The following is a 288,358-nucleotide window of genomic DNA, read 5'->3' on the forward strand; positions in this document are numbered from 1 at the left end:
CCAGGAGCAATGTAACCGCAGCTATTTGTACTTATGTAGTATGCAGTTACTCACAGGACAAAGAAAAAATAAATAAACAGTTGCTATAGAAAAGGCAAGAATTTAATACTGCAGCTAAATGCAGCCGCATGTGAATGCAAATAATTCCAGATTAATGCAGTGTACAAAAGCCAGGAGCCCTGTGCCAGGAGTGTTTGGATTTTCAGAATAAAAAAAACATGCATTTACAAGCAGCAGAACAACCACCAATGTGAAAGAGGCCTTAGACATGAATATATTTGTTTGAAATTCTTAAGTCTTTTTGGTTGGAGAGAAATATTTTTTAGTGTGTAAGGCTTCTTTTACTTTTTTTTTTTTTTTTTTTTTACAATTTTCCGCAGGAGAAACCTCATTAAATGATGAACTATGCAACCAAGAGTTGGACACTCAGGATAGAGATGAGAAGCCCACAGAAGATCCAGTAGAGCAAGAAGACACAGGTTGAGGTCATTTTAATACTTCTAAATATCATTTTGATGACATGCCAAACTGTTTTTGTAAGATTGTAAAATGTTTTTCACTTCTGGTACTTTTAACAATCTTCTCTGTCCTGTTTTCAGGAAAGCACAAATCTATTCAGAAAGAGTTATCCCACCTTGAGGATTTAGCTAATCAAGCTGATGGTATGTCTGATCAAGGAGCATATGATAGAAAAAATAATTTAGCAGAGGTTGGGCACTGTTTTTAATAATTTATTTCAAAACAATCAGATTTAGAAATATATAGTAGGTAATGGAAGTTATTAGGAAAGCTTGACTTTTCCTGCAAAAGCTTAGCTTGGCCCAACCTCCTACATCTTCTGTTCAGTACTGTTGTCCATTTATTGTGGCATCATTGACCAGTTAGCAAATGGGAGTGTGTGGAGATATGAGGAGATTAGGCCTGACTTTTAAAAGATAGGTTGACATTATTATTATTATACAGTATTTATGTAGCGCTAAAAGGTTTGCTCAGCGCTGTACATTATAGTGGGGGACAGAACATGAGACATTACAGTAACAAAACAAAACATGAGGGATTCAAGGGCCCTGCTCTTTCGAGCTTACAATCTAGGAGGGAGGGGATAGTGGTACAGGAGGAAGTGGCTTTGGGGGATGAAGTGGTAGGAGGAGTGGCGAAGATTGGCTGTTAGGTGCGGGCGGGGTAGGCTTCCCTGAAGAGATGGGTTTTCAGGGTGCGCCTAAAGGTGAGGAGGGTAGGTGACAGTCTGATGGATTGGGGTAGTGAGTTCCAGAGGATGGGGGAAGTCCTGGAGATGTCCTGCAGTCGGGCATGGGAGGAGGAGACCAGGAAGCTATAAAGTAGGAGGTCTTGTGAGGAGCGAAGATTACGGGTAGGGTGGTATTTGGGTATCAGGTCGGTGAGGTAGTTTGGGGCAGCATTATGAATGGCTTTGTATGTCTGTGTTAATAGTTTGAATTTAATGCGTTGAGAAGTGGAGGGAATGACAGAGGGGGGTGGCAGAAGCGGAGCGGTTGGTAAGGTGGATGAGTCTGGCCGCTGAGTTCAGGATAGACTGAAGCGTGGATAGTCTGCAATGAGGTAGGCCGGTGAGAAGGGAGTTGAAGTAGTCCAGACGTGAGATAATAAGGAAGTGAATGAGTTGTTTAGTAGTGCCTGAGGTTAGAAACGAACGTATTTTGGAGATGTGGAGCCTGCATGAGTTTGCCAACGATTGGACATGGGGTTGGAAGGACAGGTTTGAGTCTAGAGAGACACCTAGGACTTTGGCTTGCGGGGTGGGACTGATGGTGGCATTGTTGGTCGTGATGGAGAGGGTGGGGGGGGGCACGGGCTGGGGGGAATATCAGGAGCTCGGTTTTGGAAAGGTTCAATTTGAGGAAATGGAGCGACATCCAGTCTGATATGTCGTTCAGTAGGTGGGTGATACGGGCGGAGACTGAAGGGGTGAGGCAAGGGGTGGAGAGGTAAATTTGCCGGTCATCGGCGTGGAGGTGATAGTTGAAGCCGTGGGAGTGTATCAGTATGCCGAGGGAGGAGGTATAGATGGAGAAGAGAAGAGGACCGAGCCTTGGGGGACCCCAACAGAGGGGGAGAGAGGGGGAGGTGGTAGCGTTATAGGTAACGATGAAGGAGCGTTGGGATAGATAGGAGGCTAGCCAGGAGAGAGCGGAGTCTCTGATGCCGAGGGAGTGTAGTTTATTAAGGAGGAGGGGGTGGTCGACTGTGTCGAAGGCCGCTGAAAGGTTGAGGATTAAGAGGACTGAGTAGTGGCCATTAGTTTTGGCAGTTAGCAGGTCATTAGTGATTTTGAGTAGGGCGGTTTTGGTGGAGTGTAGGGGACGGAAGCCAGACTGTAGTGGATCGAGGAGGTTGTTGTCAGTGAGGTGGGCGCTTAGACGATTGTAGACTAAGCGCTCAAGGAGCTTGGAAGTAAATGGCAGCAGGGAGATGGGTCTAAGGTTGTTCAGGTCGGTGGGGTCCAGGGAGGGTTTTTTGAGTATGGGGGTGATGTGCGCGTGCTTTAGGGGAGAGGGAAATGCACCAGTAGAGGGAGAGATTGAAGATGTGGGTGAGGGAGCGTAGGATGAAGGAGGAGGGTGACCGGAGGACTTGTGTGGGGACAGGGTCAAGGGGACAGGGTCAAGGGGACAAGTGGTGAGGCGGGCTTCTGAGAAGAGCTTAGTGACCTCCTCAGTGGTAGCAAGGCTGAAGGAGCGGAGTGTTGGGGAGGATATAGTGTGCGGGACGTTAGGTGTGGTGGGGGGTAGGGCGGTTGCAAGGTCAGAGGAGGGGAGAGTTGGTGGGGTTATGGTGGGAGGGAGGCTAGGTGGGGAGGTAGGTTGAGCATTGGCAATGTCCTTACGGATTGCGTCGATCTTATTTTGGAAGTTATTGGCAATCTTGTGGGCGGTGAGTGAGGTACTGAGTGGAGGTGGGGGGGAGAGAGCAGGGATTTGAAAGTGGAGAAGAGCCGGCGAGGACAGGTGGAGAGGGTGTTGATGAGGGTTACGAAGCAGGCTTGTTTGGCGGCATGGAGGGAGGAGGTGTAGGTAAGGAAGGTGTAGGTAAGGAAGGCGGATTTGTAGAGGGAGAATGCTCGAGGGGATCTAGTTTTGCACCATAATCGCTCCAGCGCAAGACTGCCTCGTTTAAGATTTTTATTGTGGTCGTTCTGCCAGGGTTGAAGCGGTCAGGGTCTGATGCTACGTGTGGTTAGGGGTGCTAAGGAGTCTAAGGCAGCTGACAGTGAGTCGTTGTACGCAGTAGTGGCCAGGTCAAGGCATGACAGTGGAAGGATACTGTCATACAGACAGTCAGCTGGAGAGGGGCCGGGTTCAGGTTGCGGAGGTTATGGCTGGTGATGGTTTGACATTTGGGGGAGGAGGCGTTCTAGGACAGGGAGACGGAGAACGTAATGAGGTTGTGGTCAGAGAGAGGGAAAGGGGTGTTTGTGAGGTTGTGGAGGGTGCAGAGATGGGAGAAAACGAGGTCCAGGGTGTTCCCATTGTTGTGGGTGGAGGACTGTGTGCACTGTGTGAGTGCAAAAGAATAGGTTAAGTGGAGGAGTTGGGATGTAGCCGGATTGTTGACATTGATAGGGATATTGAAGTCTCCAAGGATGATGGTGGGTAGCTCAGAGGAGAGGAAGAAGGGCAGCCAGGCGGAAAAGTCGTCAAGGAAGCTGGATATTGGTCCAGGAGGCCAATAGATTACTGCAATCCTCAGAGGGGTGGGAGAGAAGAGTCGGATGCAGTGGGCCGCGAAGGAAAAGGTTAGAGAGGTGACGAGCACGCCGACCCCACCACCTCTACGGCCGCTCGATCTGGGTGAATGGGACCAGACGAGACCTCCATAGGAGAGTGCCGCAGGGGAGGCGGAGTCAGTGGCTTGGATCCAGGTTTCGGTGACTGCTAGGAGGTTGAGGGAGTAGGAGATAAAGAGGTCATGGATGGCGGTGAGCTTGTTGCAAACCGATCGGGCATTCAGGAGTGCAACCGAGAGTGGAGGGATGGATGCGGGGAGGAGGGGGACAGGTATAAGGTTGACGGGGTTGCTGCAGTTCGTGGGGGTAGGAGGGTGCCTAGTGGGTGAGTGAGGTGGTGAAGGACCAGTGTTTGGGGAAATATCCCCAGAGGTTAGGAGAAGAAGTGGTGTGAGGAAAGTAACATGGGAGCGGGATGTACACGAGTGCACATGCCTTCCAGGCCTGGTGTTTGGGTCAGCAGGAGGTGATGAGAGCAGTAGTAGGGAGATGGTAGCAGTGATGGTGAGATGTACAAGTTTTGGGGTGGAGCAGAGCGGTAAAGAAATGAGATTTTGGGAACACAAAGTGATATGAAGAGGAGGAGTAGAGGGGACATATTAAAAAGGTACTCGGAGTGGCACTCTGATTTGTAAGATACAGTCAGGTCCATAAATATTGGGACATCGACACAATTCTAACATTTTTGGCTCTATACACCACCACAATGGATTTGAAATGAAACGAACAAGATGTGCTTTAACTGCAGACTGTCAGCTTTCATTTGAGGGTATTTACATCCAAATCAGGTGAACAGTGTAGGAATTACAACAGTTTGCATATGTGCCTCCCACTTGTTAAGGGACCAAAAGTAATGGGACAGAATAATCATAAATCAAACTTTCACTTTTTAATAAATGGTTGCAATTCCTTTGTAGTCAATTACAGCCTGAAGTCTGGAATGCATAGAGATCACCAGACGCTGGGTTTCATCCCTGGTGATGCTCTGCCAGGCCTCTACTGCAACTGTCTTCAGTTCCTGCTTGTTCTTGAGGCATTTTCCCTTCAGATTTGTCTTCAGCAAGTGAAATGCATGCTCAATCGGATTCAGGTCAGGTGATTGACTTGGCCATTGCATAACATTCCACTTCTTTCCCTTAAAAAACTCTTTGGTTGCTTTTGCAGTATGCTTTGGGTCATTGTCCATCTACACTGTGAAGCAGCGTTCAATGAGTTCTGAAGCATTTGGCTGAATATGAGCCGATAATATTGCCCGAAACACTTCAGAATTCATCCTGCTGCTTTTGTCAGCAGTCACATCATCAATAAATACAAGAGAACCAGTTCCATTGGCAGCCATACATGCCCACGCCATGACACTACCACCACCATGCTTCACTGATGAGGTGGTATGCTTAGGATCATGAGCAGTTCCTTTCCTTCTCCATACTCTTCTCTTCCCATCACTCTGGTACAAGTTGATCTTGGTCTCATCTGTCCATAGGATGTTGTTCCAGAAGTGTGAAGGCTTTTTTAGATGTCGTTTGGCAAACTCTAATCTGGCCTTCCTGTTTTTTAGGCTCACCAATGGTTTACATCTTGTGGTGAACCCTCTGTATTCACTCTGGTGAAGTCTTCTCTTGATTGTTGACTTTGACACACATACACCTACCCCCTGGAGAGTGTTCTTGATCTGGCCAACTGTTGTGAAGGGTGTTTTCTTCACCAAGGAAAGAATTCTTCGGTCATCCACCACAGTTGTTTACCGTGGTCTTCCGGGTCTTTTGGTGTTGCTGAGCTCACGGGGGAGTTCCTTCTTTTTAAGAATGTTCCAAACAGTTGTTTTGGCCACGCCTAATGTTTTTGCTATCTCTCCGATGGGTTTGTTTTGTTTTTTCAGCCTAATGATGGCTTGCTTCACTGATAATGACAGCTCTTTGGATCTCATCTTGAGAGTAGACCGCAACAGATTAAAAAATGCAAATAGCACACTTGAAATGAACTCTGGACCTTTTATCTGCTCATTGTAATTGGGATAATGAGGGCATAACACACACCTGGCCATGGAACAGCTGAGAAGCCAATTCTCCCATTACTTTTGGTCCCTTAACAAGTGGGAGGCACATATGCAAACTGTTGTAATTCCTACACCATTCACCTGATTTGGATGTAAATACCCTCAAAATAAAGCTGACAGTCTGCAGTTAAAGCACATCTTGTTAGTTTCATTTCAAACAAATTGTGGCGGTGTATAGAGCCAAAAATGTTAGAATTGTGTCGATGTCCCAAAATTTTCACTTAAGGTACCTTTACACAAGCATGAATTATTGACCTGTTGCAGCAGAGTAGCAAGGCCATTTCAAATATTGATAGGATGGGTGGGAAAGCCATCAACAAACAATCTTTTACTGCATACTATTCTATGATGATTTTGTTCATTATATTTTCCATTCACATCATGCATGTACTGTATGTGTGCACACACACACACACACACTTGGACACAGGCACAATTTTATTTTTATTCAGGTATTGACCAATACATATTCAAGCTATAGTTAGTTTGAGGGTATGTACATTCAAATTGGAGGAAGGGTTTAGGAATTACAGCTCTTAAGAGTATGAACCAATAAATCCCACAGTGTAGCGCTAGCACAAAACTAAATCATAGTGAAACACAAACAGAGATCAGCGAACATGCTGGAAATGTCTTTTTCCCATCTCTAGTCATGTGACCTGACTAGAGATGGGAAGAAGACACTTCCAGCGTGTTCGCTGATCTCTGTTTGTGTTTCACTATGATCCTGGGAGATGCTTGCTGATAGCTGGTTGGAGGCTGGAGACGTATACCACCATTGAGGGGAAGCCTGGGAAGAGTCTGTCCTTGTAGAATCTGTTGATCATCAAAGCGAGCTGGCCCTTTGGGGTCTATGTAAGGAGGTTAGGGGGTATTCCGGCCACTGGAGGATTATCACCTGTTGATCACCTACACATTACTACAACTGCATGAGAGTGAAGTTGGAGCACTACCATATGTGTTGTTGTTTTTGGGACTTTTTACAGTATTTGTTTGCAGTTGGTTTTGTACACTTATTAGTGGCATTTCACTTATTTGTGTGTATGGATGACACTTCACTATGTGCACTTTATATATTCCCAATGAGAGGGAATTCACGTCTTACACTTAATTTATTAACTTTCATATATTTATTTATATGTGGATCCCTCTGATGTGGATGTCAGGGGGATTGATCATTGTGCACTAATATTGCATTTATTTGTTTATTATTCACCATTTATTATTTAGTTTTGTGCTAGCGCTACACTGTGGGATTTATTGGTTCATACACTTATTGGGCATAAGGTTAGTGTCAGCAGCTTTAGGGATAGGACTCCATTTAGGCGCAGGAGGATCCTCTTTATATTTTCGAAGCCTCCCCCCCTTTTTTCTAGGGACCAACAGTAATTGGACAATTGAATAAAAATCTGTTTCATGGCCAGGTGTGGGCTACTCTTCCTTATTTCTTTATCAATTAAGCATAAAAGTTCTTGAGTTGATTCTAAGTGTGGTATTTGCATTTGGAATCTATTGCTGTGAACCTACATCATGCGTTCAAAGGAGCTGTCCAAGCAAGCGAAACAGGCCATTACAGCCTGGACATGGATACAAAGGGAAACTCATAGGAAACCACAAGACAAATACTTGCTGTTCTGGAAAAAAGACAGTGTGGTTGTTTTGAAGGAGCACAGTATGATGACACTTGAACAAAAATGAGCTGCATGGTCAAGGTGCCAGCAAGAAGCCTTTACTGCATCAATGACACAAAAAGGCCTGGTTAGGCATGTCAAGGTGTTGTCAGGCATATTTTAACTGGGCTTTTTTTGTGGCATTGGTGCAGTAAAAGCTTCTTTCTGGCACCTCGACCAAACAGCTCATTTTTGTTCAAGTATCACTGTATTGTACTCCTTAAAAACAACCACACCATCTTTTTCCAGAGCAGCCTGTATTTTTTTTGAGGTTGCCTGTGGGTTTTTCTTTGAATCCCAGACAATTCTTCTTTCAGTTATGGCTGCAATTTTTCTTGGTCTACCTGACTTAGGCTTGGTATCAAGAGTTCCCCGAACTTTTCACTTCTTAATTGGTGATATAACAGTACTGATTGGCATATTCAAGGCTTTGGACATCTTTTTATGTCCTTTTCCATCTTTATAAAGTTCCATTACATTGTTACGCAGGACTCTTGACAGTTCTTTTCTGATCCCCATGGCTCAGTATCTAGCCTAGTCAGTGCTTCCATGTAAGAGCTAACAAACTCATTGACTATTTATACACTGACACTAATTGCAATTTAAAAAGCCACAGATGTGGGACATTAACCTCTAATTGGCATTTTAACCCTTGTGTGTCTGTACCAAGGCCAAACATTCCAGAATATGTAAACTTTTGATCATGGCCATTTGGGTGATTTCTGTTGTTTTATTCCAGGTACTTATATAGCTTTGTCAATTTACATAGCGCTTTACATATATATTGTACATTCACATCAGTCCCTAACCCTCAAGAAGCGTACAATCTAAGGTTATCATTATGATTTAAGAAGGAGCCAAACAACTATTGGATAAAAAATGGCTTCATATGATCATCATCCTTCAATAAAATAGCATTTTTTGGCATGATCAGTCATATTTTCAATATCAATGCCAAAATTTCACAATTTCTGCCAGGGTATGCAAACATTTGAGCACAACTGTATATATGGATGCACGCGCGTGCTTGGTTTGGCTTTTAATCATCACTGTGATCTTTTTTTCAGGTCTGAAGAAGCCATGTCCGCTGTGTCCAGAAGACATATTTAGGTCTTGTCATATCAATAAGCTTCTGAGACACCTGCAGAACTTGCATTGGAAAGTCTCTGTTGAATTTGAAGGTTTGTTAGCTGAAATTAATTACTTAAATGGCAGTAAATACAGGAATTGCTACAGACAGCTGTATAGATTAGGATTTGGTGAGAAAAATGGTTTGGAAATGAGCAATCCTATTAGGGTGACTAGAAGAAAAAAAAACTCCCTAGTAAAACATATTCATTAATTTAAATTGTATTTATTAATTCATTAAACTGATTTATCCAAGTTGTAAAGTACAGGACACAGGTAAAGTTTTCCTAAACCTTGGATTACAGGCTTGCACCTTCAGGTGATTGGGCTTTGGCAAAGCTTTTCTAGTACACTCCCACTAGTCACCACCCCTATAACCCCATCCCACTATGAGTTTTCAGTTTTGTGCTAAGGTGATGGATCTGTCACAGGGAAATCACTCTTGGCATAATTTGTTGATTTCTTTATTTTATTTTCAGATTTCTCAATCAGCCTCCTCGTTCTCTTTTAAATCCACAGACAAAAGTAGTCCATCCAAACTGGCGTAGCCTCTGTAAAACCTTGCAAGCTGTACCCAGACTCCATGCTGTGGGGAGGACCTGTAATGTTGCCTCAGACACTGGATTCTGCACTGACGAGTCGGTCTGAGCTCAGCCATTCATTGGCAGCTTTGTATTCTGTGAATAAATACAAAGTTTCCTATGGCTGAGTCGGAGACCGCGACATCAGCCCGCCTCTCCAGCTCTGCATTTTTGCACGTGTGAGTTGGGAAGTCTATGTCTCACAGTCGAAACCCAGCACTGTGTAGTTGATGCTACATACAATTCATAATTGACTACTGTAACTCCCTCCTCACTGGCCTACCTCATTGCAGACTATCCCCACTCCAGTCCATCATGAATGCTGCTGCCAGACTCATTCACCTTACTAACTGCTCTGTATCTGCCACCTCTCTCTGCCAATCCCTCCACTGGCTTCAAATTGCCCAGCGGATAAAATTCAAAACACTGACGTATAAAGCCGTTCATAACACTGCCCCTAACTACATCACCGACCTTGTCTTTAAATACCACCCAAACCATACTCTCCGCTCCTCTCAAGACCTCCTACTCTCTAGCTCCCTTGTCTTCTCCTCCCATGCTCGTCTCCAGGATTTCTTACAGGCTTCACCCATCCTCTGGAACTCCCTACCCCAAGCTATCAGGCTACTCTGCTCACTTTTAGGCGCACTCTGAAAACTCATCTCTTCAGGGAAGCCTACCCTGGCTAACTACTGGAATCCCCTACTCCCCCAACCACTCCATCCTCCACAGCTAATTACCTCTTGTACCACTATCCCCTCCCTCCTAGATTGTAAGCTCCAAGGAGCAGGGCCCTCTAATCCCTCTTGTATTGAACTGTATTGTTACTGTACTGTCTCCCTCCATAATGTAAAGCGCTGAGCAAACTGTTGGTGCTATATAAGTCCTGTATAATAATAATAATAATAATACAGCGCTTAGAGCCAGTGTAGCACTTTGTAAAAGAAATAGTTTGTTTAGACCTGCTTGGTCCAAATATATTTAAAGTCACAGAAAACCTGGAGGTCAGCTTTAAAGCTCCAAGCTTTCTTCACCTACTGCAATCAGTGTAGAGCTTCAGTGAGAGGGAAGGAAGGAGGGCATGTGATGTAGGTTCTGTCTCTGCCAGCATTCTCCCTTCCACAATCGGTGACTCTGCCTGAACATGGATCTCAATATTTCTAGAAGGTGAGAACGAGCTGACGATTTTACATCATGTCCTGCTAGAAGATAGTTATAGAGGATACTGAATAAAATGTGTTTTTAGGTGCTCAAAGACTACAGAACAATACATTTATATACAATTTTAATAAAATTAGTTTGTAAAAACACATATTTAACAATATGCTTAAATACTGTGCAATTGTCATGATTCCCTCCTTGTTTAGGAATTCCCATGTGTGGTATCAAAACAATTTTTATTCAGACAGGAACAGACTGCTTATCTATACAGCACTCGTATCCTTATCACGGGCAGGGGCGGACTGACCATTTGGAAACTCGGCACTGCCCGAGGTCAGTAGGGGGCCCCATGAGATGCCCCTGGTACCTTTTTCATAGGCTTTTTTGAGTTTGGGCAAGGACACAAGGGCCCCATGATCCCCTATTGCCCGTGGGCCCCATGAGTTGTCAGTCCGCCCCTGATCACGGGCTTCATGTTAAGGCAAGCGGGGAATCCCATGATAAGGATTCAGTATCCTATAATTATGAACCCCAATCTTGCCTTCTGGCAACAGCCATGTGTGTTCTCTACTGACTGAAGATAGCCCACAGTGGATGTTCAGTAAATATATTCAAAATTTCTGTGCGTTTTTTTTTTGGGGGGGGTGGGGGAGCTGTTGAGTAGCTTAGATTAATAGAGGCTTAACGAACTAATGTATGGGCAGCCCTTAGAAGTCTGTTCAGCTACCTTGTGCAAGCACAATGCTCCTCAGCATAAAGGAAAGGAAACACAGCAAGAATAATGTGCTTCTGAGGGTTCCTGGAGGGACAAGTTTGGCCTAAGCTCTGTTTTAATTTATTGTAAGAGTTAGGGAGAGCTAGGGGAAGGTGTTATAGAATTTTTGACGATATTTCTAGATTCTGTGTTTTAAGTTTTTATTATTGCTACAGTTAGTTTTGTATGTAATCTTTTCAGTAAAAGACAGGGTCTGGTGCAGGCGTACTAATAAACTAAAGTTAATTTAAAAACCATTTAACATTTTGCAATGGTTATTTCAAATTTTGAAAGAAATGTACTGCTTTTATTCCTTACAATTTTGAAATGTAAATGTTGAAGCAAACATATTAAAGCGGAGCTCAACCCATCAATTTAATGGTTTCAAAAAAATGTGCTGTCACATTTGCTTGTACACCTAACCAAACTGCCAAACTATCAAATGGCTGGTGTCTTAACTGATCACATGTGCAGCACCATTGCAATTGCAGAACAAACAGATTAAGATGGCATCTTCCTTGCCTAGAAAGGATAGGAGGTTTTAGTTCTGCTTTAGGTTTGAGTTAGTACTGTATATTATTATTATGTTTTTTTTTTCGTAGCTCACCAATAATTTTGTATAGCTCCACAGGTATTTGAAATGCATGGCAGAATAGCCAATTTTCCCAGCTGTGCATATGTAAGATTACCTGGAAAACACACTGCTGGAAGGCCTGATTTTGGGAACATGGGTGCATACTGGCCCCTTGCAGGAGTTTAGAGCTGTTAGTGCTGATTGACAGTTGTTTCTTTAATTTAATCTTAATAGTTATGGAGTAATTAATTTAACCCCAACCCTAATGTAATGTTGCTGATTTTTTCATTCATTAAATATTAACTGTTTGTCTTTTCAGGCTACAGAATGTGCATTTGTTGTTTACCCTGCTTGCAAAATACATCACAAAATGAAAATGAGGTATTTCTCTTAGAGTAGATATATTTAAGTTAAATATGTTAATTAAAGTGGAACTGCATTGTATCTGAGCGCCACAGACAAAAACTGAGATTTAATTCATTAATATTTAAAGCAAACTCCCCCATACATCCATGTATCCTTTATTTTGTTGAGAAATCACTTAGAAAACCTCCCCCGGGCATTTTTGGCAATTGCCATCTTGAGTAAGGGCATATGATTTATCTAGTGTTTACTTCCTAGAATCCATCTGCCCTTAGCTCAAGCATTGGCTGAGCTGAGAACCTTCCCTCCCCTCCTGAAGACTCCTGGGATGTGTGACATCATTTCCCTAGGCATGGAAACCATGAAGTAACTGAAGAAATATATAAAAAAGTTTAAAACAATAAATATGATATACTTTCCTATCCGCTCACTAATGCGAGCAGCTTAATGATTAAAAATAGTCAATATTGACTGAGAGAGTGAAGTTTCACTACAATGTAAAATATGTCTAAAAGCCTGCAGTCACCCAGCGCATATAGCACTCTGTTCTGATGAGATCTCTACTGCTATTAAGAAATAAAAGCACAATTTTATTTGTCAGTGCAGGATATAGCTGCTTCCTAAGCTGAAGTAAAAATGGACATTCCTGTGGGGGAGGTACAGTCAGTATTAAAGCCACCTCTCCCTCTCTATTTCTCACTGGGTCTCTTTCCACACAACCCCCCCCTCCCCCAGCCCATTTTCCCCAAATGACCTGTCACTGGGTGCAGGAGAGGATACAGGCCCCTCCAGGAAACTCAATGCAGATGGCATTCCTTCATTTAGTGAAGAAAATATTCTTCCACCCACTTTTCATGGTACACACTAAATCATCCTGTGAAGGTAATTCAAATCAGCTGAGTTGTGCTGTGTTCACTTTACTTCTGTGTACAGTGCAGTAGTAGGAATATCCTTTGAATTTTGAGAGCTTGTGAGTGTATTTTAGTGCTTACCCCTGTAGGAGCTGCTTTTTCGTGGGTTCCTTGCTTCTCTGTCCATGACTCTGCTAGTAACACCATGCAATCTGACATATCTGGTTGAGTAGGGAATATTTATTCCAGATACATATGCAGTACCTCAATGGCAAAAGAGATGTGAAACAATGCTACAAACATTTGCAATATATTCATTGCTGTAATTGAACTAAGTGAACAGTAGAAAGAAATATACTATAAAAAATAAACAATAGATGTAGAGCGTAATCATTTTTTCTATTCTGCTGGCCATCTTTTTGAGGCCCAACTTTATGTTGGAGCACTCAGGGTAAAGTCCCTTTTTAAGCACTGATTAAAAAACAGGCTCTGTGATACTTTCAGTTTTACTTGTCCCTCTTTTGTCTTTTTTGGGGCTTTCCCCAACTCCTGTTTTAGCAGATGACCTCCCTCTGTTTACTCTGGGAAGAACAACCGGTCCGTGTTTGCAGAGTCCTTCTTCTAGATCAGGCAATGGGCTCAACCAGCATCTGTGGCGCTCTCTGATTTCCCAGAATATTTGTTACTATGCCTCTCTCCCGCTAAGGTGTAGTGGGGAGCGAGCGAGCGAGTGGTCTTCTAGCAGCCCAGTGTAAATTCAGTCCCTGTGAACAGCCTCTGCACTTTTTTTTTTTTAACCTCAGGCTGGGAAAACCAACAGGAATCCTCCTGTCCTCTAAACCCCAGTGTCTCTTGGGATCTGCAGTTTTCTCCTTTCAGGCCACCTCATTCTATGTAGAACTATGTATCTCTCACTCCCCTTTGCATTCCTATTGGGCATAGGGTGGGCTTAACAGCGGCTGCTTCATTTCCACATTAAGACTCGTCCTGTAGTGGTGCCTGGGAAAAATGTCTTTTCTGCTGCTCAGGCACAGAATCTGTTTCTGCCAGTGCTGCAGACTGGGCTGCAAATAGTATACTGTTTGATTGGTCTAATCAGGACACTAGTGGCTAAAAGATGGATCTTCTGGGATGTTAGAGATTCCTTAGGTTGCTTGCAACCACCAGTAATTTCCTTTTCACAGTCTTATACTATTTTTATTGTTTTTGTTTTTTTTTTTGCAATGTGTTTGCCATAAATTCTACAAGATAAAAAAAAAATATCAGTCCTATTTTGTTGCACCTCAAAATTAAATGTTCATTGTCTTTTGTGATTTGCAATAACTGTGCTCTGTTGCTGTCTTGCAGTGGCCCAGTAAAACTAGCGCTCACTACCATTGTATCATCTGTTCTGCAACTGTTGCTCGAAGAAGAACAGAAATGATAAGGCACATCAAACGCCATGTTGAGAAAGGGGAAACTAAAGTAATGCCCTCAGCTGGTAAGTGATTTGCCTGTTAGTGCATTGTATCTGTATTTCAGGGGAGGGGAAGGATAAAGTGGGTAGGAAAAGGGAAAGACAAGTGTGTGGAGGAGGGGCAGGGATGCGCAAATCATATTGCTCAATGTCCAGGACGTACAGTTCCAGGCACTGGGCAGGAGGGGTTTTTTTACATTTAGACTTCAATGCAAAATCGCCCCCATAGACTTTAATGCAAAAACGTCTCCCGTAGACTTCATTGCAAAAACTCTTGTCAATAGCAATCCTATGTAAACTTATCTCCGCATGCCATTCTACTCTATTACTTATGAGTTTGGAACGCACCGCTACAAACTCTCACAGTACCCTTTTGTAATGACACTTAAAAAGCAATGTGTGATCGCATCTGTGTGAACCACCTCAATAGTAACATGTGATATATAGCCTGTCATGCGAATCTGTGCATTTGAAAACGCATCCAGAATCGCATATACATGAACCTGGGCAGCTCCATTCATACATCTGCCTTTTGGGATTGTGGCAGAATCGCTGCAATTCTACCCGCAATCACAAAACAATTGGAATTGGGAAACTTTGTAGATGAAAAAGCAAACAATACTAAAAAACACACTCTGTTCACATGACATTGCCAAGAACTGGGAGGAATGCACCTGCTTTGTAGAGGACAGTTATAGTCACCCTTATCCATCTAGCAACTGAACTTTTAGGTGACCGGAGACTGTTTGGCCACTGAAAATTATCATATGATAACTAGATCTTCAGAAGTCTTTTGTAGATTCCAGATATTGTAAGATGCATATATGGGCATCTAAATAATGAAAAGTCTTTTCTCTGTCATATTTGGGGTTTTCACAAAGTGCAGGTAACAACATGATTATGTATGGGGGGGTAACAAGCGCTAGGTCATAAATAGGTAAGCAGCTAGCATAAAGGTATAACCTCAGAACCTCACATCAATAATCTAAATACAATATGCAACGCTGAGATGATAACTGTAAAAGGATGTAAAAGGATAATATAATAATAAAAATAACAATAGCAACAAATGTGCTGTGAAGCGCTCGGGTATATACACCCTGTTCCAAATTATTATGTAAATTTTATATTTTTCTCATTTGCCTAAATAATTGATGTAAATAACAGTCAGCATACCGTATTTTTCGCCGTATAAGACGCACTTTTTCTTCCCCAAAACTGGGGGGGAAATGTCAGTGCGTCTTATAAGGCGAATATGGAGCGGCCGGTCCGGTATTTCCACCGCGGCCGTGTCAGAATACCGGGCCGGCTGCTCAGCTCTGCAGCGGGACCTTACCTGTTCCTCTATCCAGCGGCGTGCTGTCTTCAAGGCTTCTGTAGTGTGGGCACTGGGCATGACAGCCGGGTGCCAAGTGCGCATGCGCAAGAATCTGTGCTTTTTGTGAATGGTAAGGCGGTACCTGGGACACATGACAGATCCCAGAAGCCGCTGGACCAATCACAAAGCGCAAGTGCTTCTCGCTCATGCGCACTGGGCACCCGGCTGTCATGCCGAGCGCCATTACAGAAGCCGGGAAGACAGCGCGCTGCTGGATCGAGGAACAGGTAAGATCAAAGAACAACTCTGCGGAAGTAAGAGCGGGTACCTGTCAAATTCAGGTACCCGCTCCCCACCTCCCCAAAGGTCAGCAGTCATCTGTACTGTCCGCAGTCTCTGGTCATCCCTGTGCTGTCCGCAGTCTCTGGTCATCCCTGTGCTGTCCGCAGTCTCTGGTCATCCCTGTGCTGTCCGCAGTCTCTGGTCATCCCTGTGCTGTCCGCAGTCTCTGGTCATCCCTGTGCTGTCCGCAGTCTCTGGTCATCCCTGTGCTGTCCGCAGTCTCTGGTCATCCCTGTGCTGTCCGCAGTCTCTGGTCATCCCTGTGCTGTCCGCAGTCTCTGGTCATCCCTGTGCTGTCCGCAGTCTCTGGTCATCCCTGTGCTGTCCGCAGTCTCTGGTCATCCCTGTGCTGTCCGCAGTCTCTGGTCATCCCTGTGCTGTCCGCAGTCTCTGGTCATCCCTGTGCTGTCCGCAGTCTCTGGTCATCCCTGTGCTGTCCGCAGTCTCTGGTCATCCCTGTGCTGTCCGCAGTCTCTGGTCATCCCTGTGCTGTCCGCAGTCTCTGGTCATCCCTGTGCTGTCCGCGGTCTCTGGTCATCCCTGTGCTGTCCGCGGTCTCTGGTCATCCCTGTGCTGTCCGCGGTCTCTGGTCATCCCTGTGCTGTCCGCAGTCTCTGGTCATCCCTGTGCTGTCCGCAGTCTCTGGTCATCCCTGTGCTGTCCGCAGTCTCTGGTCATCCCTGTGCTGTCCGCAGTCTCTGGTCATCCCTGTGCTGTCCGCAGTCTCTGGTCATCTCCTGTACTGTGTCTGCAGTCCATTAGTTCAGAATTTTTTTTCCTGTTTTCTGCCTCTAAAACCTTGGTGCGTCTTATGGTCAGGTGCGTCTTATACGGCGAAAAATACGGTAATTCTCATGTTATCAACTATTAAGAGTACAATTCAAATTTTATTGAACAAACCTCCTAATGATAACAGTATTTTTTTTTAAACATAAACTTACAATGCACTGTTCCAAATTATTAAGCACAGTAAGTTTCAAATTGCTTTATAGGTTGTAAAGAACTGAAAATTGTCATTTGTTGTGTTTGCAGCATATTTACTGAAATCAAAAGCTATTTCAATCAAACTTTTAACAACATTTTAACTTTTTAAACATTTTAACAGGTCACGTTACATTTTAACATAGGACCCCTTATTTGATAGCAGCTTCACAAGTCTTGCATCCATTGAACTTGTGAGTTTTTGGACAGTTTCTGCTTGAATTTGTTTGCAAGATGTCAGAATAGCCTCCCAGAGCTGCTGTTTGGATGTAAACTGCCTCCCACCCTCATAGATCTTTTGCTTGAGGATGCGCCAAAGGTTCTGAATAGGATTGAGGTCAGGGGAGGATGGAGGCCACAGCATGACTTTCTCTCCTTTTATCCCCATAGCAGCCATTGATGCAGAGGTATTCTTTGCAGCATGAGATGGTGCATTGTCATGCATGAAGATGATTTTATTACGGAAAGCATAGTTCTTCCTTCTGTACCAGGGAAGAAAGTGTTCAGTCATAAACTCCACATACTTTGCAGAGGTCATCTTTACACCTTCTGGGACCCTAAAGGGGCCGACCAGCTCTGTTCCCATGATTCCGGCCCAATACATGACTCCACCACCGCCTTGCTGACGTCGCAGCCTTGTTGGAACAGGGTGGCCATCCACCAACCATCCACTACTCCATCCATCTGGACCATCCAGGGTTTCACGGCACTCATCAGTGAACAGGACTGTTTGAAAATTTAGTCTTCATGTATTTTTCTGCCCAATGCAGCCATTTCTGCTTGTGAGCATTGGTTAGTGGTGGCCGAATAGAAGGTTTATGCACAGTTGCAAGACTCTGGAGGACTCTACACCTTGATGTTCGTGGGACTCCAGAGGCACCAGCAGCTTCAAATATCTGTTTGCTGCTATGTAATGGTATTTTAGCAGATGCTCTCTTGATCCGATACATGGATCTGGCAGAAATCTTCCTCAATGTGCCTTTATCTGCACAAACCCGTCTGTGCTCTGAATCGGCCACACATCTCTTAATAGTGCGATGATCATGCTTAAGTTTTCGTGACATATCTAATGTTTTCATACCTCGTCCAAGGCATTGAACTATTTCACTCTTTTCGGCAGCAGAGAGATCCTTTTTCTTCCCCATATTGCTTGAATATGGTGCTCTGCTTAATAATGTGGAACACCCTCCTTTAGTAGTTTTTCCTTAAATTGGGCTCACCTGCCAATCTAATTGTCACAGGTGTCCGAGATTGTTTTCAGTGATCAAAAGAGCCCTGAGACACAATGCCATCCAGGAATTAAACTGAAAAACAAAATATTTAATCTTTGTGACACTTAAATAGAATTTGCATAATAATTTGGAACAGGGTGTATATAGATGAGTGAGATGTCTATGAATGACGTTTAAAAGTGACATGATAGATAAAACACCAATAAATTGTAAATCAAAGTCCAAATGTAAAATGACAGGTGAATTCCGGGACTCCAGTGATAGTAAAATAAGTATGTACTGCACAAACCAGATAACTCAAATGCGCATTAATTTGCGCTATCGGACCACTCCTGGTCGTCTGGATCTGGGAAGGTGAGGGTCACAAGATCATCTGGCAAACCATCGAAAAACAGGCAATCTATGTGTCATCACTCTCCAGGTGTCAAGGAATACTCCTCTATCCAGCAAGGGGAGATCACAGAAATAAGCTTCCTTCCAGCAGGGGGCCTCTGAAAGTTATATGGAACACAAATGGAATCCACCTTGAGGGGGGATCTGAAGTATTATGCGATCAAAGATGGCCGCCGGTCCCCCACGTGACCTGTGTGGCGTGACGTCACCGGCTAGGCTCCACCCTGACGTGTTTCGTGCCCGTGCACGTTGGCAAAGGGAGCGTGCCTAAGCTGGCCGATTCCTTATATAGTGTATCGCGCAGTTGTGTTTGTTGACGCCATATTTGCCCGCTCGCGCATGCGCGAAGTCAACGGGAGCGGCCATTTTCTTGGTTGTTCACAGACAACTGAGGAACCCGACGGACACAGATGAACAAGTGTACTGTCTGGGCTATAAAATACAAGATACTTCTTACATGGTAATTCCACCTTTAAATAGACCATACAAAGAGGGTACAGATTGTAGAATTCGGAAAGGAGGATAAAAAAGGCAATTAGAGAGTAAGGTTAATCACCTCAATTTTGTTGTAGCCAAACACCCATTCAGGTGAAATCTAGGTTCTAAACGGGATAAAGCTGATATGTATGGGACTACCAATACTAGAATTCCCACTTCATTGTCTAGTTCCTATGTTGCTGTGAACAAACTGATAATATATAAATAGCATTGCATGGTAAAACTAATTCGCTATAAGTCAGATATATAAATATATAAAAGGTAAACATTAACCACCTCCCGTCCGGCCGCTGTTTTTAAACGGCAGGACAGGACACCTCCAGGAGCGGGTTGCCGTTTCTGAACGGCACCTTGTATCTGAGGCTCGTGCGCGGCTCCTAGAGCGCGAGCGCGATGATCGCCGAGTCCGACGGACACGGTGGATTACGTGAAATGGTATGGGACCAATGAAATTGGTCCCATACCATGTGATCAGCTGTGTCCAATAAGGACACATCTTAAGTGTAAACAAAAGCCGCATGGTGCGGCTTCCGCCTCCTTCTCCTCACACGGAGTTGTCTGTGAGAGGAGAAAGAGCGAAGAATAGGTAGTAGCCAACTGCCCTCCACCTCAGTGACACCTGATTGCCCCTAAAGTGTCCCTGATCGCCCACAAGTGTCCCTGATCGCCCCAACAAGTGTCCCTGATCGCCCCAACGAGTGTCCCTGATCGCCCCAACGAGTGTCCCTGATCGCCCCAACGAGTGTCCCTGATCGCCCCAACGAGTGTCCCTGATCGCCCCAACGAGTGTCCCTGATCGCCCCAACGAGTGTCCCTGATCGCCCACAAGTGTCCCTGATCGCCCAACAAGTGGCCCAGCAGTGTCCCTGATTGTCAGTGTCCCTGATCGCCACATAGTGGCCCAGCAGTGTCCCTGATTGTCAGTGTCCCTGATCGCCACATAGTGGCCCAGCAGTGTTCCTGATTGCCACAGTGTCCCTGATCGTCGCAGTGTTCCTGATCGCCACACAAGTGGCCAAGCAGTGTCCCTGATCGTCACACAAGTGGCCCAGCAGTATCGCTGCAGTGGCCAAGCAGTGTCCCTGATCGCCGCACAAGTGGTCCAGCAGTGTCCCTGATCGCCGCACAAGTGGTCCAGCAGTGTCCCTGATCGCCGCAGTGTCCCTGATTGCCGCACAAGTGGTCCAGCAGTGTCCCTGATCGCCGCAGTGTCCCTGATTGCCGCAGTGGCCCTGATCACCACACAAGTGGCCCAGCAGTGTCCCTGATCGCCACACAAGTGGCCCAGCAGTGTCCCTGATCACCACACAAGTGGCCAGCAGTGTCCCTGATCGCCGGACAAGTGGTCCAGCAGTGCCCCTGATCACCGCAGTGTCCCTGATCACCGCAGTTGCCCAGCAGTGTTTCTGATCGCCACACAAGTGGCCCAGCAGTGTCCTGATCATCGCAGTGGCCCAGCAGTGTCCATGGTCGCCGCACAAGTGGTCCAGCAGTGTCCCTGATCGCCACAGTGTCCCTGATTGCCGCACAAGTGGTCCAGCAGTGTCCCTGATTGCCGCACAAGTGGCCCAGCAGTGTCCCTGATCACTGCAGTGGCCCAGAAGCGTCCCTGATCACCGCAGTGTCCCTGATTGCCGCACAAGTGGTCCAGCAGTGTCCCTGATTGCCGCAGTGACCCTGATTGCCGCAGTGGCCCAGCAGTGTCCCTGACCACCACACAATTGGCCCAGCAGTGTCCCTGATCACCGCATTGGCCCAGCAGTGTCCCTGATCGCCACACAATTGGCCCAGCAGTGTCCCTGATCGCCGGACAAGTGGCCCAGCAGTGCCCCTGATCACCGCAGTGTCCCTGATCACCGCAGTAGTCCAGCAGTGTTTCTGATCGCCACACAAGTGGCCCAGCAGTGTCCTGATCATCGCAGTGGCCCAGCAGTGTCCCTGATCGCCGCAGAAGTGGTCCAGCAGTGTCTCTGATCACCACACAAGTGGCCAGCAGTGTCCCTGATCGCCGGACAAGTGGTCCAGCAGTGCCCCTGATCACTGCAGTGTCCCTGATCACCGCAGTTGCCCAGCAGTGTTTCTGATCGCCACACAAGTGGCCCAGCAGTGTCCTGATCATCGCAGTGGCCCAGCAGTGTCCACGGTCGCCGCACAAGTGTTCCAGCAGTGTCCCTGATCGCCACAGTGTCCCTGATTGCCGCAGTGGCCCAGCAGTGTCCCTGATTGCCACACAAGTTGCCCAGCAGTGTCCCTGATCACCGCAGTGGCCCAGCAGTGTCCCTGATCACCGCTGTGGCCCAGCAGTGTCCCTGATTGCCACACAAGTGGCCCAGCAGTGTCCCTGATCACAGCAGTGGCCCAGCAGTGTCCCTGATCGCTGCACAAGTGGTCCAGCAGTGTCCCTGATCACCATACAGTGGCCCAAACAGTGTCCCTGACCAACTTACAGTGTGCCTGTTCATACAGTGTCCCTGATCTCTGCCACACCAGTGGATCCTGTTCACTGCCATCGTCTGTGAGGAGAGAGATCCAGTACAGCTAACTGTGAGTAATTTTCAGCCTTTGCACAGAGTTTTTTCCAAAACAGCAATAGGTAGTTAAGAAATTAGATGTGTGATTTTTGCCCTTAGAACGCTAACAGGTGCTTATTGGATGTTGAACCCCTCTATGTGGTCAGACTGTGAAAAAGTCTCACACATTTGGTATCGCCATATTCAGCAGGAGTTAAAGAATGCGTTTTGAGGTATCATTTTAAGTATGCCTATGCTGTGTAATAGAAATATCTCATAGATTGACAACTTTGCGTAAAAAAAATACATTTTCATTTTCTTTTCACATTTTCCAAAAACATGTGGCAAAAAATGAAGTCTTCAGAGGACTCCCCATGCCTCTTAAAACATACCTTGAGGTGTTTTCTTTCGAAAATGGGGTCTTTTTGTGGGTAATTCAATTGTCCTGGTGCTCCAGGACCTCCAAAACTGTGATAGACAGTCAAGAAATTAAATGTATAATTTTTGCCCCTAGAACGCCTAAGGGTGCTTATTGGATGTGGGGCCCTTCTATGTGGTTAGGCTGTGAAAAAGTTTTACACATGTGGTATCGCCATACTCAGGATGAGTAGCAGAATGTGTTTTGGGGTTTAATTGCAAGTATGCCAATGCCGTGTGAGAGAAAGAACTTGTTAAATGACTACTTTGTGGGAAAAAAAAAGAATTTGTTTACTTTCATCAATTCCTTAAAAAATTGGCAAAAAATGACAACTTCAAAAAACTCCCCATGCCTCTCATTAAATACCTCAGACTGTCTACTTTCCAAAAAGGGGTAGTTTGGAGGGTATTTGTACTGTCCTGGCATTTTAGGGCCCCAAGAAATTATATAGGTAGTCCGTACATCAGGATTGATACATTTTCAAATATATCAAATATATATACCGTGGTCTGTGGACTCTATAACTTTCACAAAGACTAAATAATACACACTGATTTGGGTTATGTCTACCAAAAAAATGTAGCACAATGGATTTTGGCCTAAATTTATGAAGAAAGTATATTTATTTGCAAAATTTAGTATCAAATACTAAGAAAAACATGTTTTTTTTCAGAATTTTCAGTCTTTTTTCATTTTTCTAGCAAAAAATAAAAACCCCAGTGATGATTAAATACCACCAAATTAAAGCTCTATTTGTTTGAAAAAAATGATAATAATTTCATTTAGATACAGTGTTGTATGCCTGAGTAATTGTCATTCACAATGTGAGAGCGCTGAAAGCTGAAAATTGGCCTGGACAGGAAGGGGGTAAAAGTGTCCGGACAGGAAGTGGTTAAAGATCTCTACCATTAGCAATATAAACATATCAAACAACAAATATAATTGAAAACCATAATCAATATGATATAAAACAGATGTGAGATAATTAAAAACATATTCATCAATTGTATAAATCATACCAATATCTATCTATCTATCTATGTGTGTGTGTATGTATGTATGTATATATGTGTGTATATATATATATATATATAAAATATGGTTAAAATGAAACTCGGATCCTGCTTGTATGCTCAAAAAGCAGCCACTGCCATGGTGAAAGGTATAGCAGGCTGCAAGGTACATAATATAAAAAAGGATAAATATTAATGTAAACTATTAAAAATGACCACCACGTGTGGTTACTTATGACAACTGAGCATTATAATGTCAGCTAAAAGCTGAAAATGAAAATCTATATCTCTAAATCTGGAATCCAAAAATACATATGGGTAAAAATAAAGAAAAAATGTAGACTAAACATAGGTGATGAGAAACAGTAAAAGACCGATGATTATGCATGACCCCATAAAAACATAAAAATCATAAAAACGGGATGCATAAAACACTAAAACTAACTATCAATAAAACAATTAATGTCAAGGTCTACATTTAAACCTAGTGGGAACAGAGGACGCAGCACAACAATCTATTTAGTTTCTAACTTGGAGACAGCTCTTCGTTTAAAAATCCTTCTCCAGTTTTGTTTAATAATATCGATGCCTGTAAATTTTAGGCAGAATTCCTGTTATGAAATTCCCGATCATGCATCAAAAGGGAATGTTCTTTGTATCCTTTTTTAATATTGTACAAATGTTCCCTTAGTCTATCCCAGAGCCTTCCTGTGGTCCTTTCCACATACTGCTTACCACAAGAGCATTCCAGAAGGTACACCACATGTGTATTATAACATGTTATAACGGACTGAATATCATATGTTCTCATGGTAGTGTTAGAACAAAAAGTCTTGGCTGGTCTCTTATGTATTCCATTGTTTACACATAACATACACCTGTTACAAGGAAAAAAACCATTATACCCAAAGTTGAAGGTCAATGGTCTAGGGGGGGTTCACTACATTAGGAGCTAGAGAAAGTCTCAATGGAGGATGCTTTGCGATAAGTAATTTCTGGGTGGTCTAGTATCATTTTCCCTAATACCGGATCATTTTTTAAAATCGGCCGGGTTTTCTTAATAATTTTTGCTACCTCTTTATACTGCATACTAAAATTAGTGATGGACAGAATCTCAATAGGAGATCATTCCTCATTCCTATTGACATTACCAACTTCTTTAATTTCATTATCAAGATGTATACCATTATGACCTTTTTCTAAAAATCTCATTTTTAAAATACTGGCCTGAGAAATTAAGTCTTCCATTCTGTCACAATTTCTCCTAATGCGTAAAAATTGACCTCTTGGAATATTGTTGAACCACTTCAGGTGATGGCAAATGTCAAGTGGAATAAAACTTTCTATCAGTTGTCTTAAATAATGTCTTCGTAAAAATCCCAGTACCATCATTAAAAAGCGCAAGATCCAAAAAGTTCTTTTCATTAAAATCCTATTGATATGTTAACTGCTTCAGCCCCAGCCACTGCATAAAAATGGTTGCTGGGCAAAACCACGTTTTAAAACGTGGTTTTGCAAAACCGGTAGGGGGCGTGCGCCCGCCCTACCTGTCCCGCAGGTCTCAGCCGCCGGATCACGGCTGGTCTTTACCGGCCATTTCCCCGCGATTAGTGGTGATCGCTGACAGAGAGCAGGGCTGCATTGTTTACACACAGCCCTGCTATCTGTCAGTTGCCTGTCAGCTCCTGACAAGCTGAAGAGGGAGAGAAGAGTTTCTCTCTCCCGATCAGCCTGCCCTGTCCAGCACACACCCCCGCCCCCTAGTAAAACACTCCCCTCACACAGTTAACCCTAAAAAATGTTAACCCCTTCCTCCCCAGTGCCATTAGTACAGTGGGTATATATATATAAAGAATAAGGTAAGTGAGCGCAAACTAGCAGGATAAGCAGCTGACATACAGGGTAATCCTCAGTACCTTAAACGTGAAATATATCAAACATGGGGTATGCAGCGCTAGAAGTAAATATCAAACCAAGAAGGTGTCACCATATACAGTGACAATAATATCGGACATGGATTGTTCATATGATATATCGAGAAGACAAATGGATGTAATTCTATATTGTTCCAAATCCAGCTCGATAGAATGGAAAAATAGTGCGGTTATGCGCTTACCACAAATACATACAATATAGACATTGTATGTAAATCCTCAGCAACAGGACATCATGGTCTGGTCAGCAGCATGAGCAGCATGTGGTCACATCAGGACATCAGGGTCCAGTCAGCAGCATGAGTAGTATCCGGTTACCAAAGCGGGTATTCAGGGATGGTGGTGCACACCTTTTTAGGGGTCCTTTCAGACTCACCAGTAGGTCCAACGCTGTCCAGGCATCCAATGAATCCTTATTCCAGATCACCACCTTGCAGAGCTCATTAAAAACGAGCCAGGAGGCAAGAAGGTATCAATGGTGAAATACGTTTATTCAGAGTAAAAATAAGCAAAATAAAAGGAAGGAACTCACATCAGCCTAAACCGATAAATCCAGGTCTCACACATAGATTCCCTGGTGGCTAGTGGTTCCATCAGCATAAAGGACATACATCCAGGTCTGTTTTAAATGTCCCTGGTGGCTAGTGGTCTTATCAATAGAACAATATATAACCAGATTCTCAGCCACCCAGGTCTGGTATAAAGATTTCCCTGGTGGTTAGTGGTTCCCTGGTGGTGTAGGCGTGAATTGGGTGGATCCCCTAACATGTTTCGAGCGAACACTCGTTTTGAAAGGGGTAGATCCAGCCCATAGACACCGATTTGAAATAGCTGCGGCCGTGCATGGAACAATATAGAATTACATTCATTTGTCTTCTCGATATATCATATGAACAATCCATGTCCGATATTATTGTCCCTGTATATGGTGACACCTTCTTGGTTTGATATTTACTTCTAGCGCTGCATACCCCATGTTTGATATATTCCATTAGTACAGTGTCAGTGTTTTTTTTGTTTTTTGTTTTTTTTACTGATCACTGTATTGGTGTCACTGGGGATGTCAGTGACCCCAAGTCAGTTTCCCCCCAGTGTCAAAATGTCCGCCGCAGTCCTGCCATAAGTCGCTGATTGCCGCCATAAGTCGCTGATTGCCGCCATAAGTCGCTGATTGCCGCCATAAGTCGCTGATCGCCGCCATTATTAGTATAAAAAAAATTAAAAATCCCAGTATCTTTCCCGCCATTTGTAAACGTAACTTTCATGTAAACCAATTACAGAGACATGTCGCAGAATGCATTTTGGATGAAATTTGTGCCAAAATTAGATTTTTTAATTTTTTTTATTGGACATGTTTTATAACAAAAAGTCCAAAATATTGTTGTTTTTCCTCAAAATTGTCAGCCTTTTTTTTTTTTATAGTGCAAAAAATTAAAACCGCACAGGCGATCAAATACCACCGAAAAAAAGCTCAATTTGTGGGGAACAAAAGGATGTAAACTTAATTTGGGTGCAGTGTAGAATGACCGCGCAATTGTCAATTAAAGTAACGCAGCGCCGTAACACAAACCTCTTCTGTAACCGCTTCCTGACCACCCTACAGCAGAAATACTGCTACAGGGCGGCATGGGTACGCAAAATCACACATATATATGTGTGTGTGTGTGTGTGTGTATATGTGTGTGTGTATATATATATATATATATATGTATATGTGATTCACGCTCCCGTGGTTTTCACACCCCTCCCAGATAGCGTCAGATTGCCCGTCAGTACACCAGTCATCACATTTAACCCTTTGATTGCCAGGAGCACGCTCATGTGCAATAAGCCTCCATTGCTAGTATAGTGTCTGAACGTGTCCAATATCTTTGATCAGATCAGCACTATACCAGCACTCACATTAGTATAGCGTCCCCAAAAATGCAGTGTCAGCGGGATCAGCCCCGGCACCTGCCAGCACCTGTGTTTTAGCCCCTACACTTACCCCCCCCCCCCTTCTCCCCCAGCAAGTGCAGTGTCAGTAGGTCACTGTCACTTGATACATTGCACACCAAACCGCAGTGTTCGCAGAATCAGGCCTGATCTCTGTTAGCACTTGCCGGTAAATTTTGATGACTCTCATATGCAGCAGAGTGCCAGTACTAGTGCCGCTCTACCTTTTGGTGAACTGGAGAGTACCAGCGGTCTAGTACATCCTAGTCTTTCACATACCTCCTTGATTTTTGGAGCTGTTTTTCACAGAATATCTGTATGCGTTGATTGTGGATCAAAGCAGTTTATATGCACAACAATTTATTGCCGCCAACCCAAATTCAAACCTTGCCAGACCATTCGCATGGAAACTCATTACGGTTTTCAAATTTACATTTTTTTTTGGGCCTAACCCTCAACATGGGCATTACTAAAATAAATGAATTGCGGTTGTATTGGTCCGCAGACCCGATTCATCATATGCCCGTGTTCTCTGCTGCCATGGCCAGACATAGATATGAGAGTATAATGTGTTTTATGCATTTCAGCGACAATACACTCTGTCATCCTCGGGGTAACCCTGAATTTGACCGGCTCCACAAAATTCAGCTCCTCGCAAATCACCTTAACCTGAAATTTGCAGATGTCTATACTCCCCAGCAAAACATCTGCGTTGATGAGTCCCTTATTAATTTTTCTGGCCGCCTTGCATTCAAACAATTTCTCCCCAGCAAGCGTGCCAGATATGGGGTCAAGATGGTAGAAGACCTGTGAGAGGACAACAGGCTATACTTATAAGTTTCGGATTTACGAGGGAAAAGATAGTCACGTGGAGCCCGCCCGGATGCCCAGCCTACATGGGGAGCAGTGGCAAGATAGTTTGGGACTTTGTGTCATCATTTCTCCATATGGGGTACCACTTATACGTGGACAATGTTTATTCAAGCGTGCCACTATTTAGACATTTATTCAATCTTGGAACTGGCACTTGTGGCAAAGTGTGACCTAATGTGTGCCCACCATGAGAAGTGGGTGGATGCAGGGCGGTATATTCTAATGGTGGGCATACCACACACTTTTTCTGGAAGAGATTTCTTATTTTTTCATTCAGTCCACAGTCTGCATACAAAAAAAAAAAGAACATAGCATATATAACCAACAAGGACCAGTGATGTACTGGTACATCACTGGATTTGAATGGTTATACCAAGATGATGCCTACAGTTGCAGGCATCATCCTGGTATCATTTTTTTCAGCCGGTGATCGGCTTTCATGTAAAAGCAATCCTAGTGGCTAATTAGCTGCAAGATTGCTTTTACAAGCAGTGGGAGATGATGCCCCCCCTCCCCCGTTGCCTTCCACGGCCTTCTCGGCAGTCCCGTGCCATCAGGGGAACCTGAGAATGCAGCCGGTGTTTCTGCCAGCTGACCATATAGCTGATTGGAGACCAGAATGGTGCCAATCATCTCTATAGTCTAAGAATTCGGAAGCTACAAGCATTTCATCACTTCAGTTTCGCAGGATATAAACATTTGTAAATTGGGAAAGCATCTGATCACACCGATTTTTAGTTTGATTAGATAATGTAAGGGCAGAGGAGATATCTAGAGTCTGATTGACCCCAGATTTCTGAAAAAAGAATATGACAATGCCCATTGAAGTTATAGGGGTTATTTGCATTCCATGTTATAGCATTAAAAGTGATAAAAAAAAAAAATGAAAAGTACAATGTAAAAATAATTTAAAAAAATCAAAATAACTAAAAAAAAAAAAATTTGCCCCTCCCATGCGCGCACACCTATGTGCACAAGCCTTGACCCTGTGCCGTTATGTAAACAGCGGTTGCACCATGCATGTGAGGTATTGCCGTGAACGTCAGATCAAGGGCAGTAATTCTAACACTAGACCTCCTCTGTAAATCTAAAATGGTAGCTTTTAAAGGCTTTTAAAGCGCTGCCTATGGATATTAAAAATGTTTGCAGTTTGTCGCCATTGCACGGGGCATGCGCAGTTTTAAAGCATGTCATGTTTGGTATCTACTTGGCATACCGTTATCTTTTATATTGGACCAAACAATTGGCCAATATATTGTTTTTGTGCGTTAAAAGTAAAAAAAGTGTATTTTTTTTAAAAACAATTGCTTTTGAAAAATCGCTGCGCGAGTACTATGTGCCATAAAAAATTGCAGTACCCACCATTTTATTCACTGGGGTGTCTGCTTTAAAAAAATATATAATGTTTGGGGGTTTTAATTAATTTCCTAGCAAAAATACATATTTTTTTCATGTGAACAAAAAGGCTTGGTTCTTCAGGTGGTTAGAAGAGTGAATGATGTGTGGCATAAACTTCTAATGCTGGGCATAAAATGCCCCACCCCCCAAAATGACCCCTTTTTGGAAAGTAGTCACCCCAAACTATTTGCTGAGGCTGAGATGTTGAATCAATAGAAGAATTTATTTTTTTTACCACAAGTTTTTGGAAAATGACAAAAAAAATATTTTTTTTTTTACACAAAATTGTCACTTAAATGATTTACTGCTCACACATGCCATAGTTATATGTGGAATTACTCCCCAAAATACATTTTGCTACTTCTCCTGAGTATGGGGGTACCACATATGAGAGACTTTTTGGCAGTCTAACCAAGTACAGGACCCCAAAATCCAATAAGCACCTTCAGGCTTTATTTCCTCATTATACTTCCAGACTACCTATCACAGTTTCGGAGGCCCTGAAATACCAGGATAGCACCTAACCCCCCCAAATTACCCCTTTTTGGAAAGTAGACGCCCCAAGGAATTTGATAAAAAGCACGGTAAGTATTTTGCAGATCTCATTTGTTGCCACAAGTTTTTGGAAAATGAAGAAAAAAAACTAAAACATTTTTTCTATTTTTTTTATATTTCAAAACCTTGTGAGAAAAAATGAGATCTGAAAAATACTCATAATGCCTCCTTTTTAAATTCCTTGGGGTGTCTACTTTCCAGAAAGGGGTCATTTGGGGGGGGGGGGGGGGTTTGGGGCTATCCTGGCATGTCAGGGCCTTCGAAACTGTGATAGGTAGTGAGGAAGTGTAATGAGGAAGTTACGCACCTTCAGGCTTTCAAAGTGGTCATTGGATTTCAGGCTCCTGTATGTGGCTAGGCTCCCAAAAAGTCTCACACATGTGGTATCCCCATACTCAGTAGAAGTAGCAGAATGTATTTTGTGGTGTAATTCCACATATATCCATGGCTTGTGCAAGAAATAAATCATTTAAATGACAACTTCGTGTAAAAAAAAAAAAAAAAATATTTTTTTTTTGTAATTTTCCAGAAACTTGTGGAAAAAAAATAAATCTTCCATGGACTCAATATGCCTCTCAGCAGATAGCTTAGGGTGTCTAATTTCCGAAAAGGGGTCATTTGAGGGTGTTTGTACTATCCTGGTATTTTAGCACCTCAAGATATGTGATGGGCAGACAGAAAGTAAAAGCTATGTAAATTCCATTATCTATACCATAGTTTGTAGACGCTATAACTTTCACAAAAAGCAATCAATATACACTTATTGGGATTTTTTTTAACCAAAAACATGCAGCAGAATACATTTTGGCCTAAATTTATGACGAGATTTTAGGGTTTTTTTTAGATATTTTTTATGACCAAAATGAGAATTTTTTTTTCTTCAAAACTTTCTGGTTATAGCGTGAAAAATAAAAAGCGCACAGGTGATCAAATACCACCGAAAGAAAGCTCTATTTGTGTGAAAAAAAGGACGTAAATTTCGTTTAGGTGCAGCGTTGCATGACCGCACAATTATCAGTTGAATTAGTGCAGCGCCGAGTAGCAAAAAGAGGCCTGGTCATTAAGGGGGGTAGATCCTCAGGAGCTCAAGTGGTTAATTTAATGTTCAGATCGTTAAAATTAAGTGTTGTAAAAAAAAGTTTCAATGAAAACTCATCACCTTGCCAAAGTAAAAACACATCATCAATGTAACGGCGGTAAAATAATAAATCTGGCTAGTCCCTGGCCAGTCCCATGAGGTCTTCCTCCCATGTAGACATAAACAAGTTATCCAAACTAGGGGCGAATTTTGCTCCCATGGCTACACCAGTAGTTTGTAGATAATATTTATTCCCAAACCAGAAGTAGTTGTGTGCCATGGCGAAATTTAAAAGTTCTAATAAATCTTTTTGTGCTGTGGGTATGTCAGTGGCCATATTCAAATCGAATTCTGCAGCTGCCATTCCATCTGAATGTCTGATATTACTGTATAGTGCAGAGACATCTGCCGTTAAAAGGTATGTCGGGGAATGAAGTTTAATACCTTTTAATGTCTACCAGGACCTGTTTGGTGTCTTTTAGAAATAGGGGGGTATCAGAAACTAACGGTTGGAGGAAGTGATCTATATACTGCCACACCCTGGAACACAAAGGGCCTTTCCCACTAACTATGGGCCTACCTGGGGGGTTAATGGGATCCTTGTGCACTTTAGGCAAGCAGTATAGAATAGGTAATTTGGGAGATACGGTGCATAGGAAATCTTTCTCCTTTTTATTAATGATCCCTTCATTATAGCCTCTCTTGATAATTCCTTTGAGGGCTTTTTTTATATGCAATGAGGGGATTCCTAATATTTTATATGTATCTCCATAATTTAAAATGTCATAGAATTGCTTGAGATAGTCAGTCTTATCCAGGACAACAACTCTCCCGCCTTTGTCAGCAGGCCGAACTACGAGATCCTTCTCTTCTAGTAATTCTTTCATCAAGTTATCAATATGCTTATGATTGTTCCAATTCTTCACTCTAATCTTATCTAAAGCTTTAAGCACTGGACTTCTAAAAATATTTATATGGGAATGGGCCGGGGGGTTAAATGATGCATTTCTCAGGTTAGAGTGTTTAATATTTCCATCAGTCTGAACATCAGACCTACATGTAGGAGGATTATTCAGAAAATATCTTTTTAGCGATAATTTCATCGTAAATTTGTGTATATCAATGTATCGAATTTACTGAGTTTGGCTCTAGGGGCAAACTTTAGGCCTTTATTTAGAAGATCCAATTCATTATTCGTCAGTGTCTGCTTACTTAAATTGAAAATCCCTTGTGTATTCAGGTTTTTCTTCTCTTGTCTGTTATTCCTCTTTCCTCCTCTTCTCCCTCTAACCTTATACTTCTTTTTCTCCCTGGTCCTTTTCCTAAAAAATGATTCTGCTGTTGATCAGCAGTAGATTGATTTCTAGATCCATTATTAGCATTGTTACCATTGTTCTCTTGATGGTAAAAATTAGGGTTCCTATTCCCATAATTAACCTCTTGCCGACCGCGCATAGCCGAATGACGGCTTCACCGCGGCCGGCCAGTTCTGAGTGGACGTCATATGACGTCCTCCCAGAACGCGCTCTCCTGCGCGCCCCAGGGGGCGCGCACCCGACGATCTCCGTGATCGCTGTGTCCTACGGACACAGCTGATCACGTGATGTGGTGAAAGGCCGATCCCACCGGCCTTTTACCACGTGATCAGCGGTGTCCAATGACACGCTGATCACAGGGAAATGCAAGTGCCGGTTCTCGGCTGCACTTTCCTCACGCTGTCAGATCGTGAGGAAAGTACTGCCGAGAACCGGCAGTTGTCAGAGCGGGGATCGGCACCGATCATCAGGGCACTGATGATCAGTGCCCTGATGATCGGTGCCCAGCAGTGACACCCGCAAGTTCCGCCCAGCAGTGCGCCCACTAGCCCCGCCCACCCGTTCCCAGCAGTGCCCCCACCTGTGCCCAGCAGTGCCCCCACCTGTGCCCAGCAGTGCCCCCACCTGTGCCACTCTGCAGTGCCACCTACCTGTGCCCAGAAGTGCCACCTACATGTGCCCAGCAGTGCCACCCACCTGTGCCCACCCACCTGTGCCCACCAGTGCCACCCACCTGTGCCCACCAGTGCCACCCACCTGTGCCCACCCACCAGTGCTGCCCACCAGTGCCACCCACCAGTGCAGCCCAGCAGTGCTGCCAGTCAGTGCCACCAGTCAGTGCCCAGGGGTTGTGCCAGTCAGTGCCGCCAGTCAGTGCCCAGAAGTGATGCCAGTCAGTGCCGTCTATCAGTACCCATCATCAGTGTCACCTATCAGTGCCGCCTATCAGTGCTGCATATCAGTGCCGCCTATCCGTGACCCCTAATTAGTGCTGTCTATCAGTGCCGCCTATCCGTGCCACCTCATTAGTACTGCCCATCAGTGCTGCCTATCAGTGCCCATCAGTGCCGCCTATCAGTGCCCATCAGTGCCGCCTCATCAACGCAAATCAGTGAAGGAGAAAAAATACCTGTTTGAAAAATTTTATAAAAGAAACAAATAAACTTTTTTTTTTTTTTCAAATTTTTTGCACTTTTTTTAATTTATAGCGCAAAAAGTAAAGCGCCCAGTGGCGATTAAATACCACCAAAAGAAAGCTCTATTTGTGAGAAAAAAATTATCAAAATTTCATATGGGTACAATGTTGCATGACCGCGCAATTGTCAATCAAAGTGCGGCAGCGCTGAAAGCTGAAAATTGGCCTGGTAAGGAAGGGGGTATAAGTGCCTGGTAGGCAAGTGGTTAAAGGGCCTCATATGTTGTGAAATATTTCTGTCATAGGAAGGTCCTGAATATTAAGGAAAATTATTCCGATTTCTAGAAGGTGTATGGTTGGTGGCTGTATCTTGTTGATGATAGTAACCATTACTCTGTGAAGAATCGGAATGGTATTGGTAACCATTGGGGTCCCTCTAGGTATCATTCCTGGATCTTGACCTAAGTTAAAGTTAGACCTATAGCCTCTGTAACCATTGGTTCTATTATTGTGTTAATGGTATTGGTAGGGTCTAGTAGTATGTAAGGGATGCACCCTCATATCTCTATCCCCTATGTTCGGATTATTGAAAATTTGAAATCTATTGGAAGTAGGTTCATTAAATTGCTCCTGATCATGTGATGTATCTAAAGGACGGTCAAACCGCTTAACATGTTTCATCCTTTTCGGTGTATTGGGAGGTCTGCAGGGGCCTTTCTGTGAAAGATTAGCTTTGGTATTCAAACTGATAGTAGATAGTTGTGAATTATACTCATTGGTGATCACTGTCGGGAAGTCTTTTTCAGAGGCTTCCCATTTGAATATTTCTTTATTGTAGTCAGTGAGATCCCTCCCGTATTTCTTCCTCTTTTTGATCTGGAGTGTGATCTCCCCCTGCTGGATAGAGGAGTATTCCTTGACACCTGGAGAGTGATGACACATAGATTGCCTGTCTTTTGATGGTTTGCCAGATGATCCTGTGACCCTCACCTTTCCAGATCCAGACGACCAGGAGTGGTCTGATAACTCAAATGCGCATTAATTTGCGCTATCTGGTTCATGCAATACATACTCATTTTACTATCACTGGAGTCACTGAATTCACCTGTCATTTTACATTTGGACTTTGATTTACAGTTTATTGGTGTTTTATCAATCATGTCACTTTTGCAATGTAAATGTCATTCATATACATCTCACTCATCTACTGTATATATATATATACCTGAGCGCTCCACAGTGCATTTGTTGTTGTTCTCTTTTTATTATTATATTATCCTTTTACAGTTATCATCTCAGCGCTGCATATTGTATTTAGGTAACAGCATGATATTTTGATTTTCTATGATGGTAAGAGACTTCTTTTGGTAGGTAAAGGACTGTGAGATATGGCTCTTTAATAGATAAAGCCTGTAAATGTCTTAGGCTTCTAGTGTTATCACTGCCAATAAAAAAGCCGTTTTTGTGAGTCAAATCTTGAAGGGTCCTGCAAGGGCTCAGTTGGTGCCCTAGCTAACCACTTGCCCTCCAGAGGATTTACTCCCCCCACACCTTCCTAACCAGGCCATTGTTTGCATTACGGCGCTGCGTTACTTTAGCTTACAATTCTGTGGTCATGCAACGCTGCTCCCAAATGAAATTTGATCAAACAAATGGTGTAGCGCTATATCATAATCCTACACAGAATGTGGGACAATGACCATCTTAACACATATATCAATGTATAGAATTATATGCATACCCAAATACATATGGTAATATACACAATAGCAAGATACCTAATTATTGTGTTAGATCTGACAGGATCTATCAGGTGGTAGTGCAAAAAATTGTGGTCCGATTTGGGACCTTAATGCGTGACGTAACCTGTCCCCTGATGGGACCAACTTAAAATAATCAAGTGAAATGTACAAAAGTGGGTTCCTGTATAGGGATATAAAATTGAATCAACAGGTGCTCAGTGCAATGACCCCCATCTGCTGTTAAAACAAGTACAAACGCCAATGGCCATATTAAACCATCATTAATGCTAATATCAAGAATATAGCAATAGCTTTTCCTCATAAGGGTGCTCCAGTGCTAGTGCAAGCGGTGAGTGCAAATCCTAAATGGCAGGCATGCCTGCTCACCTTCCTGCTGCAACCCACAAGGGTCAACATGCTTTTCGGATCTCCCAGGATCCTGCACACAATCTCCAGGTAGGTTAGGTTCCGCAGCCCCTTAATGGTCTCTCCTTCACTTTCAATTACTCCTCCACACACAGGTGACCATATGTATGCCCATACATATAGATCATGTTGGGATCATAAATGATAAAGCAAAGATCCTCCATAGTGCAATACTGTATTTATTAGCAAATCAGGTAAAAAACACCAAAGTGTCAACTCACATTTAGGTAGAAACAATCAGGCTTCTTACACCACTAAACATGGGTGTACTGCATGCACTCTGGTGTACTAAGATAGCGCTCCACCGGAAGTGCGGCACCACGCCGCATCTACGCGTTACGTCACGCCCTCGTGACTTCCTCAGTAGATGTGGGTCTTTACACTGAGCACCTGTTGATTCAATTTTATATCCCTATACAAGGACCCACTTTTGTATATTTCACTTGATTATTTTGGGTTGGTCCCATTGGGGGACAGGTATCGTCACGCATTAAGGTCCCAAATCGGACCATAATTTTTTGCACTACCACCTGATAGAACCTGTCAGATCTAACACATTAATAAGGTATCTTGCTATCGTGTATATTGCAATATGTATTTGCGTATGCATATAATTCTATACATTGATATATGTGTTAAGATGGTCATTATCCCACATTCTGTGTAGGATTATAATATAGTGCTACACCATTTGTTTGATCATATTGTATTGTCCGTATATAGGTATAGGATTAGGTGTGAGCTGCTGTAATATAGATCTATTCATTCCCAGCAGTGCAGGAGGATTTTCACAATATTGTTTCTCAAATTAAATTTGCTTCCCTTTTTTCCCACGAATAGAGCTTTTTTTTGTGGTATTTGATTGCCTGTGCATTTTTTTAATTTTTTGCACTAGTGTAAAAAAAAAAAAAACCTGTCAATTTTGCTATTAAACATGTCCAGTAAAAAAAATGTAAAAAAAAATTAAATTTCATCATAAATTTAAGCCAAAATGTATTCTGCTACATCTTTGCTAAAAAAAAAAAAAAAAAATCCCAATACGTGGAAATGAATTGAATATGTGCCATTTACAAATGGCATTATATATACTGGAATTTTATTTTTTTTATACAAGTAATGGCTGCTATCAGCGACTTATAGCGGGAGTGCGGCAGCCATTCTGACACTGGGGGGAACTGACTTGTCACTGACATCCCCAGTGACACCAATACAGCGATCAGTGCTAATAAAAAGCACTGACACACTACTGACACTGAGCAGGAAAGGGTTAATAAGGGCGATCAAAGGGTTAACCGTGTGCTGTTTCACAGTAAGCTGTATGTGTGCTTTCAGCTGTAAGCACACTGCTTTGTATGACTCTACTATGCAGAGCCATACAAAGCAGTGTGCAGGAGTTGACGGGAGAGAACTGTACTGTTTACATACAGTTCTCTCTCCCATCGATAATACTCGGCGATCACCGGGTGCTGGCGAGTAATCACTGGCCGGGACCTATTGACTGACAGCTGATGCTGTGAACAGCGGCACGGGTAGGGTGCGTGTGCAGCTCACGCGCCCCCTACCTGGAAATACAAAATCACGTATTTATACGTGATATTGCGCACCCCTGCCACCCTGTAGCAGTATTTCTGCTATTGGGCAACGGGAAAGCGTTTAATCCACTGAAAAATCCCAGGGGGGCTTACCTTGTGGGATAAAATGTTCCCTGGCATTTAAAAATGCACATGACTGCATCTGGTGTAAATGAACCCTAAATATCAGGATTAGATGGCTAGAAATACAAAGCCTTTGACAGGTAAAATGAACCCACTATATGTATTGCAAGTGGGTATCTAGCAGTTTCTCTGGAGTTTACTTTATTTTTTTTTCCTTGTAGGTAGTAGACCCCAGGAAATTTTACACGAATCCAACACTGAGGTGCAAGTTCTTCCAAATTGTTGCACACCACAAAAATCTGGAACTTTCTTTAATCCAGTAATGAAGACTAACCGGTATGTCAGATGTTTTTTTCCTTTTATAAAGACATTTATAGAACAGAAATGTATAAGTGCAAAACTACATTGGTAACTTATTTTTTTTTATCACACCAAGGGATTTGTTTATAAATGTTTTCACAGAAGATTCACTCAACTTTGAAAGTTTTATGAAAAAGTTTAAAAATGTTCTTTTTCAGTACTAACATCTGTGTAGTACAAGTGCATATGCATAAAAAATAAATGATCTAATTAATGAACTACCATTGCAATGCATGTATCCCTAGGTAAATGTCCATATTCCTAAACCAAGTGCATACATTACTAGAAAAGTTTACAAATGGAATTCTAGTTTAAAATCCATATTATATTCCCAGTTCACAAACCTACTTACCCCTACAATGTTACTGTGTATATAAATGCAAAATATGTCCGGGGCAACAAAAATAAGGAGGTTATACTCTGGCTTCCCAATCAACAAAATTGATTGGCAGTATGGGGAAGAAGCTGCTGCTTTTCCACTTGTTTTATGAGTCTAGCCCACTTGGTTAGAAGCTCAGAAGTAAATTTGCTGTGCCTCATCATCCTTATTTTATTTATTTCAGGTACTTATATAGCGCCGTCAATTTTACGCAGCGCTTTACATATACAGTATATATTGTACATTCATATCAGTCCCTAACTGTCAAGGGACATACAATCTAAGGTCCCTAACTCACATTCATACATACACATACTAGGGCCAATTTTAGACAGGAACCAATTAACTTACCAGCATGTCTTTGGAAAGTTGGAGGAAACCGGAGTACCTGGAGGAAACCCATGCAGGCACAGGGAGAACATGCAAACTTCAGGCAGGTGGTGCCGCGGTTGGGATTCGAACCGGCGACCCTAGTACTGCCAGGCGGAAGTGCTAACCATTTAGCCACTGTGCTATCCTTATAATGTAGAATTCAGTAATGTTCAGGACATGTAGAAAGGCCATGTGCATATAGTTAAAATTTTATTCAGTTTTCCAGGCTATTCTGTTTTTATGTACAGTATGTAAAATAGTTTACATTTAGAAACTTAGGTAAGCAGTATGTCAGTGAAGTCCTTTGAGAAAAGCACCCATTTCATGTCCAAAACTTGTTTATCTACTTGTGACTTGTTCGACCTCCTCAGCACCTTCACCCTATGGCAACAAAACAGAGGCTGAAGGAAAAACTAGCCCCCATAGAAGGGGTATAGTGGTTGCTTTTGAAGACAAAAAGTAGGGACTGGTATGGAAAGTTAATATAGTTTATTTGAATATAAATCCTTAATCAAACATTTTTCATATTACATGTGAAAAAACCTTTAAAAAAAAAACCTTTTAAAAAATTACCAGTGTAAGTGGCAAGCATTGGCTAGCTTAAAACATATATGGACATACATATAAACAGGCGAACAGACAACACAAAACATAAGCCAACAATCAAAGTGATTACGTCCAGACGCCTTGGTGTAACCATACAAAAGAATGTGCCGTGGCTAATGCCACATGTAACCATGTTTAGTAGAAAGGTAAATCATTTCAAATGTATAGGTATCGGGGGGTATATATGGTGGCCTCTATTCCAATAATAGGACCATTAGATGAACAATGGATAATAGTGAAAGATAGCAAGGACCCAAATGGTAATAATTGATTCAAGAGAGACAGATAAATAAAACACAGGTTATGTTGTAATGTTGTCGTCCTTTCCATCCATAAGTAATAGCCTCCTTGCCAGAGCAAGATGTGTAAATATACAGTGCACAGAAAGTGAAATAACAGTGTAATAGCCAGAACAGGATGATTGGCGTTCAATCCTTCTCCTGAATACTAATGAAGCAGCAGTTGGAGACACAGCTGGAATAAATTAGGGACATGCAGCGCAATGGCTTAGAAAGCAAAGCTATTCATGCATAGCGGTTAGAGCAGAGAGCAAGATGTAGACAGACAAAGCTGGCTTATGTAGCTTAGTGGACAGCTATGTAGTGAGTGTACAGCTTGTATAACAGTGTAAATTTGCTGTCCCCTCAAAATAACTCAACACACAGCCATTAATGTCTAAACCGCTGGCAACAAAAGTGAGTACACATCTAAGTGAAAATGTCCAAATTGGGCCCAAAGTGTCAATATTTTGTGTGGCCACCATTATTTTCCAGCTTCTTTAGCAAGGCAGTGGTTGTCTTGGAGGTGTGCGGCCCAGTCTCTGAAGGGAGGGGATCATACTCTGCTTCATTATGTCACAGTACATGTTGGCATTCATGGTTCCCTCAATGAACTGTAGCTCCCCAGTGCCGGCAGCACTCATGCAGCCCCAGACACTCCCACCACCATGCTTGACTATAGGCAAGACACACTTGTTTTTGTACTCCTCACCTGGTTGCCGCCACACATGCTTGACACCATCTGAACCAAATAAGTTTATCTTGGTCATCAGACCACAGGACATGGTTCCAGTAATCCATGACCTTAGTCTGTTTGTCTTCAGCAAACTGTTTGCGGGCTTTCTTGTGCATCATCTTTAGAAGAGGCTTCCTTCTGGGACGACAACCATGCAGACCAATTTGATGCAGTGTGTGGCGTATTGTCTGAGCACTGACAGGCTGACCCCTCACCACTTCAAGCTCTGCAGCAATGCTGGCAGCACTCATACGTCTATTTCCCAAAGACAACCTCTGGATATGATGCTGAGCACGTGCACTCAACTTCTTCAGCCATCCATGGCGAGGCTTATTCTGAGTGGAACCTGTCCAGTTAAACCATTGTATGGTCTTGGCCACCGTGCTGTATCTCAGTTTCAGGATCTTGGCAATCTTGTTATAGCCTAGGCCATCTTTATGTATAGCAACAATTCTTTTTTTCAGATCCACAGACAGTTCTTTGCCATAATGTGCCATGTTGAACTTCCAGTGACCAGTATGAGAGAGAACGATAACACCAAATTTAACACACCTGCTCCCCATCCACACTTGAGACCTTGTAACACTAACGAGTCACATGACACTGGGGAGGTAAAACGGCTAATTGGGCCCAATTTGGACATTTTCACTTAGGGGTGTACTCCCTTTTGTTGCCAGCGGTTTAGACATTAATGACTGTGTGTTGCGTTATTTTGAGGGGACAACAAATTTACACTGTTATGCAAGCTGTACACTCACTACTTTGCATTGTAGCAGTGTGTCATTTCTTCAGTGTTGTCACATGAAAAGATGTAATAAAATATTTACAAAAAATGTGAGGGGTGTACTCACTTCTGTGAGATGCTGTATATTCAAATAAACCATATTAACTTTCTATATCAGTCCCTACATTTTTTCTTCAAAAGTAACCACTGGACCCCTTCTATGGGGCCTAGTTTTTTTTGTGATAGGCCTCTTGGGTTACGAAGGCAGCACCTAACTTAGGTGAAGGTTTACTGGGTTTACAAGCTTTAACCACTTCAAGTCCGGACACTTTTACCCCATTCCTGTCTAGGCCAATTTTCAGCTTTCAGTGCTATCACACTTTGAATGACAATTGCGCGGTCAAGCAATACACTGTACCCGTATGCATTTTTTTGCATTTTTTTGAGACGGATAAAAATTTAATTGGTGGTATTTATTCACCACTGTGATTTTTATTTTTTTTTTGCTATATAAATGAAAAAGTCCAAACATTTTGAAAAAGTGCTTTTCTTATACAATTTTGCAAATAAATAATCTTAATTCATAAATCTTGGCAAAAATGTATTCAGTTATCTTTTTAGTAAAAAAAAAATTAACCCAAATTAGTTTATAACCAAAAATTATAATTTTTTAAAAAACATTTTACACTTATATTTTATTTTTTTAATATTATTTATGGTGGTTTTGGTTTTTTTTTTGTTTTTTTGCTGCATACTGTCACCCTAGAAGTACAGTGTCACCATGGTGGCATACATACATACATAGTCACCATACTACTTGTGGGGGGGGGGGGGGGGGGTGATGATTTTTTTTACTCTGATTGCTTTTACACCCATAAAGGCTGTAAAAGCAATCATTTCTCCTTCTCTCTGGCTTCATTCTTACAGCCATTGAAAAATACTGTGTGAGCTGTGATTGGCCACAGCTTGTCACATGGTACAATGCTGTTGTGAATAGCCTTATGCCATGTGACCTCTGTGATCATTCACAGATTTCAGACGTAGTAAGCAATGATGTCAGAATTGACATCTTGCTTACTACTCTTCATGTGAGCACTTATTGGCCAATCGGTGATCACATGATCGGGACCTCACACAGAGTTCCCGTACAACGATCGGTGTTCCACTGTGTCCGGAGGACACAGCGGGCATCGGATTGTGGTGCTGCATGCTTCCAGGGAGTGCGCACAAGCAGGGAGCGGGGAGGCCATTTATAAACTGCCACCCTCTCCTGCACTGCTCCCTTCCGGCTGTTTATATACATGGGCCGGACAGGAAGTGGTTAATTACTTTCTTACTGAGTTTCTGCTAAGAGGCTGAAGGAAGACGGACCTACAGGATTTGCTTAACAGGCCACCCAGACTGGTTCATGATTTCACCAGAGCCTCCCAAAATGTTGCTGCCTAGGAGGATTTCCTAGTATGTGTCTAAGGCAGGGGTACACATTTCTTGTAAAGTTCATTAATTTATCCTCCCTAGACCTCTTATCCTTAAAGTGATATTAAGGCAGAATGTTTTTGTTTAAAAATAACACGTTATACTCACATGCCCTGTGCAGTGGTTTTGCACAGAGCATCCTCAATCCTCCTCCTCTTGTGTCACCTGCTGGCGCTCTTCTCCCTTCCCTCCTGCCTAGTTCCCCATAAGAAGCAGCTTGCTATGGGGGTACCTGAGCTAGCTGGCTCCTGATCCGCTGCTCTGGGTGTCCATTCACACACAGAGCACAGCTTGGCTCTGCCCCCTCTCTCTCCTCATTGACTCGCTGACTGTGATTGATAGAAGCTGGAGCCAATGGCTACTGCTGCTGTCTCATTCAATGAGGGAGTGACCAGGGAGAGCCGAAGCTCTCGTGCACATCGCTTGATCGAGAAGGGGCTCAGGTATGTTTTAGGGGAAGCTGGAGGTGCTTCTGTGCACAGGTTTTTTTACCATCATGCATACTGTAGAATGCACGAAGGTAAAAATTTTTGAGCCTTTACACCCACTTTAACTACCCTGGAGACCTAAAGATAGCTGCTTACTGACCCTAGCATGATAACTGTGACTTCTCTGGTTAAAAACTTCTTCAGTGATGGCAGCATAGTGAGCCCTCAGAGTTGAATGAAACAATGGAAACGTAGCTTGGCAACAATGGTATCAGTCTGAGATTGGACTGGCAAGGACCCCACAAGACAAAACTTGGATATATGAAAAACTACCAGGAACCCTTTCTGATATCGTTATCTGACAATTGTATGTACCTAATGGGAAAATAGAGATGTGTTTTTACTTACTTTGATTTTGTCAGGGCTAGAGAAAAAATTGCAACTTTATTTTTTTTTTACTTAGATGACTATGAAATTTTCAAATGGAGTTTTGGGCTCCACAGGTTGTGCAGTTTTTTTTATAACATATGTGTTCTAGAAATCTTTTTGTTTACAGAAATCAATAGGTCAAATTGAACAAATCAATAGAATTGAGGAGTGGCTCATCATGTATGTGTGTGTTCAATTGCAAAGGAGTGTGCGCCGGTGCAGTGGCAAAGAGTGAAGGCGTTTGTGTCAGTGCAATAATTAAAACGTTGGCTTGTGTACACTAAATGCCTTTGCAATCCCAGTTATTACCTTTGTAAAAATAGTGGCTAGCTCATCACTTCGCTGCACATAGCTTGTACAGAGAGCAAAGCTGTGGGACAGACAAAGCAGGCCACCTTCTACAGGCTGCCTGCAGAAAACCACAGGAGTGAGGAAGAATACAGAAATGGTCCTCCTGCACAAGGAGAGAGAACAGCAGTCAGTCAGTCTTAATGAAACCTCAGTCTGGCAACATTGACTATTTTTAATTTGTATGCTGCTAGAATTAGTAAATAGATAGGAAAGTATATAGTATTTACTTTTAAATTTTTTTTTTCTTTTTTACATTTCTTCAGTTACTTCTTCCAGGCCTAGGCAGATTTATGTGATGCATCCCAGAAGTCTTCAGAAGAGGGCTTTTTCAGCTGAACACCTGCCTGCATGCCTGGACTAAGGGCCGATGGATTCCAGGAAGTAAATTCTACATGAATCACCTGCCCTTACTCAAGACAGCCATGGCCAGAAATGCTAGGTTTTTCTTTTTCCAAGTGATTTCGCAGCATAATAAAGCGTAGTGACATGGATGGATGGGGGAGTTTGCTTTGAATATCAAAAAGTAGAGTTTTTGTTGTATGGTGCTCAGATACTCTGTAGGTCTGCTTTAACTGGACCTGCTGCATAGATCTAGAAGAAATGCACAAAAAGCACACAATGGTTCAAATATACCTATTGTAGTTACAAAATATTTGCTTATCCTGGAGTTCAGCTTTAAATTTATTTGCAAGCCTAATGGAAGACATGATTCGTGTAGTGTGTTTGGGAGCCTGCTCAGGAATAGTTGTGGCTGGAGATTCTTAGTGGCTTGCAAGGTTCCAAATTGTGATCATGAAGAATACATCACCTGATCTGAAAAGCCTCACTTCTGCCATTTGTACTAAGCTAAAAATCAGTAGATCTTTCTTTTTAATGAACGTATGTGCATTTGGTGCAAACTGCTGTATAACTTATCGTTGTGGATGTAATCATTCCCTGCTTTGACAGGATGTGTCTGCTAACTGGTAACTGCTGTGTATTATACATTATCAGAAGTCACATTCAACTGGCCTCATTCTGTAATAATGAAGATGTATTGTAGCTTTTTCAATCTATTTCTCCAGTTATGAGTGTCAAATGCTGGAGTATCTTCTGGACACTCTTTGTAACTGAAGAAGGTGCTTGGAAAAGCTACAAAATGTCCTCAGAATTACAGAATGAAGCCAATTGAATGTGAGAAACTACTTCTACAATGCCTTGAAAAATTATTCATACTGCTTGAAATTTTCCACATTTTGTCAAGTTATAACCAAAATGTAAATGTATTTTTTTTTTTTTGTACAAATAAATATCTGAAAAGTGTGGTGTGCATTTGTAATCGGCCCCCTTTACTCTGATATCCATAAATTAAAATCTAGTGGAACCAATTGCCTTCAGAAATCACCTTTGTGTAATTTAACCACTTGCCCTTCAGAGCATTTACCCCCTTCCTGACCAAGCGATTTTTCGCGTAATGGTGCTGCGCTAGCTTAACTGACAATTGCACGGTCATGCAATGCTGCATGCAAATGAATGTTAGGTCCTTTTTTTTTTTTCCACAAATTGAGCTTTCTTTTGGTGGTATTTGATCGCCTGTCCGTGTTTTTATTTTTTTATTTTTTGCGCTATAAAAAAAAAAAAGACCAACAATTTTGAGAAAAAAAACTATTTTTGACCTTTTGCTATTAAACATGTCCAGTAAAAAAATAAAAAAAATCAAATTTTGTCATAAATTTAGGCCAAAATGTATTCTGCTACGTCTTTGCTAAAAAAAAAAATCCCAATACGTGTAAATTCATTGGTTTACATGAAAGTTATAGCGTTTACAAATGGTGGTATAGATACTGGATTTTTTTTTTTCACTAGTAATGGCGGCAATCAGCAAATTATAGCGGGACTGCGGCAGGCATTCTGACACGGGGGGAATTGACTTGGTGTTATTGACATCCCCAGTGATATCAATACAGTGATCAGTGCTAAAAAAAAAAAAAATAAGCACTGACACTGCACTTATGGCACTGGGCAGGAAGGGGTTAACATGAGGGGCGATCAAAGGGTTAACTGTGTGCTGTTTTACTTGTGTCTGTGCTTCACTATAATCACACTGCTTTGGATGGCTATCCAAAAGCAGTGTGCATGAGCTGACAGGGAGGAGAACTGTATTGTTTACAAACAGTTCTCTCCATCGGAGATGCTTGGTAATCACCAGGCGCCGGCGAGTAATTGCCGGCCAGGACCCGGTGATTGACAGCCACGGCTGGGAATGGCGGTGCCGGAAATGTGAAATCACGTATATATACGTGATTTTGCGTACCCGTGCCGCCCTGTAGCAGTATATCTGCTATAGAGCGGTCGAGAAGCAGTTAATCTCAGTTTAAATTCAGCTGTTCTGTTAAGCCCTCTTAGTGAACAAACAGCCCCATGAAGGCCAAGCAACACACCAGACAGGTCAGGGATAAAGTTGTGGATAAGTTTAACCACTTCCCAACCGTGCTATAGCCAAAGAACGGCTACAGTGTGGTTGTCTAGTTCTGGGAGGACGTCCTCCCGGAACATGCCCCCACAGCACGCATCCTGCGCTGCCAGTGATCGCGGTGTCCTACGGACATAGCTGATCATGTGATACAGTAAAAGGCCAAGCACAGTGGCCTTTTACCACGTCATCAGCTGTGTCCAATGACACCGCAGATCACCGGGTAGATACAGTTGCCAGTTATCAGCTGCACTTTCCTCAGCGTGAGAAAAAAATACTGACGAGAACCAGCAATTATCAGCGAAGGGATCGGCACTGATGATCAGTGCCAATCACCTGTGCCCAGCAGTGCTGCCAGTGTCCAGCAGTGCCCATCAGTGCTAGCTCATCAATGCCACCTATCTGTGCCTCCTATCAGTGCTGCCTATTCGTGCCACCTCATCAGTGCAGCCTCATGAACGCACATCAGTGAAGGAGAAAAATGACCTGTTTGCAAAATTTTATAATAGAAACAAAGAAAAACTTTGTTTTTCAATTTTTTTTGCTTATTTTTTGTTTATAGTGCAAAAATAAAACACCCAGCGGCAGTTAAATACCACCAAAAGAAAGCTCTATTTGTGTGGAAAAAAATGATAAAATTTTCATATGGGTGCAGTGTTACATGACCGCGCAATTGTCATTCAAAGTGCGACAGCACTGAAAGCTGAAAATTGGCCTGGGCAGGAAGGGGGGAAGTGCCCAGTAGGCAAGTGGTTAAAGCCGAGTTAGGTTAAAAAAAAAAATATCCCAGGCTTGGAACATCTCATGGAGCACTTTTCAATCCATCATCTGAAAATGGATGCAAACCTACCAAGACATGGCCGTCCACCTAAACTGACAGACCAGGCAAGGAGAGCATTATTTCAGAGAAACAGCCAAGAGGCCCATGGTAACTCTAGACAAGCTGCAGAGATCCATAGCTCAGGTGGGAGAATCTGTCCACAGGACAACTATTAGTCGTGCACTCCACAAATCTGGCCTTTATGGAAGAGCAACAAGAAGAAAGCTATTATTGAAAGAAAGCCATAAGAAGTCTCGTTTGCAGTTTGCGAGAAGCTATGTGAGAGACACAGCAAACATGTGGAAGAAGGTGCATTGGTCAGATCAGAACAAAATTGAATTTTTTGGCCTAAAAGCAAAATGCTATGTGTGGCAGAAAACTAACACTGCATATCACCCTGAACACACCATCCCCACCTCTGAAACATGGTGGTGGCAGCATCATGTTGTGGGGATGCTTTTCTTCAACAGGGACAGGGTGACAGCAGGTCAGAGTTGATGGGAAGATGGACGGAGCCAAATACAGGGCATTCTTAAAAGAAAACCTGTTAGTCTTCAAAAGACTTGAGACTGGAGTGGAAGTTCACTTTCCAGCAGGACAACGACCCTAAACATACAGCCAGAGCTTACAATGGAATGGTTTAGATCAAAGCCTATTCATGTGATAGTGGCCCAGTCAAAGTACAGACCTAAATCCAATTGAGAATCTGTAGCAAGACTTAAAAATTGCTGTTCACAGATGATCTCCATCCAATCTGACGGAGCTTGAGCTATTTTTTTTAAAGAAGAATGGTCAAAAAGTTCACTCTCTAGGTGTGCAAAGCTGGTAGAGACATGTCCAAAAAGAGCTGCAGCTGTAATAGCAGCGAAAGGTGGTTCTACAAAGTATTGACTTTGGGCTGAATACAAATGCACGCTACACTATTCAGATATTTATTTGTAAAAAATGTTGAAAACCATTTATAATTTTCCTTCCACTTCACAATTATGTGCCACTTTGTGCTGGTCTATCACACAAAATCCTAATAAAATTCATTTATGTTTTTGGCTGTAAAATGACAAAATGTGGAAACTTTCAAGGGGTATGAATACTTTTTCAAGGCACTGTAGCTATACCCTGACCTACACTGTATTGTACGTCATTTTTTTCCTCTTGTGAGTTAATTGCCTATATTTTTTTGCAGACAGCTGATCTTTTGTGCCCTGGCAGTGTTAACAGAAGAAAGGAAACCTCTGGAATGTCTGGATGCATTTAGTGCCACAGGTACAGAATGTGGCAGCTGCCTTATTTACTTTTGATGTGAAAAAATAGTAACTTGATTTTCATGAATACTCTGCAATATAATTTTTCTGCATTTTAAACTGGAGTCATAGCCCAGATCCTTTATATTAAGTGAAAATCAAAATCGCCAATGTGTCTCCTATTTCCATAGCTTTGTGATTGATGTGCCTACAGAAGTCTCTTTGAAGATCTCCAGTTTGGGGCTTTACAGGGTTGTGGAAAATTTTGAAAAACTACTTGTCCAGAGACTAAATTGGTGTCCATATCTTCTTGTCCCTCATGACAATCTACTTGTCCTGATAAAAATAAATATATTTTAACCCAAACTTTATTTAAATCTGCTTTAAGTAATGTCTAGAGCTTTATTGTGACTTTTAATATTTAACATTTAATATTTTTAGCATTGCACTGTGTATCTCCTCCTCCCCTCCCTGCCTGTCTCCAGCACCGCACTTGGGAACTAGCATGAGAAGAGAGACCTTCCAATGTAACTGATTGGCTTCTTGTCAGGAAAGGGGAGTGTCGAGCTTATCCTTCCGTACGCTGCCAGAGCCATTTTTGCCCCCTTTTAAAAAATAATTTAAGGCCTGAAGATTACACAAAACTCCAAAACATTATATATTTTCTGAAAGCAGAGACCCTAGAGCAGGGTTTCTTTACCAGGGTTCTGTGGAACCCTAGGGTTCCTCCAGATGTTGCTAGGGGTTACTTGACCAATGACAAATTTCTGACTCTCAGATACATTTCTCCTGATACCAGTGATCATTTTAGCTATCTGTAAAGGGGAAATTCTTCCCAGTGACACAAGTGTTAGGAGCATTCTTCCCCCTGACCATCACACTATTGTATCATGAGTTTTAGATGCCTAGAGAATAAAATAGTGGTACTTCCAATTTTCATGTCACAATATTATCACAAAGGTCAAGGAAACACAAACTTTCAGTAAAAAATACACTTGCGTTAATTTTAGGGCACAAAAAGCAATTATCCAATTTTTTTGTGAAATATAAAAGACGAGGTTGCGTTAAGTAAATAGATATCCAACATGTCAAACCTTAAATTTTCACGCATTTGTGAAATGGCAAAAAAACTTTAGTATCCCTATATTTTCTATAGGTGATGCTTTTAAAGCCTCTCATAGGTCATAAGTTTAGCATTATGGAGGAAGTCTGGTGCTAGAATTATTCTCATTCTGGCATGCGCGGCGATTATGTAATGCGTATCGCAGTCGTTTTCATGCACAGGCGCCCACGCGTTTGTTTTACGTTTGTATGTGCGTACATGTGTGGGGGGGGGGTCTTGAAAAACATTTTTGGGGGGTTATAAGCTTGGATGTAACTTTAATTAAAAAAAAATTCCTTAACTTTTTTTTTTTTTTTTTTTTTTTTTTTTTAATCACATAAGGGACAAAAAGTCCCATATGTGATGATTTTTGGTGACAGGTTCTCTTTTTTGAGACATCCGAGATCAAAAAGACACTGCATGTCTCCCCTGTGCTCTATTGAATGTGCGACAGTGCACATCGCACCACATTACATTCTTTCCCAGCCTCGATGGCCGGGGATCTGTCAACGAGGACCCGGAAGTAACGTCACATCACTTCCGGGTCAGGACAAGAAGGGGAGGGGAGTGGATGTGTCTGCTCACCTCCCTGCCCTATACCTGCCAGCACCCACTGAACTGGTTCCGGGCCTGCAGATGGGCAAGCGGAGCCCGGGACATATAGCAGGCAGGGGGGCGGAGTCTGGCACCATAGTGGGCTGTGCGGAAGCAATCGGGCGGCAGCGCAGTCGCTTGAATGCTTCCACCTGACAAGTGAGCCCTGCTGCTTGGCCTCAGGGTTAAAGTTAAAAAAGAAACTACCTGCCCGGCAACATCCCTGCTTTAGTTCCCTATTTTGGGTCTGGCCTGAACACCCCTGCTGGGGTAGATGGTGGTTTTATCTGGATCAGTTGCATACGGCCAGAGGGCCAGGCAGGACTAAAGAATTCTTCTCCTTTATGATGAGATCAATCTTTGCGTAACTGTTTTTTTTGTTTGTATTATTTTATATTTTGGATTCTTCAGTTCATCCCCTCACTGTCTTCTAGTGCCACAAATGGAAGCAGTGCATCCTTATCGCTGTGGGGACAGCCTGTAATGTTGCTGCAATCACTGGTTCCTGTAAAGGTGTTTACCTATGCACTTACTGCAAAACTACATGTGGCCACCACCCCGGACCTGCTGTGCAGGTCAAGGGTCATGGTCCATCCCAATGAAACCCAGTCCCTGAAAACACCTTCAGGGGTAAGCCTATTATGACAGGTGAAGCCCAGGGCTGTAGTTCAGTTGTTTACTTTAATGTAAATGTCTCAAATTCGGTGCTAAAATTCAGAGTACAGTCTCAGGTGGATGATCAGGTGTTAAAGTTGTACATCACACCACAGGTCAAACATTTTACAGCCACCTCAGATGCAGCCCAGCCACCTCAGATGCAGCCCAGCCACCTCAGTTGCAGCCCTGCACAGTCGCAAAAGCACACCTATAGCTCACCAGTGCCAAAACACAGCAAGTATTGGGCCACTTTTTATTGGAGTGATTTGCCATTTAGGTGTCTGGCGTGAGCTGACACCTCTCTCAGCTGGGTTGTTGCTCCATTAGTATTATAGGCCTACAAACCCTCAGCGAGCCATGGTGTGGGCTCCCAAATCTCTCTAGCAGGCAGGAGGACCCCGTGCGTGGTTATCCATTTAATGGCTGGGTCAGATTAGCTTCAGTTGCACGAATATCTGGTTTCTATAACTCGAGGGACAGGTTTACTGCAGCCATTTTATGGTTTGCAGGATCTTTTGAAGGGTAATGAGGTGCTAGAGGAAAATCCGCAGGATAAGGAAGAGAAGATGAAAGCGGTTGAGGATCAGGTTTCCACCGCTGATGATTCCTTCCTGGCAGAATCTCAGGGTCTGGGGTTGTACGAGGCACAGAATTCCACAGTGGGCTTCCTGACAAATGTAGTGTGAAATAACAGAAGTTGTCTCTTTCAGAGACCTCTTCTCCTAAAGCCAAGGGATTGCGGTCTTGGTGGTCACCAAAACATCCCAACTTTTTATCTGTTCACCCTCACTTGCAAGAAGTGATGTATGCTGATAGGCTCACGCAGAGAAGATGTTTTCACCACACAAGTTTTAATTTGATCAACAGTATCCCATGGGGAGGAGTTCTACTGCTATCTGGTTCTTGGGAAAACATTCCAAAAGTCTTGAGTTTCTTGGTGAAAGGACCCCATAAGACAGCTTTCCAGTCAGGCACCATGTCTGTCCACATGGGAAGGATACTATGGCTCAAATGCAGCTTGGTTGACCATCTCTGCAAGAAACAAATCTTGAGGTTAATGGCTTGTTTGAACCAATCTTGAGTGCCTTCATCTGAAGGCAACTCTGTGGGAAAAGCACATTCTTGCCCCTAAAGAAGGTGACCAGTCAAACAGCCTCTCCTTTGGAATTGGAGATTTCATAAGCAACAAGCCTCAGGCTCTAAGTAGGAAACTTGCGTCTTGGTTCCGCAAGTAGAATTGGACCCCAAATTCTCTGAATCTGAAGGCAAGTCCTCTTCACCATGAAGCGACACCCCTCACTCGTGAGTGGGGGGGGGGCATCTATCGACTTTTGGACTGAGGAAGTCATAGACTGAGTTTGCAGTGTTTTATCTGCAGGTTACAAATTGGTGTTTCACTGCTTTCCTCTCAGTTCAGGGATAATTATTGTAGAGAAACAGAAGCTGCTGATCAATGTCCTAGAGCTTCAGGTGATTTGGCAGGCTCTCCTACACTGGTCTGTCTGCCTTCCGGCTCTGGTTTTCAGGGTACAGTTGGACAACACATCAACCATCAAGGAAGGACAAGCAGTCACACTACTCAGGAGAAGCAGGCCTGATCTTGTTCTGGTCTAATCTTTGTTCTGGCCCTCTCCGATGTCCATTTTCCCAGTGTAGAGAATTATCAGGCAGACTTTCTCAGTTATGAGCAGCTTAATCTGGAAGAATGAGCCCTTGGACCCAGAGATGTTTGCAGATATTTGTCTTTCATTGGGGATGTCATATGTGGGGCACTTGGTGTTCAGATTCAACAAGTTGGACAGGTGTCTGCTGTATATCAGGGATCCTTAAGGGTTTGCAGTGGATGCCCCGATGGCTTCTTGCCATCACAGGGTCATATCCTCTATCCTGCTTCACAATTGCTGGCTTTGAAGGCATCGCTGTTGAAGCCCAAGTTCTGAGATTCCAATACTGTTATCCCTTCTTCCTCCAGGCAAAAAAGTCAACTTCCGAGATAATGTACCATCGTACATGAAAGGCTTATTTCTTCTGGTGTGCGGCTTCAAAGTGTTCCGTACAGTATATTGTGGGGTGCATCTTGCCTTTCTCCAGATATCAGCCGTGGCCATTTTATATCAGAGATCTATTGCGTCTCATTCCTTGGTAAAAGCCTTTGTACAGGGTATCAAATGGATTGTTCCTCCCATGCAGCCCTTTTTGCCTCCATCAGACCTAAATTTGTTCCCGTCAGTTTTGTAGACATATTGTTTTTAGCCTTTCTGAGTTTCCCTTGATGCAAGGTTGAATTTTTGGCTGCTGTTTCTTCGGCTCGCAGGTTTTTGTAGTTGGCTGAACTTTCCTGCAAGAAAATTTTCCTAATTCTTCAAGACAAAATGGTCTTAAAGCATTGGCCCCTCAAAGCGAAGTAACCCCTGGAGTGGACTTATGGAATAAGCATTGTGGAATGACACGCTATCTTACAATTTGAATGCATTGGTGTTTTTTAAGTCCTCATGCACTCTTGACGTTTTTACTGCTGTTGTTTTTGGTGTTTGATGTTTTTATCTACAGCCAATAAACTCCGCAGCATGTTATCCTATGTGTCCATGCACACACAGGCTGTAATCAACATTTTTTGGCTGGAAAAAAACCCCAAAACTAGTGGGTTTCTAGGAGTTTTTCAGCTGTAAAAATGCTGAAACGTGGTAAAACGTGAAACCGGACATTTTTTAGCGTTTTTAAAGTGACATTTAAAAAAAATTACATTTTATGAAAAAGGAAAATTATTACTGCTTTTCCAGTTTTTGTTTGGGATGCTCTTGCTTCTACATGTCCTATCTGTAACCAGATCATTCCAAAGAGTTTATTTGCTGTTCTGTTGGCTTTGTTCTCTTTGTTTGGCTTTGTTGACATACTGCATGCTTCTGCAGAGTCATTTCCCATTATCCCTTGCAGTCTTAGTGTCTCAGATTACAGCATTGTGTGCAAAACTGGAAGTGACAGTGTCCTTTGTTTGTTCATGGTGGCCTCATCTCCATTTTGGTTTCAGTTTGGAGGGAGAGGATGGCTACCAATGTCTCCTAGACTGAGCTCATATGTGCTGTACAAGCACATGAGGAATTATGGGATGTGTCCCATCCCCAACATAAGGATAGAGTGCACAAGAATAGGATATGGCTGGAGATTGCAAAGCAGTTAATGCCATACTGGGAGCAGATGACCAATCCCAGGAAAAGGAAAGGGGTATGTGAATAATATTCATTTTTTCATCATTTTAATGTTTTTTGTTATGAAACAATAGACCTAATTTTTTTCTGTTCTCTAGTTTCAATCCTAGCCAAGCGATGGAAGTCAATGCGTGACAGGATGCGTAGCGACCTGAGTGAGGAGGAGCCAAATGCATAACTGAGCCACATGCAGACGCTAAGTGAACAAGTGGCCATTTTTCCATAGCCAACTGCATAACCGAGCCATATGTAGACGCAAAGTGAACATTTGGCCACCTGCTTGTAGCTTAGGTATGCAGTTTGCAGGCCAAATGCCTAACTGAGTCACATGCAGATGCTAAGTGAACATGTGACCACTTGCATGTAGCTCCGGTATGCAGTTTGCATGGCCAAATGCATAGCTAAGCCACATGCAGACGCTAAGTGAACAAGTGGCAATTTTTCCATGGCCAACTGCATAACTGAGCCATATGTAGATGCAAAGTGAACATTTGGCCACCTGTGTGTAGCTCCGGTATGCAGTTTGCATGGCCAGATGCCTAACTGAGTCGCACGCAGATACAAAGTTAACAAATTTTCTTTGGAGTTTGATATCACAATTCACCCCTTGATATAAAAAAAAAATGAGAGAGAAAGTGAAATGTCACAAAAGATAAGGTATAACATTTTTATTTAACGGAAGCTGTACATTGGAAAGTCTATGTCAAAAGCGCAAACCAAAGAAATATCTAAATATACTGATCCTGCCATGATACTTCACCATCAGGTGAAACAAAAAATTCAGCAAACTGGTTGAGAAAAGTCATGACCCATCTACTTGCTCATAACTCCATGAACTGTACACGCTGACTTGGATTGACTGGTGTTGGCTCTCCAGTGCTTGCCTCCTTTTCCTAAGAACACTATGAAGAACACAGCAAGTACCACTTTAATGGCATTCTCGACGTCCATCTGCATACATGAGAGAAGTACTCTCCAGTTTGTATGGATGCCAAAGGCACATTCTATCACACGCTGAGCATGGCTGATACGATAATTAAATATCCTCTGTATGTGACAAAACCACTGTATGGCCACAATAAATTCTCAGCTAATCCAAAAGCTTCATTCGCAACAATGACCATTGGCAGACTTGGCTTCAGTGTGCTTGGTAGAGGCCTGCTTCCCGGAATGTTGAGGCGTCCTTCGTGCAGGTGACGTCCCAAGGCAGACTCTCTAAAGATGCGTGCATCTTCTTGGCTACCATATTCACCAACATCCGCACATTCAAAGCGTAAATTTGCATCAGACAATGTCAGGAGAACTACAGAAAAATATTTTTTATAATTAAAATACAGAGAGCCAGAATGCGGAGGCTTTTTTCCCCTCACGTGCTTCTTATTGAGGGCTCAGATGCAATTTGGGAACTGTGTCTTCTACCAGAACTAATCTGCAATATTCTCCCACAACTCTTCAGTTGGCACAGGCATCATGACTCCATGAAATTCCTCCTACAGTGCCAAGCATGTTTCTCGTACAATTTTAGACACGGTGGAGACACCCATCAGAAAATAATGGTGCAACGATACAAACGTTTGTCCAGTCACAAGAAACCTAGAATAAAATATAATAAGAAATGTATACCATAAACGCGAGAACAAAACAAGTGCTACAGCAATCGTGTGTAAAATAAAATTTCATTTGAAAAAAAAAATAAGATGACATGACATACCAAATTGTCACGAGGAGACGTTCCTCTGGTGAAATGCTCATTCTCATCCAGGTGTCCATTCTTGTTAATCTGGGTTTCATCCTCCCCAGAAGGTCGTCAAAAGATGTGGTGGACATGCGTGTAAAGTTATAAAAATTTGTCTGGATAATCATGCAACCCAGCATACATGTTTGTAAAATATCCAGAAGATATTCAACGGGATATCAATGGATGGGCCCAGAATCGTCATCATCTGCTTCTCTCTTCCCAGCGTCTGTCTCCTCACCATCCTTAACAGAAGCAGTAGTGTAAGCTCATCAACTTTTTGTAAAACAGGATCCATATATAGATGCAAAGACTATTGAAGCTTCTCTATATGCTCTTTTTAAAAATGGTGGTGATGATGCGATCTGGGAAAGTGGGAGGCAACAAATAGCAAAGGGAGATGTTTCATCTGAAAAATGCTAACGCGGGAAAAACACTATGCAAAAACGCTGAAAAACTAGCATTATTAACGCGGCTGTTATCCTCCCTGTGGGGAACGTCAAGTGTGCATGAGGACTAAATGTTTCAAACAGTGAGCACTATGAATATTTTGATTTCCCTTATCTGAGCTGTAATACAAGTAGAGGAGATGACATTATGATCATTAATATTTTTAATCCCTTAGATACGCGCTGTATTACCACCTATATTTAACCTATTAGCACAAGGGCAGAGTAGGTGGTAATTTTTCACAAGAAAATATGTAGAAGATGCAGGGAGGGGGTACTATGGTGAATTTACATTGAAGAAAATTCACATATATATTTGTGGACTGTCTTGATGGACTTTTGAATGGAAAATGTTTGGACACAGTTAATAATGGATGTGTGCACTGGATTGCAGTCACAATTTGATATCTCTAAGTGTATCTAGAATAGATTTGCATGTTTGGTATTAAAACTTGGTAATATTGTGTTGATGTGTATGTGTGTCCGTTTTGGAATACATCCGAAAAAGAAGGTGCTTCACTCTTTGGATATTTTTTTTTAATGTGGTTGTAAAGGCTGAAGGTATAGCATTAAAGTTGATACAAAAAATGTAAGAGGTACAGTGTAAAAATAAATAAATCTAAAGCGCTCCCATGCTCATGCACACATAGGCCCTGCATGCATGTTAAAGTTATAGTGTGGAAAAAGAAAATTAAAGTGCCTCCGTGGTCATGCGCATATAGGTCCTGCATGCATAAGTAAACAGGTATCTGTTTACTCTGCATAATATCTTTTTATATTTGACCAAAAAAATGGTTAATATATTTGTTTGTGTACACTAAAATTCACTAGTTTATTTTTTTTTTCCTGAAAATTTGCGTTTGAGAAACTGCTGCACAAATGTCATGTGATACAAAAAAAATTACAACTATTTTATTCTACAGGGCCCCTGCTTAAAAAATATATGCTATTTGGGGGTTCTAAGTAATTTTCCAGAAAAAAAATGCTGATTTTTACATGTATGTGAGAAATTTCAGAATTGGCATATGGGGTCAAGTGGTTAATTACCAATCTGCATGCAGATTAGGTTTTGGGCTGTTGTGCCATTTGTCTGTTTATACATACACTTTATTATTTGTGCGCTTTTATCACCCATGTTTGTGATATCTATTTGATTCATAGGGCCTTTCGTGTTTCAAACTTGACCTAAGCTACTTAAGTAATAACACTGTTCAGTAAATCACACATTCTGAATTTGCCCTTCAATTAATGGAATATTTTGCTAGTAGATAGTAATCCTGTTTATTACTGGCATTCCATAGATTTTAGGATATTTTCAAAATAAAACAATATAGGCTGTACTTCATTAATTCATTTTAATACTCATTTTTTTAGCTGTGTTTTTAGTGATATGATTGTTGCAAGTATAAAACCATTTTTTTTTTTAGGCATCATGGGATTACAATGGGCAAAGCACCTCAGAAATGCAGTGAAAGTCACGCTTAATGACATTAGTGATAGCTCAACAGCTATGATTCGGGAAAACTGTCATCTTAACCAGATGAAGGTGTTAATGAAGAGTGATGAGAAATCTGAAGCAGTGGTCCTAAATAAAGATGTGGAAGAATTTATGAACGCAGTAGAGGTTACACAGATGGATGCCAATGTCGTAATGCATACACGGTCTTTTGATTTTATGTACGCAAAATTAGTTTCTACAAAATGTTTTGCCAGCTTGTGGACAATTCCTAATTTGAGACAGTTTTAGGGAAAATCTAATTTTATGGTAAATAGCTTTGCACATTATAAAGCCCAAAACAATAATCAGTTGTTGTGAATTTGAAAGTAACTCATTAAATGTAATGGTGAAGAATCTTCATTATTTTCTCCAGTAATCCCCTGCTTTTACTTCCTGTTTGGTAGTTCTGGTGCAGACAAGGGAGTAGTATTTGTCTTCAAAGAGTGACTGTAGCATTAATTTGGTTATACAGAAAACATTTCACTGCGTCCAGCAATAACCTATATTTTGGCTTAGAGGACAGCTCAATATGTTTTACCATTTTCATTTTACATTTCTCACTTCTGTCACTTTTGCAAAAGGCTACTCTTAGTATAACTAAAGACGAAACATTTTTCTTTTAGTTTTGGATAGAGTGAAGAGGGATTAGAACCCCAGTCAGGTTTATCTTGCTGTCTTTGATTCACCCTCTCTATTTGTCCTGTTTACCATTATCATTGAAAGTAAAAGAAAACCCACATTTTGGGTTGTCCCCAGGTAAAGTAATAGAGGGGAAATCTTCCAATGGGATCACTAGTTTTGGTGACCTGGGGGTTTCCCTTATTTGCAGGGATTTTCTCCCTTGTTTTCACTATGGGACAGGAAGTGAAGGTAAATCTTCCCAATGGGACACAGATGACAAAAAATAAAACTGACAGGAGTTATAACCCTCCGTTACTCAATCTAAAATGAAAAAAAAAAACTAAAGTTTTGCCAAGAGTTCTACTTTAATTACATCTGTAAATGAAAATGATAAATGTGAAATAAAAATGGTGAACTATTGAGCTGTCCTCTATGGCAAAATATATTTACTGGATGTAGTGACATGTTTTATGTATAAACAAATGAAGTAGAGTAGATGTGCTGTCCATCTGTTCAAGCACATCATGTAGCCCCAGTGCAATTAAAAAAAACAAACAAACACATAAAGAAGCAATTTCTTTTGATTTTATAAAAATGTTCCTAATCTGTGAAAACATGGATAATTCAGGCTGAAAGCTTGAGACTCTTGTTTATATTTGTCTGTTTTCATGCAGCAAAACTAATGCATTTTGGTGCATGAAAATGCATTGCAAGTAGAAATCTCAATATTGCCTGTGTGGCTAATTCACATCCAAGAGCCTATTCACACTAGGTGCAGTGGGATTGTGTTTGGTAGCTATTCAGCACAGTCCCACTCGAAAATGAGGCAAAATGACTCGTCTCCCATGTGCCCAGTTTACACCATTGTGTTGTGGTAATGTGGAGGCAGTGTGTGGTAAAAGAAAGTAGAGACGGCCATATTTTTGTTCAACACAGTGCAGTGCGTGGCAATCAACTACCTCACACTGCATGCCAACTAATTCAACCTAATGAAATGCTTGTGTGTCACATTTCAATAAAGTTGGTTTAAAAAAAAAAAAGTGCATAATGCGATGCTAAACAGAACCACACATCAGACACTGTTATTATTATTATACAGGATTTATGTAGCGCCAATAGTTTGCGCAGCGCTTTACAATATAAGGGAGACTTTTTGGACATTTGAACTTTATTTTGGACTTTAGGTGTATGGGACTTTATATAATTTTTGGGTATTCACTTATTTTAAGTTTGCTTATTATTATTGTAATTGTACTAAGTCCCATACACCTAAAGTCCAAAATAAAGTTCAAATGTCCAAAAATCTTTGCAAGTGATTTCTCAATTAATCTTTATCCCCGGATCAGATTGGTGATATACTCCAGAAAATCTTCAAATACCTCAAAGAAATAATCTCAACATAGTATATTACCCCAGATATTGAAATAAAGTGCCACACGTGTCACATGCAAATAAAACAAAACCAAAAGTGTCACAGCAATCGTGAGATCTCAAGGCTAATAATTCAATTAGTAACTCCACTGCACACAATATAAAGAGTGCATAATTACCCCAACATAGATAAAATCAGCATAGAATCCATAGTATAGATGAGAATGTCTCCACACACAGTTCTATTCTCTTCTCCAGCCATTGCCCATAGACCTCATAAACAGACCAGAGATCAGTATGTGTATTAAAAATTAAACATATTTTATTGTAGCAACTTACATTAGAGTTAGATGAGAACAGCACTTCCTGAAAAAACGTCAATGCGTCACCACGTCACGTGCCCTGTACGCACGTGACGTGGTGACGCAGTCCGGATGTGAAAGTCCGGATGTGACGAAACGCGTCCGGGGCACGTGACGTGGTGACGCATTGACGTTTTTTCAGGAAGTGCCGTGGCGGCCATTTTGGATTCTGGAACATGCGGCTGTTCCAACCCTGGAGACTCCCATGGTTGCCTGGCTCTCCCTCTGAGTAATAAGGGGTTTTAAAAAAAGAGTTATCGCTAAGGAGTGGGTTCCGTTTGGACTGTCTCACTATATGGAAGCTGTTCTCATCTAACTCTAATGTAAGTTGCTACAATAAAATATGTTTAATTTTTAATACATATACTGATCCCTGGTCTGTTTATGAGGTCTATGGGCAATGGCTGGAGAAGAGAATAGAACTATGTGTGGAGACATTCTCATCTATACTATGGATTCTATGCTGATTTTATCTATGTTGGGGTAATTATGCACTCTTTATATTGTGTGGAGTTACTAATTGAATTATTAGCCTTGAGATCTCACGATTGCTGTGACACTTTTGGTTTTGTTTTATTTGCATGTGACACGTGTGGCACTTTATTTCAATATCTGGGGTAATATACTATGTTGAGATTTGAGAGTATATCACCAATCTGATCCGGGGATAAAGATTAACTGAAAATCACTTGCAAAGATTTTTGGACATTTGAACCTTATTTTGGACTTTAGGTGTATGGGACTTTATATAATTTTTGGGTATTCACTTATTTTAAGTTTGCTAAGTTTATTATGTTTGTACTTCAGGGGAAGGAATGTTAAGCAATCTATTGGGGTGTTAGTAGAGGAAGTGAGTGCTAATTTTCGTATTGAGTACAATTACAATACATTTCATTTCATTCATTTCAGTACAGAATGAGGGCCCTGCTTATGGAGCTTACAATCTAAAGGAAGGGGGAGGTGATACAAAAGGTGATAACTACAGAGGATGATCTGGTGGAGGTGATTCAAGTACAGTTCTTAGGTGGAGGTGGGGTAGGCTTCCCTGAATAAGTGCGCTTTCAAAGATCGCCTAAAGGCAGACCGGGTGGGGGCTGACCGGACATACTGTGGTAGGGAGTTCCAGAGGATGGGAGAGGCTCTGGAGGCGAGCGTGGGAGGAGGTGATGAGGGAGCTAGAGAGGAAGATATCTTGGGAGGAGCAGAGTGGGCAATTTGGGTGGTATCCACGGATGAGGTTGGCGATGTAGCTAGGGGCAGTGTTGTGGATGGCTTTGTAAGCTGTGGTTAGTATTTTGAATTTTATATGTTGGGTTAGTAGAAGCCAGTGAAGGGATTGGCAGAGAGGGGCAGCAGTCGCTGATCGGTTGGTAAGGTGTATGAGTCTAGCAGCAGCATGCATAATAGACTGAAGGGGGGATAAGTTGTTTTGTGGTGTCATTGGTCAGAAAGAGGCAGATTTTGGAAATGTTCCGGAAGTTGAGGCTGCAGGATCTAGTCAGTGATTGGATGTGGGGCCCAAAGGAGAGGTCAGAGTCTAGGATTACGCCTAGCACCCTGGCATGAGGGGAAGGACCAATGGTTGTGCTGTTGATCTTAATGGTAAAGTCCTGAGAGGGGGGATCGGGGAGGAAGAAATATTACAAGCTCGGTTTTGGAAAGATTGAGTTTAAGGCAGTGGTGTGACAGCCATGCTGATATGTCACTTAGTAGATTTGTCATACGTGAGGAGGTATTGGAAGCCATGGGAGGTTATCAGTTGGCCCAGGGAGGAGGTGTAGAGAGAGAAAAGGAGAGGCCCAAGGACAGAACCTTGGGGTACCCCAACAGAAAGAGGGAGAGGAGCGGAGGAGGAGGCGTTGTATGTGACACTGAAAGTGCGCTGAAAAAGGTAAGAGGAGAACCAGGAGAGAGCAGAGTCACGGAGGCCGATGGAGTGGAGTTTATTGAGGAGGAGCGAGTGGTCGACTGTGTCAAAGGCAGCAGAAAGGTCAAGGAGTATGAGTATGGAGTAATTGCCATTGGTTTTAGCAGTTAGTAGGTCGTTAGTGAATTTTAGTAGGGCAGTTTTTGTGGAATGTTGTGGGCGGAAGCCAGACTGTCGGATCAAGAAGGTTGTTGTCGGTGAGGTAGCAGTTCATACAGTTGTCAAGAAGGCTCTCGAGAAGCTTGGAGGCAAACGGGAGCAGGGAGATGGGTCTTAAGTTATTCAAACAGGTGGGGTCCAGTGAGGGTTTTTTGAGTATGTGGGTAACCAGTGCATGTTTGAGCGGGGAGGGAAAGGTCCACATGGAGAGTGAGAGGTTGAAGATGTGGGTTAGAGAGTTTAGTATTGAGCAGGAAGGAGGCTGCAACAGTCGTGAGGGGACAGGTAGTGAAATAGGCCTTGGAAAGGAGTTCGGTAACTTCCTTGGTGGTAACAGGGCCGAAGGAAGAGAAGCTTGACTCCTCCAAATTGTGTTGATATTCTTCTTGAAATGACTGGCAATCTCCTGTGAAGTGAGTAAGTTGGTGGAGGCAGTGGGGGATGGAGTAAGGAATTAAGGGTAGAGAAGAGTTGATGAGGATTAGATGAGAGGGTCTTGATGAAAGTATTGTAGTACGATAACATAATAGCTGGTGTGAAATAGCCCTGAGTCCTACAGTTTAATGTGAAAAGCAAAAGAAAACTATAACTACCCATTCACATCTAGGTGTTTTGAAACACGTTTGAATCCAGCTAAAGGCAAGAGACACTGACGTTGATATGGAAGTTAGATGATTCTGTCTTAACAATAGAGAAGTTTCTAGTTACACAGTAGCAGTGCTAGCTCTGACCTCAGAAATATACAAACTGAAAATATCATGCAATATTGTGTACAAAACCAATAAATTAAAAAATATATCAATAACAATATATAATCAAATAAAGTGCATCAAACCAAAGTGACCTGTGCTATTCAAATAAAGTGACGTGATATTTGTTTATCAATAAACACTTACGGTATAACTTCACCCAAAACTTTTTTTACGATTTTTGTCCTTCAAAAAAAATATCAACTCCACAAACAAAACCGCAAAAGTCCATATGTGCCAAAAATTAAAAAAGAAAAAAAAAAAAAAGGGACTGCAAAAAAAAAGCAGATGGAATATTTGGCTCTTAATCTCTTGATCCAATCCACCACCGGCAGGTGATCACCACCACCATATTCTCCAAACCCTCACCAGACAGAATTGCTGGTATCTTTCAAAATCCAGTAAATATGCTTAACGTTAGAAGAAATCCCTCTATGGATCTTCATGTAGTTTTCACAGCACCACATGGCCATAATGTTCAGCTCGCATAGAACCAGCACACTTCATATGTATTATCAAGGGAGAAAGAGAAAGGCCATCATATTCCTAAACTGTTTATTACACCAAGCACTTTTATTAAAAAGTGTCTGGACTGACACTAGTATACCACACTTTTCTACCGTAAGTGAGCCCAATGCACTCTGTCTATTGATGTCTTCTGTCCCTGAAGACATCAATAGATGAAGAGTGCGTAGGACGTGGCTTGTGGACATGACGTCACCACAGTGTTGGGATTTAGGCTCACAGCCAGAGATTAGGAGCTGGAACCAGCTCGCTTCTGATTGAAAAGTGTGGTATACTAGTGTCCATGCAGACACTTTTTAATGTAAGTGGCTGGTGTAATTCCTTTTTTTTTTTATAAATAAACATAGTTTTGCACTATGATGACCTTTCTCTTTCTCCTTTCATAATACATATAAGGTGTGCTGGTTCTATGTGAGCTGAACATTGTGGCTATGTGGTGCTGTGAAAACTACATGATGATCCATAGACGGACCTCTGTATGCAGGTTTGCTGGGTTTTTTTGTTTTTGTTTTTTTTTTTACTTTTGTTTTTTTTAAAGATACCAGCAATTCTATCTGGTGAGTGTTTGGCATATTAGGTGGTGGTGGATTGGAACAAAAGATTAAATGCAGGATCTTCCATCTGCTTTTAATTTGCTTTTTTTTAACTGCACATTCGCTTTAATGAAGATTTTGGGCTTATATTGACTTATGATGTTTTGTACATATTCACAGTTATTTTTTGGAGGACAAAAATAAACTTAGGTGTAGTTATCAGTGTTTATTAATGAATTGAAATAGATTGTTATTATTTGATTATTTAAATAATACAGATCATTTTGGTTTAATGCACTTTATTTGATTATGTATTGATCTATTTTTATTTACTTTATAGGTTGCTTTGTGCACATTATTGAATAATATTTGTAGTTCACAGTTTGCATGTTTTTGAGGTCAGAGCTAGCGCTACCATAATTTTTGGTTTATGTTGGAGATTTTTACTCCACAGAAAGATAGCTACTGCACTGATTTTATATCCCATGGCGCAGTTTACCAATATTCAGTTTGATAGTTACACAATAGGCCTGATTGTTTCAATCCAGAATGTGTGCTAAATGCCTGCCCAAGCTACTGAATTTGCTTGACGCTTGCCACCTGGATACCACTGGCTCATATGAAATAATTTTATTGCCTTGAAACAAATTCACATACCTTCCAATTAAGAGTAACTTTTTGTTGAGAAAAAAAAAACAATCCCCTCTGGCTGATTTATGTACATTGCAGGGATTTTAACAAACTTTGTTGCAGATTCCTGAAACAAGCTGTGAAAAAAAAGCTGTTTGTTCACTTTGTCTTTTGGATACTGATTCTGGCACACTTTTTCTGTTCTGATGAGAAAAGGGTCTTTTTAGAAGTGACTAAAGCCCGGACACACATTCTGAAAATCAGCTGATTCAGCAGGAACCAGCTGACGTTCGGTACGTGTGTACCTGTCTGTTCAACAGAAGCCAGTCTAATGATTGGCGTTTGTCAAATGGTCTTTCTGGAAAACCAGAATTCAATCGGCATATTCTGGCATGGGGCTAGTAGAATACATAAGCACAGCAGGAGAGATCCCTGCATCATACATTGTTTTGTTGATGCTGGGATCTGTCAGTTTTTTGTTTTTTTTTCCGCAAAAATCACCAAACCTGGCCTTTATTTTGCAGAGGATGCCAAAATCTGACTTAATTTTAGTGCACAGTACTTATCCCAAGCAAGAAATTAAAATTGCGTGTGTATGTTGCTATATTTTTCCACAAAAGTTGAATTACCCTTTTAAGTGTTTGCTCTTTTGTTTCTCCAGACATTTGGATCCCTTTGGTACGTCTGTGAATTATTTGGATGCAGCATTTCGAAATATCAGAAACCTGGGTATTTTATCTGTAACCTCAACTGATACTGGATCTCTGTATGCCAAAACTGTGCATGTCGCAAAACGCCACTATGGTTGCAACATCATTAGGACAGAATACTTCAAAGAGCTGGCCGTGCGGATTGTCCTGGCTGCTATTGCCAGGTAGCAACAACTAGATGTTTTACTGCTGTACATTTTTTCAGACTATGTAAACATATATGTTCTTTGTTTTTCATAGGGCGGCTGCTCGTTGTAATAAAGGCATTGAGGTTCTGCTCTCTGTTGCTTTGGAGCATTTTGTCCTTGTGATAGTGCGGGTTCTGAGAGGTCCCTCACTAGCTGATGAGAGTTTAAAAATGATCAATAACCTTATTCATTGCCATTGGTGTGAGGAAAGAATCTTCCAAAAGGAAGGAACTATGCTTGAAGGTAGGTTATCCAAAGTCTAGAAGTAATTTTTCTTTTATTGTTTGTTGGTGACACTAAAGCTTTGTCTACACGCATCTAAATTCGGACAGTTCAGAAGATTAGGCTCCACACTTTAAGCACTTTAACAGGGTATCTCACAACTGTGAGTACTGAGAGGTCTGAGGATTAAAACGCTTCCAGCATTTGAACCATTTAGTGTTAATTTAAAACCAAAATGGATAGAAACATTGACAGCATGTTTGATCTTCTGCAAATTATCAGTTCTAAGAATGCAGAAATGGAGAATTTGCACCAGGAGATTGCTTAAAATCCAGGAGGAAAGGTTCTGATTTTTATTTTAAATAACAAACATGTAATACTTCCCTACTCTGTGCAATAGTTTTGCACAGGACAGCCCCAATCCTGCTCTATTCAGGTCCCCAGCCAACACTCCTGGCTCCTCCCCCCTGCTACCTGCCGCCAGAGCAAGCTGCTTCCTCTGGAGGCACTTATTCATGCTTGCTGCCAAGCCATCTCTGTGTGTCTATAGGACACTTAGTGCAGCTCAGCCCTGATCCCTCCTCACTGGCTGTGATTGACTCAGCCAATGAGGAGGGAGAAACCCAGAAGAGCCGCTGCTATTGTGCACATTGCTGGATCGGGCTCAGGTAAGAATTAGGGGGGCTGAGGTGGGAGCTGCAGACTGAAGATTTTTTACCTTCATGCATAGAATGCATGAAGTAAAAAAATCTTAAGCCTTTAGAACCACTTTAAAGCAAAGGAAATTTTTGTGGCTTTAGATCAGAAATTACAACGTAAATGAAATTGTTTTGAAAATCAAGTGATTGCAGCAAAGAGAGAGGATATCATCTGAGATAAAAAAAAAATGACACAAATACATGAAAAATAAACCACTACGCTAACCAAAGAAATAAATATACAAATAAATCTATGACAAAACAATGTTGCCGTTGTTCACTGACCTGGGTTCCCACATGTATATTTAATACAAAATCTAAAGTGCAGTACAATCAAGGTAAAATATATATAAAAAAATTTACAAATTCATATCTTCTTATATATAAATAAATATAAAATATTCTATAACAATATAAATGCATTAATGCAACACTGCGTTACAAACGTGCTGAAAATACAATGCTGTGCAATGTCTGCAAACTTATTACATAAGTGTTTTGCCCAATCCTTAATAAGAAATATAGTCCAACTTCTCTACTTTTGATCTTTCAATCACATGTTGGAACAAAAATGGATAATGTCTACTTTCATGCATGCGTCAACAAAAATGTGAAGAAAACCGTGTGCTTCACTTCTGTGTCCCACCACCTGTCTGTGCTGCCTCTTACCTGAGAATAAGACCCACTCGGAAGGTCAAACTCTGCTTTCCCAAGTCACTGGGCTTACAGATTGCAGCAATCCTCCACGGACATAAATGACATAGGAACCTTCCCACTCAACAGGATATATAAAAGGCAAAAACTCTCATAGTGTGGTATGAAACACTCAAAAGCTTCATTCATCAAAAGATAAAATATTACTCACAAAGAGAGAGCACTTGAAGATCCAGTGCTCTAGATAAATATCGCCTTTTACATATATTAAATTGCCCCTTTAAGCCTGGACATCAATGGAGAGGATATGCCAAGATGTCCACTCACGAACTTCCAGGTGTGATGCCGTTACGTGGTTATGGCTGCTGACGCATTTTGTCACATAAAATAAAATAGTATCTTTTCAATATTCCCTCACACTCCCATCAATTACCCTCATATATAAGAATACAAAATCATGTATATACAAATGTCCACATATAAGTCCATACAAAGTGCTTTTCCAAACGTTGAGAACTAATCCACTTCGCTGCTCTTCAATCCAAGACACCCAAACCAGGATACCTCCAAAAAAAATAATACTAGATATAGTGCATTATCTTTTAAACAAAGAAAACACTCGTGATACTTAAAGTGACTCCTCCTAAACTCCCACCCGTGAAAAATCAACACTTCAACTTGTGATTTAGTGCAAAATCCACAGCCAGTGTCACCATTCAAATGTAGTAAATACCATTACCCTCTCATGGATGATAAGAACTACTCGTGATCACATGCATCAAAATAGGTAGTGCCATAACTCTTGTGGGATAATATACCATTACCCTCTTCCAATGAAGATAGGCATAAAACTCCTCCAGGGCAATCCAAAATATCCCCCTCTCCAGAAGCTCCCCGATGCTCCCAATCCGAACTTCCCCGCTCCTCAAAGGGGCAGATAGTACAAAACTCAGTGAAGTATATAAAAGGAATCCATATATTTATTCAAATCTTACATTAGAAAACGCCAACGTCCATCCTCTCCCACAGTCCATATGACTGAACTCCAGTATCCAAGATGGCCGTGCCGCTCCTTCCGGTTTGAAGTTCCAACGTTACGTCCTTGCGTGCTGACGCGTTTCGTCACTTCCGACTTTTTCACAAGGGTTCCGGACGTCAAATGTGCGGCTCCTCTTATCCTACTCTAAGCTATGGCAAAGAGAGCGAGCCTCCATCTTAACTAAAGCCCTCTAAATACGGCTTCAATATACGGAAAGGCGGACTACAATTACATTAAAATACACTTAAAACCAGCATCTATATATAGATGCCCAAATCATTCACCTAAATACATCAATATAGTAGCTCTGTTAATAAAATATACTTTTTGTTACCTATAGGAGATAGATAATTAAATATAGAGGACAAATCCACCAACACTCCAGCTCCCCCTATTGATCAAATATCCTACAGCAACAAACAAACAAATCCTACCAACCACTCATAGCTTCAGTTCTTAATGAACTAATGAAATTTATATTAATAAATATATTTTTTTCTTTCATAATATTGTCACTCAAAGTCAAGATAAAAGATACATTTCCTGCACATAAAATATTGGAATCACCTTATTTTAGATGAAACCACCTACATAAACTATTAAAATATAATTCCTTCTCAACATATAAATTATGTGGACACAAAGCAGTTTATAATCCTTATACATACCATAAAAGGTTATTAAAAAGGTTATTAAAATTCCAAAAACCTATCACTACCTCCTGCAGCTCCAAATACAACTAACCACCCCCTTCCATTTCAATATTAAAAATCAGAAATAAAACAATTAAGATCCAGTTCTATATTCAGACCTCTAGGTTTTAAAGTGCGTAATTGGTAACAAAAAGTATATTTTATTAACAGAGCTACTATATTGATGTATTTAGGTGAATGATTTGAGCATCTATATATAGATGCTGGTTTTAAGTGTATTTTAATGTAATTGTAGTCCGCCTTTCCGTATATTGAAGCCGTATTTAGAAGGCTTTAGAAGTGGTGCGTGTTGCCATTAGTTAAGATGGAGGCTCGCTCTCTTTGCCATCGCTTAGAGTAGGATAAGAGGAGCCGCATATTTGACGTCCGGAACCCTTGTGAAAAAGTCGGAAGTGACGTAACGCGTCAGAGACGTAAGGACGTAACGTTAGAACTTCAAACCGGAAGGAGCGGCACGGCCACTGGAGTTCAGTCATATGGACTGTGGGAGAGGATGGACGTTGGCGTTTTCTAATGTAAGATTTGAATAAATATATGGATTCCTTTTATATACTTCACTGAGTTTTGTACTATCTGCCCCTTTGAGGAGCGGGGAAGTTCAGATTGGGAGCATCGGGGAGCTTCTGGAGAGGGGGATATTTTGGATTGCCCTGGAGGAGTTTTATGCCTATATTCATTGGCTGTGGATTTTGCACTAAATCACAAGTTGAAGTGTTGATTTTTCACGGGTGGGAGTTTAGGAGGAGTCACTTTAAGTATCACGAGTGTTTTCTTTGTTTAAAAGATAATGCACTATATGTAGTATTATTTTTTTTTTGGAGGTATCCTGGTTTGGGTGTCTTGGATTGAAGAGCAGCGAAGTGGATTAGTTCTCAACGTTTGGAAAAGCACTTTGTATGGACTTATATGTGGACATTTGTATATACATGATTTTGTATTCTTATATATGAGGGTAATTGATGGGAGTGTGATAGAGGGAATATTGAAAAGATACTATTTATTTTATTTTATTTACACTTTCGAGGGTGAGAGTGATACTTTTCGTAGGGATACATAGAGTTTAATTTACATTTGCATTTTGTCACATGATACAGTGACTTAAGTGCCGTAAGTTCATGAGTGGCCATCTTATAGGGAGCAGCGCCAAAATATAATATAAAAGCAAATCAACAAGTGAAAAGAAATCACAAAAAAGTATTTTACCTTAAACTCAAGTGACTATGAGACTATCCCTTTAAGAAAAAATATAATGTAATATAATTACTATACATTAATCACAAATTTTAATAAGTGGACTTTATTATATTAAAAAATATTATATATTTTAGCTTACCAATAATTCAAAGTGGTGGCTGTGCTTTTTCATTATAGGCTTTTTTCCCCTCAGTTTCCTCCTGGTGACCTGGCAAGTAACACTCCCCCTGTATTCGAGTGCCTTCACTCTGGATGAAGGAACACAGGGGCACCTCTGAACCGTGGCATTGTTGGGGGGAGGGGAGTGTTGGATGTACGCTAACACAGGGCTTAACAAATTTATTTTGAATCTAACAGCCAATTAAAAAGTTAGGAGCCAAACTTCAGTACCCTATATTTTCTATAGGCAGCACTTTAAAAGCTCCCTATAGGTCATCAGTTTAGTGTTATGGAGGCGGTCTAATGCCAGAATTATTGTTCTCATTCCGGCGTGCACAGTGACATGTAATGTGTATCGCAATCAACATTTTCATGTGTAGGCGCCCCAACATGTGCGTTTACATTTGCACCAGGGGATGGGGGATTTCACACCCAAGCACATAACTTTAATTTTTTAAATTTTTGGTGTACAAAGTCACCCTCTAGATGTGCAAAGCTGGTAGAGGCATACCCAAGAAGACTTGCAGCTGTAATTGCAGCTGTAATTGCAGCAAAAGGGGGTTCCACAAAGTATTGACTCGGGGCTGAATACAAATGCATGCTACACTTTTCACATATTTATCAACATTTTGAAAACCATATATCATTTTCCTTCCACCTCACAATTATGTGCAACTTTGTGTTCACATGAAATCCCAATAAAATACATTTACGTTTTTGGTTGTACTATGACAAATTGTGAAAAATTTCAAGGAGATGAATACTTTTTCAATTCACTGTATATTTGCTTTTTAATACCGCTTTTAGGCATTTGAATGAAATTCACAGATTACACACGTAAGGATCAAATCACGTTTTATTTCAGAGATGGGTTTGTGAACACAAAGGGTTATAAGAAATCCAGTTCAGGCAATTCACATTTACACCCCAGATCAGGCAATGTCAAACACACTGTCAGATGAATTCCTGATGGACAGTTTATTCGGCATTGCCGAAGTTGTAGTTCTTTGGAGGATTTTTGAAGAGGCCGTGAATGAATCACGGCAACATTTTCAAGATTGATATTAGTAAGGATAGGCAGGAATTTATATTTATTGATGGAGTAAAACAGAGACAAAAGGGACAATGACCAGATAACTTTGACAGTGAAGGAAATAAGTATTTGATCCCCTGCTGATTTTGAATGTTTTCCCACTCCCAAAGAAATGATCAGTCTGAAAATCGAATGGTAGGTGTATTGTAACACTGAGAGACAGAATAGCAACACAAAATTCTAAAGAAATGTATGTCTAACAAATGATGCACTGATTTGCATATTCATGAAGGAAATAAGTATTTGATCCCCTTCACAAAACATGACTTAGTACTTGCTGGCAAATCCCTTGTTGGCAATCACAGAGGTCAGACAGATTAAGGTCTGGAGACTGGCTAGGCCACTCCAGGACCTTAATGTGCTTTTTCTTGAGCCACTCCTTTGTTGCCTTGGCCATGTGTTTTGGGTCATTACCATGCTGGAACACCATTCCATGACCCATTTTCAATGCCCTGGCTGAGGGAAGAAGGTTCTTACCTAAGATTTGACAGTATATTCCCCCGTCCATCGTCCCTTTGATGCGGCGCAGTTGTCCTTTCCCCTTAGCAGAAAAACACCCCAAAGCAGAATGTTTCCACCACCATGTTTGACAGTTGGGATGGAGTTCTTGGGGTCATAGACAGCAATCCTCCTCCAAACACGGCAAGTTGAAGTGATGCTAAAGAGCTTGATTTTGGTCTTATCTGACCACAACACTTTCAACCAGTCCTCCTCTGCATCATTCAGATGTTCAGTGGCAAACTTCAGATGGGCCTGGACATGTGCTTTCTTGAGCAGAGGGACCTTGAGGGCACTGCAGGGTTTCAATCCTTGTCGGCATGGTGTGTTACCAATTGTTTTCTTGGTGACTGTGGTCCCATCTGCCTGGAGATCATTGACAAGATCCTCACGTGTAGTTCTTGGATCATTCCTCACTATTCTCATGATCATTAACACTCCACGAGGTGAGATCTTGGATGGTGCAACAGACCTAGGGAGACTGACAGTTGTTTTGTGTTCTTCCATTTGCGAATGATTGCACCAACTGTTGTCACCTTCTCACCAAGCTGCTTGGCGATAGTTTGGTAGCCCAGTCCAGCCTTGTGTAGGTCTACAATCTTGTCCCTGACATCCTTGGACAGCTCTTTGGTATGGTAGAGAGTTTGGAATCTGATTGTTTGATTGCTCCTGTGGACAGGTGTCTTTTACACAGGTAACAAAATGAGATTAGCAGCACTCCCTTTAAGAGACTGCTTCTAATCTCAGCTTGTTACCTATATGAAAGACACTTGGTAGCCAGAAATCCTGCTGAATGATAGGGGATCAAATACCTATTTCCCTCATGGACATACAAATCAGTGTATAATTTGTTAGACATGCATTAATTTTGATTTTTTTTGTTGCTATTCTGTCTCTGTGTTGCAATACACCTACCATTTGATTTTTACACTGATCATTTCTTTGTGAGTGGGCAAACATTCAAAATCAGCAGGGGATCAAATACTTATTTCCTTCACTGTATGTTACTGAATATAGTTTAGAATTTGCAAATATAAAACAAAATTCTGCAAAGGTATTTGCTCGTATTACATGGGGAGATTTTATGCATTCTTTAGTTTTAACGAACCGTGTTAGTGGTAGCAGAAAGATCTCCAACTGTCAGTAATATATCCCCTAATATGGTCTTTAGTAAAAGGAGAAATGGCACATGACTAAGTGATAAGGGCACATATAAACATGGCAATAATTCTTGCCCTTGTTTATTTATTTATTCCAGGTACTTATATAGCGCCGTCAATTTACGCAGCGCTTTACATAAATAGTATACATTCCCATCAGTCCCTAACCCACAAGGGGTGTACAATCTAAGATCCCTACCTCACATTCATACAGACACATACTAGGGCCAATTTAGACTGGATCCAATTACCCTACCAGCATGTCTTTGGAGTGTGGGAGGAAACCGGAGTACCCGGAGGAAACCCACGCAGGCACAGGGAGAACATGCAAACTCCAGGCAGGAGGTGCCGTGGCTGGGATTCGAACCAACGACCCGAGTACTGCCAGGCGGAAGTGCTAACCGTTTAGCCACTGTGCTGCCCCATATTGAGTACATGTAACAGTAAGTAAAGAATTTGCATTACTGGTCATTCCTTAACCACTTGCCCTCCTGAGGGTTTACCCCCCCTTAATGACCAGGCCTCTTTTTACTACTCAGCACTGCACTAATTCAACTGTCATGCAATGCTGTACCCAAACGAAATTTATGTCCTTTTTTTCACACAAATAGAGCTTTCGTTTGGGGTATTTGATCACCTGTGCACTTTTTCTTTTTGGCTCTATAAACAAAAAAAGTTTTGAGAAAAAAAATTTGAAAAAAATATTTTCTCATTTCTGTCATAAAAAAAATCCAAAAAAACTAAAATTTCATCATAAATTTAGGTCAAAATGTATTCTGCTACATGTTTTTGGTTAAAAAAAATCCCAAAAAGTGTATATTGAATGCTTTGTGTGAAAGTTATAGCATCTACAAACTATGGTATAGATAATGGAATTTACACAGCTTTTCCTTTGACTGCTCATCACATTTCTTGAGGTGCTAAAATACCAGGATAGTACAAACACCCCCAAATGACCCCTCTTCGAAAAGTAGACACCCTAAGCTATCTACTGAGACACATATTGACTCGAATTTACTATTGAGCCTAGGCGCATTTCTGTGGGCTAGCGTCTATTTTTTAATAGCGGCCGTCTACTTTTAGACGGCAAAGACATTTACTAAAGAAAGCGTCTAAGAAGTAGACGCCAAATCGAATTTACTAAATAGACACAGTCTAGGAAGCAGACCCAAAAAGCAAACGTGCTAAGAAGCACGTCTAACACCATGAAAAATCACTGCAGAGACATGTTTCCATTGAAATTTGCAAAATATCAGGACTTCACTTTTAACAATATCTGACATTTCCAAAAATATTTTAAGGCTGGTCGTCACATTAAAAAACTAGACGCTTTTCCAGCGGCTCTGGCCGATAGAAATGCGCATGTGCAGAACACATGTTAGACGTCTTCCGTGGGCGCTTTCTTTTTAGATGCTGTTCAATAGTAAATCTCTGTGTGGAGTCTACTGACAGACGGCAAAGATCGCGTCTACTGTGTTTAACAAACAGCACTAGGCATATCTTTCTGTATTCTAATTTGAATTGCTTAGTTCTTTTGATTCTATTTTTGTTTCTTATCCTTTTTAATTATTTCTGTAATGATTTTACTTCTTTCGAATGTCTATTTAATATTTATTTTGACAGTTGAATATAAAAAAAAGGTCTGCAATAAAAAAATTAAAAAAAACAAATGTGTGGGGTCCCCCCTCCCATCCATACCAAGCCCTTCGGGTCTGGTATGGATATTAAGGGGGAACTCCACGCCAAAATTAAAAAAAAAAAACAGCGTGGGGTTCCCCCCTAAATCCATACCAGACCCTTATCCGAGCATGCAGCCCGGCAGGTCAGGAAAGGGGGGAGGAACGAGCGAGCACCCCCCCCCCCCGAAACATACCAGGCCACATGCCCCCCCCCCCCCCAAAGCACCTTGTCCCCATGTTGATGGGGACAAGGGCCTCTTTCCCACAACCCTGGCTGGTGGTTGTGGGGGTCTGTGGGTGGGGGCTTATCAGAATCTGGAAGCCCCCTTTAACAAGGGGACCCCCAGATCCCGCCCCCCCTCTACATGGTACCGCTACTAATTAACCAAAAAAGGAACAATGTAGTGTAAAAAAACACAGTACAGGGTCTTTGAGAAGTCCTTTAATAAAACAATGTCCCCCGAAGTAGATCCAACGTCAATCACGGCGGCAATCCGAAAAAAAAAAAAAAAAAGTTCCGGTACCGTCGGAGGCTTCCAGCCTTATGAAGAGAATCTCACTGACAGCTCTTAAATAGGTTAGGGGGACATCATCCGAGTGACCTCGCCCCATGTGACATCATTGATGTCACATGGGGTGGAATCACATGCTTGATGTCCCCGGCTGGCCCCGCCCCTTACCTATTTAAGAACTGTCACCGTCTCTTCACTGAGGCTAACCAGCTTTATGCAGGAGACAGTTTGACAGTTCTTATATAGGTAAGGGGCGGGGACAGCAAGCATGTGACATGGGGCGGGGTCACTCGGATAATGTCCCCGGCTGGCCCCGCCCCTTACCTCTAAAAGAACTGTCAGAGAGAGACTCACTGCATAAGGCAGCTAGCCTCTGTCTAGAGCGGAGCTTTTTTCTTTTTTCGGGTCGCCGTGATTGACGTTGGATCTACTTCGGGGGGCATTGTTTTATTAAATGACTTGTCAAAGACCCTGTACTGTGGTTTTTTACATTACACTTCATTCATTACAGACTCATTCACGTAGGGGGGGCGGGATCTGGGGGCCCCCTTGTTAAAGGGGGCTTCCAGATTCTGATAAGCCCCCTGCCCACAGACCCCCAAAACCACCAGCCAGGGTTGTGGGGAAGAGGCCCTTGTCCCCATCAACATGGGGACAAGGTGCTTTGGGGGGGGCCCCCTGCCCCAAAGCACCCCCCCATGTTGAGGGCATGTGGCCTGTTATGGTTCGGGGGGGGTGCTCGCTCGTCCCCCCCCCCCCCCCTTTTCTTACCTGCCGGGCTGCATGCTCGGATAAGGGTCTGGTATGGATTTTGGGGGGGACTCCACGCTTTTTTTTTTTTTTTTACATTTCGGCGTGGGGTTACCCCTTAATATCCATACCAGACTCGAAGGGCTTGGTATGGATGGGAGGGGGGACCCCACGCTGTTTTTTTAATTTAATAAAGGAAATTATTTTACATTCAGCTGTCAGTGGGGAACCCTGCTGACAGCTTAAACATTAACACATGGTTGTCGCTCCTAAAATCCCGCATGAGTTATTTTATCAACTCATGCAGCGTTTTAGTAGTGAAAACCAATGCAGTGATCATGTTTCAGCTGTCGGCGGAGTTCCCCACTGACAGCTGAATGTAAAAGTATTGCTGGGAATTATAAAAATTAAAAAAAAAAAAAAACGGCTTGGGGTCCCCCCTCGCATCCATACCAAGCCCTTTGGGTCTGGTATGGATGTTAAGGGGTAACTCCACGCCGAAATTAAATAAAAAACAGAGTGGAGTCCCCCCCAAAATCCATACCAGACCCTTATCCGAGCATGCAGCCCGGCAGGTCAGGAAAGGGGGGGAATGAGCGAGCACCCCCTCCCCCGTCCTGAACAAAAAAAGCAAAAATGTAGTGTAAAAAACCACAGTACAGGGTCTTTGACAAGTCCTTTAATAAAACAATGTCCCCCAAGTAGATCCAACGTCAATCACAATGTCACGGCGCCCCAAAAAAAGGAAAAAAAGAAAAACTGTTCAGCACTCGGCGAGGCTCAACAGCCTTATGCAGCCAGTCTCCCTGACATTTCTTATATAGGTAAGGGGCGGGGCCAGCCAGGGACATCATCGGAGTGTTCCCACCCCATGTGACATCATTGATGTCACATGGGGTGGGATCACATGCTTGATGTCCTCGGCTGGCCCCGCCCCTTACCTATATAAGAAATTTTTTTTTTACACTACACTTTTGCTTTTTTTGTGAATTAGTAGCACTTTTGCTTTTTTTGTGAATTAGTAGCGGTACCATGTACCACAGACTCATTCACATTGGGGGGGAGGGCGGGATCTGGGGGCCCCCTTGTTAAAGGGGGCTTCCAGATTCTGATAAGCCCCCTGCCCGCAGACTCCCACAACCACCGGCCAGGGTTGTGGGGATGAGGTCCTTGTCCCCATCAACATGGGGACAAGGTGCTTTGGGGGGGGAGCCCCCATGTTGAGGGCATGTGGCCTGGTATGGTTCAGGAAATAAAGTAAATCCAAATTTACCGATAAAAAAAAAGTGGCAAAATCCCAGAAAATGGCCGACCAATTAACCCACTAACGGCCCAAAAATCGGCCGATTTTTATCCAAATTTACCGATAAAAAAAAAAGTGCCAAAATCTCAAAAAATGGCCGACCAATTCACCCACTAATGGCCCGAAAATCAGCCGTTTTTTTTTTTTTTTCGATAGGCCATAGATGGGTCTAAATACGGCCGATTTTTCAGCCGAAAAAAAAAATCTGAAGATTTTCGGGCCGTTAGTGGGTTAATTGGTCGGCGGTTTTTCGGGATTTTGGCACATTTTTTTATCAGTAAATTTTGGAAAAAAATTGGACGATTTTGCCGAAAATTGGGCGATCAGCAAAATCGGCCAATTTTTTTCCAACTTTACCGATAAACAGAATGTGCCAAAATCCAGAACAAATGGCTGACCAACATGGGGACAAGGTGCTTTGGGGGGAGCCCCCCTGCCCCAAAGCACCCCCCTATGTTGAGGGCATGTGGCCTGGTATGTTTCAGGAGGGGGGGCGCTTGCTCGTCCCCCCCTTTCCTGACCTGCCGGGCTGCATGCTCGAATAAGGGTCTGGTATGGATTTTGGGGGGAACCCCAAGCTGTTTTTTTATTTAATTTTAGCGTGGAGTTACCCCTTAATATACATACCAGACCTGAAGGGTTTGGTGTGGATGGGAGGGGGGACCCCACACAGTTTTTTATTTATTATGGTGCTGGTTTTTAAATGTAATTCTCCCTTTTTTTTTTTTTTTCTTCACTATAGCTCAGAAATTCACCTGTCACTTCCGCCAGCTAAAAGAGAAAGTTTTCTTGGAATTTATATCCCTAAAGGAAACAATGTTTACTTTGAGTTTATTAAAAGATACAAAGTTTTCTGTAACTTCGGGGAAAGTGACTTCTAAGCTTGTGAACTATAGTGAAGAAAAAAAAAGGCTGGCATTTGCATTTGAAAATCAGTGCCGACATACACTTTGTATTAGTATTGCAATCCTTTGTATTGGGATACATAGAACCAACATACATCTGAATTGCCAACATAGCACAACATTTGTGTCACATTTGAGATATCTGGCTTGTTACACTGACCTTGCCCAGGGACTTAGGGTTGATTCACACCACAGAAATACAGGTGGGAGTAGTGTTCAACAGCTCCATGGATTAGTGGTTAGCACTGCTGCCTCACAACGCTAGGGTTGTTGGTTTGAATCCCAACCACAGCAATGAATTTGCATGATCTCTGTGTGACTACCCTAACATACATGTGCTGGTGGCAGCATATTTGCTTTCTGTCTAAATGGTCCCTAGAATGTGAATTAGAATGAGGCCTTGTCTGTTCAAACACCTTTAAAGTAGCACCTTATGTGAATGTCAAATGATGGGATGAGAGAAGGGTCTGGACTAATGATTGATTGGATAATGCTGGTTTGCACTCTACCTCCTTTTGGGAAAGTTTGTCAAACCATGAGAAGAGCGAGAGAGAGAAAAGGATTAAAAAAAATAAAATAATGGCATGGAGCCCCCCCCCCCCCAAAATCCATAACAGACCCTTATCTGAGCATGCAGATACCGCATGCCTTCAAAAATGTATTTCCTTTGTTGAATTGCCTGCTTAGTTCACACTAGATGTTATTTGCTTTTTGTTGGCAATTTCACCGTGTTTTCTGTAGATTTACCAATGAGTTATTGCGTTTTCAATTGTGTTTTGCATTGTGATTTCTATTGTAGTCTATATGTGAAATCACTACAAAATGCAGAAAAAGTTAGACAAGAACTACTTTTGAAATTGTGCTGCAGCAAATCGCTTACGTTAAGACACTCACATCCACATTCATTAGATCGGATATCAGGTACAATTTCAATTCCCAAATCGCACCTGAAATCGTGCACCCTGAATGCGACTTGGCATGCGATTTGCATGGCATGCGACTTGCAAATCGTATGCCTAGTCGCACCCTATTGTCTGCTATTAGAGCAGTCACATGGGTGTGTTTCCTACACTGATTTCTAAAGTAGTACATGTACTACTATTGTGACGATTTGCATAGATATGTGTCAGATGTCTTGCAAATCGTAAGGAAATCAGCATCTTCACTGTATGTCGCACAATTTCTAAATTGGCTTTGATGTGACCGGGGTGTAAGGCCTTTTTATGTTTGATTTCCTGAGTGTTTTGCATTTATGGGAAATGCCGCATACTAGCAAAAGTTAATTAACATTTTCAGTTTTGCGTGCGAGATGTGCTCATGTGACTGCCTTAACTCATGCAATAATCTGGAGTGAATTGTGCCCATATGGCCAAGAAATATTGCCATTTGGGTTCCCTTTCACATCCCTGTTCAATGTTCTGTTGTATGCTGCACAGGTACACTTCACTGTGGCTTTCTTTCTGACTCTGATTTGTGGGGCCTGTATACCAAGGGTTAACGCAGGTGGGAAGAGAATTAATCAGGTACAAACACTTTCTCTGACCAAATGAATGACAGTGGTGGGTGTGGCCTACCTTATATACAGAGATGCAGTAGGGGCTGATTTTTTGCCTTGTACAGGCACATTATTTTCTGCAAGTCCTTCTCTGTGGTGGTTTGGGGGAGGAAGAGATATTGTGGTGAATTGCCCCAGGCCACACTCATGCTGTGTTTTGATGTGGGCTGTAAATGTTTTGCATGTTCTTCCTTTTAAGGTGTTTTGTGTGCTATTGTACAATGATTGTGTTTTTATTATCTTTGCATTGTAATCCTAACACATGTCAATTGCTCTGCTCTTCCAAGTTTGCTTTATTTAGAATGAAATGCAGTTTTCAGACAAACATGGTGAGAAATGTATGTGTGGGGGATTTGGGGACGCGGGAGGTGTTTTTATTTTGGCACGTATGTATTTTTTATATTGATATTTTGATCTGCAGCTTGTTTTGTGGATAAGCCTAAGTGATTCATATTAACCGTTTGTTTCCTGCTGTAACCTGTGAAAGCACAGTTCATTAGAAGTATAATCTTTTAGATTGTAAGCTCTTATGAGCAGGACCGTTCTATTTTAGCAACATCAATCCTGCTTTTTCTTTTTTTTTATTTTCACCAAGATATTGAATGTAGCTTTTTGTTGCTGTCCAAATAAATGTGGAATGTGTATTTGATCAATAAACATTTGGACTATGTATTTTTTGGGGGGATTATTTCATGTTCTAGTTGAATGTAGCACAGTGGCTAAATGGTTAGCACTTCCACCTGGCAGTACTAGGGTTGTTGGTTCGAATCCCAGCCACGGCATCTCCTGCCTGAAGTTTGCATGTTCTCCCTGTGCCTGTGTTTCCTCCGGGTACTCTGGTTTCCTCCCACACTCTAAAGACATGCTGGTAGGTTAATTGGATCCTGTAAAAATTGGCCCTAGTATATGTATGTATGAATGTAAGTTAGGGCCCTTAGTACGCCCCTTGAGGGTTAGGGACTGATGTGAATTTACCACATCTACAGTGGGGCAAAAAAGTATTTAGTCAGCCACCAATTGTGCAAGTTCTCCCACTTACAAAGATGAGAGAGGCCTGTAATTGGCATCATAGGTAGACCTCAACTATGAGAGACAAAATGAGAAACAAAATCCAGACAATCACATTGGCTGATTTGGAAATAATTTATTTGCAAATTATGGTGGAAAATAAGTATTTGGTCAATATCAAAAGTTCATCTCAATACTTTGTTATATATCCTTTGTTGGCAATGACAGAGGTCAGACGTTTCCTGTAAGTCTTCACAAGGTTGGCACATACTGTTGCTGGTATGTTGGCCCATTCCTCCATGCAGATCTCCTCTAGAGCAGTGATGTTTTGGGGCTGTCGCTGGGCAACACAGACTTTCAACTCCCTCCAAAGGTTTTCTATGGGGTTGAGATCTGGAGACTGGCTGGGCCACTCCAGGACCTTGAAATGCTTCTTACGAAGCCACTCCTTCGTTGCCCGGGCGGTATGTTTGGGATCATTGTCATGTTGGAAGACCCAGCCACGTTTCATCTTCAATGCCCTGGCTGATGGAAGGAGGTTTGCACTCAAAATCTCACGATACATGGCCCCATTCATTCTGTCCTGTACATGGATCAGTCGTCCTGGTCCCTTTGCGGAGAAACAGCCCCAAAGCATGATGTTGCCACCCCCATGCTTCACAGTAGGTATGGTGTTCTTTGGATGCAACTCGGCATTCTCTCTCCTCCAAACACGACGAGTTGTGTTTCTACCAAACAGTTCTATTTTGGTTTCATCTGACCATATGACATCCTCCCAATCCTCTTCTGGATCATCCAAATGCTCTCTAGCAAACTTCAGACGGGCCCGGACATGTACTGGCTTCAGCAGGGGGACACGTCTGGCACTGCAGGATCTGAGTCCCTGGCAGCGAAGTGTGTTACTGATGGTAGCCTTTGTTACGTTGATCCCAGCTCTCTGCAGGTCATTCACTAGGTCCCCCTGTGTGGTCCTGGGATTATTGCTCACCGTTCTTGTGATCATTTTGACCCCACGGGGTGAGATCTTGCGTGGAGCCCCAGATCGAGGGAGATTATCAGTGGTCTTGTATGTCTTCCATTTTCTAATTATTGCTCCCACAGTTGATTTGTTCACACCAAGCTGCTTGCCTATTGCAGATTCAGTCTTCCCAGCCTGGTGCAGGTCTACAATTTTGTTTCTGGTGTCCTTCGACAGCTCTTTGGTCTTCACCATAGTGGAGTTTGGAGTGTGACTGTTTGAGGTTGTGGACAGGTGTCTTTTATACTGATAACAAGTTCAAACAGGTGCCATTGATACAGGTAATGAGTGCAGGACAGAGGAGCCTCTTAAAGAAGAAGATACAGGTCTGTGAGAGCCAGAAATCTGGCTTGTTTGTAGGTGACCAAATACTTATTTTCCACCATAATTTGCAAATAAATTCTTTTCAAATCAGCCAATGTGATTGTCTGGATTTTTTTTCTCATTTTGTCTCTCATAGTTGAGGTCTACCTATGATGCCAATTACAGGCCTCTCTCATCTTTGTAAGTGGGAGAACTTGCACAATTGCTGGCTGACTAAATACTTTTTTGCCCCACTGTATATGTAAAGCGCTGCGTAAATTGACAGCGCTATATAAGTATCTGAAATGTACTAGCACCCCAACACTTATTTTTGCTAGCTATATAATATGCCCAAATCTTCCTTGTTAGAGCGCACATATGCAAGTATGTCCAAACTAACAAACCAAAAGCCCCCTATTGCACCACAAGACCATGTTATGTACCAATGAATAGGTCGTGTTCAATGTGCAGCTAGCTATTCTTTTTCTACAATCCTCTTAACAGTAATAAATTGGGCCCCCAATTTATGTTGACTTTGGGCCTTTACCAGCAAATATATACTCGCCAATGTCATATACACAGTATAGCTGCAAGCATACATTCACCAATACCAAATCCACAATAGAACTGCAAACATATATTTGCAAATGTCATATGCACAATGGAGCCGCATGTAAAAATGGTATGGTGCACAAATAAACGCCAAGACGGCTGTTGGAGGAGGCGCTAGAGGAGCTGTCATACCGTAAATACGCCATGATGTTTGCGGAAGGACGTTTGCACACACCCGGAAGTGGGGAGTGTGAGTGGATGGGAGTGTAGTTAGGAGAGTTTAGTGGTAATTTGCAAGTCTATTTTTTAGTTTTGTGAATTGTTCTTTTGTGGAATTCCAAACCACATCTGGACATGGCAAGATCGCTGTTCTCCACCGAGGAGCTGATCCTCATTTGCCGTGGAAACATTTACTAATAATTGTATTTTCAGTTGAAAACATGTGCAATTCCTAGATCCATTGAGGTACATAGCAGAGGTTCAAGGTTCTTCCTAACTATACAGGTGGCACAGGCACAAGCATACACCCAGGGCCACTGTTAGATATCATGGGGCCCCGTACAGCATACCTGACAGCCCCCCACCGCCAGAAAAAATATCCAAATTATATTTATGGTAAAAATACACTAAAAACATTATTAATGGACATAATCCCAACCATATTCCTGTGAAATCTAAATGATAAAACTGTACTGTTCATAAATAAAGCTGTGTGTGTAATTGAGGTTTTGGGGCTCATGGGTGCTGTGGCCTGTAGAGTGGGAATCAGTGGTCTGTTTTTGTGGCTATCACCGTTTGCAGGCAACCTATGTTACACTATGGAAATGCTGCAGGTCATAATTTGACAAGCATATGGGTGCAGGTGTACAGCCCTGAACACAGACAGTGAGCATTCAGGGCCACTTCCTCACGCCTTCACACCTGTCAGATTAAAATCTGTGTTCATACAGCTGCTGTGTCCCCATAGTGTAACAGGTGGCTCTAGCCACATAAACAACCTACTCATTCATGCTGTACGGGCCAGAGGACCTGTGTGAATGGGGCATTTTTTACTTTTTTTTTTCCTCAGCTCGTTAATTTCAATGGGCTGCCTAACGTGTGGGAACATGCAAAAATACTGCAGGCATATTATTTTAAAAGTGTGTTGCACCTAACCGCGCACATCTGCAAAGGGCATTGCATTTCTTTGCTGTGCTGGAAAATGTGTGTTCTTGCATGCGTTTCTGCAACACCAATGGTGTGAACAATTCCTAAGGGCCAGTTCACACTATAGATACAGTCTAGATGTGTTCTGATGCGTTTTTTGCATGCCCTTTTGGCATGTATGTTTGTGTTCCAGTACATTTTGGATGCGTTTTGGACATGTTGCATTGCATTTTTGTATCCCTTCCAGTTAGTTTTTTCTCCTTTCTTTTTATTCAATTTAATTAGGGACGTGTGCGTTTTTTTAGTACATTCCAGGGTGTTTCTACGCGTTCCAGTACAGTTCTGTGCCGAAACAATGCAGCGTGGTCAACTTTGTTTACATCACCTGCAATGCTGAAAATGCAAGTGCCGATGTGAACTATGACATTGACAACCATATAACCTTCTTTCTGTGCGTTTGTGATGCCGAAAAAGCAACTGAAACACATGTAGTGTGAACTGGCCCTAAAGGTTATTAGAGGTAAGGGAACGGGACTGACCAGGAATTGTGAATTCAATCAGACTAGTGGTGATATACAATCAGCAATCGTATAATAATGTGAGATCTGAGCTGTAGCTGATAGAAAATGAGACATATTCACTTGATCAATAAATAGTTAAAAAGAGTGGGGCGTGATCCATAGATTTGCATATGGGACAAGTGATGATGGGGTGGGGGAGGGGGTCAAGTTGTATAAGGAGACCGGTTTAAAAGAAGATAAAAAAAGTTAAAATGAAATTTGCACATTTCCAACTTGTCAGAAGAACAGGACGCACACCCCCTTTCCACTTTCTAGTCATTAGGCAAAATCTTAATTGATTGATCAATATTCCTGGCACTAACACAACCCAGAAAATTGATCTCCATTTTTTTAACATTCATAAATGTCATGGAGCTTATAATCTAAGGGCAGAAACTCAGCCATGTACTAGGCCCAATTAACCTAGCAGCCTGTCTTCTGAGTGTTGGCAGAAACACATCCATACAGAGAGCATGCAAACTGGGATGCAGCCATGGCGGGGATTAGAACCCATGACCCAAGTGCTGTAAGTTCTGTTCTAACCACTAAGCCACTGCGGGAGACAGAGTTTGAGCTCTAATGTAGAATAGTTACATTGTTTAAAAATGATAAAGCGAGCGCTGGTCAAATTATATAGACTACTAAAATGGTATTACACAAGATAAATATAAATCTAGGTATAGATATGAAGGTATCAGCTAGCACTCAGGGTATTGGCAACAGTCCCAGAATAGAAATATATTAAAGTAATAGTGCAGCGCTATAAATGCATGTTATCAATCATAAACGCATGTAAAATCCAAAAAGTGCAATAATTTATTTTAGGTACTTGTATAGCGCTGTCAATTTACGCAGTGCTTTACACATATATTGTACATTCACATTGGTCCCTAACCCTCAAGGGGCATACAATCTAAGGTCCCTAACTCACATTCATACATACACATACTAGGGCCAATTTGGACAGGAATCAATTCACCTACCAGCATGTCTTTAGAGTGTGGGAGGAAACTAGAGTACTCGGAGGAAACTCACGCAAACACAGTGAGAACATGCAAACTCCATGCAGGAGGACATTCCATTATTCAGGAATGATTATCTGAACCTATTTTAGCACCATTTACCATTTTACATCATTATTTTAATTATTTGCACTTTTTGGATTTTACATGCGTTCATTATTGTCACACATGCATTTATAGCACTGTATTATGATTTTAACATAGAATAGTTACATGATTAAAGAGAAGGAAGCTATATCATTATATTGGGAACTTAGAACTAGACATTCCAAATTATTTGAGATATAAGTGTGAAAATGTTTAATATTTGAAAATAGAATGTATGACATTCATTAGTAAATGCATTAGTTGTCTGATCATTTTGGAGAAATAGCAAAAAAAAAATAAAAAATTATAGATGTGCTTTTTATTTTACATTCTAAGTATTCTCATATGCAAACATAAAAACGCCAAAGCCTGCGCTTGTGCGCCATCTAGTGAACATATCCGGTATTCCACCTAAAAATGTGCCAGACGCGATTCCACATTTACTAACAGAAAAGTAGATGCTTTTCAATCAGATTGCTAGACGGCTCTCAGAAGACTGACAGGTCTTAATTGATTTAATTGAGTCTGCCTGAAGGTTCAGAGTCTGCTGGTAGACTCAATTCTTACTAAATCAGGGCCATTGAGTCCATGGAAGAATTATTTTTTTAAGTGTCTGGAAAATGACAAAATCTTTTTTTTTTTTTTTATTTATTTTTACACAAAGTTGTAATTTAAATGATATATTTCTGACACAAGCCATGGGTATATGTGGAATTACACCCCAATATACATTCTGCTACTTCTACCGAATATGGGGATACCACATGTGTGAGACTTTTTGGGAGCCTAGCCACATACAGGAGCCTGAAATCCAATGACCACTTTGAAAGCCTGAAGGTGCCTAACTTCCTCATTTCACTTCCTCACTACCTATCACAGTTTCGGAGGCCCTGAAATGCCAGGATAGCACCAAACCCCCCCAAATTACCCCTTTTTGGAAAGTAGACACCCCAAGGAATTTAAAAAGGAGGCATGATGAGTATTTTTCAGATCTATTTTTTCTCACAAGGTTTTGAAATATAAAAAAAGAAAAGAAAAAATATGTTTGTCTTTTTTGTTCAATTTTCAAAAACTTGTGGCAACAAACGTCATTTGGGGGGGGGGGTGTTTGGTGCTATCCTGGCATGTCAGGGGTCCGAAACTGTGATAGGTAGTAGTTAATTTAAACCCCAAACATTATATATATTTTTAGAGCAAACACCCCAGTGAATAAAATAGTGGGGGCTGCAATTTTATATGTCATAGTACTCGCGCAGCGTTTTTTTTTTTTACTTTTCATACACAAAAACATTAAATATTGGCCAATTATTTGGTAAAAGATAATGGTATGCCGAGTAAATAGATACCAAAAAGGACATGCTTTTGAACTGCGCATGCCCCTGCAATGGCGACAAACTGCATACATAATATCCATAGGCAACGTTTTAAAAAGCTTTACAAGCTACCATTTTAGATTTACAGAGGAGGTCTAGTGTTAGAATTACTGCCCTTGATCTGACATTCGTGTCGATACCTCACATGCATGGTGCAACCTCTGTTTCCATTCTGGCACAGGGTCAATGCTCATGAACGCAGATGCGCAGGGGGGCAAGGGTACTTTTTTTTTTTTATATCACTTTTAATGCTATCACAGGGAATGCAAATATCCACTATAACTTCAGTGGGCATTGTCATATATTCTTTTTTGAGAAATCTGTGTTCTATCAGACTCTAGATATCTCCTCTGCCCTTACATTACAGTTGCAGGAAAAAGTATGTGAACCCCTTGGGATTACGTGGAGTTTTGCATGAATTGGGCATAAAATGTGCTCTGAACGTCATCTAAGTCACAACAATAGAAGAACACAGTCTGCTGAACATAATACTACACAAACATTAGATGTTGCCATGGTTTAATTGCACATAACATGTAAACATTCACATTGCAGGGAGGAAAAAGTATGTGAACCTTTGGACTTAATAACTGGTTGTCCCTCCTTTGGCAGCAATAACCTCAACCAAACGTTTCCTGTAGTTGCAGATCAGACCTGCACAACGATCTGGAGTCATTTTGGACCACTCCTCTTCACAAAACTGTTTCAGTGTAGCAATATTCTTGGGATGTCTGGTGTGAATCGCTCTTTTAAGGTCATGCCACAGCATTTCAATCGGCTTGAGGTCAGGACTCTGACTGGGCCACTCCAGAAGGCGTATTCTGTGCTGTTGCAGCCATTGTTTTGTTGAATTCCTTGTTTTGGGTCATTGTCCTGTTGCATCACCCATCCTCTGCGGAGCTTCAGTTGGCGGACAGATGGTCGTACGTTTTCCTGCAAAATGTCTTGCTAAACTCTGGAATTCATTTTCCCATCAATGACAACAATCCGTCCAGGCCCTGAGGCGGCAAAGCAGCCCCAAACCATGATGCTCTCTCCGCCATGTTTTACAGTGGGGATGAGGTTTTGATGTTGGTGTGCTGTGCCTTTTTTTTCTCCACACATAGTGTTGTGTGTTCTTCCCAAACAACTCAGTCTTGGTTTCATCTGTCCACTGTATATTTTGCCAGTAGTGCTGTGGAACATCCAAGTGCTCTTTTGCAAATTTCAAACGTGCTGCAATATTCTTTTTGGACAGCAATGGCTTTCTCCGTGGTGTCCTCCCATGTACTCAATTCTTGTTTAATGTTTTCCTTATTGTAGATGTGTCAACAAAAATGTTAGCATGTGCCAGAGATTTCTGTAGGTCTTTAGCTGACACTCTGGGATTCTTCTTTACCTCATGCAGCATTCTGCGCTGTGCTCTTGCAGTCATTTTTACAGGACGACCATGCCTAGGGAGAGTAGCAACAGTGCTAAACTTTCTCCATTTGTAGACAGTCTGTCTTACCATGGACACATGAACATCAAGGCTTTTGGAGATACTTTTATAACCCTTTCCAGCTTCATGCAAGTCAACAATTCTTGATCGTAGGTCTTCTGAGAGCTCTTTTCTGTGAAGCATGGTTCACATCAGACAGTGCTTCTTGAAACCAGTAAACCCAAAACAGGTGTGTGTTTTTTAAGGGCAGGACAGCTGTCAGCAACACATCCAATATCATCACACTGACTGGAGTCAAGGTTGGCTCACTCCTGGCTCTAATTAGCTCTGGGAGAAGTCATTAAGCTAGGGCCTCACATACTTTTTCCTCCCTGCACTGTGAATGTTTACATATTATGTGGAATTAAACCATGGCAACATCTAATGTTTGTGTAGTATTATGTTCAGCAGACTGTGTTCTTCTATTGTTGTGACTTAGATGACGTTCAGAGCACATTTTATGCCCAATTCATGCAAAACTCTACATAATCCCAAGGGGTTCACATACTTTTTCTTGCAACTATATCTAATCAAACTAAGATCAGTGTGATCAAATGCTTTCCCAATATATAAATGGCACTGTTTATATCTTGTGAAACTGAAGTGATGAAATGCTCGTAGCTTCCGATTTCTTAGGCTATGGAGATGATTGGCACCATTCTGGTCTCCAATCAGCTCTATGGTCAGCTAGCAGAAACACTGGCTGCATTCTCAGGTTGCCCCGATGGTACGGGACTGCCCGAAAAGCCCGTGGAAGGTAGTGGGTTAGGGGGGGCATCGTCTTCCGTTGCTTGTAAAAGCAATCCTGCAGCTAATTAGCCACTGGGATTGCTTTTACATGAAAGCCGATCGCAGGCTGAAAAAAACGATATCAGGATGATGCCTGCAGCTGCAGGCATCATCATGGTATAACCAATCAAAGTCCAGTGATGTACCAGTACCTCGGTTTACGAATTTAATTCGTTCTGCAGGACATTTCATATAGCGAAAAATTCGTAAACCGAAACACTGTTTCCCATAGGAATGCATTGAAAACCAATTAATCCGTTCAGAAAATCAGTAAACGCTACTAAAATACCGCATGAGTTAATAAAATAACTCCTGCAGTATTTTAGTAGTGACAACCATGTGTTATTATTTCAGCTGTCAGCGGGGTTCCCCACTGACAGATGAATGAAAAAGAATTGCTGATAATTAAAATAAAAAAAATGTAATTGCAGACAATTCACTCAGCTGTCAGGTGCCAGTTTTTAAATGTATTTACTGGTTTGTTTGTTTTTTCCCTTCACTACAGTATACAGTAGTTCAGAAATTCCTTTACTTTCCCCCTCCAGCTGAAAGATATTTGTTATGTGTTAGAGAAGACACTAGTAGCTTGTGATGAGGCAGAACTTGGTTTACTTGTGTGGCTTAAGTTGCAAACATACAAAACATTTCAGCAAACTGTAACAGCAGACATCTTGGTTATGAAGAGAGAGAACCAACAAGTTTTACAGATATGCACAACTGGTAACCTTAGTGTACAGTGCCATCTACTGGTCAAGTGATATTAACACACAATACTGTATATAGTACATGCTGTTGCATCCCCAACACCCCTTCTCAACGGCATGTGCATAATTATATGACATTTAGTCTCTTTTCTGGAAAACAATGACCGTTCCCTTGGCAAAGGTTTGGTGAGTGCGTCTGCAGTCATCTCCTCTGATGGGCAGTACTGGATGTCGATAGCCCCTTTTTCTTGCATGTCTCTGAGCAGATGATATCTTACATCAATGTGCTTGGTTCTTGGGTTAATCTTCTCAGAGTGTGTAAGCTTTATGCATCCTTGATTGTCTTCAAAGATGGGTGTGGGTTGTGACATATTCAGTCCCATGTCTAGTAGAAGTTGACGAATCCAAATGGCTTCTTGACATGCATGTGCTGCTGCTATGTATTCCGCTTCAGTTGAAGAGAGTGCAACAGTCACTTGTTTCCGACTAGACCAGCTTATGGTTCCTTGTCCATACTGGAAGATGTAACCACTTGTAGATTTGCGGTCAGTGGTGTCTCCAGCCCAATCGGCGTCCACATATCCAATCAGTTTTGGGTTTGACGATGCTGGAAGTCGCAGCTTCATCCGATTTTGTTCCCTTTAGGTACTGCATTACCCTCTTTACTGCATTCCAGTCGCGTTGACACGGTATTGCGACTTTCCTGCAAAGTATTCCCACTGCTACGGCAATGTCTGGTCTTGTCATGGTGGCGATGTATAGCAATTTTCCGATTCCCCTGCGGTAATAATCATTGTTGGGTAACAAGTTTTCTGTTCCATTGTTTTTAGGATAATCTGGTTCCATTGGTGTTTTCGCTTCCTTTGCATCTTGCATGTGAAACTGTTCTAACATTTCTGTAATTTTCTGACTTTGGTTAAGAAGATAGCTTCCATCCTCTTCCCTCTCTATTTGAATTCCTAGGTAGTGAGTAATGTTCCCCAACTCTTTAATTTCAAAATTTTGTTTCAGTTTTTGAACTATTTGGTCATAGTCCCCTTCTTGTTTAACCACTTCCAGACCGGACACTTTTACCCCCTTCCTGACCAGGGCAATTTTCAGCTTTCAGCGCTATCACACTTTGAATGACAATTGCGCAGTCATGCAACACTGTACCCAAATTAATTTTCTACCCTTTTTTGCGACAGATAAAGCTTTATTTTGGTGGTATTTATTCACTGCTGGGATTTTTATTTTTTTTGCTATGTAAATGAAAAAGTCCAAAAATTTTGAACAAAAGTGTTTTTTTTAATAAAATTTTGCAAATAAATAATATTTCATCATCAAATCTTTGCCAAAATGTATTTCGTTATCTTTTTAGTAAAAAAACAAACAAAAACAAATTAGTTTATAACCAAAAATTATAATTTTTAAACATTTTTTTTTACATTTTTATTTTATTTATTATTTTTTATTTTTATTTTTTTTTTTACATGCTGTCACCATAGCAGTACCATGGTGACACTGTACTACTTGTGGGGGGTGATGAAGATTTTTTTTTTTTTTTTTTTTTTTACAATGATTGCTTTTACACCCATATAGGATGTAAAAGCAATCATTTCTCTTTCTCTCTGTGTGCATTCCTGCACTCATTGAGAAATACTGAGTGAGCTGTGATTGGTCACACCTTGTCACATGGTACAAGGCTGTTGTGAATAGCCTTGTACCATGTGACCTCTGTGATCATTCAGAGATTTCACAGGTAGTAAGCAATGATGTCACAAGTGACATCTTGCTTACTACTTTGCATGTGATTACTGATTGGCCAATCAGTGATCACATGATCGGGACCTCGTACAGAGGTCCCGTCCGACGATCGGTGTTTCACTGTGTCCGGAGGACACAGCGCGCACCGGATCGCGGTGCTGCGCGCTCCTAGGGAGCGCGCACAAGCAGGGTGCGGGGAGGCCGTTCATAAATGGCCACCCGACCCTGTACTGCTACCGTCCGGCCGTTTATATGCAACGGCCGGTCGGGAAGTGGTTAAAACATGTCAAGATGTCATCGACGTATATTAGGATGTATGTCCATTTGTTCTCTTGATTCTTTGAATACAGACATGGATCTGCTTTACTTTTTGAGAACCCTTCTTTTCTGAGTATTTTGTTCACTTTTTCATTCCATGCCTTCGCCACTGGCTTGAGTCCATAGATGCTCTTTTGCAGTTTGCATACAAGGTTCTTTTCTTTCTCAAATCCTGGTGGCTGTTCCATGTACAGATCCTCCTTGATGTCTCCATACAAAAAGGCAGTTTTGACATATAGGTGCTTTACTTGCATTCCCTTTCCGGCAGCAATACGAAGGAGTGTTCTTATCGTGGAATGTTTCACAACTGGAGCAAATGTCCCATCGTAATCTTCAAATTTCTGGGAGTATCCATTGGCAACTAATCTTGCTTTGTATCTATAGATGTTTCCTTCTGCATCATATTTCACTTTAAAAGTCAATTTGCTTCTGATGGTTTTGCGACCAGGAGGGAGTTGTGTTAGTGACCAAGTTTTATTTTCTTGAAGTGATTTTATTTCTTCTTCAGCTGCTTTTCTCCACTGATCGGCTTCCCTTCTCTGCAAAGTTTCTATGTCTTCCCAGGATGTTGGCTCCTGTGTTTGATGTGTTTTAGCAGCGTATGATAACCAAATAGCGGGGTGGTATTCCTTTTGTCATTCGAGAGGATCTTCTGATTTCTTGTTGTTCAGTGGGTTCTATTGGCTCGATTGTAAGTTCCACTTCTTGTTCTGGCTCTTGTCCTGCTTCGCATGGGTCAGTGTCTCTTGCCGATTCAGCGCGTAAATCCTCTCCACATTTTTCAAGAATTGTATTATCTGGTGCTTCACTTTCATCAAAGTAAACACTGCGGCTTACTATGACCTTGTTGGTCTTTGGACAAAGGATTCTATATCCCTTACTCTGCTCACTGTAGCCCACCAGAATGCCTTCTATGGCTTTGTTCTCCAACTTGGAGCGTTTCTGACTTGGAATGTGGGCATATGCTTTACAGCCAAACACTCTGATGTGTCCTACGTTAGGTTTTGATCCATTCCACATTTCATATGGTGTACTCTCAATAGCTTTTGATGGGAGCCTGTTTTGTAGGTATGTTGCAGTCATTATTGCTTCTCCCCAGTATCTGTTAGGTAAGGCAGCGTCCGAAATCATACATCTGGTCATTTCTACAAGAGTGCAATTCTTTCTTTCCGCTACGCCGTTTTGCTCAGGAGTGTTTGGTAAAGTTGTTTGGTGTATAATACCTTGTTTCTTTAGGTATGATTCCATCTCTTTATTCATATATTCCTCTCCATTGTCAGTGCGTATTATTCCAGGTTTCCTTTGAAACTTGTTGCTTGTCATAGCTACAAACTCTTGAAGTTTTTCTAATGTCTCACTTTTGTGCTTCATTAGATACGTTATTGTGTACCTGGAATAATCGTCGATGAAAGTCAGTAAATATCTGTTCCCGCCAGGTGTGCTTTTTTTCATTGGTCCGCACACATCACTGTGTATCAGTTCCATGGTTTTACTCTGACTGGTCTGTGGAAGAGAGGTTCGGATGGCCTTTGCTTTGATGCAACACGTGCACTTGCTGAGTGTGTGGCAAGGCAATATTTTCATGTCTTCTGATAGACCTCTCTTTGCAAAGTCCTTTATAGCTGCCGGGTTTCGATGCCCCAATCTTCTATGCCACAGGTGGATGCACATGTTGTGTGGGTTATGAGTTGCCGCATTAGCCTTCTCTTTCAGTGACGAGTTTGTACAGATGTTAATTTAACCTTCCTCTTGCTAGAATTTGCTTTCCATTTTGAAGTGAGCATTCATTACCTCTGAACTGGACAGTGAGTCCATTGCTTGCAAGGGTTTTAACTGATAGGAGGCTTCCTGCTAGGCTTGGAACATATAGAACATTCTTTACAAGGATGCTCTGCTTGACCCCTGATGGCATTTTGCAGTTCAGAAATCTGTGACCATTACCTTCCGCTGTAATACTTTTCCCATTTGCTAGGAAGACTTTATCTTTTACACTAAAATCAATTTCTGTGAAGAATGTCTCATCGCTTGTCATGTGACTTGTTGCTCCTGAATCATCATAGTACCATCCGTGTGAGGTACTATTCTGAGTCACTTTAAAAGTACCACTCCATGATGCACTTTCATTTTCTGTCATGACCAATTTAGCTCTTTCTCTTGTGGGTAGCTCCCACTTTCGCTGCTCAGCTTTCCAGATTGAACAGTTCTTTTTCAGGTGACTGGCCTTTTTGCAGTGAAAACATACCCTGGTTTCTTTGCTTTGTCTTATGTCTTCATGCACCTTCAGAGCTGCCTCTGGTCTCTCGTTCTCTTCACTATGCAAATTTTCCTTTCTACTGCTGTATTCATCAATTCATTTTCCTTTAACATATTCTATCGTCAGTTCAGTTTCTACAGCATTTAGAAGGGCACTGTATGATTCTGGAAGGCTGCATAGCAGTAGTGCTACTACATGATTATCTTTCATTTCTTCACCTATTACACCCAGCTGGTCCACAATTTCTAGCATAGCATTTACATGTTCACCCATTTCCTGCCCTTTTCCCAGCCTCATCTTATACAGTTTGCGCAGCAGATATAGTTTACTTATATAAAGAAAATGCAGCGCTGTGTGATGTTACTATATTGCGGGCAGATGTAGATAATAAATGAAACCAAAGCAAATGAATAAATGAATAAATAAATCAATAAATAAATAAAACACAGTCCAGTAATGGTGCTCGCTGATTTCCAGTGCAAAAGTTAGAAATGCGCACTAACCAGAAACGTATTAATAATACGCATGTGTATATGATATGGAGATTCCCCTCTCTTTTCTGGTCTGGTAATGGGCAGGAGCTGAAGATAGTAAAGATGAAGCGCCCTCGTGTGGCGAAATGGAGGTCCAGCAGGTCACAGAAATCCTTACAGAAGTGTGTGAAGTGGAAAATTCCTCCTCTCAAAGGCTGGTGCAGGATCAGTCTGGGTCTGCAGAAGCTGAAAAGGCTCATCGCAGAAGACACAGGAAAGAACCCATAGTGTAGTAGGTTGATGAAAATGATTTTATTCAAGAAAAACAGGAGTGTTCAGACAAAACTCACAATGGTGCCAGGTTTAATCAAATAACTGACCCTTTAAGATTAAAGATGGCCACGGGGCCTCCACGTGGCATCGGCGGCGTAGTGTCAATGGCGTCCTGGGCTCCACCTGACATGTTTCGTGCGCACGATCCTCAGCTCTACCTCTGAAGAAGTGCGTGCGCACGAAACTCGTCAGGTGGAGCCCAGGACGCCATTGACACTACACCACCGGTGCCACGTGGAGGCCCGGCGGCCATCTTTAATCTTAAAGAATGTATCTAGTACCTGCCACAAGTCATCTTTGGATAACAGCATTTCAAGCTTAAACTTCCATAGCTGGCAGTTGGTATTGTTGAGCTTTGCTATTGTAAACTTCATATCTGAAGCACTTGCCATCTTTCAGTGAATTGGATACAGCTCTTGTTTCCTCACACAGGATTTGGTAGGATTGTAAATGCAGCACTTACTTGCTTGTAGTTTTCCTTTTTCCAGTGTTTGGAGCTGGGCCCATAACCTGTTGGTTATGTGTTAGAGAAGATACTAGTAGCTTGTGATGAGGCAGAACTTGGTTTACTTGTGTGGCTTAAGTTGCAAACATACAAAACATTTCAGCAAACTGTAACAGCAGACATCTTGGTTATAAAGACAGAGAGAAGAGAGAGAACAAACAAGTTTTACAGATATGCACAACTGGTAACCTTAGTGTACAGTGCCATCTACTGGTAAAGTGATATTAACACACAATACTGTATATAGTACATGCTGTTGCATCCCCAACAAAAATGTTTTTTTTAGTTTATTTCCCCAAGTTATAAGGTACAATGTTTACTTTCAGTTTAACTGCTTGCTGACCAGCCACAGTACATATACTGCGGCAGGGCGGCGCCGCTTTGCAATATCAAGTTTATAAACATCATTTTGCATATCAGGTAGGGGGCACGCGACCGCCCTACCCGTGCCGCCGATCGCAGCCGCGGCTGTCAGTCACTGGGTCCCGGCGGGTCATTAAACGGCGATTGCTGGCAAACAGTGAAACAGAGCACAGCTACATTGTTTTCAATGCAGCTCTGCTCCCTTTCAGTTCCCAGCTCACTCTCCCGGAGAGCAGAGATTAGCTTTCCGGGACAGCATGCAACAGTGAAGTACACACCCCCTGCCCACTAGTAAAACACTCCCGTCACACAGTTAACCCTTTGCCTAAAAATGTTAACCCCTTCCTCCCCCAGTGCCATTAGTACAATGTCAGTGTTTTGGTTTTTTTGCACTGATCACTGTATTGGTGTCACTGGGGATGTCATTGACCCCAAGTCAGTTTCCCCCCCCGTGTCAGAATGTCCACCACAGTCCCGCCTAAAGTCGCTGATCGCCGCCATAAGTCGCTGATCGCTGCCATTTATTAATATAAAAAAATTAAAATTCCAGTATCTATACCGCCATTTGTAAATGCTATAACTTTAACGTAAACCAATTAATTTACACGTATTGGGATTTTTTTTTAGCAGACATGTCGCAGAATACATTTTTGGCAAAAATTATGATGAAATTAGATTTTTAAATTTTTTTACTGGACAGGTTTTATAGCAAAAAGTCCAAAATGTTTTTTTTCCTCAAATTTGTGAGCCTTTTTTTTTTTTTTATTATAGTGCAAAAAATAAAAACATCACAGGCGATCAAATACCACCGAAAGAAAGCTCAATTTGTGGGAAAAAAGGACGTAAATTTAATTTGGGTGCAGTTTCGCAGAATATAAACCGTGCCAAATTGGGAAAGCATCTGATCACACCGATTTTGGTTCGATTAGATAAAGCAAGGGCAGAGGAGATATCCTGAGTCTGAAAGACCCCAGATTTCTCAAAAAAGAATATATGACAATGCCCATTGAAGTTATACGGGATATTTGCATTCCCTGTGATAGCATTAAAAGTGATAAAAAAAAATTAAAGGTACAGTGGAAAAATAATTTAAAAAAAATCAAAATAACTTTTAAAAATAAATAAATAAAAAACTCGCCCCTCCCATGCGTGTTGACCCTGTGTCGGTATGTAAACAGTGGGTGCACCATGCATGTGAGCTATCGCCGTGAACGTCAGATCAAGGGCAGTATTTCTAACACTAGACCTTCTCTGTAAATCTAAAATGGTAACTTTTAAAGCATTGCCTATGGATATTAAAAATGTATGCAGTTTGTCGCCATTACACGGGGCATGTGCAGTTTTAAAGCATGTCATGTTTGGTATCTATTTACTCGGCACACCATTGTCTTTTATACTTTACCAAATAATTGGCCAATATATTGTGTTTTTGTGCATTAAAAGTAAAAAAAAGTGTATTTTTTTTTAAAAATTTGCTTTTGAAAAATCGCTGCACGAGTACTATGTGCCATATAAAAAATTGTCGTACCCACCATTTTATTCACTAGGGTGTCTGCTTTAAAAAAATATATAATGTTTGGGGGTTTAAATTAATTTCCTTGCAAAAAATACTGATTTTGTTCATGTGAACAAAAAGTGTCAGAAAAGGCTTGATCTTCAGTTGGTTAGAAGAGTGAATGATGCGTGGCATAAACATCTAATGCTTGGCATAAAACGCCCCCACCCCAATGCTGACTTTGTTCGGCTGTCCAGTGGGGCGGGAGAGCCCAAGCAATGTTTTTGTCAAAGGTGATCTTATCATTTAAGCCTTTACAATAAAACCCGGAAGCTGATTGGTTTCTATGCACCAGATTTTGTACTCTCCAGCTTTAGTAAATCAACTCCAATGAGTTGACATACACATTTTGCATGTAGTCTCTTTAAAGATAAAAAGTATAGAGAAGATTGTAAGGCCAGAAAGCGGTAGAGATACATTTTCTTAGCTCTGCAGGAAGGAGTTTTTTAGATTTTTGAATGCCAGGATTCCAGCTGGAGTAAACTTTAAATGGGATGTTAATCTAGAGATTACGGTCTTCTGCACAGCTAGGAATTGAGTAGGTATTGGGGAGAAAAATATTTTCTGTGTGCTTATTCAAATGGTGCCTTTTCATGCCTTGTTTAAGTTATGTTTTACAGACCCTTTTGTATTGTTAAAGATCATGTCTCCATGTATGGTGCTTGTTTGTACTTATTTGTATTTATTTCAACAAGCAAGAACAAGAGTTTTGTTCAAAGGCACTATATCAACCTTTGTAACCTGCGCCTTGTGTTTTTCAGCTGTTTAAGTAGTATGTTGATCATAAACCTTTGTCTGTGGTGGCCCCTATAGACAGCCTATAGTAGTGCTGTGAAATTGAGCAAATTGCAATTGTGTATTCCTTTTTTTTTTTTTTTTTTTTTTTTATTGCTACATTTCTGTGTTTTGCTTTTTATGATTTAGCACCATAAGCTCTACTTTGCAAAGTAGTATTTGTAATTTAAGAATGCTTTCAGAAATAAAAATGGTAATAGTTTATCAATTATTATACAGTATTTATATTATACAGGATTTCAATTTAAAAAAATGGGAAGTAAATGAACAGAAGAGGATTCAAATCAATATTCCTTGTGACCGCCCTGTGTCTTCAATTCTTCTAGGTATACTTGCACACAGTTTTTAAGGGAACTCAGCAGGTAGGTTGTTCCAAACAACTTGGAGAACTAACCAGAGATCTTTTATCGATGTAGGCTTCCTCAATCCTTCTTTCTCTTGATGTAATCTCAGACAGACTTGATGAGATTGAGATCAGGGCACCACTTCCAGAGCTCTTTGTTCTTCTTTACACTGAAGATACTGTTGCTCTGCTGCAGAAAAAATTTGGGGCCATTCACACACCTCTCTGATGATATAGCACAGTCATCGCGAAATGGTGGTCCGGACCGAAGGACAGTCCTATTCGGACCGCGGCTCTGCCACCCAGCAACCTGGGTGTCCTCTCCCAGCTGATAACCTCCTTTCCCCGCCGCCATCTCAGCCTTCATCGCAGGCAGAAGGTGCGGCACGTCCAAGCTGACTTACTGCCAAGACATGGGGCGGTCCCAGAAATCACCTGCCCATCAACAGGAAAAGCTGGGAAGTCCTGCCCCCCATCCAGATAAGCTGCGCCACCCACCTACCGACTGCTGTGCAAGCTAGGATTAGAAGGGTTATAGAGAGACTGATTGGAAGGGGGAAATGGACCGAAAGTTAGAGGGCTTTTGTGGAAAGTGGACTGGGGAATGTAAAGAAGGGGGGGCTTTGAAAGGAACTTGGAAACAAAAAAGGGAGTTTGTGAAGGGACTGGTATACAAGAAAGGGGAGGGGGGGCTGTGAAGGGCACTGGTATATATGGAAAGGGGGGATGTCTGTGAAAGGGACTTGGATATAAGAAAGGGGGGCTGTGAGGGGGACTAGGGTACAGGGATGGGAGGTTACTGTGAGGGGGACTTGGATATAAGAAAGGGGAGCTGTGAAGGGGACTGGGGGTATGGGGGAGGGGCTGTGAAGGGGACTTGGATGTGAGGGAAGGGGGGTGGCACTGCGAAGGGGACTCGTATAAAATAAAGAAGGGCTGTGAAGGGGACTTCAATGCAAGGAAAGGGGGTGGGGGAGCTGTGCAGGTGGACTGAGATGCAAATAGAGGGAGGGGCTAAGAAAGGGACTGATGTAAAGGGGGGGCTGTGATGTGAAGGGGGGACTGGGGACACTGAAGGGAAGGAGACGCTGTGATGCAAAGGGGGCCTGTGTTGTGACGGGGCACTGTCATGTATGGGGGGTGGGGAGATTGTGATGTAAAGGGGGGCTGTATTGTATGAGGGGGATGTATTAAAAAGGGGTGCTGAAATGTAAAGGGGGGGCTATATTGTAAAGGAGAGTGCTGTGATGTAAAGAGGGCGCTGTGTTGTAAAGGGTACTGTAATGCAAAGTGGTGCTATGATGTGAAGGGGGTGATGTAATGTAAAAAAAGCTATATTTTAAAGTGGGGGCGCTATGATATAAAGTGGGGCACTGTGATGTAAAGCGGGGGGTTTTGCAATGTAAAAAGAGTGTGCTGTGGTGTAAAGGGGAGACTGTGATGTGAAAAAGGCTGCAATATAAAAGGGGGGGCTGTAATGTAAAGGGGAAACTGCAACGTACGGATGGGGAGCGGCTGTGATATGAAAGATATGGCGCAATATGAGACTTGGACCCCTGCTGAATAAAAAATGTTACTGGCCAGACCTCTGTGTATTTTAATTCTATACCCCTGATATAGCATGATGGATAAGTATGTACATACAAATAATACACTGGAGGCAAGACTTTACTGGACAGTCCTGATGCTTGTTCTCTCTAGAGATTTCTCATCCCATGTACATGCCACTTTTATTACTGACAACACATGTATTGACGTTCCATATGGAGTGGGTGAACGCCACTTGGACCACATTTGGAGGCCATGGAGGTAGCTGGAGCAGTTCTGATCAATCTTGACCCCATTTTGACCACTCTATAACAAGATGTTCAAATATATCTGGTAAGTTTTCTTTGAGCACGAAGTGGGGTGACATGTGTTTCACATGGATAACATTTGATCATCTAGAAATTGAAGATTCATGATCACACTTTTTGATATTTTTCTATGTTTTTTAGCGCTGGGATTTATTTTTTCACTTTCACGGTGTTTTCACTTTTATACTATTTTTATTGTATTGCAAGTGTTGTCACATCCGGCTTCACGGATGTTTAGCTAGGCCAGTAATATTATTGTTTTTTACACTTTTAGCGATACACTTTTATTTGTATGTCTTGCAAATTCTTTGTATCAGAATTTAGTGTTGGCAGCTTTTGATCTCTCTGAACCAGCGCACATTTCGATGTTATATTTACAATGGATATGTCTGTCAGCATTGAGAACACCATTGATCCTGATCAAATCTCCAGCTCCATTTGCAGAAATGCAGCCCCAAATTTGCACGGAATTTCCACTGTGCTTCACTATTGTCTGCAGACATTCATTATTGTACCGCTCTCCAGCCCTTTGCAAACAAACTGCCTCCTGCTACAGCCAAATATTGCACATTATGACTCCAGAGCACCTGCTGCCATTTTTCTGCACCTCACTTCCTATGTTTTTGTGCATTAAGTCATTTATCCTTGTTTCCATGTCCTATGCACCAAAGGCAGCCTACATCCACAGAAGATCTGAGATTAGTTCTCCAAGATGTTTGAGTTCTTTCAAAAACTGCTGAGTTCTTTCAAAAACTGTGTGCAAGTGTACCTAGAAGAATTGATGCTGGTTTGAAGACAAAGGGTGGACATTCTAAATATTGATTTGGACTTCTCTTATGTTCATTTACTTTCCATTTTGTTAATTGATAAAAGTAAACTATTAACACTTCAATTTCTGAAAGCATTCTTAATTTAAAGCATTTTCACACCTGCCTAAAACTTTTGCACCACACTCTATCAGAAAAAAATAAAGTAAAATGCACACAAAACCATCAGAATATTCTTTAACAATATTGTTTTATCTTTAGAAAATCCATATAAACAGCTGCCATGTGATTGCCATGAAAGTATGCCTGGAAGATCAGCAGCCTTGCTTGGCCCAATGTGGTAAGTACTGTTTTGTTTTGCATTTGATGTGTTCTATAGTCACACTGCAAAATTGCTTGTTTGCTTAAAACGATACTAAAGGTTCATTTTTGTTTTTTTTCTTATAAAACAACAAACATGTCTATACTTACCTGCTGCTTGCTAGGGTATTGCACAGAGCAGCCTGTATCCTCCTCTTCTCTGGTCCACCGCAGGCTCTTCTGGCTCCTCCGGTCTGTCGGGTGTCCCCACAGCAAGCTGCTTGCAATGGGGGCACCTGCTGCTTCGTGTGTCCATTCACACACGCAGCTTGGCCACACCCCCTCTCTCCTCATTGGCTGACTGTGATTGACAGCAGCTTGAGCCACTGGCTCCTGCTTGCTGTCTCAGCCAATGAGGAGACAGTGACCCAGGACAGCCGAGGCTGTCATCCACATTGCTGGATCTCGATGGGGCTCTGGTAAGTATTGAGGGGGCTGGGGAAGCTGCTGTACACAGAAGTTTTTTTTACCTTCGTGCATAGAATGCATGAAAGTAAAAAACCTTGAGCCTTTTACAACCACTTTAATGTCCAGATTAATTTCTTTTGCCAAAATGTTTAATTTTCAAACTGCAAGTGGGATGGCAACATAAAATATCAAATGAAGATTACTGATGGAACTGTGCTTGCATATTTGGTACAAAAAGACCTATCTTTTATATGCTTGACCATGCATATAAGCAACAATTAAAAATTGTTCACGAGTTTAGATTTTTTTTTTTTTTTTAAACATTTGTTTACATTGTTAGATTTTCCATCAAGACCAGTTCATTATTTGCTAATTAAATGCCCAATGTAGTATAATTTTATTAACTGCTCTGTAGTTGTATTGAATGATTGTATTCTGTATGGCCAACATTAGACAAATATTCAACTCAAAACCACCTGTTTTTTCAGACTGCTGTCAATCCTAGATTGTAAGTTCCAAGGAGCAGGGCCCTCCTGTCCCTCTTGTATTGAACTGTATAGTTGCTGTATTGTCTCCCATTCTATTGTAAAGCGCTGAGCAAACTGTTGGCGCTATATAAATCCTGTATAATAATAATAATAATAATTGTATCTGGTTAGACTTGATGTTTTGAACAAGATAAAGAAAATCTTTATGGTCATGTATGATCATAATCCTGGGCCCATTCAAACATCTTAATAGTCCCAAAGATCAGGCTTTGTGCAATATCATAAGAGACAAACAAGCTCCTCCACTAATTAGGCACTTATATTTTGCTCAGTTAATTTCAGCAATAACATTAATGAAGACCTCGCACTGCGCTTTGAAAAGTCACGGATGTTCCATTAACTTACAATGGAAGGTTTCTTTTTGGTGCAGTTTTTCAAAAGCACACCAAAAAGACTTCTACCATTGTAAGTCAATGGGAAAGCATCAAAAAACGCATAAGTGTGAAAGAGCCCTAAACTGCACAAAAGTGAATCAAGCTGCAATTTACATTAATAAATCCATGATAAATGTCTAGAAATGATTGCTTAAGGAAGGTTTCACCAATTTGAACTCCCAGAGACCTTATACCCATTGAACTCACTGAGTCCTCTCACCTTGGTTACATGACTTTTTGATACTTCCACACATGGATTCTTGTTGATCCGTGTGGTCTCTGTACACTATACTGTACCCCTCTGTGGATCTTTTTGGAAATGTAACCTGCAGTGGAGGGCAAACCGAGAGACCAAGACACCCTTGTGACAGAAACACTGTGTTAGGTGGACTAGTAGATTTTTACAAAAACAGGGTGTTTCATTGTCAAAGGAAAGTATAAAACATTGTAACAGAAATATTGCACAACATCCAATGTAAGACAAAAGGAAGAGAGGAGCAAAATGAGCTGCATACAACAATCATGGACATCAGTCCAATATTGCCTCATTAGAGGTAAGGGGAAAACCCAAGGGTGTACTGAGCAGAAACCAGATATCCATAGAAGTCGAAGAGGGGAAGGAGGAGGGGGGGGGGGGATGAAAAATAAAGAGGAAAGGGGGGGGGGGGGGGAGTAGGTAGAGGCTACCATAAGTCCTCACTAAATATACTAGTAATGGGCCACCACAGTCTCTCAGCGAGATGTCCAAGGGAGCCATACCTTTATCATATTTCCAGGGACAGCCCCCATTAATATAGGTAAGCTTGTACATTGTACATCCAGTTTCATTTTAACCACTTCCCGCCCGCAATGTACTGCGGCAGAGTGGTAGCTACAGGCAAAGCGACGTACCCGTACATCACTCTGGCTGTACTAACACAAGGGGGTGCGCAGCAAAGCTGTTATGAATTAATCTCATTCATAACAACTCTGCTTCTCTTCCTAGTGAGCTGTGATTGGCCCACAGCTGTCACATGATACATGGGGCCAATCACAGCACCCTGTACCATGTGATCAGCTCCATCCAATCACAGATCATTATCCTGAGCTGTCAAAACTTAACTCATGCATGACAGTTCATGACAGCAATCTTTGCATTGCAGGTGAAATGATCTTAATTTCTCCTGCAAAGCAAAGTGTAAAAAAAAATCCCTCATCACCCCCCCCTTCCACAATAGTACAGTGTTACTGTGGTAACATTGTACTATTCTGATAAAAATATATAAATAAAATGTAAAAAAAAATTAAAGAGGTTTTTTTTTTTTTTTTTATTGTAACTATTTGCCAACCGCTTACCCGCATTTTGAGGGTGAGCAGCAGCTCTTGGCAAAGCGACTTAATCTTGCGTCGCTTCCTATTTTGGGGTGTGAACGCACATGTGCCCCCCGCTGGAAACAGTTTTTTCATGTGAACAAAAAGTGTCAGAAAAGGCTTGGTCTTCAAGAGTGGGTGATGTGTGGCATAGGCTGCTAATGTTGGCCCTGAAATGCCAGGATAGTAGAAGCAACCTATCCAAATGATCCCTTTTTGGAAAGTAGACACTCCAAGGTATTTACTAAGAGGCATGGTGAGTGTTTTGCATTTGTTGCCACATGATTTTGGAAAACGAAGAAAGAAAACAGAAAATTTATTTTTTCTTTTTCTTTTTTTTTTATTTCTTTTTTTAAAACCCTGTGACAAAAATGATATCTGTAAAATACTCAACATGCCTCTTATCAAATTCCTTGGGGTATCTGCTTTCCAAAAAGGGGTTATTCGGGGGGGGGGGGGGGAGATTGTACTATCCTGGCAACTTACAGCCTCCAAAACTGTTGTAGGTAGTGGGGAAGTGTTATGAGGAAGTATGCCCTTTGACAGCCTGGAGGTGGTTATTGGATTTTGGGGGCTTGTATGTACCTAGGCTACCAAAAAGTCTCTCACATGTGGTATCCCCATACTCAGAAGAAGTAGGAGAATGTGTTTTGGGGTGTTATTCCACATATACCCATGGCATGCATGAGCAATATATAAAGTGACAACTGTGTGTTAAAAAAAAAAATATATATTCAAAAAAATTTGTGGCAGAAAATAAAATGTTCCGTGGACTCAACATGCCTCTATGCAAAATCCTTGGGGTGTCTACTTTCCAAAAAGGGGGGGGGGGGATTGTACTGCACTGGCATTTTAGCACCTCAAAAAATGTGATAGGCAGTCAGAAAGTACAAGTTAAGTAAATTCCAAAATTCCAATATATATGCCATAGTTTGTAGACGCAATAACTTTAACATAAACCAATTAATATACCTTTATTTCAGAATACATTTTAGCCTAAATTTATGACTAACTTTGCGTTTATTGGATATTTTTTATAACCAAAAGTGAAAAATATTATTTTCTCAAAATTTGCAGTTTTTTTTTTTTTGTTTATAAGAAATTTAAAACAAGAATTAAAAACTGCAGAGGTGATCAAATACCACCAAAAGAAAGCTCTATTTGTGTGGAAAAAAAGGACATAAATTTTGTTTGGGTACAGCATTGCACGACCGTGCTATTACCAGTTGAAATAGCGCAGTGCTGAACAGCAAAAAATGGCCTGGTCAGGAAGGGGGGTAAATCCTCTGGAAGGCAAGTGGTTAATAGGATCTCTGTTTTGGCATAATAAAGGAGATATGAGATCATCAACTTCAAATGGTGGGATCATTGCCCATCGTCATGAAGCCCCAACAATGCTAAGGCAGATGAAAGGGTCAAGTACATACATTAATGAAATAAAAAACATCAGACCAAAACAATACAATTCTAGGACACGTCCAAAACAAAGGTACCTGTATATAGCCGACAAGGACAGGTAGGGTCCCACTCTGGATATATTCGGGAGTGCCTCAAGAGGGTAAAATAGACCCTTTGAAGAAATTTAACCTGTATGAGCTTATCCCTGGAGGAGATAACCAACCCAGGACCCTGTTCTAGAGCCTCCGCCCAATCCTCATCCAGAGAAGGAATATCTTCTTTCCATGTAGCCCATAACTTCTCAACCTTAGGGGAATAAGCACCAAGCAACGTTCTATAGAGAGCAGACAGTGGTTTTCAGAGGTCTTCCTGAGTCAACAGATCCTCAATAGGGTTCCCCTGAAGGATAGGTGGTTGCGGGAATTGGGCCCTGGCCGCATGTCGCAGTTGCAGATAGTGGAAGAATATCTTCTGTGGGAGATGGAACTTCTGGGCGAGCTGAGAAAATGGTAAAAGCACCCCAGAGGGCATAACATCAGCCAGGGTTCTATCACCATATCTGGCCCAAAGATGTGGGTCTGGAATGGAATGAAAATGAGGGAGTGTAGGATTCCCCCAAAGAGGTTGGGCTGGATAGATATGGTTAAGTTGAAGAAATTGTCTTCTAGCCTAAATCCAGATTCGTAAAGTAGCCTGCGTCAGTCCAGGAATGGTGTCATAGCCCTACGTCCCCGATAAGGAATATTATGGAGACCTGCTGGAGATCCCAAACAGGCTATTTCCAAGTAGATGGCAGCATTGAACCTAGATTTCCCAAACCACCAATAAACCTACACCAGCATCGCAGCCCAATAGTAAGTTTGAAAGTTTGGGAGGGCTAAACCCCCCCATGTCAGCACGGAGATGTAGGGTGGGTTTTGCAAGGCGCGATAGGGCACCCTTCCAAAGGAAAGGAGTCACACAGGAGTCTATCTCCCTAAAGAAAGATACAGGGATCCAAATTGGGCAGTTTTGAAAGAGGTAGTTGAACTTAGGCATGGTCATCTTCAGTAAATTGATACGCCTATCAAATTGAGCGGAAAAGCTGACCAAGTCCTACACTGCTCTCGCAGAAAGGACAGAAGGGGGAGAAGATTATGGCCAAGGAAATGGGTCACATCCTTGGTCACCTGAACTCCTAAGTACCCTAATTCCTCTACCCAAGAGAGCTGAGAGGTAAAGGCCTCGACATGGGCATTGTCGTCTAGGGCGAAAAGCAGCGATTTATCCCAATTAATGTGTATACCTGAGAAGTAGCCATAAAGATTGAAAAGCTTCAGAGCCGTGTGGCGACGGACCCGCATCATGCAAATACAGCAGTACATCATCTGCGTATAGGAACAGCTTCTCCAGAGCCCCCACCCTCAGCCCCGGAATAGAGTGGGATTCTCTCTCCAAAATAGCTAGAGGCACCAGGGCAAAGAGGCCAGGGGACAGTGGACAACCCTGTCGGGTCCAACGATGTAAAGTAAAGAGATTAGTGAGCCAATCATTAGTGTGGACCCTCGTCTTGGGGGCCCTGTGGAGAAGTTGAACCCAACAAAGATACTTTGGACCAAAGCCTCCCACAGGTACATCCACTTTAACAGAAACAAAAGCCTTTTCGGCATCAATGGAGGCAATTACTCGAGTACCAGGGTTGTCATGTGTCAAGGACAAGTTAAGAAAAAGGCGCCGTATATTGATATTGGTACCCGTCCCCGGTATAAATCCTGTCTGGTCCACATGTATCAAATGTGGACAGACAGGTGGCAAGGATTTACACAAAGATCTTGGCACCGACATTAAGCAACTAGACCGGCCGATAAGAGGCACAATCTAATGGATCCTCGCGGGGTTCGGGAACCAAAACAATAATAGCCTCATCCATAGGTGCAGGCAAGGCCCCTGAAGACAGGAACTCCGCAAACAGGGAAGTCAGTCTAGGGGCCAAGAGATCAATGAACTGAGAATAAAATTTGATTGGGAGGCCATCCATCCCAGGTGTCTTCCCTCCTGGAGAGAGCCAATCGCCTCCTGCACCTCCTCCAGATAAATCTCAGCCTTGAGCTGCTCGCTGGCCACAAGGTCAAGCACAGGGAATGGGGCAGTGTCGAGGAAGGCGGTCAGGTCCCCAACAGAGAAGCAAGCCCTAGAAGAGTAAAGGGCGTGGGGGCATTGATGAGAACTGGAGAGGATAGCAATGCCCCCTCCGCATCCCGGACACCACCAATGCGAGTGGCGATGAATTGACCCTTCGCCAACCACGCCAATAACTTGCCATTTTTACCCCCAAATTCAAAGACCCTCTAGGCTGAAGCCAACATAACCTTCTTGGTCTGCTCCATTCGGGCCACAGACAATTCCCGCAGCAAGCGACGCCACGCCAGGTACTGGTCCTGAGAGGGGTCACTCATATAAACAGCCTCCAAGGTTTTGAAGGCGTCCTCCAGGTAGACCAACGAGGCAGCCGCTTCCTTTTGGAGACCAGAGATCCGAGAAATATATTCTCCCCTAACCCAAGCCTTAAAGATGTCCCGTCCTTCCAATGGGGAGGAAGAGTTTTCATTAAGCACCCAGTAGTTATAGAGGGATTCAGTAAGAGACTCAGTCAATCTCGTATCCATTGTCCAGAACCAGGACAGACGCCACAAGTGAGCCACACCTGGGGGAGGTGATAGGGTCAAGGTCAAACAAAGGGGGGCATGATCAGAGATCCCCCTAGAGAGAATACTGGTCTCATAAGGGAGAAAGGCAGAGCTGGCGTACAATAAATCGATAGAGGACAAAGTCCTGTGTGAGGCCGAATGGCACATATATTCTTTAATGGTGGGGTGGAAGTGGATGCCCAGTGGGAAAGATCAGGGGATGTCCATACGGCACTGTGGAGTCTGCCTAGGTAGGCAAGTGACTAGGTTGAAATCACCAAGAAGTAAAACCGCATCAGAATCCTAATGGACAAGCAACTCCATGATATCATAAAGAACCTGAATATTAGCCGGGGGCGGCAGGTAAAGTCCCACCAGCACCATTGTACGATCATAGACACAGACATGGAACATAACATACTTACCTTGATCGCCGCCATTACTTGTATAAAAAATATAAATTTCCAATATATACAGTGCATACAGAAAATATTCACAGCGCTTAACTTTTGCCACATTTTGTTATGTTACAGCCATATTCCAAAATGGATTCAATTAATTTTTTTCCTTAACATTCTACAAACAATACCCCACAATGTGAAAGAAGTTCGTTTTGAAATCTTTGCAATTTATTAAAAATCAAAAACGAAAAATCCACATGTACATAAGTATTCACAGCCTTTGTCATGACACACAAAATTGAGCTCTGGTGCATCCTGTTCCCACTGATTGTCCTTGGGATGCTTACACAACTTGATTGGAGTCCAACTGTGGGAAATTCAGATGTTTGGACATGATTGGGAAAGGCATAAACCTGTCTATATAAGGTCCCACAGTTAACAGTGCATGTCAGAGCACAAACCAAGCCATGAAGACCTTCGAGACAGGATTGTATCAATGCACATATCTGGGGAAGGGTACAGAAAAATTTCTGCAGCATTGAAGGTCCCAATGAGCACAATGAGCTCCATCATCCGTAAATGGAAGAAATTTGGAACCACCATAAATCTTCCTAGAGTGGGCCGCCCGGCCTAAATGAGCGATCGAGGGAGAAGGGCCTTAGCCAGGGAGGTAACCAAGCACCCAATGGTCACTCTGAAAGAGCTCCTTTGTTTCTCTGTGGAGAGAGGAGAACCATCCAGAAAAACAACAATCTCTGCAGCACTCCACCAATCATTCTTGTATGGTAGAGTGGCCAGACGAAAGCCACTCCTCAGTAAAAGGCAAATGGCAGCCTGCCTGGAGTTTTCCAAAGGGCACTTGAGGGACTCTGACCATGAAAAACAAAACTCTTTGGTCTGATGAAACAAAGATTGAACTCTTTGGCCTGAATGGCAAGCGTCATGTCTGGAGGAAACCCGGCCCTGTGGACCACCTGGCCAATACCATCCCTACAGTGAAACATGGTGGTGGCAGTATCATGCAGTGGGGATGTTTTTCAGCAGTAGGAACAGGAAGACTAGTCAGGATCGAAGGAAAAATGAATGCAGCAATGTGCAGAGACATCCTTGATGAAAATTTTTTCCACAGCACTCTGGACCTTAGACTGGGGCGACGGTTCACCTTTCAACAGGACAGCAACCCTAAGCACACAGCCCACATAACAAAGGAGTGGCTACGAGCCAACTCTGTGAATGTCCTGGAGTGGCCCAGCCAGAGTCCAGACTTGAACCCAATTGAGCATCTCTGGAGAGATCTAAAAATGGCTGTGCACCGACGCTCCCCATCCAACCTGATGGAGCTTGAGAGGTACTGCAAAGAAGGATGGGGGAAATTGCCCAAAAATAGGCATGCCAAGCTTGTAGCAGCATACTCAAAACGACTTGAGGCTGTCATTGGTGCTAAAGGTGCTTCAACAAAGTATTGAGGAAAGGCTGTGAATACTTATTAGGGGTGTGGAAATTTTTGTTAAAACTACTTGTCCAAGGGACTGAATCGGTGCCCCAATCTACTTGTCCCTCATGACAATCTACTTGTCCAGATAAAAAAAAATGTTGTAACCAAAACTGTATTTAACCACTTCAAGTCCGGACACTTTTACCCCCTTCGTGCCCAGGCCAATTTTCAGCTTTAAGCGCTATCACACTTTGAATGACAATTGCACGGTTATGCATCACTGTACCCATATGAATTTTTTAGCATTTTTTTGAGACCGATAAAACTTTATTTTGGTGGTATTTATTCACTACTGGGATTTTTACTTTTTTTTTTTTGCTATATAAATGAAAAAGTCCAAACATTTTGAAAAAATGTTTTTCTTAGAAAATTTTGCAAATAATATTTCATCATAAATCTTGGCCAAAATGTATTCAGTTATTTTAGTAAAAAAAATATAACCCAAATTAGTTTATAAACAAAAACTATAATTTTTTTTTTAATTTTTACAATTTTATTTTATTTTTTTATATTTGTTTTTTGTTATTTTTTTATACATACTGTCGCCCTAGCAGTACAGTGTCACCATGGTGACACTGTATTACTTGTGGGGGTGATGATTTTTTTTTTTTTTTTACACTGATTGCTTTTACACCCATAAAGGATGTAAAAGCAATCAATTCTCCTTCTCTCTGGCTGCATTCTTGCAGCCATTGAGAACTACTGTGTGAGCTGTGATTGGTCACAGCTTGTCACATGGTACAAGGCTGTTGTGAATAGCCTTGTACCATGTGACCTCTGTGATCATTCACAGATTTCAGGCGTAGTAAGCAATGATGTCAGAAGTGACATCTTGCTTACTACTCTGCATGTGATCACTGATTGACCAATCAGTGATCACATGATCAGGACCTCGCACAGAGGTCCCGTACGACGATCGGTGTTCCACTGTATCCGAAGGACACAGCGGGCACCGGATCGCGCACAGTCCAAAATGGCAGGCGCCGTTTATAAACGGCAACCTGCCCCTGGACTGCCACCTTCCAGCCGTTTTATATACAGCAGCCGGACGGCAAGTGGTTAAATCGGAGGTGATTTTAGGAATGTTTTAAAAACAAAAGGGGTTTTATGGTGACTTAAATATGTCATATTTTTAACACTGTGCTGTTTATCTCCTACTCCCCTCCCTGCCTGTCTCCAGCACCGCACTCAGGGACTAGCAGGGAGTAGAGACCTTTCAGTGTAATGAGCACTGATTGGGTGCTTTTCAGGAAAGGGGAGTGTCCGGCTTATCCTTTATCCCTTTCGCTGCCAGAGCTGTTTTTGCGCTTTTTGCACAAGATTTAAAAAAATCATTTTGGGCCTGAAGATTACAAAAAAAACCCAAATATGATATATTTTCTAAAATAAGACGCCAAAGTGCATAAAATAGTGGTAGTTCCAATTTTTTATGTCGAATGATATTACCGCAACATTTTAGGGCACAAAAAAAAGCAATAAATTACACTATTTTTTAGTAAAATATAAAAGACGAGGTTGCAGCGAGTAAATAGATATCGAACTGGTCAAATCTTAAATTTGCGTGCACTCGTGAAATGGCGAGAAACTTCAGTACCCTATATTTGCTATAGGTGACACTTTTAAAGCCCCTTCTAGGTCATCTGTATAGTGTTGCGGAGGAGGTACTGGAATTATTGCTCTCATTCTAGCGTGCGTGGCGATATGTAACCTGTGTATCGCAATCAACATTTTCAGCGTGTGATTTTATGTTTGTACAGTATGTGTGTATATTTGGGGGCTTAATTTTTTTTTGGGGGGGTGGGGGATGTTATGTGCTTGGGTGTAACTTTCATTTTTCACATTTTTTTTTCAATCGCATAGGCAATAGGAATTTAACATTCCTGCTTATGTACATGTGTTTTTTGTTTTTTTTTTTAATGCAAAGATTTCAAAACGAACTTCTTTCATGTTGTTATTATGGGGTATTGTTTGTAAAATGTTGAGGGAAAAAATTAATTTAACTATTTTGGAATAAGGCTGTAACATAACAAAATATGGCAAAAGTTAAGCGCTGTGAATACTTTCTGGATGCACTGTATATATTGGAAATTTATACTGTCATTTGTAGATGTATCACGTTCACGTAAACCAATTAATTTACACGTATTAGGATTTATTTTTAGCAAAGACATGTAGTAGAATACATTTTGGCCTAAATTTATGAGAAATTTTGTTTTTTAATTTTTTAATTGGATATGTTTTATAGCAAAAAGTAAAAAATATTGTTTTGTTTTTTTTTTCGAAATTGTCGGTCTTTTTTTGTTTATAGCGCACAAAATAAAAAACATAGACATGATCAAATACCACCGAAAGAGAGTTCTGTTTTTGGGGAAAAAAAAGGACAAATTTCATTTATATACAGCGTTGCATAACCATGTAATTGTCAGTTAAAGTAACGCAGTGCTGTATCGCAAAAAATGGCCTGGTCTGGAAGGAGGGTAAATCCTCTGGAGGGCAAGTGGTTAAAGTCACAATGAGTTTTGCATGGAAATCATTCTTATCTTATGACAGTTTGCTCTTACCTGGCATGAATGATTTTAGATGGAGACCCAATTATCAGGTTTTTTATTTTGTTCTTGTTTGCACAGTGAAAACACTTTGTTAATGATCCATTACCTGAATATACACACACCACCTACATCGCAGATTTATAAACCGCTTGTGTTCTTGTTGTTCTCAGGTCTGGTTCCCTGTTTAACACAGGCTTTCTGAGAAGAATGCTATTCAAAGCAACATCCCGAAGCATTGCGGAAATCCACACACTGTTGAAGAACCTCATATGTGAATCTGAATGCACTACCGTCAAACAATTTACTGTTAGTCCCACTCAGTACAGTCAAGGTATGGTTTATTCATTAAAACCGATATACAGATGCAGTTGTTAATTTTGTTAACATTCTTACATTTTCTAGATTTTTTGCATCCTAAAATGTGAATGATCTTCAGTGTAGCCATCATGATAAATTAAAGAACAACTGAAAAATGATTAGGTTTTATTAGCAGTTTGTAAAACACCCATGTAGCAAAAGCATCTAATCTGTTAGTATTTTCACATTTTACCACAGTGTTCTCTTTGCATCAGTCACTGAAGCTGGCCATAGATGGTTAGTTTTTTTTTCTTCTCTTCCATCCAAAGAAGTTGGATGAAGACATCTTTCCCTGCCTGCAGGACTTTGTATTCTGACAGAGGATTGCTGCTGTCAGGATACAATGGTGCTGATCGAGAAGTTTTCAAATGATCAACTGCTGTCAAGATGGGATGGTCACACATTTTTCAAAATTCAGCCAGTCCCCGCTGAATTGGCAGAGTTTTTGGGTCTATAGCTAGCTTAAGTAACAAAGACTAAAGAATGTAGAGGAGGTTGTAAGGTCAGCTTCAGTTTACAGATCTCTTTATTTTTCTTTCATACCGGTACAGAGTGTACTTGTCTTCCAAGACAGGTTTATTTAGCACACATTTTACACTGCCATATGCTAATTGAATAATAATTATTAACCTAAATATTAAAACTCATTGATAAGGTCAATAGATGTTGGAACCTCAGCTATCTGTAAGTGCCTAACCACACACGTTCTGTAAGTTCTGATCATACCTTTGCAGTTATAGGGATGTAACAAAGCACAAAGGGAGATACGCAAATATGCGGCCACATATTTGTGTGTGGTTGGCATCAAGGGGCTAAACCACTGTCTCCAAATTGCAGCCCAGGGGCCCGATGCAGCCCTTTGCTTGCTTTTATCTAGCCCTTGGGGCACTTTTTCTCCCACTGGCACCAACAATGGGTCATAATTCCTGCTATTGACAAAAATAGCAGGACATTATTTCTCCTATTGACACGATGATGGGGCACTATTCCTCCCACTGACACCAACAATGGGACATTATTCTTCCCACTGACGCCAACAATGAAGCACTATTTCTCCACTACCACCAACGCTGAGATATCATTTCTCTTACTGCCACCAATGATGGGAAACTATTTCTCCCATTGACACCAATGATGGGACACTATTCCCCCCCCTAATAATAAAGATGCACTGTTTACTCCCACTGATGGCAGGACAATTTCTACTCCTATTGGCCACAGTTCGGCCCTGCTAAAGTCTGAAGGACAGGACCGTAAACTGGTCCTTTGTTTAGAAAGTTTGGAGACCCCTGCTTTAAACTGATGGGTTACGCTACCTCCTACAGAGGGGATTGAAAACTGAAAAAAAACTGTAGACTAACCCAGGGTATATACCCTCCTACTCCTAACTTGCCTAATTTTCCCGAGTCATCTTCTAGGACAGCTTCACTTGAGAGATAGGGCTCCTCCCAGGAAACACCCGCTCCACCTTTTCCCCTTTATAAGTATCCTCTCTCCCAGTGGGCCCTCAGTATTAGTGTTTCCTCCGGCCAGGACAGAGCTACGCCCGGTTTATTATTTTTTTATTCCCGGCCGTCTGGCGAGGTACAGAGGGCCCCTGGCTGAGGCCCCCCCTTCCTCCTTTCTCTAAGCAAGGCAGGGGCCTTGTGGGGGGGCTTTCAGCCAGGCTCATCCTATGGACAGACCCTTCGGGGTTGGGGGTGACAGACCCCGGATGGTCCCAGCAGTGCTCTCCAGGGGGGTAGAACCCTGCTCCGCCGACCTGGGCAGTGGTGCCTTTCCCTGGGGGGGCTGAGGCAAGTCCTACCTGTTCCAGGATCCCGGCATCATGGCCAGTGGGTGAGGCTGCTCGGGGTCAGGACGCCGCAACCGCGTCACTTCCGGGTGCCGGGACGGTGTCACTTCCGGCGCAGGAAGCATGGAGCAGCAGCCGCCATGTTGGAAATGGGCGGCGGGCCGCGGAATGAGCCCACACCACGGCCGCTTCTCCACCGGCGGCCGTGAGAGGGAGGTCGGCGCGCAGGGACCTCAGGGAGCCTGCCAGTCCCTGAAAAACCGCCGCACTGAGGAGGAGTTTGTGGCAGGATGGAGGCAGATCTGTCTGGGCCAGGGGAGGCCTGCGGCAAGGTAAGGGCCTTCTATGGCTGCCACTCACCCCCTCCCCCTTCCCCCCCTCCCCCCTCTGGGACCCTTGGGCACCCCCACACTCATCCCCCCCACTGCTGACTTTTTTGGGTGTTGGGGGAGTGTACGTGGGGCAGTCCCTGGGGGGCCTGCGTGGTTGATGAATACCTATGTCTCCTTTTCCCCAGATGGGCCCACAGGAGGAGGATAGAGGGGGAAGAGAAGCTCTTTGCGAGCTAAAAAAGAAATGCGCTACTTGCAGAAAGAAGCTGGCGAGCTCCAGGCGGAAGCAACTCTGCCAAGACTGCATAGATAAGCTTATCAAAAAGGAGTCTGGGTCCCTCTTTAAGGATTTCTAACAGAATATGACCCAAGAGATGTCTAAGACTTTTCAGAGCTTCAGGGAGCAGAAGCTGGGACCAGTCCAGGACGAGCCCCAACCGGGCACTTCAGGCAATGCCCAGGGGGGGGAAAAAGAGGAAGCAGGACCAGGTAACTGTCGCAAGGGAAGCCAAACCATCGAGTACTTCAGATTCGGAGGAAGGTGAGGTTGAGGATCGTGACCCAAAAGCACAAAGATTCCTTTTTCAGGCAGAAGACACAGAGGGCCTTCTGAAAGTGATCTACGAGACTCTGGATCTGGAGGAGGAACAGCAGGACCTCTCTCTCCATGACCAGCTGTACGCAGGGCTACAAACAAAGAGCAGCCGCACATTCCCAGTGCACTCTGCCCTATGGTTCACTATTAGGAGGGAATGGGAAGAGCCGGAAAAGAAGGCTTTCTTTCCCAAGAACCTTAAGAGGTGATTCCCGTTCAAGGAAGAAGATGCTTCCGTGTGGGAAACCTGCCCGAAGCCAGATGCCCCTCTTTCTAGAATCTCGAAAGCGACGGACCTGTCCTTCGAGGACGGCGGGTCCCTGAAAGACCCAATGGACTGGAAAGCAGATACATTCCTGAGGAGAGCATGGGAAGGGTCCGTGGTGAACTTCAAGCCAGCAGTAGCGACGACTTGCGTCTCCAGAACTTTAGATGTATCGTTGGGGCAGCTCCGCTCGCACCTGGAACAAGGCACCCCGGCGGAGGAAATCCTGAAATCGCTGCCGGTACTGGAAAAAGCGGTGGCTTTTATTGCAGACGCATCAGCAGAAACTATCAGATTCTCAGCTAGATCAACGGCGCTCATAAATTCCACGAGAAGAGCTATCTGGCTAAAGTCTTGGCAGGGGGACCTTGCCTCTAAGTCCAAACTCTGAAGTCTGCCCTTCGAGGGAAAACTCCTCTTCGGGCCGGAACTAACTTCGGTCCTGGAAAGGTCGGCCGATTAAAAAGAAGAGCTTTCCAGTCTCCAGCAGGCAAGTAGGACGAAAGGGGTTTCGCATCAACAGGCAGTACACGATGAGGGAGACTAGGTTTCAAAGCCAGCGCACAGGCTGGGGCGCAAGGAGAGGCAGGAACGAGTCAAGGGGCAGGGGAGGTTTCCTCTTCAACCCCAACCAGAATAGACCCAAGACCCAGCCCAAGTGACTGGAGAAGCCAGGTGGGAGGAAGGCTGGGGCACTTCCACACACAATGGCTGAAGATCACCCAGAACACTTGCATTCTAGAGGCCATTCACAGAGGTTACAAAATAGAGTTTTTAAGGCCCCCCCCTCAAAGATTCTTCACAACACCCCTGCCAAGGGACAGGGAGAAGGCAGATGCATTGGTGGACCTCCTGGAAGGAATGCTCAGGCAGAAGTCGTCTGGAACCTACAGGATGATACTAAATCTGAAGAAGGTAAAAGAGTTCGTGAGACCCAAGAAGTTCCGCATGGAGACCATATACACGGTAAAAGAACTCTTGTCGCCAGGAGCATTTATGGCCTCAATAGATTTGAAGGATGCATATCTGCACGTCCCGATAAGGGAGGAATCGAGGAAGAACGATTCTATTTCAGTTCAATGCACTCCCCTTTGGCCTGTCATCAGCTCCAAGGATATTTACTAAGATCCTAGCGGAACCCCTAACAGTCTTGAGGCTGGAAGGGATAAATATCATCCCCTATTTGGATGACCTGCTTCTATTTTCGGATACAGAAAGAGGCCTGAGGTCCCACGTAGAACGCACAATATCTTTTCTAGAGAGCTTGGGGTGGTTGATCAACGAGGAAAAATCACAGCTAGTACCCTCCAGAAGGATCACGTATTTGAGGTACGTCCTGGACCAATGCTTGCTCATACCTGAGAACGGAAAAAGCTCTCAAACTGCAGCAAGACACGATGGCCTTCCAGGGGATGTCGGCCTTCACAGTAAGGACCACAGTGAAGCTAGTCGGGAGCATGACAGCCACAATACCAGGGGTGCAATGGGAACAGCTCCACTCCAGGGTACTACAGAATCACACCCTCTCCCACTGGGATGGCAGCCAAGCACGCACAAGGTGAGGGAATCACTAAGGTGGTGGGGGAACATCCACACCTTGGAGGCGGGAAGGAAATGGAAGCAAGCCAGCCCAATGAGGATCACCACGGATGCAAGCATGACCAGGTGGGGTGCTCATATGGGAGACTGCCCGGCCCAGGGCAGATGGGATGCAGAAAATTCGAGGAAATCATCTAACTACAAGGAGCTGTCGGCAATCTTCAAAGCATTTACGGCTTTTCAGGAAAGGCTAGAGGGGAGAGAAGTCCAGATTCTATCCGACAACACAACGGCAGTAGCATACTTAAACAGGCAGGGGGGCACGAGGTCCCCGAGGCTGATGGAGTTGCCAGGAACCCTCCTGAGCTGGGCAGAGAGGAACCTAGAGTCCATCACTGCGGTGCATCTAAAAGGGGATCTGAACCAGTTGGCGGACCAGTTGAGTCGGAAAGAGGTCACCCAGACAGAATGGTGCCTCAGCCGTTCAGCATTCAATCAAATATGCGCCAGATGGGGCACCCCCTCTACGGATCTCTTTGCCAACAGCCAAAATGCGAAGCTAGAGAGATACTTCTGCCTGCAGAAGGACCCCAGGAGTGCAGGGATAGACTCGCTAGCCCAGCATTGGGAAGGAAACCTCCTCTATGCCTTTCCTCCATTCAGATTGTTACCAAAGGTGGTACAGAAGATCCAGTCATCTCAAGCCACGGTCATCCTGATTGCACCCTTTTGGCCCAAAAGATCATGGTTCTCCCTGTTGAGGGAACTAAGCTTAACAGACCCATGGATGATACCACCTTCACACGATTTACTCGCCCAAGGGGGAGTGCTAAATCCTCACCCAGAAAGGCTGTCCTTAGCAGCGTGGCTTCTGAATGGGACAGGCTAGTGGAGAAGGGGCTGTCTGAAAGAGTGGTCGCCACCATCTTGGACGGAAGGAAGAAATCGACAAACGCCTATATATGATAGAGTCTGGAAGAAATTTTCCGCCTGGAAGGACAGGAACGAGGCACCGGGGGCCCCCATCTTGCATACAGTGCTTGAATTCCTCCAAGCCGGGGCGGATAAGAACCTGGCCGCCAATACCCTTTAAAGTGCAGGTAGCAGCTTTGTCAAACTTTCTGGAGTTGAGGTTGGCGGCAGACCCGTTGATAATCAGGTTCCTGAAGGCTATCTCCAGGCGCCGAGCCCCGTCCACATCAAAATACCCCACATGGGACCTGGGCACAGTCCTGAAGAGCTTTCGGCAAGGGCCTTTCGAACCACTGGAGGAATGTTACCTCAGATTTCTAACTCTGAAAACCACCCTCCTTATAGCATTAGTTTCCGCCCGCAGAGTCAGCGAATTGCAGGCTCTATCAGTAATCTAACCATACTGCACGGTCCTGTTGGACAGAATCATCCTCCACACAGATGCGGCATTTCTACCTAAGGTCGCGTCACATTTCCATAGGTCACAGGAAATAATAATACCTTCCCTTGATGGCAACCCAGGCAGCACGGAAGAGGGGGACTATAGCAAAATCGATGTGAGAAGATGTTTGATTGCATACATCAAACGACGTTCTTCCCGTCTTTTCATCCTATTCCAGGGTCCAAAGAAGGGGGACAGTGCCTCCAAAGGCACCATCGCGAGGTGGATAAGAGAGGCAATCTCAGAAGGTTATAGAACTGCGGCCCTGTCACCGCCACCCGGCCTAAAAGCACACTCGACAAGGGCCACCACGGCCTCCTGGGTGGAAAAGGTGGGGGCCTCCCCCGGACAGATCTGCAGAGCCGCAACGTGGTCCAGTTTCGCCACCTTCGCTAAGCACTACAGATTGGATCTGATTGGCAGCAAGGACCAGGCGTTCGGCAGGAAGGTCCTACAAGCAAGGGGTCCACCCTAATGTATGTATTTCTATTCAACTCCTCTCAAGTGAAGCTGTCTTAGAAGATGACTCGGGAAAACGCAGTTATTTACCTGTTAACTGTATTTCCAGGAATCTTCTAGGACAGCGTAACTCCCTCCCGATTACTGTGATTATGTACTGATGTCCAGGTATGTTATGAACCTGTGATGGGTTGTCTCTATTACCGTTTTTCTTTTATGCTTTCTCCTAGGCCTTCGGTCATATTCTTATACTGAGGGCCCACTGGGAGAGAGGATACTTATAAAGGGGAAAAGGTGGAGCGGGTGTTTCCTGGGAGGAGCCCTATCTCTCAAGTGAAGCTGTCCTAGAAGATTCCTGGAAATACAGTTAACAGGTAAATAACAGCGGGTTTTTTTTTTTGCTAGTGTCCTAGGAGGATGGATGTCTTTTCTCAGCTACCCTTATTTAAGACTTGACCTTCCTTTTATTTTTGTTCTACAAGTCAGCTCCATGTACCTGCAGGAGGTCTTTTCTAGTGGTGCACCGAAATGAAAATTCTGTTGCTGCAACCCAAGACGAAAATTCAAAATGCACTTGGCCAAAAAAACGAAACCGAAATGTGTAGTTTTTAAAATTGAATATATATTTTTTGGAAACAAATACACTTTGATTAAAAAAAATATATATATATACCCCAATTGTTTTGTAAAATATGTAAGAGGATTTTACGGTGAGTAAATAGATACCCAACATGTCACGCTTTAAAATTGCACACGCTCGTGGAATGGCATGAAACTGCTGTACTTAAAAATCTCCATGGGTGATGCTTTAAAAATGTCTACAGGTTAGCAGTGTAAAGTTACAGAGGAGGTCTAGTGTAAGAATTATTGCTCTTGCTCCGACGTTTGTGGCGATACCTCACTTGTGTGGTTTGAACACCATTTACATATGTGGGCATGGCCTACGTATGTGTTCACCACTACAAGGGGATGGGGGCACTTTAACCTTTTTTTTTAAAATGTATTTCATGTTTTCTTTTTGCACTGTTCCTTTTAAAAAAAAATATAATCACTTTTATTCTTCTCACAAGAAATGCATGCATCCCTTGTTATAGGAATAATTAGTGACAGGTCCTCTTTATGGAGAGATATGGGGTCAATAAGACCCCACATCTCTCCTCTACAATGTAAAGCATTGGATTAAAAAAAACATTGATCTAGTGCTTTTAAAAAAAAAAAAAAATAAATGGCTGTAACCAGAAGTGACATCGCTCTGGTCCTCCAAGGGCATAGAGATGTGTGGCGGCCATCTTTGATTCACCCATTTCTCTGCCCAGCGTCGGGATTGATGTTTTCTCAGGTAAGACTGAACTGGTGAGCGGGCGACTGCGAGGGGCGGGGTTTATTTGGCACCTGTATCGGGGTTTATTTGGCACCTGTATCAGTGCTTCTTTTTTTTTTTTTTTTTTTTCTTTCATTTCAGCCGATAGCCGAAAGGGGTGTTTTCGACCACCAGAATGTTGGTGCATCTCTAGTCTCTTCTGTTCTCTTTCTTGTAGCTACTCAACACCACTGTCTTCAGTCCTAAAGTGATATTAAAGCCTTTTTTTTTTTGTTATACTTGCATGCTCTGTGCAATACCATTGCACAGAGCAGTCTCTTACCTTTTTTTTGCAAGTTCCCCACCAGTGCAGTCTGCTCCATTCTCTGGGTGACTCCTTAGAAAGCTGTGTGTTATGGCAGCATCCAAGCATATGCGTTCATGGAAAAGCCACGCCCTGCCTCTCCTCACAGGAATTTGACTGACAGCAGTGAGCCTATTCTCCTGAAGAGGGAGCAGAGTACTGCTCAGAAACACGTTGATTAAATTGCTTTCGTGGCGTAATTAACATCTGACTCAAGCCTCCATCCTTGCTACAATATTACTCTAGTGATCAATTAAACCAGGGAACAGAAAGGTGCAAGTGAGAGAAGCCATGCTCAGCAATCCAGCAGCTTGGCAGTCTTGTGTAATTCGCTGGTCCTCTACAGCAGAGTGATCAAGTCATAGATCGCGATCTACCAGTAGATTGCAACCAGGTGACTGGTAGATCGCGGCCTGGGCTTGCTGACCTGCCATCCTAGCGCATCAAACAGTGCAATGCAGAGAGACTACTTGTCAAGTTGGAGCTGTAGTAGGGAGCAAGAGCGGCATAAGCCGATGCTTCCTCTGTAGTGCTGGCTCCTGTCACATGCGAAGTGATACCAACTGCACTCCACCTCGTATCCCGGCTAGCGTTCTCTAGAGTGGTGCCAACAGCAGGAAAGAAGAGATCTTCAGGTCAGTGTGAAGCAATGCACTGGGCATAATCGTATAAGCCTGCTTTCACACTGATACACTGTGGTTTACCCACACAGCGGATGCAGTGCAGTGTACTTGCAGCTTTCCTGCAGGTTTGCTGCGCTTAGCCATAGATTTCTATTATATTCCACAGGTGTGGTGGACTTTCTGAAAGTGCACCAAAACTTCTGAATACAGGAATTTTGTTGTGCTTTCAGAAAGTGCACCACACCTACGGGATATATTAGAAGTCAATCGCAGTTAACCCAGGAAACCTGCAGATGCGGTGCATGTATACCCCGCAGCACATCGGTGTGAAAGCAACCTTATAAAGCTCCCAGAACAATAAAGGTTAATTTATATTTCCAGATTGCAGGGTGGTAAAACACCATAGTTAAGACCTGTTTTTACCACCCTCGCCCCAACCGCACCCTCTTTAGATGCAGTGGACAGGGGTGTACACATGTCACAGCTTCAGCAGGAGTTATATTCCCTGTTGCGGTTGGTGGGTGTAGCACCTGCCACGCATGACCATTCAAGTTAATGAGGCCACTCTGCAAGTGCCCTGCAACCTTGTTCAGTACTGCAAATAAGGGGTTAAAGAAGGCTGTGTTGTGTTGCTTTCTCACCACCTGCTTTACCCCTTGGACCCCGCAGAAGCATGCAGTTGTGAAGCGCTTAGAGTGCTGGAATGGGTGGCGATAGACAGGCAGTAGCATCCACCAAAAGAAACTGGATTCAATTCCTGCTATGGCATGTGTACACCTTGACCGCTGCCTCAGGAGCTAAGGAGGGTAGAGATTGAGGGCGGTAAAACTGTGACACAACTGCAGGGTTTTACCACTTCCCAACTTTACATGTGAACAAACCCTAAGTGTGCTATTGCCGAATGCAATTACAGGCAGCAGATGCTGCTGCTGCTCCTCTAAAAAGCGATCCGAGAGTGTTTGACAGGTGGTGAGAAGGCAATATGATGCCTCTTCACCACTTGATTTAAATCCATGATTGCCGTGCAATGCACATGATTGCAGCACGGTAGTATGGCAATTTGAGGTTTAAATCAAGTGTAAGAATGCGAAACTGTGCACAGTGATCTGTCTTTCCCCATGTTGTTTAGGTAGATCTCCCACCTCTTTAAGGTTGCCTACACCTGCTGTACTGCATTATCACCAGCATGCCTGACACCCGACACAAGACTGAAGTCACTGTAAATTCTGCTACAAGTGATAGAGTAGCAAGTAGAACAAGCTGCTCCTAGTAGCTCAAAAGTCGATAGTTTCATATATCCAACTGATCACCCACAGCACACATATCGTCTGATATGATCTGGAAGCTATTGCAAGCAGAGGAGTATATGTGACAGAGTTATCGATGAGACAGGTTGATTATACAGTGGCAAGAAAAAGTATATGAACCCTTGGTTTTCTGCAGTAATCTGCCATATTATGTGATCTGATCCTCACCTAAGTCACAATAATTGATAAACACAATGTGCTTAAGCTAATAACACACAAACAATTCTAATTTATTGTGTCCTTATTCAACACACATTAAACAGTATGGTTGGAAGTTTAGTTTAGAGACACTTTGATAAGACAATGTTTTAAGATTGCAGTTCTTAACAAGCATCAGCTGATGTAAATCATGATTTGCAAAAAGGAGCTCTCTGAAGACATAAGATCAAAAGTAGTTGATCTGCATAAAGCTGTAAAGGGATGCAAATCAATCTCAAAGTGTTCAGGCACACATCAGTTGACTGACTTGATGATTATAGACAAATTGTCTATAAATAGGGACAGTTTAGTACTGTGGCTACTCTTCCTAGAAGTGGGCGCCCATCCAAGATGATTTCCAAGGCATAACGCAGAATCCTCAATGAGGTAAAGAAGAACCCACGAGTAACAGCTAAAGGCCTGAATACATCACTGGAACATGAGTCTACTATATGTAAGGCAGGATGTCCATGACAGAACACCATGGAGGAAGTCACTGCTCTCCAAAAAAACATTGTCCTGTGCCTAAAGTTTGCCAAAGAGCACACCTGTTCACACCTGACATCCTACAAATGTGTCTGAGCTGAAGCAAGTATGCAAAGAGGAATGGTCAAAAATTGCCTTTCATTGTTCTTACTGATAAGAGACTGGAAACTTTCTAGGACAATGCTCTGGCAGATTCCACCTTGCACCTGGTCCTGGTGGTAGTTCACCTATGCGAGACTGGGGCTGACTACAGTTCAATGCCTTAAGCGTGATATGATCAGTGCTGACATTGATCCACAAATGGTTGACTGCATGGACCTCATGGATTTAAATTTTAGCTGTGATAGCTTGCTAGAAGCTTCATTTTTACTGTCCTTTTAGAAATGATGTCCTGTCCCTAAGCATTCCAGGAAGATTTCTCTCCATGGTCTGCATGCAGTGCGTGTTGTATGAGTTGTCCTCTCTATTGCGGCTTCTTTTAGGCAGTTACTGTAGATTATTTGGTAAATCCTCCTGCGCTGCTATGCCTATAAAAAACACACACAGGATCCTGGCGAAGCTACGAGGGGCGTGGCGTAACGCATAGAAGCGACGTGGTGACGCACTTCTGGTCCAGCTCCATCTTGCTACTCCAGAGTGCTTTCAGTACATCCTAGAGAGGTGATACACACTGCGAACTGTCTTCCCTGCAAATTGTGAGTCTGTACTTGGTGTTTTTATCTTTATTAAACCTGTTATGCAGTTTTACACTATGGAGGATCTTTGTGTTTCTGTTGCATGATCTCAATACGACGAGTTTATAAGGTAATATACAGTACCGTCTGTCTATGAGAAACAACTGAAGGTGGAGTTAAGGCTACTGAGATTGGTGGAGCTATTTGTATCCTGAAAGGAGCGTGCAGGATCCTGGGTGATTCATAAGGCGTTGTGGCCCCTGTGGGTCGCAGGGGGAAGGTGAGCGGGCATGCCTGCCATTTAGGATATCTCTCACCACCTGCACCAACACAGGAGCATGTTTTAGAAGAATTTTGTGTGCCATTTATATGTGAAATCACTGGATGCTGTGGACATTAACTATAATATCACCTATTATTTTGTTTTTTTTCCATGCAAAGGGAATCACTGTGTGCCACCTTATCTTGGAATTATCACTTGAATATTCTAATTTGATATAGATTGCACTAATTACTTATAATGTCACTTGAATAGATTTGGGTGTTATCTTGTATCACTATAACATCTTGTATTACTATAACAATTGCACAAAAGGTAATAGTTTACGTATAGTGCTACATCACATTTATATTACAATTACTGTAGATTCACTCTGTCAATCCAGTGGATCTCTGCAGGGAACTTTCTGTCTTTCATTTCACTAATGCAGGTGGATTAGACTAGTCATTATCTGAGCTTATAGCTTAAAGGATAAGGTTCTCCCCTTTCCTTTTTAAGGCACACCCTAACAGATCCATCATTGCTTTGTGGGCTTTTCAGCATCAGGAATCTGCTTCTTAGATTTGTAAGGCTGCCACCTGGTCTTCTGTTCACTCGTTTGTTTTAACAGGTGGATGTTCAGGCCTCTGCTGGTGCCAATTTTGGATGTGAGGTGTTTTAGCTACTAAGTTTAAAATCCTATGTTTGCCCATTGTTGTGTAGTACTGTTGGCATTTGCTGCATTACCCACCCATTAGCTGCAGTGCTTTTGGATGCCCACTGGTCCAAGACTCAGATCCTGTGTCCTGTAATTTACAATTCAGAAAATAGGATTTTTGTCTTGGGGCCCTTTCACAAGCTTTGAGTCTGGATCTGTCAGTTTTTCAGACTGTTCCAGACTGAGCCACAACGTATGTCTGAATATCGGACTCCAAAGGTTTGTATCATTTTACGTTTATGTAGACAGAAACATAATGTACACTATTGTGATCCATTTTTGTCTATGCTCTATGTCTGCTTTTAGCCCAAATCTTTTTTTTTTTTTTGTCTATACTTTTGTCCACCTAGGACAAGTTTCTTAAGAACTGTAAAAAAACAGAATTGTGAAAAACCAAAAGTTTTCTGATGTAAACTAAACTAAATATGTATGTATTTACTAACTGACATAAAAGGCCTGAGTTTTCATGCATTTTTCTTTATCTGTTTGTGTGATGGAACTGATGCTGATCACGTGAAAGGACCCTTATCTGCAAAATACTTTTATTGGAGTGCATTACAGGACACCAGCACCTCTGCTCTGTTCCTTATGATTTACTCCTTATTGCTTGCTACCAAATGCAGGCTTGCTGAGTGTGGGAGGGGTTATGTTAGAGCTGTCCTTACAGATTTGTTTGCCAGTGTCCAATTCTTTGAAGGCTGCTGCATAATCCATGTTCCAACTCTAAGATCCTGTGTTTTGTGATGTACTTTTAGAAAAGGTTGTTACAGGTGAGAAACAAAAATCCTATGTTTCCCCTTTTCCCCTATTTTCTATTACTATATATTGAATTATAAAGCTATGTGACCTTGTTTTATCTTTTGCAGAAGAAAGTGGCGTCTTTATTAAAATCCCGGGTGCAGATGTATTGTCAGACCCTGGTATGTAACTTACACTAAATTAATGTAATGTTACTTTGAAAGGAACTGAAAACTAATACAAAATGTTCCTTGTCCATATGTAGTTTTATTTCAAGGAAATGTTATCGCATTCTGATTTTTAGTACAACATACTTAACCGGTTACCGCCTGGCCTATGGCCAGATGGAGGCCGGGCAAGCACCTCGTCCCTCCGGGTGGACGCCATATGGCGTCCTTTTAGGCATGCGCAGTTTGCCTGCCTGCACAGCAGGTCACATGACAGTCGTATACAATGAATGGCTTCCTTTCATGCCATCCATTGTATACAAGTGTGGCTAGCTGTGAATGGTCACAGCAATCACATGCACAAGCTGGGCCAATCGCAGCCCAGCTGTGTCATGTGATTAGCTGTGGCCAAATCACAGCTAAGCACAAAAAAAAAAACCCCTGAATGAATCGATTTTCATTCAGGTAAATCCTTGCTTATAGCAAAGTAATTCTTTGCTATAAGCAAATTGTGTAAAAGAAAAATAAATACTGATCACTTCCCCAAAGTAGTACAATGTTACTATGGTAGCATTATACTACTTTGGTCATAGTGAAATATGAAAAAAAATTCTTTAAAAAATTTAATAAGAAATAATAAAATTTAAAAAATTATCAAATTTTTTTCGTACTGTCACCAGTCAGTGTCCCTGATCACTGCCATGCTAGTTATGATGGTGCTGTACTGCACTGGTGACAGTATGTTAAAAAAAAAATAAAAAAATTGTGAAAGCCATTTTTTCTATTTCTTCATATCCAAAAAAATTAAGACATAAAAATTACAACTTCAAAAAACTCGCCTGCTATGAAATACGTTGGACTGTCTACTTTGCAAAAAGGGGTCATTTGGGGGATATATGTACTGTTCTAACATTCTTGGACCTCAAGAATGGATTGGACGTCAGTACTTCAGGACTGATCAATATTCAGATCTTTCCCATAGTTTGTGAACTCTATAACTTTCCTACACACTAAATAATAATTACTAATTTGGGTTATTTTCACCAAAGACATGTAGTAGAATACATTTTGGCCTAAATTTATGAAGAATAATTATTTATTTTCAAACTTTTATAACAGAAACAAAGAAAAACGTGTTTATTTTCAAAATTTTTGGTCTTTTTTTTTTGTTAATTTAGCAAAAAATAAAAACCCCAGCGGTGATTAAATACCACCAAAAGAAAGCTCTAGTTGTGTGAAGAAAATGATAAAATTTTAGTTTGGGTACAATGTTGTATGACCGCACAATTGTCATTCAAAGTGTGAGAGCGCTGAAACCTGAAAATTGGCCTGGGCAGGAAGGGGCTAAAAGTGCCTGGTATGGAAGTGGTTAAAGGATAACTAAACAAAAATATGCTCTATTGCAGCTTACCAGTCCAGAGATTGATCTTGCCAGAAATGTTAAACAGCAAAAAAAGTCTCATCTTTGTTCTGTAAACTGCTAATCCCATTATTCTTTTTTCCATATAATAGAGATGAACAAAGGAAAAAATGGTTCACTAAATAAATAAATAAAACAATGTGAAGTGAATCCAAATAAATCCAAAGTAAAAAAGATAATCGCATGTCGTTGCAGTTATATTCTAAACAATAGTGTCACAAACCACATATATAAACAAGTTCATGGTGACAAAAGGATACATGATTTGTGTTCTTTAACCATGGATTATATACAGCTACCTCTCCCAGCTAGTATCTTTTCTCTCCATTGGGACTGTTTGGTCCCTTAGTCAAGTATATTGAGGAGATCACAGGTGATGAGGATACACTTCTTCCCCGGGAAAAGAAGGCATGCCCTTCTGCATGTAAATATTCTACTCCTGCGACTGGGAAAATGTTTTTTCTCCAAGCCCAAGTATAAAACACACTTTTATTGAAAGATGTAGACCTCCAAGACATGTTTTGATGGGGCGCCCTGACTTATTAGAGTGGGGGCATGTCTGTCACTGTCGGCCTATTCAGCCATCTCTGGTAGAGCTCTTTTCTGTATTGGTGTCACTGGTTCCCACAAAGTGTCAGTGTAAAAATGTCTGCTGCAATTTTGCAGTCCCGCTATAAGTCGCTGATCGCTGCCAATATTAGAATAAAAAAGTTATTTAATTAAAATTCCAGTATGTCCCATAGTTTGTAGACGCTGTAACTTTTGCTCAAAGTAATCAATATACACTTATTGGGGATTTCTTTACCAAAAATTTGTAGCAGAATACATATTGGCCTAAATCTATATAGACATTTGGTTTGTAAAATGTTTTTATTGGAATTGTTTTATAGCAGAAAATAAAAATTTATATAATTTTTTTTTTCAAAATTGTCGAACACAAAAAGTAAAATCTGCAGAGCGGATCAGATACCACCAAAAGAAAGCTCTATTTGTGGGGAAAAAAAGGACATAAATTTAATTAATTTACAGCGCTGCATGACTGCACAGTTATCAGTTAAAATAATGCAGCGCCGTATCGCAAAAAATGGCCTGGTAAGGAACGACAAGTGGTTAAGGCTCTACAAGCAGCTTGCTCTAGTTCTTTGGAGCAATTCTTTGTTTTATTTGCTGCATTTTCCACCCCTCAGTTGACTGCTTTTGGCTGTCCCATGGTTAAAGACTAAAGATCCCATGTTCTGTACTGTACACTTAGGGCTTTCAGTATATTGTGTAAATGGTTTGTGGGCATTTCACCTTCAGTTCACCAATGGACAAGTGTGTCTTTGAAGGGGAATAGAAACTAAATATATTTGTAAATTTAAATAGATTTTTGACTTACAGGTAAATTTTGTTTCCTAGAGAGCCGTGCAGAACACAGACTTTTAGTTTTTAATCATGGGTTATATGCAGATACCTTCAGGTGATTGGAAACTGGCAAAAAAGTAAAGTTGCAGGGACAGTCTGTATTTAACCCATCCCACTTCCAGCTAGTTTTTTTTTTTTTTTTAAAGCATTTTTTAGGGTTTTTTTTTGCTGGGATCTGTGGTCCCATTGCTTTTTTTCCTTTTCTATTTTTCTCTGGAATTTTCTTTTTTCCTGCGGAGATCTTCTATCAACAGCTGAGCTGGGTGACAGGCTGGATAATCTAGATCCAGTGGTCATCCCAGTCTGACCAGCGAGCGCACACAGACCACTAGCTTCACGCTCAGTCGGCTGCAACGATGTCCCATTCTGGACCGGGGTGACCAGCGAGTTAAATGTCTCGCAGGGACACATATGACCAGGCGCCTATAGTCTGTGTCACAGTGTACCCCTGGCTAGCAGCCCCTTACTTCAGTGGAGAAGAGGATCTGTCATGGGAGTGTTACCTGCACGCTCCATGGATTGGTATGTAGATGCCTCCTCTACTTCCCTGGATGCGTGAGGGGCATGGGTACTCCCTGGGGTGGTCAGTCCCTACAGGTTTCTCCTCTCTTCTCCATGCTTGCTCTCCTACATCATCCCCACCCCTGAGATCATTGGGGCATTTTGTAGCAGGATGGGTACCCTGTTACCCTGGTTTCCCTGTGTCACAGGGGGGTTAGCTGAGGGATACTGGGCCGGTTTAGCGGTGTGCTGCACGGACTTGAATCTGTAGCCCAGATGCACTGTGTCCCCTGGCCTGGTTAGCTTTGGGTGGTTGTCCTCTGATGCACCCCCCCAGGTTTCATGATCCCCCAAAGGTACGGAGGACCGGTCTTGCACCCCCCTTGGGATGCCTAGGGGATTGTTGTTGGGAGGCCTGTGGATGTTAATTGGCCCTCCCACATTGTTGGGCTCCCTGCCACTTTAGGCCGTGGCTTTGCAACCTGCTAGCCGTGTAGTGCCGCGCACCATTTGCTCTGCCAGGTAGCGGCAGTAGCCATTTTCCTTTTTGGGCATCCGCCTCCCACGTAGTTCTCTCTGCCCAGCTCACTGCAGGGATGCCGGCAGGGGGGGAATCCAGTCTAGTGGGTATACCTGGTGCAGTGGCAGGGCGCTTGGAGGCTGAGCTGGGCTAGGGGTGTGCCCCCACCTTCCTCTATGCTATTGTACATGGAGGTTAAGTCAGCTGTCGGTGGCCATGTTGTTCCATGTTGATTCCTCATCTACTATGCAGGTTAGAGGCCAATAGGATCACAGTCATCCTGGTGGCTCCAGACTGGCCTCGCCATCTATGGTACGCCGAGATGGTGGTGGCGGATGCTCCCAGTCCTATTTGGGAGGACTACTACTTCCCTCGAGTGATCCCAGCCTGGAAACACCTTGGGGTGTTCTCAGACGGAGCCCCAGCTGGCAATCTCCCTTGAGAGGCCTCATTGAGTGGCCTTCATTGCAGGGCCCCGGCCCTCTTTGCAAGTCTTTTGTGAACGGCCTTCCTTACTGGGTTTCTACCAGTGGGCCCCATCCATTGGCCCCCTTTGCAGGGCCCCATTAAGTGGCCTCCTTTGCAAGGCCTGAGATGATGGTCTCCCTGGCTGGACCTCATCCATTGGTTTCCCTGGTAGGGCTTCCTCAGGCTCCTTCGGGTGGCCCCTTTGCGGAGCCACAGCCAGCGGCCCCCTTTACGGGGCCTCATTTTTGAAGGCTTCAGTCTGCTGCCCCCCTTACGGGGTCTCATTAGGCTCTGGGTGGCTCAGCCAGCGGCCATGTGGAGAGAGTCTCATTCCGAGCCCATGGACATGTTTTTCTAGGTGTGTAGATTGACCTCCAGGTGGCTTGTCCCAGTTGCTAGTTCACGGCTCCTCCGATTCCGAAGTTGAGAGTTAGGGGTCTGTCCGGCCCCATAATGGAAGTTCTTCCTTTCTGCTAGGCTGTATCCTGCCCTTCCAGGCCTCTGCGGCCAGGGGCAAACACTCCAGGATCAACAAGTTCATGCTGCAGATAAGGTCCACCTTAGCACGCAGGTTTGCCCTGCCTGTTTGTAGGGTGGAGGTTGTCCTTTCTGGTTTTCAGGGTAGTGTTTGTTTTGGTGGCCGAGTTGAAGCGGTTCAGGGTTTTTTGCTCTAGTCTGTTCCCAGTTCCCAAGATGGACGGGATTCACCTGATCTTAAACCTCGGGGACCTGCTTGCCTTCGTGCAGGTTCACAAGTCCCATATTGCGGTCCATACGCTTGGTGGTGGCCTCCCTTTACCAGGGGGATTTTCTAGGTCCTATAGACATCAAGGACACCTCCCTGCACATTCCCATCTGTCAGGGATCTCGGGTTTCTCCGCGGCGCACGGGTCTGCGCATGCGCGGAAGTCTAATACGAACAAACATACGGGCGCTAGGACATAGGCGCCCACAGCAACAATCGCGGGCGCACTATTTAAACTGACTCTTGCATGCTCAAGTTGCCGTATGGTCTTGTTCCTGCTTGTCCCTGTTATCCTGTTTTCCTGTGAGAGTATCCTGTTGCCTGACCCGGTTTGCTGTTGACAGTCTCCTGCCCTGACCCCTGGCTCGTCCGACTATTCTTCTGCCTGTTCCTGATTATCTGACCTCCTGCTGCTGAACCTGGCCTGTGACCTGACCATTCTCTGCCTGCTGCTCTGTACTGTTCCGCCTCCACTGTTACCGACCCGGCCTGTCTGACTTCGCAACTGCTTCACGGTGTGTTCTGTCCATCCATCCTGCACCAATCCATCCATTGCTGTCTGGGCCTGCTCTGCCTCTTCACGTCAGGCTCCCATCCTGCTACGTACCACTGGCGGTTCCTTCTACTGCAGCTGGGTGTACCCAGGGGCCGCGACCGGGTCTCAGTCTGCTCCAAGTCCATCCCCACCATCAGGGGCTCTGGTGAACAAGCAGTTTGGGGCTTAGACTCTGCGCCCTGGGGAAATCCGGTCTGTGGAGCTCTAGAGTTACTGTCAGTAGGTACCTGACACCATCTGTGAGGGAAATCAGTGTTTCCTATGCATGGCTATTGTGCATTACAAATTTGTAGCTCTGCCCTTCGGTCTGGTCTCCGCTTCCTGGGTGTTTATCAAGGTCTTGGTCCCAGTCCTGGCCTTGCTAAGATAACGAGGAATTGCTGTGATTTAATTCCTGGATGCCTTGCTCCTGCGGGCAGAGACCCCTTCGTCCCTGCTGGCTGGCGTGTAGATTGTCAAGCATTCCCTACAGGACTTCAGGTGGATCTTGAACCTCACGAAGTCTGTGTTGGCCCTGGCCAAACACTTGGAGTTTCTGGGGCTGATTCGCAGTCCGGAACAGGCCAAGGGTGTTCCTCCCATCGGACGAACTACAGTGGTCCGGCAGCTCTTGGCGTGCAGTCGGCTCTCCCTTTGTTTTTGCAGTCAGGTTTTGGGCTAGATGGTGACTACCTTCTAAGCAGTCATATATGCCCAGTTCCATATGTGAACAATGTTGAAGGTCTTCTGCTTCCTTGTATGGTCAGATTTGAATGGAGCGAGTGACGAGGGCCTGCCTTGTATGGTCTCCAGCTCTACGGAAAGGAAAGTCCTCCCTTCCTCTTAGACAAACTGTGGTCACGATGGATGCCAGCCCATCGGACTAGGCCAGAGTGTTGGGATTGGACAAGGCTCATGGTTCTGGTCTCCGGAGTAGTTTTCTGTTGGATTGGGAGACTCGACTGACCATCGTTGTCCTGAAGCTTCGGGCAAACAAGTTGTCATGGACATTGTGACGATCCCAGGATCGCTGCCACCAATGTGTGATGATCCCACTGCTGCCACCAATATGTGACGATCCCACGATCGCTGACACCAATATGTGACGATCCCAGGATCGCTGCCACCAATATGTGATGAACACGGCGTCAGACCCCAGCCCTTCTCACCAAACTCATGACCGAAGGACTAGCCAATCTAAAACCACGATGTCACATGCGTAACAATGCCACACCCAGCTGCACCCTGCACAATGATTTTCCAGCTAATTGGACCACAATCTATGTAGCGGCAGCCTGAATGCGATTGTTACTGGGTCAGGTTAATTACGCAATTAACCCTTCACACTGTCACCACCTCCTTTTTGTACAGAGAAAGAGGAAACTGCGATATCAGCTATAACACTATAATGGTTGAGATAATCGTCTGTATAACATGGTCACCGCAGGCTGGTTATACAGAGGGTTAAAAAAACACAGTAGCGCTCTTTTAGAGGCAGGAATTCGTAAATTGCAATAAAGAGCTATAGAAACAGTTCAGCACTTTCAGAAGGAAGGATTTATTACTAAAAGGTCAAAAGCGTGCAATAAAAATATTTACAGAAAAAAGATGTAACCGAGATATATATATATATATATATATATATATATATATATATATATATATACACACACAGCGAACAACAGCACAGCAGAGAGACATTAGAGGGTTAAAGTACTTGCCAAAGTCCTAGATTAGCAGATCAAGTTTCAGAGCGAAAGGGTCTCCCAAGGTGGTTCTGTTTTTTTTTTTTTTGTTTTGTTTTTTTTTTTATAAATGTTTATTAATTTATCAATCCAAATACAATTCACATTTCTATTAAAAAGACATTCAAACAATATCTTCCTATTTGCATAAATTATTTTTGCAATTCCGTGTCTCCCATCTCCCCGTGCTTCCAACAATCTCTCCAATGGATTCCACTCTTTTCTAGTTGTCATAGGCTTTGGGAGGCTTTCAAAGAAATGTTTCAGTTGGTAGTATTGTAATCCATCCATCCTATTGAAAACTTCTCCCTTTTCTTTCCTCCAACTCTCCATATGATCCTAATACCTCCCCCACCATTATATCTCTCAATTGCGCCTCTTGTTTTATAATCCATTTCCCTGTGATGTTTTCCTGCCCCGGGGTAAAATGTTCTGTGTTCCTTAGTGGCATCAACTGTGAATTAAAAACCCATCCCTTTTGTCTGTGTAACATTTCCCACACTCCTAAAACATTAAAAAGTATACGTACTTGTGCTATCCTCTAATCCCCTATATTGTGCAGGCACCCATATAATCTTACTTAAATTTATTCCACTTAGTGTATTTTCAATTTTGACCCAACTTTTCTCTGGATTATGAGTCCAATCAAAAATTCTCGCAATTATCACTGCTTTATAATATCTCTTAAAGTCTGGTACACCCAATCCACCTCTTTCTTTACTTCTAGTCAACATTTCATAGCCTATTCTAGGCTTTTTATTCCTCCATATATACCTTATTATCATTTTTTTAAGTTCTTTAAAATATCCCTCTGGAAGTTTGATTGGAATAATTTGAAATTTATATAATACTTTGGGCACAATTACCATTTTTATCAAGTTTATACGACCTATCCAAGATGGAGTTCCTCCTCCTACTCTCTTCAACTCCTCCTTAAGCTCGTTTAGTAGTGAGATATAATTAGCTTTATACAGATTCTTAGTTGAGGCTGACAGTTTTATCCCTATATACTTTAGTTCTTTATCTCTCCAAACAAATGGGAGTTCGCTTTGTATTTTTTCTTTTTCACTATTTTTAAGGTTTATATTTAAAATTTCGTTTTTTGTTGGGTAAATTTTTAAATTTGATAATTCCCCATATTCCTTCAGTATCTTCATTAAATTTGGGAGTGACATTCTATGATTTCCAACATAGAACATCAAATCATCCGCATAAGCCGCCACCTTATGTTCTCTGTCTCCTATCCATATTCCTTTTATATCTATGTTCTTCCTTATCGTAGACAACAATGGCTCCAATGATAAAACATATAACAGTGGAGATAATGGGCATCCCTGTCTTGTACCATTTGACATCCCGAAAAGCTCCGATCTTCCTCCATTAACCATGATAGCGGCTGTAGGCCCTCTATATAACCCTTCGATCCACTTTCTCATTCTGTCTCCTATTCCCAACACTTCCAAGGTGTCCATCATAAAACCCCAACTCACTCTATCAAATGCTTTCTCAGCGTCAATTGACATCAGTATCACTGGGGCTTTTCCCCTTCTACCTTCCTGTATGAGCAACAGTGATCTCAAACCATTGTCTCTACCCTCTCTCCCTGGGACAAACCCCACCTGATCCCCATGTATCCACTCCGGCATCAGATCTTTCAGTCTATTTGCCAAAACCTTTGCGTACAATTTAGTATCTACATTTAACAGCGCTATTGGTCTATAATTCGCACACTGCGAGGGGTCTTTTATCTTCCTTATGGATTAGAACTATATTAGCCTGTAAGGATTCTCCCCTTATTTCTGTCTCATTTCCCAAAGCGTTCATATATATCTTCAATTTGGGTATTAATAACTCTTTATATTTTTTATAATATTTTACCGTATATCCATCTGGACCCGGACGTTTCCCCGCCGCAGTGTCTTTTAACGCTATTTTTATTTCCTCTGATGTAATTTCTGCTTCTAGGGAGTTCAATTGTATTTCGCTTAGTTTTGGTAGACCTGCCTCTTTTAAGTATGTTGTTCTTTTTTCTCTATTTACTGTTTCAGTTTTATTTATTATATCCTGGGGTATAATATTATATAACTCATTATAGTAATCTTTAAATATTCTAGTGATATCTTTAGTAGAGTGCACTAATTCCCCCTTGGGATTTCTTATTTTCTCTATATAATTCCTATTTTTATTTTTCCTTAAAGTTCTCATTAAATACTTTCCTGGCCTATCTCCCCATCTATACCTTTCACTTATTACTTTATTAAAAACTCTTCTTTTTTCCTCCTCCATTACATTCTCTAGTTTTTTCTTCTTTATTATTTTCTGCGTGATCTCCTTAGACATTTCCCTTTTATGAGCCTGTTCAAGATCATATATTTAATTTAACAGTCTATTAATCTTTTCCCTCCTTTCTTTTTTCTTTTTAGCCCCTATTGCAATGAGTAGTCCTCTAATGTAGGCCTTATGGGCCTCCCACACTGTTGCAACCGACACATCCTCTGTTTCGTTCTCCTCAAAAAACCATTTAATTTCCCTCTCGATCTTTCGATCGATCTCTTCATCCATAAGGAGTGCCTCATTCATCCGCCAGACAAAACCCCTTCTTTCCTTTTTACCCCATCTTGACTTCATTGCAACAGGGGCATGATCTGACAGTGTACTTCCTCCAATTTTTACTTCTACTACAGACTCTATAAATCGATGTTCTACCAGTATATAATCTAATCTAGAGTAAGTCTCATGTACTTGTGAAAAAAAGGTATAGTCTCTATCTTTCATATTCCTGATTCTCCATATATCAACTAATTGACTCTCATGTATCAGTTTCTTTAATAATCTCAGGGACCTGCTCTCCTCCCTCCTCACATGGGAAGTGGTATCCATCCGCGGGTCCATACAGACATTAAAGTCTCCAGCTATTATCATACAACCCTTTTTAAATCCATCAATTTCTTCAATATATCTCTCAAGAATATCTCCGGTTTCTTATTTGGACATTATATGTTAGCTATTGTACACTCGATTCCCTGTAATTTACCCCTCAAAAACAAAAATCTTCCCTCCAGATCCGTTATTCTCTTCTCCACCTCAAACCTTATATTCTTTGCGAAACCTATAGCAATCCCTTTTGCTCTTTTAATTAGTGAGTCCGCATAATACCATGTCGGAAAGTATCTAGTCTTCAGCCTAACCTTTGACTCCATCTCTAGATGTGTTTCCTGTAAAAATACCACCAAAGATGTTCTATGTTGTAGTTCTTTAAATAACCTGAATCTCTTCCCAGGACAACACAACCCCTTTACATTATAGGTTATAAATTGGATTTCTTCCATCTTACCCTACTCCTTTTAACTACTTCTTCCTCCTACCCTTCCTCTTTCTTATTTCTCTTGTCCCGCAGAGTGTTACTACCCCACTACCCCTCCATACCATTCTCCATAACCCCCCCCCCCCCCCATCCGCCCCCATCTGTCTCCATCCCCACCCCTCCTCCCCACCCCTCTCCCCTACCAGGCCTACTATTTGCCTTCTAATCATTTGTGGCCCTAATGCCACGTTTGATTTTTAATCTTGGGGTTGGGCTCTGTCCATGTGCAGCTCACCTTCTCTCCATTTCCCCCAATGTCCCCCTATCTATCATTTCTCTATTTCTTCTAACTAGCTGCCATTCCTCTTTTTTCATAGCACATATCTCCCCTTCTTCCTCCTCCCAACCTGGGATCTCTATTTTCTGAATATTAAGTTTATCAAAAAAGTCTCTTAGTTCCTCAGGAAATCTCAGGTATGCAGTGACTCCATTCTTCCATCCAATTAAACACGTCAAGCTACTCCATCTATATTGTATATTCTGTTTTTTCATCTGTTCTAGTAATGGTTTCAATTATCTCTTTCTCCACAATGTCTCAGGTGTCAAGTCTGCAAACACTTGTATATTTTTTCCTCCATATATTATACTGGTTCTTCCTTTTATCTTTTTCCATACTTCTTCTCTATCTCCATATTTATTGAATTGTACAACTACATCTCTTGGTCTCTCTTCCACCCGATCCCTTTGGAACCTTCCTATCCTATATACATTGTCCAATTCATATTTCTCAGTATTGGGTTTATCCATAATGGAGTTTAAGATTTTACATATTGTCTCTTTTAGATCTTCTCCTTGTGTAAGCTCCAGGACTCTTTTTATCCTGAGATTATTTTTCCTATTCTTATTACTTTGTATCTCCAACTTATAATGCATTTTTTTTGTTCTTTCCTCATCTCCATTATCTGATTTTTTTAATTCTGGAATACCTTGAGCATTTTTTTAAATTTTTTCTTCCATTTCTTCTACTCTGGATAATGTCCCAAATCATTCTGAATAATCCCCATCTCTTGTTTAATAGATTTTTCCAGATTTTTAAACATTTCTGCCATCTCCTTTCTATTTGGGGTTTATAATTCTCCTTCATTTTCTCTGAACTTTGTTCCCTCTGATGTTTGTTGGCTGTTAACCATTTCCTCAGAAGACCTGGCACTCTTATCCAAACTGTTTTCCATTATACTCCTTTCGCATGCCTCCTGAGATCTTTCTGGGGTCACATTTCCCTGGGACGTATATTTCCTGATCGTTCCAGATTGGGGGTGCTTAGGACCACTCCCTTTACTATTTTTACTCTTCATATTTGCTGTAAATACAATCCCTCTTCTCTAAGCTCTAGGGCTTGTGCTATAATTACCCTTGGGAGGATTCATATTTTCTTCTGTCCCCTTGGGAATCCCCCTTTTCCTCAGTGTATTCCTCCTCTACTTCAACCTGAATATTCCATACACAGAATCAATATACAGTCCAGCCACCCTCACTCACCCTCCTTCCGACTGCTTTTTCAGTGAGGCATTCTTTCAGGTTCCTTATCTGTTGTCTGTCTTTATTTCCTCTCTGGGGGGATTCCTCTGGGTCACACTCCTCTCCCTCCCTCCTGCTCTCCTTAACAGGTAGCAGGCAGGGTGTCTCTCTGTCAGGCCAGCGTCTTCCCAGCTCCTCGACACTCCGGCCAGTTCTACCCTTCTCACAGGGTCCTGTCCATATCTGTCTCCACTTGCAGCTGTCAGTGAGAAGCCGACGCCTTCCCTCTGCCTGGGAACTCCGGACGGCTTCTCTTCCTGGGAAGTAGTCTTTTGCGGGGGGGGGTCACGTTGCCGCCTTGCATCCTCCAGGCTCTCAGCAACCCGCTGTCTCGAACAGGGACCTCCAGCCACCCCACCGCAGCGGACCCACCGCACTCCGTCCTCCTTACTTCTCCGGTGGGATCTGGCTCACAGATAGGGCCTCCCGGGCATCTCCAGCGGTATTTACGGGGCACATTGAGGGGAAGGTGACTGCCTTGCGGAGAGAGAGCTTACATTGCTCTCTCCCCTGCCGCCATGAACAGGCTCCGCTCCCCAGGTGGTTCTGATGTTAAAAAGTGAGAATTCTTCAACTTCACTTTCTTAGGCCTGACAGCTCATTTTGTATTTCCCCAGCAGGGAGTGCCTCTGAAGTCAAGGACCAATACCCCGTTTAGGGTGGGAAGATCTGGGCGTAGTCCTAAACTAGAGCCAAAATCTCTTATAGTTAATATTTTGGCTCATAACTTTCCATATGCTCAAGTGACATTCAACCCACGGGTAGATTATTGTGCAGACACGTCTGAGGATTGATTAGATATGAAATATGAAATTCTACACTGAATGGTTCACGAGATCTACTTTTCTGCTTTTCATAAAGTATTCCAGCCAAGGAGAGTGACCTATCAAACTGTTCGTCTCCTCTTGGCCAATCTGACGATATGCCTGGTTTTTATGTAAGTCTCTCATGTTCCAAGATATGAGACATAGGGGAAAAATGGATTTTAAAAGTGTTTATCTGGTTCTTGCTTCATTGGAATGCCTTGAACTCCTGGGAAGGCTTGAGTTATCTTTTACAAGGTGTGATATTGCACAGCTCTCTCAGACAACCAGGCACCTCGAGGCTTCCTGCTGGGCTCTGGCCTGCCTGCGACACGTCCAACACACATGTGTCCCTGTGGATTAATAGAGAGGGAAGGGGGAGAATGAGGGACAACTTGGAGATTTCTTAACAAAATGGAGGACTGCGTCAGTCTCTGGCTGTACGATTGCGACAGACATGTTCGACAGTCACCTATGGGGCCTGTCGATCAGGATCCAGTTGGATGACACCATCATGGTGGCATATGTCAATCTTCAGGGAGGCAAGAGAGGCACAGCAGCAGCACTGAAGGCATCTCACACCCTGAGATCGGTGGAAAGATTTTTCTGGCTTTGGCTGTCGTACGTATTACGGGGGTTGCAAACTGGCAAGCAGATTATCTCGGCCATCAGACGCTGGATCACAGCGAGTAATCTCTGTACCTTGAGGTGTTGCATCAGTTCTGACTTTGCTGGGGGATGCCAGACGTGGATCTTCTGTTGTCCTGTTTCAACCAGTAAGTACCAAAGCAAGTGGCAAGACCATTGGATCGTCTGGCCACTGCGACCAAGGGATCAGTACAATTTTTTTTCTGTCTTTCCGCTCCTCTGCTTGATTCCTCGTCTACTATGCAGGTTAGAGGCCGATAGGATCACAGTCATCCTGGTGGCTCCAGACTGGCCTCGCCATCTATGGTACGCCGAGATGGTGGCGGCCAGATGCTCCCAGGCCTCTTTGGGAGGACTTTCTATCTCAGGATCCGGTGTTCCACCCTGCTTTCCCTTCGCTGGCCTGGATATTGACAGCCAGGTGTCCGAAGCACGGGTGGGTGTTAAGGCTTGTAAGTCTATCTCCGCGATGATTTGTCATCGCTCCTGGAGGGCTTATATAGATTGGTGCGAAGCCTTTGGGTTCTATCCTAGCTCCTTCTCCGTGCTTGGGTGCTGGGTTTCCTTCCACGTGGCGTTGACCAGCAGCTTGTGTTGAGTACATCCAGGGTTACATTTCTGCTCTGGCTATGTGCTTTCAGTGCCCTTTAGCCATGCTGTCTTTAGTTTGCACATTTATCCAGGGGGACGTAATGTAGCGCCCTAAGCGCTGCACATTGCCACCATGGGACTTTAATTGGTGTTGTCGGCTCAACGGGTAAACTCTCGCACAAGGTTGCCTTACTAGTCGCTAACAGTTCTGCTCAGCAGGTGTCTGGACTGACAGCTTTGTCCTCTAAGCAGCCTTATTTGCTTCTGCACTAGGTTGCAGTGGTGTTTTTGGCCAGCCCCTTCTTTTCTCTGAAGGTGTTTTCACTCGAATGTGGACAATACCCTTTCCTCCATTGGTCCTTGACAGTCACACCCGGAGGAGTGGCTATACACTCATGGCTTGGTTCGCGTGATCATGTGCACTTTTATGATGGCAGCCTTCCGGAGATCTGATTCTCTATGTAGGCACAGAGGCTTCCTCTGCCACTTTTTTCTATTGGATTGGCTGACGCGTGTGTAGGCTTACGCAATTTGTGGCAAGATCCTCCCTTCCTCGTGATGGCATACTCTACCAGGCTGGTTAGCGCCGCCTGGGCATTCTGACATCCATTGTCTATCTCAAGTTTACATTGTGGCCATCTGGGCTTCTATGCTCTTGTTTCTGACATTGTTCTACAGTTGATCTGTTAGTTATCCTCTGTTGGTAGTTTTGGCTGCTTAATTTGCAGGCAGCTGTTTCTGACTCTTGGGCACCCCTTCAATGTGGTCCAGATTGTTGGCAGGTTGCTCATTGTGGCACTGCTTTGGGACATCCCTGTTTGTCTATAAAGAAGAAGATGCTGTGTCCGTCAATGTAAGAGAAAACGGGATTTTTTTTTACTTTTTTTTTTTTTACTGAAAAATCCCTCATTCATTCACAGACACAGCACTCACCCCTCTATGGAGCTTTCTCCTTTTGACACTGCTTATAACTGTCTGGAGGCCTATAGCAGAGAGGGGGTTTTACGCCCAGAGAGGACTGCTCATAGGAGGTTCCGAGTTTTTCTTCTGCTTAGTGTCCTACTCCTGTAGGTGGGGCTATAAATCCCTTTTTGGTTATAGATAAAGAAGAAGAAGCTGTGTCCATCAATGAACTCCGAGAAAGGGATTTTATGGTGCGTAACAAAAAATCCTGCTTTTATGTAAACAGATTTTTTTTTTCTTTTTAAAGTCTGGTAAATATAAAATGGCGTTCTAGTTACACTACATACTGTTCATGTTATCTGACTAGTATATACTCTAACCAGCCATCTAATGGAGCTCCTGACTGATTTTCATTTTTTCTTTTGTTGTAAAAATCTGTGTGTATGTAAACTTTGAGCAACTGAGTTCAGTAAACAAGTGAATGAATCAGACATTTGCTTCATCCTCATCCAAAATCTTTGTCCTATGGCTTAGTCAGACAGGCCCAGCGAAAAATAAGAATAACTAATGTGGAATGCTCCCTTCTGAATACTGTATTTAATGTTTATTTGGAATATAAAGAATGTATATGTGTGAATATACAGTTGTGCTCAAAAGTTTGCATGCCCTGGCAAAAATTGTGAAAATTTTGGCATTGACCATGAAAATATGACTTATCGTGTCAAACAGGTGTCTTATATTTGAGGATAGTGATCATATGAAGCCATTTATTATCATATAGTTGTTTGACTCCTTTTTAAAGGCTAAGTTCACCCTTTTTTTTTTCCAAGTTCCAGCTCTCCTATGTACCAATATACCATTAATGTACCTCTGTTGCAGAAAAATAAGCCTCCTTTGATTTTTAGAACAAGGCATTACCTTAACCCCTGCTGTATTCATAGAAAACTTCATGATTTACTGGTATGTAGATTTGGGATGTTGAAACCAGTAAGACACGGGAAGCAGTTCACCACCTGACTTCATTAGCACACACACCCTGCACCCATCAACTATGTTTGAACGGCATTCCTCCAGGCACACATTTACCTGGCTTGCCAATGTAGACTGCCACAGCTGCCATCCTTTGCATGGCATCCCCAGTGTCCCTCCAGATGGGCCTGAGCCAGTCACTACTGTTCAATCACTTAATAAGCAGTGAAAATTTGGGAATCTCTTGATTATCAAGCCATGCTCAGGTAGATAGATTGCAGCCACAAGTGTCAGAAGAATTCTTCAGGATACAAAGAAAAACCCACAGGTAACCTCAGGAGAAATCCAGGCTGCTCTGAAAAAGATGGTGTGATTGTTTCAAGGAGCACAAAACGACGATACTTGAACAAAAATTAGCTGCATGGTCGAGTTGCCAGAGAGAAGCCTTTACTGCGACATTATCACAAATGAGCCCGGTTACAATATGCCAGGCAACACCTTGACATGCCTTGCAGCTTCTGGCACACTGTAACCTAGAGTGACTAGACCAAAATAGAGCTTTATAGTCACAACCATAAGCGTTCTGTTTGGAGAGGGGTCAGCAGCGTCAAGAATACCATCCCAACTGTAAAGCATGGTGGTGACTCACTGATGTTTTGGGGGTGCGTGAGCTCTAAAGGCACAGGGAATCTTGTGAAAAGTGCTGGCAAAATGAATGCAGCATGTTATCAGTAAATACTGGCAGATAATTTGCATTCTGGACAAAAGCTGCCCCTAGGAGGCTCTTGGACTTTCCAGCACGGCAATGACCCTAAGCACACTTCCAAGTTGACCCTCTAGTGGATACAGCAGAATAAGGTGAAGGTTCTGGAGTGGCCATCACAATCTACTGACCTTAATATCATCAAGCCACTGTGGGGAAATCTCAAATTATACTAGGGTCCCTTTAAAATAAAACACGGTGGATAACAATTCAGAAAGGCTCACAATTTGTTTAAACCCTCAAAATGCTGACCCTCCACAACTGCATGGCTTGTGTACAGCCCTGAGCGACTTCATGCACCAATTTTAGGTGGGTGTTTGGGGTCGGTAAAACCGCAGCTTAACCGCCTGCTTTTTACCACCCTGGTCCACACTGTGTGAACAAGTCCTTTCTGTTGCATAAAATGTTATCCAGATTTTGTGGATGCACTGTAATTGATCCTATGTGAGCCCACACACTTTGATATCTGTACAGGTTTGTCTACAATAAGATAGTATTGTATGTTCATTTATGGGTCTTCACCACAGCTGTTAAGCTCTGAACTTGGAAGTCCAAACTTACATTCAAATACAAGTACCGATTCTGAAAGAAGCATTATTTTTATACTTTTTTTTTTTTTTTCGTGTGTGTGGTGAAAAAGTAAGATGATCTGTAACCAGTTGCGGCAAATCTTAACTTCAGCAAATCTCAAACAATCAAATGTTAGATTGTATGAGTAAGTAATGAGCTTTTCTGATTCATCGGAGTGCTTTATGTCATAAAGAAAGCATACATTTTCATTTTAATTTCCAAACACATTTAGTTTTTTATGCTCCCGCAGCTGTTAAAATACCTGAACGGTGACAGCATCCTATTAACTTTTGGGCCAAGAATTTTCAATGTCTCGTTTGACAGTTCAAGGTTTGTCGTGCCAGGTAGTGCCAACAGGGCCACCCATGGCTCAAAATTCAAGCCATATATGGCCAACATTAGATTAGTTGCACCCGTTAGAAGTATTCTCCCATGTTATGTTTGAACGTTCACAAAATAATGTTTAATCAATATGGTAGTAGGTACACTATCTACACGGTGTTAGTATGTTTTCACAGTGTGTGTGTGACTTTTCTACAGTTACTTAAGTAACTTAAGTCGTTTCTTCCTGAAATCTAAAAAACAGTGCTGAGCTGATTACTTTTCCCTCAAAAAGCCATCTCACTGTAGGCTGATATCCATATGTGACTGTGAGGGTATGGGCTGCCATTGTGTGTCCGATTGTATATCAAACATTCATCTGGAGTTGTTGTACAAAGTTGTTTTTGTGCTCTTTTCTGAAGTGTTTTTGTTGTGCTTTTAGGTAAAAGAAAACGGCAAGACACGAATACAAATATTCCTAAACGTCTAAAGAATGATACTCGAGCAGAACATCCTCCATTTTATTACAGCATTCACAGACACACAATTGGAGGATTAAACATACCAAAGTAAGTTTAAAAGTGAACTCCATGCAGATATAGAACGCACAAAGTAATGCAGCTCTCTAATCATCCATTCATCATTAACCTCTTCCGCGCTGCCCTGTAGCAGAGATACTGCTATAGGGTGGCACGTATGTATATACGTGATTTTGCAGTTCTGGGTAGGGGGCGTGCGCATGCCCTACCTGCGCCACTATTCTCGACCTCTGCTGTCAATCACTGGGTCCCAACCAGTGATTTCCCACTGGCACCCGGCGATCTCCGAGTATTTCCGACGTGGGAGAGACATGTATATAAACAATACAGATCTCTCCCCTGTCAGCTCCTGCACACTGCTATGTATGGCTCCGCATAACATGTTAACCCCTTCCTGCCCAGTGTCTTTAGTACAGTGTCAGTGCTTTTTGTTAGCAATGATCACTGTATTGGTGTCATTTGGGATGTCACTGACACCAAGTCAGATCCCCCCCCCCCCCAGTGTCAGCCCACCACAGTCCCGCAATAAGTCACTGATCGCCGCCATTATTAGTAAAAGAAAAAAAAAAATTCCAGCATATATACCGCCATTTGTAAATGCTATAATATTCACATAACTATTAATTTACATGTATTGGGATTTTTGTTTTAGCAAAAGACGTAGCAGAATGCATTTTGGCCTAAATTTATGACAAAATTTGATTTTTTTTTTTTAATTCAGTGTTTTTTTATTAATCTTTAAACAGTATAAAACAGAGGCAACAAAACACGCCCACGCAGGGGCAAACAATTGCACATATAAAAAATAGAAAAAACAGTGCTCTAACACCAACAGGGCAAAAGGTATGCCCATGCAGGGGCTATCAATGGCACATAAATTACAAGAACATTGATGCAACTCTGACTAACAAACTAAAAGCAGTTATCCACAGTCACACCAAAAACAAACAGAAAAAGAAAGGAGTACAAAGAGGGGAAAAAAAAAAATAATATAGCAAATCCAAAGAGCAGGGGTCCAAGAACGTCAATACCGAACACCATCACATCCCCAGACTAGCCGGGGGGAGCATGGGAAAGGCATATTGCAACCACGGCTCCCATATTTTCAAAAATTTACGTTGGGAGTTGTTGCAGATACTTGACATCTGTTCATTGAGTGGTTATACGATCCCGCACCCCCTGAAGAGGGACAAACTGGCTCTTCCAGGCCCGAGCAATTGTTTTAGTAGCCGATAAAAACAAATAGGAAGCCAACTTCTGATGGTGAGCCAAGAGGCCCTGTCAGGAATAGACTGGCCAGCAATGGTGGGACTCACCTGCCTTTTGATCTGCAGTACCAGGGCTGGCCAGCGGGTGCTCCCAGCAATCAGAGACTCAACCTTTCAGCCAGCTAACACCTGGAACTGATGATACTGGTGTATTTAAGGGATGGCCAGACTTGCAGACTCTGCCTTGGTGTTGTGTTTGTCCTGGGCCCTGTATCTGTCCTGCATCCTGTTTCTGTTCCTTTGCTGACCCTGCCTGATCTGAACCGCTGCTGACTTCTCCTGCTCTGATCCCGGCTCGCTCCTGACCATCTCTCTGCCTGACCCTCTGTACCACGCTGCTTGCTACCTGTTCTGATCCCTGGCTTGTGACCCTGACCATCCCTCTGCCTGACCCTCTGTACTACGCTGCTAGCTACCTGCTGAACCTGGCCTGTGACCCCGACCCATCTCCGCTTGCTCCCCCTGTACCTACCTGCCCTATTGATATTGACCCGGCCTGCCTGACGACGCTTGCTTGTATGTACTGTTATCTGTGGGTGGTTGGTTTGGTTTGTTTGCACTGTATTATGTTTTAGTATTGCACTGCGTTTATGTTTGTATGGTTAGTGTTAATAAATTATATTGTTTATCACATATCTGAAGTCTGCGTTTCCCTGCGTCAGTCACACACCTCTGGTCACACCTGGGAGCCCTGACAGGCCCGCTATGGGGCAGTGAAGCAAAGCATACCGAGCATTCCGGCATATGGAGAGATGGAACAAGGTGAAAAGGAGGCCAAACACTCGAGACCAAAAACAAAACAGTCTCGGGCATGACCACCAGGTATGCAATACATCTCCACGATGGCCACAACCCCAAAAGCATCGATCACTACAGGCAGAGTTTGCCTGGGCCAGACGAGCCGGAACCCAATACCAACAAAACAATACTTTTATAGGCCACCTACAGCGTGATCATATTAAATGAGCATTTAGCTATAAGTGACCAGGCCCTATTCCAGTTCTCCGGATCCATAGCCACTCCCAGGTCGCACTTCCACTGAACAACATATGAAAGAAGTATGCGATGAGCGTTTGTTCAAAGCTGCATAAAAAAGGGAGATAAGGCCCAGGGCGCTGTTGGCAAAGCTGTTCAAAGGCAGATTTCCGGTACAGGAAAGCAGAAGTGCCCCGCAGCTAAAGCAGCCAGTGCCGCAATTGAAGGTATCGAAAAAATTCTGCAGGGGGGACATCCCGGGACTCCCGAAGAGAATTCCAGGTGGGGAAGGACCGAAAAATGAAAAAGTGTTGCACCTGCGAAAAACCATTGGCCACCCACCAAGAAAATGCCCTCGGTTGATCTATACCCGGAAGAAAAAGAGGGTTGTTAATAATTGGGAGCAAAGGCAGAAAAGGTGACATCAGGCCACTGGAATAACGTACCGAGTCCTAGACTTGCAAGCAATGGAACAACATCGGACTCGGTGTCATAGGGTGCAGGGCATGGGGAAGCCATAGAAGCGTTGATGTTGCGATAGGGGCACAATTAGGTAGTTCCAGCAGGACCCAGAGAGGAACATCAGAGGAAGCGTGCAACATAGACAGCAGGGCAATCTGGCTCGCCTGATAATACTTAGTTACGTTAGGCACCCCAAGACCACCCTGGAGTCTATGAACATAAAGCGTATTTCTGGAGACTCTGGGGCGCTTATCGACCCAGATAAAACGCATAATCTTCGCCTGAATCAACCGAAGAAAATGAGGGGGAACCCGCACTGGGAGGGTGCGAAAATAATATAACAGTTTAGGCAAGATGGTCATTTTCACTGAATTAACCCGTCCTATTCAAGACAGGTGCGAAAATTGCCAAGAATGCATAAGAGAGGATATAGAGTGAAGCAATAGATAATAATTTGCAGCAAATGGAGTCAAAAGTGTGGGTCAAGCGAATGCCTAGGTATTCAAGAGAAGAAGAAACCCATTTGTAAGGGAAGTGGGACTGTAGGCGCGAAACCAAATCTGAGGCCAAAGTAATATTGAGAGCGCCAGTCTTATCCAAGTTAATACGGAGACCCAAAATCAAGGACCGGATGCAAATTAGGAAGCGTCATCAGGGGATTAGTGAGAGTCAAGAGGGCATCGTCCGCAAAAAGGTTCAACTTGAACTCCTGTCCCGCGTATGGAACCCCCGATACATTGCAATTGGTCCGGAGCGCTAAAGCCAGCGGCTCAAGCGCCAGGACAAAGAGCGCCAGGGACAGAGGGGCAGCCCGGTCTCGTCCCTCACCCAATAGGAAAGGGATCCGAGAAATACCCAGCGTATTTAACGGAAGGGGAAGAATACAAGGCTTGAATCCAAGAAAGAATAGAATCCCCAAAACCCCAACGAGTGGGCACAAACCACAGATATTCCCAGGATAGAGAATCAAAGGCTTTATATATGTCTAAGGACAGTAAGAATCCCGGTATTTGCCGCTGTTGCAGAAAATGTATAAGATGGACCACTTTACAAAGGTTTTCACCCACCTGCCTCCCAGGGACAAAACCTATTTGGTCCCTGTTGTCCCTACACAAATATTTATTGATACAAAGACTAAGGATCTTGACCAATATCTTAAGGTTTTCATTAAGAAGAGAAATGGGCCGGAAGGCTTGCGGTTCCTGCACATCATCGGTCGTCTTAGGAATCATGGAGATATGCGCTCTAAGCGCGTCCGGAGCGGGCAAGGAGCCCTGTCATAACTCATTAAAATAATCAGCCAAAAAGGGCGCCAACAGGGCTGAACATTTCTTATAATAGAGACCAGAGAAGCCGTCGGGACCTGGGGCCGCGGTGGACCGTAAAGATTTGATAGCTTGGAGCACTTCCAATACGGTGACTCCGGCGTTGAGGGCCATCTGTGCTGTCTCGGATAATCCAGGAAGTCGGAGATCTTGAAAGAATGCCTCTGCCTGAGCCACAGGGAAGGGATCTGGTTTAGCGTAAAGGCGCGAAAGGAAGTCTGCGAAATGGGATACAATCTGCTGGGGATTAGAAGTACAGCTACCTGCGGGAAGTCGCAGTCGAATCGGTTTATGGGGTTTCCCCACAGAATTGAGTTTCCTGGCCAGCATCGGGCCCGGCTTATTAGCACAGGAATAAAATTTGTGTTTGGTCCAACGCAGGGCCCGTTCCGCCTCCGAAGAGGCAAGTAGGTCCAACTCTGCCTCCAGGGCGTCCCGAGCGTGTTTATGGGCCGCGGATGGAGATGACTTCCAATGTGCATCCACAGAGGCCAGGAGAGAATGAAGCTCCAAAAAGTCTGTGTTCCCGCTTCTGGACCGGTGCCAGCTGTATAACATGACCCCACACCCTGGCCTTATGCGCCTCCCATAGGGGCACTGCCGAAGAGACCGATCCCGAGTTTTCCGTGAAGTATGTTCGTAAGAAAAATTCTATTTGTTGGCAGGTAATCTGAGTGGTCAATAAAGAGTCATTAATGCGCCAATGAAAAGGGAGCCGTTCCGACCCAGAGATGGCAAGGAGGGAATAGCTATCCGCCTGACCAAGGGAAGCTGCTGAACATGCATGAATATATGGTCAATTCTACAAAAACTGTCATGAGGATTGGAATAGAATGTAAATATGGTGGGATTGTTTAAAAATACAAATATATTGGAAAAAAGTCATAAATCAAATTAGGATCATTACTGGAACAGAGATCGGACTGGACCCTGAAACCTGTCTTTTTCATAACCCAATAATATCTGAGAATAAATATAGAGAATTGGGTATAGGGAGTTACCTAAATGCAGCAAAAAGTTTGATCCCCAGGTTTTGGCGCAAAGTTGAGGCACCGAGAGTAGAGGACTGGATAAATAGAGTTGACCAGATTGCGAGATTGGAAAAAACTTTATTATATACAGGAAGATAGGATGGGAGCATATTATAAGAAATGGGAGAAATGGGAGGAATTTAAGGTAAAGGTAAAAGAAGGTACTGAATAAGTAAGAGCAAAAAAAGGGGAAAGAAAGAACGTGAAGAGAGAAAGGGGAAAGAAAAAGGAGAAAATATAGTAATTTGTCATTCTTTCTATCTTCCAATTCTTTGTATCCAGAGGATGTGAGATACAAGTCGATCAGATAGATGTCATGGGTTTAAAGAAGCCGGAGGGGGTGGAGGGTGGGTTGAAAGAAAGGGGATTAGTGGGAGAAAAGATACGAAATAAGGGTTTTTTGGTATGTTGTATTATCTATCGTGAAACTTTGTATTTTGTATTGGTTTGTTTGAAAATGGATAAATATTTAAATTAAAAAAAAAAAAAAAGGAATAGAATGTAAAGTCACACTCAGTTGGGTGAAGTTCCCTCCAGATGTCCGCCAGCCCCGCCATCCAAAATTTGATTTTTAAATTTTTTTACTGGACATGTTTAACCACTTGCCTTCCAGAGGATTTACCCCCCTTAATGTCCAAGTAGTTTTGCTACTTGGCGCTGCACTAATTCAACTGATAAATGCACGGTCCTGCAATGCTGTACCCAAATGAAATTTACGACCTTTTTTCACACAAACAGAGCTTTCTTTTGGTGGTATTTGATCACCTGTGCGCTTTTTATTTTTTGCGCTATAAACAAAAAAAGACTGAAAATTTTGAAGAAAAACGATATTTTTTACTTTTGGTTATAACAAATAATATAGTAAACACAAAGTTAGTTATAAATTTATGCCAAAATGTATTCTGCTACGTTTTTGGAAAAAAAAAATCCAAATAAGTGTATATTGATAGCTTTGAGTAAAAGTTATAGCGTCTACAAACTATGATATAGATACTGCAATTTACGCCATTTTATTTGCTATACAGCGCTGCACTAGTTTAATTGACAATTGCTCGGTCATTAAATTTGTCCTTTTTTCACACAAATAGAGCTTTCTTTTGGTGGTATTTGATCACCTTTGTGCTTTTTATTTTTGGCGCTATAAACAAACATTTTTGAAAAAACTATTTTTTCATTTTTGTCATAAAAAATATCCAAAATGACTCAAATTTCGTCATAATTTTAGGCCAAAATGAATTTTTCTACATGTTTTTGGTTAAAAAAAAATACCAATAAGTGTATATTGATTGCTTTGTGAGAAAGTTATAGTGTTTACAAACTATGGTATAGATACTGCAATTTACACAGCTGTTACTTTCTGACTGCCCATCACATTTCTTGAGGTGCTAAAATACCAGGATAGTAGAAACTTCCCCAAATGACCCCTATTTCAGAAAGTAGACACCCTAAGCTATCTGCTGAGAGGCATATTGAATCCATGGATGATTTATTTTTTTTCCACAAGTTTCTGGAAAATGACAAAAAACAATTTTTTTACCCAAAGTTGTCATTTAAATTATATATTTCTCACACAAGCCATGGGTATAGGTGGAATTACATGCCAAAATTCATTCTGCTACTTCTACCAAGTATGGGGATACCACATATGTGAGACTTTTTGGGAGCCTAGCCGCATACAGGAGCCTGAAATCCAATGACCACTTTGAAGGCCTGAAGGTGCGTAACTTCCTCACTACCTATCACAGTTTCGGAGGCCCTGAAATGACAGGATAGCACCAAATCCCCCCCACCCTCCCCAAATGAGCAATTTTTGGAAAGTAGACACCCCAAGGAATTTAAAAAAAGAGGCATGGTGAGTATTTTGCAGATCTCATTTTTACTCACAAGCTTTTGAAATATAAAAAAAAGAAAAAGAATTTTTGTTTTCTTAATTCATATTCCAAAAACTTGTGGCAACAAACGAGATCTGCAAAATACTCACCATGCTTCTTATCAAGTTCCTTGTGGTGTCTACTTTCCAAAAAGGCGTCATTTTGGGTAGGGGGGGGGTTGGTACTATCCTGGCATTTCAGGGCCTCCAAAACTGTGATAGGCAGTCCAGAAGTGTAATGAGGAAATAAAGCCCTTTAAAAGCCTGGATGTGCTTATTGGATTTTGGGGTCCTGTACTTGGCTAGACTGCCAAAAAGTCTCTCACATATGGTACCCCCATACTCGGGAGAAGTAGCAGAGTTTATTTTTTGCGGATTAATTCCACATATACCCATGGCATGTGTATATCATTTAAGTGACAATTTTGTGTATTAAAAAAAAAAATGTCATTTTCCAAAAACTTGTGGTAAAAAAATATTCTTCTATTGATTCAATATGCCTCTCGGCAAATAGTTTGGGATGTCTACTTTCCAAAAAAAGGTCATTTTGGGGGATGGGGGCATTTTATGCCCAGCATTAGCAGTTTATGCCACACATCACTCACTCTTCTAACCACCTGAAGATCAAGCTTTTTCTTACACTTTTCACATGAAACAAAATCAGTGTTTTTTGCTAGGAAATTAATTTAAACCCCCAAACATTATATATATTTTTTAAATCAAACACCCTAGTGAATAAAATGGTGGGTACTGCAATTTTTTATGTCACATAGTACTTGCACAGCGGGTTTTTTTTTTTTTAAACGCAAATTTAAAAAAAGAAAAAAAAACATTTTCTTTACTTTTAATGCACAAAAACACAATATGTTGGCCAATTATTTGGTAAAATATAAAAGATAGCGGTATGCCGAGTAAATAGATACCAAACATGACATGCTTTAAAACTGTGCATGCCCCGTGCAATGGTGACAAACTGCATATATTTTTAATATCCATAGGCAACGCTTTAAAAATCTTTACAAACTACCATTTTAGATTTACAGAGGAGGTCTAGTGCTAGAATTACTGCCCTTGATCTGACGTTCACAACGATACCTCACATGCATGGTGCAACCGTTGTTTACATACCGGCACAGGGTCAACGCAGGTGTGCGCATGCAAGGGGCAAGGGTGCTTTTTGTTTTTTTTGTTTTTTGTTTTTTTTTTACACTGTCCCTTTAATTTTTTTTTTTTTCACTTAATGCTATCACAGGGAATGCAAATATCCCCTATATCTTCAATGGGCATTGTCATATATTATTTTTTGACAAATCTGGGGTCTATCAGACTCTAGATATCTCCTCTGCCCTTACATTATCTAATCAAACCAAGATCGGTGTGATCAGATGCTTTCCCAATTTACAAATGGCGCTGTTTATATCCTGCGAAACTGAAGTGATGCAATGCTCGTAGCTTCTGATTTCTTAGACTATAGAGATGATTGGCACCATTCCAGTCTCCAATCAGCTCTATGGTCAGCTTATAGAAACACTGGCTGCGTTCTCAGGTTCCTCTGATGGCACGGGACTGCCAAGAAGGCCGTAGAAGGCAGCAGGGGAGGGTGCATCATCTCCTGCTGGTTGTTAAAGCAATCCTGCAGCTAATAAGCCACTAGGATTGCTTTTACATGAAAGCCAATCGCCGGGTGAAAAAACATTACCAGGATGATGCCTGCAGCTGTAGGCATCATCCTGGTATAACCATTAAAAGTCCAGTGATGTACTAGTATGTCGCTGGTCCTTGTTGGGTATATATGCTATGTTTTTATTTTTTTTTGTATGCAGTCTGTGGGTTTAATGGAAAAAAAGAGAAGAAATCTCTGCCAGCAAAAGTGTTTGGTATGCCCACCATTAGAATATACCGCCCTGCATCCACCCACTTCTAATGGTGGGCACACATTAGGTCGCACGGTGCCACATGCGCCAATTCCAAAATTGAAAACATGTCTAAATAGTGGCACGCTTGAATAAAAATTGTCCATGTATAAGTGGTACCCCATATGGAAAAAGGATGACACCAAGTCCCAAACTATCTTGCCACTACTCCCTATGTATTCTGGGCATCCGGGGGCTCCACGTGACTCTTTTCCCTTGGAAATCTGAAACTTATAGCCTGTTGCTCTCTCACAGGTCTTATACATCTTGACCCCATATCTGGCATGCTTGCTGGGGAGAAATTGTTTGAATGCAAGGCAGCCAGAAAAATTAAAGAGGAACTCATCAATGCAGATGTTTTGCTGGGGAGTATAGACATCTGCAAATTTTTGGTTAAGGTGATTTACGAGGGGCCACATTTTGTGGAGCCAGTCAAATTCAGGGTCACCCCGAGGATGACAGAGTGTATTGTCGTTGAAATGCATAAAACACATTATACTCTCATCTATGCCTGGCCATGGCAGCAGAGAATCGGGTCTGTGGACCAATACAACCGCAATTCATTTTTTTTTTAGTAGTGCCCATGTTGAGGGTTAGGCCCAAAAACACTTTAAATTTGGAAACCGTAATGGGTTTCCATGCGAATGGTCTGGCAAGGTTTGAATTTGGGTTGGCAGCGATAAACTGTTGTGCATATAAATTGCTTTGATCCACAATCAATGCATACAGATATTCCGTGAAAAACAGCTCCAAAAAATCAAGGGGAGTAGTTAAATTTGCTGTTTCCACCTGAATTCTGGGTTGGGCAGTGAATGGGGGAAGTACAGGTGCTGCAGAATTTGTGGGCTGCCAATCGGAATTTGCAAGCACATCCGGAAGGATACTAGGGGCTCTATGGGCCTGTGTACGAATTCTTGGTGGTTGCGGGACAATACTTCTGCTCACCACCGCACCAACTTGTACTGCACTTATGGGACTCGCCACATCACCAAGTGATACTGCAGTGCTGGTATGTGAAACACCAGAATGTACTAGGCTGCTGGTGCTTGCCAGTTCATCAAAGGGTAGAGTGGCACTAGATCAGGCCTGATTCTGCAAACACTGCGGTTTTGTGTGTAGTGTATCAAGTGGCAGTGCCCTGCTGACACTGCACTTGCTGCGGGAGAAGGGGGGGGGGGGGTAAGCGTAGGGGCCACATGTAGGTGCTGGGGCTGATCCCGCTAATGCTGTGTTTTTGGGGACATTATGCTAATGTGAATGCTGGTATATTGCTAATCTGATCAAAGATATTAATCCTTTCAAACACTATGCTAGCAGTGGAGGTTTATTGTGTATGAGTGTGTTCCTGGCAGTCAAGGGGTTAAATGTGATTATTGGTGTACTGATGGGAATCTGATGCTATCTGGGAGGGGAGTGTCTACCGCGGGAGCGTGAATCATGTATATATACGTTATTTAGCACAACCATGCTGCCCTGTAACAGTATTTCTGCTATAGGGCGGTCAGGAACCAGTTACAGAAGTGGTTTACGTTACGGTGCTGCGTTACTTTAACTGACAATTGCACGGTCATGCAACGCTGCACCCAAATAAAATTTACATCCAATACAGTGATAAGTGCTAAAAAAAAAAGCACTGACACTGTACTAATGACACTGGGGAGGAAGGGGTTAACAATGAGAGGCAATCAAAGGGTTAACTGTGTGATGGGAGTGTTTTACTAGGGGGTGGGGGATGTGTGCTTAACTGTGTAAGCACACAGATCGGGATGGCTGTGCCCAGCCATCCTGAGCAGTGTGCCCAAACTGGCAGGGAGGAGAGCTGCATTGTAAACAATGCAGCCCTCCCTGTCTGTGTTTGCCGGTAATCACTGGCAAGGACCCAGTGATTGACTCCCGGGGCTGTGATCGGCACCGCGGGTAGGGCGTCGTGCGTGGCCCCTACCCGGAAATGCAGGATCACGTTTATATACATGATCCTGTGCCCAGGGGCTGCCTTGCCTCAGTATATGTACTGTGGGCGGTCCCCTAGTGGTTAATAGCAAAAATTCTAAAATATAGTTTTTTGGGGTTTTTTTTCAAAATTGTTGGTATTTTTTTGTTTATAGCGCAAAAATTAAAAACCGCACAGGTGGTCAACTACCAACGAAAGAAAGCTCTATTTGTGGAGAAAAAAAGGGCGTAAATTCATTTGGGTTCAGTGTTGCATGACCACGCAATTGTCAGTTAAAGTATTGCAGTGCCGTATCTCAAAAAATGGCCTGGTCAGGATGGGGGGTAAATCCTCTGGAGGGCAAGTGGTTAATATATCTGAATTTGAACTTTACCTGCCTCTTGTAGTCCGTGTACAACAGAGCTGGAATGTGAGAGGCAAAATCAGTACAAAGATGCAATAAATATGTGCTGCCAAGAAGCATGCTGTTAAGATGAGAATCAGACGGATAGAGAGATGAGCTTTTTACTGTGCTGCTTCTCCTTTTACTGTCCAGTCGCAGGCTGGGATGCGTTCAGGACCATCTTGACTCAGAGGAAGTGAGTTGAATGATGCTGGACATTTAGAATAAAATAAAATAGAATGTGACCTTGTGTACCCAGTGAGGTGCCTCCATCCCTTCATTAATATATCCATACAACCAATTTATTTGTCCTGGGACTTTGAGTGAGGCACAACCAATGAATAACTCATTCCAACATTGTTATTTAATAAATAAACTTCTCATTGCATACAAAAAGAGGATAAAATAGTAATAAGCTGATTTGTAATGAATTTGGAATTCATGCATTTCATACATCATTAACTATACTGTTGACCATATATAGTGCTCAGCATAAATGAGTAAGCACCCCAACCGATTTGTCAGATAACCTTTCCATTTCTTTCAGAATCAACATTTTCTATAGGACACTATACAACAAAAAACTCCCACAAATGCGGACCATTGATTGCAAACAAGATTTGTTAATTTGCACACACAAAAAAGGATTTTTCATAACAAATTAATTCAAGACCATGTTGCAAAAAAGAATACAGCCCATTGAAAGTCTTAGGAGCAAAGCTAACTTTTAGACAATAAAATCCTAATTAACAGGAATTCAACTACAGGTGAGTTTAATTATTCATTAGACAGGTGTCCAGCAGACAGTTGATTATAAAAGGGCGTTGCTTATCAAAGAAAACCCCTTCCCATTTCATGCTGTCAGCAATGGTAACACATAGAAGAGAAATGTCACAAGGCCTGAGAAAGAAAAGAATTTCTTTACATTAGAAAGTGGAAGGCTACAAGAAGATTGACAAAAATGTAATTACCACTCAGAAAACTGTAGCAAAAGTGATACAAAAATTTAACAAAGATGGAACTGCAACCATCTCAGAGAGATGTCCAGGCCGTCTATGGAAGTTAACACCTCAACAGGAGCGTCTTCTGATGATAGGGGTTGAAGAAAATCACCATGCAAGTTCACTGCAGTTAGCTAAAGAAGTAGAGGAAGCCAAACTGGGGTGATTATTTCCCGTAACACAATACGACGTACACTACAGAAGAATGGCATACATGGGTGTCGTCCATGAAGGAAGACTTGGTGTTGTCCTTACAAATCATGGAGGTCATAAAAAATACTAGATGTACTAGCTTATGTTGTGGGGTGTATTCATTTTTGAACCTACTACTTTGAGTAAAACTAATGATTTTGTAATCTAAGTTATACTTTTAACCTTACTTTCATGGAATGAGCTAAACAAATGTTCTATAAAACTCAGTTTTGACAAAATTTTGAAGATTGTTCTCATGTTCATTGAGATATTGATTAAAATCTTACTTTTCAAAAGGGGTGTACTCATTTATGCTGAGCAGTGTACAATCACGATGTTAATACATTATTACACTAAAATTGCATCCAAAAACTCGATGTGTTTTGTGACCTTGTCACTCCTTCAGGAGTAGATGCACGTATAATATCTGTAAGGTAGAACATGAAGTATGTAGCATACCTAATTATATCTCATAATTCATAGAGTAATTCCAGCCTCAAGGGCCACCAGACTCCCCTGGCGATCACCGTTTGGAAATACTGTCATATCTATTCTTAGCTGATTTGTGAGTATTAGTGTCTCTGGTGGGCATTGAGGCTGGAATTACTCCATGTATTACGAGATATCATTAGTTATGCTACATACTTGATGTTTTACCTTACAGATATTATGCATGCATCTGCTGCTGAAGACGTGAACAGAGTCACAAAACATTTTTGGATGCAATTTTAGTGTAATCATGTATCGACTTCGGGATTGTATATGGTCAACAGTATATTTAAGGATGTATAAAATGCATTAATATGGATTAATTACAAATCAGCTTGTTACCATTTTATCCTCTTTTTGTATGTATTGAGAAGTTCATTTAATAAATAACAATGTTGGAAACTAGTTATTCATTGGTCATGTGTGTTGTGCCTCATTCAAAGTCCCAGAACAAATACATTTGGTTGTTTAGAGTAAAATAGTACTGTGGGAGTAAATCTCTGGACTGCAGGTGAACATTGCAGCAAGAAACTGTTTTTGCTGTTTTATCTTTTAATCTAATCTTAATTCTACAGTACACGACACAGGCTGGATATTCAAAGACCCTGTTTTAAAGGCTGCTGCCTTCAGGTGATTGGACACTGGACCACTGTAAGCTCAGGAAAACATTGACTCTGCCACTCTGGACTGCAAATCACTCAAACCTCTTGAAGCATGATCCTATTTTAACATTGATCTCTTCATCTGATTTTGACTCTATCCCAGACATGCAACCAGTGACCTATTTGAGAAATTCTCACATAACTAAAGGGAAATCTTGTCAGACAGCTAAAAAGCCTTAATACAGCCATCCCTCTCTAGAGGCCCCGAAAGCTCCAGGCATTCTTATCCACAGGCTTCTATATACCTGATGCTGTGGCTTCAAGCAGCATGCTTCCAGTTTGGCTATGCTCGCTTCTGCTGTGTGCAAAAGCCTTGGTATAGTCACACGTCCCTTGTCTCGCCATGCCACTCTGGATACTAAAAGTCCTGCAAAATCTAAAAAGACATTCCCCATTCATGAACCAATAGAATGGGCAATGACTTTTGGGTTTCTCCTTAAAAATTCTCACCCTCGTGGGGGGGGGGGCGTGGTCTGGAGCAGCATGACATACGGTGCACTTCTGGGAGCTCTGTCCGAGACCCAGTGAAGTCTGAGACTAACAAGGTGCTGAAGGAAATCTCTAACTGCCAAAGTACCTTAACCTGTAAGATTGAGGAGGTGAAGATCAATATCTCGCTTATTCAACAGGATTTAAAAAACTCCGGGAGCGGGTTACGGAGGTGGGAGCGCGGTTTAGTCATGTGGAGGACGATTTGCCGCCATTACAAGTCACCACCGAACGCCTGCAACATCAGCTTCATACAGTGCTGCAAAAGCAAGACGATATGGAAAACAGGTTTTGCCAATGTAACCTCCGGTTCGTTGGTCTGCACTAAATGTGGAGGGTTCTGACCCGGCCTCCTTCTTGGAGTCGCCATTTACTACTACCTACAGTAGGGAGGCGTTCTTCCCTACCTTCGTGGTGGAGCACGCCCATCGCTTGGCCTCTAGGCCTCCACCCAAGGGAGCCTCGCCATGCACGTTTATTGCCAAATTTTTTAACTATCTAGACCATGACACTATTCTTCGCCTCACCACGAAAAAGGAAAGTATTCCGTTCCAGAATGTCAGAGTCACGGTGTTTCCAGACTTTTCGGCCGAGGTCCAAAAACGTTGTGCACAATTTGTGGCGGCTAAGGGACAACTTCGGGTCCACCTTGTATCCTATGCTATGCTTTTCCCTGCTAGACTTCGAGTTGTGGGGGGTGACAAGGTTCATTGTTTTGAAGATCCAGAAACTGTGCTGACCTGGCTGGACCAACAGACAGCACCAGGACCTGCTCCGGCCTGATATACCCCTTTTTTTTTTTTTTTAATTACTATTATTATTATTGGGACGGTCTCTGCTATTATGCTTAGTCCCCCCCATAGCCCGGTGCCCTGAGAGTGTATCCCTCTGTCTATGCTTCCCATATTACTCCTTGTCTTCACTTTCCCTTTTTTCCTTCTCTCTCTACTGGTATCTGATCCTCTTCCTCTCCTCTTTGTTATCTCTTCATATTTCAGCTTCAGCTCCTCTCTCCTTTTCTTTTACATCCTTTTTTGTGAGTCTTGGGCCCTTCCTCTCTAGATGTTTGGTCTCTCCCCCCTCTACCCGTTTTTCTTTTTTTTTCTCTTCTCTTTTCTTCAGTCTTTCTTCTCTACTTTTCCCGTGTTTATTATTTTTTCTTTTTTCTCTTCCCCCCCCTCTTGCCCGCTTATTTTCCTTCTCTTCCTCTCCTGTTTTCTTCCACTTCCTACTTTTTTTCTCTCTCTTCCTCTTACTTTTCCTTCTCTGCGTCTCCTTCCCTTTGTTTCCTCCTCTTTTTTCCTCTCCCCCTCTTCTTTCTTTTCCCTCTCTTTTTTTATTTAATTTTTTAATTTTTTGCTGGTTTTATTCTGGGTTATTTATTTTTTCAATGGGATACCTGGCAGCCTCGACTGTGTACTGATTTTCAGCAAATTGTTCGCTCCCCTAGTACCTGGAGCTCTGTTCCCACACCTTGGGCTTAGTTGCAGTTTTTTGTCCGCAGAATTCAGTTATGGGTGGAGCTCTGGTGTTTTTTATTTATCATTCTGCAACTTCATTTATGTGTAGTTTTCCTGGCCAGCTGGAGTGGAATGCAGTTTTACTCCCTTCTCTATGCTGGTCCAGAGTCTATAGTTTATGTTCTTATTTGTTCCAATTGTTCCTATTTGTTTTATAGTGTGTTTGCAAACTTGAGAGGAATGTTGTGCTGTCCATTGCTGATTTCATGGTATCACCGTATGCAATGTATGGGGCCCGTTTATGTCCCAGATAAGTGTATACCTGTATTTTGCACTACCCCTTGATCCTATTGTATACTATGTCTTACACCTGAGGATTTGCCTTCCAAGCCTTTTATCTTTTAAAGTGCCATGGCCTCGCAAGTTCCTGACGTGGAATGTGTGGTATGAGAGCTCGACCTAAGCGTACTGCAATTAGGTCCCAACTAAAATCTCTGTGGGCTGATGTGTTGGTCCTTGTGGAAACCCACATCACCGGTCAACTTCAGATGGCCCTTAAAAAACCCTGGATTGGCTGGCTATATCAAGCTACCTACACCTCCAATTCACATGGTTTCACCATAATTGCTAAGATGGTCCGTTTTCAGTAATTGACCTTGCAGGCGGATCCACAGGGCAGATTTCTTTTTCTACATGCTGTTCTCAATTACCTTGAATTGTTAATATTGGCCTACTATATCCCTCCCCCCTTTCAGTTTGCGGTATTCAATGACGGTCTGACGTTCATTGCATGTCCTCCTGGTATTCCTGCAGTGTGGCTGAGGGATTTTAATATGATTATAGACCCTAGTTTAGATAAGCTGGATTATGACCCCTCTTTTCTTACTCCATCCCATGTTACCGGGTTTGCTAAACTTTTGATGGAATTTGCACTAGTGGACACTTGGAGATACTTGCACCCCATGATCAAAGCTTACTCCTGTTTTTCGGCCTCCTACTCTATGATGTCTCGCATAGATTATATATTTATATCCAAATTGCTACTATCTAAACTGGGGGAGGTGGGTTTTGCCCCTCGGGCTATAGTCAGGCAATATCCAGACCATGCTCCTTACTGGATGGCACTCAACCAGCCTTCTTCCTCCCCTATTTATATGTGGAGGTTGAATCCTTTTTGGCTGACTGTCCTTCCGGATCTGGAGGATGTACAGACCGCTTGGAGTTGGTACTTTGCAAATAATGAGGGTGCAGCTGACTTTGGTTTTGTTTGGGACTCCTTTAAATTGCACGCTCGTGGGATCTCCAGATACAAAGCTACATTTAGCTTAGCTGTTTGGCGGGCACAGGAGCGTTTGCTTGACCTAGAACATTTGTTTCAAGTTAACCCCTCGGGTGAGGTCTCCTCATTGGTCAGGTTGCAGGCACGTCTGGTTAATCATCTCCTCTTTGAGAAAGCTAAGCAGCATATTTTTTTTTACCAGGCAGGGAATATTCGAGCATGGAGAACAGATCGGTCACCTTCTAGCATACTTGGCCCATTTGGACCTTCGACCCCCCCATCGTGAACTCCCTGAGGGGCGCCTCAGGTGCTAGCGTCACCGACACAGATCTGGCGGCGGCGGAGTTTCGTTACTTTTTTTTCTAGTCTCTATTCTTCCATGGTTCATGCCTCTCGGTATGGTTTGTAAAAATTGAGTGAGCTCATCCGATTTCCTACCCTTACCCCCCCCCCCAGGTTGCTCTTCTGGAGGCTCCTATTTCCACAGATGATGGAAGTCTGGAGGCTCCTATTTCCTGAGGCTGGAGGCTCCTATTTCCATAGATGATATTCCTGTTGTCCTCGAAAGCGTCGGGCTCTGATGGACTCCCTCTGGCGTTTTACACATATTTTCAGGAATCGTTAATCCCCTCTTGACATTCTTTCTTTATATCAACATATCTTTGAATCTGCCTCTCTTCCCCAGTCTATGCGAGAAGCTTTAATTGTCCTCATCCTTAAACCCGAGAAGGACCCCTCATTCCTTGAGTCGTATCGCCCCTTCTCCCTCCTGCAATTGGATATTAAGATCTTGGCTAAGGCCCTGGCCTTGTTCCTAAATAAAGTTATACTAGATCTAATTCATTCGGATCAGCTCGGGTTTATGCCGGCCAAGAATACGGCATTCAATCTTCAAAGGCTCTTCATGAATTCGCAAGCTACCCATGATAACACGGGCTCTAGAGTCGTTGTCTCCCTAGAGAGGCTTTTAACTCCGTGGAGTGGGGATATTTATGGGAATGTTTACGCAACTTTGGTTTCGGGCCCAAGTTCCTTAAGTGGCTTAGACCACTGTATCACGCTCCTACGGCTAGGGTCCTGGTGGGTGGTCGGGTATCGGATTCCTTTCCCCTCTCAGGGGACACGCGTCAGGCTTGCCCCCTATCTCCCCTACTGTATGCACTGGCAGTAGAGCCCTTGGCCATAGCTATCCGATTACATTCTGATATCCACGGTTTGTGCTCCGGTCTATTGACCGAGATAGTAAGTCTATATGCTGGTGACATGCTTTTGTATCTGGAGGATGCGGGTCCTTCAATTGGAGCTGCTCTTGCTCTTATTAAGGATTTAGGCCGTTTTTCAGGGCTCTGTATAAATTGGGGGAAATCCCAGATTCTTCCTTTAGATTTTGGTGCCCCTACTAGGGAAAAGGCTAGTCTTCCTCTGGTTGGGGTCAGCAACATTACCTGTCTCGGGATTGTGGTCTTTCGTGATGCTGCGGATTATTCCTGACTTAATTTAGAATCCGTTTATCCTATGCTAAAGTTCAAATTGCAAGCCTGGTCTCATCTCCCCCTTGGGGTTATGGGACAGGTTAATTTGATTAAGATGGTGCGCCTTCCTAAACTTCTCTGTATTCTTTGACACGCACCGATATATTTATCGTTGCGGGTATTTAAAATCCTTGATTCTATGCTTAACTCTTTTGTTTGGGGTAGTGCTTGGCACAAATTGTCATGGCGCGCCATTAAAAATTCCAGACATCGGGGGGGGGGGGGGGGGTACCGCCCTCCCGGATATTAACCTTTATTATTTGGCAGCCCAATTGTCTAATTTTTTCCACTTGGATAAGCGGGACAGGAATAGATACCTTGCACTGGTGTGTGCCCCGGCTTTTTCCTGGGTTGTTCATCCCTTTCAGTTATTACTGCGGGTTGTGCGGGATCCCGTGGCTGTGGGGGGCCAGAGGGGACTGCTGTATCACCACTGCAAGATTTCACTCTGGAAGGTTGCAGTTTCCGCATATCCATGCCTGTTCCCCTTTGTGGGATAACCCGAATCTCCCCGAATTGCGCACACTCCCTGATTTTAGCCTATGGATCCACAGGGGGATTTGTTTCCCAGGTGATCACCAGTGCGGGAGTCAAATCTTTTCAAACCCTCAAAGGTGAATATGACCTCCCCAACTTTGTTTGTGACGGGAGTCACTTTGGGTGGGGGGCCCATGGACGCAGCTCACTTTGGAGAGGTGAGGAGACCCCTGTCTCAGCTCCCCATATCCCTCTTATGTGTAAGTCACCCTGTGCCTGTTAGGGGTGCAGGGTGATATGTCCTAATATTGTGAATTCCCCCTGATGGGACTGTCTGCTGGTGTTTCTTGTTACTGGGTGTGGATTGCCCCACCCTGTGTAGGGAGGGGGAATTGTTCCCTTGAATGTATATATCTTGTATCTGTGTTAAAATAAAGTAGTCTATTTCCTGATTTATTTCAAGACTGGTCTCGTATGGTCAGCGATGGTGTCCGTGGTCAGTGTTCGGATGGAGGAGTTGTATTATTACGGAAATACCCAAGTGCAGTCAGGGTCTGGTTCCGTTACATTGTTTTTTCGTTATCTCCAGCTCCGTCATGCTCTGCGGGCCCAGTTTGGGGATTGTCTTTTACAACCCAACTCTAATTGTCTTTTGAATGTGATTTTGGGCATGGAATCTAAGAAACTCACGTCCACATTCTATAATGCTTTGCTTTCACCTTCTGCATCATTATGGCATATCACCTTAAAACCCACTCGGAGGTGGACATGGGGGAGCTGGATGATGAAATGTGGGAGGAGGTATTGTCCTCGACTAAGACGGTTTCCCCGAGCACCGTCTTACTCAGCTATATATTATACATAGAACCTACTTGACACCAATTTGATTGTCTAAATACAGGCCACAACATAGCCCACTTTGCTCTAAATGTGGGGACCCTGATAGTACTTTTTTTCATTTAATATGGTCCTTGTCCCCTCATATGGGGTTACTTGGTCTCAGGTGGTCTGGTTCCTACATGACAAGATTGGCTCCCCCCCTTACCCTGTGCCCTAAACAGTACCTGCTCGGTCTTCTTCCTAGCTCACAAACCGACAAATTCCAGACTTTTTTTTGCAAGAGACGCTATTTGTGGCTAGACTATTGCTTGCTCGTATGTGGTTGCAGGCACTGTCGCCTAAGTTTTCACAGTGGGTATATGCGGTAAATAGAACTTTACCATATAAGGTTATTTATATACACAGAGGAAGCCCTGCTAAATATCACAAAGTTTGGGATAGATGGCTCGACTCTATATTAGCTTGTGATGAGGAAGAGGAGGAATGATTATTATTATTATACAGAATTTATATAGCGCCAACAGTTTGCACAGCGCTTTTCAAAATGAAGGTAGACAGTACAGTTACAATACAGTTTGTTACAAGAGTAAACAGAGGACCCTGCTCGTTAGAGCTTACAATCTAGGAGTGATTATTCTTTGTAAATCTATTATGCTGGTTGCTTGCGGCAAAGGCTCTACAATCTGTATAATGCATTACTCGCTTGTCTAATCGATCTGTGTTTGTTTTCATTGAATATGTGACGTGGCTGCATATCTGTTCCTCTCAATAAAAAGTTTGCTTGATTTAAAAAAAAAATTCTTACCCTCCTAAGAATCATTGCTCAGCTATATGCAAAAAAAAACCAAAAACGGTTCACTAAAAAGTGGACTGTTCCAATACCGGACTCTGCTGTCTCATTCTTAAACATCTTACTCTACCCATTAACCACCTTCCGCCCGCCCTATAGTACAATGACGGACGCAAGGTGGTTCTCTCGTTCTGATAGGACGTCATATGACGTCCTACCATTCTCACTGCGCATGCGCGGCTCAGGGAGCACGCAGCGCACCGATCGCCGGTCCGCTGTGTCCCTCGGACACAGCGGATCATGGAGAAAGTCGAAGATGTCGGCTCTGTCATGTGATCAGCTGTGTCCAATCACAGCTGATCACATGTAAACACAGAAATGCCGGTTATCGGCATTTCTCTCCTCTCGAGCTGTCACGCTGACAGCTCGAGAGGAGAGCCGGTAATCAGCTTTCCGCGGAGGGGATATGTACACTGATCATCAGTGCACTGATGATCAGTGTGCCCTGATGATCAGTGTTGCCCCAGAAGTGCCACTTGTCAGTGCCCATCAGTGTCAGTGCCACATCAATGCCACACATAAGTGCATACCAGTGCACATCAATGCCACATATCAGTGCCCATCTGAGCTGCCTTTCAATGTCACCCATCAGTGCCAGTCAGTGCTACCTATCAGTGCCACCTACACTGTTCAACAAATTTTTATTTTTTGCCAGTTTTGGAAACAAAAGGATCCATTTCTTAATGAATTTCACATTCTGAGTTCAAATATAACAATGAAATTTGTCAATTGGCTCTAGTTTTTCTGTAAACGGAAAGTTTTCTACTATAGACGTAATGACTACATAATGCACAATAATTATATAGATAGATGTCTTTCCACAAATATAAAGCAAGTGATATTGACTACATAACAAAGCCTAAATGGCATAATATATTGCATAGGATTACCAAGAAAAATTATAGCCATAAGCTAAGTTGAATCATTTTAATACTTAGGATTCTCACTAGTTTTGTCTTCAGTTTGTGTCGGTTTTGCTTCTCTTGGCTTTTCTCTTGTATTCGAGGAAAGGGCTATCTCTTACAACTGCACGTGACTACACGCTTCAGGTTCTTCCTCACTTGACTCAACCACGAAGGATTCTGGTGCTTTAGGAATTGGTAGCCCCTCTCCATGAGGAACTGGACGTATTGCCGATGGAATATTTGGATAGTGCACAGATAACTTTTTCTTCTTATTTAGCCCTTTTACAATTGGAGGCACCATACAAAAGTAACAATTACTAACATGATCTGTTGGCTCTCTCCAAATCATTGGCACAGCGAAAGGCATAGATGCCTTTTTTCCATTCAACCATTGCTCCAGTGCCGTCCCACAAGAATTGCAGCATATATGTGGTGCCCAGCTCTTGTCCTGGTCTCCTATCTTGCAGCCAAAATACAAGTTGTAGGCTTTCTTAATCATTCCTGTTATCCTCCTTTTTTGTGAGATAAAAGTTATTTCACCGCAGATATAGCAGAAATTATCTGCTTTATTCACACAAGTTCGAGGCATTACTGAGTAGCCTATATAAGCATAAAACGAAATGTAAAGACGCTGTCGAACTACAATCAGATACTGCAGCTTTTATGCAGTGAAGTGATGCAATTAAAGGCTAATATTGCATCATCTCAGTATACATGCAATTTTCTATTGGTCACCAGTATCAATTGCGCAATATGCAGCTGAAGTTGCATCATAATTTTGAATGGCTTACGTCATTAGATGGGTGAATATATCATGGAAACTAGAGCCAATCAACATTTTTTAGGGTCATTTTAGTTTTCAGCACCCCAAAATTATGTAAGATTAGCTAATTTTATGCCCAAAACTTTTTACCTGTTGAACAGTGCTATCAGTGCTGCCAATCAGTGCCACCTATCAGTGCTGCCTATCAGTGCCAGTCAGTGCCTCCTGTCAGTGCCTCCTAACAGTGCCAGTCAGTGCCGCCTATCAGTGTCATGTATCAATGCTGCCTTTCAGTGCCCATCAGTGATGCCTGTCAATGCTCATCAGTGCAACCTATCAGTGTCCATCAGTGCCCATCAGTGCAGCCTCAATGGCGCACATCAGTGATGGAGAAAAATCACTTATTTACAAAATTGTATAACAAAAACTAAGAAAAAACTTTTTTTTTTCAAAATTTTCAGTGGTTTTTGGTTTGTTTAAGAAAAAATAAAAACCCCAGAGGTGATTAAATTCAACCAAAAGAAATCTCTATCTGTCTCAAAAAAAGGATAAAAATTTCATATGGGTATAATGTTGCATGATCGCGCAATTGTCATTCAAAGTGTGATAGCGCTGAAAGCTGAAAATTGTCCTGGGCAGGAAGGGGGTATAAGTGCCCTGTAGGCTAGTGGTTAAAGATGTTGCTTCATTTAAGGATTCTGCAGACAGAAAATTTGAGATGCTCTTAAAGGCTCCCTTTACTTATGCAGGTCTAGTCCTGCAACCAGTTATTATTGTAATTTCTGTTCTTCAAACCACAGTTAATTGGATTAGGGTGATGAGCAGTCAACAGGATCTGAAGAATCCTATGGCTGAAATCCTGGACAGCTGAAACTGCCTGTAAAGGATGCCTCATTCGTGTGCCCTTTATAGGAGAGCTTTGGTGAGGCACTTAACATGTTCGTGGAGGATGTCAAAACAGAAGGCTACAAAACCCCCTTTTTCAGGGTCTTTTGCCTCCTCTAAACACAGAGTGTCTCACCGCTACCTTTCAGTCTTAAAATTCTGTCTAAGAACACAAAGCCCAAAAGGTCTACCCCAAAGCCTCTTTCACAATGAAAAGGTACCCTCACGCTAAAGAGTGGGGTTATGTCTGTTACAGTTTGCTGCGCTCTGGATCACAGATGTCCTAGAACTATGGTTTCAGTTGGTGGCACAAAATATTTTCTCCCCTCATCTATTTATTCTTTCAAATCAAGCAAAATCTACCCTAGGTCAGTCAGATTTATAGACTGCCTTGGACTATCTCTTGTCTCAGACAGGTGTCGTTTGGATCCTGTGCAGGACAGGTTGAACGGATTCCATTTAAATCTGTTAAGGGTACCAAATCCTAGCAAAGGTATTCATCCTATCCTGGACCTAAAACCCCTATACAAGTACCTTCTCGTTCACAAGTTTAGCATGGAATCCACAAGCTCAGTTATTGCCTCCCTGAGACAAAGATAATACTTGGCAGCACTAGATTTTATGATGCCTACCTCCATATTCCCATTTACCCACCTCATCAGGGCTTTCTTACTTTCACAGTAGGTTACAAGCATTTCCAGTTTGTCGCACTGCGCTTTGTCTTATCCTCTGCATGCAGAGTATACACAAAGCTGCTTGCATCCCTTCTTGCCATCTTAACAACTCAGGACATCCAGGTTACAGGGTACTTAGATGAACCTCTTCCAAAGGAATCCTCTCCCTCAGAACTGTCTTCAACTGTCCAAAGGACTATTCAGATTTTTCAAGGGTAATCGACTTACAAAAGAGTGCCTCAGGCAGAAAAGGTCATATGCTCAAACCCTAAGATCCCAAAGACATCCCTCTGAGAGATTCTCCCTGAAAGTCCTGGTCTCATGGAGGCCTCATTCAAGGCTACTCCCTTAGCTTAGTTCCACTGAAGGTCTGTCCAACACAACATTCTGCTGGCCTGAAACAAAAAACACTTCATCTCTTCCCTATGCTTCTCTCCAGTCAATCAAGGAACCCCCTAGCTTGTTGGTTTGTAAGTCCAGTCTTGGAAGGTGAGAACAGATGCCAGTCTCTCACAGTTCAGGCTCTCTAGTTACCTAGGGAAGCAAAGCTCCTAATCATCATCCTTGAACGCAGAGCAATAAAATTATCTCTGCACCACTGGACCCCTGTTTCCAGGGATACTCAATCAGGTTGCAGTCAGAAAATGCAATACCGGTGGCCTACCTCAGTCTTCGGGGTCGGGTTGAACAGCCTTGAAGGAAGCAAGTGATTATCTACTGGGCAGAAATCTGTTCAGCAATCTCTGCTGTTCACATCTCAGGAGTGGACACTTGGAAGGCAGATTCCTTGTCCCTACCTGGACCAAAAGGAATGGCCCCTTCATTCCTGACATCTTCAGTCATATCAGAAATGGGTTACTTCAGATGTGGACATCCTGGCCTTTAGGTTTAACACCAAATTATAACTGCTTATGACCAGGACCAAGGATACTGTAGCACTCAGGTAATTCAATGGACTCTATTCAGGTTAATATATGCCTTCCCTCCAGTGCAGATGTTTCCTCCTCTGCTCTTCAAAATAGAGGAAGAGAAAAAAATTGGTGATCCATATTGCACCAGGAGATGACTGCTGGCCTTTTTTGAACCAACCAGACCTGCTGTCTAAAGGCCCCCTGCTTCATCCTCCTCAGTCACTGACTTAAACATCATTGCTGTTGAATCCCAAGTCTTGAAGTGATCTATAACCAATAAGAAAACAAAGCTTGACCCTAACGTCCATAATATGGAACAAGGAAGAGACAGGAGGACTGGGCTAAATTACAACTGGTTATGCAACCCAACACTTGAAAACATAGTTATAAGAAGCCACAAAAAATTATACAAAATTCAGTACAAATTAAGTTGCAAAACAAACTCTGACCAATCAAAGTCCCATAATAAATCAGGTCTTGTCAAACATGTGAACTTGTAATCCAGTAGTGGAAACAGTTTAAGTAAAAAATAAGACATACATTTAGTTTACATTTATGAGTTAAAAAGATGTTACCAAACAATTCTTCAACTATGTGGCAGGAATAAGAAAGGTGTTGTGTACCGGCTTCCGTAGGTATAGATGTATGCACTGAAAATGCAGGAACAATTATCCAGAAATGGTGATGCTGTGGTGAAGTCTGGAATAGACTGCAGTGTCCTCCGGTGTGAGAACTGTCAGTGGTGTGTGCTGGAATCACACACCGAAAGTAACCTCAGAGGGACTGCAGGAGGACCGGAACAGGAGCCACAGCCAAACCTGGCAGTCAGGCTTGGTTCATACACATCCTGGGCATGTAATGGTTGTCATTACAACATGTTTAACATGCATAGTGCTTTGCCAAAGTCATATGTCAACCAGAGGAGGTAGAATTTAAAAGGCTAGCCCCCAGGAGGGGGTGAGCAGATAAGAGGGAGGCTGAAAGGTCTCTTAAAGGTACAACATGAATAATTATCACTGCCACGAACAGCACAACCCTATAATTGCATACAACTAATTTTACGGTAAGAACAGTATAAATAACGCAGTTGAAAGGGAAAAAGAGAGAGAGGATAATAAATAAAAAAATATATGCATAAACCTATAAATAATACAAATAATCATAAAATATCAAATTGGGGTATGACTAAAAAACAAACAAAATAAGATGAGGTAAGATGCAACATGTATGTGTGCATTTAAAGTATAATAAATCTTACCTCAGTTAAAATTAATATCTCCTGAACGTGCACAGTTTAGCAGACGTTCGCTCTTTGAGAGCCGTCGCATGCACTGTGTCGTGGCAGGTAGTCAGTCAGACAGCCAGTCAGATGGCCGAAGCTTGCGAACCCGGAAGGAAGACCAGGGGAAGATGGAAGCCTCTGCAGTGGTGACAGCGCGCCGCTGGAATGCTTAGTTTTAAGGCAAGTCCCCTTCTTAATGTCCTTCATGATGGTATTACCTTGCAGGGAATTTTTATTTTTTTTTACCTTTTGAAGATGCGGTTTATTACCACTTTAAGTACATGTCTATGTCCACAGTTCAAAAGGGCTTCAGAGTGAAATTAAAATATGTACCTGCATGCACAGTATATGCATGCAAATGTCCATAGTTCAAGGGGGCTTAAAATTAAGTTTAATATATGTGCATATATATATATTTATGTGCGTCTGGCCAACATCTGTGAACCCAGATATGGACATGAACCTAGTGTATATTGCATGGTGTTATACAACGTGTACATATATGTATAAACGCACATATATACATGCGTACACCCAACATCTAAAAATCTAAGTATACGTATGAAACCAGCTTATAATATACAGTGTTATACAACATTTTGAATTTCCAAGTGTTTGTTAACCACTTTCCCTCCTAAGGATTTACCCCCTTTACTGACCAGGCCATTTTTTGCGTTACTTTAACTGAGAATTGCGCTGTCATGCAACTCTGCACCCAAATGAAATTTACGTCCTTTTTTTTTTCCAACGAATTGAGCTTTCTTTCAACAGTATTTGATCACCTGTGCACTTATTTTTTGTGCTATGGAAAAAAAATAAGACCGACAAGTTTGAGGAAAAAAAACAATATTTTTGACTTTAAACTTGCGCCAAAATGTATTCTGCTACATGTCTTTGCTATAAAAAAAAATCCCAATACGTGTAAATTAATTGGTTTATGTGACATTTATAGCGTTTACAAATGGCGGTAAAGATACTGGAATTTTTTTTATATATATATATAGTAATAGCGGCGATCAGCGACTTGTAGTGGGACTGCGGCGGGCTTTCTGACACGAGGGGGAACTGACTTGGTGTCATTGACATCCCCAGTAACACCAATACAGTGCTATAAAAAAGCATGGACACTGTACTAATGACTCTGGGCAGGAAGGGGTTAACATGAGGGCTGATCAAAGGGTTACCTGTGCTGGAAGTGTTTTACTGGGGGGTGGTGTGTACCAGCACATGTAAGCACACTGCTCTGGATGGCTGTGCTCCCGAGCCGACAGAGGAGGACTGTAACAAACAAAGCAGTCCTCCTCCCCGTCGGAGATGCTCGGTAATCACCGGACGGTACCCAGTGATCGATGGCCATGAATGGCGGTGGGGGTAGGGCTTGCTCGCGCCCCCTACCTGGAAATACAAAATCATATATATGTGATTTTGCGCACTCCTGGTGCCCTGTAGCAGTATATCTGCTATAGGGCAGTTGGTATGTGGTTAAGGCCACAGGTGCCATAGAACCCAGTTTATAAATCCAAAATGTCTCCCTTCTACAAAGAAGGGAGAACCTCAAAGTAAGGCACCTTTTCCATTATACATTCAATAGCCATGACTTCCATAAATTTAAAGTCCTTGTGATGTAGAAGAAAATGGCGGGGAACACTGTGCTTGTCGCATCCTCCAGTAATCCAACTGTTGTGCTTCTCCACACTTTTATATAATGTACGTGTAGTCCGACCAACATACAGTAGGTTACATGGATAGTGTAGCACATAAATAACATTCAGACGAGCAGGTAATGAACTGTTTAAGTATTCATTACTTTTGCTGTCCGAAATGCTAGATTGTCTATGATGGATAGACGAACTGTGTTGTCATGACAACCAGGATGTGTATGAACCAAGTTTTGTTCCCAGGTTTGGCTGTAGCTCCTGCTTACGGTCCTCCTGTGGTCCAACAGGTTACTTCCAGTGCGCACGGACGTCCCTTCTGGTGTGCTGTTCCAACACACAACACTGACCATTCTCACACCGGAGGACACTGCAATCTATTCCAGGCTCAGCATTTCTGAATAATTCTTCCTGCCTTTCCAATGAATACACCATTACCTACGGAAGTGGAATTATTTGGCTCCTTTTATCTCATAGGTTTACACTTAATGTATTTTTTTTTTTTTTTTTTACTTAACCACTTGCCCTCTAGAAGATTTACCATACCCCACCCCCCTTCCAGACCAGGCCTTTTTTTTTTTTTTTTGTTATTTGGCGCTCTTCTATTTCAACTAATAATTGCTTGCTCATGCAATGCTGTACCCAAAGGAAATTGCTTTCCTTTTTTTTCACACAAATGGATCATTCTATTAGTGCTATTTGATCACCACTGGGTTTTTTATTTTTGCACTATAGACAAAAAAAAAGGTTGTTATAAAAAAATATATAGTTAACTCAAATTTAGCCATAAATATAGGCCAAAATGTATTCTGCTACACGTCTTTCCGTAAAAAAATCCCAATAAGTGTATATTGGTTTATGTAAAAGTTATAACATCTTCAAACTATGGTATAGATAATGGAATTTACACAGATTTTACTTTCTGACTACCTATCACAATTCTTGAGGTGCTAAAATGCCAGGGCAGTAAAAACACCCCCAAATGACCCCTTGTCAGAAAGTGAACACCCTAAGCTATCTGCTCAGAGGCATTTTGAATCCATGGGAGATTTTTTTTTTTTTTTTATCTTTTTCTACACTTTTTTTGGAATATGACAATTTTTTTTCTTTTTTTTTACACAAAGTTGACATTTAAATGGTATAATGCTCACATATGCCATGGGTATATTTGGAATTACACCCAAAAAAGTTTTCTGCTATTTCTTTTGAGTATGGGGATATCACATGTATGAGACTTTTTGGCAGACAAGCCACATACAGATTAGCCCAAAATCTAATGACCACTTTGAAAGCCTGAAGGTGCTTCACTACCTATTACAGTTTCAAAGGTTCTCAAATTCCAGGATAACATTATCCCTCTACAAATGACCGCTTTTTGGAAAGTAAACACCACAGACTATTTGCTGTGAGGCATGTTAAGTCAATGGAATACTTTATATTTTTTTAACACAAGTTTTTGGAAAATTACAAAAAAAAAAATAAAACATTTTTTCTTACACAGAGTTATCACTTAAATTATATATTGTTCACACATGCCATAGGTATATGTGGAATTATACCCCAAAATATATTCTGCTACTTTAACTGATTATGGGGATACCACGTGCGAGAGACTTTTTGGGAGCCTAGCCACATACAGGAGCTCGAAATCCAATGACCACTTTCAAAGCCTGAAAGTGCATAACTTCCTTATTTCACTTCCTCACTACCTACTACTATCACAGTTTGGAGGCCCTGAAATGCCAGGATAACATAACCACACCCCCAAATGAACCCTTTTTGGAAAGTAGACATCCTAAGGAATTTAATAAGAGACTCTAGATATATCCTCTGCCCTTACATTATCTGATCTCACCAAAATCAGTGTGATCAGATTCTTTCCCAATTAAAAAATGGCACTGTTTATATCCGGTGAAACCGAAGTGATGAAATACTCGTAGCTTCCAGTTTCTTATACTATAGAGATGATTGGCCCCATTCCAGTCTCCAATCAGATCTGTGGTCAGCTGGCGGAAATACCGGCTGCATTCTCATGTTCTCCGATGGCAAAGGACTGCACGAGAAATTCATGGAAGGCAGCAGGAGGGAGGGTGGGGATCTCCTCCCGCTGCTTGTAAAAACAATCCTGTGGCTAATTAGCCACTAGGACTTCTTTTACATGAAAGCTGGGGAGCACAGTGGCTAAATGGTTAGCACTTCCGCCTGGCAGTACTAAGGTCATCGGTTTAAATCTCAACCACAGCACCACCTGCCTGGAGTTTGCATGTTCTCCCTGTGCCTGCGTGGGTTTCCTCCAGGTACTCCCGTTTCCTCCCACAATCCAAAGACATGCTGGTAGGTTAATTGGCTCCTGTCTAAATTGGCCCTAGTATGTGTATGTATCAATGTAAATTAGGGACCTTAGATTGTATGCCCCTTGAGGGTTAGGGACTGATGTGAATGTACAATATATATGTAAAGCGTTGCGTAAATTGATGGCGCTATAGAAGTACCTGAAATAAATAATAAAGCTGATCGCCACCTGAAAAAAAAAAAAGGATACCAGGATGATGCCTGCAGCTGCAGGCATCATTCTGGTATAACCACTGAAAGTCCAGTGATATATGCTATTTTCTTCTTTTTTTTTTATTTTATTTTTTTTTATTTACTGCAGCCTGTGGACTGAATGGGAAAAAAGAGAAGAAATCTCTCACAGAAAAAATGTGTGGTATGCCCACCTTTAGAATATACCACCCTGCATCCACCCACTTCTAATGGTGTGCATAAATTAAATGTTTTTTTTTCCTTCAGCCCATGAACTGAATGAAAAAAAGAGAACCTAACAAATTCCTCTATTTACATTGATGTGAATGAAGAAATCTCTGCCAAAAAAAATGTTTAAAATATATATGCCGAAGCCTAGGGGCAATCCACCCCAGGCCCCCATGCTTGGGTATATTATGTTCTTTATTTAACTGCGGATGAAAAATCTCATCCAACAGCGCTGCACACACTTATGTATATTCTGGAAGCAAGGCCCTGCTGCTGCCAGATAAACAGATCAGTGCTGCAGCTGAATGGCACTCCTGCAAAGAAAACGGCAATGGTTAACAAGAAAACAGTAACTCAATAAAACAATTTTTTTTTTACAGTTTTTTTTACTGTTTTATTTTGTTTTTTAAACTATAACATGCAGATATTAGGGTCTTACAAAATGCAGTAGCCAGTTTCCTGATTACCCAACATCTTTTGCAACCCTGTGTATATATGTGCCTTAGACTGTGCCGTGCTATACCCTATATACTAATACTCCATTAGTGTGCGGTAGCGACGGAAGCAGTTCTTGAGGCAGAGACCAGGACAGGAGGGACAAAAAAAGCGGGTGTCACGCCTAATTTTATGTCTGCTATAGACGCATCTTTTTTGGGGAGACTTTTGGGTTGGGGTACCAGGAATAGCATCAGGAAAATGCCTCTCATGCAGCCAGCTAACTGCATCTGGGTTGGGGGTTCGGGCCACAGGACCTTCTGGATACAAAAGGGCCGTGATCTCTTCCTGGAATTTTAGGAAGGATCCACTTCTTCCAGTTGCTTTGTAAAGCACAAAAATGTTTTACAGAGCCAATTGAAATAAATCTACAGACACTTTTTTGTACCAGCGTCTGGCTTTACGGGAAACTAAGTTCGGCTTCATCATCTGGTCGTCTGGGCATCCGGGTCCCTCCACGTGACTATCTTTTCCCTCGAAAATCTGAAAATTACATGTATAGCCTGTTGCCCTCTCACAGGTCTTACACATTTTGACCCCATATCTGGCACGCTTGCTGGGGAGAAGTTGTTTGAATGCAAGCCGGCCAGAAAAATTAATGAAGGACTCATTAACGCAGATGTTTTGCTGGGGAATATACACATCTGCAAATTGCTGGTTAAGGTGATTTACGTGAAGACGAATTTTGTGGAACCGCTCAAATTCAGGGTCACCCGATGACAACAGTGTATTGTCATTTAAATGCATAAAAATTGCATTATGTTCTCATATGTATGCCTGGCCATGGCAGCAGAAAAATGGGCATAAGATGAATTTGGTCTGTGGACCAATACAACTGCAATTCATTTTTTTTTTAGTAATGCCCATGTTGAGGGTTAGGCCCAAAAAAAATTTTAAATTCGGAAACCGTAATAGGTTTCCATGCAAATGGTCTGGCGAGGTTAGAATTTGGGTTGGTGGCGATAAATTGTACGTATAAATTGCTTTGATCCACAATCCATCCCCATGGGCAGTGAATGCGGGAAGTACAGGTGCTGCAGAATTTGTGGGCTACCAATCAGGATTTGCAAGCACATCTGGAAGGGACACTATGGGCTCTACGGGCCTGTGTTCGAATTCTTAGTGGCTCTACTTGAGCTAGCAACCGCACCAGCTTGTACTGCACTTATGGGGCTCGCTACATCACCAAGTGATACTGCAGTGCCGGTATGAAAAAGACCAGGATGTACAAGGCTGCTGGTGCTCGCCAGTTCACCAAAAGGTAGAGCAGCTCTAGAACTGGCACTCTGCTCCCGGATTCTGTCTGTGAGGACTCCCCTTTGCTTTCATCTGTCAGTCCTGTAGGCCTCTTCACTCGAATACCATTCGTTGGACATTTTGGCCACTAAATTTATAGGTACCTAGTGCGACTCACGGGGAAAAAAAAAGCACCTGGCTGTCAGGGACTGCTTGAAGCGATACCAAAAAATGTACCTGCTAGTGCTAGGAGTTAACCGACCAGATCTTGCTAACCCTTCAGTTTTGTGTGCAATGTATGAAGTGACAGGGATCTACTGACACTGCACTTGCTTGGGGAGAAGGGGGGTAAGCGTAGGGACTAAACGCAGGTGCCAGGGCTGATCCAGCTAATGCTGTCTTTTTTGGGACACTATACTTATGTGAACGGTTATCTGAAGTCGCCTGTGACACTAGTACAGTTATCAGTTGAAAATGTTATACACTGTACTAATGACACTGGTGACAGGGCAGTGAAGGCGTTAACTGGGGGCAATCAGGATTAAATGTGACCTAGCTATGATTTTACTGTCTCAGTGTAGTGCTTTGACGCACGTGGATCGGCTTTCTTCTCTCTCTGGAACAGAATGTGCTCCAGGAAGAGAAGATTGCATAGTTTCCTGTGCCTGCATAATGTAAACACAGGTACAGGAAGATCTCTGATAGGGCAGGGATCAATCAGCAGATCCAGGCTGAACATCACTGGCCTGAATCTGCTGCCCGATCGGTCCTGCACTGAATCACAGCACTGCCGAATCGTTAGGCATTCGCGCCCCAACCCGCAAGCACAGTGGGAGCGCGGATCACGTTTATGTGATTTTGCGCAGGGAGTCTGCCCTGTAGCAGTAAATCTGCTATAGGGTGGAGCTTAACTGGTTAATAAACTATTTCCACTACAGGATTACATGTTCACTTGTTTGACAAGATCCGATTTATTATGGGATTTTGATTGGTCTAGCACCATCTTGTGGCCATTTGCGTATAGCGCTCTGCATATCCACTTATTTGGATACATTTGTTTACTAGTAGTAGGAGCTCCTAGTAGTGAAGGAAAAAAGTTTGGCCTAGGCAAGAAAGCAAAGTCTAGGTAGGAGGAGGGACATAGATCCTTACTAAGACTATGCTGTGTACATTAATTCTTTAAACCAATGGGGTAAAGGCTGTCCAGCTGAAAAATCCAAAATCCACCCAGCACCTCACTCACCGCCCTTGAGATTGCCAATCATTTCAAAAACAAGATTGACACAATTCGCAAGGACATCGTCGCAACTCACACTTCTCAAAACGTCCCCTCTCACACAGCTACCCCCTCATCCCCCCTCTCCCTCGACATAACCCACAAGGACTTCATCACTGCTCAAACTCCCTCCCACCCCGTTCACCCTCACTCAGCTACCCCCTCATCATCCCTCTCCCACGGCCCCACCACTGCTCTGACCTCCACTTCCACCCCACCCCACATTCCTCATACTGAAGCCCCCTCAACACTCCGCACCTTTGACCTTACTACCATCGAGGAAGTCTCCAAGGTCCTCTCTGATGCCCGCCTCACCAACTGCCCCCTCGACCCTATCCCCTCACAACTCCTACAACCTCCTTCCCCCTCCATCCTATGCTCCCTCACCCACATCTTTAATCTCTCCCTCTCCTCCGACACTTTCCCCTCCCCTCTGAAGCATGCACACATCACCCCCATTGTCAGGAATGGACTTGCCTGCCTTGTGGGGAATGGTGGGACTCACCTGCCTTGTGGGCTGCAGTACCAGGGCTGGCCAGCGGGTACTCTCAGCAACCAGAAGCTCACTCCTGCAGTCAGCCATCACCTGAGGCTGATTGCAGGAGGTGTATTTAAGGAATGGCCAGACCTGCAGTCAGTGCCTTGGTGTATGTTTCTCATGAGCCCCTGTACCTGCATCCTGTCTGCTTCCTGATTCTGCTTGATCCTGACCCTGAATGAACTCCGCCTGTCCTGACCTCGGCTATACCTGACCACTCTCCAGCCTGCTCCTTTGTGTCTTGTCTGTCCGATGATTCCTGACCAGGCCCGCCTGACCACTCCACCTCGCCAGCCCTGACTGCTCTTATCTGTGTACATTCCGTTATCAGTTGGAGGTTTGGTTTTGTTATATTTGTGTATAACCCTTAATAAATTATAGTGTTACACCATACTTGAGCCTGCGTTTCCCTGTGTCAGTTCACGCATCTCTGGTCTTACCGGGAGCCCTGACACCCATACTTAAAAAGCCCTCCCTGGACCCCAATGACCCGAACAACCTCAGACCCATCTCCCTGCTCCCATTCACATCCAAACTCGAGTGCCTAGACTACACCCACCTAAGCTCTCACCTCAACGACAACTATCTCCTCGATCCCCTACAGTCCGGCTTCCGTCCCCTACACTCCACCGAAACTGACTTACTAAAACTCTCCAACGACCTGCTGACTGCCAAAGCTAATGGCCACTCTTCAGTGCTCCTACTCCTTGACCTCTCCGCGGCCTTCGACACAGTCGACCACCCCCTCCTCCTCAAAAAACTACACTCCCTCGGCCTCAGAGATTCTGCTCTCCTGGCTCTCATCCTACCTGTCACAACGCTCTTTCAGCGTTACCTATAATGCTACCACCTCCCCCTCACTACCCCTCTGTTGGGGTCCCTCAAGGCTCCGTCCTCGGGCCCCTTCTCTTCTCCATCTACACCTTCTCCCTTGGCCAACTCATACACTCTCACGGCTTTAACTACCACCTATATGCCGACGACACACAAATCTGTCTCTCAACCCCCCACCTAACCCCCTCAGTCTCCGCCCGAATCACACACCTACTAAGCGACATATCAGACTGGATGTCGCTCCACTTCCTTAAACTGAACCTCTCCAAAACCGAGTTTCTTGTCTTCCCCCCGGCCCGCACACCATCCCCGTTGACTTCTCCATCATGTCCAACAACGCCACCATCAAACCTGCCCCGCAGGCCAGAGTACTTGGTATCATTCTGGACTCCAACCTATCCTTCCAGCCCCAAGTCCAATCTTTAACAAACTCATGCAGACTCCACCTCCGCAACATCGCCAAAATACGCACGTTCCTAACCCCAGAAACCACTAAACAGCTTGTTAGGGATACGGGTATGACCAGAAATGTGCAGCGCTAACCCAAATAGCGATTAAACATATGATAGACCACATATGATAGTGGATCAGTAAAATGTCAGTGTAAGTTCATCAGATGTGCTGAAAATGCATACAGTCTCCAATATGTAAAAAACCAAAAGTAGTGACTTTCAGAAATGATAATAGCCAAATAATGCACTAACCAGATAGTGCATATTAAAGCGCATGGAGCATTTAAGACCTGCCCCTGGTGCTCAGCCACTGTATCACTGGAGCCAGGAGATGTCATCTATAGGGTGACCACTAGATGTCATCTATCCGGATGGAAGCTGAGTCCAGCCACTGTATTAGAGGATCAGGCGGATGTCATCTATAGGGCGACCACTAGATGTCATCCGTTCCAGGAGGAGCTGTGTCATGGATCCAGGGATGTCACTTGCAGATGTGTCCTTTGCTCAGCACAGCCCCAGGACCTTCAGAATTACAGGCTCCCCAGAAATAAAGAGCCCGTGGAAAAAGGTCTCAAATAGTGTGATATCGTTTATTAAAGTAGGTAAATAATCAGAAAAGAACTTACTAACAACGGTTCAGCTGCTCATAAACGGCCAGACCAGAGGTACATGTACACAGGATATAAATAGCTTGGCACTTCCCTAACGCGTATCGTGTGAGTACACATCATCAGAGGGACTGTGCCAGTGGTAAAAGGAGTGTTTTTATACATAAAAAAGCGCCAAAATACACCGCAATGCGGCGGCGCCGTTATTGCCGGTTCGCGCATGCGCAGTAGCGGTCGCGCATGCGCACTAGCGTTCGCGGCGGCCATTTTTAAGAAGCCAAAACACATTATGGACATACAGTTGTGGCCAAAATTATTCAACCCCCAATGCTGTAAAGGGGTTTAGGGACTATAGTGTACATTTGGAATTGTATTCAGAATCAAATCCTACAAGGACGTTGTAACTACCCAAATGCAACTAAAATGACATCAATTGTTTATGTAATACAGTAGTAAATGGTTCTTATGTGGTTTCTTCATTGCCACAATTATTCAACCCCTTAAAGACTACCACTCTGAAGAACAGAGGTTCATACAGGTGCTTTCCATCAGGTATTGAAAACACCTGTGGATGTCACCGAGCAGCAATCAAGCATAATAAGCACCAATTAGGCAGCTTTAAAATGACTGTGATACTCAGCTCCTTCTAGACATTTACTGGTGTGGTTACAAACATGGTGAAGGCAAGAGAATGGTCCAGGAAGACAAGAGAAGAGGTGATTTCTCTTCACAGGAAGGGCAATGGCTATAAGAAGATTGCAAAGATGTTAAACATACCAAGAGACACCTTAGGAAGCATCATTCGCAAATTCAAGGCAAAGGGCACTGTTGAAACGCTACCTGGTCGTGGCAGAAAGAAGATGCTGACTTCGACTGCTGTGCGCTACCTGAAGCGTAGAGTGGAGAGAAGTCCCCGTGTGACTGCTGAGGAACTGAGAAAAGATTTGTCAGATGTGGGTACAGAAGTTTCAGCCCAGACAATAAGACGCACACTGCGTAATGAAGGCCTCCGTGCCAGAACTCCCAGGCGTACCCCCTTGCTGTCTCCAAAGAATAAGAAGAGTCGACTGCAGTATGCCAAAAGCCATGTGGACAAACCACAAAAGTTGTGGGATAGTGTTCTGTGGACTGATGAAACAAAATTAGAACTGTTTGGGCCCATGGATCAACGCTATGTTTGGAGGAGGAAGAACAAGGCCTATGATGAAAAGAACACCTTGCCTACTGTGAAGCATGGTGGAGGGTCAATCATGCTTTGGGGCTGTTTTGCTTCTGCAGGTACAGGGAAGCTTCAGCGTGTGCAAGGTACCATGAATTCTCTTCAGTACCAGGAGATATTGGATGGAAACGTGATGCAGTCCGTCACACACCTGAGGCTTGGGAGACGTTGGACCTTTCAACAGGACAATGATCCCAAGCATACCTCCAAGTCCACTAGAGCATGGTTGCAGAGGAAAGGCTGGAACATTTTGGAGTGGCCATCGCAGTCACCAGACTTAAATCCGATTGAGAACCTCTGGTGGGACTTAAAGAAAGCAGTTGCAGTGCGCAAGCCTAAGAATGTGACTGAACTGGAGGCCTTTGCCCATGAAGAATGGGCGAAGATACCCGTAGATCGCTGCAAGACACTTGTGTCAAGCTATGCTTCACGTTTAAAAGCTGTTATAACTGTAAAAGGATGCTGTACTAAGTACTAAGATTGAATGTCACTTGGGGGTTGAATAAAACTGATAATGCTGTGAGCACAGAAAAGACATTTGTGGTTATTTCATTATAACTGTTATGTTATATTTGTCTGACCTACAAGTGCCTCTTTAATGTAAATGTAAGCAAGATGACTGAATGATCAAAAGCAATGTCAAACTGGCCAAAACACTCAATTTCAGTGGGGGTTGAATAATTTTGGCCACAACTGTACAAGTGTTGGTTCAGCAGTAATCTTAGTGGGAACAAGATACTGCATTCCTAAATCAACACGGGGCAAGTGGATTAGCTGAAATTACACATGGAACATACTTAATGCCCCATTGTAACAAGAACAGCGTGGTGAAACAATATTAAGAAATATATTAAACTAGAAAATACTAAGGTGCATCGACTTTTTACAGCGATTATAGCACTCCAATAGGAATGTACAGATAAAGGCAAAATACATCAAATGCGTCAAACATATAAATTAAAACCACTCTGGTTAAAAAGTAATATCATTAAAAATATTAAATTTTAAAACCAATGTACTAAGATTAAGGTGCATCAACTTATTGAAAGCGATTATGTTACTCTAGTATGAATACAAGTAAAGACAAATTACGTCAAACATATAGATTAAAACCAATCTGGTTTATAATGTAAAATCATTAGAAATATTAAATTCTAAAAGTAATAATGTACTTTAGATCATAAACGATCGATCAGCTGGTATCGATGAAACAATTAATATCTAATTCTACGTTTAGTCCCTGTGGAACTTGGGACTGTAGAAGATATATTCATTTGGTCTCGAGCATGGAGACCGCTCGTTTTTTGTGGATACCCCTCCAGTTACTTTTGATGGTATCGATACCCACAAAACGCAGGGAATGTGGATTCCTATTGTGTCGCTGGCGGTAATGCATAGACAAGGAGTGCTCCTTGTAACCTTTCTTAATATTGACCAGGTGTTCTCTCAATCTGTCTCTCAGTCTCCTTGTCGTTCTACCTACATATTGCTTCCCGCAACTACATTCCAAAAGGTAGACAACATAGGAGCTGTAGCATGTGATCGTAGACTGAATGTCAAAAGATCTACCAGTTGAATTCGAACAGAAACTTTTTATCGGGTTCTTGTGAATTCCATTACAAGTGCACTATTATTTCTGAAAGTCACTACTTTTGGTTTTTTACATATTGGAGACTGTATGCATTTTCAGCACATCTGATGAACTTACACTGACATTTTACTGATCCACTATCATATGTGGTCTATCATATGTTTAATCGCTATTTGGGTTAGCGCTGCACTCTCATTCTTTATCAATTACTTTGGAGGTTCCCGAGGTGCCTTTTTGTGCAAGCAGCTACCGTACTTACACCTATACACTGCGCTCGATTTTATATATAGATTTTATATATAAGTTTATTTTATGACCAGAAATGTGTGGACTGACACAGGGAAACACAGGCTCCGGGTATAGTATAAACAATACAATTTATTAAAGACTAAACAATACATAAACGCAGTGCAACCAAACCTCCAACAGATAACAATAAGAACAATACTAAACGTAGTCGGGCAGGCCGGGTCGGTAGCAAACGGGCAGGCAAGGTACAAGGAGCAGGTGGAAGCGTAGTCAGGAATAGCCAAGGTCAGGACAGGCAGAGTTCATGCAGAGTCAGGATTAAAGCAGAATCAGGATCAGGCAGGAAGCAGACAGGATGCAGGTACAGGGGCTCATGGGAAACATACACCAAGGCCCTGATCACAGGCCTGGCCATTCCTTAAATACACCTGCTGTAATCAGCCTCAAGTGATGGCTCATTGCAGGAGTGAGCCACTGGTTGCTGAGAGCACCCGCTGGCCAGCCCTGGTACTGCAGCCCACAAGGCAGGTGAGTCCCACCACCATTGGCAAGTCCATTCCTGACAGTACCCCCCCTCCTCAAGGAGCGGCCTCAGGACGCTCCAAACAATCCGTAATGGCCCAAATGTTCCACCGCCTGGGTCCGGCAACTGGCTGGACATCCCACTGCCGGAATCAAGCGATTGGCTGGGTCTCCTGCTGATAGGCCTATCTTTTTGTAGGAGACTGCAGGAAGGCAGATTGCTGGACACAGGATTTCCAGAAGCAGGCTGGGCATCAGGAGCTGGTACGTCAGGCTGGGCAGCAGGCAGAGGCACGTCAGGCTGGGCAGCAGGCAGAGGCACGTCAGGCTGGGCAGCAGGCAGAGGCACGTCAGGCTGGGCAGCAGGCAGAGGCACGTCAGGCTGGGCAGCAGGCAGAGGCACGTCAGGCTGGGCAGCAGGCAAGGCAGCGGGCACCGGGCCATCAGGCGGAGCAGCAGGCAAGGCAGCGGGCACCGAGTCATCTGGCAGGACAGCGGGCACTGAGTCATCTGGCAGAACCACGGGCACTGGGTCACCAAGCTCGACAGCGGGCATCGAGTCATCTGGCACAACAGCGGGCACCGAGTCATCTGGCACGACAGCGAGCACCGAGTCATCTGGCGGAGCAGCGGGCACCGAGTCATCTGGCAGGACCACGGGCACTGGGTCACCAAGCTCGACAGCGGGCACGGAGTCATCTGGCACGACAGCGGGCACGGAGTCATCTGGCACGACAGCGGGCACGGAGTCATCTGGCACGACAGCGGGCACGGAGTCATTGGCACGACAGCGGGCACGGAGTCATCTGGCACGACAGCGGGTATCGAGTCACCAAGCTGGACAGCGGGCACCGAGTCATCTGGCACGACAGCGAGCACTGAGTCACCAGGCACGACAGCGGGCACCGGGTCATCAGGCATCGGGTCGTCTGGCTTGACAGCGGGCATCGGGTCATCTGGCATCGGGTCGTCTGGCTCGACAGCGGGCACCGAGTCATCCGGCAAGGCAGCGGGCACCGAGTCATCCGGCAAGGCAGCGGGCACCGAGTCATCCGGCAAGGCAGCGGGCACCGAGTCACCAGGCACGACAGCGGGCACGGGTCATCAGGCATCGGGTCGTCTGGCTTGACAGCAGGCATCGGGTCATCTGGCATCGGGTCGTCTGGCTCGACAGCGGGCACTGAGTCATCCGGCAAGACAGCGGGCACCGAGTCATCCGGCAAGGCAGCGGGCACCGAGTCATCCGGCAAGGCAGCGGGCACCGAGTCACCAGGCACGACAGCGGGCACCGAGTCACCAGGCACGACAGCGGGCACCGGGTCATCTGGCATCGGGTCATCTGGCTCGACAGCGGGCATCGGGTCATCTGGCATCGGATCGTCTGGCTCGACAGCGGGCATCGGGTCATCTGGCATCAGGTCATCTGGCTCGACAGCGGGTACCGGATCATCTAGCTCGACAGCGGGCATCGGGTCACCAGGCACAACAGCGGACACTGGGTCATCAGGCATCGGGTCATCTGGCTCGACAGTGGGCACCGGGTCATCAGGCATTGGATCGTCTGGCTCGACAGTGGGTACCGAGTCATCTGGCATAATAGGACCATCAGGCTGGGTAGACACATCAAGCTGGGTAGGGTACACTGGGTCATCGGGTATCAGGCTGAACCACGGAAGGCGGGTTCTCAGACGGCAGGCTGACCGGTTTGGATACTGGCAGGATGGTATTGGTTGGAAAGAATTTTCGCTTTTTCCTGGTTTTAGTTACTGAAGCGCAGGAAGTAAGCGCAGGTTTGTAAGTGGATAGAGCAGCTGTAGGCAGAGAAGAGCTGAGGGATGGAACAAAGGAGGGAGCAGTTGCTACAGAGGACTTCTTTACAGGGTTATAGATAGGATAGGTGCAGCGAGTGGGAGCAGGGGACTGATATGTGGTAGTTAAGAGTATACTGGGCCGTTACTGGGGGTGCTGTCGGGGATGCAGGAAGAGTGCCTTGAGCAGAGGAATGACGTTGCAAGCTGACTGAGGCTGGGTGCAACAAGTCTGACCATGTCTGCAGTATGGGTTGAACAAAGCTCAGCTTAAACAAAGCCTGTCTGGTAAAAGACTGCACTGCGTTTATACAATCTCTTAGCACCTGTTGTGAACATGCAGAATAACGCTCCAAGAAGTAATCCACATCATCCTCCAATAACCACACCAGGGACTCTACCTGGTCGGCACTAAATGGCGGCAAAAATTCATCCTTGCATTCGGGGGTACCAGATGAAGCCAACTCTGCACAAACCTGAATCAATGGTTGCACCTCAGAGAACTCTGTGCCCTGATCTACTAGGCAATGAGCGATCCTTATGCATTCTAGTAGTTGATCCCTGGTATACTCCTTCAGAGTCTGATAAGCATAATCTCTGTCATCAAACACTAGCAGAGATAAATACACCACCTCATCAAAATGCATCCTTCCCAGCAACAATAAGCCAAGATGGCTTCCCTGTGCAGCCACTTCTAGTCAGGAATGGCCTTGGTGTTCTGTTAGGGATCCAGGTATGACCAGAAAAGTGTGGACTGACACAGGGAAACACAGACTCCAGGTATAGTATAAACAATACATAAACGCAGTGCAAGACTAAACATAAACACAGTGCAACCAAACCTTTAACAGATAACAATAAGAACAATACTAAACATAGTCGGGCAGGCCGGGTCGGTAGCAAACGGGCAGGCAAGGTACAAGCAGCAGGCGGAAGCGTAGTCAGGAATAGCCGAGGTCAGGACAGGCAGAGTTCATGCAGAGTCAGGATAAAAGCAGGATCAGGCAGGAAGCAGACAGGATGCAGGTACAGGGGCTCATGGGAAACATACACCAAGGCCCTGATCACAGGCCTGGCCATTCCTTAAATACACCTGCTGTAATCAGCCTCAGGTGATGGCTCATTGCAGAAGTGAGCCTCTGGTTGCTGAGAGCACCCGCTGGCCAGCCCTGGTACTGCAGCCCACAAGGCAGGTGAGTCCCACCACCACTGGCAAGTCCGTTCCTGACACAGCTCATCCACTCCCTCATCATATCACGACTCGATTACTGCAATTCCCTCCTTACTGGCCTGCCTCACCACTGGCTATCCCCGCTTCAGTCGATCCTGAATACGGCTGCCGGACTCATTCAGCTTTCCAACCGCTCCGTTTACGCTACCCCCCTCTGCCAATCCCTCCACTGGCTTCCGATTGCGCAACGGATAAAATTCAAAATCCTAACACTGAGGTACAAAGCTGTCCACAATACTGCCCCGAACTACATCACCGACCTAATATCCAAGTACCACCCAACACGCACACTCCGCTTCTCACAAGACCTCCTTTTCTCTAGTTCCCTGGTCTCCTCCTCCCATGCCCGCTTCCAGGAATTCTCCAGGGTGTCACCCATCCTCTGGAACTCCCTGCCCTAACCCATCAGATTATCACCTACTCTCCTCTCCTTTAGGCGCACCCTGAAAACCCACCTCTTCAGGGAAGCCTACCCGACCCCCTGCTAACTTGCAGACCTCCTCCACTCTTCGTACCACTCCATCCTCCACAGCTTTCTCCTCCTTTGCCACCATCCCCTCCCTCCTAGATTGTAAGCTCGAAAGAGCAGGGCCCTCGATCCCCTCATGTTTTGCATTGTATTGTTATTGTTCTGTCCCCCATTGTAATGTACAGCGCTGAGCGAACTATTGGCGCTTTATAAATACTGTATAATAATAATATACTATTTGTGTTCCCCGACTCTAATCCAAAATGGTCTTCTAGTGAGGCCTATATAGCGTAGGCCACAAGGGAAAGGGAGGCAGTACACTGTGTAAGGGGAAGAACAAGTAAGACACTCCATGCTAGTACAGATCCAGTCTTTAGAGTCATGGAAAGATTTCAGACCATGAAGAATACATAAGGCATTTTAGTTTTTACATCAGTACATGCCAGTCAAGGACAGAAAACTTGGGATATTGTCCACTCTCGAATATGTGGTTTAGTCACTTTACTTGGGGCTATTATTATGTTTGTTGCTAATTCTACTGAAAACCATTTTTGGATTGTTGGGAAGTGTAGAGGCTAATTTGGGGTAATTTTTCAAAATGGGTCGATGTTTCCTTTTAATTTTTAATGGGCTTTTATCATTTGCTAAATTGTGTAATGATCAAGGGGCCCTCATGATTAGCCTCCTTTGCAATACAGTTAACCCTTTGATTTCTGTTAGATGTTAACCCCTTCCCAGCCAGTGTCATCAGAACAGTATACAGTATTAGCTCTGATCACTATATTAGTGTCACTCGACAATGACACTTCCAGCTAGCGCCAGATCATCTGCCACACTATTAGAGTTACACTATAAGTCACTGACCACCGCCATTACTAGTATAGCACCATAGCTGCGTATATTCCAACAAAAATACCATAGTTTGTAGATGCTGTAATATTTACACACACCAATTAACCACATCCCGACTGCCTTATAGTAGATACAGTGAGGAACAGAAGTATTTGAACACCCTGCGATTTTGCAAGGTCTCCCACTTAGAAATCATGGAGGGGTCTGAAATTCACATTGTAGGTGCATTCCCACTCTGAGAGACAGAATTTAAAAAAAAATTCAGGAAATCACATTGTATGATAAAAAAGAATTTATTTGTCTTGCACTTCTGAACATAAGTATTTGAACACCTAAGAAACAGCAAGAATTCTGGCTTTCAAAGACCTGTTACTGTGCCTTTAAAAAGTCCACCTCTACTCCACTCATTAATCTAACTTAGTAGCACCTGTCTGAGCTCTTTATAGACACCTGTCCACCCCACAGTCAGTCAGATGCCTACTACTACCATGGGCAAGACCAAAGAGCTGTCAAAAGACACCAGAGACACAATTGGACCTCCACAAGGCTGGAAAGGGCTACGGGGCAATTGCCAAGCAGCTTGGTGAAAATAGATCAACTGTTGGAGCAATTGGTAGAAAATGGAAGAGGCTAAAGACGACTGTCAGTCTCCCTTGGACTGGGGCTCCATGCAAGATCTCACCTTGTGGGGTATCATTGATGATAAGAAAGGTGAGGAATCAGCCCAGAACTACAAGGGAGGAGCTGGTCAATGACATGAAGAGAGCTGGGACCACAGTTTCAAAGGTCACTGTCGGTAGAACACTGAAGTTTGCCAATGACCATCTGGATGATCCAGAGGAGGCATGGGAGAAAGTCATGTGGTCATATGAGACCAAAGTAGAACTTTTTGGTCTAAACTTCACTCGTCGTGTTTAAAGGAAAAAAGATGAGTTACATCCCAAGAACACCATCCCTACTGTAAAGCATGGGGGTAATAACATCATGCTTTGGGGGTGCTTTTATGCAAAGGGGACAGGACGACTGCACTGTATTGAGAGAATGAATGGGGCCATTTATTATGAGATTTTGAGCAACAACCTCCTTCCCTCAGTCAGAGCATTGAAGATGGGTCGTGGCTGGGTCTTCCAACATGACAACGACCCGAAGCACACAGCCAGGATAACCAAGGAGTGGCTCCGTAAGAAGCATATCAAGGTTCTGGAGTGGCCTAGCCAGTCTCCAGACCTAAATCCAATAGAACATGTTTAGAGGGAGCTGAAACTCCGTGTTGCTCAGCGACAGCCCTGAAACCTGACAGATCTAGAAGAGATCTGTGTGGAGGAGTGGGCCAAAATCCCTGTTGCAGTGCGTGCAAACCTGGTCAAGAACTACAGGAAACGTTTGACCTCTGAAATTGCAAAGAAAGACGTCTGTACCAAATATTAACACTGATTTTCTCAGATGTTCAAATACTTATATTCAGAAGTGCAAGACAAATTCTTTAAAAATCATACAATGTGATTTCCTGAATTTTTTTTTAAATTCTGTCTCAGAGTGGGAATGCACTTACAATGTGAATTTCAGACCCCTCCATGATTTCTAAGTGGGAGACCTTGCAAAATCGCAGGGTGTTCAAATACTTTTGTTCCTCACTGTATACTGCTACAGGGCAGCAGGGGTGCGCAAAATCATATGTACAGTGGGGATCGAAAGTTTGGGCACCCCAGCTAAAAATTTGTATTAATGTGCATAAAGAAGCCAAGGAAAGATGGAAAAATCTCCAAAAGGCATCAAATTACAGATTAGACATTCTTATAATATGTCCACAAAAGTTAGATTATTTCCATCATTTACACTTTCAAAATAACAGAAAACAAAAAAAATGGCGTCTGCAAAAGTTTGGGCACCCTGCAGAATTTATAGCATGCACTGCCCCCTTTGCAAAGCTGAGACCTGCCAGTGTCATGGATTGTTCTCAATCGTCTGGGAAGACCAGGTTATGTCAATCTCAAAGGTTTTAATTGCCCAGACTCATCTGATCTTGCCCCAACAATCAGCACCATGGGTTCTTCTAAGCAGTTGTCTAGAAAACTGAAACTGAAAATAGTTGATGCTCACAAAGCTGGAGAAGGCTAGAAGAAGATAGCAAAGCGTTTTCAGATGTCAATATCCTCTGTTCGGAATGTAATTAAGAAATGGCAGTCATCAGGAACAGTGGAAGTTAAAGCAAGATCTGGAAGACCAAGAAAAATATCAGACAGAACAGCTCGCAGAATTGTGAGAAAAACAATTAAAAACCCACGTTTGACTGCACGATCCCTTCAGAAAGATCTGGCAGACAGTGGAGTTGTGGTACACTATTCCACTATAAAGAGATACTTGTACAAATATGGTCTTCATGGAAGAGTCATCAGAAGGAAACCTCTTCTACGTCCTCAACACAAAAATCATCGTTTGAACTTTGCAAATGAACATATAGACAAGCCTGATGCATTTTGGAAACACGTTCTGTGGACCGATGAGATTAAAATTGAACTTTTTGGCCGGAATGAGCAAAGGTACGTTTGGAAAAGGAGGGGCACAGAATTTAATGAAAAGAACCTCTGTCCAACTGTTAAGCATGGGGTTGGATCAATCATGCTTTGGGGTTGTGTTCCAGCACAGGAAACATCTCACGAGTAGAAGGAAAAATGGATTCAATAAAATTTCAGCAAATTTTGGATGGTAACTTGATGCCATCTGTGAAAAATCTGAAGTTAAAGAGAGGATGGTTTCTACAAATGGATAATGATCCTAAACATACCTTGAAATCCACAGGGGATTACATCAAGAGGCATAAACTGAAGGTTTTGCCATGGCCTTCACAATCTCCTGATCTCAACATAATTGAAAATCTATGGATAGACCTTAAAAGAGCAGTGCGTGACAGACAGCCCAGAAATCTCAAAGAACTGGAAGACTTTTGTAAGGAAGAATGGGCAAAGATACCTCAAACAAGAATTGAAAGACTCTTGGCTGGCTACAAAAAGCGTTTCCAAGCTGTGATACTTGCCAAAGGGGGCAGTACAAGATATTAATTCTGCAGGGTGCCCAAACTTTTGCAGACGCCATTTTTTTGTTTTCTGTTATTTTGAAAGTGTAAATGATGGAAATAAAATCTAACTTTTGTTGACATATTATAAGAATGTCTAATCTGTAATTTAATGCCTTTTGGAGATTTTTCCATCTTTCCTTGGCTTCTTTATGCACATTAATACAAATTTTTAGCTGGGGTGCCCAAACTTTCGATCCCCACTGTATATATACATGATTTGTGTCTCTGGATAGGGGCCGCAGCTGTCGATCACCCGGTCCCAGACGATGATTACCCGCCGGCGCCCAGTGATTACCGAGGCTCTCAGACGGGGAGGAGAGCTGCTTTGTTTACGAACAGTCCTCCTCCCTGTAGGCCGAGGCACACAGTGAAGCACCAACACACCACCCCCAGTAAAACACTCCCAGCACACAGTTAACCCTTTGATCGGCCCTCATGTTAACTCTTTCCTGCCCAGTGCCATTAGTACAGTGTCAATGCTTTTTTTTTAGCATCACTGTATTGGTGACAAGTCAGTTTCCCCCAGTGTCAGAATGCCCGCCGTAGTCCCGCTGTGTTGCTGATCGCTGCCATTACTAGTAGAAAAAAAAATCCCTAGTATATATACCTCCATTTGTAAACATTATAACTTTCACATAAACCATTTAATTTACAGTTATTGGGATTTTTTTTGTAGCAAACACGTAGCAGAATACATTTTGGCGCAAATTTAGGATGAAATTAGATTTTTTACATTTTTTTACTGGACATGTTTAATAGCAAAAAGTCCAAAATATTGTTTTTTTCTCAAAATTGTTAGTCTTTTTTTTTTATAGTGCAAAAAATAAAAAACCGCACAAGCGATCAAATACCACCAAAATAAAGCTGAAAAAAGGACATAAATTTCATTTGGGTGTAGCGTTGCATGACCGCGCTTTTGTCAAAGTAACGCAGCACTGTAACGCAAAAAATGGCCTGGTCAGGAAGGGGGGTAAATCCTCAGGAGGACAAGTGGTTAATATACACTTACTGTGATTTTTTTTTTTTTTTGTTTACCAAAGGTATGTCGCAGAATACGTTTTGGCCTAAATTTATAAAGAAATTAGATTTTTGAAAAAAAATTCTATTGGATATACTTTATAATAGAAAGTAGAAAATATATTTTTTTCAAAATTTTCCATATTTTTTTAGATATATATCGCAAAAAGAAAAAAATCCAGTGGTGATCAAATACCAGCAAAAGAAAGCTCTATTTATGTGAAATAAATTTAATTTGCATACAGTGTTGCATAACCACGCAACTGCCAGTTAAAGTAGCGCAGTGTATTAAAAAGATTACGCCTATTTGTACGGGTGAAATTTCTCTTTTTACAGCACAGATTCCTCCTTAGTGGATAATTCTATAGATGATAGATTAAAGATCTTGGTAGGTGCTTAACCCTTGTCTGTTTAATTGGGCCCATTGGCATGGTTCGGCTTGTTGCCAAACTTCTGATTAATTGCTTTAGGGAAATCCCAGGGTCTGTGAATATCCAGCCTATGTCCTGTACTGTATGATTAAGATAAAAATCATTTTGACTTGCGTGTAAATTTTAATTCTTGGAGTACAATACAGGACACAGGTCACCATCCCTTTTGTTGCCTTGTTACTTAGCACTGCTTGCTAAAAAACTGAAGTCTCCAAGTGGAGTAGAGTTATAGGGTTACACCCAAGGGGGTGCATGTCCAAAAGCTTTCCCAGTATCCAATCACATGAAGGCTATAACCCAGGGTCTATGAACATCCAGCCTGTGTGCTGTACTGTACTCCAAGATATGAAATTTACAGATAAGTCAAAATTTCATTATTTTTTGAATGGACGTCTATTTTAATGGCTGATGTAAATCACGATGAAGCTATGGTGGGTTTTTTTTACTGTTGTATTGAAAAAGCCTGGAGTATGTCTTCTGTCTCCATCAAATAATCATGTGTGTTTTAATATAAGGTGGGCGTACACCAACAGATACGATCAATTATGGTTGGTTCAGAGCATTTGTGCATTAGCTGCTTGTTTTATTTAATACCTGGTCATGATAAAGCACTTCATTCTTTCTAGAATTTAATCTGGCATGAAGAAACACATTGGGTCTAATGCAATATTTTATTGATATGCGATATGGCATAATAAGGCAAGGATAGGTCCAGGTTGGTATAAGCAAAAAATAAGAAATTATTATATACCCGCATTATGATGAATAAATAATGAAAGTGCACTGTAAATAACAATCTTGGTGTTGCTGCTGTTATAAATGATGAACCTTCCAATTAAAAAATTACATACATTAACAGTGCTGCCCTCACCAAATGTGTCTTATTAAGTAACATATAGGTAATATTAAGTCCTTGTGCTTAGTAGTCCAATCAAAATGGATAAAGTGAAATGAGTGCAGCCCTTTAAATAAAGTGCAGTAGTGCAGGTACTTATAACAGTGCAGGAACCACAGTGATGTGCTCCCCTCCTCCAACTGGTATTGAGCCTTAAACACCAAAAGTCAATATGCAAATTAAAATTAATTACTCAGCGCCTGAGGAGTTCTAAAGAGGATTCCCAGTTGTTGGGGAAAAATATATTATTCCACTGGGAAGGTCAGATTGATTTATTCGAGGACTAAAATGTCCGGTGCATATCTGCTCCTGTCCTAAATTATGACGCTGGCTTGCTCTGGAATGTGCACACATAAAGAAACTCACACTGACACATTTGGTCTGTGAAAACTTCTCTAATTTATTGAAATGAAAACGTGAGTTTATATATGCCAAATGATGCAAACATCACGTGAGAACAGCATAAATATTATATTTGTCTTTGGTCATTTCCACACGAAAACAATCTTCGTCATAGTATAGGTGTGATCTTCTTCCAAGTCTTATCTATAGAAAGAAAAACATGTCTGTCTTTGAAACCACACAATGGGAGGGGGTCGGTGCATGTGAGCAGACATTTCTTAACCAAGGATTTCTTAAAGTACCACAAAGCCCAGCAAGCAGAAAATATACACACAACATATGTATTCATACAAAACATTTAGAAATATAAAAAAATAGTATTAAAGTATAAAAGTAAATATGTATAAAATGTGTAGAAAAATGTATATATTCAATAGGAAACCAAATAGGCATATTACCATATCCATCACAGTCCCCCCTTAAAATGACTATTTTACTCTGTCCCTATAAGACCTAGCTCATCTGTCCTTATGTACCTTGGAACTCTTTTATGCTGTAGACAGGTGATGACTATTTCATCACCTCCCTTGCCACAGACTTTGTACAAAAGGAAGTCAGATGCTATCCCTACAAAAATGTGAGATTACTGTTGGCGGGGAGGGACTGTAATGGGGTATAAGGTTTTTCTTCATCTATCATGTGGAGATCCTCTTGCTCCTGGTTCAGGGAGGTAGGTGTACTGTTGTCTACAGCTTTGCTCATCAATTTCCTCACACATGGTATAACACAGCATACAACCAGGGCCAGGAGAATCAGAATTATTAGTACAGTTATCCCTATTTGGGCAAGTATCTTTTGCCACCCACTCATCCAACTGAAATATTGATCTGTGTTCCCTGAATTCTTCAACTCAACTGACAGGTCTGCTAATTTCTTTATAGCCAGAGTAACCTTACCATTCGGGCCAGTATTGTCAGGAATATATGTACAACATGTTTCGGTTCCTTCTGTCATTTTACAGACACCACCTTTTTCCACAAAAATCATGTCCAGAGCCATCCTATTCTGGAATGTCATGTAGGATGTAAGGGCTAACTGGTCAACGATTCCTTGGAGGGCATCTCTGGTGTAATTCACAAACCTCTGTTGGTTGTAGTATATGTAATGTATCCAATCTACATTTTTATTAACAGTCATCATGGGAATCAGGGATTCGTAGCACGCTTTTATTTGGTCTCTGGCTTTAATTCATTAGGCACCCCCCTTGGGACTCCAATGGCATCTATATACACATGTGGGTCAAAACTACCAGAAGGAGCTTTTCGCTTCCTTCTACGGCCAGACATTGGGTCATGGGTATTTTCTGCTAGGATGTGGAGAGGCATAATGGCCTTTGCAAGAGCACACTCACCAGTCCAAATCCCTTCCAATCTGGTTCTAATCTTTTGGTCTCCACAGATCCAGTATGTCACCGAGAGACTGGGTCTGATTCTGCACCTTAACCCCTGGAATGCTGCTGTAGGTGGAACAATAACCTTCTGTAAAATTACCCAGAAACCTCCCTTTGCCTTTGTAATTAGAGTAACAAGTGTAATTCCCTGGATAGATAGGAATACCCTCTCCAGGCTTTGAGCTTTTAGTAACCATCGGATATTCCTTCTTCCATTTCTCACATGTGGAATGGTTGGTGAACAGGCTGAGGAAGCATTCCTCATTATCCCGTGGGATTGAGAGAGGGACTGTACCTAAATGTGGCCTACCACATACATAAATTACTTTTGTTATGCTGGCTGGCACTAAACCTCATCCACTCAAGCCACAGGTTGGTATCAGAAAAAACAGTTTCTGCGGCCATAGTGTCCTCAAAGGTGGGATTTGCTATTGCCACCATGTCACCTATGGTACGAATGGAGGGTCTGAGGGGATTGACCACTGGTTCTGATGAGCAATGCATGTCCTTTAGGTAAAATTTTGCTAGAGGTGTACCATACGGTGGGTACCTGCCTAACCAGTAAAGTCCTGCATCACCAGGGCTGGGATTCTCAATGTTTAGGACGAGTCTTTCTCCGTCATCACTGCACCTTGACTTCCAGATAGACATGCATTTAATGAGAGGCTTCCCCACCTTATCTTTCCTTTTTAAGGCACTCTGTGGTTGATACCCCTAACTTTCTCCAGTACTACATGCCACTGATCCCCAATGGGCACAGTTCTGTCCCCAATAATCATCCGTTATACACACGTACAGTTGTGTTCAAAATAATAGCAGTGTGTTGAAAAAGGTGAATAAAGCTCAAAATCCTTCTAATATTTTATTTCCATACACACAAATGCATTGGGAACACTACACATTCTATTCCAAATCACAACATGAAGAAAAGTAGATCAAATTTGTGTTGTTCCTCTAAAAAAAATTGAAGAATAGTGAATATTAGACTGTTCAAAAAAATAGCAGTGTTTGTATTCTTCTTTACAAACTCAAACATTCACTATATAAACTGAAAAATGTTTGAAGATTTTGCTTTCCTTTGAATGACTTAATGAATATTTCGTGGTATAAGCACTGTTTCTGAGAACTGCTGTACATCTGTGTTGCTTTGAGTCAACCAACTTCTGGAACCTGTGAACAGGTATTCCAGCCCAGGATGATTGGACTACATTCCACAGTTCTTCTTTATTTCTTGGTTTTGTCTCAGAAACTGCATTTTTGATGTCACCCCACAAGTTTTCTATTGGATTAAGATCCGGGCATTGGGCTGGCCACTCCATAACGTCAATCTTGTTGGTCTGGAAGCAAGATGTTGCACATTTACTGGTGTGTTTGGGGTCGTTATCTTGTTGGAACACCCATTTCAAGGGCATTTCCTCTTCAGCATAAGGCAGCATGACCTCTTCAAGTATTCTGATGTATTCAAACTGATCCATGATCCCTGGTATGCGATAAATAGGCCCAACACCATAGTATGAGAAACATCCCTATATCATGATGCTTGCGCAACCATGCTTCACTGTCTTCACAGTGTACTGTGGCTTGAATTCAGTGTTTGGGGGTCGTCTGACAAACTGTCTCCGGCCACTAGACCCAAAAAGAACAATCTTACTTTCATCAGTCCACAAAATGTTGCGCCATTTCTCTTTAGGCCAGTTAATGTGCTCTTTGGCAAATTGTAACCTCTTCAGCACATCTTTTTTTTCAACAGTGGGACTTTGCGGGGGCTTCTTGCAGATAGCTTGGCTTCACATAGGCGTCTTCTAATTGTAACAGTACTCACAGGTAACTTTAGACCTTCTTTGATCTTCCTGGAGCTGATTGTTGGCTGAGTCCCTGCCATTTTGGCTATTCTATCCATTCAAATGGTAGTTTTTCGCTTTCTTACACGTCTTTCAGGTTTTGGTTGCCATTTTAAAGCATTTGCGATCATTTTAGCTGAGCAGCCTATCATTTTCTGCACTTCTTTATATGTTTTCCCCTCTCCAATCAACTTTTTAATCAGGGTACGCTGTTCTTCTGAACAATGTCTGGAACGACCCATTTTCCTCAGAATTTCAGAGAGAAATGCACTGTAACCAGCATGTACATTTTCTGCCTTCCCTCCTTAAATAAGGGCAAAAATTGCCACCTGTTTTTCAAAGAATGAATGACCTCACTAATAGAACTCCACACTGCTATTATTTTGAACATGCCCCTTTCAATGAGTGATTCAATTACACAGAATCAGCAGCATGCATGTCATGACTGTTGGGTCTGTTGGATTTCTATTACTCTACTACACCTGCTAGTAAATTATTTGCCATGTAGAAATATCATTTCTACCAAAAACAGTGATTGATCAGGTTAGTGATGTCTGACTGATATTATTTTGAACACAACTGTATATCTGATCCGGGCGGTTCGCCTTGCAAGCCCGCTGTGCCCAACCTGGTCTACGACTATTGCAATATATGGCTATCATACTACAAAAATCAAAGGTAAACGCAGCCACTTGTGTGTTGGATGAATTGTACCAAAATGTGGTGGTGCCATTTACCTTAGCAATGGCCACTTGTTGAGCACCTGTTTTGGTGACAGCCACCTGCTGAGCTTTTATCAAACTTATTAGAAAAAGGATATACAACATAATCATCATGGTGTAGATGACGACTTTTCCTCAGGGGTTGGGACTTTCTTGCAGTGGGAGGTGTGTATCCAAGTGTTCTTCCCGGCCACCTTGACAGAAGTGGCTGTGGTCAGCAGAACTTGGAATGGACCATCATATCTTGGCTCAAGGGAATGTTTCTTCACAAATTTCTTTACTAATACCCAATCTCCGGGTAATAGGCTGTGAGTTTCTGTATCTGACTCAGGATCTGGAATGGAAGAAAACACTTGGGCATGGATACGGATTAATTCACATGATAATGCAGTCACTTAATTAGTTAACACATCAGATTGTAATTGCAACTGTTGTGGAAAATAACAACCAAGTCTGGGGGCTGAACCAAACAAAATCTCATAAGGGGATAGGGAGTGTTCTCCCCTTGGTGTGTATCTGACACTGAATAGGGCAATAGGCAGACTGTCTGGCCAACTCATGCCAGTCTCTTGGGCCATTTTTAGCATTATGGCTTTCAGAGTGCCATTCATTCTTTCTACTTTTCCACTACTTTGGAGGTGATAGGGGGTATGGAACGCCAGAGTGACTCCTAATGCCGCCCATATTTCTTTGATTACTGAAGCTGTGAAAGCGGGGCCCTGGTCACTCTCACCTCTGGAAGCCCATATCTGCATACAACCTCAGTGAGGAGTTTCTTCGCAGTTGTTTTAGCAGTCATGTTAGTTACAGCAAAGGCCTCTGGTCAGCTGGAAAACATGTCCACCACTACTACGGCGTACTTGAACCGCCCACTCTTTGGCATCTGGATATGGTCAATTTGTATCCTTTGAAAGGGGTATAGGGGTTTGGCCAAGTGTTTCTGTGGTGTCTTCTCTGTGTCCCGGATTGCATTTTGCACAGATGGCACATGTTCTGCAAAAATTGTTCGTCAATGTGGTGATTCCAGGCGCTATATAGTAGTTGTTGATGAGAGAGTTCATAAGGCTCTTTGACAGATGGGCTGCTCCATGTGCCCACTGGACTACAGCTGGAAACATATTCTTGGGTAAACAAAGCCTCTTGTTGCACTTAAACAGACCGCTTTTGAGAACAGCTCCTTTCCGTCTCAAGCTTTCTTTTTCTTCTGGACTTGCTGCTGCTTGGAGTTCCTTGAGGTCTGAAAGGTGAATATTGGTTCCCACTCTCCGGTCACCTCTCCTTCCATTTCTGCTAGTTTTGCCGCCAAATCTGCCAGATTATTACCTTTGGCTTCTAAGGAGTTTAATTTCCTGTGAGCTTTTACCTTCAGAATAGCCACTTGAGTGGGTAGAAGGAGTGCTTCCAGCAATCGTCCAATGGCTGCTCCATGTCTTATGGACGTACCTGTCGCAGTCATAAATCCTCTTGCCTTCCATATGGGTCCAAAGTCATGGGCCACCCCAAAGGCGTATCTGGAGTCTGTGTAGATATTGGCCCTTTTTCCTTCCGCCATCCGGAATGCTGTTGTGAGTGCTTGAAGTTCAGCTCCCGGTGCAGATATTGCTGGCGATAGGGCTCTTGCCTGTAGGACTGTATCTGCAGTAGTGACCGCAAATCCTGTATGATATTTGCCTCCATCATCTGCATATCTAGAACCATCAACAAAGAAGGTGAAGTCTGGGTCCTGCAGAGGTGTTTCACTCACTGTGGGGAGATGGAAGGTTTCCATTTTCATCACTTCAAGACAATTATGAGGCTCAGTGGCTCCATTATCCTCTCCACTTTCTTCATTACCTTCATTACCCCCCTGAGCAATTGGGAGGAGAGTGGCCGGTTTCAGGGTTTGGCATTGTAGGAGAGTGACGTTATCAGGAAGTTGGAGGGAACACTGTAGTCTAAGATGCCTCGCTGTGGACAAAAGGTTGGACTTGGTTTAAAATGACAGCAATGTTATGCGGCGCCAGGAGGACAAGTTCATGTCCCAGAACGATATCAGAGGTCTTATCCAGCAGAGCTTGAGCAGCGAAAACTGCATGCAGACACGAGGGTGCCCCTCTAGCCACTGGGTCTAAACGGCATAAGTAGTAGCCTATGGGTCGTAGGCGGTCACCTTGGGACTGGCCCAATACTCCTGTGGCATGGCCTTGGCATTCAGACACAAACAGTTTGAAAGGTTTCTCGTAGTCTGGTAGACCTAGGGCTGGGACTGAAGAAAGCGTTTAGAGCCAAAAAGTTGGAGGCGGCCTCTTCGGACAGATGGAAGGGCTCAGACTTTAGAGCATCGTAGAGTGGTTGCATAAACCAAGAAGCATCAGGAATCCATGACCTGCAGTAGGATATGAGGCCAAGAAAGGCATGGAGTGGCTTCTGGCCCAGAGGCAGTGGCAGGTTCTGGATGGCCTTAACTCTTTCCTCCGTAAGATGCCTTGTTCTATGTGAGAGGCAGTGGCCCAAGAACACGACTGTTGTAGAGCACCATTGCAACTTCGGTTTAGAAGCCTTACAGCCTTGGTGTGCCAAGTACCATAGTAAACTCTGAGGCTTCTTCAGCCATGGGCAGGTCATCAGCACAGAGGAGAAGGTCATCAACATATTGAAGGACCACTGCCGGATGTTCCTTTTGCCACGTGTCCAGTATATTGGTCATGGCTTTGCGAACTGGCTTGGGGAATTTTGCGCCCCTTGTGGCATAACTGCCCAGGTGTATTGCTGCCCCTCATGGGTAAAAGCGAAGAGATATCTGCAGGAAGGATGCAAAGGAACGCTGAAGAATGCATTTGCCAGGTCCACCACAGTGAAGTACTTTACTTCACTTTGCTGTTGGAGGTACCCCTGTGAGTAAAGTGTGAGGATTTGGAACGATAAGTGTCTCCAAGACGGTGGCTTCATTCACTGCTCGGAGGTCCTGTACCATCTTGTACTTCTCTGATTCCCCTTTGGGTGTCTCCTTTTTACTGGGAACAAAGGTGTGTTGCATGGAGAGGTACAAGGTATGGGTGCACCATTTGCCACCATGGACTTGACCTGCTTTGAAATGGCCTCGGATTGCACTGGTTTCAGTGGGTACTGTGGTTTCCTGGGTAGGGGAGCTCCAGGCTTCAATTCCACCATAATTGGGGGTACCTTTTAAATCATCTTTAGCCATTATCTTTGGGTCCTGTGGACCATAGGCAACTTGGTATTCTGCTCAGCACATCCGCTGGGATGGTAGTGGTAGGGGTCTCTTGCAGTGCCATCAGAAGGGGAATGGAGCATAGTGCAGCCGTGTCCTCTTCTAGTGGTGATGAGATAACCACCTTGCCATCAGGAGTGAATGTTATAGAGGCCTGGAGCCTAGATAGCACATCAGATCCCAGGAGATTCAAGGGACACGTCGAAGACACAACGAACCGGGCCAGCAAGTCTGGGAATGGACCAATCTGTAAAGGTCGAGTAAGAGGATTAGACCGTGGGGTTCCATCTACCCCCACACAGGATATATCTACAGTGGGGCAAAGAACTATTTAGTCAGCCACCAATTGTGCATGTTCTCCTACTTAAAAATATGAGAGAGGCCTGTAATTGGCATCATAGGTAGACCTCAACTATGAGAGACAAAATGAGAAAAAAAAATCCAGACAATCACATTGGCTGATTTGGAAAGAATTTATTTGCAAATTATGGTGGAAAATAAGTATTTGGTCAATATCAAAAGTTTATCTCAATACTTTGTTATATATCCTTTATTGGCAATGACAGAGGTCAAACGTTTCCTGTAAGTCTTCACAAGGTTGGCACACACTGTTGCTGGTATGTTGGCCCATTCCTCCATGCAGATCTCCTCTAGAGCAGTGATGTTTTAGGGCTGTTGCTGGGCAACATGGACTTTTAACTCCCTCCAAAGGTTTTCTATGGGGTTGAGATCTGGAGACTGGCTAGGCCACTTCAGGACCCTGAAATGCTTCTTACAAAGCCACTCCTTCATTGCCCGGGGCGGTATGTTTGGGATCATTGTCATGTTGGAAGACCCAGCTACGTTTTATCTTCAATGCCCTTGCTGATGGAAGGAGGTTTGCACTCAAAATCTCACAATACATGGCCCGATTCATTCTGTCCTGTACATGGATCAGTCGTCCTGTTCCCTTTGAAGAGAAACAGCCCCAAAGCATGATGTTGCCACCCCCATGCTTCACAGTAGGTATGGTGTTCTTTGGATGCAACTCAGCATTCTCTCTCCTCCAAACACGACGAGTTGTGTTTCTACCAAACAGTTCTATTTTGGTTTCATCTGACCATATGACATTCTCCCAATCCTCTTCTGGATCATCCAAATGCTCTCTAGCGAACTTCAGACGGGCCCAGACATGTACTGGCTTAAGCAGGGGGACACATCTGGCACTGCAGGATCTGAATCCCTGGCGGCGTAGTGTGTTACTGATGGTAGCCTTTGTTATGTTGGTCCCAGCTCTCTGCAGGTCATTCACTAGGTCCCCCCGTGTGTGTGGTCCTGGGATTTTTGCTCATCGTTCTTGTGATCATTTTGACCCTACGGGGTGAGATCTTGCTTGGAGCCCCAGATCGAGGGAGATTATCAGTGGTCTTGTATGTCTTCCATTTTCTAATTATTGCTCCCACAGTTGATTTGTTCACACCAAGCTGCTTGCCTATTGCAGATTCAGTCTTCCCAGCCTGGTGCAGGTCTACAATTTTGTTTCTGATGTCCTTCGACAGCTCTTTGGTCTTCACCATAGTGGAGCTTGGAGTGTGACTGTTTGAGGTTGTGGACAGGTGTCTTTTATACTGATTACATGTATCAATGGCATCTGTTTGAACTTGTTAAGAGTGCAGGACAGATGAGCCTCTTAAAGAAGAAGGTACAGGTCTGTGAGAGCCAGAAATCTTGCTTGTTTGTAGGTGACCAAATACTTATTTTCCACCATAATTTGCAAATAAATTCTTTCCAAATCAGCCAATGTGATTGTCTGGATTTATTTTCTCATTTTGTCTCTTAGTTGAGGTCTACCTATGATGCCAATTACAGGCCTCTTTCATCTTTTTAAGTGGAAGAACTTGCACAATTGGTGGCTGACTAAATATTTTTTTATCCCACTGTATATCAGAAAGGTATGAGTGGTCTGGTAGGTCTTCTGATCTGATCACGCTCCTGGCTGCACCTGTGTCAATTAGAAATGTCGTTGGGTGACCTTCAATAGGTAAGGTCACTTTTGCTAATGGGCCTCCTGAACCCGCTGAAGACACTGCCAAGATAGGGGATGACACAGGCTTGCCCACTTCCTAGCGCAGAAGATCCAGGTGATCCGCGCTGGGCCCAGGGGCTTGATGTTGCTGTTGTGACTGTTGCTGGTTGTGTGTGTCCTGGTTCCACTGTGGCCGTCGACGTCTGGGAGGGGCTCTGCAGTTCCTCTTGTAGTGTCCTGGGCGGCCACAATTGAAGCAAATGGGCTTATTTTCTTCTGACGCTGTTGGCCAGGTGTCTGTCCAGGGATCTGCTACCACAATAGGGGTGGACTTCTTGGTAGCTTGTGATGATTCAAGGCCTTTTGCCACCAACAGCAGAGTGTCTAAGGGCACCACACGATACTCAGGCCTAGCCATGATAAGACCCTTCCGTATTGGTTCCCTCAGCCCCGCAACAAAGGCTGATGACAGCATCTGATTATGGGCTTTGTTGTGTGTGCTGAATCCCAGGTCTGAGAAGACCTGGGACAATCTGGTATAAAATTTTTCTACTGACTCTGCCTTATCTTGGGTAATATCTTGAAGGGTGGTGTCTTGATCGGCCAGTCTTTCTTTGGCCCAGTCATGCAGTTGCGTACAAAATTCCAGTCCAGAGGAGAAGGCTTTGTCATCGACAAGGCAGGTGTCGTTAAGACTTCGTGCCATTATTGGCCAGTATGAGTCTCCTGCCTTTATCTCACACAGGCTGACTAGGTCTCTCCAGGCTGCCGAGTATGTCTTCTGGATCTGAGCTATCCTGCGATAAAAGGGCATGGGCTGCTTTTCGGGGTCTGGCAATGTGGTCACCAGGGAAGAGGCCTGGGACGTAAAGATGACATACAGCATCGGTGCATCTGCCGGGGTGTGGAGTCTTCCTGCCTGAGTAGTCCTTCTTGTCACCTGTGGCCTAAGAGGGGCATCTGGAGAGGCATATACGGATAGCGTAGGAAGTTCCAGACCTGCGGCCTCCACATCCAAAGAAGATATGTCTGACCAGGTTGACCCTGAGTGCAAATGTTTGCTCCCGTTTGGTCTATTTGGGACAAAATTGTCTCTCGCGGGACAAGCGGTCGTGTCAGGTTCAAGGACTGGCATAGGGACACGCGGGCACATCCGGCGGTACGTAGAATGTACCATCGGCTTGTAAGACCGGACACACTGGGTAGAGGCGGCTCACTCGAGGCATAGGCCCTCTGGAAATCTGATTTGGTGTACCAAAATGGCCGTCTCCAGGAAGTGTACTGGGCTGGGCAGGAAGTGACAATGCAGGTGCAGCAAGATGGCTGCCATCAGGAAGTGCACTGGGCTGGGCAGGAAATGACAATGCAGGTGCAGCAAGATGGCTGCTGTCAGGAAGTGCACTGGGCTGGGCAGGAAAGGCAGAGGAGAGGGCGGTAGATGAAGGGCGGAGCCCAGTGTCTGCAGACCAAATATAGGGCGGTGGGTGTTCCTTTACAATGTTAATACATTGGTGGTATACATAAACAATTTTCCCTCCCTGTTGCAATACCTCTTCTGTCCACTGCTTTTTGTGTATAGCCTTGGCTACATTATACCAAGCTTCTGCTGTCCTCAATAAATTATTAACTAATACACCTTTCTTTTCTTTTATCAATTTCCACCATTCTCCCGACTGTAAATGACCCCCCTTATCTGTGATTCCACATACTTTCGCTAACTTAACTAATCCCTTCACCTACTGTTCCCCCTCCCTCTGTGCAACCAGCTCACATGCTAACATTTCTTTCTCCAGTCTTATCAGCGTCTGACCCATCTCCTCCTGTCTCCGGTCTTCCTAAAAGAAACCCAAGACTTTTCACATGCTGCTGTTCACTGTGTTCACAATATTCCAGCTGTTCTGGTTGGCAGGGGCACCTTTCTGTAATGTGCCCCCCCCCCCCTCTCTCGCCTCTGCTATTTGCTGAATTGACTTCCCAATCCCCCCTTACAGGGTAATGCACATTAAGGCGGAAAACTAACACTTCAGGCAAATCAGTAAACGGGACGACGTCCTAACAATACCTGACTATATCCTATCTCTTTAACCCTTAACAAACCCCAACCGTCTTCATGAATGGCAAACATTAAACCAGACACACATTTAGGACATGACATATCAGTCTATCTCGGTGGGCTAGAGTACAGATCACTGAGTAACTCTTCGCAACCCACACGGCTAAGGCACCCCGCTGTCACACTACCGCGACGCGTACACGACACCTTCTCTTGTTTGGCAACACACAATATTACCACAACCAAGAGAAATTATGTGTCAAACCCTCAGTAGGTCCACTCCTCGTCCACCTCAAGACTGACACATAAAAACAAACACAAAAAAAACATAAAACCAGGTAGCAGATAAGCACATGCAGGTAGGTTCAAATAAACTCCTGCCTTTTTAGTGACCTTTTAGCAGCCGCACCAGGCACAGGAATGAATCAACAACAAAGACAAGATAAGCACTGGTAAGATAGCAAAATATATCTTACCGTGCTATGAGAGTTGATCAGGCTCTTTCCCGTCTGCTGTGATTGACACCCAACGCCCTTTCGGTTCACGACCCAGAGTTCCCGGGTTTTGGCACCAACTGATTTAGTCGAGGACTAAAATGTCCCGTGCTTATCTGCTCCTGTCCTAATTTATGACGCTGGTTTGCTCTGGAATGTGCGCACATAAAGAAACTGACACGTTTGGTCTGTGAAAACTTCTTCTCTAATTTATCGAAATGAAAACGTGAGTTTATATATGCCAAATGATGCGAACATTACGTGAGAACAGCATAAGCATTATATTAGTCTTTGATTGGTCATTTCCACGCGAAAACAATCTTCCTCATAGTGTAGGTGTGATCTTCTTCCAAGTCTTATAGAAAGAAACACGTCTTTGAAACCACACGATGGGAGGGGGTCCGTGCATGTGAGCAGACATTTTTTAAGCAAGGATTTCTTAAAGTACCACAAAGCCCAGCAAGCAGCAAATATACACACAACATATGTATTCGTACAAAACATTTAGAAATATAAAAAAATAGTATTAAAGTATAAAAGTAAATATGTATTAAATGTGTAGAAAAATGTATATATTCAATAGGAAACCAAATAGGCATTTTACCCGATCCATCACAGTCCCCCCTTAAAATGACTATTTTACTCTGTCCCTATAAGACCTAGCTCATCTGTCCTTATGTACCTTGGAACTCTTTTATGCTGTAGACAGGTGATGATCTGTATTATAAGTAAAAAGCTCTTGTAGTACAGTCCACAGTTTCTTAAAGGTTCATCTCCAAAGTCACAGGAAAAATTTGCTTATTTGAATTCTGTTCTCATGTTGTCACAAGATAACAACGCAAGTAAAGCCCTCCAGTCCATACACTTGTGTCTTCTCTTATGTGTAGATATTCAATTTGATTCCAACATGTTTCTCTCCCACCATGCAAAAAATGTAAATTGCATATAGTGCAATCTCTTAGGGTCCCTCAAGGCTCTGTCCTCGGGCCCCTTCTCTTCTCCATCTACACCTCCTCCCTTGGCCAACTCATACACTCTCATGGCTTCAACTATCACCTCTATGCCGACGACACGCAAATCTATCTCTCGACCCCTCGCCTCACCCTCTCAGTCTCCGCCCGAATCACAAGCCTACTGAACGACATATCAGACTGGATGTTGCTCCACTTCCTTAAACTGAACCTCTCCAAAACCAAGCTCCTTTTCTTCCCCCCAGCCCGCACAGCACCCCCCCATTGACTTCTCCATCACGTCCAACAATGCCACCATCAGCCTGCCCCACAGGCCAGAGTACTTGGTGTCATACTTGACTCCAATCTATCCTTCCAGCCCCAAGTCCAATCACTAACAAACTCATGCAGACTCCACCTCCGCAACATCGCCAAAATCCTCACGTTCCTAACCCCGGAAACCACTAAGCAGCTCATCCACTCCCTTATCATATCACGACTCGATTACTGCAACTCCCTCCTCACTGGCCTGCCTTGCCACAGGCTATCCCCACTTCAGTCGATCCTGAATACAGCAGCCAGACTCATTCACCTTACCAACCGCTCCATTTCCACCACCCCCTCTGCCAATCCCTCCACTGGCTTCCAATTGCCCAACAGATCAAATTCAAATTCCTAACACTGATGCACAGAGCTCTCCATCATACTGCCCCAAACTACATCACCGACCTAATATCCAAATACCACCCAACACGCACTCTCGGCTCCTCACAAGACCTCGTTCTCTCTAGTTCCCTGGTTTCCTCCTCCCATGCCTACCTCCAGGACTTCTTCAGGGCGTCACCTATCCTCTGGAACTTCCTACCCCAATCCATCAGACTATCACCTACTCTCCTCTCCTTTAGGCGCACCCTGAAAACCCACCTCTTCAGGGAAGCCTACCCCACCCCCTGCTAATTACCGACCTCCTCCACTCTTCCTACCACTCCATCCCCCACAGCCATTTCCTCCTGTACCACTATCCCCTCCATCCTCGAAAGAGCAGGGCCCTCGAACCCCTCGTGTATCACATTGTATTGTTATTGTACTGTTGCATGAACTGTCTCCCATTGTAATGTACAGCGCTGAGTGAACTGTTGGCGCTTTATAAATATTGTATAATAATAATATAATCTCTTAAGCAAAAAAAAAAACTAAATCATGTTCACATAAAGAATATAATACCGTGCCAAACTTATTTCCACCAAATGAAAAATTCTGGTATTCACCACTGTCTTGGAAATTCGCTTTTAACGAATTTCTCCTTACCGTGAGTACTCGCAGTTGGATGCGCAGAAATCCCCCATAAAGCTGTGCGAATCTCGCTTACCGCGACTTCAGCTAAACTCCACGATTCCTGCGCCTCCAACTGGTTTAGCTCTGTTGAGATGTGGGGAAAATGGAGCTCCCGTTACCCAGGAATGATCACACGACACTCTCAGGTTGCAGTTGGAATTCACTATGATCAGGTCAATCCCCTCCACAGAACAATGTATAGGGGGTGTCTATACACAAAATGTACATCCTGATTGGAGCGTAGCCTTTCCTCTTATCTATACTGGAAGCCAGTTGAACCAGTCCTCCCCTCCCCCATGAGCTCTCAGTGGAGAGCAAACTTCCCATCCTATCAGCTCCTAGTAGTATGTACATTCTCTGTACAAGCATCCCTTAGATTAAACAGTGTCAGTCTGTATCTGAATGGGCCCGATACGATCTTTATTAAAACACATCCATCCAGATACAGTTCAGGTCGGTAGTGGTTTGTAAGATGTACATGAGCCTACACGTGGAGTTCGCACTGCCCGGCGCTTGGCTATACGAAGTCCATGTGGTACTATGCTGCTGATATGTGGATACAGGCCCGCGGCCTACCTCCGGCGGCATTCGCATCGAATGCCGTGGTGGTATACACGCCGGTCTATAAGCACAGATCTGCCATCTCATCCATTACCGAGCCGAGTACTGTAATATATACATTGTACATACGCATGGCCTAATTGCAGCCTTCAGAGCTTTAATTAAGCCACACGAGAGACATATGGATAACACTAATATATGACACATTTAAAGTTTAACCTGTAAATAGAAAGTTTCCATGACACCACCTTTACCTTTACCCTCAGTCCAAACAATTCCTGCAGTATTATAAATTATCCTTCCGCTGTTCACCACCTGTTGATCTCACTGGATTGGCTCCCCAAAAACGAAAATGCCCATATAGTGTAGTAATTTATATTAATAAATCTAAAATCCTTTTAGTTAAATGCACTCACATTCTATATAAAAAAAGACAAACACCCAATATGTGTAACTATTTACCTGATGTGCACCAACCCTCACCCATCAGACCATGCAGCTTACCAGATTCACATAGAAGCAAACGTGTGCGTCTGCGCTTTTCAACACCATCTCATGACTTCAATGTGTCCATATACTCAGAAGCCATGTGCGATCAAATGGAATAAAATCATAGTGCAGCAGTATCTAAACATTGAACTATTTATTTGCTTAAAAAGAATGTGAGTGCTTTAAACTAAAAGAATTTTATTTTTATTCAAATAAATTACTACACTATATGGGCATTTTCTTTTTCTTTTGGGAGCATATCCGATAAGTGGATAACTTAGAATACTGCATGAATTGTTTGGTCTGAGGGTAACACCCCGGTCACATCAAACCTGATTTTGAAATCGTGCAACTTGGTGAAGTCTATGCAAATCGCAGCAAAAGTAGTGCATGCACTACGTTTGAGACCGTTGTGTCTGACCAAGTTGGAACCGCACCAATATGACCACTCTAATAGCGGACAATAGGGTGTGAGTTGGCATGCGATTTGCAAAACGCCTGGCATGCAAATTGCACCCGATGTGACCGGGGGTAGAGGTGGTGGATACCAGAATTTTTCACATGGTGGAGATAAGTTTTGCAGAGTAATCTTACACTATATGCGATTTTACATTTTTTTGAAGTTTAATATCTACACATAATATCTACACAAGTGTATGGACTGAATGGCTTTCGTTGCTTAGTTATCTGGTGAGAGCATGTGAAGACCATATTAAATAAAATAAGGAAGTTTCCCTGTGACTTTAGAGATGAACTTTTACTGTGAACTGTGGACTGTACTACAAGCGCTAGTTACTTACAAACACTTATTACTAAGCCTAAGAGTCAAGATGCCCTTTAATAGAAAAAAACAAAACTCGGGCTCTACTCTCCACCGCTAAAGTAAACAGCATGATTCAGAGGTGTATGTTCATTGTATAATTATATATAACAGCGCAGCGCTTAATACAAATCAAATTTTCTAAAAATGTGCTATTATCATCAAATGCCCAATAAAAACCAATTAAGACCTTCGCCAATTAACCACTTGAGGATTTACCCCCCTTAATGACCAGGCCTCTTTTTGCTACTCGGCGCTGCACTAATTCAACTGATAATTGCACGGTCATGCAATGCTGCACCCAAACAAAATTTATGTCCTTTTTTTCCACACAAATAGAGCTTTCTTTCGGTGTAATTTGATCACCTGTGCGCTTTTTATTTTTCACGCTATAAACAAAAAAAGGCCAAAAATTTTGAAGAAAAACAATATTTTTTACTTTCAGCTATAAAAAATATATAGTAAACTCAAAGTTGGTTATAAATTTAGGCCAAAATGTATTCTGCTACATGTTTTTGGTAAAAAAAAATCCCAATAAGTGTATATTGATTGCTTTGTGTGGAAGTTATAGCGTCTACAAACTATGGTATAAATACTGCAATTTACGCCATTTTTCTGCTATACAGCGCTGCGCTAGTTTAACGGACAATTGCGCGGTCATGCAATATGGTACTTAAATGAAATTTACATCTTTTTCTTCCCCACAAATTGAGCTTTCTTTCGGTGGTATTTGATAGCCTTTTTTTTTTATAGCGCAAAAAATAAAAACCGCACAGGCGGACAATTTTGAGGGAAAAAAAAACAATATTTTGGACTTTTTGCTATAAAACATGTCCAGTAAAAAAAATGCAAAAATCAAATTTGGTCATAAATTTCTGCCAAAATGCATTCTGCGACATGTCTTTGCTAAAAGAAAAAAACCAATACGTGTAAATTAATTGGTTTACGTGAAAGTTATAGCGTTTACAAATGGCGGGAAAGATACTGGGATTTTTAGGGGTTTTTTTATACTAATAATGGCGGCAATCAGCAAATTATGGCGGCGATCAGGGACTTATGGCAGCGACCAGCGACTTATGGCGGGACTGCGGCGGACATTCTGACATTGGGTGGTACTGACTTGGGGTCACTGACATCCCCAAAAACACTAATAGAGTGATCAGTGCAAAAAAAAAACACTGACACTGTACTAATGGCAATGGGGAGGAAGGGGTTAACTTTATTTTGCAGGGAAGGGTTATAGGAGTGAGATGAGTGTTTTACTAGGGGGTGGGGGCGGGGGTGTGTACTGGACGGGACAAGGCTGATCGAGAAAGAGAAACTGTTCTTTCTCGATCAGCTCATCCTCGAGCTGACAGGGAAGTGACAGACAGCACAGCTACTGCAGCTGTGCTCTCTGTCACTGTTTGCCGCCGATCGCCGGGAAACAGCCGCTAAGGAGCGGCTGTGACCCGGCGACTGACATCTGTGGCGGTGATCTGCGGGACAGATAGGGCGGCGGCGCGCCTCGTGCGCGCCCTCTATTTGTTTACAAAACACACGTTTTAAAACGTGGTTTTGCCTGCGAGTGCCGCCGTATATGTACAGTGGCTGGGCGGCATGTAGTTAATCATAATAAACATGTAAATTACATATGAAAAAATAAAAAGTGATCATAAAGTGTCCAAGAGAAGTGACCAGTATAAGTAATCAGTCCCACATGCTGTGATGGAAGTTTGGAACATAAAAGATAGCCAGGGTGACACCATCCACTTTCATGCAAGGCTTACCGGAAAGTGGATGCTTGTGACCCCCTAATAATAATAGCAGTCAATAAACGCTCATTAACTGCTTGCCCTCTGGAAGATTTACTCACCTATGACCAGGCCATGTTTTGCTATACACCACGGTGTTACTTTAACTGACAATTGCGCAGTCATGGAGCGCTGTACCCAAATAAAATATGTAATTTTTGCCCACAAATAGAGCTTTCTTTTGATGGTATTTGATCACCACTGCAATTTTTTTTATTATTTTGTGTGCTATGAAAAAAAGACAGACCGGTAAATAAAAAAAAAAGTTAACATTTCTGTTATAAAACATATATATATATATATATATATATATATATATATATATATAAAATTCCATGAAGCGTATATATTGTTTTGTGCAAAAGTTAGTGTCTATGTTGCTCAGTATGAGTATAGGGTGAATAAGCTTGTGAGCTTTGGCCCTTTCTAAGTTTTTGCTGAATTTCTCCCAGCCTGTTTTATACTGTCCAGATGTCAGGTTAGGTGTGTATAGGCAAATCCTTTTTTTTCCTTCTAGATAGTTAGCTGTTTTCTCCAAAATCAAATAATGCAACATAACACTGTGAGTGCAGGACGCTGTGGCAACACTTCCATTCAAATGGGTGGGTCTATAATGTCCTGCACTTAGTTTGGACTTCATTAATCCAGGTTGAATGGTGCTAAGCGTCATTCAACTCAGCTGACCGAGGACAATGAATAATCCTGTGGGCTTTGGCGTTGAGAAGGAGGTGAATATTGCAACCAGAACACTTTCTTTTAAAAAAAAAAAAAAAACACGACAACTGCTAAGTTGTGCTTTAATAAAAGGTACTCTTACAGGATAACGTCACCTTGGGGAACATGTTACACGTTCCACCCATTTTTTAGGGTGGAACATGTAACATGTTTCCAATGCTGCAGCTGCTGCCCGATTTCGCTGTGAGCTCTGTGGTAGTTCTTCCTGTTGGGCTGTATCTGCTTTCCCATACGGGATGTATGGCCACACAGATACACTGACAGTTTGCAGGTGTCCTGCATGGCACCAGCGATCTGCTTTCCAGGCTCTTTAAAAAAAAAAAAACTGTGCATTTATTTATTTTTTTTTTAAGTGAAGATATTCGTTAAGTAACAGATTGTTGGCTTCTGTTCTTGTGAAGCCCTGTTGAAGGACATTTTGTGCTTGCTTATATTAAGGCTAAATAAAATCTAATTTTTTTGTTGCAGATTAAATAAAATCTTGCAGTATCTCTCGGAAGCTGGATTTCTGGTGAGCCGGACGCATTTTGATCCAACAGGAATCCGAACAAATGCTCCATTGGCAACACTTAAAACAATTCTTGAGAAGAACAGCTCGCTCTCCCACACTTCACAGTCCAGTAGTTGCAAAGATACCCCAGACAGAATAACAGAAGAATCACACAATGAAGAGAGAGCCTCTGTGTCCGAGATGATATAACATCCAAATTATAGTTTTTTGAATGAGGACAAAAATCTTATATTCTTATTGACTGTTTTCACACGTAATACTACGTGTTGCAACTTTCATACTTGCTCCTGTTGCTGGCTTTCATTTAGACAAGCCTCTTAACCAGCAAAGTTGACAATAAATATTTGTTTAAAAATAAGATTGCTTAATTTTCTGATACATAGCGTGTGGGTATTTCCTATTTCTTGAAGCTCTGTCCAAGTTGACCACTACCTCTCTATGTGGGAAGCATGACCTACAAAACCCCCTTGGCCTAGGAACCTTTTATTTCTATTTTGCTAGCCATGGTGGTAGCGGAAAATGTGTCTACTCCTACTACTTTTTTTTTTTTTTTTCTCTCACCAAGGTTGTTTTGTTTAACAATTTTCGGTCCAAAGCATACATGTATGCATAAACAATTAAAACCATTAGTTGTGTCAGGGAATGTCTAAACGATTACTTTAGTCAGCTATATTGATTGTTTAATCGATTGATGAACAGCAGTGCCTCCTAAACAAAAATAGTTTAACTCTAAAATAGTTGTCAGCTTAATTTTTTATATTTTGCCCATGCAGAAATCCTTTGATTAACACAGCAAGACGTGTCAGTATGAACTGCAGACTATCAAAAATAATATATACAATAAGTAACTTTACAGACGCCACTAACAGTTCGGTTAAAAGGTGGACACAGATCTTCACAAGGAATTGTTTAAGTTATTCTGCTAAAACCTTGGTATATATGTTGGATTAAGCGTAATCATTAATTTCCCCTCATAGACAACATAACCATAACTGCCTAGAGGTTAACGCCACACATGAAACTCCAGAAACCTGGCCCAGAAGGCATAACCTTCTTCTGTATTGGTGGATCAGGGTACTACTCAGTTATGTGTTTACACAAGCATTGGCTCACATGGCCATGAAGCGGTACTCCGAGACTAAAGTCCCTGATTCACTAAGACGTGAGTCTACTAGCAGACTGACCATTCAGGCAGACTCAATTAAATCAATCAAGACCTGTCAGTCTTCTGAGCGGCGTCTAGCAATCTCATTGACGAACGTCTTCTTTGCTATTAGTAAATGTGGAATCGCGTCTGGCACATTTTTAGGTGCAATACCAGATATGTTCGCTAGATGGTGCACAAGTGCGGGCATTGGCGTTTTTGTGTTCGCAAAAGAGAATATTTAGAATGTAACAAATAGTACACCTATATTAGAATTATTTATTTTTATTTTTTTTTGCTGTTTCTCCAAAATGATCAGGAAACTAATGCCTTTACTAATGAATGTCATACATTCTATTTTCAAATGTTAAACATTTTCACACTTATATCTCAAATCCCAATATAATTATATATCTTCATTCTCTTTAATCACGTAACTATTCTATGTTAAAGACAAGTGCAGCGCTATAAATGCATGTGATCAATAATGAACGCATGTAAAAACCAAAAAGTGCAAAGCATTGCAATAATGATGTAAAATGGTAAATGGTGCTAAAATAATTTCATATAATCATTCCTGAATAATGGAATGTCCTTCATGTCAGAGTACCAACTCAGAGAGTGCCAATGAATGGCACATGTGGTCTCTCCGTGACGGACAGTAGTGCATGAACTCGTGAAAGATAAACCACCCTTGGGACTGGTCTACACTCACCAGAACAAAAGTATTAATGCGCATGGGTTATACACATCACACATCTGGGGGTGCAGCGGTATGCTGGCAGCTGTGGGTTAGTCATCCAGCTCCATCCATCCATCCATCAGGGTGGGTGCCCAAATGGTCCTGGGGAGGAATTAGCTCAGCCACAGGAGCCAGAAAGGTGCTTAATAGTGTAGTACACTGTCACAGTGGTGGATGACCTTTCACTAGTTCATGCACTACTGTTCGTGGTTATATTTATCTTGTGTAATACCATTTTAGTAGTCTATATAATTTGACCAGCGCTCGCTTTATCAGTTTTAAACAATGTAACTATTCTACATTGTATCTCAAACTGTGTCTCCCACAGTGGTTTAGTGGTTAGAGCTCAGAACTTACAGCACTTGGTTCATGGGTTCTAATCCCAGTCATGGCTACATCCCAGTTTGCATGCTTTCCCTGTATGGATGTGTTTCTGCCAACACTTAAAAGACATGCTGTTAGGTTCATTGGACCTAGTTACATGGCTGAGTTTCTGCCCTTAGATTATAAGCTCCTTGACATTTATGAACGTTAAAAAAATGGAGATCAATTTTCTGGGTTGTGTCAGTGCCAGGAATATTGATCAATCAATTATGATTTTGCCTAATGACTAGAAAGTGGATGAATGTTGCCTGCGTCCTGTTCTTCTGTTAATTAGGAAATGTGCAAGTTTCATGCTGTGTATATTTCATTGTAACTTTTTTCTCTTCTTTTAAATCTGTTTCCTTATACAACTTGACCCCCTCCCCCACCCCATCATCACCTGTCCCATATGCAAATCTACAGATCACCGCCCCCCCTCTTTTTAACTATTTACTGATCAAGTGAATGTCTTATTTTCTATCAGCTACAGCCCAGATCTCACATTATTATACGATTTCTGATTGTATATCACCACTAGTCTGATTGAATTTACAATCCCTGGTCAGTCCCGTTCCCTTACCTCTAATAATCTTTAGGGCCAGTTCACAATACGTGTTTTTCAGTTGCTTTTTTGGTATCACAAACACACAGAAGGTTATATGGTTGTCAATGTCATAGCTCACATCAGCGCTTGCATTTTCAGTGCATTGCAGGTGCTGTAAACAAAGTTGACCACGCTGCATTGTTTCTGCACAGAACTGTACTGGAACACATTGAAACGTCCTTGAATGTACTAAAACACACATGTCCCTAATTAAATTGAATAAAAAGAAAGTAGAAAAAACTAACTGGAAGGGATACAAAAATGCAATGCAACGTGTCCAAATTGCATCCAAAATGTACTGGAACACACTAAAACATGCATGCCAAAAGGGCATGCAAAAACGGATCAGGAACACATCTAGACTGTTTCTATAGTGTGAACTGGCCCTTAGGACTTGTTCACACCATTGGTGGTGCAGAAACGCATGCAAGAACACACATTTTCCAGCACAGCAAAGAAATGCAATGCCCTTTGCAGATGTGCACAGTTAGGTGCAACACACTTTTAAAATAATATGCCTGCAGTATTTTTGCATGTTCCCACACATTAGGCAGGCCATTGAAATTAACAAGCAGAGGGAAAAAAAAAAAAAGTAAAAAATGCCCCATTCACACAGCTTTATTTATGAACAGTACAGTTTTATCATTTAGATTTCACAGGAATATGGTTGGGATTATGTCCATTAATAATGTTTTTAGTGTATTTTTACCATAAATATAATTTGGATATTTTCTCTGACGGTGGGGGGCTGTCAGGTATGCTGTACGGGGCCCCATGATATCTAACAGTGGCCCTGGGTGTATGCTTGTGTCTGTGCCACCTGTATAGTTAGGAAGAACCTTGAACCTCTACTATGTGCCTCAATGGATCTAGGAATTGGACATGTTTTCAAAAGAAAATACAATTATTAGTAATGTTTCCCCAGCAAATGAGGATCAGCTCCTCGGTGGAGAACAGCGATCTCGCCATGTCCAGATGTGGTCTGGAATTCCACAAAAGAACAAGTCACAAAACTAAAAAAATAGACTTGCAAATTACCACTAAACTCTCCTAACTACACTCCCATCCACTCACACTTCCAGGTGTGTGCAAACGTCCTTCCGCAAATGTCATGACGTATTTCCGGTATGACAGCTGCTCTAGCGCCTCCTCCAACAGCCGTCTTGGCGTTTATTTGTGCACCATAGCAATTTTACATGCGGCTCCATTGTGTATATGACATTCGCAAATATATGTTTGCAGTTCTATTGTAGATTTGGCATTGGTGAATGTATGCTTGCAGCTATACTGTGTGTATATGACATTGGCGAATATATATTTGCCAGTAAAGGCCCAAAGTCAACATAAATTGGGGGCCAATTTATTATTGTTAAGAGGATTGTAGAAAAAGAATAGCTAGCTGCACATTGAACACGACCTATTCATTGGTACATAACATGGTCTTGTCATGTAATAGGGGGCTTTTGGTTTGTTATTTTGGACATACTTGCACATGTGCGCTCTAACAAGGAAGATTTGGGCATATTATATAGCTAGCAAAAATAAGTGTTAGGGCTGCTAGTACATTTCAGATACTTATATAGCGCTGTTCATTTACGCAGCGCTTTACATATAGATGTGGTAAATTCACATCAGTCCCTAACCCTCAAGGGGCGTACTAAGAGCCCTAACTTACATTCATACATATACTAGGGCCAATTTTGACAAGATCCAATTAACCTACCAGCATGTCTTTAGAGTGTGGGAGGAAACTGGAGTACCCGGAGGAAACAGGCACAGGGAGAACATGCAACCTCCAGGCAGGAGGTGCCATGGCTGGGATTCGAACCAACGACCCTAGTACTGCCAGGTGGAAGTGCTAACCATTTAGCCACTGTGCAACATACAATTAGAACATGAAATAATCCCCCCAAAAAATACATAGTACAAATGTTTATTGATCAAATACACATTCCACATTTATTTGGACAGCAACAAAAAGCTACATTCAATATCTTGGTGTGAAAAAAAAAAATGTTTAGATGTTGCTAAAATAGAACGGTCCTGTTCATAAGAGCTTACAATCTAAAAGATTATACTTATAAAGAACTGTGCTTTCACAGGTTACAGCAGGAAACCAATGGTTAATATCACTTGGGCTTATTCACAGAAGCTGCTGATCGAAATATCAATATAAAAATACATACATGCCAAAATATAAACACTTCCCCCTCCCCAAATCCCCCACACATACATTTCTCACTATGTTTGTCTGAATATGCATTTCATTCTAAATAAAGCAAACTTGGAAGAGCAGAGCAATGGACATGTGTTATTGTACAATGATTGTGTTTATTACCTTTGCATTGTAATCCTAACACACCTTAGAAGGAAGAACATGGAAGAACATGCAAAACATTTACAGCCCACATCAAAACACAGCGTGAGTGTGGCCTGGGGGCAATTCACTACAATATCTCTTCCTGCCCCAAACCACCACAGACAAGGACATGCAGAAATAATGTGCCTATACAAGGCAAAAATCAGCCCCAACTGCATCTCCTTATATAAGGTAGGCCACACCCACCACTGTCATTCATTTGGTCAGAGAAAGTGTTTGCACCTGACTAATTATCTTCCCACCTGCGTTAACCCTTGGTATACAGGCCCCACAAATCAGAGTCAGAAAGAAAGCCACAGTGAAGTGTACCTGTACAGCATACAACAGAACATTGAACAGGGATGTGAAAGGGAACCCTATTGGCAATATTGCTTGGCCCTATGGGCACAATTCACTCCAGATTATCGCATGAGTTAAGGCAGTCACATGACCACATCTCGCATGCAATACTGAAAAAGTCAATTCACTTTTGCTAGTATGTAGTATTTCCCATAAATCGGAAAAATACTCAGGAAATCAAACATAAAAAGGCCTTTCACCGCGGTCACATCAAAGCCGATTTAGAAATTGTGCGACGTACAGTGAAGATGCTGATTTCCTTGCGATTTGCAAGACATCTGACACAGATATCTATGCAAATCGTCACAAAAGTAGTACATGTACTACTATAGAAATCAGTGTCGGAAACGCATGCCAATAGCATCCAGGGTGCACGATTTCAGGTGCGATTTGAGAATTGAAATTGTACCTGATATCCGATCTAATGAATGTGGATGTGAGTGTCTTAACGTAAGCGATTTGCTGCAGCACAATTTCAAAAGTAGTTCTCGTCTAACTTTTTCAGCATTTTGTAGCGATTTCACATATAGACTACAATAGAAATCGCAATGCAAAACACAATTGAAAACGCAATAGCTCATTGGTAAATCTACAGAAAACACGGTGAAATTTCCAACAAAAAGCACAATTTTAAATTACATCTAGTGTGAACCAAGCAGGCAATTCAACAAAGGAAATAAATCCTAGAAGGCATGCGGTATCTGCATGCTCAGATAAGGGTCCGTTATGGATTTGGGGGGGGACGGGACTCCATGCCATTATTTTTTTTTTTGTAATCCATCTCTTTCGCTCACTCTTCTCATGGTTTAACAAACTTTCCCAAAGGATGTGGAGTGCAAACCAGCATTATCCAATCAATCATTAGTCCAGGCCTTTATCTCATCCCCTGGTTTGACATTCACATGCTACTTTAAAGGTGTTTAAACAGACAAGGCCTCATTCTAATTCAAATTCAAATTCTAGGGATCATTTAAACAGAAAGCAAAGATGCTACCACCAGCACATGTATGTTAGGGTAGTCACACAGAGATCATGCAAATTTATTGCTGTGGTTGGGATTCAAACCAACAACCCTAGCGTTGTGAGACAGTAGTGCTAACCACTAATCCACAGAGCTGTTGAACACTAAACCTGCCTGTATTTCTGTGGTGTGAATCAATCCTAGGTCCCTGGGCAAGGTCAGTGTAACTAGCCAGATATCTCAAATGCGACACAAATGTTGTGCTATGTTGCCAATTCAGATGTATGTTGGTTCTATGTATCCCAATACAAAGTATTGCAATACTAATACAGGCGTACCTCGGTTTACCAATGCATCGGTTAACGTAATTTTGGTTTATGAATGAAAATTCATTGAAAATAATGCCTCGGTTTACACAATTGTTAATTTTTTTCGCAATACAAAGTGTATGTCGGTGCCGATTTTCAAATGCAAATGCCATCCTTTTTTTTTTCTTCACTATAGTTCACAAGCTTAGAAGTCACTTTCCCCGAAGTTACAGAAAACTTTGTATCTTTAAATAAACTCAAAGTAATCATTGTTTCCTTTAGGGATATAAATTCCAAGAAAACTTTCTTTTTTAGCTGGGGGAAGTGACAGGTGAATTTCTGAGCTATAGTGAAGAAAAAAAAAAGGGAGAATTACATTTAAAAACCAGCACCATAATAAATAAAAAACGGCATGGGGTCCCCCCCTCCCATCCACACCAAGCCCTTTGGGTCTGGTATGGATATTAAGGGGTAACTCCACACCAAAATTAAATAAAAAACAGCTTGGGGATCCCCCAAAATCCATACCAGACCCGATAAGGTCAGGAAAGGGGGGGGGATGAGCGAGCGCCCCCCCCTCCTGAACCATACCAGGCCACATGCCCTCAACATGGGGGGGTGCTTTGGGGCAGGGGGGCTCCCCCCCAAAGCACTTTGTCCCCATGTTAATGGGGACAAGGGCCTCTTCCATTAGTGGGATAATTGGTCGGCCATTTTTCGGGATTTTGCCACTTTTTTTAATTGGTAAATTTGGATAAAAATCGGCCGATTTTAGCTGCAATGATCGGCAAATTGGCTGATCTTTTAACAGATAAAAAATCTGCACATGAGCCATGACCTGCAAGAAAAAGAAGAAGAAAATGAAAAAGAATAAAAAAAAGAGGAAAAAGAAAAATGCAGGCCATAGATGGGGGAAAACTGACCCTTTTAAAAAAAAAACAAAACGAAAAATCGGTTGTTCAATGGGCCGACGTTACCACCAATGGTAAAAAAAATATGTCAGATTTTCACCCTGTCTATGGCCGGCAAATATAATAGCGAAGTAATTATTTCTGTCCCTGCAGAGAGCTGCACTAATATATTTGACATAAGTGAAGTCCTGATATTTAGCAAAGCAAATTTCAAAGTGAACATGTCTCTGCAGTGATTTTTCATGGTGTTAGACTTGCCTCTTAGCAAGTCTGCTATGTGAGTCTGATTCCGGGCGTGTGTCTCGTTAGTAAATTCGATTGGGCGTCTACTTATGGACGCTGCTCAATAGTAAATCTCGTTGCGGGGTAAAAGTAGACGGTCGCTCATAAAAAGTAGATCAGGGCCAAAATGTCTATCTTCAAGTTATCAGGGAATTTTCTAATAACTAATCTGTTATAAGATATATTAATCTTATACTATAACAGATTCAACTATATGACTTTAACTAAAAACAAAATGTCATTGAGGATCTGGCAGCCTTCTAATTTGTAGTAGCAGCATTTAAATGTAAAATTTAAACTATAAAGAGGTGGAGTTTCATACATATTGGTCCATAATGAAAATATTGATGATACACATAGTTGTTTAAGTATGCAAATTATTTTTTTCTATTTGATTATGGTTACATTATAACACACATATTTTTAACAATGGTGATTACTAATAAACCATGATAATATTATTAAGAAACACTTTTTTTCCAGCAATGGGATATTTTGTTAGGATAAAATATTTTTGTATCCGATCAACAGTTGAACTTTGCTTTACTATTTAAAGTCATTGTTTACAAATATTAACTAGATAATTTTGCCTGGTAAAGCTTGTAAACAGTCCTTTGTAGGAGATATGATCTCGTGCATAGATATGGAGACAAAAATTAAAATTAAACTTATAACGTTCTTGCATATATATAAATGTGTGTATATATATATATATATATATATATATATATATACACACACACACACAGGTCCATATATATTTAGGCACAGGCACAATTTTAGTTTTTTTTCAGGTATTTACCAAAACATGTTCAAGCTGTAGTTATATAATGTATATGGGCTGAAAGTGCATATACATTGGAGGAAGGGTTTAGGAATTACAGATCTTAAGAGTAGCCACCCCCCCTTTTTCAAGGGACCAACAGTAATTGGACAATTGAGTCAAAAGCTGTTTCATGGCCAGGTGTGGGCTACTCCGTTATTTCTTCATCAATTAAGCAGGTAAAAGGTCTGGAGTTGATTCTGAGTGTGGTATTTGCATTTGGAATCTATTGCTGTGAACCTACATCATGAGTTGAAAGGAGCTGTCCATGCAAGTGAAACAGGCTATTGTAAGGCTTCAAAAAGGAAACAAATCCATCAAAGAGAAGCAACATTAGGAGTGGCCAAATCAACAATTTGGTACATTCTGAGGAAAGAACGCACTGGTGAGCTCAGCATGGAGGTCCATGGAAGACAACAGTGGTGGATGATTGCAGGATCCTCTCTATGGTAAAGAAAACCCATTCACAACATCCAGACAAGTGAAGAACACTCTCCAGGAGGTGGGCGTATCATTGTCAAAGTCTACAATCGAGAAGACTTCACAAGAGCAAATACAGAGGGTTCACCACAAGGTGCAAGCCATTCATAAACCTGAAGAGTAGAAAAGCCAGATTAGACTGCCAAAAAACATCTAAAAAGCCAGACCAGTTCTGGAAAAGCATTCTTTGGATAGACGAAACTAGGATTAATCGGTACCAGAATGAAGGGAAGAAAAAAGTGTGGAGAAGGCTTGGAACAGCTCATGATCCAAAGCACCCAACGTCATCTGTAAAACATGGTGGAGTCAGTGTGATGGCATGGGCATTCATGGCTTCCAGTGGCACTAGGTCATTGGTGTTTATTGATGATGTGACAGAAGCAGCCGGATGAATTCTGCAGTGTTTAGAGATATACTGTTAGCCCAGATTCAGTCAAATGCAGCAAAGTTGAATGTCCTTCTGTACTGTGAAGCGTAAAATGTGAAATGTCCAATGTTCCAAAACACACTGCAAAAGCAACCCAGGAGCTTTTGAAGGAAAAGTGGAATATTCTGCAATAGCCGAGTCAATCAATTGATCTCAACCCAATTGAGCATGCGTTTCACTTGCTGAAGGCAAAACTAAAGGTAGAAAGACCCACAAACAACAACTGAAGACAGCTTCAGTTAGAGCCTGGCAAAGCATAAGAAAGGAGGAAACCCAGTCTTTGGTAGTGTCCATGGGTTCCAGACTTCAGGCAGTCATTACCTGCAAAGGATTCTCAACAAAATATTAAAAATGAACATTTTATATATGATTATATTAATTTGTTCAACTTTTGAGCTCCTGAAAATGGAGGGACTGTGTATAAAAATGATTGCACTTCCTAAAAATTTGTACTTGAGATTTATGGTCAACCCCTTGAATTAAAGCTGAAAGTCTGCACTTCAAATTCATTTGGATTGTTTAATTTATTCTTGGTGGCATACAGAGCCAAAATTATGAAAATTTTGCCGGTGTCCAAATATATATGGACTTAGCTATATATACAAACCGTTACCCCTTTTGCTGCCAGAGCTTTTGCATGCATTTAAAAAAAATTATTTTAACCCTGAAGATTATGTAAAACCGCCACATATGTTTTTTGAAAGCAGACACTGTAGAAAATAAAATGGTGGTTTGATTTCTTTTGTTACAATGTTAGCACGATTTGGAAAATGCAACATTTCAGTAAAAAATACATTGTTAATTTTAGAGCACACAAATGCTCCGTTATCCAATTTTTGGCAGCATATAAAGGATGAGGTTGCACCGAGTAAATAGATACCAAACACGTCAAACCTTGAAATTTCGAATGCCTGTGAAATGTTGACAAACTTCAGTACCCCACATTTTTTATAGGCAATGCTTTAAAAGTCCCTACAGATCATATTAGTTACCCAGCAGATGTGGTGTTAGAATTATTACTCTCACTCCGATGCTCACAGCAATATGTGATATCCTAAAAAACCCACAAATATTGCATGAGAACCCTTAGTGAATTGACCCGAGTATCACTGAATGATTGAGTGCTGTGCATATTTGGAGTATGGGGACCTCCAAAGATCATCAGGACAAACTGCTAAGATTTCCTAGCCAGAAAAAAGAATTGGCATACTGTCAGTGTTTACAGACGTCTCATTTACCATGCCATAGCTAGCAAAGGCTTGAGAAAAGACAGATGTTTACATCTATGTCAGGGACCTAACTACGGCAAGCATGCTTTAAGTTTTACTATTAGAACGGCTGAAGTATGGTCATTGTTTATAATATTGATCAAGCATTACTGGATTGACCTGCTTTCCATTTAGCATCAGGCCATGGTTTGAAGATGATCCCAGCTAAAGTTTAAAAGACGCCTGTAGGCTCAATCCCTCCTACCAACAAAATGTTTTGGGCGGAGCCATGCTTGTGATCTAATTTCTGTTGCAGTGGAATTCATGGCCATAATGAACAGGAAGTTGTACTAGAGAAAACTGAAGGGCTGATCTCCATTAACATTTATGTAAGTGTGCAATCTGTTTTTAAAGTTGTTAATAAAGCCGTGTGGTCTTTTCTTCTGGATTCATTCCTTGGAGTTGGTGGAGTATTATTTGGAGTTCTATCCCGGTGAGCAGTGTGAGCAGGAGACCTGGTGGAGTGGGATTTTGTGGATACGTGATTGGGACTTTATTTCATAAGGGGTCACATATCTGGTAAGTGTTGCCTACAAAGGGTGAGGTGTGTGGAGTTTGGACGCACGAGCACTGTGTGATTTATGAGAAGCACTTTTCGAAGAGTCACTTTATTGCAAATGAAGATATACCGTTATGTTCAAAATAATAGCAGTGTGTTGAAAAAAGTGAATAAAGTTCAAAATCCTTCTAATAGCTTTTATTTCCATACACACAAATGCATTGGGAACACTACACATTCTATTCCAAATCAAAACATGAAGAAAAATATATTGAATTTTTGTTGTTCCTCTAAAAAAATTGAAGAAAAGTGAATATTCGACTGTTCAAAAAATAGCAGTGTTTGTATTCTTCTTTACAAACTCAAACATTCACTATATAAACTGAAAAATGTTTGAAGATTTTGCTTTCCTTTGAATCACTTAATGAATATTTAGTTGTTTAAGCACTGTTTCTGAGAACTGCTGTGTAGCATGGAGTCAACCAACTTCTGGCACCTGTGAACAGGTATTCCAGCCCAGAATGATTGGATTCCACAGTTCTTCTCTATTTCTTGGTTTTGCCTCAGAAACTGCATTTTTGATGTCACCCCACAAGTTTTCTATTGGATTAAGATCCGGGGATTAGGCTGGCCACTCCATAACGTCAATCTTGTTGGTCTGGAAGAAAGATGTTGCACATTTACTGGTGTGTTTGGAGTCATTGTCTTGTTGGAACACCCATTTCAAGGGCATTTCCTCTTCAGCATAAGGCAGCATGACCTCTTCAAGTATTCTGATGTATTCAAAATGTCATGGAAATTTTGTATTGTTGGTTGAACTTTAAATGTGTCATATATGAGTGTTATTCATATGTCTCTCGTGTGGCTTAATTGAAGCTCTGAAGGCTGCAATTGGGCCATGCGCATGTACAATGTATGTATTACAGTACTCAGCTCGGTAATGGATGAGATGGCAGATCTGCGCTTATAGACCGGCGTGTATACCACATATCAGCAGCATGCGAATGCGTGCGAATGCGAATGCATGCGAATGCCGCCGGCCTGTATCCACATATCAGCAGCATAGTACCACATGGACTTCATAACGCAAGGCGCCAAGCGGTGTGAACTCCGCGTGTAGGCTTATGTATATCTTACAACCCATTATCAACCTGAAACTGTATCTGGATGGATGTGTTTTAATAAAGATCGTATCGGGCCCATCCAGGTACAGACTGATGTTCCTAGGGAATGCTTGTACAAAGAAATTGCATACCAATAGGAGCTAGTAGGACAGGAAGTATGCTCTCCATAGAGGGCTCATGGGGGGAAGGGGAGGAAGTCTGCTGACCTCAGAGGGCTCATGGGGGAGGACCAGTGATAGATAATAGGAAAGGCTATGCTCCAATCGGAATGTACATTCTGTGTATAGGCACTCCCCATGCATTGTTCTGTGGGAGGGGATTGACCTTATTCATGTGGGGGGGCGTGTGTCTGCTTGTAAATAAAAATCGGAGGCTGGAGTTGGGCCCGCCTCTTGGTGCATTCGAACAGCAACCTGAGAGTGTCGTGTGATCATTCTTGGGTAACGGAGCTCCATTCCCCACATCTCAACAGAGCTAAAGCAGTTGGAGGGGCAGGAATCTTGGGGCTAAGCTGCAGTCGTGGTAAGCGAGATTCGCACAGCTTTATGGGGGATTTCTGCGCATCCAACTGCGAGTACTCACGGTAAGGAGAAATTCGTTAAAGCGAATTTCCAAGACAAAACTGATCCATGATCCCTGGTATGCGATAAATAGGCCCAACACCGTAGTATGAGAAACATCCCCATATCATGATGCTTGCGCAACCATGCTTCACTGTCTTCACAGTGTACTGAGGCTTGAATTCAGTGTTTGGGGGTCGTCTGACAAACTGTCTCCGGCCACTAGACCCAAAAAGAACAATCTTACTTTCATCAGTCCACAAAATGTTGCGCCATTTCTCTTTAGGCCAGTCAATGTGCTCTTTAGCAAATTGTAACCTCTTCAGCACATGCCTTTTTTTCAACAGTGGGACTTTGCGGGGGCTTCTTGCAGATAGCTTGGCTTCACATAGGTGTCTTCTAATTGTAACAGTACTCACAGGTAACTTTAGACCTTCTTTGACCTTCCTGGAGCTGATTGTTGGCTGAGTCCTTGCCATTTTGGCTACTCTTCTATCCATTCGAATGGTAGTTTTTCGCTTTCTTCCACGTCTTTCAGGTTTTGGTTGCCATTTTAAAGCATTTGTGATCATTTTAGCTGAGCAGCCTAACATTTTCTGAACTTTTTTATATGTTTTCCCCTCTCCAATCAACTTTTTAATCAAGGTACGCTGTTCTTCTGAACAATGTCTGGAACGACCCATTTTCCTCAGAATTTCAGAGAGAAATGCACTGTAACCAGCATGTACAACATTTGCTGCCTTCCTTCCTTCCTTAAATAAGGGCAATAATTGCCACCTGTTTTTCAAAGAATGAATGACCTCACTAATAGAACTCCACACTGCTATTATATTTAACATGCCCCTTTCAATTAGTGATTCAATTACACAGAATCGCCAGCATACATGTCATGACTGTTGGGTCTGGTGGATTTCTATTACTCTACTACACCTGCTAGTAAATTATTTGCTATGTAGAAATATCATTTCTAACAAAAACAGTGATTGATCAGGTTAGTGATGTCTGACTGCTATTATTATGAACACAACTGTATACAGTAAGTAAAAAAAGTATTGAACACGTCACCATTTTTCTCAGTAAATATATTTCTAACCACCTCAATATAGGGCACTTTTACCCCCTTCCTACCGATTTTCAGCTTTCTGCGCTCTCGCACTTTGAATGATAGTTACTCAGTCATGCAAAAATGAATTTTTTTGTCCTTTTGTTCACACTAATAGAGCTTTCTTATGTTGGTATTTAAATAGCACTGGGTTTTTTATTTTTTTGCGCTGTAAGTTAAAAAAAAAAAAACATTTTTTAAAAAAATGCATTTTTCATTTCTGTTATAAAATTTTGCAGATAAGTAATTTTTTTTTTATAAATTTGGGCCAAAATGTATACTGCTACATTGCTTTGGTAAAAATAATCCCAATTGGTGTGTATGGAAGTTATAGAGTCCACAAGCTATGGTACCAATCATTGAAAATTGAACATCCTGATCTACTCTCATTTCTTGAGAGACTAACAAGTCAGGACAGTACAAATACCCCCCAGATCACCCCTTTTTGGAAGGTAGACATTCCAAGCAGGGGTGGACTGACCATTTGGAAACTCGGGCACTGCCCAAGGGCCCAGGGTCAGTAGGGGCCCCATGAGATGCCCCTGGTACCTTTTTTCATAGGCTTTTTTTTAGTTTGGGCAAGGAAACAGGGGCCCCATGATCCCCTATTGCCCGGGGGCCCCATGAGTTGTCAGTCCTCCCCTGATTCCAAGGTATTTAGTAAGATGCATGGTGAGTTTTTTGAACCTGTAATTTTTTTCCCCACAATTCTTCAGAAAATTAAGTAAATAAAATTTGTTTTGTTTTTTCACCAGCTGTTATATTAACAGATTATTCCTCTCACACAGCATCTGCATACTTGTAGCTTCACCCCAAAATACATTCTGCTGTTCCTCCTGAGTATGGGGATACCACGTGTAAAACCTTTCCACAGCCTGCCCACGTACAGAGGCCCAACATCCAGGAAGCACCTATGCAACACCTCCTGCGCTCAGGGAACCAGATCAGTAGAGGGCCAATGCAACAATAATACTAAAGTGTATGGAAGTTCGTTCAAGACCGATCAAAGGCTGTGCAGCTCCAACACGAAGCTGGGGAAGCTCAATACAAACTGTACATACTTACAGTTAGTTTGGCTGAAAAAAGACAAAAGTCCATCCAGCTCAACCAGTAAAAAAAATAAAATAAAGTTATAAATCTATACCCACAGTTGAGGCAATCAGATATTCCCTGCATCAACATTACCTATAAATGTTAGTATCCAGTTATATTCTGTGTATCTAAGAAAGAAAGAATCCAGGCCTTTTTTTTTTTTTTTTAAAAGCAATCCACTAAGCTGGCCAAAACAAACTCTTGAGGGAGTCTATTCCACATTCTCACAGCTCTCACTGTGAAGAAACCTTTCCGTGTTTGGAGGAAAAGAAATTTAATCTCCAGATGTAAAGTGTGCCCCCTTGTCCTCTGTGATGGCCTCAGAGTGAATAGCTTAACACCGAGTTCGCTATATGAACCACTGATGTATTTATACATGTTGATCATATCCCCCCTTAATCTCCTCTTCTCAAGAGAGAATAAATTCAGTTCCTCCAATATTTCCTCATAGCTGAGCTCCTCCATGCCTCTTATCAGTTTGGTTGCCCTTCTCTGTACTTTCTCCAGTTTCCCAATGTTCATTTTGTGAATTGGTGCCCAAAACTGAACTGCATATTCCAGTTGAGGTCTTACTAATGATTTGTACATGGGTAATATGATATCTCGCTCTCTGGAGTCTATACCTCTTTTAATACAAGAAAGGGTTTTGCTCGCTTTAGAAACCGCAGCTTGGCATTGCATGCCATTATTAAGCTTGTGATCTACCAGAACTCCCAGATCCTTCTCCACCATTGACCCCCCTACTGTACTCACCCTAGTATGTATGATGCATGCATATTCTTAGCCTCCAAGTGCATGACCTTACGTTTATCAACATTAAACCTAATTTGCAACATAGCTGCCCAATTAAACAGTGCATTGAGGTCGGCTTGTAAATTGAAGACATCCTGTAAGGACATTATTCCACTGCACATTGGTGTCATCTGCAAAGACTGAAACGGAATTTTTAATCCCAGACCCTATATCATTTAATATAGAGTAGTAGAGAACAAAAACAACCTTGCACATTACCTCAGTAAACAATTAGTTGATTTAGGAGATATACTCACAAAAGTAGTAATAAAACAGGCATATAAAATCCAAAAGTGAATCCTACGATAGCGAGACACGTGCAAATCCCATGGGAAGGGGAGACTCCCAGAGTGACGTTGACGCGTTTCGAAGGGGATGGTCCCTTCTTCATCAGAACTAACCAGACTGAGAACACCATCCTCATATATATATATATATATATATATATATATATATACAGTTGCAAGAAAAAGTTTGTGAACCCCTTGGGATTACGTGGAGTTTTGCATGAATTGGGCATAAAATGTGCTCTGAACGTCATCTAAGTCACAACAATAGAAGAACACAGTCTGCTGAACATAATACTACACAAACATTAGATGTTGCCATAGTTTAATTGCACATAACATGTCAACATTCACAGTGCAGGGAGGAAAAAGTATGTGAACCTTTGGAATTAATAGCTAGTTGACCTTCCTTTGGCAGCTATAACCTCAACCAAACGTTTCCTGTAGTTGCAGATCAGACCTGCACAATGATCTGGAGTAATTTTGGACCACTCCTCTTCACAAAACTGTTTCAGTGTAGCAATATTCTTGGGATGTCTGGTGTGAATCGCTCTCTTAAGGTCATGCCATAGCATTTCAATTGGGTTGAGGTCAGGACTCTGATTGGGCCACTCCAGAAGGCGTATTCTGTGCTGTTGCAGCCATTGTTTTGTTGAATTACTTGTATGCTTTGGGTCATTGTCCTGTTGCATCACCTATCCTCTGCGGAGCTTCAGTTGGCGGACAGATGGTCGTACGTTTTCCTGCAAAATGTCTTGATAAACTCTGGAATTCATTTTCCCATCAATGACAACAATCCGTCCAGCCCTGAGGCAGCAAAGCAGCCCCAAACCATGATGCTCCCTCCACCATGTTTCACAGTGGGGATGAGGTTTTGATGTTGGTGTGCTGTGCCTTTTTTTCTCCACACATTGTGTTGTGTGTTCTTCCCAAACAACTCAATCTTGGTTTCATCTGTCCACAGTATATTTTGCCAGTAGTGCTGTGGAACATCCAGGTGCTCTTTTGCAAACTTCAAACGTGCTGCAATCTTCTTTTTGGACAGCAATGGCTTCCTCCGTGGTGTCCTCCCATGTACTCCATTCTTGTTTAATGTTTTCCTTATTGTAGATGTGTCAACAAAAATGTTAGCATGTGCCAGAGATTTCTGTAGGTCTTTAGCTGACACTCTGGGATTCTTCTTTACCTCATGCAGCATTCTGCGCTGTGCTCTTGCAGTCATTTTTACAGGACGACCACGCCTAGGGAGAGCAGCAACAATACTAAACTTTCTCCATTTGTAGACAGTCTGTCTTACCGTGGACACATGAACATCAAGGCTTTTGGAGATACTTTTGTAACCCTTTCCAGCTTCATGCAAGTCAACAATTCTTGATCGTAGGTCTTCTGAGAGCTCTTTTCTGCGAGGCATGGTTCACATCAGACAGTGCTTCTTGAAACCAGTAAACCCAAAACAGGTGTGTGTTTTTTAAGGGCAGGACAGCTGTCAGCAACACATCTAATATCATCACACTGATGGGTGTCAAGGTTGGCTCACTCCTGGCTCCAATTAGCTCTGGGAGAAGTCATTAAGCTAGGGCCTCACATACTTTTTCCTCCCTGCACTGTGAATGTTGACATGTTATGTGCAATTAAACTATGGCAACATCTAATGTTTGTGTAGTATTATGTTCAGCAGACTGTGTTCTTCTATTGTTGTGACTTAGATGACGTTCAGAGCACATTTTATGCCCAATTCATGCAAAACTCCACGTAATCCCAAGGGGTTCACATACTTTTTCTTGCAACTGTATATATATATATATATATATATATATATATATATATATATATATATATAGAGTCAGTATCTATGTGTGAGCCTTCCCAAATAGCTGGGGCAAGCGCATCCTAAGGCCAACGTTTCACAGCAAGGATATAAATATATACCGTATTTTCCGCTCAATAAGATGCACTTTTTTCCCTCCAAAAAAGGGGGGAAAATGTCAGTGCGTCTTATAGAGCGAATATGGAGCGCCCGGTCCGGTATTCCCACCGCTGCCGCCGTGTGAGAATACCGTGCCGGCTGCTTGTCTCTTCTGTGCTGCAGGACCTTACCTGTTCCTCGGTCCAACTCTGCAGTCTTCCCACGCCGGCATCTTTAGTGTGAGCACCTGGCTGTGACAGCTGGGTGCCCAGTGCACATGCGCGAGAAGCGCTGCGCTTTGTGAATGGTAAGGCGTCTTCTGGGACACATGACAGGTCCCAGAAGATGCCGGACCAAATCGCAAAGCACAGCGATTCTCGCGCATGCACACTGGGTACCCAGCTGTCAGCCTGGTGCCCACACTAAAGGGAGGACAAGTCTGCAGAAGTGGGAGCGGGTACCTGGCCAATTCAGGTACCCACTCACCCTCCCCAAAGGTACGCAGTCTTAGTCATCCCTTGTACTGTCTTCAGTCTCTGGTCATCCCCTATACAGTCCGCAGTCTCTGGTCATCCCCTATACAGTCCGCAGTCTCTTAGTCATCCCCTGCACTGTCCGCAGTCTCTGGTCATCTCCTGTACTTTGTCCGCACTCTCTGGTCATCTCCTGTACTATGTCCGCAGTCTCTGGTCATCTCCTGTACTATGTATGCAGTCTCTGGTCATTTCCTCTACTGTCTGTAGTCCATTGGTTCAGAATATTTTTTTTCTTGTTTTCCACTTCTAAAACCTAGGTGCGTCTTATGGTCAGGTGCGTCTTATGGAGCGAAAAATACAGTATGTATAAAACATAGAAATATATGTAGACATAAAATAACAATAAATAGATACAATTGTAGATAAGATTACCAATAAAAACATGCTAAAGAGATTTCAAAATTATGTACAGTACATATACTTGATACTAACATTCATTCAAAAGTAACTTTAATTATATGTACATACTAAATAAAAAGGAGTATATGAAAGGAGAACATCAAAAAACTATGCCCAGTCCATAGGTACCATCAAAATTCAAATTGATTATTGCAAAGGTGATAAAATTACCTGGATAAAATATTATATTAATATTACCTTAAAGTTGTAAAAAGAGGCATGGGTTCACTTCTTTAGTGGTTTATATTGATTTCTATTGGAACCATGTAGAAAGGACTTTTAACAGCTCTGAAAAAATTCATTTGGGTACAGTGTTGCATAACTGAGTAACTTATCATTCAAAGTGTGAGAGCGCTGAAAATTGGTCTGGGCAGGAAGGGGGTAAAAGTGCCCTGTATTGAGGTGGTTATAAATATATTTACTGAGAAAAATTGTGATGTGTTCAATACTTTTTTTACTCGCTGTATGTGCAATAAAGTGACTCTTTGAAAAGTGCTTCTCATAAATCACAAAGTGCTCGTGCGTTCAAACTCCACACACCTCACCCTCTCAGTGTGTTATTTCATGTGTCAGATTTGCATAATGGCAGTGCAGAGAGGAATTTAAACTGCAGAGTTACCGAGTTACCCTGTTTCCCCGAGGTGATTGTAGCCGTATTAGTGCATTTGTGGCAGAAACAATTGAGTACTGTCCGTGATACTTTTTTTTATTTGCACTAACAAACAATTTTGAGGACAAGCTTTCGGGGAGCGTCCCCTTCTTCAGATCAAAGCAGTTCCTGTTTCTCCTAAAATAAGATCTACCCCAAAAATAAGACCTAGTACTATTTTTGGGAGTTGCTAAAGTATAAGACCTACCCCAAAAATAAGACCTAGTTGTGATCAGGGCTTTTTTTCAGCTGGAACCTGGCACCTCCAGCACTAGCCACCTGCACACCAATATCTACTGTCCCTTATAAACACAGAAGCGTGGCTTTTGTGTTTGCAAGTGACAATCCCTCTTGTAAGTGACAGCACCATCCACCCCCACAGAACCTCCCTACCTCTGTACTCACTGTGGGACAGGAAAGGAACAGATGTCTGCGGGTGCAGTGTGTTTAGGGGCGGGGGAATCCCATCCTACCACCTAATGCATGGAAGCCGATGCCCCAGGGGTGATCACTGGCCAGTGGGGAAGAGACAGAGGGTTGAGTGAGTGCGCTTGGTGCACTGTGTGGGAAGATAGGACCCAAAACGGGAGTTACTATACAGCTGTGTCTTGCAAAGCTAGCTAACCATATAAGCACAGGGGAATGTGCAAAGGTGAGCTGCAGTCCGGTGTTGCAGAGGTAAATTGACAGGTGAATTGCAGACAGGGTGCATAGGTGAGCTGAGTTGCAACCCACCTCTGCACTCCCTGGCCACAGCTTGCCTCTGCACCCCCCAGCCACAGCTCACCTCCGCATGCCCTGTCCGAAACTTACCCTTGCACCCTGTCTGTGGCTCATCTCTCCACCATGTCTGAAACTCACCTTGTCAATTCACCTCTGCAACACCTGACTGCAGCTTACAACTGTCATCAGCCCTCTCTATAGTAACCCTCATCCACAACTGCTTGCAGATCACCTCTGCACCCCCCTGTCCACATCTGTACATTAAAAAAATAAGACCTACCCCAAAAATAAGACCTAGTTTGTTTTTTTGAGACAAAAAAAAAAATATAAGACAGTGCCTTATTTTCGGGGAAACAAGGTAGTTCAGGTGGCAGTGGAACGTACACCGGCATCTGAGACCCTACTGCGCATGCACAATGCATTCCAGCCGTGCCATTTTGACACAGAAATTGTCACAAGAGGAACTGTCCACTTCTGCACATGCGTACTACCCTTCAGGCACCGTAACGCCGCTCGTGTGAGAGTCAGAGGGGAGAGAGGAAGCCAAGGCTGCGCACAGCCTCAGGCTATTAGGAGCCGACTCACACGGGACCGCACAGAGATCGGGTCTCTGTTTGACCCCTAAATAAGGGGGGGGGGGAGGAAAGAAAAATAATGATACTATAAAGGAATTAGGGACTCTAGCCCATATTCAGTAAAAAGCGGTAATACTGAGGGAACAGAGGGGTCATAAAGTGATTGATCAATAATGAATGCTGGCTGTAGATTGATAAATTAATTAATACATAATTAGTGGCTGAAGAACTGGTACATACTGAATGTATCACGATTGCCAGAAAAAGAGATAAATGAATTAAGTAAACTAAATAAGTAAAATAATAAAAACAAAATATTAATTAAAATAAAAAAAATAAGAAATTGAATCAGAGAATTACTACAGACATTGAAAATATAAAATATATACAGTTGTGTTCAAAATAATAGCAGTCAGACGTCACTAACCTGATCAATCACTGTTTTTGGTAGAAATGATATTTCTACATGGCAAATAATTTACTAGCAGGTGTAGTAGAGTAACAGAAATCCAACAGACACAACAGTCATGACATGCATGCTGCTGATTCTGTGTAATTGAATCACTCATTGAAAGGGGCATGTTCAAAATAATAGCAGTGTGGAGTTTTATTAGTGAGGTCATTCATTCTTTGAAAAACAGGTGGCAATTATTGCCCTTATTTAAGGAAGGAAGGCAGCAAATGTTGTACATGCTGGTTACAGTGCATTTCTCTCTGAAATTCTGAGGAAAATGGGTCGTTCCAGACATTGTTCAGAAGAACAGCGTACCTTTAATTAAAAAGTTGATTGGAGAGGGGAAAACATATAAAGAAGTGCAGAAAATGATAGGCTGCTCAGCTAAAATGATCGCAAATGCTTTAAAATGGCAACCAAAACCTGAAAGACGTGGAAGAAAGCAAAAAACTACCATTTGAATGGATAGAACAATAGCCAAAATGGCAAGGACTCAGCCAACAATCAGCTCCAGGAAGATCAAAGAAGGTCTAAAGTTACCTGTGAGTACTGTTACAATTAGAAGACGCCTATGTGAAGCCAAGCTATCTGCAAGAAGCCCCCGCAAAGTCCCACTGTTGAAAAAAAGACATGTGCTGAAGAGTTTACAATTTGCCAAAGATCACATTGACTGGGCAGGAGACAGTTTGTCAGATGACCCCCAAACACTGAATTCAAGCCACAGTACACTGTGAAGACAGTGAAGCATGGTTGCGCAAGCATCATGATATGGGGATGTTTCTCATACTACGGTGTTGGGCCTATTTATCGCATACCAGGGATCATGGATCAGTTTGAATACATCAGAATACTTGAAGAGGTCATGCTGCCTTATGCTGAAGAGGAAATGCCCTTGAAATGGGTGTTCCAACAAGACAACGACCCCAAACACACCAGTAAACGTGCAACATCTTGGTTCCAGACCAACCAGATTGACGTTATGGAGTGGCCAGCCCAATCCCCGGATCTTAATCCAATAGAAAACTTGTGGGATGACATAAAAAATGCAGTTTCTGAGGCAAAACCAAGAAATAGAGAAGAACTGTGGAATGTAGTCCAATCATCCTGGGCTGGAATATCTGTTTACAGGTGCCAGAAGTTGGTTGACTATGACAACACAGATGTACAGCAGTTCTCAGAAACAGTGCGTATACAACAAAATATTCATTAAGTGATTCAAAGGAAAGCAAAATCTTCAAACATTTTTCAGTTTATATAGTGAATGTTTGAGTTTGTAAAGAAGAATACAAACACTGCTATTTTTTTGAACAGTCTAATATTCACTTTTCTTCACTTTTTTTAGAGGAACAACACAAATTTGATATATTTTTCTTCATGTTTTGATTTGGAATAGAATGTGTAGTGTTCCCAATGCATTTGTGTGTATGGAAATAAAAGCTATTAGAAGGATTTTGAGCTTTATTCACTTTTTTCAAAACACTGCTATTTTTTCGTATTTCAATGGTTTTTATTAATTTATACACAGGAGCAACAAATCACACCCACACAGGGGCTATCAATTGCACATAGAGGAACTAGAAATTAGAGAAATCAGTGCTCTAACACCAACAGGGCAAAAGATACGCCCATGCAGGGGCCATCAATGACACTTAAATAACAAAACATAAATATAACACTGATAATAACTCAGACTAAAGGCAGCTATCCACTGCCACACCAAAGCAAACAGAGAAAAAAAAGGGGGGAAAGGAAGAAGTACAAAAGAAAAAAGGATAGCCAAACCAAGAGCAGGGATCCAAGAACGTCAAAGTCGAACAACATCACATCCCCAGGCTAGCCGGGGGAGCGTGGGAAAGGTATATTGCAACCACGGCTCCCATATTTTCAAGAATTTACATTGGGAGTCGTTGCAGATACTCGACATCTGTTTATTGAGCATCATAGAGGTCATACGATCCCGCACCCCCTGAAGAGGGACAAACGGGCTCTTCCAGGCCTGAGCAATTGTTCTAGAGCAGCGGTTCTCAACCTGGGGGTGGCGACCCCTTTGGGGGTCGAACGACCATTTCACAGGGGTCGCCTAAGACCATCGGAAAACACATATTTCCGATGGTCTTAGGAACCGAGGCACCGCTCCTGTCTCAGGCGATCTGTGGGCGGGATGATATGCTGCCCCTGTAACCTGGCCACACCTCCGGTATCACTCAACAGCTCCGCCTCCTCGCCGCTGATTGGCCACCGGAACTGTAGCTCAGGAGAGGCACACAGGCGGCCAATCACCAGCGAGGAGGTGGAGCTTGGAGAGGAGGAGCCGAGCGGCAGCGCGCGGAGATCAAAGAAGATCGAGGGAGCTGCAGGAGCGAGTGAAGAGAGAGGCCAGAGAAGGAAGACAGCTGACAGGTAAGTGCAAATTTTGCTGCTGCAGCCAGGTATGCAGGCTGTAGATGGGAGAGGGAGAGAGCGAGCCCAGGCTGGAGCAGGAGTCAGCAAGGTAAGTATCATTGGTGTCAGTGGAAGGGATAGTGCCCCATCATTTGTGTCACTAATACCAACGATGGGGCACTATTCCTCCCCCCACTGACACCAACGATGGGGCACTATTCCTCCCCCCACTGACACCAATGATGGGGCACTATTCCTCCCACTGACACCAATGATGGAGCACTATTCCTCCCACTGACACCAATGATGGGGCACTATTCCTCCCACTGACACCAATGATGGGGCACTATTCCTTCCACTGACACCAATGATGGGGCACTATTCCTCCCACTGATACCAATGATGGGGCACTATTCCTCCCACTGATACCAATGATGGGGCACTATTCCTCCCACTGATACCAATGATGGAGCACTATTCCTCCCACTGATACCAATGATGGGGCACTATTCCTCCCACTGATACCAATGATGGGACACTATTCCTCCCACTAATGCCAATGATGAGGCACTATTCCTCCCACTGATACCAATGATGGGGCACTATTCCTCCCACTGATACCAATGATGGGGCACTATTCCTCCCACTGACACCAATGATGGGACACTATTCCTCCCACTAATGCCAATGATGGGGCACTATTCCTCCCACTGATACCAATGATGGGGCACTATTCCTCCCACTGACACCAATGATGGGACACTATTCCTCCCACTAATGCCAATGATGGGGCACTATTCCTCCCACTGATACCAATGATGGGGCACTATTCCTCCCACTGATACCAACGATGGGACACTATTCCTCCCACTGACACCAACGATGGGGCACTATTCATCCCGCTGATACCAACGATGGGACACTATTCATCCCACTGACATCAGTGATGGGGCGCTAGTTCTCCCACTGCAAAATTACAGTTATGGAGTAGCAACGAAAATAATTTTATGGTTGGGGGTCACCACAACATGAGGAACTGTATTAAGGGGTCGCGGCATTAGAAAGGTTGAGAACCACTGTTCTAGAGGCTGACAAAAACAAATAGGAAGCCAACTTCTGGTGAGCCAAGAGGCTCGGTATGGGACAATGAAGCATCCCGTCGTATAGAAAGATGGAACAAGGTGAAAAGGAGGCCAAACACACGAGACCAAAAACGAAGCAGCCTCGGGCATGACCACCAGATATGCAATACATCACCACGATGGCCACAACCCCGAAAGCATCGATTACTGCATGCATGGTTCGCCTGTGCCAAATGAGCCGGAACCCAATACAACACCTTGTTGTCCAGCGTGGTTAAAAGAGCATTTAGCTACAAGCGACCAGGCCCTATTCCAGTCCTCCGGATCAACAACCACTCCCGGGTCGCGCTCCCACTGAACTACATATGAAAGAGAAGTATGCGACGAGCGTCTATTCAAGGCTGCATAAAGAAGGGAGATAAGGTCCCGGGGCGCCCGGACGCTGTTGGCAAAGCAGTTCAAAGGCATATTTCTGGTATGGGAAAACAAAAGTGCCCGCAATGAGAGCAGCCAATGCCGCAATTGAAGGTAACAAAAAAATTCCTCCGAAGGGACATCCCATGACTCCTGAAGAGAATTCCAGGTGGGGAAGGACCGAGAGGTCAAAAAGTGTCGTACTTGTGAAAAACCGTTGGCCACCCACCAAGAAAATGCCCTTGGTTGATCTAAACCCGGTGAAAATAGGGGGTTGTTAGTAATCGGGAGAAAAGGCAAGAAAGGTGACATTAGGCCACTGGAGTAACGTACCGAGTCCCACGAGCACGTTTATGGGCCATGGATGGGAATGACTTCCAACGAGCATCCGCAGAGGCCAACAGAGAATGGAGCTCCAAAAGTTGGCGCCCCCGTTCCCGCTTCCGAACCGCTGCCAGCTGTATAACCTGACCCCGCACCGTGGCTTTGCGCGCCTCCCACAGAAGAAACAGATCCCAAGTTTTCCGCGAAGTATGTACGTAAGAAAGATTATATGACTGATCACACCAAAACCCTCAAACGACACAGTCGTGCCCTGGAGCGACTATGGCGCAAAACCAAATCCCAACAAGCCTTCACCCGCTACAAATCTGCCTTCCACACCTACACCTCCTCCCTCCATGCTGCCAAACAGGCCTACTTCTTGACCCTCATCAAGGCCCTCTCCTCCAATCCTCGCCGACTCTTCTCCGCCTTCAACTCGCTACTCTCACCACCCCCACCTCCACCCAGCACCTCACTCACTGCCCTTGAGATTGCCAATCACTTCAAAAACAAGATTGACACAATTCGCAAGGACATTGCCGCAACTCACACACCCTCTCAACCAGTCCCCTCTCACACAGCTACCCCTTATCCCCCCTCCCCCTCGACATAACCCACAGGGACTTCGTCGCTGCTCAAACTCTCTCCAACCCCCTTCACCCTCACTCAGCTACCCCCTCATCACCCCTCTCCCACGGCCCCACCACTGCTCTTACCTCCTCTTCCATCCCACCCTACATTCCTCATACTGAAGCTCCCCCCACACTCCCCTTTGACCTTACTACCATCGAGGAAGTCTCCAAGATCCTCTCTGATGCCCGCCTCACCACCTGCCCCCTCGACCCTATCCCCTCACAACTTCTACGACCTCCTTCCTCCTCCACCCTACGATCCCTCACCCACATCTTCAATCTCTCCCTCTCCTCAGGCACTTTCCCCTCCCCTCTGAAACATGCACACATCACCCCCATACTTAAAAAGCCCTCCCTGGACCCCAATGACCCGAACAACCTCAGACCCATGTCCCTGCTCCCATTTACATCTAAACTCCTCGAGCGCCTAGTCTACACCCGCCTGTGCTCTCACCTCAACGACAACAACCTCCTCGATCCCCTACAGTCCGTCTTCCGTCCCCTACACTCCACCGAAACTGCCTTACTCAAACTCTCCAACGACCTGCTAACCGCCAAAGCTAATGGCCACTATTCAGTGCTCCTACTCCTTGACCTCTCTGCGGCCTTCGACACAGTCGACCACCCCCTCCTCCTCCTCAAAAAACTACACTCCCTCGGCCTCAGAGATTCTGCTCTCTCCTGGCTCTCGTCCTACCTGTCACAACGCTCCTTCAGCGTTACCTATAATGCTACCACCTCCCCCTCACTCCCCCTCTCTGTTGGGGTCCCTCAAGGCTCTGTCCTTGGGCCCCTTCTCTTCTCCATCTATACCTCCTCCCTTGGCCAACTCATACACTCTCACGGCTTCAACTACCACCTCTATGCCGACGACACACAAATCTATCTCTCAACCCCCCACCTCACCCCCTTGGTCTCAGCCCAAATCACACACCTACTGAGCGACAAATCAGACTGGATGTCACTCCACTTCCTTAAATTGAACCTCTCCAAAACCGAGTTTCTTGTCTTCCCCCCAGCCCGGACACCACCCCCCACTGATTTCTCCGTCACATCCAACAACGCTACCATCAAACCCGTCCTGCAGGCCAGAGTACTTGGTGTCATTCTAGACTCCAACTTATCCTTCCAGCCCCAAGTTCAATGTTTAACAAACTCCTGCAGACTCCACCTCTGCAACATCGCCAAAATCCGCACGTTCCTAACCCCAGAAACCACTAAACAGCTCATCCACTCTCTCATCATATCACGACTCGACTACTGCAACTCCCTCCTCACTGGCCTGCCTCGCCGCTGGCTATCCCCGCTTCAGTCGATCCTGAATACGGCTGCCAGACTCATTCACCTTTCCAACCGCTCTGTCTCCGCCACCCCCCTCTGCCAATCCCTCCACTGGCTTCCGACTGCGCAACAAATCAAATTCAAAATCCTAACGCTGACATACAAAGCTGTCCACCATACTGCCCCGAACTACATCACTGACCTAATATCTAAGTACCGCCCAGCACGCACACTCTGCTCCTCACAGTTCCCTGGTCTCCTCCTCCCATGCCCGCCTCCAGGACTTCTCCAGGGTGTCACCCATCCTCTGGAACTCCCTGCCCCAACCCATCAGATTATCACCTACTCTCCTCTCCTTTAGGCGCACCCTGAAAACCCATCTCTTCAGGGAAGCCTACCTCACCCCCTGCTAACTTGCCGACCTCCTCCACTCTTCCTACCACTCCATCCCCCACAGCTATCTCCTCCTGTGCCACCATCCCCTCCCTCCTAGAATGTAAGCTCGAAAGAGCAGGGCCCTTAATCCCCTCATGTTTTGCATTGTATTGGTATTGTTCTGTCACATGTTCTGTCCTTTGTAATGTACAGCGCTGAGCGAACTATTGGCGCTTTATAAATACTGTATAATAATAATAATGTGTTGGCAGGTGACCTGAGTGGTCAATAAAGAGTCATTAATGCGCAAGTGAAAGGGGCACCGTACCGACCCAGAAAGGGCCAGGAGGAGTACCAGAGGATCATGGTCCAACCAGGGCGAGGAGGGAATAGCCTATCCGCCTGACCAAAGGAAGCTGCTGGATATACATGAACATATGGTCAATTCTACAAAAACTGTCATGAGGGTTGGAATAGAATGTAAAGTCGTGCTCAGTTGGGTGGAGTTCCCTCCAGACATCCGCTAGCCCCGCCATCCTTAAGAGAGAGCGTATACGTTCCTCTAGCACTAAGTCGTGAGAAGGGGCCGCCCCCTGGACATAGCGCCTATCCAATGTGGAATCCAAGGCAACATTGGAATCTCCCAAAAGAAGGAGGAGGCCCTTGGAGTGTCGGGAGACAATGGTGCAAAGATGAGAAAAGAATTTATGTTGAAAGCGATTGGGTGCATAGTAAGAGACAAAGGTAACCTCGGTACCTACCCGAGGGTCTGCTATATTCTGAGCAGAGACAAAAGGAAGATTGCGCTTGAAAGCTATTAGTACACCCCGGCGTTTCTCAGGGGACGAGGCTGTGTAAAAGGTGGGAAAGTGAGGCGAAAGATACCGTGGAGCGGAGGACTGAGAAAACCTGGTCTCCTGTAAACATACCACGTCAATTTGTTGCTATTTGAGGTGATGAAAAACTTTAGTCCGCTTCTTAGGCGAATTGAAACCTTGAACATTTTGTGAGTATACTTTCAGAAGGGGTAAGGCCATGGCGGTATCAGCACTGCACGCTCAGCAGAAAAAGCATAGGTCGGCCAACAGTTATCATTTCCAATGGCGTTCGGACCATGGCATCCCGAGACCCTGCATGAGGATAAAACAAAAAAAAACAGAGAAGGGAGAAAAAAAAGAAACAAGAAATATATACAGCAGTACAAAGGTGTCACGTCAATGGTGACATGCATCCTCCTACAGCTGAAGGATATCGGTTGGGGGTGGCTCTACCACCAGACACATGGCTGCAAATGAAAACATCAAAAACATAAGCCCTCAGGGGGCAAAAAGGCAATAAACACAGTATAACGGGATACCAAAGTAATAAACGAAGAGTCCCAGAAGTGAGCACATCCGCAATAACCTCCCGATAGAAAACCCAGCTAAACTTGGGGGCCATCCCCCATCAGAAAGACGGCTACAGGCCGCTGTAGAACCACTACACAGCCCAAGTGGTCCCCCACCTCCCAATAGGGCCAACACCCAATCAGGCCCACCTCCCACCCCGAAGCCTGAGGGAACCATCACCCCATACCCAAACGGGAACCCGAAAAAACAGCACCCGTGGTAGGCCAAGACAGCAAAAAGTCATAATCTGCAAGTCCATTCAGTGATGGAACCCAAGGGAATGGGTCGGATCATGCCTAGCTTGTAACGTTAACAACTGGAAAAGCCCTAAGGGCCAAACTCACAGTCCCATCACGAAAGTCCAACGGAGAAACACAACGCGGGAGATCAAAGATACATTCTCAGCCCGGAGAAGAGCAGGACGGACTTGATTGTTGAGGGCCCTCTTCCTGTTGGATGACCGCACCCAGAGGCGGCCCAGTGGAAATGGCCTCACTGGGGATCCACTTGAGTGAGCCCTGAGCAGCGGCCTCCGGCAGAAGAAGATGCAAATATTCCAGGAGCGAATGGGCCTCCCCCGGCATAATAACAGAGTGACTGCAGCCCTGGTATTGAAGGTGAGGCGGAACGGAAAGCCCCAAGTGTATTTCATTCTGTGGTTCACCAGGATCGAAGTGAAGGGCTTCAACTGCCGTCGCTTCTGCAGAGTGGTCTGGGAGAGCTGGTAGCGATGTCCCTGGAATCTGAGGTCTGGTTTGTTTCTGGCCGCCAAGAGGATGGTTTCCTTAGTGCGGTAGAAAGTGAACTTGATGATGTCCCTTGGGGGCCCATCCGGTCATCTGGGGCCCAATGCACGATGACTGCGGTCAAATTCAAGCCAGTCCGTGGGAATTGCGGGCGTCAGCTCCTGAAACAGAGCAGTAGCGGTGGAGGTGAGATCTGTGACCGTTTCAGGTATACCCCTTAACCGCAGATTGCCGCGACGGGAATGGTTCTCGAAATTCTCAAGTCGGAGCAGCGCGTCCGCTAATTCTTTCTTGAGGTCACACAAGTCCTGCTCGTAACCCTCAATGACCGTAGCCGCCACATCCATTTTATCCTCAAGATCATTCGTCCGATTGCCCAACTCTCGAATTTTTGAAAAGTCGGCAAGCTTGGAGGTAGCGGAGGACAGTTCAGACTGTAGTATCGCCTTGAAACGGTGCAGAAGCTCAGCATTCCTCAGACCTGGAGGGGAAGACCGCAGGGATGCTTCTGATGCCAGGTCATCTTCACCCCTAGGATCCAGCCCACCCGTGGGTAGTGATTGCGGGGGACCCGAAATCGTGACCAGGGTTCCAATTGCGGCTTCCGGTGGAAGTCGCGATCCCGCGGCCGGGGCTCTGGAACTCTCCGGCGGCATGCCAAAAATTGAGGCCGCGGCTTCACCCACGATCTCCGGCGGGTAGGCCGCAAACTTTGAAATGGTCTGCCAGACCTTGGAAGTGTTGGAGGTGGCTGATTTTTTTCCCCATCAGGGGACAGGGGGCCAGGAGAGGTTGGAGGGAAGGCCAGAAACCCCCCCGGGAGCTAAAAATTGACTGATGTGCCAGTGGTTGAGCACCTGGGTTTAAAAAACAGCCATTCCACAAGCTGCTTTCGAGCTCCCCCCACTGCTATTATTTTGAACACAACTGTATATAATAAATATATAAAGGATACGTAAGATGATGGATAACAAAGAATTGAGTATAAAAATTAAGAGTTGGGTGATAAAATAGCATAAGGAATCCTTCCTGTATACAATACCTAAATAATAAATACTAATTCTCATAAAGACTATACCAAGGTGTGTGTTTCTAGATCATCATTCAAACCCTTAGGGGATAAGGTGTCTAATGTAAAAATCCAAAAGCTCTGTGACGGAAGGTAGGCAGGACAGAACACACAGAGTAGATGGCAAACGCAGAAAGCTTTATTGAAGCAAACAGATGACAGCCACTGAATAGGGGAGTTCGCAGGGAGGGTGAATATGCCAGTAAAGGGCGGCAAGGAGGGGCCAACACACTTAAAGTCCAACACCGAGAGCCAAGGAAGAGTCTCTGTAGCAATTGTAATCCAACAGGGGGGTGGTGCGAGTCTCTGTAGCAATTGTAACCCAACGGGGGGGGGGGGTCAGCACAGGAACAGTGTTCAAGTGAAGCAGGGAGAGAGCATGTACTCACGGATCTGACAGGGTGCCTGGTCCCCCACTGGGGTCTCTGGCAGCTGGCAGGCGACTTGCAATCTCTCCCCTAGGGTGGGGGTCTCTGGATCCCTGGCAGCTAGCAGGCAGTCCTGCACTCTCTCCCCTAGGCTGGGGGTCCCTGGATCTCTGGCAGCTTGCAGGCAGTGGCTGGGGTGTCTCTGGATCCCTGGCGGCTAGCAGGCAGTCTTCCCTTGCTCCGGGGGTCTCTAGATCCCTGGTGGCTAGCAGGCAGTCTTCCCCTGCTCTGGGGGGGGTCTAAGGCAGGCTTGGGTCTCTGCAGAGTCTGGCCACGAAGGTCCCGCCGCAGCTGGGGCTCCTTCAGTGACTGCACAGCGGTGAATACCCCAGGAGCACCCGGCATCAGCTTCTTAAGCTGATGTCAGATGCCCCCTGGTCGCCTAGGCAACCGGGGTTGGCTGGAGCTGGCATGCCTCGTTGCCCGGCAAAGAGGCACATCCCCTGGAGAGGGGTCTCGCCTCTCGTGAACGCTGCCAGGGACATCCGCAAGCGCGGGAATTTCCAGGGACATCCGCAAGCGCGGGAATTTCCAGCCATCCTGTCACCGCGATGCCTTTCATCTCTGCAGGAGGTGAGAGGGGCCGCACCTCTCGTCCTGAGGGTGGGCTTCAAAGAGCCATGCCGGGACAGCAGGGGGGGCCTGAGGGGAAGGACGAGGGATGGCAAGGACAGCAGGGGGGCCTGAGGGGAAGGATGAGGGACAGCAGGGGGGGCCTAAGGGGAAGGATGAGGGATGGCAGGGACAGCAGGAGGGCCTGAGAGGGGGAAGCGGCTGTGACGCTCCTCCCCCTTCCATTTCACTGGGTTCCCTTGAAGGCACTTGTGGGCCCTGACTTAGCTACTGTGGATCTTGTTGGCGGGAAAGGCCGTCTGCATTTTGGTGTTGGCTTCCCCGTCTATATCAAACACATAGATCTTCATCTTAGGTATTAAAAGCTCTTTATATTTTTTATAGTATTTGACCGTATATCCATCCGGACCCGGACTTTTCCCTCCCGCCATGCTTTTTAACGCTGTTTTTATTTCCTCTGCCGTAATTTCTGCTTCTAGAGACTCGAGTTGTATTTCTCTTCATTTCGGTAGACCAGCATCCTCTAGGTATGTCCTTCTTTTCCCTCTATTTACTGTTTCCGTTTTCTCGAACATATCTTGAGGTATGATATTATACAGCTCGTTATAATACTCTTTAAATGTACTAGCGATATCCTTGGTTGAGTGTACAAATTCCCCCTTGGGATTTCTTATTTTCTCAATATAATTTTTATTTTTCTTCTTTCTTAAAGTTCTCATTAAATACTTTCCCGGCCTATCTCCCCACCTATACCTTTCACATGTTATTTTATTAAAAACTCTTCTTTTTTCCTCCTCCATTACATTCTCTAAATCTTCTTTCTTCTTCATTAACAACTGCATTGTCTCCTTAGATCTTTCCCTTTTATGCACCTGTTCAAGATTGTATATATCCTTTAATAATCTATCTATCCTTTCTCTCCTTTCTTTTTTGTCCCCAATGCAATGAGTAGACCTCTAATGTAGGCTTTATGTGCTTCCCACACCGTTGCAACCGACACATCCTCCGTTTCGTTCACTTCAAAAAACCATTTGATTTCCCTCTTAATTCTCTGAACGAACTCTTCATCTATGAGAAGTGCCTCATTCATCCGCCATACATACCCTTCTCTCCCTTCAATACCCCATCTTAACTTCATTGCAACTGGAGCATGATCCGACAAGGTGCTTCCTTCAATTTTTACTTCCTCCACCCACTCTATCATCCGATGTTCCACTAATATGTAATCTAATCTAGAATAAGTCTTATGTACATGCGAAAAGAAAGTATAATCTCTCTCCTTCATATTCCTAATTCTCCGGCTGTCTACCAGTTGACACTCATGCAACATTTTCTTTAACATTCTCAAGGACTTGCTTTCCTCCCTTCTCACACAGGAATTAGTGTCCATCCGCGGATCCATACAGATGTTAAAGTCTCCTGCTACTATCATACACCCCCTTTTGAAATCCATTAATCTCTTCAACACTTCTCTCATAAAGATCTCCGGCCTCTTATTTGGACAGTATATGTTTGCTATTGTACACTCAGTACCCCGTAATTTACCTCTCAAAAACAAAAACCTTCCCTCCAAATCTGTTAATCTCTCCTCCACCTCAAATTTTATATCTTTTGCAAAGCCTATAGCAACTCCTTTTGTTCTTTTAATTGGTGAGTCCGCATAAAACCATGTTGGAAAGTGTCTAGTCCTCAATCTAACCTTTGATTCTATCTCTAAGTGTGTTTCCTGCAGGAATACTACTGAGGATTTTCTATGTTGTAGTTCTTTAAATAATCTAAATCTCTTTCCTGGGCAATTTAACCCCGTTACGTTATAGGTTATATATTGAATTTCTTCCATCTTACTTTTTACCTCTGGGTTTATCCTTCCTCTTCCATCCTTCTCTTATCTTGCAGAGTATTACTTCCCCCCTGTCCTTTACCTTTCCCAAGTCCCTACCCCCCTTTCCCACCAACCCCTTCCACCCCCCCCCCTCAGGCCTCCTTTGCCTCATAATCCACTTCTGCCCTAAAACCCCTCCCTCCCCAACCCTCCCCCCCCCTGACACCCCCCCCCCCACCCTCCCACCTCCCTACCCCTCCCAGGCCTCCTATGCCTTCGGATCATATTCCACCTCTGATCCCACTATAGGGGTTCGACTCTGCCTATGACCGCTCACCTTCCCCCCCTCCTCCCCGTTGTCCCCTTATCTATTGATTCTCTATTTCCTCTTTTAACCATCTGCCATTTTCCTGACCTACAGATGTCCAACTCTCCCTCCTCCACTTCCCAACCAGGTATCGCTTGTCTCTGCAGTCCAAGTTTATCACAGAAATCTTCCATATCTTCCGGAAATCTTAAGATAGCTGTAATTCCATCCCTCCACCCAATTAAGCTTGTGGCACGACCCCATCTGTATTTCACATTCTGTATTTTCATCACTTCCAGTAGGGGTTTCAGTGATCTCTTCCTTCTCAGAGTCTCTGCTGTCAAATCTGCAAAAATTTGAATACTTTTCCCTCCGAATGTAATATTTGTTCTTCCTTTAATCTTTTTCCATATCTCTTCTCTATCTCCATAATTATGGAATTTAACAATTATATCTCTTGGTTTTTCTACCCCTTTTTCTTGTTGATACTTCCCAATCCTGTATACTCCGTCCAATTTAAACATCTCCTCATCCGATTTATCCATTATGGAGTTCAAAATTTTGCCAATTAGCTCTTTTAAATCTTCCCGTGTCAGATCCGGTACTCCTCTTACTCTGAGATTATTTCTCCTTTCTCTATTTTCTTGTTCTTCCATCATATAAAGCAATCTCTTTTGTTCTTTTCTATCTTCTATTATCCATTTCTCTAACTTTGGGATGGTTTGAGTATGAGTATGAACTTTTCCCTTCATTTCCTCCACCCTAGTTAGCAATTGTCCCAGTTCTACCCGGGTCATCCCCATCTCTTGCTTTATTGATTTTTCCAAGCCTTTAAACATCTCCGCCATTTCTTTTTTATTAGGTATTTGCATATCTCTTTCAAGATCTCTCGGTTCAATGCCTTCCATTTGACTGTTATATACTGGGCCCAGGGAAAGTCTCGGGCTGTTATCCAAACTTATCTCCAGTTCACTTTTTTCACTTATTCCCTGAGTTCTTTCTGGGGTAACATTTCCTTGTGACACATATTTCTTAATCGTACCAGTTTGGGTGTTCTTAGGCCCACTCCCTTTGATATTTTTACCTTTCATGCTGTTTTTAAAACTTTTACTCTTATTTCAAGAACTCCTGTTCTCTTACTCCTCCCGATCTTCAGACCCGCCCTAGGAATCCCCTATTTCTTTTACTTTCAGAATGAATTTTTGATGCAATGTCTTACTATAGGCCCCTGGAGATCTAATACGAGAACTCGATGTATATAAAACTCCAATATACAAATCCAATATTTAGAGAGTGTAAAGAGGACCTGCAGGAAAACCCACGGTCGTCACTCACCCTCCACGTTGGAACCTCACTCCAGAAGCAATCCTCCTCTGTAGTTGAATCCTCTTGTGTCCTCTTAAGGGGATTCCTGGGGGTCTCATATAGCTTATGTAGCTTGTCTTCCCATCAAATACCTCCTCCTTAGATTGGAGGTGGTATACTGGTGCATAGAAGAAGAGAGATTAGGAGTAGTGTGGAGGTTGGGGGGTTACCCTTATTATGGAAGTGGTGGTGTAGGGCTGTAAAGCTGTAAGGTATAATATGGAGATGGTGTGGAGGTAGGATGGTTAGAGGAACCAGGGAGGAGGTATAGAGATGGTATATTGTGGAGGCAATATGCCGGTTACTCTCCACCACAGGCGCTGGGCAGTCTCTCCTGCATCCGGAGCTCCCAGAGCCCATCCGCAGCTACCCACGTGTCGGCAGCGCTCCACTGCCTCGTCCGTCTCACTGGCATTTCTCTGGCAACCCCACTCCTCCTCCGAAGCTGCCGCAAGACGCCAGAGTAAACCACGAGGCGTCCTTCTCCCGGCTCTCTCCTGGCTCCAAGCGGACCTACTGGACTCCGAAAACCCTCTGCAGCTGGGTGAGTCCCCGCACACCCTCCGGTTCAGCTGGTCTCTCTAATGGGGCCTCATGGGGAGGTTAGACGAGGGGAGGCTAACGGAGAGTGCTTACCACGCGCACTCCCGTGCCGCAATATTTAGGCTCCACCCCCCCTACTGACCCCCGTGCATCTTCCTTCTTAATCCACTTCCCTGTGATACCTTCTTTACCCGGGGGGGAAAAACTCTTTACTTTAAGGGCATTAACAATTAATTAAATTCCCATCCCATCTGTTTGTGTAAAACATCCCAAACTCTTAAAACATTAAATGTGAACAAACATGTGCTATCTGCTAATCCTCTGCATTGTGGAGGTAACCATACAGTTCCACTTAATTTAGTATTACTTGTTGTATTTTCTATTTTAACCCAGCTTTTCCCCTCTGCATTATATGTCCAGTCAAAAATTCTCGCCCTTATTACTGAGTTATATCTTTTTAAATCTGGGACTCCCAATCCTCCTTTCTCTTTATTTCTACATAACATTTCCTGGCTTATTCTCGTTTTTTTATTCCTCCAAATAAATCTTATTACCATTTTTTAATTGATCTAAAGGATACTTCTGGTAGTTTAATTGGTATAATTTGAAATTTATATAATATGTTTGGAACAATCACCATTTTTATCAAATTTTTACGACCTATTTATGACGGGGTTCCCCCTCCTAATTTCCTTAGTTCACCCCTGATCTCATTTAACAATGGGAAATAATTCAATTTATACAAGTTCTTGGAGGATACAGTTAATTTTATTGCTAGATATTTCAATTCTTTTTCTCTCCAAACAAAGGGAAATCCCTCCTGTAACCTATTTTTCTCTCTATTTGGTATATTTATGTTTAAAATTCCTGTTTTTGTTGTGTTAATTTTTAAATTTGACATCTCCCCATATTCTTTCAGTGATTTCATTAAATTTGGCAATGTTATCCTTGGGTTTCCCACATAGAACAGCATGTCATCTGCATAAGCTGTCACCTTATGCTCCGTATCTCCTATCCAAATTCCTTTTATATCTATATTATTCCTTATTGTAGCCAAAAGAGATTCCAATGATAAAACATATAGCATTACCATGATTGCTGCAGAGGGTTGACTATATTCCTTATCCACTCTCTCATTCTAGGTCCCATCCCCAATACTTCCAATGTATCCAACGTATATCCCCAATCTACTCTATCAAATGCCTTTTCAGCATCGAGAGTACCACCGCAAGGATTTTCTCTTTCCTACTTTTGTGTATGAGACACAGAAATCTCAGTCCGTTATCTCTACCCTCTCTCCCTGGGACAAAGCCTACTTGGTCTATGTGTATCCATTCCGACATTAGGTCTTTTAACCTGTTTGCCAGAACTTTTGCATATAGTTTGGTATCTGTGTTTAATAAGGAAATCGGTCTGTAACTTGAACAGTGAGTATCATCTTTACCTTCCTTATGTATGAGAACTTCATGGGCTTGTAGGAATTCCCTCCTCATTTCCATCTCTCCTCCCAATGCATTAATATATATGTTTAAATACTAATAATTCTTTATATTTTTTATAATATCTCACTGTGTATCCATCAGGTCCTGGAATTTTCCCAGCTATAGTGTCTTTAACGCTAAGTGTATTTCCTCCTGCGTTATTGCTGATTCTAGGGATTTTAATTGCTCCTCACTTAATTTTGGTAATCCTGCCTTTTTTAAGTATGTCTGTCTTTTTTCTATTTTTCCTACTTCATCTTTACTTATGGAGCTGTGGGGGATGATATTATATAGCTCATTATAATATCCTTTAAACACTTTAGCTAAATCTTTAGTTGAATACATTAATTCTCCTTTGTGGTCTCTTATATTCTCTGTATAGTTCCTAGATTTTTTTTTTTCTCTGAGCCCTCATTAAATACTTTCTTGGCCTATCTCCCCATCTGTATCTCTCACTTATCATTTTATTGAACACTCTTCTCTTATCTTCTTCCAGAAATTTAATTCTTTTTTATTTATTATCCTCTGCATAATCTCTTTTGTTACTTTATGTTTATCTATCTGCTCTGACTCACAGAGTTGACTAAGAAGCGTGTTTATTTTTTCTCTTCTTTCCCTCTTCTTTTTTGCTCCAATCGCTATCAGGATTCCTCTAATATAGGCCTTATGAGCCTCCCACACTGTTGCTACGGACACTTCCCCAGAATCATTTGCCTCAAAAAATTGCTCTATTTCTTTTTTAATTCTTTGATCCACTGCTGAATCCTGGAGAAATGTTTCATTTAACCTCCATAATTTCCCCCCGATCTGCTCATTTCCCCATAATAATTGCATTGTGACGGGCATGGTCCGATATTGACATCACTTCTATTTTTACTTTGACCAGAGACTCAATAAGTCGATGGTCCAGCAATATATAATCCAGTCTTGATTACATCTCATGTGCATGAGAATAAAATGTATAGCCTCTGTCCTTCATGTGCTTAATTCTCCATATGTCTACAAGTTGACATTGGTATATCATTTTTTTCAAGGATTTCAGAGACCTACTACCATCTCTCTGCACAGGAGACGTCATATCCATCTGGGGATCCATGCAGAGATTGAAATCACCTGCCACAATTAAATTTCCTTTTTTGAAATCCATTAACTTACTCAGCAGAGTATTTTCTAGGAATACCTCCGGTTTCTTATTTAGGCAATAAATATTTGCTAATGTACAGTCTATTTCCTGTACTTTTCCCTTCAGAAACAGAAATCTCCTTTCTGGATCTACGAATCTGTCTTCCAGCTTAAACCTTATATTTTTCGCAAAACCTATTGCCACTCCTTTGGCACGTTTAATTGGGGAATCTGCATAAAACCACATTGGATAATATCTGGAATTTAATTTCACATTTGACTCTTGCACCAAATGTGCCTCCTGTAAAAAAAAAACCACTGAAGAAAATCTATGTTGAATTTCTTTAAAAATCTCAAATCTCATCCCAGGGCTATTTAACCCTTTAACATTATAAGTCACAAAGTGAATATCTTCCATTCTTCTCTCCACAGCTCTATCTTCCCTATCTCTTCTCTCTTCCTCTTTCCTCCACATCTTCCCCTTTGATCTCTAGGATTTCTCCAGACTGATGTGTCTCCCAATATTTCTCAGAGTCTTAAACTACCTATCCCCACCCCATACCCTCCTCCCACCCACCCACCCGTCCCTCCTCCACCCCTCCTCCCTCCCACTCCTCTCCCTCTAGGCTTACATTTTGCCTATGAATCATTTGTGGTCCTAACATCACCGTTGATTCAGCTTTTAAGGTGAAACTCTGACCATGAACTTTTCCCCAATAAGCGTGTCTCATCCTCCGTGTCCTGCCATACTCTAGTAAACTTCAAAAATCATAAGAGAGAGGCAGAAATGGATGAAGAGAGAGAGAAAGAAAAAAAAAAGAGAGAGAACCCCCCCCCCTCCCTCCCATCTTATTCCTCTTTACTATTCCTACTCTCCTACTATTTCTACTTAGAGCTACCTGCTTCCCCTCATTTCCCCATAGCCCGCATTTCTCCTTCTTCCTCCCAACCAGGGATATTTATTTTCTGTATATCAAGTCTCTCACAAAAGTCTCTCAGATCTTCGGGGAATCTCAGTCTTGCTGAACGTCCATTTCTCCATCCGATCAAACACGCTGGAAACCCCCAGCTATATCGAACATTCTGTTTTCTCATCTGTTCCAGTAACAGTTTCAAAGTTCTCCTTATTAATGTTTCCGCTGCTAAATCAGCAAAGATCTGTATATTTATTTCTCCATATTTTATTAATGCTCTTCCTTTTATCTTCTTCCAAAGCTCTTCTTTATCCTGAAAAATATGGAATTGCACTATTACATCTCTTGGCTTTTACTTTCCATCTTCTTGTATGTATTTTCCTATTCTATATACTCCCTCTATTTTGAGAGGCTCTGTTATAGTTCTATCCATTATAGTATTCCGCATTCTCGTTATTATTTACGTCAAATCTTCTCCTTGGGAGATATCTGGACACCTTAGCTTGCATCTCCTATCCCTATTCTCCTGGTCTTCCAATTTATATAACAGATTTCTTTGTTCTTTGCTCATGTCCTTCACCCGTTTTTCTAATTTCTGTATAATTTGGGCATGTTTAGCTAGTTTTTCTTCCGTCTCCTCCCCCCTTGATAATATTTGCCCCAGGTCTTTGTAATTTTGCCAGTTCCTGTTTTAGGGATCTTTCAAGTCCTTTTAACATTTCTGCTATTTCCGCTTTAGTAGGCATCTGTGAGCTCTCCTCTTGTTCTTCAACTTTATCCATAACCACTTCTTCTTCCATATGTTGACTACTGTTAGCTATTCCCAGGGATAGTCTGAAATATTCCCCGCTGTTTTCCCTCTCACCTCTTACACTTATTCCCTGTTGTCTCTCTGGAGTCTGTTTCTCCTGTGAGGGTATAAATTTTTTAATTGACGCTGTTTGGGAAGCCTTAGTCCCTCCTCCCTTTGATACTTTGTTTTTCATGCTGTCAGGGATTATTTAAATTTTCCGCATTTCTGTTTTTTTTTTTTTGGGGGGGGGGGGGAAGAGGCCTATTTTTGATTTGATATCAAAATTTGTTGTCTTCCATGGGTATCCCCCTCTCAGTTCTTTTCTTCCTTTTTTTCTCCCCCCACTCCCGAACTCATCTACCCGGGTCCTCTTCTTCTAGGTCTTTATCTGTTTTACATTGTCCTCCTGATTTTCCTCTAAGACCCCCTGGGTGAACCCCTCCTCAGTTCAAACATATAGTTCAGTACATACAGTTCAGTTCCCATGCAATATATTAGCCACTTGAGCTCCTGAGGATTTACCCCCCCTTAATGACCAGGCCTTTTTTTGCTGTTTGGTGCGCGGTCATGCAATGCTGTACCCAAACGAAATTTACGTCCTTTTTTTCACACAAATAGAGCTTTCTTTTGGTGGTATTTGATCACCTGTGCGCTATTTATTATTTGCGCTATAAACAAAAAAACCACGAACATTTTGAACAAAAACAATATTTTCTACTTTCAGCTATAAAAAATATATCGTAAACTCAAAGTTAGTCATAAATTTAAGCAAAAATGTATTCTGCTACATGTTTTTGGTAAAAAAAAATCCCAATAAGTATATATTGATTGCTTTGTGTGAACGTTATAGCGTCTACAAACTATGGTATAGATACTGTAATTTATGGCGTTTTTTGCTATACAGCGCTGCACTAATTCAAATGATAATTGCGCGGTCATGCAATGCTGTACCCAAACAAAATTTACGTCCTTTTTTTCACACAAATAGAGCTTTCTTTTGGTGGTATTTTATCATATGTGCGCTATTTATGATTTGTGCTATAAACAAAAAAACCACGAACATTTTGAAAAAAAACAATATTTTCTACTTTCAGCTATAAAACATATATCGTAAACTCAAAGTTAGTCATAAATTTAAGCCACAATGTATTCTGCTACATGTTTTTGGTAAAAAAAAAACCCAATAAGTGTATATTGATTGCTTTTTGGGAAAGTTATAGCGTCTACAAACTATGGTATAGATAATTTGAAATTTACACAGCTTTTACTTTCTGACCGCCCATCACATCTCTTGAGGTGCTAAAATACCAGGATAGAACAAACACCCCCAAATGACCCCTTTTCGGAAAGCAGACACCCTAAGCTATCTGCTGAGAGACATATTGTGTCCATGGAAGATTTATTTTTTTTCCACAAGTTTCTGGAAAATGACTAACTTTTTTTTGGTTTTTTTTTACACAAAATTGTCATTTAAATGATTTATTTCTTGCACAAGCCATGGGTATATGTGGAATTACATCCCAAAATACATTCTGCTACTTCTACCGAGTATGAGGAGACACTTTTTGGGAGCCTAGCCACATACAGGAGCCTGAAATCCAATGACCACTTTGAAAGCCTGAAGGTGCGTAACTTCTTCATTTCACTTCCCCACTACCTATCACAGTTTCGGAGGCCCTGAAATGCCAGGATAGCACCAAACCCCCCCCCCCAAATGACCCCTTTTTGCAAAAGTAGACACACCAAGGAATTTAAAAAGAGGCATGGTAAGTATTTTGCAGATCTCATTTTTTCTCACAAGGTTTTGAAATATAAAAAAGAAAAAATATGTTTTTTATTTTCTTTCTTCATTTTCCAAAAACTTGTGGCAACAAATGAGATCTTCAAAATACTTACCATGCTTCTTATCAAATTTCTTTTGGTGTCTGCTTTCCAAAAAGGGGTCATTTGGGGGGATATGGTGCTATTCTGGCATTCCAGGGCCTCCGAAACTGTGATAGGTAGTCAGGAAGTGTAATGAGGAAATAAAGCCCTTTAAAAGCCTGAAGGTGCTTATTGGATTTTGGGGTCCTGTACTTGGCTAAACTGCTAAAAAGTCTCTCATATGTGGTACCCCCATACTCGGGAGAAGTAGCAGAATGTATTTTGGGGAGTAATTTTAAATATACATATGGCTTGTGTGAGCAATAAATTATTTCAATGACAATTTTGCGTAATTTTTTATTTTTTTTGTCATTTTCCAAAAACGTGTAAAAAAATAAATTCTTCTATTGATTCAACATGCCTCTCAGCAAATAGTTTGGGGTGTCTACTTTCCAAAAAGGGGTCATTTTGAGGGGTGGGGGCATTTTATGCCCAGCATTCGAAGTTTATGCCACACATCACTCACTCTTCTAACCACCTGAAGACCAAGCCTTTTCTGACACTTTTTGTTCACATTAAAAAAATCTGTATTTTTGCTAAGAAATTAAAGTGAACCCCCAAACATTATATATTTTTTTTTAGAGCAGACACCCTAGTAAATAAAATAATGGGTGGTGCAATTTTTTATCTCACATATTACTTACACAGCGATTTTTCAAACGCAATTTTTTTGAAAAATATACACTTTTTTTAATTTTAATGCACAAAAACACAATATATTGGCCAATTATTTGGTATGATATAAAAGATGATGCTATGCTGAGTAAATAGATACCAAACATGACATGCTTTAAAATTACGCATGCCCTGTGCAATGGCGGCAAACTGCATACATTTTTAATATCTATAGGCAACGCTTTAAAAGCCTTTACAAGCTACCATTTTAGATTTACAGAGGAGGTCTAGAGCTATAATTACTGCCCTTGATCTGACGTTCATGGCGATACCTCACATGCATGGTGCAATCGCTGTTTCCATACTGGCACAGGGTCAACGCTCACGACCGCAGGTGTGCGCGTGCGCGGAGGGTCCTTTTTTTTTTTTTTTCTATTCTTTTTTTCTGATTTATTTAATTATTTTACACTGTCCCTTTAATTTGTTTTTTTTTTTAATCACTTTTAATGCTATCTCAGGGAAGGGGGGGGGGGCATTTTCTCCCGCTGCTTGTAAAGGCAATCCTGCAGCTAATTAACCACTAGGAATGCCCATTGCCGGCTGAAAAAAATGATACCAGGATGATGCCTGCAGCCTGATTCTGCCAGTGAGTCTTCCCCTTCGCTCTCACTTGACATGCTCAGAATCCTATAGGCCTCTTCACTAGAGTACCTTTGCTTGGACATTTTGGCCATTAAATTTACAGGTACCTAGTGCGACTCACGGGAAAAAGAGCGCCTGGCTGTCAGGGACTGCTTGAACCGCTACAAAACATTTACAGACAAGTGCTAACAGAGATCCGGCCTGATTCTGTGAACACTGGGGTTTTGTGTGTAATATGTATCAAGTGACAGTTATCTACTGACACTGCACTTGCTGGGGGAGAGGGGGCGTAGGGGCTAAACGCAGGTGCTGGCAGGTGTCGGGGTTGATCCCGCTAACGCTGAGTTTTTGGGGATACTATAGTAATGTGAACGCTGGTATAGCGCTGATCTGATCAAAGATATTGATCCAATCAGACACTATACTAGCAATGGAGGTTTAGCGTGCAAGTAAGCGTGTTCCTGGCAATCAAGGGGTCAAATGTGATTACTTGTGTACTAGCGGCAAACTGGCGCTATCTGGGAGGGGCGCTAACACTATCGGAAGTCACCAGTGACACTAATACAGTGATCAGTAAAAATCTGTTCACTGTAATCAATGACACTGGTGACAGGGCAGTGAAGGGGTTAACTGGGGGGGGAGGGGGCAATAAAGGGGTTAAATGGGATTTCTGGTGCACTGGCGGGCAAACTGGCGCTATCTGGGAGGGGCGCTAACACTATCAGAAGTCACCAGTTACACTAATACAGTGATCAGTAAAAATTGGTTCACTGATCAGTGACACTGGTGACAGGGCAGTGAAGGGGTTAACTGGGGGGGGGGGGGAGAGATTAAGGGGTTAAATGTGATTACTGGTGTACTAGCGGGCAATCTGGCGCTATCTGAGAGGGGCGCTAACACTATCGGAAGTCGCCAGCGACACTGATACAGTGATCAGTAAAAATTGGTTCACTGATCAGTGACACTGGTGACAGGGCAGTGAAGGGGTTAACTTGGGGGGGGGGGCAATCAAGGGGTTAAACGGGATTACTGGTGTACTGGCGGGCAAACTGGCGCTATCTGGGTGGGGTGCTAACACTATCGGAAGTCGCCAGCGACACGGATATAGTGATCAGTAAAAATCGCTTCACTGATCAGTGACACTGGTGACAGGGCAGTGAAGGGGTTAACTGGGGGGGGGGGGCGATCAGGGGGTTAAATATGACCTAGGTGTGTTCTAACTGTAAATGTGTAGTGTTTTACTCACGTTTACTGTGTCTTCTTCTCTGTCTGGAACAGAATGTGTCCAGGCAGAGAAGAATGACATCATATCCTGTCCTGTGTAAATGTCAACACAGGACAGGATAGGACAGGGACCGATCATCTGATTTCAGCCAGACATCACTGGCTGAAATTTAATGATTAATCCCTCCGGGATCAAATGGTGTCACCCGAGGGTCGGCAGTAGCGTGCCCCCTGCCCGTGAAAACGTCGGTAGCGCGGAGCACGTTTTAAAAGTGCCGCTTTGTACACGTATATATACAGTGGCAGGGTGGCAAGCGGTTAATACTTTTGCCGCTCTCCTCACCCTCTTGTCCCCAATACGGCTTTTCCCCCATATGAGATCTCTGTCATATATGAAGAAACGGGCTTCTCTGAAAAACATTTCCCGCACTCCGGACAGGTATGCAACTTCTCCTCCGTGTATGATGTGTGTGAAGACTGGGCTTCATTGAAAAGTATTTCCCGCACTCAGGACAGACATATGGCTTGTCACCTGTGTAAGATCTCTGATATATATAAAGTCTAGACTTATCTGAGAAAACATTTCCTGCACTTAGAACAGGGATATAGCATCTTCCTCATGTAAGGTCTCTGATATATATGCAGGCTGGACTTCTGTGAAAAACATTTCCCGCACTCTGAACAAGGGTATGGCTGCTCCCTCTTGTATTATCACTGATATATAAAAAAAAATAGAACTTACATGAAAGACATTTCCCCCACTCGAAACAGGAATACTTCTCCCCCATATGGGATCTCTTGTTTCTATGGGATTGAACTTCTCTAAGAGACTTTCCCGAACTTTAGGACATCTCTTCCTTTACTCCAAGTGAGGGGTGAGGCAGCTCCAGGTACTCTCTTCTGGGGAACATTGCACTCGACATTCCCCTCAAACAATGAGTGGATTGCAGGGGGGGTTTACTCAGCCCATTTCCGCGTGTCTCCAGCTACCACGGTCCTGTGTGCAGGAGGAAGAGAGCTGACGTCTCCCTTGCTCCAAGAAATGCCGCCGGCTCCTCTGCCTCCCAGAGCTCCCTTGCAGCAGATCACCTGATCGCCTGGCGTCCACTGAGCTCCGGGGAACACACAGCGCCGGGCCGGGAGCACAGGAAGACCCGCCGTGATGGCCGCCACTCCCGGAGGTTCTCGGTCCACGCATCCCACCAGGCAAGCCTCCCCTCTCCCCGGCTAGTCTCTCCATGGCTTCCTGCACATCTCTCCCCTTCTCGGCAGGAAACTGGAGGCGCTTGGGAGCCGGGAGCCCTCATATCGAGCTCCGGCTCCAAGCCATGGTCAGGCTCCTTCCTGGGTGTGGTCCTCAACTGGAAATATCTGTTCTAGATTTAATAACAAATCTTGGGCCATCAAACAGATCCTTTCCAAAAATTGACACATCCTTAAGAATGATCCCACCCTGGGTGACTCGCTCCCAGAAAAACCTTGTTTGATCTTCAGGAAACCCAGAGACCTTAGAAATATTCTAGCCCTTAGTATTCTTCCCAAAATCGGTTTCGGGTGCATGGTCTGGCTTTTTTGTTCAAAAAGGCAACTATAAATGACCACACCAGTCTCTAACGGTGGCACTTGCGAGTTCACCTGGCATCGCAAGCGTGACATTACTGGGTCTGATGGCAAGAAATATGACAAACAGTTTATCAATTGTTGGGACGTCATTCTTTGTCTATGGTCTTATGTGCCCATGCGACTTACTCTTTATAGACTGCACTTCTTGCCCCCTGAGAGTTCGTATCAGCGAGCATAAAAGTAATATTAAGAATTGCAAAGACAAATATTCAGTCCCTCATCACTTCAAGGAAGTCCACCAGAGTAACTACTGTGGAATCAGAGTCTTTGGTGTAGAGGCCATACCTAAAGATCTGGATAATGGCAGGAGACACCAAAGACTTTGCAGGAAAGAGAGCTTTTGGATTTTTACATAAGACACCTTATCCCCTATCTAGAAACACACACCTTGGTATAGTTTTTATGAGAATTTGTATTTATTATTTAGGTGCTGCATACGGGAAGGATTCCTTGTTATTTTATCACCCAACTTTTAGATACTTAATATTTATACTCAATTCTTTGTTATCCATCATCTTCAGTATCCTTTATATATTTATTATATATATTTTATATTTTCAATGTCTGTAGTAATTCTCCGATTTCTTATTTTTTTTCATTTTAATTCTTATTTTATTAATTAATATTTTTTGTATTATTTTATTTAATTAATTTATCTCTGTTTCTGGCAATCGTGATACATTCAGTATGTTCAGCCACTAATTATGTATTATTAATTAATTAATCAATCTACAGCCAACATTCATTATTGATCAATTACTTTATGACCCCTCTGTTCCCTCAGTTTGCCCAGTAGCCCATATTCAGTAAAAAGCAGTAATAGAGTCCCTAATTCCTTTATAGTATCATTATTTTTCTTTCCTTCGTATCAGATGCTGGCGTGTATTCCACCGCCACCTGAACTAACTGCAGTTTAAATTCCTCTCTCCACTGCCATTATGCAAATCTGATACATGAAATAACACACTTTGGCAGAATGGCTTCCAGATACCAGCTGACCGATCTAAAGTAGTAGAAAACTTCAAAATGTCATTGCTGAGAGCTGTTAAAAGTCCTTTCTACATGGGTCCAATAGAAATCAATATAAACCACTATACAAGTGATCCCGTGCTTCTTTTTACAACTTTAAGGTAATATTAATATAATATTTTATTCAGGTTATTTTATCACCTTTGCAATTATCAATTTGAATTTTGATGGTACCTATGGACTAGGCATAGTTTTTTTATGTTTTCCTTTCGTTCTCCTTTTTATTTAGTATGTACACACTTACATAGTTAGTCTGGCTGAAAAAAGACAAAAGTCCATCCAGTTCAACCATAGAAAAAAAAAAAGTTATAATCCTATACCCACAGTTGATCCAGAGGAAGGCAAAAAAAAACCCCCAGCAAATCACGATCCAATTTGCTGCTGCTGAGAAAAAAATTCCTTCCTGTTCCCCCGAGAGGCAAATGGATATTCCCTGGATCAACTTTACCTATAAATGTTAGTATCCATTTATATTCTGTGTATCTAAGAAACAATACAGGCCTTTTTGAAGCAATTAACTGAGCTGGCTAAAACCAACTCTTGAGGAAGTCTATTCCACATCTTCACAGCTCTCACTGTGAAGAAACCTTTCCGTGTTTGAAGATTAAATTTCTTTTCCTCCAGATGTAAAGAGTGCCCCCTTGTCCTCTGTGATGACCTCAGGGTAAATAGCTCTACACTGAGTTCACTATATGAACCACTGATGTATTTATACATGTTGATCATATCCCCCCTAAATCTCCTCTTGTATAAATTCGGGTGCCGAAACAAAAAATTCAAAATGCAGTTGGTCGAAAATCGAAACCAAAATGCGCCGTTTTTAAAAATGAATATATATATTTTGGAAAAAATACACTTTGATTAAAAAAAAATATATATACCCCAATTGTTTTGAAAAATATGTAAGAGGATGTTACGGTGAGTAAATAGATATGTCACGCTTTAAAATTGCACACGATCGTAGAATGGCGTGAAACTGCGGTGCTTAAAAATCTCCATGGGTGATGATTTAAAAATTTCTACAGGTTAGCAGTGTAAAATTACAGAGGAGTTCTACAGTGAGAATTATTGCTCTTGCTATGAGGAAAGATTAGAGGAACTGAATTGATTCTCTCTTGAGAAGAGGAGATTGAATACAATCTTTTATCCAGTTTTCTATCCATTTACATACGGATTTTTCCAAGCCCGTAGACTTTACCTTACACATTAGCCGTGTGTGGGGAACACTTTTGCAAAATTCAAGTATACCACATCCACCGCCACCCCTCTGTCCAAGGTTTTGCTCACCCCCTCATAAAAAGAAATCAGATTTGTTTGAAAACTTCTGTCTTTCATGAATCCATGCTGCCTGTTGCTTAAAATATTTTTTCCAGCAAGAACTCATCTACAGTATGTAGTCAGGGGCGGACTGACAACTCATGGGGCCCCCGGCAATAGGGGATCATGGGGCCCCTGTGTCCTTGCCCAAACTCAAAGCCTATGAAAAAGGTACCAGGGGCATCTCATGGGGCCCCCTACTGACCCCGGGCAGTCGGTCAGCGCCCGAGTTTCCAAATGGTCAGTCTGCCCCTGTATGTGGTCTTTTATTAAACTCTCCAGTATCTTCCCAACTATAGAAGTTAAACTAACAGGTCTATAATTACTTGGTAAAGATTTTGACCCCTTTTTAAATATTGTCACCACAGTGGCCTTACAACAATCCAGTGGTACTATGCCAGTCATTAAAGAGTCCCTAAAAATTAGTAACAATGGCTTTGAAATGACAGAGCTCAATTCTTTAAGGAACCGTGCCACCCAGACCAGGTGCTTTATTCACCTTACATATAATTATAGTTACTTTTGAAAGAATGTTAGTATCAAGTATACGTACATAATTTTGTCATCTCTTTGGCATGTTTTTATTGGTAATCATATATCTACAATTGTATCTATTGTTATTTTAATTGTATGTCTACATTAGTGGTGCACCGAAATTAAAATTCGGGTGCCGAAACCAAAAATTCAAAATGCAGTTGGTCGAAAACTGAAACCGAAATGCGCAGTTTTTAAAAATTAATATATATGTTTTGGAAAAAATACACTTTGATTAAAAAAAAAAATATATACCCCAATTGTTTTGAAAAATATGTAAGAGGATGTTATGGTGAGTAAATAGATATGTCACGCTTTAAAATTGCACACAATCGTGGAATGGCGTGAAACTGCGGTGCTTAGAAATCTCCATGGGTGATGCTTTAAAAATTTCTACAGGTTAGCAGTGTAAAATTACAGAGGAGTTCTACAGTGAGAATTATTGCTCTTGCTCCAACGTTCGTGGCGATACCTCACATGTGTGGTTTGAACACCATTTACATACAGTATGTGGGCATGGCCTACATATGCGTTCATCACTACGTACGAGCACGGTGGGGACAGGGGCACTTTAAACTTAAAAAAAAAATTATTACTTTTTTTTTAATTTTTGCACTGTTCCTTTAAAAAAAATTGTAATCACTTTTATTCTTATCACAAGAAATGCATGCATCGCTTGTGATAGAAATAATTAATGACAGGTCCTCTTTCTGGAGAGATATGAGGTCAATAAGACCCCACATCTCTCTTCTGCAATGTAAAGCATTAGATGAAAAAAGCATTGATCTAGTGCTTTAACCACTTACTTACCAGGCACTTATACCCCCTTATTTACCAGGCCAATTTTCAGCTTTCAGCACTGTCGCACTTTGATCGACAATTGCGCGGTCATGCAAGATTGTACCCATATGAAATTTTTTGCATTTTTTTCTCACAAATAGAGCTTTCTTTTGGTGGTATTTATTCACTGCTGGGCACTTTACTTTTTGTGCCATAAGCAAAAAAAGTGCAAAAAATGTTGAAAAAAAAGTTTTTTTGCTTCTATTATACCATTTTTCAAACAGGTAATTTTTCTCCTTCACTGATGTGCGTTGATGAGGCGGCACTGATAGGCAGCACTGAAGGGCACTGATAGGCAGCACTAATGAGGTGTCACGGATAGGTGGCACTGATAGGCGACACTGATAATGGGCACTGATAGACAGCACTGATAGGTAGCACTGACTGACATCACTGCTGGGCACTGACTGGCACAACCGCTGGGCACTGACTGGTGGCACTGACTGGCAGCACTGCTGGGTTGCACTGATGGGCACTGGTGGGTGGGCACAGGTGGGTGGCACTGCTGGGCACAGGTAGGTGGCACTTCTGGGCACAGGTAGGTGGCACAGCTGGGTGGCACAGGTGGGTGCACTGCTGGGTACAGGTGGGTGCATTGCTGGGCACAGGTGGGCGCATTGCTGGGCACAGGTGGGCGCACTGCTGGGCGGAACTTGTGTGTGGCACTGCTGGGCACCGATCATCAGGGCACTGATGATCAGTGACCCTGATGATCGGTGCCGATCCCCGCTCTGACAACTGCCGGTTTTCGGCAGTACTTTCCTCACGATCTGACAGCGTGAGGAAAGTGCAGCCGAGAACCGGCATTTGCATTTTCCCGGTGATCAGCGTGTCATTGCACACGGCTGATCACGTGGTAAAAGGCCGCTGTGATTGGCCTTTTACCACGTCACGTGATCAGCTGTGTCTGTAGGACACAGCGATCACGGAGATCGCCGGGTGCTCGCTTGGGGGGGCGCGTAGGAGAGCGTGTTCTGGGAGGACGTCATATGACGGCTACCCAGAACTGGCCGGCCGCAGTGCAGCCATCTTTCAGCTATCTGCGGTCGGCAATTAGTTCAAACAAAACAAAAAAAAATAGCTGGAATCGGAAGTGACCTCCAAGGGCATAGAGATGTGTGGCGGCCATCTTTCCTTCTCTCATCTCTATGCCCAACGCCGGGATAGATAGTTTCTCAGGTAAAACTGAACTACTGAGCGGCGGCCGGTGGGTGCGTGGCAGCAGCGGACGGGCGGTGGCGAGGGGCAGGTTTTTCTTCGGAACCTGTATCAGTGTTTTATTAATTTTGGCCGGCAGCCTAAAGTGGTGTTTTCGGCCGAAACGTTTCGGCAACAGGAATTTCAGTGCATCCCTAGTCTACATATATTTCTATGTTTTATAGATATATATTTATATCCTTGTTGCGACATGTTGGCCCCACCACTTAGGATGTGCTTGCCCCACCCATTTGGGAAGGCTCACACATAGATACTGACTATATATAGAGGAGGGTTTTCTCAGTCTGGTTAGCTCTGATGAATAAGGGACCCCCCCTTCGAAACGCGTGAGCGTCACTCTGAGAGTCTCCCCTTCCCATGGGATTTGCACGTGTCTCCTTATCGTAGGATTTGCTTTTGGATTTTATATGCCTGTTTTATTACTACTTTTGTGAGTATATCTCCTAAATCAATAAATCAAGTAATTCTTTACTGAGGTAATTCACAAGGTTGGTGCGCTCTGTTTTTGTTCTCTACTACAGTATCCAGGAAGCACCTACAGGTGTTCTAGAGGCATAAATTACAAATCTCATTTCCTATCACATTTTTTAAGGCCCTAGAGCACCAGGACAATGGAATTACTCACAAAATGACCACATTTTGGAATGCAAATGCCCCAGTATATATTCTATGAGGTATAACGAGTCTTTTGAACATGTCATTTTTTTTTCCACAAGTTTTCAGAATTTGCAAAGAAAATGAAAATGTATTTTTTTTTTTTTTTTTTACACAAAGTATGGCGATACCACATATGTAAGACTTTTGCACAGCCTTGACCCATCCAGAGGCCCAACATCCAAGTAGCACCTTCAGGCTTCTAACACAGCATGTACATACCAAGAATTACACCCCAAAAATAAATCTGATGAGCAAAGGGTAAACTAAAAAAATTACTTGTGGTTTAAGTAGTGCAGTTATCCATAGAGGAGAGCATTGGTCCAGGCAGTAAGCAGAGACGTGGTCAGCGACAGCGAAAGGAATCACCCAGGCAGCAGGAAGGAATACTGTCTATAGTCACTACAGGCAGCAGGCAGAGATATTGCCAGCACAGCCAAAGCATTGGTCTAGGAAGCAGGAAGACATGTGGTCAGCACCAGCCGAATGAGTTGTCCAGGCAGACACATGGTCAGCACAGCCAAAATATCAGTCCTGGTAGCAGGCAGGAACACAGTCCATAGTACAGGTAGCAGGCAGAGGTGTGGTCAGTTCATGTGGCAGGCCCCTGCCTCTGCCTGATGGCAGTAAGTCAGCAGCAGGCAGCAGAAATATCAGGCTTAGGGCCTTGGTCAGGTAAGACCTGGGATTCATCCCATCCAATCTCTTCAAAGCCTCCTGACTAATAGACCCTTTTCCGGGAATTGCAAAACCTGGAGAAGACCACAAAGTTATTTATTTAATTTATTTCAGGTACTTATATAGCACCGTCAATTTACGTAGCGCTTTTCATATATATTTTACATTCACATAAGTCCCTAACCCTCAAGGGGCGTACAATCTAAGGTCCCTAACTCTCATTCATATACAAGGGACAATTTTACACAGGATCCAATTAACCTACCAGCATGTCTTTGGAGTGTGGGAGGAAACCGGAGTACCCGGAGGAAACCCACGCAGGCACAGGGAGAACATGCAAACTCTAGGCAGGAGATGCCGTGGCTAGAATTCGAACCAACGACCCTAGTACTGCTAGGTGGAAGTGCTAACCATTTAGCCACTGTGCTACCCACACAAACTTTGTTTTCTCCACTCGGAAAATCTATTCTGGAGCCCCTCACATACATGAGAGACCCCTCTGTTGCCTTGAATCCAACTAATAGAGTCACAGGGTATAAGATCAGTTCAGGAGGCAGGCAAAAAGCATGGTTGATTAACAGGCCATGGTCAATTCACGTGGAAGGCAGAAACGTGGTTAATAGTTAAAGCGGCAGGCAGAGGCATTGTCAATAAACACTCCATGGTCAGTTCAGGCGGCAAGCAGAGGCACTGTTGATAGGTCATACAGTGAAATAGCAGATAGTGGGCACTGGAACAATATCTTGACTAATAGTGCAGAGATGTGTGATAGATCCGGAAGCTCTCTCCAATAGAGAGTCCTGGCTGGGAAGGACATTTTGGACAGTAGTATCGGGTGTCACAGTGAATTCGGTTACTGGAAAATATACAACATATTTTGGGGGGTTTGCGGCCTGTTTGGGTAAGAGGGAGGATATCTCATGGAGTCTGGTCAATGAATCAGAGTGAATTTGTTCAGGGGCATGGGCATGGCCATGCGGATAGAGAAGGGCTGTAACATTATCCTCTTGATACTTCAGGTAGGTTAGGGAACTTTGTGTGCACTTAGAAAAGATGACATACGAATTATACAGGGCTAACTGAAACATGTAGATTGCAACCTTTTTATACCAATAGAGTGATCTCCTGGTAGGGCTGTAACATCTGGTCATTCATATCCACCCCCCCACCCCCATGAACTGGTTATAGTCATGTATGCGTCTTGGTTTCTGGATGGGACCTTGTCTTGTTCCACCGAGATGTCATCACGAATTGAGGAAAGGATATAGACATCTCTTCCAGCTGGCTGACCACACACAGGCAGATACGAATCTTATATACAATCTGGTGCACATTAAGCGTTGGGGAGTAGTCTAGCAATTGGCACACCCTTCTAGGATTCCTCCAGCTATCCTACAAGCTAGAACCCCGGTGTTAATCGAGTCTACACACCCCCACACCACAAATGGTAGCTTGCCACCACCAAACAGTTTATCCACAGACTGGTCTGCTTGGCCACCACACACACACAGATCTCCGTCTGGCAGATCTGCTACTTTACAATCTGCATGCAATCTGCCAACACGAAGTGCAATTGCATACAGATAGGCAATGAACTTGACCGAGCACATAGACACTGCAATACAATACAATCTCTCCGGAGATATGAGCCCAAGCTTCAGTACCCAAAAGTCCCTTATTAATTTTATGATTTAATATCCCGAAAGTGGGCAGTGCATAAGATATGTACAAAGAAAAACCAGTTACAGAAAATACAAAAAGACACACAATTGGCTATTGAATATAAAATAAAAGGGAATAAAAACAGAAATAAAACTTTTACCAAGGGATTTTACGCAGGATATCTGCGAATGGAGCAAGTCATAGAAAGTCCGCGATTCGCCAGTCAAATAGAACCGGCTCCGTATGAATCACACCCTCCATACCTCAGGGTCCTCAATTTATTGAAATATGGACGGAGGCTGGACATTAGCCCTTGACCAATCAACCCTGGGGGGTGTTCCTGTACCAGCCCACAGGACGTTCTGGGTACTGAAGTGCCCAAAGTCTATTGGACCAGGGACAGTTTGAATCACCAAGTCAGGGATAGAATTTCCGACACCAGCTCATCAGTCCGATCGCGACAGTAGCAATCACTGTTCAGCTGTCACAATCAGTCGCAATATAACTGTTTTCTGTGTTCTTCTGGGATTCTACAGGGGCTACAAATACAGTTTTACATGTAGATGTAGCCTACAGTGTGTCCAATCAGAAGGAAGTATTTTCGTCTCTCTGCAACTAATATTTTAGCTTTCATGAGAGATGAAATATATTCCTTTGATCTGTGGATATACCTCAGAGCTTGGCAGACACATTGGAGCCCTCTTCTGGTCTCCTGCTGCTTCTCAAAGCCGAAATGGCTAGAGTCCTTCTTTTTAGATTTCTAGAAGGTGGCAAACTGTGACTACATAGGTGACAATGTTTTATTGGCATCTAGGTGTCACCTCCAGCCTAGAAGCTGCTCTGTCCTTTCAGATGCTAATTGGTGAACATATGTCTCTGACTGAATTCTGAACACTTAACATCCTTAATAACATGGAACTAAGCTAGATATACAATGACATATTTCTACTGATCACATCTCAACTATCCGAATCCTACATTTATGTTACATCTCCCCCCTTCTAGGTGATGCATAACTGAGCCTAAACGGGTCGGCTAACAAGTCTGCGAGGAAGGTTCCCTAGGTTGGGGGGGAAGTTCTCCCAACTAAAGCTTGGCACCGCTGACATTTCAGCCTGACCCCCTGCAGATAGGAGAGGGCTACTGTACAGCTCTCGGAACGATCCTAAAGGGTCTGGATCACAACTGGCCAGCAGATCGCCCTGCAGATCCACTTCATACACTGACCACCGACTACCTACTTGAAGGGTACAGGCAAACCTGTCATTGTGTGCTGTCATCATCTTCAGCCACTGGCCATGGTCATCTGGTGGTTCTGTATTAGCTGCAACACCCAGATGCTTGAGCCTGGCATAAGGTCGTTGCTGGGTGATCTGGACCTGGTTCCATGACTTGTATACCAGAGCCTCCACCCTCTGACCTGTCTCCCACACTTCTGCTGCTCTTTCTCCTTCAGCCAGAGACTGGTCAGCACAACAAGTTCCTCCGGGCTGACATTAAACCTATCAGCCTGCAAGAATACAGTGTTGTCAGATGCCGTCTCTGGGAAAGCAGATTCAGAGGGGGTCAATGTTCCCCCATCATCCTGTGATCCTCCCTTTGCTGTGCGCAGCAATGAATCCTCAATCATGATACTCATAGCTGTGGGGACAAAGGATAAATCCACAGAAGACTTTGTTCCACCAGGGGTCATCCTCTGACCCATGCCACACCCTTCTACTCTGTCCTCCTCAGCAGAACGTCTGTCAGCACAACACCTGAGCTCCTCTGGGCAACTCCTGAGGTGGAAGACAATAATTGGGCTGAATTTGCCCCAACATCTTGTAGACTTCCCTCTGCAACACACAGAAATGAGTCTGCACTGGCAGCACCCACGAGGGAAAGTTACAGAAGAAAGGATTTCACTAGAGGTTGTCCTCCAACCCATGTCACACACTTCTACCCCATCCTCAGCAGAGCATCTGTTGGCCCACCTGAGTTCCTCTGGGCTGGCATCAAATGTATCAGCCTCTGGAAACTCAGTGCCGTCAGCCACAGCTACTGAGGGAGTAGACTCAGACTGAGTCAGATTTAAACCCTCACCCTGTGGTCCCTCCTCTGTGCTCCACAGCCCAGGATCCAATATGGCATTACTGGTATCTGTGGTGGCAGGGGAGCAAACAAAAGAAAACTTCATCCCACAAGGGGATAGAGGCATGCAACACTGGTCTTTACCAAGACTTACTGAAACACCATGTGCCTTTTCACCGAGAACTTCAGAAGAACATTCTGTTTCTATACATATGGGTACAAAACCAACTTCCTTTTGCCCGTACAACCTCATCCTGCCATTCCCAGCTGGCAGTCCTTCAGCCAGACCCCTGAGATCCTCTGGGCTGCCATCAATTTTTACAGCCTCAGGGGACTCAGAGCTATCTGCCACAGGTGCCAGGTGGACAACAGTCTGAAGAGACCTTAGTCCCTCTGGGCCAGGTTCACAAGGGTCCAACCCAGCTAGATTGGGCCCTTCCACAGACAGTTCCTCTGTAGCAGTGGGCAATGACTGGTCCGGGGCCAACTGGTTGGCACCCCGAGTCTCCACTGCAGCAGAGGGAAGGTCTGCCTTGCACATGTCATTACATTTGGCATCACATAACACATTGTCAGCTGCAGAGTCCTCTGTGACGTTAAGCTCTTCTCCAGGCCTTGACTCCAGAGAGCCACTAAAGCCAGGCCCTGGTACACAGTCATTCACCCCCTGACCCTCCCCAGATTCCCCAGTGTTCATGGAGTCTTCAAACAGTAGTTTACATGAGTCCAGGGCCTCAGGTGGTGATGCAGGTTCTAGGGGGGCTGGATATGGCTCATAATGGGCTACCAACTGCCCCAGTTCAGTACACAATAATACATTAGTGGGAATTGCATCTGTTACACCCACTTCTCTGTTTCCTCTCCCAGCTCCCCAGTCTAGATAAACACAGGCTGTGGGGACAGCTGGGTTGATGCCCCCCAACACCCTTTACAGTCATGGTCTTACCAGGAAGAAGATCCTCAGGGCTCACCAGTTCTGGGTGCACTAAAGTCACCTCTGCTCCACTGTCCCTTAGGCCGGTAATAACTTTGTCACCCACAGTGACAGGCTGCAGATTATTGGAGAGCCCTGCAGCATTCCTGGAAGCACACAAATTGGTAGACTCTGGGCAGGTTGTCTTGGTAGGTAGTGGGGCAGTCTTCTTTTTCTCAGGGCAGGATACACTAAGATGACCTATCTGGTGGCACAAGAAATATCTCTGGGTATCCCCAGTTGTTGGGGTGGCTCCTGAAGGTCTGGGTGCCTTGGTCCTCTGGCTGTCCTGAGAAGAGGGACCAGTTGCTTCTACTTTCCAGCTGGGTGCAGTAGTCCTCCTGGTGACAATTATTCTGTTAGCCGCATAGAAGTCAGCTATTTCTGCTGCTTGATCCACTGTCTTGGGATCTCGGACCAGTACAAACTGCCGGACCTCACAAGGGCATGTCTGTAGGAACTGGTCCTTAACCATTAGCTCCTGTAGGGTGTCAAAGGTGCTTATGGACAGTCCCTTTAGCCACTTCTGGAAAGCAGTGCGCAGACTGAAAACAAGGTCCATGTAACTGTCATTAGGACCTCGATGCAACCTCCTGAAACGCTTGCGGTACACCTCTGGCGTGAGCTGATACTGTTTAACAATGGCCTGTTTAAGAGCCTCATAGTCCCTTTCTTGGCCCTCTGGCAAACTCACAAGCACATCTAGGGCCTTGCCTTTCAGCCCTGGTATGAGGTACTGTGCCCATTGCTCCTTGGGCAGGAGATACTGACGACAAGTCCTCTCAAATCCTTGTAAGAAAGTGTCCATTTCACCATCTAGGTCCATGGTGGGGAACTTGTCTAGGGAAATTTTGTGTATTCGTTCTTCCCTGGACTCAGTGTTACCAGCAGACCTGTTCTGCTGCAGCTGGAGTTTTGCTAGCTTCAGTTGATATTGCCGTTCTGCTTGTCCTCTGCTTCCCGTTGTACTAGTCTGTCCTCTGCTTCCTACTCTGCTGCTGCCTGCCTGTCCTCTGCTTCCCGGTCTTTTCATCTGTCCTCTACTTCCCGGCGCTGCGTAATGAACTGGAAGCGTAATGTTTCATTGACTGGGCCCAGCAGCTGTAGATCAGCCTGCAGGGACAACGAATGGGCTTCCAGTTGGCCCTCCCGGATGTCACCACAATCCACATCCGGTGATGGGGAAGACTGCTGTTCCTCTGGGGTATCGAGAGCCACATTCTGGGACTCTATAGCCAAGGCTTGCTCCTCCTTGTCTTCCTCAACCAGGGCGCATAACATCTGCTCCTTCGTCTGGCCTCTAGTGGTCGGGATGTCTTTGCACAGATTCAGCAGGTCATCTTGACTTTGCTTCAGGTAGCTGACTACTGTCTCAGCCATTTTGCCAAAATAAAAGATAGAAAAGAAAAACAAGAGGGGGTTGGGAGCAAATAGCCAAGTATATCTTCTACAAAACAAACGTTATGCTTCTGTAGGTCAGTCACTTCTACCAAGCTTCCAACCTTTAGTACATGAGTTAAATGAATAAACCATGCACTAATGTACTAAGCAGATCCCGCTCATTGCCGCCAATCTGTCACGGATCCAACCCACATGCACACACCCACAGCGACTAGCTAACTGAGGCGTGCACGTCCAGCGGTGACTTAGGGTAAAGAGTGAATGAGGGGGACTTACATTGAATATATAAGACCGGCCATGATATACTTTCACAGCCCACACTACCTCTGGCCACCACTAGAGGGAGACTCCACTCCAATCCAGCTGGCTGACCACACACAGGCAGATACGATCTTATATACAATCTGGTGCACACTAAGGGTTGGGGAGCAGTCTAGCATTTGGCACACCCTTCTAGGATTCCTCCAGCTGTCCTACAGTCTGGTCCCAGCAGCCTGTGAGAGAGGAAGTGGGTGTGGTGCTGCTGACACAGACAGAGTGGTGAGCGTGTGAAGCTCTCTGAGGCTTGGAGGCCTCATTCGGGCCTGGGGCTAAATTTTTGGCCTAGGCCCGGCAAACTATGGCGGAGCCCGGCCATGATCCGGGCGGGGGTACCCCCCCAGGGGAGCAGAGTACTGGTCCAATGGAGACCGAGGACCTGGGAAATGCTCCCAAACAGGGTGAATCGTATGCTGCCTACAGAGGACGGGTGACGGCTCATGTGGCCAGGATCAAGAGGGAGGAGGAGAAGCTGAACAAACTAAAGCTAGATTTGAAGAGAATGAAGGCGAGCTATGAGAGAGTATGGAGTACTAAAAGGCAACTCATGCGGCCTGAACTTGACTCCATGGAGCTGGCAGTCCGCTGGCAAAGCTCTTATGTGAGTACCCTGAAGCAAGCCAGTGGAATCCTCAGGGAAAAGTACTCCAATGAGGAGCGTTTCAAGATGGCCAGGGAGAGGTCACTAGCTGCAGCAAGAGGGCAGCCATGTGAAGGATCCTCATCAGGGGATCAGTCGGATCTCACCGGTGTAGCTGTGACAGCTATGGAGGAAGTCCCAGAGCAAGCTGGAGGGAGCGCAGCAGTGAGAGCGGAGGAGGAAGTCCCAGAGCAAGCCAGAGGGAGCGCAGCAGTGAGACTGGAATAGGAAGTGCAGGGATCCATCCCTGCTCAGCAGCCTCAGCAGCAGCTAGTGTGGGAGTCACAGGAGACTCACAGTGATGGCGTGGCTGGGCTGAGCTTTGTGCAGGAGATGGAATCTCCTCTGGGAGGTCGGCGTTTTGCCTTCACCTTGGAGGAATCGGAGGAGAAGGGTGATGGCACTCAGAAGCCGCCGAAACCTGTGAAGCAGAGAATGCGGGAGAAGGGAGTGTACGTGCTGCTGGAGCGGATCCCCAGCTCTCAGCTTCCCCTCAGAGGAGCCGTCAGGACTGTCGGGGACTGTGAGTACTGTAACCGGTGATCCGGTGAACTGTCAGCATGCAGGGTGCAGTGATGCCAGCTTGTCAGGTACTGTGAAGGGGGTGAGCCTTTCCTCTCACTCCCTCCCCTCTTTCCCAGTCATGGCCCCGGCTCCGGCCCCAGGACCGGGCTCCGGCCGCAGGCCCCACCCACACTATGGCAGCTCCGGCTGCAGGCCCCACCCATACCGTGGCACCGACCGCAGGGCCCGCCCACACCGCGGCTTCGACTCTGGACGCAGGCCCCACCCACTTCAAGGTACCGGCTCTGGCCGTAGGCCCTGCCCACACCGCGGCTCTGACTACGGGCGCAGGCCCCGCCCACTCCAAGGTACCGGCTCTGGCCGCAGGCCACACCATGGCTTCAGGGTAGGAACCCGCCCCCCATCAGAAGGGAGGTAGTTGATAGAATAATTGAGATGGGGTTCCGAGCTGCTGACATTTTTGCTTTCATAGCTCCAGTAGGGACGGGGGGAGTACGACATCCCTTCCAGAGGGCTGAAGGGCTGGACACATTCTGGATAAAATATCAGCATGAATGTAAGGGGACCCCCAGGTGGGAGGGGCTTGTACCAAAGGTGGTGTCCAGACAGGCGTTGGTTAAAAATGTAACTATACTGGTATGTAATGAGTCGATCCCACCGGTGGATATAGCAGTGTGGCTAGGGAGGTGTGGGGATGTACTATTCCCCCTTAGAAAAATAGTGGATGATAGGGGAATTTGGACTGGGGGGTGGACTGCTACAGTTAGATTGCATGTGGAAGAAGGCAGGGTGAAACATCTACCCACATCGGCCTTTATTGGTAGAGATCGACTTATTGTCTTCTATGCTGGGCAACCGAAGGTCTGCCACAGATGTGGTAATAAAGGGCATTTTGCTGCAACTTGCGAGGTCATAAAATGCTCGCTGTGCCAGAGTATCGGTCACACAGCCCGTGAGTGCAATCTCATTCGGTGCAATCTGTGCCTACAGTTAGGGCACTCGTACAATCGGTGCCCAGAGGCACTTCATAATTTACCAGAGCTGGATAGAATGGAGGCCGAGGAGAGGGGCACAGAAGCTCCTCCCCCTGGCGATTCTGCCAAGACAGGTACCCAGGTACCTGTAACATCTACTGTATCCCCTAGTGTGCCTGTGACTGTCCCCTCTGTAAAGTCTCCTCCTGTCTCTGTGTCTCCCCAAGTGTCTCCCCCAGTGTCGTCTACCCTTACCCCTAGTGTTCCTGTGCCCCCTGCCCAGAAGAATCGGGGTGGTGGGGCTAAGAGTGTGCCCAAGGCGCCTTCTGTAACACCCTCTCCAACTTTACTACCACTCCGTCAAGACCCTGTAAAGGGCAAGGCGGTTTCTGAGGGAGGGTGGATCAGGCGATTCCTGATCCTGGAAGAAATAGGATAGAGTTGAGAGGGAGGGATGGTCGGTGGTGGGGAAAGGGAAGAATAGGGTGGTGTTGACCCCCTCATCTTCCATATCCTCTTTGGAGGTGGAGGATGAATTTTTTTCCAATAGGTTTGGGATCCATTCAGGGGGTGGGAGTGATTCTGGAGGATGTGGAGGCAGGATGTAAAAAAAGGGACAGGTCTCCGGTTAAGCCGAGGAAGACTAGGGTTAAGAAACGACCATCTCAATTACCTTGATGGCAGTTCCCGCTCCGATAAATGTGGCAAGCATAAAGTCTGTAGGTGCTAGAAGTACGGCCTTATTTTTGCTCAGTAGTATTTGTGCTGATGTTTTGTTTTTGCAAGAGACCAGGCTCAGCAGTCTTGCAGATGTCCATCTGGCAAAGAGGGAGTGGAGGAGTGGCCCCTCTTTCTGGTCTCTTGCGGCCGAGCCTTACAGCGGAGTTGCGGTGCTTTTTACCGGCATGGTAACGTGTCGGCGGGTCATCGAGGTGGAGGTTGGAAGATGTATGGTCTTAGACGTCCTTGTGAAGGGGCAAGAGCTAAGGCTCATTAACATCTACGGTCCCCAGTCTACTGGAAATGCCTCTTTACAAGGATTAAGCCTTTCCTTTTTACGTCCCGGCAGGTTGTCTTTGGAGGAGACTTTAATACTGTCACTAGGTTTAAGGACAGGAAGGGCTCCGTTGACAGGCTGGAGTATGACAGCGTTTTTTTAAATGCGATAGTTAGGGAAGCAGGTCTGGAGGATGCCTTAATTAAGCGCAGCCCAGACAGCACGGGATTCACTTTTAGGCGAGGTAGAAGTGAGAGTAGAATAGATAGTTTTTTTTTTAAAGGGGGACTCCGCCTTCTCGGCACCTGTGTGTCAGGCGGTGGAGTTTTCCGACCACCTTTTGCTGACTGTGTCTTTAAATGTTTCAGATATGCCACTGAAGGGGAGGGGTGTCTGGAGGTTGAATTCGGCTCTGCTGGACGATGAGGAGGTGAGACGATCCTTTGAGGATTTTTTTCAAGCTCAGGAGTGGTGGGAGCTTACCAAAGTGCGGATTGGCAGGTTTTCCAAGGCCCTAGGTAAGAAAAAACAGTTTGATAAGTACATTGCCTACCAACAGTTACGGAGGAAGCTCGATCGCCTCGTCTCTGATGGTGGAGATTCTGGGGCAATCTCAGAGGTTAAACTTCTCCTCAGAAAATATCAGTACGATCGGCATGCCTCCTTGGTTCTGGAGAGGGATTATGGGAAGTACCATTCGCCTGACCCTTACCAGGACTGCAAGCAAGGTGTAGTGTCATGGAAATTTTGTATTGTTGGTTGAACTTTAAATGTGTCATATATTCGTGTTATTCATATGTCTCTCGTGTGGCTTAATTAAAGCTCTGAAGGCTGCAATTGGGCCATGCGCATGTACAATGTATGTATTACAGTACTCAGCTCGGTAATGGATGAGATGGCAGATCTGCGCTTATAGACCGGCGTGTATACCACCACGGCATTCGATGCGAATGCCGCTGGCAGTAGACCGCGGGCCTGTATCCACATATCAGCAGCATAGTACCACATGGACTCCGTGCCGCAAGGCGCCAAGCGGTACAAACTCCGCGTGTAGGCTTATGCATATCTTACAACCCATTACCAATCTGAACTGTATCCGGATGGATGTGTTTTAATAAAGATCATATCGGGCCCATCCAGGTACAGACTGATATTTCTAGGGAATGCTTGTACAGAGAATGAACATACTGCTAAGAGCTGGAACAAGAGATATGCTCTCCATAGAGGGCTCATGGGGGGAAGGGGACGAGATATGCTCTCCATAGAGGGCTCATGGGGGGAAGGGGAGGAGATATGCTCTCCACAGAGGGCTCATGGGGGGAAGGGGAGGAAGTCTGCTGACCTCAGAAGGCTCATGGGGGAGGACCAGTGATAGATAATAGGAAAGGCTATGCTCCAATCGGAATGTACATCCTGTGTATAGGCACTCCCCATTGCATTGTTCTGTGGGAGGGGTTTGACCATATTCATGTGGGGGGGCGTGTGTGTATTTGTAATAAAACCAAAGGGGAGAACGAAAATGCCCTTATGTGAATTCAACCATCAACCTGAAAGTGTCGTGTGATCACATCCAGGTATAGGGAGCTCCAATCACCCACATTTCAACAGAAGCTAACCCATTTGGATGGGCAGGAATCGTGTAGTTTAGCTGCAGTCGTGGTAAGCGAGATTCACACAGCTTTATGGGGGATTTCTGCGCATCCAACTGCGAGTACTCACGGTAAGGAGAAATTCGTTAAAGCGAATTTCCAAGACAGTTTGGCGAGCCTGGTGGATACTAACGCGTATTCTGGGATAGCTAACCGAGCACGAGGGGGGAATGAGCCATCATGAACTAGCAAAAAGTATGCCGGCACATTTCAGGTCTCTCTGCCATTAAGAGGATCGCTTTTAGCGCGTCCGTGTGGCTGATTTCGCTCTCTGTTAGCTAACAAGAATTACCGCTTAGCAAGGACCTAGTTTTGTCCTAAAATCTTGATTTGTGGGTGAAAGACAAGGGTTTGTCTCTGTGGAGAGCAGCAGAGGGGTGGGTTTGGTTGGCTGGATTGGGTCAAGTTTAAAAATCTTCCAACCAAAAATTAAAAGGGTATATGTTTTAGTGGGTAAAATTTGTTGCATAGTGTTAGGTAAGTATTTGTGGGTTGTAGGTACTGTGGTAATTGCTTTACCCCCCTCCACGTGAGGTCATTATTACAGTGCTGAAAGGTTTAGGTTAATTGTTAACTGTTGTAAGATCTTTGTGTGTATGTAGTCTGTGCAATGTTTTGTGGTACTACTGCTCCCAGCAAGCATGCAGCAGGGGGTCCTTTCTGTTACATGTGCATGTTAGTGTGATATGTTGGTGTTTTATGTCTGTTCTGTGATCGTGCCAAATTGTGTTGTATGTGTGCTGTATATTGTTGTGTAATTGTCCAGTGTATGTTCTGTCCAAAAGTCTGTTTTATGTAAGAGGTTAGAGGCAATTTTGAGGCTAGTGTTCCCATGTGCTTTACCTGTTGGTGGCCATTTTGTTGACTACCACATGTGCTTTACCTGTTGGTGGCCATTTTGTTGACTACCACATGTGTTTTCTCTGGTGGCCATTTTGTTGACTACCACATGTGCAGTAATCTCTATGCAATGTGTATGCAGCTTTCTATATGCATTTGACCCATATTGTGTTTTTAATCCAAATTTTTTACAGTTTAATTTGTTTACTTTTAGCTTTAAATTTGCGTATTGCCAGCCAATTTAAAGTGTGTTAAGCAAGTTTTTCCCTCGCGTGTTCCACATTTAGTGAGCGCGGTGAAGTTTGGGTTTTTGCACATAGATTTCTTGTATAGTGATTATGTTTTTCTTGTGTTTTTCTTGTTAAAAGTAGTTCCTTATTGTAAAGCGGGTTTGTTTTAAAGCTGCTGCATTGCGTGTTTCGCGTCCAGCAGACTTTTTGTGTAAACGGTTTTAGGTGGTTGCAGCGAAGATTGCGTGTGTAACGTGGATCGTTTAGCGGAGCTGATAGGATTGATTTTCTCGTCAGCATTGGGTTATTCTTGGAGCAGTTTTTCGGTTCACCTCTGTGTAATTGTTTTACTGCGAAATGTCCCGTGTTTTTCATAAGGATCCACTTTGTCCTTTTTAACGGTTTTTCAGGTTGAAAAGGGGTTTTTCTGTGTGTATTAGGAAAGTTTTTTTCTTTACACAAATTTCCTAAAGGTCAGTTAGCAGCTTTCCGGCCAACCAGTGACCCCTAAGTAACATCCAAGAACCCCTCTTTTTGTTTTGACTTGTGTTAGCTACTGTGTGCAGGGAGAGAAATGCCACTTTGATCATTGTGCGGTGTGGCCTGCCAAACACAGTGGGTGATGAGAACCACATAAATTGCGCTGTGTGAGTGGGCATTCCAGGGAAGTGTAACGCTTAGCCTGGTTACCACAAACACTTCGGGTGGTCAGGATCACATAAATTGCGCTGTGGGAGTGGGAGGTGTGCTCTCAGTCTGACCGCCACTTGATGCGCTTCGGGTGATCGATAAGTATCACATAAATTACGCTGTGCTGGGAAAGTGGTGGAATCAGGCCTCTCGGTAGGATCCCACCGAGTGCTCCAGGGGGTAAACAGGTACCCGGACGCGGGATATATACCAGTGACTAGTCACGATGGGCAGTAGTCAGTCCATGAAGAGAGAGGGGGAACCAGCCCTCTTCAGGGTAAGGACAGCTGCACAACTGATGAAGGTGAGTTTGGGGGGGAAGTCTACAGAACCCCTCAAAAGGTGGAATAAATGGTCGAAGGGTACCAGATGGGAAATTCCCCAGGAAGGTACATTTGACGCATGGAGGTGGGAAAAATTCATCTCTGAATTTGAACCACGGATGCAGGCGTCAGAACTAGAGATCGCACAGCTATGGCTTCACAGGTCAATCCAATTAGGGAAGCAGGGCATACATAAACTGGTGTCTGTCCGGAAGAACCAGGTGATGTATACCTGGCCTCCAGAGGGAATAAAACAGGAGGATCCGGTGTCAGAGGTGGAGGAAGCTCTTTCAGGGCTGACTCTACTAAGGCAGGCAGGATCAGGGTCTGCTGGGGTTCCCGAACAACCAACAGTGGCTGACATAAGTATAACTGCACCTGTCTCTTCTGTTAGTGACGTCACTCTTGACGTACCTTCCGTGTCTTCTGTATCTATGCCTCAGCCTCTACCTCTCCCTGCTTCACCCCAGCTCCTTCTGTTTCCAACTATGAAGCCTTCTCAACAACCGATTTGCAGACTATCTGTGAATCAAGGGGAATAGACACCTGGTTAAGAAACAGGGCGGATTGCATCAAAGCGCTACGAACCACTGATCAGACCCCTGCCCCCCAGCTATACTCTGATCTGAGGGACCTCAAACCTGAAGGTGCAGTAAGCGAGGTGGTTAATCTAAGCCCACCGATGAAGCTGGGCCAGCCCTTGCACTCTTCCCGGACCGAGGCCTATCCAGTCAGGGTGCAGCAATTTGAAGGTCCTCCCAATGCACAGGGGGAACGGACTTTAGGGGAACGGGTAGTTTGGCATGTCCCCTTCACCCCGGCAGAGATCCGCACTATTCTGGCTGAGCTCCCGGACTATCGAGTCAATCCGAGAGGATTTGCTCGAATGTTTGGACAAAACCAGTTCAGCTATGGTATGAGCGGGTCAGATTGTGCGCAGATCCTGCGGGCAAAGGTGGGCATGGAAGTGGCCAGTACAGTGATTGCAGGGTGCTCTATAACCACTCATGAGGAGATGACTTCAGGGGGCAAAGAGTTCTGTACACAGCTAAAGGCAAAGCTTCCAGAAATGTATGGTGCTACCTCTACTACGGACATGATGAAGCTCACCCAGGGTCCTAATGAGGAAAGCGCCTGCTTCTGGCGTCGTCTCAAGCAGACGGCACTGGATGCGGATCTGGAAGTTGGACCTGATGCTCCAACTGAAGGGGTAAAGGTGACCGCGACGCACATTCTGTTGGGGGCCAAATTTTTGGAAGGCATCGATATTAAAATTCGGGAAAGGCTGGTTCTGGCCCGACCCGAATATAATGAGATGTCTATCCCTGCTATCCTTTCCACTCTTGCGGCAATAGAGAGGGAAATGGATAGAAGAAAACAGGACAAGGCCAAAGTTCTTATGTCCCAGACCCAACACGAAAAACCAAGGGATCTGGGTCACAGGAAGGATAGGCCCCCTCCCAGGTGCTTCCAGTGCCACCAAACGGGGCACATGAGGAGGAGCTGTCCCCAATTACCTAAAGGTCGGTGGCAGTTCATTCCTGATGAGTCCTCCACCCCAGTGACCACCATGGTAAGTAACTCCTATGAATCCTCATAGGAAGTTGACAAATCGGTGTCGGCCCAGATCCATCTTTTTCTAGAGGAATTAAAATATCCCCTCCCTTGCCTCACCGACACCAGTGCAGCAAGAACGGTCTTGCGAAAACAGGACATCCAAGGCAAGGTACCCCTCTCAGGGGAAAGCCCTCCTAACCCCTACTAACCTCACTATCAAACGATGCACTATTCTTAACCCAGCTTCTCTTCTTCCTGTGTTAGAAGATGAGAAGGGGGGGGGACAGCAATGACAGTGCTGAATTTTGCAACACGACTAACAATACTAACACCTCTTCTGCTAACATGTCTTCTTTGTCCACTACTAATCTCTCTTCCAAAGGACACGACTGCATTTCTTTGGTGGAACTGGAGTCAGCGGCGACACACCCCATATCACCCCGAGAGTAGCGGTAAGGTTGAACGTCTTAACGGAATCCTTAAAAACAGGATCTCCAACATCATGGCCGATACCCAAAAACCTTGGCCTGAGTGTCTCCCCATTGCCCTCTATTCCATCCGGAATGCCCCTCGGCAACCACATGGGCTGTCACCCTACGAGGTGTTGTTTGGGGGACCTCCCAAAACAGGGTTGTACTTTCCTCAACAGTTGTCTTTGCATTCACAGCTTACAGGTTATGTGCAATCTCTGCAACGGGAGCTGCAGAAGATACACCATCGGGTTCGCGAATCGCTCCCCGATCCAAATACAATAACAGGTGTTCTTTGTATTGAGCCAGGTGATTGGGTCGTCCTAAAGAAACATCAAAGAACCGGACTCGAGCCACGGTTCACCGGACCATACCAAGTCCAGCTGACGACACCTACCTCACTCAAGCTCGAGGGACGAGACAACTGGCTGCACGCAAGCCACTGCAAGAAGCTTTTCAGCTACACCAGAGAATGAGGGGTGTCATTTTCCTTTTTCTTTTTGTTTGTATGTCTTACATGTGTGTGAACGGAGGAAAAGACGGCAGATACCCCAACCTTTTATTTAAAATGCATCTGCGTTTAGCCAGAACCGCCAACAAAACCAACTGTTGGGTATGCTCTAAGCCCCCACCCAGTCATCACATGTCCGCAATGGCCGCTGTTCATGCCCTATATGACATCCGCGTCGGCATGAAAAAGCAAGGGACCCCTGGTCAGCCCCCACGTAGACATTTGTCGGTAGAACTTAATGACACATTTTTAGCAGGTAACATCAGTTTTAGCACCAATATTAGCTCTAGCTCCTGTAGGACCCTCGTCAGTCCATTATGGGTAACTGGACAGCTAGGCAGCCCTCAGGTGTGCTTTAACATCAGCTTTGGCACAGGTAACAAGTTTGTTTGGACTACCACCTGTGAGGGAGGTATAACTGTCAATCTGACTAACCAGACTTCCCTTCTGAGTAACCACACTGACCGACCAGACCACGTGTGTTGGAAGGACGGATGTGATGTGCAGACTGAGGGAGCAGTCCCCCAGTCTGTGCAACTGTTGCTCAGTGCCAGAGGCCGAACGAGGAACTCCTCCTGCTCTGCTCTGACAGGTCCATACTATTTCCTGTGTGGTTCGGCAGCCTATAGAACATTTCCCCAGAACGCGAAAGGTTCGTGTGCCCTCATAAAGCTAGTCCCCGCATCCTATGTAGTGATGGATCATGAAGAGTTGATGGTCCACAAGAAGGTAAGGATGGCAGGGAGAGTTCGCAGGGAGCTGTTCTCTGAGGGCGACCAGGCATAGGCTTGGTTCCCCTCATGGACAGGATGGGGAATAGAACTTATGAAGCGCCTGAACAATTTTTCTGTCATCGTGGATAGTATGTTTAACGAGACCGTAGAGGCTGTCAGAGAAATTGCCCAAGAACAACGGCAGATGGGAATTTTAGTGCTTCAGGAGAAGATGGCCCTTGATTATCTTTTAGCCGCCAAAGGGGGGTTCTGTGAGTTCATCGGAGAGGATTGTTGTACTTGGATAGAAGACACCGATGACAAGGTCCAGGCCCATATGGACAAAGTTAGTGAACTACAGGGAAAAGCTAGAGCTATAGCTAGTGAGGGTTGGAATCCGTTCAAGGGTTTGGGAGGATTAGGAGATTTCCTGTTCTCCATTGGATCTTGGTTGAAGGAAGTGGGAGTGTATATCCTGATGCTTCTCTTTTTCCTCTGCCTCTTATATGCCGCGGTGAGATGTTCCTGTTGCCTCATCGACCGTGTAAGCCAAGCTCGGGCAGACGACCACATCTCCATGCCCGCTCCTGGGATCCCACTCCAACCACTGATCGGAGGAAGACCTCACCAACCAACCACCTTCTCTACAGATTACGTCCTGGCTTCCCTCTAATTTATCTCCCTGAAGACCACATTCTCCAAGACCTCCAAGCAAGCTTCAAGCCTCATCATGGTTTGTGTCTGCGATTTGGAAAACGGTCTGGGTCGAGACCAGCCTTGTGTGGCCCCGTCTGCAGGGGCAATTTGAGAATCTGTTGCTGGATCTCCCCAGACCACCGTGGGATCACAAGCCTTATTCATACCACAAGTCTGTTTGTGGTTTTTGCAAGAGCCTTCCTGTAGTGAAGGTTCCAACGCTCTTGAGGATCATTGCTTCAATCAAGCCTGTTTGCGTCGAGTCTGCGTCGGGTCTTGTTGTTTCAGGTACCCCGTGGAGCTTTATTCTCAGGGACAACTACAGGAACTCTTTGAGGTTTTGAGACTACACCCATCAAGCTGAAGAAGATCAAGAAGGGACACGAGGAGAATATGATAAAACAGGAGGGAATGTCATGGAAATTTTGTATTGTTGGTTGAACTTTAAATGTGTCATATATTCGTGTTATTCATATGTCTCTCGTGTGGCTTAATTAAAGCTCTGAAGGCTGCAATTGGGCCATGCGCATGTACAATGTATGTATTACAGTACTCAGCTCGGTAATAGATGAGATGGCAGATCTGCGCTTATAGACCGGCGTGTATACCACCACGGCATTCGATGCGAATGCCGCTGGCAGTAGACCGCGGGCCTGTATCCACATATCAGCAGCATAGTACCACATGGACTCCGTGCCGCAAGGCGCCAAGCGGTACGAACTCCGCGTGTAGGCTTATGCATATCTTACAACCCATTACCAATCTGAACTGTATCCGGATGCATGTGTTTTAATAAAGATCATATCGGGCCCATCCAGGTACAGACTGATATTTCTAGGGAATGCTTGTACAGAGAATGAACATACTGCTAAGAGCTGGAACAAGAGATATGCTCTCCATAGAGGGCTCATAGGGGGAAGGGGAGGAGATATGCTCTCCATAGAGGGCTCATGGGGGGAAGGGGAGGAGATATGCTCTCCACAGAGGGCTCATGGGGGGAAGGGGAGGAAGTTTGCTGACCTCAGAAGGCTCATGGGGGAGGACCAGTGATAGATAATAGGAAAGGCTATGCTCCAATCGGAATGTACATCCTGTGTATAGGCACTCCCCATTGCATTGTTCTGTGGGAGGGGTTTGACCTTATTCATGTGGGGGGGCGTGTGTGTATTTGTAATAAAACCAAAGGGGAGAATGAAAACTGCCCTTATGTGAATTCAACCATCAACCTGAAAGTGTCGTGTGATCATTTCCAGGTATAGGGAGCTCCAATCACCCACATTTCAACAGAAGCTAACCCATTTGGATGGGCAGGAATCGTGTAGTTTAGCTGCAGTCGTGGTAAGCGAGATTCACACAGCTTTATGGGGGATTTCTGCGCATCCAACTGCGAGTACTCACGGTAAGGAGAAATTCGTTAAAGCGAATTTCCAAGACAGTAGTGAATAAAACGATCACCGGTCTAAGAGATAGTACGGGATCCCTGACAAAATCCAGGTCAGGAATCTTGGAGGTCTCAAGGGCGTTCTTTGAGGATCTTTTGGGTGAGAAGCACCTCGACCAGGCAAGGATGTCGAGCTTCTTGGAGTCTATGCCAGGTTTGGAAAATAACATTCTGCCCACAAGTTTGACAGGGGAGATTACAGCTGAAGAGGTTGCCAAAGCCATAGATAGTCTGGCCATTAAGAAGACACCTGGACCATCTGGTTTGAAAGCAGAATTCTTTAAGGTTTTTAAGTCCAGCTTGGCACCTCGCCTTGCGGAGGTCTTTAATAGCGGTGTGGATGAGGGTTCACTCCCTCCCTCCATGAGGAAATCGGCTGTGATCTTGTTGTCAAAGGGTAAGGACCCTTCGATGATTGAGAATTGGTGCCCCATCAGCCTTCTCAATGTCGATAGGAAGATTCTGGCCAAGATCCTTTTCTGGCGCTTGTGGTCAGTGGCAGATGGGTTGCTTTCACAACATCAGCACTGTTCGGTTCAGGGCAGAAGTACACTCTCAGCAGTGTTAGCTGTCCGGGAGGTTCTGGAGCGATGCAGGGCTGATGGCAGTGGGAAGTATTTGCTGGCGCTGGATCAAGCCAAGGCCTTTGATCGGGTAGACCACAAGTACCTCTGGCATCTCCTTGACCGGTATGGCCTGGAGGGGAGGTTTATTGGCTGGTTGAAGACATTGTACGAAGGGGCGGAGAGCTTCATGTTGGTCAATGGTTGGGTTGGGCGGCCTTTCGAGGTTGGCTCAGGGGTGCGTCAGGGGTGTCCGCTGAGTTCCTTGCTCTATGCCTTTGCCATTGACCCTTTCGTTAGAAGGCTAGATGGCAGGGCGTTGGGTGGGGTGCCGGTGGGCACTACTGGTGGGCTGACTTTGAGGGTCGTGGCCTATGCTGATGACGTGTCTGTTTTCATCTCTGGGACTGATGAGGCGCAGGAGGTGGTCTCAGAGATGGAGCAGTATGCGGAGGCATCAGGCTCCAAGATCAATTATGACAAGTGTGAGGTTTTCTGGATGGGTAGGGAAGGTGAGAACGTCTCACTTCCGGATGCCTTCCCAGTGCCCCAGCCAAAGATCAAAGTGTTAGGCATCACATTTGGGCCAGATGATTATGGTAAACAAAACTGGGAATCCAGGTTGGCTGATGCTGAGGTTAAAGTGAGATGCTGGAAGGGGTGGTGGCTCTCCTTAAGGGAAAGGGTCAATCTGATCAAGACCTACCTGATTCCGGTCTTTTTGTACGTCACTTACGTTTGTCTCTTGCCAGAGTCTCTTTATACGAGGGTCTACAGCTGTTTCTTCCAGCTATTATGGGGGAACAGGCTGAACCTCGTGAAGCGGAATGTGACCTACCGATCCAGGCGGGAGGGTGGCCTAGGGATGGTCAACCCGATCGTTTTCTTCTCTGTTATGTTTGTAAAACATAATTTTGGTAATATGCTAAAAAAGAAGCTGCCTGCATGGGTAGGTTTGTTCTGGACTTGGTTTAATCCCTTTCTGAGCTGTTGGGAGAGTGGTGGGCCAGTGAGAAGCCTGAGAGTTAAGCACGGCAAGCTCCCGGCTTATGTCGCCCAGAGCTTGAAAATACTTAGGCGGTGGTGTGTGACGGCGGAGGAGGTCAGATCGCTTCCTGGGAAATTTCTCAGGGAGAGGATCGTGGCTACCGCCTTTCACGCACCTCTGGCCTTGAAGGATTGCCCAGGCCATAGTCTGCGGGAGGGTCTGAGATTGATAAATATGGAAAGGATTCCCTTAAAGTTAAGGGACCAGGCCTGGCTCGCGTTCCATGGCAGGCTATATGTGAGAGGGAACTTGAAGTACCATTCTCTGGATAACCGTGGTTGTCCAAGGACGGAATGTGGGGGTGAAGTGGAGACTATGGACCACTTCTTGCTTCAGTGCCCTTTCAATATAGAGGTATACAAAGAGGTGGGGAGGGTTCTAGACATCCCCTCCTGCACTGCATGTCTTATGCAGAGTGGGTATATGGGGCATTGGAAAGACGTGTGGGTTTTGATTTTGACACTCTTTTTCTAGTTTGTCTAGTGGTCCGTTACTACACTTGGAACGCACAGTGTCAGGTTTCCATTCGGCAGAAAGTCCTTCCTGCTTCGGTGGTGGTGTATGACATTCTTGGTGAAGTTGGGAAAGTTCGGGGTCTTGAGAAAGACAGACTGCGGTAAAGGGCCTGGATAGAGGCGTGGAGGAATATCAGGTCTGTAGCCGCGATCTGTTGATCTCTGGGTGAGGATGCTGTTCTTCTTTTCCTCTGTGTTTTTCACTCCCTTAGATTTTGAAGAAGTCCTTTTGAAGAGAGGCTACATGCATCTGAAGACCTATGTTTCTTAGCCTTTGCTATATGTATTTGTTAGTGTCCCTTTTATATTAGATTGGATAGGGTCATAAAGGCCTCTTTGCCCGATAGGCTGTAAAGGCCTGGATTAATGTTCCTTTCAGTATGGGTTTTTGGTATTTTTCTGATGCTGTCGCCATAAATAGGCCATAAAGGCCTGATATTTTGCCTGATGGGCCCAATGGCTTAATTACTGCTTTGTTTCTTTTGAATATTTTGTACATATTATTTATTTTATTATGTATAGGACCAGAAAGGCCTTCTTTTGGAGACTTGTAGTCCTTCTTGCTTATTTTTCCTGTGTTGGTATGTTTTTTTAGTTAGGATGGTGATGTAACCAGATAGTTTTTCTATTTAGTTGTAACCAGAAGTATGGATTTTGTATTTATTTATTTATATATATTTTTGTATTTTTGTAAGGAAAAAAAAAATTTTTTTTTTGCTGGTTGCAAGATTCTTTTAATAAAAAAATCTCCAGCTGTCCCATCAGCCTTGGTGAGAGGAAGTAGGAGGGGCTGCTGAAGCAGACAGTGTGCTGTGCAAGAGCTCTCTGGAAGCTCCAACAGGCCTTAGTTTGGGCCTGGAACTAAATTTTGGGCTTAGGCCCTTGAACCATGGCGGAGCCTGGCCGTGATCCGGGTGGTAGACCCTCACCCAGGGCACCTAGTACCGGTCCCAGTATACCACCTGTGGAGGACCTGGGAAAGGGCCCTAAAGCAGGGAAGTCCTATACCGAGTATAGAGCGAGAGTGACATCCCACATCAGGAAGATTGAGAAGGAGGAAGAGAAGCTCGGTGGCATGAGAATGGAGCTAAAGCGCTTCAAGGCGACATTTGACCGTGTGTGGAGCACCAAACGCAAAGCCATGCAGCCGGAGCTGGAAAGATTGGAGCGGGCCGTCCGCCTGCAGGCAGAGCTTGTGGCCACACTGAAGGCGGCGATTGGCGCACTGAGAGAGAGGTACACAAACGAGGAGAGGTTTAAGTCTGCCCGAGACAAATCCATTGCGGCGGTGAGAGGCCACACGGAGGTGGTCCTGTCATCTGAGGAGTCCTCTGATCCCGCAGCAGAGAACCAGCAGGTGGAGGAGTTCATGGTAATCATGGCAGTAGAGGAGGAGCAGGGATCTATCCCTCCCCAGCAGCCAGAGCTGGATTGGGCATCCCAGGAGCCGGAGGAAGCTGCAGCAGGAGTGGGAGTAATGGAGTTTATTGAGGAGTTGGAGTCTCCTCTGCAGGGGAGGCAGTTATCTTTTTTCTCTGGGGAAACTGACCACGGGGAGGACAAAGTTTCCGAGCTGGTGAGACCCAGGAGAAGAGAGAGGGCTGCTTTTGTCCGTCTGGAAAGGATCTCTCTGGCGGTAGAGAAAGCAGCCAGCCTGGGGGAGGTGTGCTATGCAGCGGTGAAGCCGCAGGAAACAGGTGTGCCCAGTGGAACTGTAAGTGAGGTGATGGACGGTGTTGTGATGGCTATGGACAATGGTAATGTTAATGTCAACATGTCTGCTGCAGTGTCTGATCCCCGGTGTGTGCCCAACCCAGCTGAAGCCGAGCTCGGGGTTGTCCCTCCCTCCCTCCGTCCCAGATCCCGTCTCTGCTTCCGTCCCTTTATCCACCCCTGCTATCGCCCCTGCTCACGTACAGGCTCCCACCTCTGGCCCCGTCCAGGCACCCGCCTCTGTTACTGTTCAGGCAACCGCCTCTGGCCCTGCCCAGGCACCTGCCTCTGGCCCCACCCAGGCACCCGCCTTTGGTACCGAGCAGGCATCTGCCTCTGGCCCCACCCAGGTATCTGTCTCTGTTCCTGTACAGGCTCCCACCTCTGGCCCCGCCCAGGCACTCGCCTCTGGCCCCGCCCAGGCACCCGCCTCTGGCCCCGCCCAGGCATCCGCCTCTGGCCCCGCCCAGGCACCCGCCTCTGGTCCCACTCAGGCGTCTGTCTCTGCACCTATCCGGGTGACCACCCCTGCACCCACCTCTGCTCCTGGCCCTGCATCCATCCCAGCACCGGTCCCTGCTCCAAGGCGGATGGCAAGCTACTACGCAGCTCTGCGAGGTGGTCAGAATGTAGGGGGACCACCCGTGGTGCAGGCTGGGGGTTCAGGGTCTGTGGTT

At 43.4% G+C, this 288,358-nt stretch overlaps 1 protein-coding gene and 1 pseudogene across 3 annotated transcripts; one reads left to right on the forward strand and one right to left on the reverse strand.

Annotated features, from left to right (window-relative positions):
• The first annotated feature begins 362 nt into the window (after window positions 1-362).
• On the forward strand, window positions 363-212,452 carry TRMT1L (tRNA methyltransferase 1L). Of its 3 annotated transcripts, XM_089680317.1 has the most exons (15): window positions 363-479; window positions 600-662; window positions 8,560-8,673; window positions 12,010-12,071; window positions 14,252-14,384; window positions 37,334-37,448; window positions 47,707-47,786; window positions 56,935-57,184; window positions 64,544-64,756; window positions 64,833-65,023; window positions 100,505-100,583; window positions 111,963-112,123; window positions 125,344-125,397; window positions 143,613-143,739; window positions 212,052-212,452. In XM_089680317.1, exons 4-15 carry the CDS (start codon window positions 12,018-12,020, stop codon window positions 212,281-212,283), a joined length of 1,689 nt encoding a protein of 562 aa, XP_089536443.1. In that variant the 5' UTR covers window positions 363-479; window positions 600-662; window positions 8,560-8,673; window positions 12,010-12,017; the 3' UTR covers window positions 212,284-212,452. The 3 variants fall into 3 exon arrangements, with proteins under 3 accessions (XP_089536443.1, XP_089536442.1, XP_089536441.1); XM_089680316.1 differs by lacking the exons at window positions 363-479; window positions 212,052-212,452 and adding an exon at window positions 155,434-156,506 and having other exon boundaries at window positions 643-662; XM_089680315.1 differs by lacking the exons at window positions 363-479; window positions 125,344-125,397 and having other exon boundaries at window positions 643-662.
• On the reverse strand, window positions 54,052-55,356 carry LOC149459974 (uncharacterized; annotated as a pseudogene).
• Window positions 212,453-288,358: the final 75,906 nt, after the last annotated feature.

Source organism: Staurois parvus, unplaced genomic scaffold (genome assembly GCF_062004578.1).
Source record: "Staurois parvus isolate SC_StPar_1 unplaced genomic scaffold, SC_StPar_1.0 ptg000240l, whole genome shotgun sequence".
Taxonomy (NCBI): domain Eukaryota; kingdom Metazoa; phylum Chordata; class Amphibia; order Anura; family Ranidae; genus Staurois; species Staurois parvus.

What these genes read in the sequence shown, in the direction of transcription:
- TRMT1L (XM_089680317.1), top strand. Translation starts at nt 12,018, where the DNA reads ATGTGCATTTGTTGTTTACCCTGCTTGCAAAATACATCACAAAATGAA. An exon ending in GGATGCATTTAGTGCCACAG is followed by an intron (nt 47,787 to 56,934) that starts GTACAGAATGTG and finishes TTTTTTTTTTAG; the next exon opens with GCATCATGGGATTACAATGG. An exon ending in GTCCTGGCTGCTATTGCCAG is followed by an intron (nt 64,757 to 64,832) that starts GTAGCAACAACT and finishes TGTTTTTCATAG; the next exon opens with GGCGGCTGCTCGTTGTAATA.